The sequence below is a fragment of the Dromaius novaehollandiae genome, chromosome 13, assembly GCF_036370855.1.
Source record: "Dromaius novaehollandiae isolate bDroNov1 chromosome 13, bDroNov1.hap1, whole genome shotgun sequence".
Classification (NCBI taxonomy): domain Eukaryota; kingdom Metazoa; phylum Chordata; class Aves; order Casuariiformes; family Dromaiidae; genus Dromaius; species Dromaius novaehollandiae.
Genome location: NC_088110.1, coordinates 323,652 through 595,854, shown reverse-complemented (window position 1 = coordinate 595,854; position 272,203 = coordinate 323,652). Strand labels below are relative to the sequence as shown.

Sequence of the window (272,203 nt, the reverse complement as noted above, 5' to 3'; positions counted from 1 at the left end):
ACAAAACAAAACAAAACACACCACTCTCTCACATGTAATGCTCCCTTTCTCCAACTATGGGCAGCTATCTCCATCTCTGCAAGAAGCTCCCTAACTTGGAACGTGACTACTCCGGCTCAGTCTAACACTTGCACCAAGACAAGGGTACAAGAAAGAAGCATTCAGTTAAGCGGCAGCAAACCTATTCACATATCACAGGCCTCAAAAGTGACCCGCAGCTCTCAAAAGCATTAAGCAATACTGATTTAGAAATGCTAGCATTTGCTTCCTCCAGGGAAGGAACCAGGAATGAATGACACTGGGAGAAAGGAGAAAAAAGGAGAAAAGACAAAATACTATTATGGACATTTCCCCCCCCCCCCCCCCCCCCATAGCCAGCTGCAACTGCATGGGATAACTTCTTTGAAGTTTTAAAGGATTTTCATTTTAGATTTGCTTTTAAGCTAATGCCAGCAACATGTAGCATTCCTTGAAACCAAACCTCTCTCTCGGCTCTTTGAGCTCACTATTCACCAGGGAACTATTTGCACATAGCGGACAAGATCCCTCTGCAGGGCAAGGTTCTTAAGCCAGATTTCATTTAGATCTGGAGTCTACAACAGAATGATCTTTGCCTAGCACTGGCCATGCAAAATGCCTCTTTCTACTAAAAGCACCAGTCTCTTTAAGTGATGAACTTTGAGTGCTATTTCAATAGCATAGAAACAGCATCAGGAAAACAGTACTTCATTTGAAGCAAATCAGTCAGCACACCAGGAATATACGCAAAAGTTGTGATACCAAACAGGCAGGCCCTAAGATCAATTTTCAAGAAAGCTCCATTCCCATTTCATTATCAAAGCCAGATCTGAGAACAGATCAGCATGATCACACTGCATCCCCAGCTTTCTTGAAAAGTTTCAAAGGGAAATGCCGAGTTCAGCATACTTTGAAAGTCTGGCCACAGCCAGGCATGCTAAGCCCTCAAAAGTCTGGGCCTAATGATTTAATCAGCTGTGAAAGTAAAGCAAACATGATTCTGCTCATGTGGCATTTCTTATCCTGGAAAGAGTAAGTGGTATTTAATAAATCCATTCACTAGTGAAATGCTGCCACCTTCAGGGTGATACATGACAGCCACTGATGTTATAGGAATAAAGGAAGACACATCCACACTGCACAGCAAACGCAGCACTATCAACTAGTTCAAATTATAGTGAAGGGATGCTGAACAGACAATAGAGAGAGCATAAACCTGCCCGGGGCATCTGGACTGGATGCAAATTCACAGATACTAGTTTGTATAAGTACTTCAGACACCTGGAGGCAAGTATCATGCTGTGTCTGCCTATGAAGAGGATACACCTGGCTTGTTTAGCTTTGAGGGTTCCCATAATAAATGTCATGAAGATTAAATACAGGCTGCCATGACTGTCAGCTTTGTGTGTTATCTTGTATTTTGCCAAGCCAAAAGCCTAACAACAGCCAAGATCTACCTAGTCAAGTAGAATGTTAAAAACTGAGCCAGAAGCCACCACTACAAAGCTGCTGAAGAGGAGGGAGAAAGCAGCGGTATGCCCAAGGGCACACCTGAATAGCCTTCCCTGGTAAAAGTCTCAAGTGTTCTTCAGTTTGGGGGTTTAGGTTTGTAAACATTTCCCAACCAGGCAGACACAGGGCATCCAAACTGATTCAAGTAGTATCATATACTCAATATCCAACTGATAAAAAACAATTTAAACTGTTAAGAAAATCTCATGGTTTTATTGTGTAATGTAGCATCGAAACATCTGAACAAATCAATATCTGGGCTGTACAGGCTGCTGTTCTTTCTTTTCTTTGGGTTATAGAGCATCTTGTCAGTACATAAACAGCAACCTTTTGCATTATAAATTCTTTCCGAGGCATGCTGGTACAACACAAATTTCTCTTGTCAAATGCAGCTAAGTCTAACTTCCAAACATCATGCACAAGGAACTCATCTAGTGACAATGTAAACTCAGCAGAAGGGCAGGTCACAGGTCTTGCTTGCTCACGCTCTGCAGTGCTGCAGGTTTGTGTATGATATTTGGAATGTTCCGTGAGTGTGAATAATATCAGTAAGAGGAGAGAAGAAAAAAAAAAAAAAGCATGGGTGCCTCGGGGTTGCCAGCTCAGCCAAAGTTGTGCAATGCTAGCCTGAACATGTCATTGGTGCAAACCCAGGCATCATTGATGTTCTTTAATAGAAATATCTGGTGGAATCCCATGATAGGATCTTCATCAGCCTGTGGAGAGAGAGGGGAAAAAAGGTTTAAAAAGCTTTTTTAAAAATGAGAAATGCATTCTAACACTCAAAACAAGATTTAAAAGGTCATGTGCATGTCTAGTACCTCAAGAAACACTTCAATACAACCAGAGGCTCTGTTCTAAGTTGCTTGGCAAACACACCCCTAAAGCCTCACAATACAGAAATCTTGCGATAGGATCTGAACCTGCTGGAGTTTGTTGGGGGTTTTCTGGAAGACTGCTGCACGTCTCATTCCAGCAGCTTCACATCACTGATAAGTACATGCCTGCCTCACTGCGTTTAGTGACAAATTTCCCTTGGGCCATAGCCAAGGAATTGTGTAAAACAATTATAATTAATGTGTTTAAAAATTAGTTGGTAATTGCTGTAGTATGGATGTGTCACAGAAGGGAGTTTCTGTAGGAGTCAGTATTAATAATATTGCCTGCAATGATCTAGGCTTTTGGTATCTTTCCCAGAGCATGTGCAGCTGGCCAGCCACATAGTACTTTCTATTTCTACTGTACATGAACAGCTTAAAATGAGTTAAACAGTTGCTGTAGCAGTGACAGGATGTTCTAGCACAGTGAATCTTTGTAGTGGTGCCCCAACTTCTGCCTTTGACAATTCAGCTAGGGGGGTTATAGTGTCTGTGTTACATTACAGGGGTTAGGGACTACACAGTAGAAAACGGTATTAGAGAGACTAATCCTCCCATCTAATGTTTACCAGTCTCCTCAGTGAGATCATGCAGGGGTTAAAGCCTTAAAATAACATAAATGATCAATTCTCAAGACAGCTGGAGATCACAATAGGATTTAATTCTGAAGAGTACACAATACCAGCTACAAAAGAACTTTCTGATACTGACCATAACATTGTATTCAGCATTTTTCAGAGAATTCAAGCTTTAATCTTTCAGCACATAATTCTTACACTTCAAAAAAAGTGAAAAAAGCATTAAAGCATTAAAAAGCAGCAGCCAGAGGAATGCATGAAACACTTAAAATGCTGAATGAACAGCATTTTGAGTTGATCTGAGTTTGAGTTGATTTGAGTTCTCCGCAGTCCACCAAGAAAAGTGGATGAAAAAGCCAAGACTAAAGAGCAGAGTAAAGGAGGCTGTTAGAAGTAAACAAAGCATCCTCTAAAAAAAAGTAGAGCACAAACAATGAATTAACTATGAAACAAACCAAGGAGAAGCGACTTGCTACGGACATAAGTTACATCGGAAACAGGAAGCCTGCCAGAGCACTGGTAGGATCAAGTGCATAACTAAAGCATAAAAGGAGCATTCAAATCTAAAACTGACTGCAAGGATTTTATAGTGACAACTGCTTCGGAAATAAAATGGTAGATGAAATGCAGTATCAGCAAGTGCAGGCTAATCTATGGAGGAAAACCAAAAAGGACCCTAAGATTAGCTACTACCTCTCAGGAAAGTGATACTGAAATCATTACGGACAATTTTTTTTGTAAACATCAGCTCAGAGCTCAATAGCTATCAAGGCAAACAAAGTGTTAGCAGTTATTAGGAATGGAATGGAACAGAAATGCGTAATTATGCAACCACATAAATGCACAGAGCACCCGCATATCAAATCCTGCATGCATTTATCACTTATAAAACAGTAAAATAAAGAATGGCCAGAGAAGGGCAAGAAAGATGACCCACAGTTTCCTACTGATGAGAGTAAGTTAAGCACAACTTGCAAAAAACATGACTGAGTGGGAAGAAAGGGTAATATATATCAAACTACTCTAAAACAGGAAGGACAAAGTGATAAGGAAAATGCTTTCCTACAGCCAAAAAATAAGAAGGCACCAAATAAGACCAGAAGTATGAGTAGATAAATCCATGGAAAAAAAATCCCAGAACCAAAGCAAGTGCTAACACAGTCACTGTTCAACAGGTTGATGTACCGGGTAGCCTTTTGTCACTTTGATAAAGTCATTCTTTTGCATTAGGCAGAGGTTCCATAATAGCTAGCTTGATGTGAACACAAGCAACTGTGCTGGATTAGACCAGCTAGCTACCCATCTAGTTCATTAGTACATATGACAGCAGACATATCAGGTATTTCAGAGGATCTACCATCAGTATTAGATCTGCCCAGAAAGGAGAGGTAGCTTATGCACTGAAAGACACAGGCAGTAGTAAGGTCCCACTACTGCTAAATAGTTGGTAGTAGGTAAGTTAATGATGGATATTTAAAAGGAATTTTAAAGGAATTTTAAACAAAACTGAAGAACAGAGAGTCGTGCATCTTAGTTTGACATGTCTTTGTAAAGCCATCTTAAAGTTAACCTTTTTGACCAAGTCTGAATGAATTCATATTCATGCCAGCTCCTTTCTAATGGCTTAGATTGAGCTCAGACTACAGCCAGGAAGAATCTGTTCAGCTTGGATCACTTTGAATCACAATTATTAATAAGCATTTAATATACTCTCACTTGCTTTCTGGCCTCCTCCTCTTAGGTCATTGAGAGACCTACTAGAAATCACAAAAACAGTTTTCCCCACTAAATTTAAGCTTGCTCATTAATGAGTGAGAGATCATCATCATCATACCAGTTTTGGGGTATGTTTCCTCAATCTGTGGTAAGCCTAGTTGCACTGTAGTCATTAGCACTTTGGCTTGAGGGGAATTTCTTCTTTCCTTATGTAATTCAGGACTGGATGCATGAAAGATTGAAAGAAAAGGAATTCTTTCCTCTTGGTGCTCCACACATGGTCAGTTCACACAATGAAGTCACATATTATAGCTTTATTTCTTTCATGTGATGTTCTCACCAATACCACTGTGCCCAAGAATTCAGCCAGAATTGCATGACTGTTGACAAATTGAGTTACATGAGATGATTTACAAGGCAATGACTGATCCAATCCCTTTATTTCAGCTCTTCTTCACATCTCAAGCAGCCTCACTGAAACTCCCTTTCTTTACCTTTACTTTCCAATCCAAATTCAGCTGTATCATTTCAACATACACATTCCAGGTGTGACCCGGGTTATAAACACAAGTGGCTTGGCTTTTCCCCACAAAGCTTTCCTATATGCAGTTCAAATTCTTTGTCATGCCATGTGATCCTTGAATAAAGATCAAAATTGCAGACTGGAAAGAGCCCTGGAGGTCTCCAGTCCAGCCTCCTGCTCACACTTGGACTATCAGAGGCATCACATCAGCCACAGCTTTGTCTAGCAGAGTCTTCAAAACATCCAACGATGGAGGCTCCACAATCTCTCCAGGCAACATCCCAAGGTTTCATCGTTCTAGTGAAAAAAAATCTTCCCCTTGTGTCCAATCTGAACCTCTCAAGCTGTAGTTTGCAACCTCTGTTCCTTGTTACACTGTCTGGCACCACCAAGAAAACTGTCAGTACTGGAAGTATGCTAACTACTTTCCAGCTACCTTTCTTTCAGGTAGTTGTATGCTCCTACTAGATTGCCCTTAGCTGCCAGACTTCGCTCCAGACTCAACAAGCTCAGCTCCCTCTAGAGCCCTGGCCACCTTGGCAGCCCTCTTTTGGACCTTCGCCAGTTTCCCTACATTCCTTCTGACCTGGGGGCCCTCAGACTGGATGAATTAGCAGGCCCAAAATTGTGGCAAGTCCTCAACTCATGGAACTGTGGACCACTTCAGAGCATTAGATATAGTATTTCTTTGGGATCCAAGTTTAGACCCGAAACTTACTCTAGTAGAAAAATGTAACTTTTCTCCTCTTGCCTGGTCAGAGACAATTTTATTCTTTCACCAGCACCCTGTATAGCAACTGTTGATCGAACTGCAAACTCAAAGCCATTTATCTCAAAGGATGAGCCAATTATTTATTTTGGTTAACAGTACTTTCAGATACTAAATTCCCTCATTTAACAAGCTTTAAACATTGCTGAAGTATTCACCATGCATTAAAAAAAAAAACAAAAAACAACCAAAAAACCCAGTGACTTTGGTTGCAAGTTTCCTTCCCCTTTTAAGACTAGGAAACACCGCATAACAGAATTAGTTATTCAAAATTAGTTCTGCAATGATCACTTCAAAATCCACTCTCTACAGAGAGCCCCAGATCTGCCACACTGCTTTGAGAATGTGCAAGCAACAGCCATGCTTCTCAGCCACCACAAGCTCAATGGACAGAAGAGCGAGAAGAGAGCACTCCTTACTCAGCCAGGACAGCGAGGACTGCATGGAACAGAGGTAAGGCAGAGGTTAAACGTTGTGGAGGGCTAGCCTGAAGACTTCGTTGGTGCAAACCCAGGCACCTTGAAAACTTTTCAACAAAAAGGTTTGGTGGAAGCCTAGAACTTGGTCATCGTCTGCCTGAGCACGACAGGAGGAGAAATATGTTACTAGGTGAAGCACACTAGAAATACTGCTTGACATCCTGGATGAATATTGGTGAAGTAATGTCACCAAGTGAAACTTGCTCCTAGAGGCTTCAAAACTGAAGCTTGCTCTTCCTAGCTGAAGCAAGCGAACACCCAGGCAACGAATAGCAGCAAAAAATGATGAGGAGAACTAGAATCGGTAGAGGTATATCTATTATTCTTCCACAGAAGGATTAAATAAAACATTATCAACTATCCCAACATTCATTAAAGAGGATTCTTCATATCTGTTTAAAAATATGCTTTTCAATGAAACCAATTACTGTACTGATTCTGCCAGTGCCAGACCCTTGCTAGTGACTTCATCCACCCTGCTTAGATGCTCTATTACTCTCAGACATCATCTCCAAGAAGCTGCTGTGTCCAATCCACTCAATGGGGATGATTACTTGCTCTAAAAGATGTTATATTTTATAGTTCATATTGGGATTTGCATGCTGGGCTATAGACTGGAGCAGCATAGAGGTAGATATACATCCTGACCTCATCACTGGGCAGTAATGTTTCAACTGAGCCAATTAAACACACCTACAAAAGAGGAGCCAAAGGCTTAAGACCCCCAAAACCTGCGTCAACTCTTCTTAAAGCATAATACTCTGGGAAAGGAAACGAGGAGTTCGACAGTAACAGTCCTGGGTCCATCATATCTGCAGGACTATTCCAGCATAGTTAAGTGAGCTGAGGCTTTGTGACAATTTGGCAACAGCTCATCCCACAGTATATAGAAGGAGAACAGAAGATTCTTTCTGCTTAGGTATTTTGGGATTTTCTTTTCCCTAAAGCAAAACAAGCTTGAAATTTAATGGTTTAAGGAAGAAACATCAGGATGCACCCAGCTCACTTAAGAACGAGTTTCCACTGAATTTTCAGGACTAGTAATTCGGAGACTTCAAAAAATCCATTAAATATTATACCAAGAACAACTCCTTACAAAGAGCACATTATATAACCATCAAGTATTTTTAGCTGAAGTTATTTTCTTGTGTTATTCCAGTAAAAGCATATGCACGTTCCTTCACTACATAAAACAATGCAGCTTTTAAAAAACATAATGGATTCAAAAGGATGTGTTAATCATACTAAGCTTCCAAGAATCTGGCCTTATAGTGAGGATAACTGAATAGTAAGTGGAAAGTGTGGCTTTTCCCTTCAAACTCTGCTACTGATGGTCCTGAAAGTCCCCTTCTTGTGTGTTAATCTCTAAATTTTCCTTGAGATGAACAAATCTGAGCTGTGCAGAACAGATATACTGTTAAGAAGGCTACCTTTAGACAACTAAAGCATGCAGCTCCACCTTTGTGTGCTACAGTCTCCTGTTCTGCTTGAACAACAGATGAGCAACTTATTAAAATGCCTATTTGTTTTTAGTTACTGTTTCAAATCTAGAATAGCAATCATTTTAGTCCATCTCAGCGTTAACATACACAGATTGATACAAGAGAAAGTATTCCCTATGTGTGACAACCAGTTTCATGTATTAACAGAAGTGGTTACCATATACATCATGTTATAAACTGTTACTGGTTATTTCATTTGTCCAGCTGCAACAATGAGTAATCACACAAGGCAGAAGCAAAAATTCAGAAAGTTCTAATTTGAACTTCTGGACAGTTCCTCAGTGAGAGGCAGCAATCCCAAGCATTGAACTCTGCTTTCTGAAGCCAAGACTGAAGCCTCACATATGAGGAATGGAAGAAAGTTGCCTCTCCCACTAAAAATTCACAAATGGGCTATATATGGTCATTACAACAGTAAATATTCTGCTTAATTCAACATATTCTTTTCAAGTAGCTAGATGCACCATGATGTGATCCCTGAATTGCTTAGATATGGCTCAGCAAGTTGAAATAGTTAGGAGGGTAAAAATGGCACAGTAAGAAATATTGCTCCAAGCAACGGTATTTATGGAAAGCTCCCAGACTGCACCTACCAGCCCAATGACCATACTACAACATGAGAAAATCCCAAAGCTTTACAGAATCTCTTTAACGGCTTCGTCTCTTGCCATGGAATTCAACACAGAATCACTGTTGCAAGCTGTGATCTGTTTGATGACTATGCAAATAACCTTAAAAACATGACAGTGCATAACCATTGCAGCTGTGTCCAGTCCAAGACATTAAGTCAAAATGTGCCTCTGTCACATTGAGTTTTATGCACACTCAACAGTCAGAGGGATGAGATGAGCATGCCCGACTTCAAACCCGCCCCGGAATTCAGTGCTTTCCGTGGCCACATGTGGTTGTCTCTCCTCAACAGAGTATGTGCAGGCAGGAGTGAGCAACAAGAAAGCTGGAATCCAACTTGTGGCTAGGAAGCAGGAGCAACTTTTTTGAGAGCCAAAGCTATCTATGTTAGGTTTAGAAGTGGATGCAACACACACTGGGAACTGCTCTTCTCTGCTGGCCAGCCCACAATGATGAAGAATAGCTAAGCATTTTGAGGACACAAGCAGATTCAAACTTTCAGGCCCAGGTTTGCTTAGCTAACAGAACTTTCTGTGGGAGGTTGAAGGCTTTGATCCTGGAAATGCCATTCACAGTTAACAGAGAGAGGAAGTCTAAGCAGCAATTTTAGGAGAAACTGAGCAAAGTATCTCTAAAGATTGGATGGTTTCAGAGTCCGGATTTGACAGCATGGCTGAACCAAACCCTGAAAAGACCAACTCTGGCAGGTCTATGGTGATTTCACACTTTTAAAACAAACACTGCCCACTGTGGGCAAGTTCTGCCTGTAAATGATTCCACATGAAGATTTTGCAGATCCCAGGACAAATTCTTTTGTTAATAGTTTTATTAACTTACAAATCTGTGGCCTTCGTATACTGAAGATGCAACATTTCCTCAGAAGAGGAGGAGACTGGGTAAGGTTATCCTGTTCAGTACCATAACTTAAACAACAATGCAATCATATTACAGCCTGAAGAGTGATCCAACTTCTTCACAAGAAGCTGTTTCAACATTAAGTGTTTCAGCTCACAGGCAACATTCCCATTGTTGACCTAGTTTTGACTACACATTACTGCATTAACATACATTGTGTCCTATGACAGCAAAGGCAAAGAATGATCTTATTGAAGGGCTGTCAGCTTAAAACACTACTTAATCACAACACAATGCATGATGCATGTGTTGCACTAAACTACATGTGCTTATGGTGTCCAAGAACACTACAATGATACTTTTAAATGCAACTGAGGACACTGAAACCTTACTGTATCCAAGTAAGGAAAATATTGATGTCTTCAGAGCCTGTATTATAGTCACATACACAGTAAAGGCCATGGTGCTTTGCTTGACAGGAAGAAATGTCTGCCAAGTTACAGGAAATTTTTACTTAGTGCTACTTATCTTGAGTTAGGAACAGTTTCTTGTCAGTCTTGAACAGCAGGAGAATGATGTCACACTGTAAGCTTACCAGTACTCCATTCCCACCCAAGAGAACATTTTAAGGTTTTCAGAAATCAAGATGATTTAGTGTTCTACAAAAAAGTTTAAGACATAAGCATTTGTTACCCATGTAATGGAAAGTGTTTACCTTAAGCTGTCCCACTACCATACTGAGTATACAGCTGTCAGGTGTAGGTTGGTGGTCTTGTGCTGTGATGCTGTGTTGTATTTTTTGGAAAGGAAGGCTCTACAATGAAAAAAAGTAAAATTAGGAAATGTATAATCATTGCATAATTTAACTTATTTCCAAAAGAAAGATCAAGGAAAAAAAATCAACATTTGAAGAATTAGAACGTTTTGGCAGTACTGCAGGGAGAGTTGTTGCAACTCAGCACTGCTCAGCTGGGTTGACTGTGACAGTCGCATGTTTTTAAAGCACCAAGCCATGAAATAATATGTCACCATATACATTAAGTAGTAGTTTTTTTCCTAGTCTTACTACACTGTGCTGTAAGAGCTTCTGTTCATCTACAAGCTGAAACTTTATATGATGAAGGCACAAGACTTCTGTGCTCTGAATAGTATTAAGATGATGTGATCCAACACGTGGGATTTACCAGGCAACTCCAAATATACTTCCCCATTAAATTGGCTATGAACAGAAAGGAAAGGTGGCTGACCAAGAATCCATGTTCGGTACCTGAAATCCACATACCCACTTTTTCCCTTTGATTCTTTCCTAGATAACAGTGTCTGAGGGGAACTGAAATGGCAACAGGCATCTTTGCCATGTGCCAAGCAGGAACAGGGGGGAAGGGGCAGGAGGAGACCAAACCATGGAAAGCATTTTTCTTTTCAGTATTTATCTATGCTCATGTAGCAGTTGTGAGTACCCCTGGAATTAAGAGGGTGAACTACACACTTTGAGAAACACCAGACACTGGAGAATAGCAATTCTCTCTTTCAACTTAGGCCACATTCACAATCCAACTAGAGGCGACTCCAAGCTGTGAACACAGATACCTAGAGAATCTCAGAGTCCTATCACAAACACAATTTTGGCACTGATCTGTCAAATGCTGCATTAGTGATGGAAGTGGCAATACAGCATGGATGGGGCTCCGAGTGATCACAGAGCTGATACCCAGAGTCAAGGCATCACACAGGGCAGCAGCATGCAGTCATTTGAACTTGTAGGATGTGCTTTGACCACTTTGCTCCACTTTCCCGATTTCATAACAGGTTATGATGTATCCAAATATCCACTCTGACAAGCACTGCATTTCCTTCCAGTGGAAAGACCCAGCCTGAAAGCCAGCCTGACAGCACGAGCTGTCAGTCATCACCTGCATTCACAAGGACTTGAATGTGGTCTGAATGGAAGGAGGTCCAGAATACTACTGCAGAGATTGCATTTCTTCAAAGAACCATGACCTTGAGTAAACTGTCTAAGCGAGTTCCAACTACCAAGAGCCCCATCTGTTGCAAACAGACAACGAATGCTGGAAGGGGACAATTAAGTACTTCCTTGCAGACTCTGATAGAACTGAGCCCTCAGAACAGGAATGTTTCAAAGGCTGAGGAATGATGACCCAAAGAGTAAGCAGCACTATGCTCATACACAGACAGTAGAGATCCGACGATACTGGTCCTGAGATGAAGCTTGGTATGGGACACTATGAACATATTTGCAAGTGAGAGGGGCCAGAAGGGAAAGCAAGCCTTAGTGTTTGCTGTGGTAACACGTGCTGAGTCAAAGCTGACAGCACTATTGCCTATCTGGAGAAAGGTAAGCCCTCAAATTAGTCTACAAAATGCCCCCAAATTCCACCGGCCGAGTGAGGATCAGTCATAATTTCTGAATACTCACAAATACATGTGCATTGAAAACAGCATCGAACAAAACCTGGTCTTAATTTTATCAGTTAATGATGACAAGGCACAAAGAGAAAGTCTGCTGTGGCCATCACAAGCGACTTGGTGAGTATATAGTGGGGAGGGGGCAGGGAGATGAAAATGCCACAAACAGGCTGAACGTGAGTACACTAAATTGATAACGATCCTGATCTACCACGAACTGAAGAGAAATGAGCCAACCTGTTCACATTTGGAGTAGACATCCTGTAACCCCAAGAAATCCCACAGCAGTCTTTTCTGAACTGCCAGCAGAAGATTCTCCAGGGTCATCATCCTGAACTTGAACATACAAGTTAGACATTGGACACCTTCCCTTAGACAAAAGGGAGAGCACAGTGAAACCTGGTCTTAACTCAGTACATCAACTTTCTGTTGAACAAGTCCTGCAGGAAGAGTCTCTTATTAAAAAGGCTGAGTACAGAGATGAACTGAAATGAATGTGGTTGTATCCAGAACCCAGTTTCCAGCATGATGAGATGCCAATGAGAGGTAAGATTAGAGACAGAAAACAGGGAGGAAGGAAAGGCCTCCCTTCCCTCAAGGGCCTCCCAAAGCAGTGACACAGAACCAAAGACAAGGCTGGGCAAGGTGGTGCCCGTTTCAAATACCCGAATGTCACCCGCAGAGAAAGGGACCCCAATGGTCAGCCATCGGAGTAAACTATTTCTCCTGTGACATGGGGGGAAAATCCTGCTGGATAGAGTAGGATCAGCTAATAGGAAAGATCACTGTTTTTTTTCTTTCTCTTATTTATTTTTTTTAAGATAGAGGGAAACTCCCTCAAAAGGATGAACATGCACCTGTACTGAAGCATTTCTTGAGATGTACAGTACAATGCAAGTGACTAACACAAGTGGAAAACAATACAACAGGCAAAGTTTTCAGTGTCTCATGAAAACCCCTCTGGGCTTCCAACGTCTTTCTTGAAGTCAGATAAGACAAATTCTGCAAAAATAAAGTAGTTTAAAAACTCACACCTGGCAAGAAGCACTTGGCATTTTAGCAGGCTAAGCAAGGGGCATGAGAAGTAAATTACATCCTCTGTAGCATCCATCCTCTTGACAAACTCACTTAAGTGAAGGGCACTCTTGGCTTTCTCTGATGGAGCTGGCTGTGCTGCATAAACATATTCCACTTCCTAGAGTGCCTGAAAACACCAGCCTACTTTCTGAACTGCCTATTTTGAGTATTAACAGGCCTCTGCCTCAGTATGCTAAATCTAAGAATGCCTTATTGATGGGAAGAGATTCTGGATAAGTCTGGTTAACACAGAATGCGCGCACTGTGACAAAATTCTGCTAAGAGATGTGAAGAAATCCCACCATGCACTAAAGTAGGTCTGGAGATATTCTGTCATTAAAGCAACTTGGCATAGCTTCTTCCCTGATCCAGGAAGCTGCTAGAAGAACTACAGGAGTATCTCAAACGTTCAAACCAAAACAGGCTGCACCAAAGAGGGCAGGTATTCTGTTTGAGATGATGATTCCTAAGTCCAGCACAAATTAAGACGAAAGGACTGTCTACTCTGTTACAGGTGCATCAGCATTGCCAAACCAATGTCACTCCAGCCTCGTCCCTGTTAGGTGTTACTGTTAGCATCATCTGACACTGACAGTGGGTTGAAAAGGTGCCACTGAGTTGGTGTTATACAGGAGAGATCCTGTTGGTGCTTAGGGCACAGCACTGATTAGGTCAGGCACTGACACAAAATCATAAAGTGCAAAAGCAAGAAGTGCCAGATTTTGTCAGTGACCTGCTCAACGCTCTCAGATGCTCCAGGAGCAGAAACAGACTAGACAAACACATTAGGTTGAACAGCAGACAGAGCCTGAGTAGCTTGGTGCTGACAGAGCCATGCTGAAAGACATCCTATTCAGGGTAAGTTGATACAGCTCCATAGCAAGCCATGTCAGCAGAAGGGCATTGAATAATTTCACTGCACCGCTTCTTTGCTTTAATCAAATGGATATCGATAGAAAAAGCTTCCTCTGGGGCCAAGAAGTGTGCCTCCACTCACCGAGCAAGATTGCACAGCAGGCCCATGAATCCAGAAAGTCTGACTTTTGCTACAGTCAGGGAAGACAAAGAAGAAAGTGAATATCACCCTGGAGGGTAATGGGCTGATCTGCACTGGGACAGATCCAAGGCAACAATTTTAGACACTAGCCAAGCAAACGTTTAGCTGGTTGGGTGTCTAAATGGCTGCTAGCCCAGAGGTCTAAGAAACAGTGAGTACACAAACAACCAGCTCTGGAGCTTGAGTATCTTCTGCCTTATCTGGGAGTAAACAATTGCGAGCTGTGTTACTTCTGAGGTGCGTGGCTTTCTTGAAGGCAAAGCAGGCACCTAAAATACAGATCCAAGGACAAACTATGGTCTTCACAGTTAAAGAGAACTTGGATGAAAGCAGTGATTCTAAAACACAAGAACAATAGCTGTGTAACTAAACAGGTGTCCAAGTAACAAAGGGTTTTTTTCCCTCAGAGTAATAAAGAGTCTGAACGGTGTCTTACTCTGTCTGATAAACCATGTTCCGAGCAGAATGTCAGAAGAGCTAAAGCATGCCCTCTACAGATCTTGTAAGAGGAACAAACTTTCTGATCCCATGACGGCTCACAGGTACACCCATTTTTAAAACACTAACATAAATTTTTCTCAAAAGAATATTTTTTCCATGTTTAACTAAATGAACATAAAGTGATAACATGTTTGAACTTTACCACATGCAAATCCAAACTGGTTTGCTGTGCTACTTCCATAGCATTGTTCTAAAAAAGATCAAGGGGTCAGCAGTATGGACTACACTTTTTGAAAGTAAGCTAGCAATGTCAAATCTAATTGCAGAGTCATAAAATAATCTTGCAAACTGAAGGAGTCAATTAACACCCCACCACACAGAACTAAACCACAGGTAATGTTTTCTGAAGACCATAACCTGGAAGCACAAATCCCATTTTCAAGGGTTTTAAGCTGCTAAACTTCTAGTTCAAATTTTCAAAAGTGACTAATTTGCAGTCTTCAGAAATACTTCCCCAAACATTCAGTAAGGATTATACACTTACAGAGAGTTTTTCAACAATAGCTGCTTTGCCCTGGAACTGCTGTCCTTCCCACGTAAGGCATGATGCATCAATCTGAGGGGAAAGAAAAACAAATTCATCAACCTGCTTAGGTAACTCTTAAGCAATCTTGGTAAGATTTGTTTACTTTGCATATGCCTTTAGAATCAAGCTTTTCGAAAACTACCTGCAAAAGGAGACTGAAAGAAACCACAAAGAGCAATCGAACCAGTTTAGAAAAGTCAATTAGAAATCAAGTAGATGAAATTTCACTGTCACAATTCTACTAGCAAAAAAGTTTCTTCCTTTGGATCAAAGTTAGTTTTCAGAAAAAAAATCTAAAGGTATGGACACAAAGTAAATCACAAAGAGACAAAAAAATATATGAAGAAGTCTCACAGAATGAGTTACACCACCATGTTTTTTACATCCCAAGCACCGATTTGCATATCCCGCTCACATCCAGTGTAGCAGAATGTGTGTCTGAGGTTTTCTAACAGACTGCCCCATCTGGAATGAAACAACTGCGATGCTTCAGTCTACAAGCTCTTCTAGTATATGGGGGAGGACCTCCTGACTATGCTGTATGTTAGGTACAACAGCAACAGGTAAGAAGCTTTCTCTACAGTTTATCCCAAGGTCACAAGATCCTAACTAGTGCTGACACAGTTCTGCCATCTCGATTCTAACTTTAGCCCTTGGCAAACAGACTTAAATTGATTTCCACTGAGCTCAAAAGTCTGCCTGCTGCCATCCCCAAACAGCACCCAAACCTTCTATTCATATCCCAGGTTGTCCTGGAACCCATCACTCCCTTCCATCTTTGAGTCTAAATAGCTCAAGGAACATGATTCCTGGCTCTTCCCCTTGCAAATTTCAAATTTCACTTAGGCTCTGAATATGTGAGCAGAAAAAGGCAGAGTCTAAAGAACCCCATTTGTATGTTCTCCAGCAAGTTTTCCAAGCCCTGGTTTTGATGCATGATGTACTAGAAAGCCACATCCTGCAGCCAGGTGCACTGAAACTGCACAACACAGCCCCAGTCGCAAAAAGCTTCTGGTTCTCACAAAATCATGGCAAGGACACAATACAAAGCACACACAGGAAGAACCAAAAGAATGAAGAAGTAGACCAGAGCAACAGCGCAGAGCAGCTCAGTCACAGATGCAACTGGAGGCAGTACAGGTAAGAGTCCTTGAACACAGCCTGCTCTTGAGACATGCCTGTTTTAGGAGGAAAGGGACCAAATTTGGTTTGTGTAAGCTAGTTACTCAGCAAGAGCATCTGGCTGACACCACTCACATCTTATAACATCTGACTCTGAGTGCTTGAGAGAAGAATAGTGTCATCCTCTGGTACCATCACCTCGTTTCCCAAGTTATCAAAGTACACGTTTCAAGTAGGGAAAGCCAGAAAAGCAGAGGAGACCCAGGACCTGCCTTACTGAATCCACTTCAATAATCAGCAGTTGAGCTTACTGCTGCTTTCTGAACAGTCAGAAAGGTCCTGCACCATAGGGGACACATTAAACTAGTGAAGCAAAACAGTCTTCTTGAAATAGGCTACAATTTTAGATTGAACCTAGTAAGTGTCTGCCTGATTCCCAGCTATATGTTGCCTTGATAGTTACCTTCTACACCAAATATCTGGGAGCAACTGTTTCAAGAACCAAAAGCATCCCTTCTCCCATCTCAAAAGCCCTACAGATGAGAAAACAGCATAAGAAAATACTTCATTACAACAAGCCACACACATAAAGTAGAATGAAGTAGCAGCTACAGCATTTTCCTGCAAGATACAAGTGCATGAGCATAACTGCTGTACAAACCCTTGACTTAGTCCCAACTCGTATACCTCAAGCAGTTCATAATAAAAGTGACTGTCGCAGAACAAAAGCTCAATTTAATTGGGTCACGCCACTAAAGGAGAAAAACTGAAACTTGAGGTGGAAAGCAGCAATTCAGGAATGCAAAAGAAATCCAAGGGTTCCTCCATGCTGCATAATCTTTTTACTCCCACAAGGTTTCAGAAGGCAAAAAGGCTTCAGTAGAAGCAGAACATTTCTACAGAATCCCCTCTAATTTAGAGAATTTGTATCCTTGCTGCATTTTAGCCACAGAAGACCAGGGTCCATACCGTCCAGTTTAGAAACTCTGTAAACAAACACAATGACCTGCCTAATGCTCTCCTGCCTGTACTTGCATAGGAATCTCCTTTGAATGATGAAAGGCAGCAGGACCTCAAGGGTATAAAAAGCCCAGGTGTTCATTGAATGCAAGGCCATGTTTCCAGGAATGAATTCGTCTTCAGTAGAATGAATCAGGGTTCTGCAGCTGGAAGATGTTTTGGTAATAACATGCCAGAAACTGCAAAGAGGCTCCATATTTAGAGCTGTGGATTAAATACTGGCTACTTGTTCTTCTCACTTTACAGGTTCTGCTCACAGTTCCTTGTCCAGAATCAGCCAACAGTCTAGCACGCAGCAAATACACAAAGGAGTAAGAATCCAAAGAAGTAATGCCATCAGTGCTAGCAGAGACTGCTGAAGTGGAGGGAGAGGTGTCAGATGGTATTCCTGCAAGAACTTCCAACACTCAAGAGCTTGGCAGAGCTGCAGATGATTCATCTAACAAGGGTCAGAAAAGCAGGACATGCTAAAAGACTTGTAAGACTTGAGTGTCCTACTGAAACAACTCAGCTGCCCAGCAGCATTCCTCACCACAGGTAATCTCGACTAGCATTTTGCATGTTCTGTAGAACACGTCCTCCTCCAGGACTAGAGGCTGATGCTCCCTTGGGCCTTTTAGTTACAGGCTTTAGCTTTGGAATCCAAATCTATTTTGCCTCAAATAAGGGGCAAAAGTTAAGAATTTTTAATTACAAAAATAGTTTAAATTTAAACTGAGTTTAAAAGTTTAAACTAGATTTAAAAATTTAAACAGTTTAACAATCTGAAAAAAAATACAGCATGAGACCAAAAAAACACCTGCAAGAACTGCTGAACAGAGGAGGACTTAGAAAAACCCACATCCCACCACCCTAACAGGTGTTCAAGCAAATCGAAGCCTATGAACTAATGGCAAACTAAGGATAGCACAGTTGCTTTAACAGAGAATTTCATCACAGCATAATCACCAGCCTCTCCCACTGCAAGCCACTGTCTATAGCCATTTCGTGGGGGGAGGGTGGTTTGTTGTTGTCTGGGGTTTGTTTTGGTTTTTTTTAGACTGCCTTATCAACAAGGCAGACAAAGCTCTAAATAGAAGACACATATAAGAGGAAGCCAAGAAATAAGAGTTCAGCAAGTGCAATTGCTTGACTGATATTCTGGAGTCAGGATAAAACCCACGAGCCCATCTTGTGTATTCTCACACATCAAAATAGGGAAATTTAGACAGATTATGGGACAGAGCTCCAACTTCCCTTCTAGAGATACTTACATATATTGCTCCTAACTGGGTCCTGTCTGCATCAAAGAGCTGGTAGTAATGTTGTACGAAGCTGGACCCAATCTGCTCCCAGATAGGCTTGTCTCCCATTCTGAATCCTCACCCAAAGTCAGTGACTGTAAAACAAACAAACAAAAATCAGCAGAGAGAACAATCACATAAATAAACATAGTATTTGGCTTGTGTATTAAACAGAGGTAAATGCAGACCCCTCAGACAGCCAGAATTTATCTTTGGAAGAAGTACGGCAAATCCCTCAGACAGGTATTTACTGAGGCAAGTCCAGCGAAGGGCCACAAGGATGATTAAGGGACTGGAGCATCCCTCATGGGAGGAAAGGCTGAGAGAGCTGGGATTGTTTAGCCTGGAGAAGAGAAGGCTCAGGGGTTATCTTATCATTGTCTATAAACATCTGATGGGAGGGTGAAAAGAGAACAGAGCTGGATTCTTTTCAGTGGTGGCCAGTATCAGGATGAGAGGCAACGGGCACAAACAAACTCAGGAAATTCCACTTGAACACAGGAAAATACTTCTCCATTGTGAGGGCTGTTGAACGCTGGAACGGGTTGCCCAGAGAGGTTGCGGAGTCTCTATCCTTGGAGATATTCAAAAGCTGATTGGACGTGGTCCTGGGCAACCTGCTCTGGGCTGGACCACATGATCTCCAGAGATGTTTCCCAACCCCAACAATTCTGTGATTCCTCATATATTTCACCATCCACAGGCCATTGTGAGGAATAAACAATGTCCTTTCAGTGGTATGCAATAGGAGTCAATTCACTTCCACTAGCCTTTTGCATAACACATGCTTACTTTAAGACCTGCTTTACTCTTTTATCCTGCCACTAAGGCTGAGGTATACTTGACATACATCATTGAAGCTGTAGCAATTTAAAGACACAAATCCTGATTTTTCATTGTCCTGAGCATCTGCAGTTCCCAGTGAAGTTACTGGGAGCTCAGAGGTATCGAACCCTTCCAAAAATCAGTCCCTACTATTTTTGAGGATTAAACATATGGCATGTGCACCAGTCCAGACAGATCCAGATCTAGAAATTATCATGCAAGATCAGTACAGACAGCAGCTCTACATCCCCACAGAACTTTTCAGAAACAAATTCATTTTTTCTTTATCCTGATTCACCTCTAAAAGACCTCCCAAGCTGAAGAATTGTGCTGAAGTCAAAACACAAGGAAAAAAAATGTTGTGCTTAAACACCATTACATTCCATTTTAAGGTCTGAGTTTATTTCAAGAAAACTGAATTATTCTGGATGAAGGTCAAGATCTGCCAGTCCCTGGACTCCTTCTGCAATAGCTGACCAGGAACCCTTGAACCAGTCTGTATTGCACTGCAGGGCTAGAAAGCAGCCAGGACATGAAATTCTGGTTTTGAATACAAAACATGACAAGTTATTCTGGGTTCCTCTGGATGTCAATTACTCGCACAGTTGTGTGACAATGTGGTCTTTTAGCCTGTGAAGAAGGAAAAGCTCTGCAGGAAGAGCTTTGGTTGTAATGATGTGCCACAAAACCGGGCTAAAGACTCCACAGTTTTTGACACACAGCTGATGATAGCTGAAGGCTCGTTCTCAAGTGCACCTTGGAAATTTATTTTGTCCAGCTATGAAGGACTGAGGTCAGAAACGAACCTGTGAGAAACATACCCATCTTGTCTTTGAAACATTTTTAATCTAACATCACCTTTCTAGGCAACATGGTCAGCATCAAAACCGGTAATCCTGTATGCTAAAGAGACCAAAAGGTCACAAGACTTGTTGCTAACTAATATTTGAATTGCTCCAGAAAAATCAATAATACATAGTCTGGAATAACAGTCACCATACTTGTCCCATGAATATTTGCAATACATGACTCAGTCTGAAGAAGTTTTACCCAACAGGGTCACTTCTCTGTGAAAATAGACGACAAACTGAGAAATCCATCCAAGTGCAACAGGGTAAAAAACAAACAAAAAACCCAAACAACTCAAACTCACTTCTTTACAAGAGAAAAGTTATATCAATTGCATATCCATTTTTGCCACATACCAGTCTAACCTGGAACAGATGTGGAAATAAATAACTTCAGCCTGTATTAAAGGATTCATCTTGTAAGAAAATCTTCCTAAAACCACTTCATAGTATTCAAGTAGCCTTCATCCTAAGCCTCAGAAGACTTATCAGAAGCCATGCTGGTGTGAAACAGATCTAGGCTGTGCCTGAACAATGAAAGTACATGTTGCCAGCATCTCTCACCAGCTGTAACAAAGACCTGTCACACTACAGAACTGTGAAACTCTTCGGATCCTACACTTGCATTTGGCAAAGCATGTTAGGTTTCAAGAACATACCAAATAACCCCATGGGAACTACATCTACAGGAGCCCATTGTAGCAGCCCTTTAGTTTCACCTACAACCAATAAAGAACAAGAACATGCAATAGGGTACTTCATAACACACTCCTGCCATCTCCAAGTTTCAAGGCAGACCTACAAAACATCTTCCAGACAAAGGCCCAGGATTTAGAATTCTGAGCAAGTCTAATGGAGATCCAAAGTTATGGGCTCCAAGGTGCTGGTATTATGTCAATATACCATCCTCCCTCTGCCATTCTCCCCTCTCCCCCCACAAATTCTTGATGTGCCACAGGTTAGGATGCATCTTTTGCCTTCAAGACAACCCCCTTACAATCTGTTCCCTAATACCACCCCCCTACACTTCAGACCACATGAGAGAGGAAAACAAGCAACTAAACTCTTAAACTGATTTCAGCTTGCATGTTGCTAAGCCCCTGTGGCACAACCCTTTTCACCACTCACAGGTGACAGAGATGCATCTCTGCCTGCCATGTGCCAGAGAATAGTCCTGGGGAACATAGCCCTAACTGCTGTCCAGTTTTGGACATGATCAGCAGAAGTGGATAGGCCTTATGCTGCTCTCCCAGCACTTCAGATGACATCTGCCACATCCCTTCTAATTTGCCCCTGAAGATGAGGATCACCTTGAACACTTCTACCTCAAAAGTCCTGGGGAAAGCAGCCATCTATTCTAACTCCATAAAAGCTTTTTCTCAGATTCTTATTCCTCAAGCCTCCCTTGTAACCTTCTCTCTGCACACTGCAATATGCTGAGTGACATCTAGCTTGTCCACACCTCAAAAACACCTATACTCTCCTTCTCCCATTCACTCACTTTCCTATCATACTCAAGCACAAGGCTCGCCCTCAGAAGGGGACAAACCCTGATGGGACAGCTCATAGTTTGAGCTACTCCATGGCCCAGTAGGGACATAAACTAGAAATTTCTCCATGAAGCAGCAGTCCCAAGCATGCCCATGGCACAGTTCACAGGTCCTCGGAAACACACCCTTTCCGTGGTGACAAAGAAACCCTGGATCACATGACTGTGCCAGGCCGTAGTTTCCTTTCTCAGCTTCTCCAGAACCTCTTGCTGCATTTTTTTTTTTTTAAAATCTGCATCCACCCTATTTGAGGCTCTACTAAGCTGCAGAACCTCCCTGTGAATCTACTTTGGTGATGCTCACCCTGCCATTAAGAGAGGATTCTTACAACTTTTTTGGGAAACCAAAAGTACTTGTATTTAGTTTTGAAGTCTGCTGCTTCCATTCAAGATCTGAAGGTACCTAAAGGTACGTAGTTTGGGATGGTAAGGACAGTGGTTGTGGAATAAACAGTCAGTCCAAATGATGCCATTTATACTGCCCAGTTGCTGCTCAACCTTGCCAAATTGCCCAAGATTCCACTACATCCTGAAGCCTGCCCTTTACCTTCCCTCACAGGCGCTCCTCCAGCTTTATGTCCAGTGCCACCAGCCATACTTGTCCACAGGTGAGACAACTGCCTTAATTAGCCTCTCCCCCTCATCTGCTTCAGCATGTGGCAGATGGCACCAGTTAACACATGGAGCAGCATGCCCCAGACATTAGTAGCACCAAGGACGAAAGAAAGAGGGAGACTGGAAGAGAAAGGAGCCTTCACATTGCTATGAGCCATCTAGAATTAGACTGGGGTTACACTGTCCTTAGGCAGTAGATTTTTTTTATCCACAATATACAGAAACACAGAATCTTTGCCATTGCTTGTCATGGCTCAGGTATTCATATCTAGGCTTCTACACTCATCCCACTTCCTTCTCTGCCTTCTTAACTCTGGACTTGAGAGTTCGGGATGAACACACCAAGACTGCCCAGAACTCCTAAAGGTCCATCCTCAACCGACCAATTTCTGTAAACGTTTTGGTTGATAACTCTTCCCATTGCTTCCTCTCCCAGGGATTTCCACACACACACAAAGAAAGCATTCAAAGAATCAAAAACAATCATCACCAGCAAATAAGCTAAGTAAAAACTTTTTGATCTGTGAGGTTGACCATTTGAGAACATCGAGAAAGAAAACACAGAATTTAAAGACAAAAGCCTCAAACCATCACATTTTAACATCCTAGTAAAGACAAGAAAGTATTTGCCTTCTATCATCCGGTTACTGAGTATGATCACACTACTTCCATAAGTAATCTGAGCATCTCTAAACCATGTTCCCAGATTATTAAAGCTGACTCCAGACAGCACTGCACCAGAGTTAATAAACTTTGTCATGGCTGAATTTGAGCTTTGAAAAATGTCAAGCTGACAGGCTGTTTTCTGGAAAATTTGATAATCAGTGTAACAAGAGGGTACCAACGCTCTTTAAATTGGTGGTATTGGTCCAAGGGTACATGCAACTCCATGGCAAACACGATTTAGACTACAAGTCACTGCACCCTTCTGTATTCATTAACATAAGCAAATAAAGACAATAAAAACTCTGTTGTTTCAGTTCCAGCTGGCCATGCAATATCTACCACGTTCAGGTATACCATACCACTTGAATTCATGTCTATATTTTCGATGGCTCAGAATAAAAATAGTGGGCTAAAGACTCTTTCCTTCAATCTCTTTTCTATTGCCACAAAGACTTACACAGAGAGGAGCTCCTCTTGTGCACGTTTTCTAGGAAAGAACGGAACTAGCACCACAGGATTAATCAGTCTCCTCTCAAACAGCTCATGTAAACTTACACCAGGAATCATTTGAACAGATCACCTTTCATTAGCAAAGGCACACACTGTCAACAGGAGAAGGAACTAAACAAATTATCAGAAAAATCACAGAGTTATTCAGGTTGGAAAGGACCTCAGGAGATCTCTAGTCCAACCTTGTGCTCAAAGCATGGGCAGCTGGGAGGTGAGATGAGCTTGCTCAGGTCTTTATCCAATCTAATCCTGAAAACCACCAAGGATGGAGACTGCATAATTTCTGTGAACAACTTGTTCCAATGCTTGACCATCCTCATGGGCAAAAGGTCCTCCCTTACATACAGTCAGAATCTCTTTTGTTTCAATTGATGTCCCTTGTCCTCCCTGCCATTCACTGTTGTGAAGAGCCTGGCTCTGTCTTCTTGCTAATCATCCTGTAGATAATGAAGAGCTGTGGTTAAGTCATGTTCTGCCTGCCCCACCTTCTCTTCTCCAAGCTAAACAGAACGCATATTAACAGAGATGATGAAGTACTGGAATATATTCATTCACCACTAGACATCATACATTATCAGTCATTTATCTTAAATCCACTATACCTCTTACTAAAAAAATCTGACTTAGTAGTTATCAATCTTTCTCAGTTTTCAAACCTCTGAAGTTTCCAGGAGAGGTTACAAACTGTTGCATTTCGAGTTTGAAAAGAAGTGCTTCTCTTGATTGTCTTCTCCTATCTTCTCCACAGTAGCTGATGGATCCACAGAGGTTAACAACCTGAAAATTACTGTTCCAGACTAATCAGAAATTGATTTCAACAGAGACTCTCATCTAGTGATTGCTATGGGTTGCACTGTGCAAGAAATTAATTATTTTTAAGTCAGAAACGGTGTTTAGAATAATGGAAGTCTAGGTACTGGCACAGAGGAAAGATGCAAAGAGAGGAAAGGGAAGATTCACAGGGCAGAAACTGCATCTTTCTGAGAAAGAAGGGAGATAGTTGACTTTTTCCTTCTCAATCCTCTTTTCCCCCTCCAAATCCATTAAAATGCATTAATGCAAGAATTATATCAACCTGAATATATTTTTTTGTTATAGACGTTAGCAACTACAAAGCCACTAGTAGATAAAACAATTTGGAGAGGACTCCAGAAAAGTATTTACTGTGCCTACAACCTGATTCTCATCCTATCTGTAACCTGACAGTCACAAAGAATCAGCTTAGATGATTTTCAAACTTGTAGACATAATTGAATAGGAAGACTAAATTTCTTGTCCTTAAGTCAAAGCCACAAAGCTACATGTCTGGCACTTTCTCAGGGTATTTTTGAGGCAATCCAAAAACAGAATTACAGGGCTGAAGTCAGTTCTTTCTTTTCCCCAGGAGGAACTCAAGACTGGTCACCTTTAAAGTGTGTGTGTGTGTGGGGGGGGGGGGGGGAAGAAGGGCAGTTGTACCACTTTCTCCTTCCCCTTATAGACATAGTAACAAAACATTTAATCTCCTCAAAATATCGAGCAATCTATAGAGCCTACATTAAAAAAAAAATCATGATAACTTCCAAGTAAAGAGAAAACTGGGAACTAATCTTTAAATTATGGAAGCAAAGATGTCACATATCAATTTTATCACCTTCTCTACCAAATTATTACTTAAAACTTAACCAGGTTTGTTTGTAGACTGATAGACTCAGCAGCACAATAACATTCAATATTAATTTTTATTACAAGCAGATCTTCTATCAACTATTATTTGACTGTTGCAAATTTTCTCATTGCTCACAACTGAGGTGTGAACATTTGAAAATAATCACAAAATAGGCAACTGCATGAATAACAGCCCTGAAGTAGATAACACAAAGGCGATTATCCCTAAAAACATAAGTGTGTTTTGGTGCAGTGCCAAAAGCAAGAGGACCAAGATTACATTGCTATTCTGCATTATATCATCCCATAATTTTAGGATTAGCCACAATATTACTTTGCTATTGATCAGCAAGATTCAAAATACAAAGCATATTGGAGAAAGTTTCACTCATCTACAAGTTTCTCCTGTGTGTACGTGTGGCTTGTTAAACCTCACCTTCATATGGTCTCAAGTCTTTGGCTGGGTCCCAGATTTGCAATATGTGCCTCAAAAAAAGTTACTGAAACTTTACTTACAGTATCTACTTAACACTTCATCTTCCCCAAACCACACATTTTCCCTCCTGTTTTGCTTTCTCTTTTGCTCCTGCAAACGCACAATAGTCCATATTTCCAGAAACACAGTGAATCTATCCGTGATGCCATATTTGGGAAGTTAAGGTGATTGAAAGAAGTCACACGCACAAAATTACCAGCTATTAACATATTTTTACAATCCTTACATAAAACCTACTATACAATACCACTATACAATCACACTAAGACTATGACAGAGACAAAGAATTCCAGCAGACAGAACTGCAGAAGTTATCAGCTGCGTTTTTCCAAGGAACTAAACAAACACTAATGTTAAAGCAAATACATTTCAAATCAGCTACTGAATAATTGGCAATATTTTAGGGAGGAGAATTAAATAATTAGGACCTCAGTGGCAAAACAGCTGAAGAGTCCAGCAGTGAGCCAAATATCCCTATATTTTAAATTAGATTATGTGTTTTGCTAATAAAAATGATACTATATATAGTAATTTCCCTACTTCTACCTAGTTATCTGTGAAATGTCTTTTTTTTTTCCTGCTAAAAGAAAACTTTAAAAGGTCACTGCACACAAATACAGGAAGTATTACTTAAATACAACTCTTCCCAGAACAGGAGAAATCAAAAATATAAATATCAACTTAAGAAGGTAGCTGATTAAGATCAGATTTAGTTTTCAGGCAACCAATTCCTATCTATCTTCAAGTGTTTACTTGTATTTTATTCCAAGTAGACTGCAAAATAAGGTATATGCCATAAACCCATACCCAAAATACACATTTCTCTGGAAATGATGGACTTCAAATGAAAATGAGCAGTTGAGTACCATAGGCTGTTAAACAGGAAGTTAAACTTGAATCATAAGAACAGTGTCTTTGGAACTTAATGCCTTCCAGAAAGTTATCTCATTATAACAAAACGCAGCATGTAATACTTGCTACTGTAAATTTCTGCAGTCTTTCTTCGTTTTCAGAGCTAAAAATAACAACAGGTACAATGTCAGGAGAAAAATCAGCTCTCACAGAATCACACCCGAAACCGGCAAGGCAAAGAAAAAAATAGATGTCTATAGCAGACCACTGAGCACACATGCCTTCCTAGTTTTACTCCAAGGAAGTGTGAACCTTTTGTTTTTCTACGTGACAAAGCAACTCAAACACATTAGCCAGATTAAGTTCAGTCTCTGTATACTCTTCTGGTAAGAGAGCAATATAGTAAGAATATCAAATACCTGAAGCCTAAAGCATCCTCAGATATGCCTTCTTTGAAACGATGCAGATCATCCCCTTGCAGATTTTACTCTGAGCGTTCAGTGCCTTTGCCCTTCCCCTTTGTGATACCAAATCACATCCAAGTAAAGCAAGAGCACCGCAGAGCACAGATGGGCACCGTCGGCAAAGCAGGAGGCTTCGAGGACGTACCCGCCTCAAGAAGCCCCAATGCCTACAACAGTTACAACAGCGAAGCTTTCAGTGCAGACTAGACAGAGCACTGGCACCCAGGAGCGCTCGGGCAGTGTGCATGAGAAACACTCCTCTGAAGAGCAACTTGCTTTGAAAGGCGGTGCTGGTGTTCTCGTGGAGCAGAAGAACAGCATTTACCTCGTCAGCTTGAGGAACTGTTACTCTCATTTGAGAGTTTCATTATCAGAGATATAGAGAGTTTCTCATTAGAGATTTCTTTCCTACACCTATCGCCGGACTCACCGCAGCTGAAGCCCCTAAGGCAGCCGAGGCAGGCGGAGGCGCTGCGGTCGGGGGCCCGCCCGCCGCCTCAAAGCATCGTGCAAAGCGCTGTTCCGCGTCCCCCGCGCGAGAAGTCTCCCCTGGGGAGACCCGGCGGCACCCGCCGCCCGGCCCGCTGCCACGGTCCCCGGCCACCCTGCCGGGACCAGAAGCGGGCAGACGGGCGGGGCTCGGCCACACGGAGCCGAGCGGCAGGGCCGCCCGCCGAGCCGCAGCCCGCCGGCGACGAGGCGCCCCCGGCCCGGCCTCCCGGGCAGCGCCGGGGCTCGGCTCCCACGCCAGCACATTCGGGCGCCGGGCTCCGGCCGCCGCCCCCCGGGGCAGGCGCGGCCGGCGCCTCAAAGACGGAGAAGGTCAGGGTGGCTCCAGCCCCCCGGCTCCCGCCGCGAGCGCCCCGCCCCGGCGCGCCAGGGCCCGGGCCCGCGGGTGCCGGGAGCGCCCCGCCACGGGGCTGGGCTACGGGGCCGCGGCCGGCGAGCGCGGGGTGGAGCGGCGCCCTGGCACGTTCCGCTCCCCGCTCCCCCCCCCGGCTCGGGGCCGCCGCCGCCCCGCCCCCCGCACTCACCCCGCAGCTCCCACTATGGCGGCAGCGGCGGCGGCACCGTGCGCGGCGCGAATCCCTTGAGCCTCTCTCGCCCGCGCTGCCCGCCCCGCCCGCGCGACGCGGCCCCGCCTTAGCCCCCGCCCCGCGGCACGCCGGGAAAGCGAGTCTAGCTCGCCGCTCGGGAGCGCGCTGGGAGGGGCGTGGAGGACTACAGCTCCCGGCGTGCCCCGCGCCGCCGCCTGCGGTGGCTCATTTGAATGAAGGGAAGGAGACCGCGCATTGCTGACCCTGCGGGCTGTGCCCCGGAGCATTGTGGGATAGTGGGGGGTGGGCTTCTTTCCCCTCCCCCTCCCCGGTGAGGCCCTCACGGCCTTAGTCAGCCGCCCGTTACCTGCTCGGTGTTCTCTCCAGCAGGGCCCTGTCACCTCTCCCTGCCACATGCAGGACTCCTGCCTGCCCTAGGGCCACCCGCAGGCAACCACAGACATTTCCCGGGCAGGAGGCCTCACAGAGGCCTTTGCCCGTGGGGTCAGGGCTGGCCACTGGCCCTGCGCACCCCGATGTTCAGGAGTCCTGAAAGAAGGTAGACCACAAGGATGCGGCACGGTGGAAGAATACTTCAAGTAACTACTTTCAGATAAGTGTCTTAAAGGAACATGAACCTAGTCTTACTTGGAGCCCATCCCAAATTCAGTAAAGTAGCAGCCTAGTCAGGCAAAGCTGAGTGTCATCAGTCTGCTTCTTGGAGAGAGAGAGTGTTGCACAACACGGGAAAGAGCTGTGTCCATAAAGCATCTGTCTGGGCTTGTTGCCGAAGGCCAGGGAAGCTGAGGCATTACTAGGAAAATGAGATACAGGTGGCTAACACTGAGCCTCTTTCCTAAACTGTTCTAATGTGGTATTAATAGAGTAAGTGCCTTCTGACAGGTGTCTTACTTGCTGAGAGGCTTTTCCTATACCAAAAAAGGTAAAACTGAGCGCCAGCCCTGTGTCTGTCACCATCTCATGGCTTTTTATCCCACATGGCCTGAAAATGAAGACTGCAGGCGGCTGATATTTCAGAGTCCAGGCAAAGAGTAATTGAACAATAAATAGGTGATTCTTTCCTCTCTCTCTCCATTCTTCTGTGTCTGAGCTGCTGTTTTGTGCCTGGTAGAAAATGATGAGCTTTTTCATTGGCTTTATCACATTATCAGATCTCTAACAGCCAGCCTAGGATCACGTGTTCTGCATTTTGTGGCCACTGCAGACATCTCCTCTGCAGGGAAGGATGTCAGTGTAACGACTGATACCATCCTGAACAGAGTTCTTCATAGATGCAGCTTAAGGATTTTTGTTATGAAGAAAGCCTAGTTTTTAAATAGTGGAGTCTGTGACTCCCTTACACAGATGATAAACATTTTGTGCACAGCAAGTCTCAGCCATCAGATTTATCTAGGAATATGCTGGAAGTGGGTTGGATGCACACCAATAGCAAGCTGTGAAAATATAGGAAAAACCACTTTTATTTTTTTCATCATATGAAAGGAAAAGGATAATGACCTGCTTTATATGGACCATCTAGTGTTCCTTCTTGTAGCTGATGTGGTTTGAAGTCAGTTCTAAACATAGGGCCCAAGTCTGGGATGTGTACGCAAATGGTATTGATTGCTTCTGATATTCCTGTAGTAGCCTGTAAAGTGGGATAAGGATCTCTTACGATGTGACTATACAGCTACAGCAGCTCCCTTCTGCTCTGTGCAGCATGGTTTTTACTTTTGGGGGGAGATTAAGAATTTGAGGGAGGGTTGCTGTACAATTTGTGAGGAAGAGTAAAGATGAAATGGTCAAGGCTGAATGGAGCATCCTGAGAAGGAGGTAGCTGGGTTTCAGGGATGTTTTACTTGTATGAGAGCTGTTCATAAATCATATTTCTTCAGAAGGGTATGCATTAACCCAGAGAGAAGAGTGAAGCACTGAAGGTCTGTCAGCAGATGGTAAAAGCATCATCCACAAGAACACACAGCTTGTGTTCTTTGCTGGCATAGGGACTTCCAGATCAGTTGTGTGGCAATGGCAAGTGTGGCGGGTTGCCTTGAAGTTGCCAGGCTGGTCTCTGCAGCTGCCCCAGCACACCCATCTAAGCTGTAGTATTTCTGCTGGGAAACAATCTGCCCTTTGAAGTGAGAACCGACTGGGCAGCAGCTGAGTTATGCTGACTCTTATTTTTTAGCAGTGGTAGTAGGAATGGTATCGCTAGGAACCTAGACAGGATCAGAGCCCTGTTTTGCTGGCCTATATATAGATGTGGACAAGAGAGACAATTCTTACCCCACAACATTTGCAATCTGAACACCATGAAATAATCAAGGAGATGAAGATGGGGCTGTTGTATGAAAGAGCATGACAAAAGTAGGCACTTGGCTCTGTAACATCCATCATGACTGGATGTGAGCAAAGTTTCCTTGGCTGCTTTTTAGGTAACAGTGAGGAGTTTATGATGCTGACTCAGGCTGGGGAGGACCCTGGAAGTGCTCTTCCTTCCACTCAGGGGTGAAGTGAAAGCCTTAGATGCCACCTTTTTGTCAGTGGTACCGGGAGGCTGTGGCTGCTGCCTTGCATCTGGGGATGATATGAGGAGCCTGTCAGACATTCCTTCAGGAATACCAAGGGGAGCCAATCTGCATAGGAGGGAGGTGCCCAAACACAGGCCACAGCACCTCCATCATGAGGGAAAAAAGAAGGCATGTGGTGAGACAAAGAGAAGGAAAAGAAAGGAAAGGAACAGAAGGTTGGAGTTATTGCTTTTATCTCTCTTAATTTAGCCCTGATTTAGCCCAGAATTTCAGCACCTCTGCTTTCTGCACAAAGAGCAGGGAGGACTCTGGAGGTTGTATCAGAGAAATACCGTCCAGCCTGTCAGTCTGTGGTTTCTAGAGCACCAGTTCCCAGAGGAGTCTCTAGTCTCTGCATAATGACATTCACTGGCACAGTAACTTCTGCTCTGTTCCTTTCTTGTCCCATTGGGGCCCTGGTCACAGAGCAGAGGTAGGAAGAGTGGGAAGTACTGTAAGAGAAACCAGGTTCTGAAACTGAAGGCAGGAGACAGGATAGGGAAATCAGAAGTGGAGTTGGAATGGGAACACATAAGAAAGGATTTCCAGCAGTGGAAGAGAAGGAGGTATTTCTCAAACTTTTGATAAACACTAGAGAATAAAATAAAAACAATCATCTGGCCAATAATTTAAAAAGAGCAATGCTCATCTTTAAAGTGCAGGTGAATTGAGCAAGCCTTGTGTGTGTGTGCATGAACGAGGAGAAACGAGGTATATGCTTGACTGTGTTTCCTGTTTGGTTCTGTTTGTTAACTTTTCTTGTCATGCAAAAGCAGCATCACATTATGAACTCTACCCCTTCCCATCCTTACCTGATCATGAAGAACTCAACATTGAATTCAGGCTACAGATACTCTTACGGGGCTTTGTGGTTGAAGTTCTTTTCATATTCTGTTCTCACAAAGACTGATTTTACCTTATTAAATTTCAGAAACCTTAGACCTTGGAAACGTAAACTGTTCCTTCAGTGTGGGTAGCGCCAAGTGATTAGGCATCTGCCAAAAGCTCACAACTTTCAGAAGAATGGCTCTTTCATTTGATTCAGAGGTGTGGATTGCATGGCTCATACAGATACATAGTGCCATTAGGTAAAGACTAAATACTTTAGCATGTTGATAACTCTTAGCCAATGGTATATGCTTGCTCAGCATTTAATGGTTGCGCTTCAACCAGTCATGTGATTTTTGTAAGCTGGTGGGAAAATGGGAGAAGGAACAATGAGAAACTTTCTAGAGATATAATCCTCCTTGGCCTATCAGTCAGCATGCACCAAAAAAACCAAACAGCTGATAATCTGAGTAGCAGCTCTTCCCTTTATAGGCAGACAGTATTATCCTCATCCACATAGCCATGTAATCCTAAAAATGTTGACAAAATGTGATACAGATGGGGAAATGAAATAGAAATGTGTAGATATATACACATTTCTAGATTTCCTGTGCAACTGGAAAGCTGAAGTAGTACATTCACTTTTGCCAACACACTGAGCATAAAGAATTGACATAGGCTACTTAGAAAATACCTGACTTATTTAGTGTCTGAGCTCTGCAGCTTGAGGACCTTGAGCAAGAATGCATGATCTTAAGTAAAATAAAATTATTAACTCACTGGGGTAAAGAATAACTGAAAAATTGGTACAAGACCCAGCAAGGGAGTTACTATTAATTTCTGGGGGTGATAGTTATAAAGATCAAATTAAGGCTTTCTCTTAGAACAGTAAAAACTGTTTTAAAGAAAGAGTCTTTAGGTCCCTTTGAAGACACTAACGTTTGGTAATATACATGCAAGAATGTAGCAACCCAAACCAGTTGATGCTGGTAGAAGGAAAATTTTGGAAGGGGATACACTAGATCAGAATAGAAGACATAGAAGGGCGAGGAGCTGAAATGGAAGAAAAAGCATTTGCATTGAGCAGTAATAGAGTTTATTTGGCAACATGTTAAGGTGCCCTCCTACAGAATCAGCTTCTTAACTCACTGTCAGTACCACTGCTTACTTACCTTAATTTAGCAGCAACTGGGGGAAAGCGTGCCTGAGGAAAAATTTTACCTTTTGTCATACAGCTTCATTTAATGTTTCTAGTGCAACCCAAGAATGTGGTGTTTGAGGCACCAGTTGTAATTTTTTGCCCCTTACAATTACTCAAGAGTAGCAGTTCTAAAATAATCTGAAATTAGGAACTTTGAGAAGTACAAATTCACAAATACTACCTGCTAGCTCTTCCCTGCACGCTGTACCAGACTGGTTCATAGGAAACCATGCTTCCTCCTTCCTCAGCCTTGTGCAATGTGTGAGACTCGTGTAGTCTCTCTGATGGAACTGCCATGTGGGAAGTCTGGTTGTCACTGCTCAAATCATTCCCGACTACTTAGAGAGCGCCCTTGGCCTAATAGCTGTTCTCTCTTCGAAGTAGCTATAGCCTCTGTGTAGGCAGGCACATAATTACATTGAACAGACCTCAAAGTCCTCTTTCCTCATCCTGTGTGAATTGAAAGATATCCCCACTGTTGCAGCTGTGGAATTCATAAAGAATAAAAAGTCCTTTCAAAAGAGAAGTCAAGCTGCAGCCACCAACCCTTCAGAAATCCAGTCAACCTAGCTGTAGACATCCTGTTTCCATTCACAGTAATACTTCAGCCTCCGAAATGAGTGTTCAGCAAGTCAAACTATCAGAGATAAAACTTTACCCTCAGTGGGACAGTGACATTGAGTAAGTATTTAAAAGGGAACTTGGAAGTCCTCAGATAAGACATGCTGTAGAACTACTATTGTCAATAATAATGCAGTAAGTTAAATATTTAAATATATTGTTACTTGTAATGATTAGAAAGTCCCTTTGGTCTAAATCAAAGGACAGTTTGCCAAGTTCTAGTTTGGACTGGAACACACTGCAACTGCTGTCCAACTGGAGGAACAGCCCCACTGAGAACCCCTTGTAATTATACAGCATGGAAGCAGGAAACATAACAAAACAAAATATACTTTATTAAAATTAAGCATGTTAGCACCTCAGTGTAACCTGGAGAAGTGGAACAGTCCAGCAGTTAACCAGTCCAGCAGGCGAAAGGGCTGAACATCCTGAAGTGCATTACAATGGTAAAAAAGTACCATGACTCTTACAACACACACATTCTGAAGTTAGGATGCACAAATGGTCTCATTTGTAAGGAGAGACGTTGTGCTGCCTATTGTCTTGATGGGAGCATAGATCTGCTGGACCAATTACATATGTTAAATCAGATGGTGTAGCAGGTATTTGCTAATGATTTCCCTACCCCCCCCCCCCCAAAAAAAAAACAACCTTGCTGCACACTTGAATTGCAGAAAAATCAGTACACCACAGAGCTGAAGTTAGAGCTACATATCAAATTGGAGAAAATAAATTAAAATGAAATAATGGGAAATATTTAGTACATGAATAGATCTGTAGTATCCTCATGGTCAAGCATCCAACTCAATACACACATTAATAAAGAAATGACCCATGCATCACATAGCAGGCTGTGACAACCAGTGCTTTTAGTTGAACTGGCTAGATGATCAATAGATAAACCTCCAGCTACCAAATCCCAATGTGCCCTTTTGTTCAGTCATACAGACAACAACAGTGGACAGTTGTAAAGTTATGTTAGCTGGTGTTACAAAGATTACAATATTTTCAAACTAAAGATACTTTTAACATTTAGAAAATACTTATATAAAATTTAGTAAAATTGACATCCTGATCTACTGAGGGTAACGCACTCTGATTACAGGAAAAAGATCTTACAGACCCAGAAGACATCTGGGCATTCCCTCTAATGTAATTATGGACACACTGTGGTGAACTGTCTTTTGACTTAAATATATTTTACTATCTAAATTGTACCTCCTACGTATGCATTGAGACAGAGCCATGCAGGTGTGCCAGGTATCCTCCTCCTCCTCTAAAGCACTGAGCTCTCTGTTCCACTGGCTAAACTGGAAGTACATATTTAGGCCAAACTAATAACCTTGCTACCCTCACTTCATCATCTTTCTAGCCAACTTTGTTTTGGTTTACTGTTGCTGAAAGTGAGGGGGACTAATGCTGGCTAGAAACAGAAACTACACAATCATTCCATGTAGATTTGTTACAATACTCTTAAATCTTGGTTTAGAGCACGCAAGCACATTTCAGTGAGGTCTTGCCTAAATTACAGATTGTTAGTCATGCCTACTAGTTTAGGATTAGACAGCAAGGGTTTGCAACCACTGCAGATAAATTTGCTTCTCTTAGGACTGTTTCATCCCAGTTCTCTGAATGAAAGCCAAGGATTTAAATCCCAGTATGTTACAAAGCCTACAAAGCCTCTATTTCATTAGAGGGAGTTCGTAAGCCAATGAGATAAACTACAGCCATCAAATGCCACCAGGTTCATTTTACCAGATCATAATCCTTACTAGTGTTGAGAGCATCAAGACATCTGTAACAGATACGTAAGTACTGCAGAGAAAGCAAACACTACATAGTACAAGAGCACTCTTTAATTTGGGGATTCTTTCACACTAGAAATGGAAGTCTTTTATGGCATCAGTAATTTACTGAAGAAACACATCACCCTGAGAGGGTTTCTAAAGCTTTCCTCATGCCTCTGCTGAGTGAGGCCAAACAAAACGTTGTTCATTCCTATGAAGGGTACAGCGCCAACCATGTTTTCACACATGCCTTCTCCAGGGGGTAGTGTTGCTGCTACCTCACTTCACACAGAGCGAGTTTATTTGCTGAAAACTGACACCCTGATGAACTGATGTCCACTTAGTGGTGACACAGGTCCCATCTACACGAAAACAAAACAAACATTTCCCACAGCTGCCGGCATAGAGAGGATGCTGATGGACCTAGCATAGAGAGGATGCTGGAAGGTGCCAGCAGCATTAACTCTGGGATGACACAGGCTTCAAAATGGGGCTTGTCATCTTGTTGGCAGCAGCCACCCCATCTACACCGGGGAATCCAACAGTATGGGCTTGTCTGGCATTAGGGCAATTTCAGCAGCAGGGGGGCAGAAGGGGCTGGGCTGTGGGAGCCAGGGGGCAGTGAGCCGAGGCCCATTGCTTCTTCACACCGTCCTGGTTGCCTCTCCTGAGGGAGGCAGAGGCTCTGCTCGGGCAGCCCTGCCTGCAGCTGGCCCTGGCCCCGGCGGCCCGGAGAGCCCCACGAAGGGCCAGGCCGGATCTCCGTCCCCCCTCCCCCCCCCCCCCCCCGCGAAGGGCCGGGCCGAGCCGGGCCCCAGCGGTCCTGGCCCTCAGAGGCCGTGGCGCTTGCGGGTCCCGGCGCTGGCGGCATGGAGCAGCCGGTCCTTCTCGCGGATCTCCTCGCGGAGCTGGGCCTCGGCCAGTCGCAGGCGGCGGATGCTGCCCTTCATCTCCTTCATCTTCACCTCCAGCAGCGCGATGATGTCGCGCTGCTCGTTGAGTTTCCGCAGCAGCTCCTCCGACGTGGTGCCCGACGAGAGCGAGTACGAGTGGTCCGGGGGGCCACCCTCCGCCGGACCCTCCTCCCCCGCCGCCGCCGGCAGCCTCCCGGAGCCGGGGCCAGGCCCGGCGGGCGCCCCGGGCCCGAGCTCCACCTGCACCGTCAGGTCGATGGGCTTCACGTCCTCGGCCGCGCCCCCTGCCGGGGCCTCGGCGGCGGCGGGACCGGGGCCCTGCGCGGCGGCGGCGGCGGGGCGGGGGCGGCGGGCGGCCCGCGCTGCCTTGCGCTCGTTGACGCCGCGCAGCGGGAAGATGGTGGGTACCCGCACCAGGTAGGACTTGCGGCCGCCCTGGAAGTGCTCGCTGCAGACGCGGTGGCCCGTGGTGGGCTGGAAGGTGCTGAAGCAGCCGCTCACGCCGGCCCGGGACACGTTCTTCAGCCAGAGGCGCCGCAGCTCCTCGTCCTTGGGGAAGGTGTAGAAGTGCAGCGCCTTGTCCCGGTGCGAGTTGTTGTAGCAGCCTGGCACGCAGCAGGTGAAGCCCGGCATGGCGGGGCGGCCTCTGGGGGCTCTCGGCGGCCCCGGCAGCGGGGAGAGCGGGCGCGGGGCCCCGCCGAACTACAGATCCCACAAGGCCAACCGCGGCCTTTCGCCGCCCGCCAACGCCGCCCGCCGCGGCCGCACCGGAACTACGCGGACCACAATGCACCGCGGCAGCGGGCCGCCGCGCCCCGCGCCGGAACTACCCGCCCCACACTGCGCCGCGGGCGGGGGACGCGCGCGAGCCTTCCGCCCCCGCTCCCCGACTACCGCTCCCAGAGGGCCTCGCGGCCCTCAACGCGTCCCCCGACATGCACCGGGGCCGCGGCGCCCTCTGCTGGTCCGCGAGACTGGGGCTAGTCCCCGCCCCGTCCCGTGGGGCGCCGCGCGCCGGAGATCTCGCGAGACTTGTCTCGAACAGAGCGCGCTCAGCCGTTACGGCGGCGGGGCTGCCTAGAGAGCGGTGTGGTGCGGGCGGGCGGTTCGCGTTCCTCGCACCATGGCTGCGAGACTCCCCAGGGCTCTGCGCAGGTCGAGCCGCGGCGGCCGGCAGGCTCCGCGGGCCACGGGCAAGGTACTGTGCGAGGCCTGGATGCTGCCTTCCCCGGCCGGCTTCCCGCGGTGGGTGGGCGAGGAGGGCGGCCGGGACCGTGCTGCGGCGGGGGAGCGATGAGGCTCCGTGCTGCCGGGGGGCGACACTGGGCAGGCGACGGCCCCGCCCGAGGGAAGGGACGGTATGCACGGCGCGATGGGCGGGTAAGCCGGGAAGAGTCAGGTGGGGCTCAGAGTGAGCCCCGGCCGTTGGGGCTGACCGTCCCGCTGGGATCGCCCAGCGTGGGCTGCCGCGGGGCCGGGCCGGGCCGGGCCGAGCTGCATGGGATTTGTCTTTGCCTGGCGTAAGGTGAAAACGAGCTCCTCAGAGCAGGAACTGGAGAACAAAAGGAAACTTGCTTGCACTTACTAATCCTTAAACCTGGAAAATGTGCCCGATTCCCCTGAATTTCACAAGATGATAGAGTGGTTGGGATTGGAAGGGACTTTTGGTGATCATCTAGTCCAACCCCCCTGCTCAAGCAGGGTCAGCTACAGCAGGTTGTGCAGGATCCTGTCCAGATGGCTTTTGAATATCTCCAAGGATGGAGACTCCACAACCTCTCTGGGCAACCCCTTCCAGTGTTCAACCACCCTCATAATAAGGTTTTTTTTTCCTTAGACTCAGATGGAGCTTCCTGTGTTTCAGTTTGTGCCTGTTGCCTCTCATCCTGTCACTGGGCACCACTGAAAAGAGTCTGGCCCTGTCTTCTTTACACCTTCCCTTCAGATATTTATCCAGACTGATAAGGTCACCCCAAGCCATCTCTTTTCTAGGCTGAACAATCCCAGCTCATTCAGCCTTTCCTCATGTGAGAGATGCTCCAGTCCTTTAATAATTTTAGTAGCCCTTTGCATGTGACCTCCCAACATGCAGGACTCTGCACTTCCCTTTATTGAACTTCATGAGGTTCCCCTCTGTCCAGGCTGTTGAGGTCTCCCTGAATGGCAGCACAGCCCTCTGGGGTATCAGCCACTCCTCACATTTTTGTATCGTACTTGCTGAGGGCACGCTCTGCCCCATCATCCAGATCATTAACAAGTAAGCTGAACAAAGATTGCACCCAGTATTAACCCCTGGGGTACACTGCTAACTGCTGTCCTCCAACTACACTTCATGCAACTGATCACAACCCTTTGAGCTTGGCTTTTCAGTCAGTTTTCAGTTCACCTCACTGCTCATCTAGCCCGCACTTCATCAGCTTGCCTATGAGGGTGTTAAGCCAGTCTTCTCATCATAGAAGGCTGTCGGGTTGGTTAAGCATGATTTCTGCTTTGTAAATCTATGCTGACTACTCCCAGTCAACTTGTGTTTCACGTGCCTGGAAATAGTATCCAGCATTAATTGGTCCATCAACTTCCCAGGGATTGAGGTGAGACTGACCAGCCTGTAGTTCCCCGATTTCATTCTCACTGAAGCTGTAGAATAGTCAGGTCTGTGGCTACATTTTCTTTATTTCTCCTTTTTGATTTTTGTTTAGGTCAGGGTTGTAAAACAAGAAGGGACACGCTCTGTAAATCCCTGAGGCTTTTGCCCATGTTTAGAGTTACGCATCAAAACCTATCTTGATGGTGTACCATCATGAATTGTATTCAATCCAAAAATGAAATGATAACATTCTTAAAAAGCAAATATACATGATTTCTTTTGAGGAATTTCAAAAATATTGCTTGTTAACTAGCTTAGCTTTCTGTTAGAAGATGGATTTTGAATATTTTTTTGTCTGAAGATTGATTTTTAATTAAGAAAAGAGATTTTGAATTGCCTGTCTTCAATTTCTTTCTTTAGACTGCATCTGATTCAAGAAAGGAAAACAAATTTGGTAGAAGCACCTTGCTGAAGCAGAGACCAACTATGCTGCCTGACCTTGATAATGACACTCCACGGTTTATGCTCAAAAGGATCATCCGGACCCGTAAGTAGAACATCTTTTTTTCAGGAAAGCAGAGAGCATAAGTACAGTATTTCCACAAAGTTGAGAACAGGAGGTTTTCATTTGTAGCCTGGTATTATCCTGTTGTACAGAGCAGAAATTCAGACTATTTTATGACTAATTATATAAAAAAGGAGGGATCACAGCAGTGGCAGCTGAATGAGGTCATGTAAGACAGCTCTGTTTCAAAGACCAGGTCTTGCATTGATGAAAACATATTCTTGAAAATTCTCTTCACTCAGTCTTCTTATCCTGGGGGAAAAGCAAGTAATCTTAATGTTGCCTTTAGCTGTAAGATCTTGTATAAGTTAGAGGTACTCACTGCTATAAACTTCAGTTCACCTCTACTGCAGTATGTGGAATGCTGGCTGCTGCTGTTTGTCAGTGTTAGCCTTGTATGTGCCAGTCTTCCTAGGAGCAGATCCCAAATTGTTTTCACCAGCTCTCTATTTTCATCCATTAATAAATGTAATGTAAGAAAAGCAGTGTGTATTTGACACTTTGTTACATTTTAACGTTCTTGCTAGATTGAATTGTGGAAATTAAATGTTTTGGTTTGTTGGCAGAACCACAAGTTTCACCTCTAGCACCTCAGATACGTAAACATGAAGAAACAGAAGAGGCTGGATTAGAACCACCCTCTAAGAGGATTTCCAGCACGTAAGTAATTTTTTTTTTTATCTACCAAGTATAGCTGCAGTTCCTATGACGTTGATGAGATTGGGAAGCAGGACTTATTTACTTCTGTTTAAGCATTCTGTCATGCAGGATTTTCAGAAACATCTCTCCAGCTTTAAAAGTATTTTTTGTGTTAAGTTTTAAGGTGTGCTAAGTTTTGTGCTTAGTCCCCTCTTTCATTTGCAGACTTTTAATATTTTTTCCAGTGGAAATGCTGGATACAATAAGTTTTCTGATGGAAGCCTGCTTTCCTTATTTGTCTATGACAGAAACTAAAATAGTAGTTTCTGGACCTCCCCAAGGCTACTGGTCACAGGCTGAGGCTCCTGGAGTGTAACGTGAGGGAATGAGCAACTGCTCTGTCTTGTATCCTGTGAGTAAGCCACTGTAGCTTTTTAGGGTGTTGCTGCATCTTCACTGTCCTTGTATTGGACTGTTAAGAGTTACTTGCTTTTTTGTGGAGTTGGTTGGAGGTGAAGTGTGCCTGAGGCTAAGCTGCTTTTATTCACATTTAGCTTCTGTTTGTATGTTAAGTTAATAGGCTGGACTGAATTGGAGTGGCTGAAATATGGCATGTTTCCTTCTGCATACTTTGTTATGAGGTAGAATAGTGCCAGTAGTGGTGATAGGTCTTAACTTGCTCCAGCCAGTTTTGTCAGAGCACTTATCTGCATTTTTGTTCACTGCAAAATAGAGTAGGCTTTTAAATAATGCAATTTATTTTCTGTTTTGTCTTTAGATGTAAACATTTTGCATTGACAATAAGCAACCTTAAACAGGTCATGCAAAATATTAAACTGACTTGTAGGTTTCTCCTTGTTTGATAGAGGAAGAAAGTCTGAGGGTCTTCAGTAAGTGTGGTACCTTGTTTATTTATTTATTTTAATTTAAAAAGAGGAGCAATATTATTTTAACCCCTTCCTGATTTTGCCTGCATAATTTCTAAAAGTCTTTGAATGTGGTTCTCATCAGCCTGTCTTAACCGAAGAGATCAGGCAGTTGGATCTTTGTGGGGTTTTATATTCCATATGTTAGCTAGTTGTTGAAGTTAAGAAAAAAATTGTCTATACCTACTTAAAACAAACAGACAAAACCCTCCCCCACAGCATTCCTTCACTTAGCGTGAACTTTCTTGAGCTTGTGAGAACTTTCTTGAGCTTGTGAATGCACTGCTTTCCCTATCTGTAATATCATCTTCCAGAAGAGAGGCAAAGAGCAAGCAATCTTGTTTTTTTATTCCACTGCTTTACATTTGTTTCCCATTACAAGCTAGTTAATTCTAATACTTGCACTTAAATTATGTTCATAACAAGTAATGAAATTCAGTTACACTTCTGACTGGTGCAGAATATATATATATTTTAAGGGAAAAAGACCCAAAACCTCAACACTTTACAGTTCTTGCTACATTGAAGGCACCTTTGTTGCAGCAAAGGATACAGAATTGTCCATCTTCTGAAATGTGGTCATCTTACTGCGGGATGAACTTTTTGCTCTAGTCCCGCAGGACACAGAGTGGAGAACTGAGTAGCTGGGCAGCAATTTGCTGACTGAATTTGACCTTGATGTGAGGTGGTTCTTGGTACTCCTTAATAAAGGGGGAAAACACTCTGAAGCTTTTTTTCTGTTCCTACTCCAGTGCCTGACTATGGTATTATGTGTGTATTCTGTGTACCAGTGTGCTTTGTAACACCTTGTGTTATTTCATGATGATGGCTTTTTCATTTACGCAGTAATGTTTGACAAACTTAATTGCTGCTGTGTGCTGTTATGAGAAGAGGGTTATGGAGCTTCATGGAAGTCTAAAATTTCACTTTAATCTGAAGTGTCATAGGCCTGTTGTTTTGAATATACACTCCAGTTTTGATTCTCTTACTTTGTAAAATTTACTTTGATTTAGTAGGAGGGAATGACATATCCCTGCATTTGCTGAGCAAATCACTGCTTGATTCCGTATTTCTCCTGCAGCAAGGACAATAATTTCCATTTGCTTTTCAGCAACATTACAGGGGCCTTTCTGGGATATCTAGAGTAATAATGTTGTTCTTTGCTAAAGGCTTGGTTTGTATTGGTAGGGTGGAAATGCAGCTGCCAGACCTTGTTCCCGAGAATACATCTATGACTACATTCCATATGACCAGGAAGAAAAAGAAGTTCAGCATTTCTGAATTTGAGAGAGCAGCAGACAAGCGACTTCCTCAGAACCAAAGTAAGGCCACAGTCGAGGATTATTTTGCTCAACATTGCATTTGCTGTTAATTGATTCTTTTTATCTGCCACAGTTTAGTTGGGACAAGCTGGGCAAGCCTGAAGTACCTTGTGTAAGGGGTATAGCAGAGAAGGTAAAAGCCCCTCCCATCAAGTTTGAAAGAAATCTTTTTGAGCCAAGCTACAGGCTCTACCCTGACTGTATCTGACTTCCGGAGTATTTTTCCACCTTGATGTTCCTGAGTTAAAGTTTCCCCCAAAGGAACAGAAACAGCAATCCCTGTCTTCTGCTCAGTTCCAGAAGCTTGAAGATAGAACAGTCTGCATACATTTTTTTACATTTATTATATGAGGAAAAAGAGCCTTGTGGTTTTTTTAAAAACGGTATTTTGTAATATTTATAGAAAGAAATAATATTTAGTAAAGAGTTACTGAAGGATTGTTGTGATGAGGCCCTAGCATCTTGCTATTAATGTGATGAGATTAATAGTGTTGAGCATGAGAACATTTTCCGTATTAAATTGCCTTTGAAATAACTTTTATTTCCCTCACAGAAATTGTTCTAGAATTCTAACAAGCAGTTCTGGAATGCAGACTAGAAATCATGAATGAACCTATCGTCTAATTCTGTTCTCGCCAAAATGTAACTTCTGAGGATTGTGGCATAACTGGTTCTAAAAAGCGGAAGTTCTGTTGGGTTATTCGTGTAGATCATTGTATAGATCATTGTGTAGGCGGTAATTTCTCAGCTAATGTGTCACCAACTTTTTTTAGCTCAGTCAACGTTGGACAGCACTTCTTTGGCCAGGTGAGTTTAAACCAAAATGTCTTAACTTCTGGCTGTTTTAACTTTTGGCTGCCTCGGTTCATCATCTCTGTAATTAAGGAAAACGGTACAGATAATTGGGTTCATGACAGAGATCTGTGTTAGTAATAGCAAGATCACCTTACACTTTGGTGATGGAACTAGAAGGTGTTAGATCACATACCTTGTGATTTTCAGAAATTGTGCCTGAGAGAGAGTTTTTAATGAGTTCTATTTGATGATTTTTTCCCTTTGCATTGCATGTGCAAGTTGGTCTAGTTTGTACTGCTGCTATTGCTCCTGCCTGTCTGCAAAGATATCACCTTCCCTCTTTTTACTTCTTAGGATCATTCCTTTTTTCCTCCTGTTTTCATGTTCCCAACAATAAATCAGTGCACAATGTAACTTAGAATATTATCTTTACCTGTTTGTTGACTCATCAGATCAGTCAGATCAGTGCAGCCTTTAGTCCAGCTTCCCTGGACTTAAAATGCTTTTTAACAAGTGAAGAACTTCACCTGTGTCGCCTTTGTATTTTGCTAGTGATCCTGGCCATGGTTATCAATTTTTTCCACCTTTCTCACCACAGCCTTTGCTTGTGGTCCTGTGCAAGCTGATTTATAAGGCTGCATACTGTTCTTCCTATCTTTTAATCCTTCTGAATTCCCTTTTTGATTGGGCTACCTAGTGAGAGGGACAAGAGATGGCTGAGCATGGCTAGTCTCTGTGCTTTGCATGTTGCTGTCTTAGTCCCCATCCTGAAAACTATGGTCTGTTGGCAGCTCTAGTTTGCTGTGAATACTGGGGGTATGTCCATACTAAGCATCATCTTAGACTTGCTCTTAAGGCCTTCTCCTCCTCCACCCCCATCTAGAGGACGTCATCTTTACTGTACTCTCTACTAAACATTTGTTTTCCTTCTTTCATTATATAAAACCTTTTAAGATTCCTGAACCTTTTGTCAAATACACTTTTGCAACCCTTTCTGGGTAGGAGACTGTAAAACTAGTTTGATTCCTGATTTCTGTGATACATGTCCTGATGTTGGGTGATATAATGAAGTTAAATGAAGTTGTTTAAAATAAACTGTTACATAATCTTCATCAAGTTCTTGTGGAAAATTTCTGTTAGCTAAAGGATTTATGCAATGTTGCACTCTTAGCGGCACCATGTCTGTAGTCTGAAGGTAAAAGGGGAGTGTGTAGGTTTGGAGAATTACCTCTTCCATCCTCCTCTCCCCTTTTTTACAGATCTCTTCGCATGTCTCTTGGTTCCTTGATCCCACCAGACACTGTGGAAAAGAGAGGCTTACTCCGGAGGCCAAAAAATCACAAAGCTATTGACATGGAAGCTTTTGAAGGTGGAGTGGAACAGAACATGCTGCAGAGAAAAGGTTTCTTTTATATTGTTATTTATGATTTGGGAGGAAAGGTCTTACAGGAGATGATGTCTTAGAAGCAGTTGCTGAAATGTGGTTTGTATCTTAGAATTTATAGGTTATTGACGTGTTCACACAAATCTAGTCTAATTTGGGAGGCAAAATTAGAAACGAGCCTCTACATCTGTAGTTGCTTTGATTCTATGTACATTAACTTTTGCTCTACCCAGCTTGGTAATTTACAACACAGGCATTGCATCCTGTTTGGGATCTTGTTCATAAATGTGGATACTGGGGAGAGATTTTGGTAAAGAAAGTTAGAGGCACTGGTATGTGGTGATATGGAGGGTCACTGTTTGATCTATGGAGGATGGATAAAATTTGAATAAATGACTTAGGTTTCAAATTATGCAAGTGCTGGTAATGAATGTGTTTCCCTGTGGCCTTGAGCAGTTTTCACATTGAATTTATTTTAAAACTTCCTAAACAGCACAGAACTACCTTGCGGACTCTCAAACAGAATCCTTGATTAGAAGAGCCACACTGACAAGTGACGCAGAAATCGTGATGAGTAACACAGAGCTCTTTGTTCAGCCTCAGTTTGGTGAACAGAGCCAACACAGGCTTTCTGCTCTTGAACCACAGCTACCAGAATCAAAAATTTCAGCACAAGGAAGCAAGAATTTTGATGCAGCTCATGAGGAAGCAAGGCTGGTGGGCCTGGTATCCAGTGTGGGCACAAATGAGGGAAGGACCCAAAGATATTCTGAGAAAAACTTAATACTTGATTATGAGCATGTTCGCAGAATGACTCCTGTGTCTCCGAAAACATTTGTGAGCCAGGGAGAAGATCATCAAAGTAATTCCCACCAGAGTGACCTCATGGAGCAGTTTTCTGTACCAGAGGAAGTGGTGGCTGGCAGTGAGTACTTGTGGGCAGAAGATATTATCTGCAATTGGTTGCAAATATTATGGAACAAACTATGTAGGAGCTGTAGACAGAGTTAGAAGGAGCCTTAGGAGGTTACTAGTCTAGACCTTTACCCTGGTTAGATCACATATATGTCATATGTACCCCCTTGGCTGTCTCCAGTGCCTTAAAAATCCTTTTGACGGAGGTAGTCACCTCCCTGGTCAGACTGTTCCAGTGCTTTGTAATTGCCATCATTTGCCAGTTTTCCTTTGATGTTCGGTATATCTCCTTTGTGTCCATTTGCCCGTAACACCTTGTGCTGGCTACATAAATAACAACATATATTTCTCATTCTGCATAGACTGGGCCCCAAGACATGGCTGTAACCCTAAGATTTTCTGCTCAGTGACCTCATGACAACTTGCCAGGTCAAGGTCTGGCTTAGTGAATAGCTTTGTACAGTTCTTTGTGGAAAACACAGTATTTTGATTGAAGTACAGACAGCTAATATTTCTTTTTCATTCAGTTTTTTATTTATGACCCTTTGTCAGAAGGGCCACAGAAACAAGCAAGTATTTAAAGAATGTTCGGTGTGTTCAGTACTGTACAAGCCAAGAATAAGGAGAGGTATTCTTGTCATTGGAAACTTGGAAATGCATTAATGCGTGATGTCCTGGAGGATAGCTGCACCATACTGTGTTTCTGGAGGGTTATCTATGGCAAGCTTGGTAGAAAAAATTGATTTGAAAAGATGAGGGAGAGGTGAATTGAAAAAGGTTAATTGTTCCGAAGAGTGAAATGGTAGGGGCTTTCAGGGCAAATGGTCAGATAACATCAAGGAAACCTGGAAGACGTGGAATGGGGGATGGAGTCAGATGAGAGGGAGAGAGGTATGACAGTGTATCTTACACTTATGCTGGCGTTTGTAAGCCATTAATGTCAAAGGCTAATGATTTCATAGTTCTGCTGCTGTTTTACCAAAGGTAGCTAATGTTGAATGGCTCCTCAGTGTGAACTGAAAAAATAGTTGCAAGGACTTTCTATCCATTTCCTAAGATAAAATGCTAACTCCCTAAACTGTTCTGAGTAAAGCAAGAGCACTTTCCTGTATGTATTTCTCCCTCTGACTGACTGGATTTTTACTTATCAGAAAGGTCAAAAGAAAGTTTAAAAAGGCACTGGGGCAGCATTAATGCTCTCAATTTCTAGCTACTAATAGATGGAGCTCCTCTTTGCCATCCAGAAGTTCAAGTAGATATTTGGGAACCTCAGTGATTCCAAAGACTACGAGATCTTTCAGCGTGTCTTTGAGAGAAGTTGTGTCCCGTTTAATTGAAGAGCTAGATATAGGCGATAAGGAAGAAGAGGTGTCTGATACGATGGATGGAGTGGAACATGAAGAGTTTTCCAGAGAGGGTAAGAAGTGCTTTCAGTGTAGCAAGGGAATGGAGTACTTTAATCTGATAAAAACAAGTGATTTTCAGGTGACTTGCAGAGTAAAATGATTTGTTATCCAATAGATTCTGGAGGTAATTAAATTCAAGTAATATCAGAGACACGGTGAGTGTTTCCAGACAAGCTCTCTAAAAGCAGGCTGTGACTCACTGATGTTGCTCCCTTGTCCATACTTGCTTTGTGTGCAGTGACTGCAAATGGGATAAATTTTCATGTTCTTCTTCTAGATCCATAGTACTGGTCACCTTCCCATAGGAAAAATGAATAGCTCCCTCTGGGCAAGAAATATGTCCAGCTAATCACTCTTTTTGCTTGTCCACTTTTTAATGTTTTACTATATTAATTTAATCCATGTTGGCCATTACCTTTTTTTGGTACCGATGAACATCTTTTCCTCTGAAGACTAGGGCTTCAAGGCTGCCTTCCCTTAATTAACAATGATTGTCAGTAGGAGGTTGGGTCGTAATGCCTCTTTGTTTGTGGAAGAGAGCAAGTCATGCAAGCCGCCTGCTTTCACAAGCACACTGTTTTCTCTGAAATTTTCTTGCCTTCGAATAAGACCGTAAAATCTCCACACACATGTTGATGGTGGCAGGTGTTATCCATTCATTGCATGAAGTTTTGAGTAGGTGCGGACACAAATTCCCATGTTTTGTTAAATTTCATTTTCCAGACTCCAGTTTGGGATCCTTTTTAAGTCTTTTTCAGGATTACCTTGTTCAGTTTCTTGAAATGAGAGAAGCCAATTTCCATGCTGGTTTAGCTTTCCCTAGGCTTATTTACATGTCTGGGATTTCATATGAATTACTTTATGGCAATATAAAAAGTAAACAATCTATAGAATCAACAGTATTTGTATTATCATTCTAAATTGAATACTTGCAGCGCTCATAATGCCTAATATAAAACCAGAAGTTCAGGCTTCCACGGTTTTATGAGTAATTGCTTGCAGATACTAGGAGTATCAGTAAAATTAGTTATCTTGGTGCCTTTTTGTAGTGATAATATGGTTAGCCTTTTATTTTGAACAGTTTATTTAGACTAGATCATACGTTTCTAAATTTACTGCTGCATAAAGTTGGCATCCTGTAATCTTGCTTGACTTTTTTTTTTTTGTCCTGTTATAGTTTTACTTAGGCACCTCTCTGAAGTGTGAAGTTTAAATGAGATGTGGCCAATAAGCCTGAGGAAAGTGACTGCAGAATTGTTGAAGTTTTGTGAACATCAGCTCAAAACTTGGGGATGGTCAGAAAAGCAAATAGCATGTAAAAATTATTATGAAAGGGAGAGATGGCAAAGCAGCAGACATCATTGTGCTACTGCAGAAATCATTGTCATGCTCACATACCAAATACTACATGCAGTTCTAATCTCTCCATCTCAAAATAGATTTAACAGAACTAGAGAAGGTGCAGCGAAAAGCAGTTACCATTAATGATAATCAAATGTATGGAACAGTTTCTGTACATTGAATGACTACAGAAAAGGACTCCTCAGCCTGGAAAAGAGACAACTGATGTAGGAGTGAAATGTAAGAAGTTTAAAAAGAAAAAACCTCTTGAACAGCATGGAGGAGATGATTCAGCAAACAAATTGAAACAAACCGTTCCCACTTTTCTCAATGCAGAAACTAGAGAGGAGGAAATGACACTTAGCAGCTGGCAGGTTATACCAAACTAAAGGAGGTATTAATACTAGAAAGAGTTGATAAAGTCAGTAATAATTAGAGGCATGAATGTATCATCAGCATGTAGTATTCCACTGTTACAAGTACTGTATCCTAGCTGTGATCCAGAGCTGAGCTTTTGTCTTTGCCCACAAAGTCAGCTAGTATTTTACTTTAGGTTAAGATTTTTCCTTACATTTGTGCAGGGAGTCCAGATATTAGAGATGGTATTCTGGTTAGTGAGATCATTATCACTGATTTTGCTCTGTTCTTGGCCAAGTTTCCAAGTTGTGGGGTACTGCTGGAATTAAGCTGTGTCATAACAGACATGAGGACTATAGTTTTAGTAGGTCGGGAAAAAGCACTTAGCAGTAGCCAAAGTTCTTAAAGACATGACATTCATGTATCCATTTGTTTCTCCTCATCCTGTCTGCTAGAGGTTTGTCTGGGATGGATAATAACCCTGCTAAGCACTCTCCTCTTTGCAGTGCAATGTGTCTCTTCCAAAATTGTTTATTCAGAACGACTGAGGGTGTGCTTAGTCCTCTACACCTGTGAGCTGGAGATGGGGAGGAGAATCTAAGCACAAACTCCAGACATTCCTAGGTTTAAAGAAAAAATATATTGGTCTTCCACACAATCACCCGAAGTGAGAATAGACATATAAATGTGAAATCTTGAAGAGATCTGGTTTAGTGATAAGGAAATTTCTTTCCTTCCTTGGGACTTGACATGAACCCCAAACAGATGGTTCTAGAGCAAATAGAAGGAGAAGTTGCGTATTTTTCAGCCATAATTTTTTGGAAGGGGACTGGATCTGCTTTGCTTATTTACAGCTTTTGGTTATTGCCGAGTTTACCCATGATTTAATTTCAGTGGTTGTTGAACTGTGTGCTAGTAGCTGGTGGGATTTTTTTGGAGGTGAGACTAATAGAATTTCCTGTTTCAGCTACAGAGCATCATGCAAATGCTGGATATTCTGAGCAGCTGGAGAAGAAACTGACAAAAACCCCAGAATCACAGATAACTAAGACACAAGATGCCAGAGTTGAGACAGAAATGACTGCTTCAGAAGAAGAGGAGGTAGCAGAAGGCAGTGTTGAACGCCTAGACTCTCCCAAAGCTGGTGAGAAAACCTTCGGACTAGTACTGCTCCAGCTGCGTTATTGGCATCAGTGTTGGGAAAGAGCCTTATTAACTCTCTCTGCATTCGTGAGTCTGAGCATCTGAGCTAAAAGACTGTATTTGTAGGCATCTGACTGTTGATGTAGGGCATCCACTCACAAAAGTCTATTTCTGTCTTGTGGGGCTTATGCTTTCCTGGTACATTTAGAACATGGCTCTGCATATCTTGTGTTTCAGAGCTTTTTTTTTGTGTGAGTTTGAGCAGCATTCATGGGTTAATTGGAGAGATTTTTTTAATTGACATATCTGTCTGTAAGATATTCCACAGACAAATCCCTTCAAAGAATCCAGTTCATTTCCCCTGTGAAGCTTTATTGTTATTTGAATTTTCATTGCTGCTCAAGTAAAAATCAAAATTTTGCTGTATTGCCAGTAATCTTTAGAGTATACAATTGCAGAAAGCTTCTTTAATTAAAATTTACTAGTGAGAGTTCCAGAGTCAGGTAGAGATTGGTTAAACTTCTGAATGCAGTGCCATACTAGGATCTCCCAGTTTATTTTTCTCAAATTACAGGGCCTTCCCTGTTCAACTGTACTCTGTGCTAAGGCTTTGGTAAAACTGCGTTTGAGATAAAAGTTGCTGCCTCTAGAGTGAGATGAGGACAATCCTTCTGTTTGCTACAGCTGCTTTGCAGTTCCTTTTATTAAAAGAAGTAGATTTAAAAGGGGCTCAGGTAGCAATCCGACCCAAATCTCATGGGCTTCTCTATGTTATCAAGGGCTATTTTTTATGTGATCTCTGCCCAGCCAGCTGTAGCAAAAGGAAGAATCAAGTATTCATCAGTGCTTTAGCATACCTAGCTAGTGTATTGACATTCTAATCCCTGAAGATAAGAGTATAATAGGTGGCAACTTTATCAGGGATTCAAAGTGGGTTTTATTCTTATGAGTGCTCTGAAATTTTGGCTGTTCCTGTTATGGTGATTTTTTGGTGTTTTTTTTTCTGTTTTGGAAATCTAGAACCTGAGGTTGCCAGAAGTTTTGGAGCTGGAAGTCTGAACAGGCATTCTCGTGCTTTTTCCTCTCAGTATTTTGAAAAATCTGGGACAAAATCATTTAAAAAAGCTGTTGAACAAGCAGGTGAACTAGAAGACAGAGCTGTCACAGGAGAAATGGAGGATCTGGAAGAAGAACCAACCGATGATGAAGCTGAAATTGAAGAGCCTGAGAGTCAAGGTAAGAAAACTTTTGCAGTGGTAGCAGAAGGCAGTCAGAGAAATTTTTCCCTGATATCTGACAGGAAGTTGCAGAACAACATAGACAAATAATGTGATTAATTATTTAGTCCATTAGGTAGCACAGGTGAAGTTGTTGGCTGCTATTCCTAGAGCCAGCGGGAAGTGCAGGTTTCTACTGGCTTGTCAGGTGTTCCAGAGACCTTGACTATCTTGTACTTTTTGAGATGAAGGTACATACACTATACAAGACTGAGTGCATAGTGGGTTTATACAGTGATTTAGAGATATCTTCCACTTTATGCTTACTTCTTTCCTGTCTCCTAACTTTACACTGACTTTTTAACATCTGGACATTGAACTGCAGTCTTCAGAGCCCCTTGTGTGACTCTGAACCTGTAAGTTAATTTAGAGCCCTATATTTTGTATGTGCAATTATAGATTTTCCTTTCCCTTTATCTAAAATAGTATGCTGCCTCTCCAGGAAGCTGGGAGGAGGTATCTACTTCTGAACTGTCCTTTAGACACTGCTTCAGTCTGCTCCATTGCTCAAGAGTATTTATGCCTTTTCAGAGAACTGTAGTTCAAACTGAGTTCTCTGCTGCTCAGGGCCACATCTGAGATTGCCCAGAGTGCATCTCAATGATATCTTTTGGGATGGTCTTAAAATCTTTCAAAGTACAATAAACCCTGGAATGAGAAACTTAAGGGAAGACATTCTAAAGGAATCCTGTTGCCAGGATTTGAGACATTATGAGGCTATATAGGTGTGTTGAAAACATCTGTGCCTATGGGCATTTGTGCAGTGTGGAAGGTACAAGGAGGACAACGGGAGGGGTACACTGTTGCCAAGAGGAAAGCTAAAGGTGTTTTTAGCCAAGCTGTTTAGAACAGGGTGCCAACATGCTTATCTTTAGCACAGCTTTATGTGCATTGATGAAGAGATCTCTGCAGTGCTGGCAAGGTGGAACAGTGAGAGTAGCATCTTACCTATCTTATTTGACAAGGACAGGAAGGAAAGATAAGGAAGAATACACTCTAGTCATAAAATGTACCTTGGAAACCTCTGAGCATAACTCTCCTCTTCCCCTACATCCTGTTTCGTGTCCCTCCAGTGCATTGATGTACTTGCTCAGAAGAGGCTAACACGAGGAAACATAGGAGTTTGCCCAGCCCTGCTTTCTCTGAAAGATTCTTGACCTTTAAGTTCTAGGGTTTAACTCTGGAGGTACTTGAGGCCTCTAGTAGTTAGGCTTGTCTTCTATAATGGGATTGGTGCCCTGGCACCTGGAGGTTTGCGGAGTTGAAACCAAACACGCTGAATTCTTGGGCTGTACAAAGCCTGCAAAGGAAACTGGCAGGCAGTAAGTCATAGACTGACCCTTGTAATGTGATTTTTGTTGCTGTGCTTATCAGGAGAATTTGACACTTACTTAACAGGATAGCAGTGAGGAGTTCTTAGACTCTGAAGTTCCCTCTGGGAACTGAGCGTGCAGCATCCTGGCAGCCTAAGCTGATCAGCCCCTGCAGCCTTTCCCTACATGTGTGTTCCTACACCCCATAGCCTGTTGGTCCAGCACAATCTGATGGGCTGGACCTGGCACAAGGGAAGACGCTGAAGTGTGTGACTGGAGGTGGGGTGGTTGGAATTGCAGCAGCCAGCAGTTACACTGGCTTAAGGTACCAGGGATCTACAGCCTGAGTGCAGGCAGTATGGCACCAGATCAGACAGATACACAGAAAGCTGACTAGACTTCTGTCTGCTGCTACGGCAGCACTTGCAGCAGGAACTCTGAAAATAGAATTGAGTAGTTGATCCTTTCTCTCCTTAGAGATTTCTATGAAGACACCTGCATTCATCCATGCTGCAGCCTACAAGCCACTTTCCTTGCTGTCAACTCCACATCCTGCAGAATCTGCTGTTCCCAAGTAAGTATAAGCAACCATCAGCAGTAGTCTGATACAAGTGTGTCTGGAGAGGTGTAATTACCAGGAGAAGAGCTGAGAGATACATTTTTCTGATGTTTAATGCAGGGAGCCCAGCTCTGTCAGTTGTTTAGTACTTCATCAGATGTTTTAGGGAGTAAGGGGTTCTGACCTTTGGTTTTAGCAGCTGAATAAAAATTGCTATCAAGTGAATTTCAGTATTTCAGAGCAGATCCGAGGCCTCAAGCCTTTCCAGCAAATGATCATTTAATCTTGTGCTGAAGGCCAAGAATTTTTCCTGAACTGCTAAGATAGCCTGGAGCCATAAACTCCAGTATGGGATGCAGAGACCCTTGCAGAATAGGGTTACCGCTTCTCTGATCACATAAAATGGCATATTTCTTTTGACTTTAGAAACCTAAAGCTGTAAGCAATTGCTCTGAGTGTAAGACAGAGCTAACTTAGAAGCAGAAAGTGAATTCCTCTGCATTACTCCAAGTTAATTAGAAGCTTGTCTCCTAACTAGAAATTTGAAGAAGCCATATGCTCCATCAAAACCAGTAACAGTGGGTTCTAGGGAACAGAAGAAATTTTCTAGCCCATGACTCTTTTTATTTTTTTTGCTTATTGAAGCAGTAAAGAATAAAACTGAGTTCTTGTACCACATACTGTTGTGAACAGAGATTAACAATACTTACAGAAGGTGCTGGATGATCGTTCTAATCCTAAATGATATAATGTATTTCTAAAATAGAAGAAGCCGCCTTTGGTTATACTTTGCTGAAGTGGAACTACGCTATAATTGAATAAATGTGGATTTGCTTTAGGATTTTGCACTGGGATGTGTTCTTTTTGTATCTAGGGAATGTCTGAATGCTAATTCTTCTGTAGAGAGCACTAGTCTTCACCAGCAAAAGAAATTCATGTATTTGGATGCACATTCTTTATAGAAATTTCTAAACGTTAATAGACTCTGACAGATTTTCGGACTTGCAAACAGTATAATAATAGGCTCAGAGCCTAGACTACAGGAAGTGGTTGGACAAAAAGTGCATGATTTGTTTGTGCTTTGTCTAACCTGTGCTGGCTGAGTTTGCCTGCTTGTTTCCTGAGAGGACGTTATTCAGGTTAAAAGTCTGAGGAATATTCTGAATTATGAAGTGGAACAATAACCACATAAGAGGCATGGTGATGGCATTGTGCTACAAAATAATCTCTTTCTACTCATCGAATTCTACTATCATCAACTATACCAGAGTAGGGCCATAGTAATTTTCATTTAAAAACACCAAAACCTTCTACAGTCACTAAACTTCAATTTTGCCACATTCCTGGGAACCAAACACTCATGAATAATCCCACTTATAAGTGGGTAAACTGAGGCACAGAAACAGTAACCAAGATAACTTAAGTCATGGCTGCCTTTTGTCTCACTGCTACACCTGCTTCATCTCTGGGGCTGATCTCTTCCTCTTCTGCCTCTGAGGTTCTGACAGAAAAACACATAGATCGGCTGGAGAGAGAATCAAATGGTAATGTGCACACCATGTATGGATTTTATATGTGCTAGTCTGAGATTCGAAGTCTCTTTTCTGTTGTTTCCCACTTGTCTGCTGAGTGAAATTGGGGATATCATTTCCCCTTTTTGTTTTAGGATTTTTCCTCTTTAGAATGGAAAACAGTAGCAATTTCCTTTTGTTACTTACAGCAAGAAAGATCTGTTTAAAGAAAAAAGAAAAAACAAAACACAAAGTGGTATTTGTAACAGCGTCAAAGTTGTTGTGGGACGTCCGTTCCATGGAAGAAGATTGTATCAAAGAAGGAGCCTCTCCTAAGTCTTGTCAACAGATGAAAACTGTTGAATAAACCTTGCAGATCAAACTCTCCTACCTGCAGATATGGAGCTGGCCTATGGATGCATCAAACTTCAGGTGTTCCTGAAGAGTGAGAAATAGAGAGAGCTGTAGCACAGCATAATTGCATTTATGCACTGGAGAGAACTGTAGTTTGCCGAATATTCGTTGTGCCAGCATGCTCATCTGAAAACCTGAGCCTGAATTGCCAAGGTCATAATGCCACGTGAGCTGTTCGCAAAGGCTATGCCTCATGGGTGTGAGGGACTGGGAAGGGAAAAGAAATAAAAGACTGAGATAGTTCTAGCCCTTTCAAATTCAGCTTGGTGTCCTCTGTTTGTACCTTCTTCCATGTGTTTGCTTGTTTGATGTGTGAATTTTCAATTTCCCTCAAAGGTTTCCCCTGCAGCCGCTGCGGTCTAAGATAGTTCCAAAGAGTTCGGGGATATCACAAAGGAAAATGAGTGAGCCTGAACTAGCAAGCAGTTTGATAAAGAAGGTATTTAGTCATTATGTGAAAATGCCAGTGGCCAGAGATGCGTTCAGGATTGTTAAAAAATGGTGAGCAGCAGCCAACTGTTCCTCTTTCCCCTCTTCTCAAGGTTTTTCTTTCTTTTCTCTCCTGAAACAACAAATGAACCTCTCAGCAGACCTGCTGACAAGCTGCTGGCCCTCCCTCAGCCCTTCCCTACCTCAGCTGGGGAGAAAGCAGGAGGAAGTGCCATTAGAAAAGGGACAGAAATTGCTGGGTGCTCTCAGTCATTGTGTGGGTATCAGTGTCCAACACTGCCTTGCAGAAGCTTCTGTTTTTTGTCCAGACTGGTAGAAACTGCACCATTTACTGTCTTGCTAACAGCACGCTAAGGTCGTTAGCACTCTCAGTGAGCAGCATGGCTTTGGAACATGGTCTGTGTGTCAGGGTGGGCAGGGTGAAGTTGTTCCGCCTGTGCTGTGTTATGACTACACCCAAATTTTCTCAGGTTTTTGAATCTGTAGACCATGTTACTTTCCTGAGGAAAATCCATGGATTGTTTGAACAGTTTCACCATAACAGCTATTAGTATAATCCTCAGTCTTCATTTGTCACTTGTGTTAGCCGCTCTTCTGTTTGTTTGTGTGGGAATCTACAGACAGGTTTTGATTTTTAAATGTGCAGCTGTTTTACAGATATCTGGCATATTCAGCATCACCAGGGGTCTAGGGAGCCCAGGCTGAGAAGCCATCCTTGGACTGGGGTGGTTCTCCTCCTTCTGTTGTCCCTGGCAGGCTGTGCTGCACCGCAAACAGTCTTAGTGCAAGTTGGCCTGTGGACGTGGGAATAGCTTGTTTTCACATTCTCCACAGCCTGATTTTATTTTCTTCCTCCATTCTCCTTCAGCTCTGAGAGGTACTTTAGGCAGCTGAGCAATGATCTGGAAGCTTACACCCAGCATGCAGGGAGGAAGACAGTGGAGGTGGCTGACCTGGAAGTCCTCATGAGAAGGTAAAGGAAGCCTATTACTAACTTGTATTAGCATTAGGCAATGCATTGATATCTCAGTATGACCATAGTTGTCAAGGTGTGCCCTAGCAGCATTTCCCCAGGAGCTGTGGTATCTTGTGACTTACTCTGCATGGCACAGCTTTGACCCTGTCCCAGAATGGGCATTCGTGGACTTGGGGTTTTATACTCAAAGGTGGCGGAGGGGCAAGAGGAGGTTGTGAGGGGATGAGGGTACGGGAAGAGTTTGAGAAACAGATAGGAGGAAGAAAATGAGGAGGAGGATGTGAGCAAGGATGGAGTGGTTATGTCTGGGAAATAAGTGGTGTAGGTAGACAAAGTGGGAGAGCAATTGTAGGGGTGGGTATGGGCTGCACAGTTTGCCTCCCTGAGGGATCTCTTCGCGAAGAGCGCTTGCAACTGAAACAGTGTCAGCATTCGCAGATGTCCTGCTGTCCGTTTTGGTGACTTACTCTCCTGAAAAAGATCCTACTCTTCTCTTTTTGCAAAATCTAATGCTTAAGGTTCAAACTCGACAGTTTCTCAGCAGAGCAGGAAAAGGATCCTCTGGCCTGACAGGCCAGGTCTGGTTCCTCATAACAACTGTGTCCCCCTTCCTGCTGCCACTCTGAGACCCCCATAGAGGGGCAGGCCAGCCAGTGGCCTGCATGAACTGTTCCCAGAGCCTCTTCACTGCTGCTGTCCTTCCTGAGGGCTCCTTCAGCTCCCTATCTCATGACTGGCTTTACTTCATCCTACGACCAAAATACAAGGGATGTGTTTTTTGTTTGGGAGTCCTCTGTAAAATGATATGCGACCTGAAAGATTTATCACCCTTCATCTAAAGTCATCTAAGTTGTTATTCCTACTCTCTACTGGAAGAGTTTCAAATGCAACATTAAAGTAATTTGAGGGATTTTGCAGGGCACATCTGATTTGAGACATTGGCTTTGCATGGGCCTGTGTAGATTTTAAGCAGCTATTGCTGCTTAAAAGATTAATCTGTTGCTGTCCCCAGATTTTGATTTTCCTATCTGATGAGTGTGTTGGAATTAGTATGAACATGCTGAGAGGTATGATGGGTTAACTAGCCAGGTTTGTGGGTTCTGTACCTTTGTTATTTTACCTTTTTCTGGATGTCTTTATGCCTTACCACTGCCTCATCCAGCGATCAGGAGTTGTTTCTTGTTCATGAACAAGAACAATATTTCATTTTCTTCCACAAGGAAAAGATGGAACAATACAGCTGTTTTTCCTTCTACAATACTGGGAGATTGGTTTTTCAGGTCAATCATCCAAATGGTGTACTAGGAACACACTTGAAAATGCCAATCACCTCTGAATTGTGAATGCATGTAAAAATCTGTTGGGTGACTAATTATTCACTTCTGCTACATCCCTCTGTGTATGTCTTTAAGTGATAAAATTTCTTCCATGTCAGGTGGATTGCTGTCACTGTGGAATGCAAGTACGTCTACAGAAAGCTGGCATGCAGTAACTCTTCTGGTACACTTTCATGTGTAAACGAGCCTGGCATCTGCACCGTACATAGGGTCTAGTGCATCCCCCAAGAATGTTGCTTGCAAATAGAAGTATATAGCTTTCCTATCACAGGCAGCCACAGCATGTGCATTTCAGATGCTCAATGCAAAAATGTCGCTGCAAACAAACTTAAAGAATCTTTAATGTGACATTAAGTTTGAGTAAAAACACTTTTTGCTAACAATTTTCTGTTTCTTCTCTGCTTTCCTCTTTTTGAACAAAGACAAGGGCTGGTGACAGACAAGATGCCATTACATGTGCTGATAGAGCGTCATCTTCCTCTGGAATACAGGAAACTACTGATTCCGGTTGCTGTGAGTGGCAATAAAATAATTCCCTGAAAATGAGTGCGCTACTCTGGCAGCGACGACTCCCGTGGATGGAAATATTGCCTGCTCATGGAGACTTGCTTTACGTTGCTCAGTGTAATTGGTCAGTGTGACAGTTTTCCATAGATAACTAGTGGGGCAATAAGCAGCTAGTATAGATTCTCTTGAATTGATTTAAGTTCTGCTGTAACTATCATGCCAGCCTACTGGATCTCACTAACTATAAGTAATTTGATTATCCTATATTTTTATGTATGCTACTTAGGAATACTTGTACAGTTTTGTTAAATAAAATTTGGTATGTATTCTGCATGATAAAAATGCTTGTTTACTCCAGTGAGCTGAAAGGTTACTTTGTGTCTGTGTCTCCTGGATTGCTCAAAATGTTCCTAATAGACATGTGGCTGTGTTGATGCTCTTCATACTTACTAGGTACTTGCTCAAAGGAGAAAAGTTGTGTACTGTCTTATGAAAGGAGTAAGATCCCCTTGTTATAGCTATGTATTTGTCTAGCACAGGGGCTTTCAAACTTGGGGCCTTGTCCCCCTTTGCAAGTCCACTCTAGTCTACTGAGTCAAGAGAGGATCATAACTTGTCGATGACAGCAGCTATTTTTTGATGTCAGTTGGAACTGGAAAATACATATAAGAAAACTCATGGAGAATTAGCAAGCAATAATTTAAGACCATTTGAGGAAGGCAGATCTTCTGGTTCAAGCACAGTAGATAAAGGAGTAGGAGAGATTGAGACAGATTGAGTTACTGTATGTTACCTGCAGTAAGGAATTCTTGTAGCAATGTAAAGTACCAACTGTGTCTCTTCTCAAGCAATTAACCCAACATTGTAATTTCTTAATCACTGACTCTATTCTGGATCAGAAATGATGGCACTCCAACCCTCAAGGTTTAAATTGAATTTGTATATATACAAAAACATATCTGGAAAATCATTAATCCAGTCAGGCAGTGCCCTCAAGAAAGAAAGCAGTGCCAGATGCTGGTCTGTGAAGCAAGGTCCAACTCTGAGAGCTGGATCTGCAGTTTGCTCTGCAGAAGTCAGCCCGCTCCATGTATCACAGTAGCACTGTGTGCTGGCTGCCTGTTTCCTAAGCAGCAGCAGAGCCCCCAGGTATCTTCTGGTTCTGTGCAGTGACACTGCAAGTAACTAGCAAGTGAAAATAAATCCTCTGCATATTTGACAGCCCACCCATGCGGTTTCTATTGTTATCCTCCTAGTGTGAAGCACAGCACCACTAAGCTTTTCTACTAGTGATTTTATATAATCAGTTGGTTACTACACAGAGGGGACGATCACCATCATGTTCACTAATGAACATTGTCAAACAGGAGAAATAAAACCCTTGTGTCCTTCACATAGGGAGGAGACAACAAGAATGAAATCCTTGCAGGGGATTTTACTGCATACGGTGAACCTAAACGACACCATGAATGAGGCCAGCCACATCCAAGGATTTGTGAAGTGCAAAGAACGACGGTGGCTTTCTAAAATAATTCACAAGCTGGGAAACAATGACCTCTATCACCTCACACAACTTTCAGAAGGATGGATGTCAAACTCTTGCATGTTTTTCACTGAGTATGCTCTTCAGTGTCTGCCAGGAGGTCTGACTGACATGCTGACATGGTTTTTCTGTGTTTAGCTAGTCTGTAATACCCAAGGTAAGATTCCTAAACTGAGTATTTATTTTCTGTGGGGAAAAATTATTAAGATTTTTTTTTTTAGCTCCTCTGCCTTGGAGGTGAAAAGCTCAAGCCCTTAGTATTTAAATTGATTAATTACTTTCTAGATGTCAGTGAGAAAGGGATAGCTGAAGACTGCTGCTTGCAGAACTCCTTAGGTAGGACCCCTAGGGTTCCTTAGGCTGAAGATAGTTAGCACTTCCAGTTGGGATAAACCAAAGCTCAGCACAAATGTCATCACACTGGTGGCTCTTCTGTTGTGGCCATAGTGGTGCAGTCTGCGCAGACTCTGCTTTGACTGCACTGGTGCAGCAAATTGGCCACACAGGATGCCTGCTGCTCTCTATTTGTTTCTCCCTTTAATGAGCCTGTTCCTAAATCCCATTTGCAAGTATTGGTCCTTGGCATGGGATTAAGCTGTGTGAGCCTGGTGGCTTGAGGAAGAAGTAACAGCATTCCTGGGTTCAGCTGAAACTACTGATCGCAGTGGGCATGCTCTGAAATATTTTAGGACCCTTCTGTTGAAGTGACTGAAGTTACATATAAAGTATATTGGGAAAAATACCAGTGCCCAATGTCCAGACTGAAAGAGTGGAGTAGCAGCCTTTGCTTTTCCAGCATTGCAGAAATTTTTTCCTTTTTTTACTGACGGTGTGTTTTAGTTTCCCAAGCTTCTAGAGTTGGGGCTCCAAACGCTACAGTTAATAAGGATTCCAAGAAATACAACCCAGCCTTGGTAGCTCTTGGCAGCAACACTTACAGGTTAAACAGGTTTTGCCTAACACTAAAGGAAATGAAGACCTGTATGGCTGCAGTCTTTCTGGCAGGCAGTACCAACAAACAGATCAGGCACACCAGTCATTTTCAAGTTAACGGGAAAAAATGATAATTTCATTGTTACAACAATAGAGATTTTTTTGCAATATTCAAAAGTGTTTTGTTGTTTTGAGACATACTGCGAAACTTGCACTTTTAAAAATACATCTTCTGCAACTACAGGATATTTCTAATAAGACCTCAAGGCTTTGCATGCCAGAGTTTGGAAATTTTGATCTGAAATAGTAACGAAGTTTCCAGCTTCTTGGTAACCCCCCTGTTTTCCTAAGAACATTTAAAGAGATAATGGAAAGAACCTCACAGGAAGTTGACGGTTCCTCTTTTATTTTGTTGACTCCTTGTTCAATCATGCTGCTAGGACACACATCTGCAGCCATCTTAGTTAACTGCTGGGTTCTTGTCCTGAACAACTTCCAGTTGAAGGGACTAGATGATAGTGCTTAGATGGTTGGGAATGTAAGAGGGAGAGGGATGAGTCCCTGTCTGTTCCTTCTCTTTTATTGAGAAGTGTTCAGCTTCTAATTGCAGTAAAGTCAGCATTAACTAAATTCAGAATTTATATGGAAATTGCCATCTTTCAAGTCCTAACAATGTAACTTCAAGAGCAAAAGAAATACTTGGCACTGTGAACAGCAGTTAACAAACAGATGATTCCTGCTCTCTATAGCCCAGCGCCTTCTCTAGCCTCCCCATTAGGTGCCTTCTTGAAGAGCTTTGCAATTTAATGTTCATCTGCCAAACACTTCCTCTGTATTCAAGTTCCCTGCTCTTTTTAGATATACTTAATTTTCCCATATTATTACTGCTTATTTCGGACCATTCCTAGAGATATGTGCAGTTACAGCATTTGGTTTCTAGCTATATGATGCATCTCCTTTCTTAATCCACTTAAAGCTCCTTTCCTGGTATTTTGCAACTTGTCTGTGCTGGAGATGTGTGGCACAAAGTTCAGTATTCAAGGCAGAAATCCCAGGGGCCTCATACACTTGGTGTTACTTACTCTCACACAGGCTATGATGGCTTTCCACCTCACAAATGGATCAGGGTTTTTGCAGGAGTCTCCTTGCAAGTGCTCACAAAACTAGTGCTTTGTTATTTTCAGAAGGCATCTTTTGATTTCAGCTTTCCCCTTTCTACTTTTCAAAGCATGTTGTGAGAAAAGGAACAATTTGCGTAATTAGTTCTTGAGTTCGTTTGCTCCACTTGCTCAAAGATTCAGGTATAACCATAGCAGATCTGCTTTCCTACTGGAGTTTGCTTTAGGAACCCTTATTCCCCTTCCTGGAGAGGGCTATATGCTGAATAGAGAAGTCACTAAGGAATAGGAAAGACTAGTTGATGCCTGTGGCTGGAAGGGCAGTTACCAGAACACATGTGGTCTCTTCTCCGAAGCAAGGAACAGATTCCAGTGTTTCTATGCTTGGATTATTTTTGTGGTTCAGAGCTCGATTAAACCTACTCCCGGGGCAGCACTTGAATTTCTTTCAAAGTGACTATGCTGGACAACAGCCACCACGCTGGGATAAAGGTCTTCTTGGGGAAAGACATGCTAGCAAACCTGGCATAGTTTGAATTCTTCTTTCACTTGCACACTGACCTAACTGTGATAATGGCACCTTATTTTGTAAATGTATCTTGTGAAATCCTGCCTTTCTTCTCTGAGCCAATTAGCCATAAGGCCTACTTTGCAGAAGGGCTAAAGCAACCACACTGCAGCCTTGAGTTTGGTGGTGACTCACAGGTCCAAGTAATGACTGCTGCAGCATAGTCATTTTGTTACCAAGCAGAGAGCCCAATTTGCTGGGGTGCCCCAGTGCTGTGAGGATGTTAATCTTGTTTGGGGAGCAGTCAGCCTGACATATGCAACTCTTGCTGAGCTGAAATGAATCTGCATGGGTCACAAAACTGCACTGAACTGCTTTGCTGCTTGAGCTGAAAGTGCTTCTGATAGTTCAAACCAGCCTATCCTCTCAGCTGCTAGTTACTAGGTGGGTCTAAATGTACATGGAAAGAAGTATTCAGTGCAGTAGCTCTGACTCATAGCTTTGTTCAAAGTCTCTTATTCGTAATACTAGAAGTCTCCTTACTCGCCTTCTTCACAGTCTGTCTTGCTTTCCTCTTTGGGTGAGGGCCCTACTCGTCTTACATCTCCAGCCAGTAGTCTCTCAAGTGCAGTTTCCACAGGCAGGACATCTTGAGCTGTCTGTTCTTTTCCAACCTGATAAGCCAGGCCAATGTAGATATCTAATGTCTGATCATCAATATCGGGATCAATTGCGCAGAAAGCTGTCTTCAGATCATCTGCATTCACCTCTCTGTTCAAAAACAACTCAGTCACTGCTATGCTAGGTTACATGAAAGGAATATTTATGCATCTGTCCAACAGTGAGCATCCATGTTATTTGAAATGCAGAGCAGGAATGTCTTTCAGTAGTGGTATCTCTGCCTGCACTAGTATTCCTTTGGTTTTTTAAATATGCATGTAATAAAATCTGTTAAGCACTCAGATTTCAAAGTGAACAGAAGCTATGAAATGTGAGATAACCTGGGAAATCCTTATTTGACTCTGTTGTGCATTATGATATCCTTCATTACATAACTATTTTTTCCCCTGTTAGTTCCGTGCCCACATTGGACAATACTTGCTTCATGGGCATCTAGCCCATCTGCAGTGTTATCCTCATTGCTCAGTACCTGGCACAAGACTTCTTTTCTGTGCAGTAGCTGCATCTTGTTTTAAGGTGGAATTATCTGTCTATTCACCTCTAAACCTGAAGTCCTCAGTACTGTTCACTCTCTCTGGTCCCCAGAACCAATTCTGTTCTGTGCAGTGACTGAAATGAAGTCTTGTGAATACTTGACTTAGCAACCTTAATACTTTTCTTTAGTGAAGTTTATGTGTAGATATTTAGGATAACACACTCCCACTGCAGTAAAACCTGGAGACCAGACTCTCAATCTACAAGGTCACAGGCTTACCTGCTTTGGATCACTGTTTAATCTTTAGAGGCAGCACATAAGCTTTTGCTGCTTGGGTGAACAGGGTAATTAATGTGGCGTGACAGTAGGGGTGGCTAGGACACAGTCTCTGGACTTGGAGGATTTTACTGATGGTTTGGAGAGTCAAGGAATGGTGAGATGTGAGACTTCAGATACTGGCGGGGGCTATTAGTACAGCCACGCTTCTCTACTCACTGCCTGCCATGTCCCTTACAGGCTCTCTCTGCCCTGACTCTCCTTTGCCTTGGGCTCCTCTTCTCCAGCTCAGCTCAGTGAGCCTGTTCACTCTCTGCTTGCTAGTTTTCTCACCCTGATCTTGGCTTCCTCAGCAAGTCCTACTCACCCTTCTGCACCCCAGCTCGTGTTTGGACTTCCCCAGGCCTGGTCTTGCACTGCCATTCCCACTTCTCAGTAAATGCTCTTTTGCCCCCCCGCCCCTGACTCCCCACTGCTCTCCCCAGTCTGTTTTTGCAGTCATCACTGGCTTCTAGTCAGCACATCCAGCCTATGTCCTCAAATGCTTCTGCTTGCCCAGGCAGTCCCAGCATTGCTTGCTCTTTCCACCCTTTTGCTCCCCTTCCGTACTGGTTCCCAGTGCACCTGCATCTCTGTTCTTGGCCTCTGCTGGGGCCTCAGCCTACTGCCTTTCCACAGGCTTCTTGCCTGGTCTGAAGGTATTGGGCCCATCTACCCTCTCTTGCCAGTTTCCCTCTGCTTCCCTGGTTCTTAGGTCAGCCTCGCTGTCTCTGCCCACTGTTCCTCTTGCTCAGCTCTGTCTTCAGCAGTATGCCCAAGTCAGCCTTAGATGCTTAACCCCTAATTGCAGACTCCTGACAGCTTCCAGGATCTTCATCCTACTCCTTTCTTGCCTCCCTCCATGCTAGTGTTGCTCTGAGGGGACTCATCCTCTGCACTGCTTGGGCATCTCTTTGGGGTCCCTGCAGGCACAGGAGCAACCCAAGTCCGGGTCCAGTGCATGCACACGGCAAGGTTGGAAGGATGACAGGGAGAAAAGCACAACCCACCCCTGAGCTGGAACATGAGCAGTGAAGAGAAAATACGCAGTTTCTCAGTAAAAGTCTAAGGCCCAAGTCCTTAGCATCAGTGTTTACTACAAGCACCAGAGTTTAAAATTGAGATTAATCTGAGGATCTAGACCACGGTCCCTAAGGATTTGAGAGCTCTGATTTTTTCAGTAGATTTCTTTAGAAGGAGAGATGGTAAGAAGTATACCAAAACAGACAAATGATTTTAGCTATAGTCAGGAGAGTTTCTAAAGGAAGCTGCAAAAATGTAACATGGATTACATCTTTTGCTTTAGGGTTTTTTTGGTATGACTAACAATGCTCTGGCTGAAATATTCCGGAAATCATCATCATTGGCAGACATGTGATGTAGGGTCCCCCCGCCATCACCCTGGGAAATCATCCCCAAAATGTATTTTCACAAAGTTTAAGATGTTGAAGGTAGGGTCTTAAAATAGCTTGTGCTACTGCACTTCTTTGAATAGAAAACAATAGTAAGAGCTCCAAAATACAATTTGGCCTGTGACTGTGCTGGGTGCAACTCTGGACAGTTCTAGGTGCCCATGCTGATGAGTGCAACTCCCACACTCCCTGCTGTGTGGTTGAGGGTCAGCGTGGGAAGCATGATCACTGTGTGACTTCTCAGCTCTATCCCAGAGCTACATTGTCTTAAGGAAATCAAAGCAAGCCACTGAGAAGGCCTCCATCACTACCACCAGGTACATCTGGGGCAGCAGGAGTTTACTGCTGATGTTCTTGAGTCTCTCACTACCAATGCTCTCAAGGACCTATTCTCCTGCTGGGTTGGTGTATCCTGCCAGTGAGCAGCGAAGCAGAGGCCTAAGTGTGTTAGTTGCCTACCTGGGAAAGTGAGGCGTTTGGGTTACATTAGAGGCTATCTATCTCCTTATTCAGGCTAGTAAAATAACAGAATATATATGCACTGTGGTAATAGCTGCAGCCCCTCAGATCTAGGGGTCTCCCAAGGGGGAGCCTAGTCTCTGGATGGTGGGGCTGTCAGAGGCCACTGAAGGAGATGTGACGCAGCAGGTCTGTGCGAGTCTGGTGCATCTTTCCAGCACTGTGGACGAGTTACAATAACCTCCAGCTGTCCCTGCTGCCTGAGCAAGTAATGTCCCTCACAGAGACTTGGAGCAGGCCCTAAAGGACTGAGCTAGGCTGAGGAAAGCTTGGAATGTCAGTTAGCTACTAAAACAGGGGAAGGCTCAACTCCTGAAAAGTATTTTGACTGAGCAGAAGGTCCAGTGTGATCCTGCTGCTTGCACGTGCTTGTACAGATTGTCTGTGGATTATAAGTCCTTTGAGTCAGCTTTTGGGTAATGGGGCTCAGCCCTTTTTCTTTCATACTTACATCAAATCTCCCAGCTTGCTCTTCAGCTCTCTCAGATACTCCTGCTTCTCGCTTACATACTGGTTCCTAATCATTGCAATGAAAGGTTCAGCATTCCCCTCCTCATCCTGAAAGTAATTACAGGCACATTAGCTCTGAATCTCATGTTCCACCCAATTTGGGTAGGAGCCATTCCCCAACATATATTCAAATAACTCAGCTATCCTAGAAATGGAGTCTCTTGCTGCCTTGGACTGGGGGAGAACATCCTCTCTGCCTTCCCCTAGAAAGAAATTCCCTTCAAAAGTTCTGTAAAATAAAGTGCATTGCTCCTTTGGCCACAGCACTGAATACACAGCTCACTTCAGCAGAGTTTCGCCAAACACTGCCTGTCCCAGAGCAGTGGAAAGCATCACCTCCCATGTCCACAGAGGAGGAAGAGGGTAAACCACCACAACCGCCAGTTGCCACTGCTGCATTGTCACTCATACAGCAGCCATGCTTCCCTAACCCTTCTAAATAAATCAGTTTAGTGATAATGCTAGGACAGGGTAGATATTTGTTTAACTTTGATTCCAAATTTGGAGTCAAGGTGCTGAAATATAGCAGCAAAAATAAAGTGCAAATGCATCAATAGACCATGCAAGTCTTTCACCTTTGGAGAGATACTTGGGATATTTTTTTCCAAGTATAAAGTGCAAATAAAGAGAAGGAATATGGAAAAACTTTTCCTGTCACCGAAAAGGAACAAGTTTGCATTGCCATTGTCTGCAGATGCCCTTCCAGTGTTAGAGCCTGTGTGTGTGTGTGGGGGGGGGGGGGGGGGGGGGGCTGCAGATATGTTAATCTGATAAGCTTGGAATCTATTTGCTTACTGCCTGAATCAAAAGGGAAATTTAAGAAATAACAACTTACTTCACTGAATAAGGATCTGTAGTTGATGAGGTCTTCAGCACTGTCTAGCTTGTATCTGCTTGCATCAATTAGTTCTTGGATTGAATCAGTCCTTTTCAGGGGAAAAACTTCCCTCACAGCCATGCTGTATGGAGACAGGCAGCACAGACATAGGTATGTATGCTCTTACAGTATGCACAAGTAATGCATGCCGGTATGGCTGGCAATGTATTAGGCTATCAGAGATCACACATGTGTGCCTGTATTTCAAGGGCCAAATCTTCAAAAAGTCATTGCTTTCATGGGGAAAAGCATTTCAAGAAGTGCATGCACCCACCAAATACTGAAACAGAGGAAAAGTTTTCACCAGAGCTCAGGCCTCAGGTGCAAGTTGGATGCTGAACCATTTGGGAAAAATCTCATTGCAACTGTGAGTATTGATTGCCTGGCAGCCTTGACCAAATTGGCTAGCATGTCTGTACCAGTGATGTGTTTCCAGCTGAAGGGCTGGAAATGGCTCCATCTCTTCTGCACCATGGCCCCCAAAATGCTGTATTTAGCTACCACTGAGTATCACACATGAAAGTACAGCTGATTAACTGGAAGAAGATTGACAAATCTTGCATCTGTAGCAGAATTCACAAAAATGCTTTATATCCTATCATAGGAGCTCATGGGAGCACTGCATGGGGGTCCCCTGTCTCCTCAGTTAGAGGAGCCAGTTATGTATGGCTGTCCTCACAGGAATTTAATCTGAAAGAGAGAGAGAATGCTCCCCTGGCTGTGCTGGCAGGTGAGCAAGGAAGACAGACTCAGCATATCAAAATATCCAATATGTGCCACAAATGGGCAGAGCTCAGTGGGCAACAGTTGGCCTCTTGCCTGAACTGCTCGCTGGTCAGGGATCCGGTGTTCAAGCTATCACAGGCAGCCAGCTCCTTTTGCAGATTGGAAATCAGCTGATTCTGGCCATGGTACTGTTCTTCCCCTACCTGTGAAACAGGGAAGGCTCGCAGGTCAGTAAACACCCCATCTGTTATCCCTTGGACTACCCTCAGGAGGGCAGCAAAAACGCAAAAGGACTGTGCTCCCTTCTACATCAACTTTTACCTGGGCTGCTTGTAGTTATTTACAAATAATGAAGCAAGCAACACAGTGGCTTGCAGGGCAGCTGTTTGCAATAGTTTCTTGTTGAAAAACTTGTTCCAAAGCAGGTCATGTGCCATTACACACAGGAGCTCTGAGGCAGATGGCTAGAACGGCTTTGCGGATGTGTCAGGGGCCTGGGGCAGAGGCTTGCCCCAGGGACGAGCTCTTAAACCCTCAGATGGCAGCCCCTCTGCCTGATGGCTCTGGGTCCCCCAGAATGATGGGTCCCCCAGAATGATGGCAGCCCCTCTGCCTGATGGCTTCATGGTATCCCTGTCACTATTCCGCCTTCAAGCAAGATATAAGTAGGGCCAGTATAAGGTTTCCACATGATGGGAGAAGCAGCTGCAGCACCAGAAGAGAACCCAGGGCTACATGTCTGCATGATGGAGAGATGTGGCAAGCTAGAGCTCTCCAGCACCAAAAGAACTGAGAGGTAGGGAATGAGGCTGCCAGGGCCTGCACAACGCTGCATTTCAGAGAGAGTGTCTTGATCTTCCCATAGACTGCATAAGGACAAATCATGAGTGGTTTAAGGAAAGACCTACTGAGAAAAACAGGCATGTATATAAGCATTGCAAACAGAAACTTCTCACTGGAGAGGGCAGGTATGATGTGGTGAAAGTATCTCAAAGAAATGCGGTCTTCTAGGAGCTCTATCGGAAGCAGCAATAGCCCGGCCATGTCTTGCATGTACATGATTCTTGTCTCCAGTACGTCTCCGTGTTTACTTCTATTCTCACCAGAGAGTGCAGGTTCCAGGGTGTGGGAACAGGAGGTGGAGCTACTTTGCAGAGGAACACTTCCCCTGCCTTCTGTCTGTCACAAGAGAGATGTCTGGGCAGAAGTGCGGCCGTGGGTTGGGCATTGGGGCTGCCTACCTTCCCAGTGAGTATGTCGTAGAATGAACTCATGACGTGGTTTGATTGATAGAGTCGCATGTTCTCATAAATGGTGTAAGACCATTCCATGGCAGCAGCATCTCCATACTTCTTCTGGAGGTAGCTGAGAAAGAATTCAGGAAGACTGGATCGCTTCCCTGTCTGTGGGCGACAAGTGAGTAACTCCCATAAGCAGTAACTCCCATAATCTGCCAGTCTGATTCCAGCCGTTTTCAAATGGATGTGTGTCTTACTGGGATCTCTGCTAACACAGTGCTAGCACTGACTGCATATTTATTCTCAACAATCTAAAAACAGGTAAGTTCATGCTGAAGCTCTTCTGTTGCTGAGACCACTGACAAACTTGCTCTTCTCCTGCCTCTTTTTGTGAAATTTATATGAACTTGCTACCTTTGAGGCCCTACCCCCAGTCAGATTTAGCTGATTTGAGCTCATGGGTTCAAATGGGTTCGAATGGGAAGCAGTTATTGGTGAAAATTAGAGCTGAACAGTGAGTGCATCAACCTTATTTCCCCAGAAAACTGAGCTAAAAGTAAAAAGACAGCTGCCATAGAAAATATTAAGGTGTTTACAGGTGATCTCAGAGATGTTTTTAAGCTCCTAGCTCAAAAGAAGAAATCTGTAACATAATGCTGCCTCTCTGAAGGTTGCTCTCATATGACTGAGGCACAGGAAATAGGTTTGCCAAAGATCTGGGGAGATGATATACTTATCTCCAACATGGGAAAAGTTAAATGGCCACTTTTCTTCTGTTGCTGAGTCTTGTATCTGCCCAGATGAGCAACCCATAATGTCTGCCTTGGCAGAGAACACACACACCCTTTGGCCTCCAGTTCTCACTCCCAACCCACCCTGGGCAAAGAAGGGGAAACCTGTTTTTTTGGTAACAAGGCCAAGTACTTTTACACTAATTCCTTTATCAATCTAAGTGATTTTTCTATCCCTGGCCACTCATTTCTCCTGCATGCCACCTATTCCTCTCTTGCATTGGCACAAATGCTATGGAGCTTAATAGTTGACTGTGCAGGGAACCTGACCTTGGTTAAAATCAATCCAGCAAGAAACTCTGGATATGCTTTGGCTGCACAGATGTCACCAAGTTTTCTCTTACTTAAGAGCAGAGACCTGCATAGTCACGGTGGTGTTCTGGTCTACAGAGCACCATCACAGCCCAGAATAGCAGCAGTCAGGTGTAGCTAAGGACTTAGAGTCATAAGCACAGCTGATTTAGCTCAGGGTGACTGTACTGCTTCCTTCCTCCCTGATTTGTGGAGCTTTCTTCAGGGACAGCTCCACTGCTCTTGCAACAGCTGTTGGACCGCTGCAGTTTACAGCCTTGTGCATCAAAGAAACCAGCACTAACACTGGTTTCCTGAATGCCTCCCATGTTGCAGTTGTGTCTGGGCAGCAGCTACTCCATAAACCCTCAGCTATTGCTGGAGAAGAAACCCCTTAGAACTGGGATGGAGCTACTCTGGCTATCCATGTGGTGCTGTTGTAATTCATGAATCAATTCCCTGAAGAGCTGTGGCAGGCACAGGGTTATTGCCAGCACAGGCCATTTATTCTTATAATGTTTAATGTGGCTGAATCCAGGCGAAGCACTAGGCGGGACATGGGTGAGACCCTATCTCCCAAACTATTCCATCTGGGCTAACTGTCATAGCAAATGCTGTTTGCAGAAAAGGAAAATAGGACAAACCTGCTGTTCTAGTGCATTTTTCTCTCTCCAGACATCCTTTAGGATAGTCACCACATCCTTCTTACTCAGCTTTTTATTCTTGATTTCACCTTCGTACCTCAGGTACACAGGAACGTTGTCACCTTTGCCCTAAGTAACGAAAAAGAAGCAGAGATATAGATAAGGCATTCACCTCGCTGGCAGCGATGCAATACCAAAGCCATGTTCTTACCAGCTAAAGCCATTGAAATGGTCTTTTGTGTCGGTCTCATTCCCAGCACTATGAGACAGACATCTGCTAACATCTCTGCAGTGTGTCTCAACTGCTCCAGGGTGGACCTGCTTAAGTTGGGGCCCACTTTATCACATTGCCCATGCCCCACAGTAACACTACTCAAACCTTCCGTCATTTTGGTTGTGTCCTGTTGTGTCCAGGCAGCTGTTAGTATTTTTGGTCACTAGTGTAATATATCTGCAGTCAAGAACATTTTTATTACAGTGGAGCTAAGCTTAAAGCCCTCTTGTGTTGTACATTACAACACGGAGCTCTTTCAGATGAGGGGTATGTACAATGAATCTAATCTGCTGGAAGCCAAACATAGCAACATTTGAGGTCTGTGCCAGGATCTCTACTGAAGCGTGGGAAGATGGAGCTTGTTTTAGTGCATTGACCAGTTCTGATGCAAGTCCTGCAAGCTAAAGCATAACCTGAACACATGCTACTGCTTGGCTTGCTGTTGCCGAGATGAAAAGCCCTGTTCCCCCCAACTCTGCCCTCCATGAGCCAACTCAGCTTGCTACAGCTCCAGGAAATACAGAAAAACAGAAGTGTTTTCTTTTTTGCCCGATGGGTTGAATAGATGTACTGGTGATCAGAGGAGCACTGGAGGAGGTGTGAGGATGGGCTGGAACTCTAGCTGTGGAGGGGAAGGGGGCAGGTCCTTCTCTCAGTGGCAGTGATCTGATAGACCTTGTCCTTAGACAAAATGGGACTGTGGGTGAGGCTCTGCCCAGCAAAAATGGAAGAAGGAAGATAGTCCTTCAGAAGATCTTCCAGTAATGGCAGAGCAAACAGTTTAAGCTTCCGAAAAGACTGAGGAAGAGAGCTTGGAAGGAGCAAGGAAATGCTACTTCATCCATGAGAAAAAAAGTTTGGATTCAGTTATGTTTGGTATCATGTGAAGAACCCTTGAAACATTTCCTGGTTCCTGCATCATTTCCTGATCCTCATGCATGCTGAGGTGGAATGCAACGGGGCAGCAAGAGCTGAATTAACTCCCTGATGCCATCAAAAGGAGTCATTCCCTACTGTGTACTCTTGCTACTTACTCTAAGCAGGAACTAACTCAGGAAAAAATGAATACTGCTTTGCCAGATCAGCAAGTAGAGTCTACTTCCCTGGCAGCAGAGCCAGAACCATGTGTAGCAGAGACAACATGGTTGGGAGCAGGGGGAGAAGGACCAGATCCTTCAGCAGCAGCAAGGTGTTAAAATGACTGCCATATCGTGAAGCATTAGTAAGGGACTCTAGCCTACTAGTGTTACTTGCATGTCTGATGACTCGTGTAATATCACTGTGAAGTAAGGCTGCTTCAGCTGTATCTTCAGGTACGCTCATTCTCAGTTTCTGCTCTTCTATAGCACTTGAGCTTCCCTAGCTTAAAGCTTTCATTGATTATAGTGATGGGAATGTGAACACTGAAGACACCAAGTCCAGCCATGAAGCAACACATTCTCCCACCCTGCTAAAGGGGATTTATTACCAATTAATCTTAATGAAAATGAGCAGAGAAGAGAGCTTGCACATACCCATCCAAGGAAGACCTCTCTCTCTTTCAGTACTCCTGTTCCTATTTCTTCCAGAAGCATATCCACTAGTTGATCACTGGTTTTCCCCTCAGCCAGAGAGCTCCACCGGTCACCTCCACCAGGAATCACTTCTGTAACAGCAGAAAGACACTGAGCTGCTAGACAAAGAGAACATGCCCATGCATAGTGGTTTTGTGTGAATTCATTAGGAGCTTTACAACAAATGCAGATCTCTAGACATGTAGTTCATCTCCTAAGATGTATAAGGTGAAACAGTATACCCTGAAAGCTCCTATCTCTCACAGACCACTTCTTCACCAAAAGCCTGGGAGGAAATGGGATGTTCCAGGTAAGAAAGGCACAACAGAGGAGTGTTTAAAGATGAGGTGTCCCAAGCAGATCACTGTTAAAGAAAGGTGGCACCTGAACACTTTGCCCAGTTTGGCCGGGGTGTGCAACCGCGCTGAACTTCTTGGAGTTCAATGAAGGCATTGTCTCGCTCTTCTGCAGTCTCTCTGTGGATTTCCAGCAGCATGTCATATTCCTTATGGAGCTGATCAAAATCTTTCTGCTGGGTCTTCATCTAATGCATGCAGAAAGCAGGATGATAATAAACTCATTACAGTAACATAGAATTTTTCTGTTGTCAGACAGCTCAGGTGAGCAGTCAGTGTAGTCCAAGGACTTATAGAGACCTGTCCCCGGCTAATTGCTTTTAGATGGGAAGAAAAAATAAATTATTTATTAATTTTTACTGTCACCATTTACAAAAACTTCTGATAAAACATGTCAATGACACTTTTACATCTGTTTTTGTGTTTAAAAAACAGATCTTAACCCAATAGGAAGTAGCTGGAGAAACATAGGTTTCTAGCAATTTTTATACTCATCCCCTTCAGATTGACTGTTCTTTACTTAGAAAGTGTTTCTTTTTCATATGATTTATCTTGGCTACCAGCACAAAGGTACATCATGATCCAGGGGTAAACACAGCTCTAATCTGGGATTTGAGGACTGTGCTTGCATCTATATGCCATGATGTAGGGACATGCACACTGGATTAAAGTTTGGCTAATGGTTAGGGCTAGAACGGAGCTGCCGATGACCTGAATGTATCTATCTTAAACAAACCACTACAATCTTTCTGAAGCACAAAGACACATGGTACTTTTTTGCTGCACTGGAGGGTCGCTTCCATCACAATTGTGCACTATGTGATGGGATTCAATGTGTTCTCTTTCTCATCCCCCTCCTAGAGATCAGGTCATGTGGCTGCCGCTGCTCTGCCACTGCTGGGCAGGTTGGAATCAGACCCCATCCTAGCTGCCGGTGTGAGATATCCCTTTGCTGTCCTGCATGTGACATGCCATTGTTCCTGTGCATCTCCAGCGTAAGCCAGGCATCAAATGTTTATTCTGAAAAGGCAGCAAACAGATACAACATAGGGAACCTAGTCCAGTTTTATCACAGTAGGAAAATGCATCCATCGTCCCTCTAAGCCTGTGCTGGTTGATGAACCTGGAGTTGCTGGTTGGCTAAAGAAGCCATTTAATATTACTGGAAAAGGCAAAAAGCCCATATAGGTAGATATGCACTAGTAGCCCAGCTCAATGCTGTTTTCAGTTAGCCATGGTTTGGAGAAAACTGTGTGATGTATGTGAGATGCACGTGGTTCATTGAATTATGTATATGATGCCTTAGAACAGTAATTCCCAAGCTGTAATTTGTGGGGTGTTGGTGGTTTGTGGGCCAATGACCTTGCTTGTGTGGTGTTAATTCAATTAAAACTGATGATAAGTATTTGTGATGGTATACTAATTTTGAGTGTTCAGGTAGTCTGCGATTCCAAAAATTTGGGAACTTCTGGAGTTTAGAAGACTCCACACAGTGGCTTTTCATTTCTTTCATGTAAAAAGGAACAAAGAAATGCCAATATGGGAGTTCTGGGTTTACTGAGTCCTTATCCCAATCTGAATACTGAAGCATCACATTACATTTGTATTTATGTGGTATAGCATTAAAATTAGGAGCTCATGCTCACCTTCTGAAGTAAATCAGAATATTTTTTCTCCAGTGATTCAAAATCTCTCCTGGGCACAACATCTCCATAGTCTGCTATCATTCTGTTTAGTTCCACCTGGGCTTTTGTGAGGTCCTGCCGAGCTATCTTTAATGCCAAAGTTAACTTCACCACATCTTCACTCTTGACATCTTTAAACAACAGCCATTGATGAAAGGTCATGACAGTAAAATTACATATGTAGTTTTCTAAACCATTTATTGAGCTCTTTTAGACCATATAACCTAGAAAGTGACTGCAGGAGCTAAACAGGCACACTGCACGTCTTGAATTATATTGCAGTAGCACATTCACACCCATTGCCTCCTCTCTCATGCACACATACATCTTCAAAGACCCAATCTTTGTTTTGATTAATGGAAAGGAGCAAAGGAGGGGGGAGCCCTTACGTGGATGCAATGGCTATAGCCAGTAAGTGCAGAGCAGAAGCACGGTGGGTGCCTGAATCCAGACTGTGGATCAAGAGGGGCTATTTACTGAAAGGTTCTCCACGACCACGAGTAACCCACATGCCACAAACGCCATTAAATTCCTTAAATGCAGATATTTGTGACACCTGAATCTCAGTAGATTGTCCATCCTTATGGACAGGCACAAAACTACTGGCTGTGGTTGGGTAAGACTCTCAAGTGCTGACAGCTGGCAGCTGGCACTGGGGTCAAAAAATGCGAGAAGCCTTCACATTAGGCAGCTCCTGTCTTCAACTTAGCTGTTGGGCTAAGCAAGGGAGTACACAAATACAAGCAATGACTTACTGAATCAGACCAGACTATTAGTAGGAACATTCCTGCCTATTCCCTTTAGAAAATATTTAGCCACTTTTTGTCCATGAATTTGTCTAATTTCTTTTAAGATTCAAAGCATCTCTGAAGATATGTCAGAGATATTCTTATTTTCTTCCTGCAATGCTGCACACATAGGTCTTTATCTGGGTCTTTGGGCAGGATGGGTTCCTTCAGAGATCCACTTTCTCTACCTTGGACTTGGTGAAGTGTCAGGCCCAACTGTTCATTGTGCATTTCATTCATGTTTGCTAGAAGCAGTTTGCGGGCATGGTACTCATTGAGATAGCGAACGTACTCCTCAGCCAAGCTCTTTTGCAGATGCTCCACCTGCAGGAAACAGAGGCTTGAACTGATCAGGGGCACAGCATCAGCGGGAACTCTTGGACTAGCCTGATGAGGCTAGAGCAGAAACTGGAGAGTGGAGAATGGTATAAGGGAAACAAAGCGGAAAGCGCTGGAGCAGGAGAGTGGGCAAGAGAAAACACTAGAAAAGGACGGGCTGGATGGGAATATGACAGAAGCGTTCAAACTCAGGAGTGAGTGTGCGGAAGGGAGCTCCATTTGAGTGTTTAGTCTTCTGGAGAGTTAATTATATACAGTCCTGAGTTTCACCATTTCTCTGTTGTAAGCTCGTATCTAGAAAACCTTCCAGCAACATATTCCGCCCTGTTGTTGGTGACACAGGAGAAAAAAAGCTGCTTTTCTTACCACTTTACTCCACTGGAACTGGTGACAGAGAATTATCTTGGATAGCAACACAGGATTGTCTTTGTGCTGTATTTTTCAATATTTGTTGTAACTTTAAATTTTAATTGTATTTTAAATTATTTAGTGGCAAAGTAAAACAAACAGAAATCTGCAACTCTAAAAAGTGGGATTATGTGTAAAACCTTAGTTCATTCCCACGTTGTGCTTTTCATTACACGATCACATCCTGCCACTGCTGATCACATCCTGCCACTGCTGATGCCTGCCTCATCTGCTGTATAGGGAATGAATCAAGATATTCTTTTTCTTATTGCTCAGAAGACAACTGTTACCTCAGAGAATTCTTGTTATTTTCTTATGGAATATGAAAAATGTGTTTGTCTCATAAAGATACAAGCTGTCTGGAGCAATGCTGTTTTGCCTATGTCTTTAGACCATCATAGCACTGCCACCAACAAACAAGTCAGCAGCTTGGATGGATCCTTCCAAGGAATATTTGAATATCTAACTGTGCCACAGATAGAATATTTGAATGCTGCCTCAAAAATGGAATACTACTTTTAGCAGAATTATTCCTCCCAACCTCCTTCAGCTCCCAGATTACAAAATTTAAATAGCCCAGGCTAAAATTTGGCTTCTAGGCTCTATTCTCAGTTAAGGAAAACAAAACTTTGCACAACTTCTCAGTTGCCCAGTGCTTAAATAGGGATAATTCTAATTTCTTGCTTATAAGAGAAGGTTCTGTGTGGTTGCATGCAGCAGGAAGGCCTCTGAATACCAACAAGAGGAGAAACTGAGTGTACATCTAGGACTGCAAATCGAAAGTATATTTATGAGCACTTTGAACTAGCTAGTGAAATCAAAACCTCTAAGGTTCAACAAGTGCTAGCTGTATGAATAAGGAGCCTATACAGTCTGTGCTGAAGCTTGTTCTTCACCTTTACCACTATAAGGTAACTAAACCAGTAGATGAAGATAAGTTCAGGTAAGATTCCTTATGCTGTTATCACACCTGTGACTATGGCAAAATTGCTGTGTGAGACAAGGACTCTCTGTCTCTTCCTGGTGCTCAGGATGTATAAGCATTTTTCACCAGGAGGGTGGCACAACTCTGGGATGGGCTGGCCAGGCAGGTGGAGGATCACCATCCTTAGAGGATTTCAAAACTCAGCCAGATGAGCTCATGGCTGACTTGAAGCAGGTCACCTGTAGGTGACAGTACTGCTTCATGTGGGAGGTTGGGCTGGACATTCCAGGTGTTCCATCCAACCAGCATTTCCGTGATACTTCTGAATTAGCTACAGTAGCTGTCAGGGCTCTGAGAGTACTAATTGTCCTTAATTGTCCTGAGCAGCCTCATCTCCTCCTCCACCTGCACACCCTCTGCCCATAGCCCAGGACATGGTCATCAGTACTTGCTTGGGTGCTGTGAGACTGTGCTGCAGTTACTCTCAGCTCTTGGCTTGTTCTACTTCATAAGGCTGCACTGTTCTTGTTGCTCCCTAATAGTAGCAACATTTCAGCCTGAGTAGCTGAAGTTGTTTGAGAACTGTACAAACCGAAAATTCAAACTGGAAAGACTGAACTAGTCTTGCCTATAGATATAACACAGCTCCACCTGCAGTAAAGTGAATGATACAGATTTAAAGATGTGGAAGGGTACAATGTTGTGTAAGAGTACATTCGCTTTTAGGTAAGAACTTAAAAACAAAGGAGTGAGTGGAGTGAAAGTAAGAACTCCTATGATAACTGTGGAGCCATATGGTCAATTGCATTTCTCGGAGACTATCTCATTGAGCTTCTGCTAATGTATTATCTCCCTCAACATTCACTGAAATTCTGCTCTCAGCAACTTACGGCATCAGCTATTAAAAAAATCCAGCATTATTACCAGAAAGATATTTCTTTCCTCCCCATTTCAAATGTGACTTTGCAAGAGTCAGATGGGACAACAGATGCAAGTGAAAAATTCTGACAACAGCACTATAGGCTATTCCAAAGGAATGGGATATTCTCTAGAGTTGGCTGAGATCCAGCATCAATACCATGCCAAGCTTAGCATGCCAGATGTTTGGAGCCAGCTCAAAAACTCCTACTGGCACCAGAGGATGAAAGACCAGGAATTGAGAGATCAGATGTATATGATATCATATGTAATATGATGCACCTAAGTGAAATCAGGAAGTGTTTGACTCATCATAGTCCAATTTACCTGAATCTCAAGAGAACTCTTCTCTTCCTTCATGCTGTCAATGAACTTTAACAAATGCTGTTTCTCTTGCTTTAACATATTTATTTCAACTCTCTCCTTTTCCTGAAGTGCTAGTATCTGCTGGGTGTACTCCTCAGACACAGTTGTGACCATAGCCTTCAGGGGCTCTAGGGCACGGATCATCTCCTTCTGATGAGCTAAAGAAAGCAGAGGTAGGTTCTCAAAATGAATGATCAAACCTGAATCTTATTCAGCAGAGCTGTTGGATATTCAACCCCAAAACAGTGTTGGTTGGAAGGAGGAGTGAGCATGGAGCTTTTACTACTTGTCCTGGTGAGTGCCTAAGGAGTCGGAGCTGCATCTTCAGGGATTATATTCTGTTGTCTATCCAGCCACGCGTACGAACGTGTACGAAGGATTAATATGTAAGGACTTTTGATCTTAGCTCATGCTATTTATGCTCCTCTTGCTTTTCTCTTCAATGCATCTAGTAAAGAACTCAAGCGCTCTTCTTGGCTTTCTCTACTGTAATTTGTGCTTTTCACTCTCAGCTATTTCCCCTTTGACTTAAAGTTTTTCTTAAAGATACTTATCTGAGGAGACTGACTGTACTTGACTTGGGTCGAGAATCCTAGCTATAGTTGCATGATAGGATTTCACTGGATACTATTTTCTTGGTGTGGAGGCTTGTTTATATAACTAGATAGAATTCCACCAAGAAAATAAAATGATCAAAGACAGGAAACAGTGTGATTCAAATAAGGCTGCATCAAGAATTTTGATTGCTGAATAATGCATCTACTCCCTCTTCTGAACAGAAACATGGAAATGCTGGTGGATACTGAACAATCTGATTTAGGGTTTTTTTCCTTCTCAATAAAACTTGGTATTTATGTACAAACATTATGCAATGGATTTTGCGCTTCAGAACTTAAAACTCACACAGTGATATAAGAACAGGAACTACTGTTCTCTTTATACTTGGGTGTGAATTTCCTTCCTACGTTGTAACTGTACCAAAGGTTTTGCAAAACTCTTTCACTGTGATATTTGCACTGGGACAGCTCCCCCAGATATGGCAAAGATTAGAACATTAGCATATGGATTCTGCCACTCTGCTGTTTGGTTGCGCAAGGCGGGCTTAGAACACCATGTTAAAACTTCAACAAATTTGTTTTGAGGTGTAATTTAAGTGTTTCCATAACTGAATCTTGAGCACGAGCAAACCTATTTAAGTGTAATACTGTTTTTAATTGCAGCTGTCTAGTGTGAAAAGTTATAGACTGAGCACAACTAGTTGACTGCCAAAGTGATTACTTCGTAGTGTGGACACTGGCCAGCGCCATTTGAGAACACTGGCTCTCTGATGACCTCTCATAACTCTCTCCACACCATGAAAGGACAGCCATTCTCCCACTTGGAAAGAATTCAGGCTGTGGTGCAGCTCACTGCATATACAGAATTGCTGGATGTACCTAGAAGTATTAGCACCACAAAGGAGAGAGTGTGAAGCCCCACATAGCAACACAGGACATAGCAACCTAAGTATTTTATTCAAGAAATGCACTCAGTTGTGGATAACATCACTGTGAAGTGAAGATCTATCCTGAGCTTTGTCTTAAAGGAGCTCCCAGCAACATAACCTGTATCTCAGATCAGCTTAACAGCTGTAGGGACTGGATGGCTCTCTTTTCCACAGTGTTATTTTCCAAATTCTGTGCAATATCTTCACATTCATGTGGATTTACTTCAGAACCAATGCTATAAAGCCCCAGTGCTGACTTAGCACAAGCTTGCTACCCAAGAGCTACGCTTGCAGTTGTATGTCTAATTCTGGCAGAAGACAAACAGTTGTAAGCACCCAGTGCTGACTGCACATCACTGCTCCCATTGCAGGGTGCTGCCTTGTCTGGTTTGCATGCTCAACGGTGCCTATGCTAGCTACTCCCAAACTTTGTTCTGCCAAAATGATCAAGTGCAGCTAAATACACAGCTTAAGCAGTACAGTTTTAGGTCAACTTTTAATAATAGTTTTTCTAAATCAGATTGTTCTGAACTAATTGGGAACATGCAGTTATGCCAGTAGATTTAGGGGGAGAATTCCCTCTAGCAGTGGGTGCAGTGGTAAGCCCCTTAAACTGCATATAGGTTAAACTAGGACAGGATATACGACTGCAGCTTAAAAGACTGAGTGAGACACAGCTGCTAAATCACTTAGATCAGAAAGATAATGGCCAGTTGGTCACATCCTAGCAATATGGAGAAGTCAGTATTTAAAAGGTAAATACAAGGTACTTTAGAAAGCAGTACAATATAGGCCAGGCTAAAGCATGGAAATCAATAGTCGCTCTGAAACCTGAAGTGAAGAAATGTCTACGAAAGAGTTCTAAAAGGAAACTGATTTAAAAAAATGTTTTATTTAATGATTAAAATTGACTCATTGACCCAGTTAGAAGTATGCTGTTCAAAGAAAGACTTTTGTCCATAATGAGAGACTACGATTAACTGGTTAGGGAATCCGTACTGGGTAAAAAATATGTATCCTTTAAGACACTGTCCCAATAGAAATCTATTGACATTTGACAGCTGCACGGAGCCTAATGTGAAATGAACTGCTAGTTACAGTCTATTTCTATCCAACTATGATTGTTTACAAAGTATTGATATCACTGTGGCATGTAAATGCCAAGCAAAGTTTAAACCACACTAAGAATGGCTTGGGAACGGCCAGTTCAGTTCTGCTCTGCCTTGCTTCAGGAGTAATTCAAGCTTAAAGTTACTCATGCAATTGCATCCAAACATATTAGTGTCATACATGCCACTATAAATGCAACTGTCCCAGACAAACCTTGAGACACTGCTCTTACCTGAACCGCATATTTACTGAAGATGAAAAAGACTTCAGTTCAGGTATGAGAGAAATAGAGCTAGTGGATCAGAAAGACAGATTTATGAGTTCATACTAGATACAAAGGTATCTAGAACATTCAGCTTACTCAGTTTGCGTACTGACATCGATTTAGACTGTTCATCTTGTACATGTCCAGTAAAACTCATCAGCTGTGTAAGAACACTTTTCTATCACAGTGTTTTTTTCCCCATGGATCAGAGTCCCAGAGCTTACCCAAAGTAACTTCGTATTCATTCTTTATAGCTGACAGCAAGGGCTTGTAGGTCTTGAAGCTGTCTATGAAGAATTCAAAGATCTCTCTGTAGGGCTAAGAGAAGAAAGAGAAAGCTTGAAAAAAACATTCAGTGCCACATTTTTCAGAATTTAGGGATAACTGTTTTGTCCAACACAAATGGTATCTAATGACAGTGAGGATAAATAAAAATACTCCTATCACATTGTATTTATGTCTCGCCACCTTCTGTCCAAGATCCCAAATATGTCATATGGCAGTGGAGTTATATCTCCACTGTTGATTGGCCCACTAAAATCTTCCTGTTTGCTCTCCATCATGCTGTGGTGCCTAAGAAAAGCTTTAATCAAGTTTGTCAGGGCACAGCTCCACAGAGAAAAATGATAGTGTTCAAATGGAGTTGACAAGAGCTCAAGTTGCAAGATGGATCATTTTAAAGATGTACAATGAGATCACACTGCTTCTGCTGCCTATTTTGTCTAGTCAAATGACAAGCTCTGCAGGGCAGAGATAATCTTTCACTCTGTGTGTGGATGCACCAGTATGGGCTGGGGGATGACCTGCTGGAAAGCAGCTCTGCAGAGAAGGACCTGGGGGTCCTAATGGACAACAAGTTGATTAAGTGACTAGAGCATCTCTCCTATGAGGAAAGGCTGGGAGAGCTGGGCCTGTTTAGCCTGGGGAAGAGAAGACTGAGGGGGGATCTTATCAGTGCATACAAATATCTGAAGGGAGGGTGTAAAGAGGATGGGGCCAGACTATTTTCAGTGGTGCCCAGTGACAGGATGAGAGGTAATAGGCACAAGCCGAAAAATAGGAAGTTCCATCTGAATATGAGGAAAAACTTTTTTATTGTGAGGGTGACAGAGCACTGGAACAGGCTGCCCAGCAAGGCTGTGGAATCTTGGAGATACTCAAAAGCCATCTGGACAGGTCCTGGGCAATGTGCTCTAAGTGACCCTGCTTGAGCAGAGGGATTGGATTAGATCACCTCTAAAGGTCTCTTCAAACCTCAACTGTTTTGTCATTCCTTTAGTCTATCCTTCTCAACAGGGTAAAACTTGTTCAGAGAGGACAGTCAAACTGCCATGTTGTATCTGGGCCATGCGAAGACTTAATTAGCAATAACAGTGTTCTCAGTAACTGAGTGTACCTATTAAATACAATTAAACAGGTCATGTAAGCCAAAATTATTTTAAAGCATAAAAACATTTACGAAACCTCTGTGTTCTCTTGCCGTTAATCACTCTCGTTTCCCTCCAGTCTCTTTCATCCACCATTTTCCCTCCTCAACGCTACAGGATTCTGCTGGGAATGAGAGTTTTGAATTATCTCATTCAGAGGAAATTGAATCCAAGCTTCCACACCCTAGGTAAATGCTCTAATTGCATAATATTATAAAAAGAGGAGTACCCACTCCTACTCTCTGTTTTGCGTTAAAGTGGTGGTTTTCAGTGTCTCCAGTGCATGTGTTCTCAAGTGCTCAGAACTAGGCCCCAGGATCAGATCCTGGAGAAACTGATAATTCTGAGAATCCTGATTAGATCTTAGGCAAGAGCTAGATTAGAAAGCCCCTCCTTGTCACATGCGGAAACCTAATTTCAGAAACAAGGGAGATTTTGCAACCAAAATCTGGGAACCTACACATTTGCTGCTTTATTGATATAGGTAGGAATCCTCAGGAGTTTAGTGAGTGAATTCTGTGTCAGATCTACTTTAGGCTACTATGTCTTTTTGAAAACTTTGGCTTTGATGATTTGAAAATGGAAATGGCTATAGAAGATCTGCAGTGAAAACAAGCTAACACATAAATAACTTATTTTCTGTGCAAGTTCTCTAAAGCCATGTGCAAAACCATTTCTTCTGCAATACTACCTTACTACCTATGGGAGTCTACACTTCTCATCTACTTTTTTTTTGAATGATCAATTAAAATAAGAAATCCATCTCAGCATGTAGTTTCAAGTCAAGAGAACTTTGTATCAGACCTGTAACTTCAGTTCCTGGGAATTCTTCTTAGTCAGGTCAAGAGATTGCAGCTCTTTCCTTAAGTAAGACTCCAGTTGCTCCAAGTATCGTGGCTTTGGAATGGTAAGAAGAGCCTGTTTATTGCTGTAGAGACATAGGAAAAGAAGGGACACAAGTATGGACTTACAATCAATCAGCTCAGGGATCTTGGTTCTTTCCCTACTGCCCATTACTTCAGAGTGGACTTTTTTTAACCATAATAAATATTTCTCTCATGCAAGCGAAAATCATAAAGTATACAACAGAGAATTGAAATCCCTTGACAGCACAGGGGCTATTCTAGACATCCTACTATTATTATTCTTCAGTTTAAGAATACTATGCATTCCCCCAATACTTTTTGCTATAAAAAGCCAGGTGAGCGGGTTCTGTATCAGAAAAGGAGAAATGCTAATTGAATTATTTGTAATAAGTCAAGGAGAACATTAGTTACTTGTAAAGAACACTGATAGTATATTCTATCTCCTGAGGTTCTAGGCCAAGTGTCCCTTTGTTGGATCTTATCATGAATACTTCATACATTAAAACCAGACAGAATTAAAACTAAAAAGCCCAAAGCATCCTTATCATCACATCATCCACAGCTCTGTGTCCTGTAGGTCTGTCATGGCTGTGAGTGCACCAACAGGCTCTGCAATCTCTTTCCCTACCCCTGGGCATTCGGGTGCCTGGGTTCAAGGCCAGCTCTGTGACAGCACAGCTGTAACCTGAAATCAGGCTGCTGGGAAACAGCTAAGCTATGACACAGAGCTGTGAAAAGCTCACTGTGGGCCTCCACCCCTTTGTTTGGGGGCTACATTTAAGCTCAGGTCCTCAACCTTGGTCCTTGTCTGAGCTAATTGTCAGAGAGCAGCAGGAGCAGGCTATGCCAGCCACAAGGGAAGGGGAGCTGGGACCCCAGGATGACAGCAAGGCAAGGAGGGGCAGTAATGTCCCTGTAGGGTACAATCCCACAGGACCCCAACAAGAATAGCAGAGTAGGTCCCCGATGGTACCCAGGATCACCCATATTCCAGTGATCATCAGGCAAATCTGTAGTGATGAGGAAGGTCTGAGGCCAAGCTGGGACATCCAGTCAGCTGGCCAGCATCGGCAGGGTACAAGGTGAGCACAGGCATGGCTGCAACATAGCTGAGGCAGGGACCAAGGTTGAGGGCCTGAATGAAGAGAAGGAGGCCCTAATAAGGTTTCTCGCACAGCTCTTTACAACGCCTGATCCCAGGTTATACAGTTGGGCCATGTCAGAACTTGTCTTGAGCACAGGCAGCCTAGGGTGGGAAAAGAGCTCACAGAGCCTTCTGGCACACTCAGGGCCCTGACAAGGTCATACATAATGTACGTCAATGAATCATCAAAAATAATATTTTATGGTAACATTTTTAGCAAGCGCAACTCACTTTTACATATATTTGATGCCTCCTGTAGAGCTGCTAGTCAGAACCAACAATGACTTTTCGGTTAGGCTGAAGTTTTGTGAGACAACCCAACATCAGTGTTCTCACTAACAATGCTGGAAGAGATTCTGCTCTGTAATTCGTGGTTTTCAAAAACTGCTTCCAGTTATCCTGATGACCTAACTTAGTACGGGCTGTGCTTACCTGGACTTTCTCTCCTTTGGGACACAGCAGGGTTTATGATTCTGCAGGACTGTCTGCCCTGACGCAAATGCAGGCCATGTGGACCAATGGCCTCTAGCAGAAAGCTGGAAAGGCTGAAAAAAAAGAAAGAGTCTGTGTGCTATATCTAAAGATGGATTAGGTCTGAAGAACTCTACAGACTCACAGCAAAGAACCCAAATGACATGGAAATATCCCAGGTGATGCCTCACAATGCTGAATTAATACAACTTTCTAAGCTTACAGTGAAACACAATGAAAAGGGTCGTATTCTGAAACTCCTTTCAGCCAGGACTGACCACACCTAAAAACTGAGCTTTTTTGTCCATTGAAAAATAATCTTCACAGACTAGTATAATTCATTAAATGGGTGCACCTCTAAACTATCCCCTGGTAGCTATTGTTCATGCTGCCATGCTGCATGATTGCAAGAAAGTGTTCACATCTTTGGATGAAGAATAGTTCCTTGGTCTATACTGGGACCACCAAAAAATAAAGCATCACATCAACAGATCAGCAACTTGTTTTAATTTATACAAAAACCGGAATAGGAGGTTTGACTTAGGTCTTGTTTCCACTGGGTATTTTTGCTCTGGGGTATGTGTCCACAGGCTATCCCATAGTGGGGACACATTTGGCTATGTTAACTTATGCAGACTACCAGTTTTAAACCCAGGTTAGTGAACCCATACAAAACACCTGAATTGTGTAAGTGTAGAACTGTAACGAAGTCAAGCTCTGATGAACAGTAAAAAGAAAATGGTAGATGAATTAATTTTCCTTCAGAAATTATAAGTTATTCTGAAAACAGAATCCTCTTGTTAACTTTGAGTCTGTTAATTAATCTCCTCTTTGGAACTTTCTCAGTATATTTGGTGGGGTGGTAGTTTAAACGGCCTAATGTCAGTAAGAAGCAGGGAAATTATTTTGGAGAAACAACAGGATTCCAATCTATTGAGACTTGAAAATCTTTTGTACAACGAGGAAAGTGCTTAGAGAATATCCCAGTTCTAGGGACAAAATAATACTTCAATTTCTTAATGTAACACATTAATATATGTGTTACTAATATAGCACATATAGCTCATTACAGAAGTGGCACATTCCTGGAATACAACCAAAATGCTAATGAGAAAAAAAACAACCCAAATAAATAATATATGACTTTTAAAGCCCTTAACCTCTCATTAGGTTCTTTGTATATGTGTTCCTGGAATTTCAATATAGGTTTTTCAGCATACTAGTTTACTTTACTAACTTAGACTGATACATACTAGGGAGCAGATGTTCTGTAGGGAGCTCCTAGCCTACGATTAAATAGCATGTAGTTTCAGGTCTGCTTTTTAGATAGATGGGTCAAATTCTGGCTTTAGCGGCATGCATGTCCACTCAAGAAGCTTCAGCCAAGAGCAATGTTTATATGCCTTTCCTCTATCCTCCATGCCTAAAAATTCTGTAATTAATTCACAAAAGTGACATCTGGATATGAAATGCAAAAGTTTGCAGCAACAATCAGCTTTTCTCTGTCTTCTTAAAAAAGATTAAAATGACTAGAACTTGCTTGACCTCCTAATAGTTTGAGATGGTCCCTGAGCTTTCAACAAGACACCAATGTTCACTAAGTTAGCTAATGTCTGGATGTTTCATTGGAATACTCCAACTCACCGGAATCTTCTGTTTCTTGGAAAGGGTGTATTTCAGCCTGTTATCTGTTTGGCAATTTGGAGCCTCAGAGGAAGATGCAAGAGAGGTCCTGTGCAATGGCAAGAAAGATGCATTTCAAGATATACAGAATTAACTAAATACATGGTTCTACTCATGTCTGAAGATTGAGAATCTGCGTAATATATGCCTAAAATAAACAGCCCATTATGAAGTGTCTGACAGATGAAAATAACCAACATGACAACATATATGGAGGGACTGACTGAATAAAAAGATCTGTGGTTTAGCTTATTTGGATCGGGCTGTAGTACAGCTGAACTCTGGTATTTGCTATTTGATAACTGGTGCAACGTTTGGTACTGTCCCAATATAAGTAGCCATTTGCTTAATCCACTGCTAAACTGCACTCGGCAGCTGGGCAAGCCTGAATGAATTGGTCTTCTGAAGAGTTAAGGTTAGAAATGGAGCTGGAGAAGCTGACTGCGGCCCATGAGTCAAGAATTGGGATTTGGGGTCCCCAAAGTGCCTGCAAAGCTAGCTCTCTGGGGTGGCAGTAGTGCCACAGGACAGATGGGACCAGCAACCGGAGGAACTAGCAAAGCATGGAACACATACAGCTAACAGATATAACTTGAAGCTCTCTTTCCTAGATTAGAAACTGATATGTATAGGAGAATAGTGCTTTTAGGAAGTAAACATATGATTGCATGTGTATTTTGGTGGAAAATTAGGGTTGCCATGATATGGCAAAGCAATGCAATATCCAGGGATCACAGTGAATTTGCAGAGTGACTTGATTGTACATTGGCACAGCATGATCAGACATTGTTTGATATCCTAAGAACTGGCTTCAACTGCCAGTATGGTTTCATGCTTGGGTGGGAGTTAGGTGTTAGAGCTTCAGCAGATCTAACTCACCAGCTATCTGCTTTTGGAGGGAGGTTTGTGTGGGGTGAGCTGAACTAGCTTTGAAAGGAGTCTAACAAGTGCCAGCACAGAGTCAGGGTGGGAGAACATATCTGGTGAGCTGTTGGATCACTCATCCTACTTCATAAAATGGCAGCCCCAGGTTATAGCTCTGTGAAATGTGGTAAGCCAGTGTGACAGCCCAGCACTGCTGAAAGGGGAAGTCCTGCTCCTCTCCCCATCACAACAGGCTCCTAATGCCTATGTAGTGTTAGCTCTAGTACATGCTGAACACTGCTCTGAGCTGTTTTACTATGCTAATCCAAAGATAAACTAACCTGAATCACTTTCTGCAGTTACTAAGTTAGAATGGCTCAAGACATAACACGCAAGTTCACCCCTCAGTGGAGGTGGCTCACAGAAGGACTCTAGGATCACAAGTTGATGAAGGCGGGGGAGGACTCTGTAACTGACAATGGAAAGGGGAGAGAAACCCTAAGCAGTCATGGCACCTCAGCTGCCCAAGGAACTACAGCCTTTGTGGAAGATTCCCTGAGATACAGCAAGCTGATCTTAACAGCTTACCACTCTTGAAAAGTCCTGTTCTCCCATCCCATCTCTTCCTTCTAGACATATTCTCCAGCAGCGTATCTTGTGCTACCGCCAGTGCTCATAGGACCTCTTAATAAGCTGGCTGAAGTCATCAACCCAACACAAAACTAACCCAAGCTCATCCTCTCAGTGCTTAGTGATAACGAAACACAACAAAACAGAGAACACACTTCATTCTTATGAGGGTAGTGTACATGGCCCAACATGCTTTCATGGCACAACTCCACGAGCATGAGGAAGTAGTGGAAGCTCAAGCTACATGCCCAGCCATAAGGAGGCACTGGAAAGCAGGGGCAACTGTGAGCCATGCCTGAGAAGATCAGACTCCACTAGGAAACAATATCCAGGGATGCTCTGGGCCAAGGAACAGGACGAGTATGAGGTGGCCAACAGTTTACAGAACTGCATGATCTTCTGAAAATCTCCAACATATAACAGACCATTAAGCATGTAATAACTCATGTTTTAGAATCAGAAGTGCACTTTTCATACATTTAAATAAAATAATATTCTTTGTGCTTGGTTTCAGCCCTGTCTGCTGGATGCATCTTGGACCTATGCTATAACCTCATCTCCAGCCAGTCTCTGACCCACTCTCCTGCTGTTCTTGAATGGACTCGCTGGCTGGACCTTGTACCGGATTCATCACTTTGCCTCATCGGGGACTACAGAGGGATCCTGCTGTCAGCATCCTACTCTGCCTGCTGCGGGGCCCCACCCTGGTTGGTGCGGGGACTGCCTGTGCTGTGGTCACCTTGGGACTCGGCTCACCCTGCCTTCTGCAGCAGTGCTGCTCTGGCTGCGCCCAGGCACTCTCAGAAGGTAGGCAAAGGGTAGACTGCAGAACAAAGAACCGCATGCTGAAAGACCAGCATAATCTTTCAAAACAGAAAAGCAAAGGAGACCTCTTTAACTTCCATAGTTAGTCTCAAATATTGAAATGAACTGGAACAAGATATTAACAGTGGAGGCAGATGTTTAGGTAAAACAGTGACTCTCACTAGATGGTACAGTATGGAAAACAACTGTGAGGGAGAGGCATTATTTTCCAAAAAATGGTACAGTATGGAAAACAACTGTGAGGGAGAGGCATTATTTTCAAAAAAAAAACCCCAAACCCAAAACTTTTTAGTTAACTATGAGCAGTAATGCTTGCAAAGTAAATACTAAAGCAGTCACTCCAGAATTTCCTTCTTTCATTGTCTGTGTGGCCCTTGCTAGAAAAATGCTGTATCCTGAAGTCCTAAGAGCAACTTTTGCAAATCCTCTTCACTGTTCACTTGCACTCGCTGAACTGTTAGCGTGGACGAATGAACTCATCCCGCCTACGGTCCCCCTTCCCGCTCACTTCACACGGGCGGAGCGGTGTACGAGCCGCCCCCGCAGCGCCCGCGGGCTGCCCCGGACCCTGCGCCTGCACGCGTTACCGGGAGGGGAGGTACCACGGCCCCGGGGAAGGAGAAGGGCTCTGCTCGGCTCTCGCCGAGGAAAGGGCAGACACCGGCAACTGCTACCCTACCTGTCTGATCGCCCGCCCGGCCCGGCCCAGCAGCCCTTACCCGCCCGGCGGAGCGCGGCGCCCCGCCATAGCTTGCACCAGGCACACTGTTTACACGCGTCACCATGGAGACGCGCCCGGCCCCCTCAGGACGCCCCCATAGCTGCCCGGGCAACGCCTGAGGCACTGGTGCGCCCGCGGGCCGCAGCAGTCCCGGCGCGGCCCGGACCAGAGCCCAGCGAGAAAAGGGCTCTGCGGAGAGGTCGCGTCCAGCATGAGGCCGCCATAACGGCGCTACCGCCCTCTATGGTGGAGCGGCTGCTACCAGCCCGTGCGGGGAGGCGACCGCAGGACGCCGGTGGGCGCGCGACGGCGCCTCGCGGCCGCGCCATCACGGAGCACTCTGGGAGCGAAAGTCCTAGACGCGGCCGCCCTCACGAGCGCCTGGTAAAAGAGGACTCTTTTCCCAGGCGGCAGCGCGCGGAGAGGAACGGCGGGCCCTGGGACGCGAGGCCTTTAGGGACTTGTAGTTCTAGTGAGCAACGAGCTGCAGCCAGGAGAGAGAGGGACGGACTCCGCTTCCCGTCGGGCAGCGCGACTCCATTGTGGCCGCTCTCGCGCGCTATTGGCTGGCGGCCGGAGCCGGGCCTCGCTCCCCGCCCGGTGACACAAAGCGAATCCAAGATGGCGGATGCGGGCGCGGGGAGCCTGCATGGGGGGGATTCGGGGTTGTCGTGCCCGCCCGAGGAGCAGGAGCTGAGTCAGCGCCTCCGCCGCCTCTACCCCGCCGTCAACGAGGAGGAGACGCCGCTGCCGCGGTCCTGGAGCCCCAAGGACAAGTACAACTACATCGGCCTCTCGCAGGGCAACCTGCGCGTCCACTACAAAGGTGCCGGGCTGGGGCGGCGGGCCGGGTTCGGCCTGGAGCGCGGCCCCGCGCCGCCCTCGGCCCCGGCCGCTCCGCCGGGGCAGCGGGGCGGTAGGCCGGGCCAACAGTTCGGGCCTGCCGTGGGCCGGTAGGGTGGCCGTGGCCACGGCTGTGGCTGCCTATGGCGATGGCGCTGGCTGCCCGCAGTTCTGGGCCTCCCTCAGGGGCAGGGGCGCCACGGCCGGGGAGTGGAGCGGGGCGGAGGGGTCATGAGGCTTCTGCCGTGGCCACGTGTTGAGCAGCTCAACGGTGGTGCTGTGGCTGGGTTTAACCCCGGTCCAGGTCTTTTCTGGGGCAGGGAGGCTGATGCACCCTTGAGCTGAAGGCTTTCCTCCCGACTGTGTGTTGCGCCGTATATGATACTTTGCAGTGTTGCTAGACGGGGCACGGGCCCATCTGTGTAGCTGGATCTTTTATTTACTCTGTTGTCCTACTTAAAATCTGGCCAAGGGGTCGGATGTGGTGGACACATTGTATAACTGCAGCTTTCCCTACATGAGTTTAAACAAAACAGACGGTTTCAGACTTCTCAGACCTGGGGAATCACATTGATGTTTTTCTTTCTTGCTATTGGAGGCTGTTCTCCCAACCCTCCAGAGAAAACCGATCATACCTCTTCCTGTCTGGTTGGTAAATACTGATGTAATTCCCATCTTGTGTAATCTGTTTGTTTTCTGTTTGTGTACATTGGTTTTTAAACTACATATGTGGGAAGGGGATGAGGTAGTATCTCAGTATGTTTTCAGTGGAAACAAAGGAAAAACTGTAGTGCTTATAGTGCAGGAATTGTGCATGATGGCAGTGCAGGATTGTATATTTTATTTTTCTGAAAAATCAGCTTTTAATTTTTGAATATAAGCAGAAATGGATCCCTGCTGCATTCAGATAGTGGTGTTTTAGAACAAAATGTAAGAGACTTCAAATCTTGTAAGTAATTAAATTTCTGTTCTCTCCTAGGTCATGGTAAAAATCACAAGGATGCTGCCTCAGTCAGGGCTACACACCCCATACCTGCAGCTTGTGGCATTTATTACTTTGAAGTGAAGATTGTCAGTAAAGGTAGAGATGGGTAAGTATGTTGTTCCAATTTGATTTGAAATACACATCACATTTAGGGACGTATATTTAGCAACTCTGCTGTGCTCAGACCTGCTTTCTGGAAGGGTTAGAGGTCATATGGCTGTTGGTTATAACAGGCAGGTACATCACTGGAAGGTTGTATTCTTTTGATTAATAGACATGAAGGTGGTAGAATGCACTGGAATCAGAGGCAGTTACGTGGTTTCTTTATGTGCTGTTTGATATGGACAATTCTAACAATTTAAGAAAATTTGGGTCTGCAGTGCAATTTGCGTTACAGTAGCTTTTTTTTCTCACTAACTAGGTCTGGTCATTCAGATTGCTGGAACTGAAAAGGAAGTATTACGGTGTCACAGAGATGACCTAGGAGCCTAGCCCAGATTAATTCATGACAGATGGAGGAATTGTTGCTTTTTTATTTTCTCCTGAAGTGTGGGATGTACACATTGTAACCCAAAGTATTTTTGTGGGCACATTTCTATTGAACTGTGGATAGATGTTGGATTTAGCATTTATGTAGACAGGAGAGAATGAAGGTGGTATTCAAAGAAAGAGATATGAGATATTAGTAAATATAGGCTGAAACTTCTGTCATCTCTTGTCCAGGACCTGAATTTGGACTTGGAGTCATTTTCTAAGGGTGGATTGTGCCACAGAGTATTATGGCAGATAACAACTGTGCAAGCTTGGGAGACTGTATTGGTAACAGAATGCTGGATATGAGAATGATTTTCCAAACCTGATCATTGTTTTTGTGGCAGTATTTAATATTTTAGGCTGACTTTGAGACTGCATTTGCCGTATCAGTCTGTGCTACTTAGAGCGGTAGCAGCTGGAAGAACTGCAAAAGCAGCAAATCCTGTCGGTAGCATTAGAGGCAGCATGGGAACAGCCTTACTCTGTTAAGAGACTCCTCAGTGAACTGTACTGACAGTGAGTTTTGGATCTCATCCAGTCTTGCAGTGACTGTATTAGGCATTCTATTCCAAAATATAACTGGACCAGGATGTATATGAAGTTCCTTTATATCCTACTTAGGATGCTGGGAAACTTGGGAAAATAATAAAGGGGTATTACCAACAATATTTGGGCTTCTCCTGCTTGTACAGATGAATTTTTAACCATAGAAAAGATACCAACCAGCTAGGTGTGCATGTGTGGGGTTTTTTTTTCCATTGCTAAAGGATGAATATCACAGATAGAACCATACAGAAAGGAAAGCAGTGTAGGAGAAGATACTGAGTATAATTCATTAATCCAGGCCTCTAAGGAAACAAGTTGAACTCTGGACAATTTACACGCCTGTGGAAAGGGCAGCAAGAATTCCCAGTAGAAACCAAATTACAGATGTAATTACTTATGATTGAAATGTCTTGCTGTTGTTGTTAAATTGAGGAGTGGCCTATTTGAGAAGGGACTTGCTAATGGTCTTGAATTGTGTTGCATTGTCTTTGTAACACTTACTAGGCATAAACTTTCATCTGCCCAGAGGTGGATGCTGGGCTGAACGCTTTACAAATGCAGGGAAAAGACTTAGCTGTATTCTTTCAGTTCACTGGCTTTGTGATTAACCGTTTGTCTGTTTTGAAACCCTGCTCTTGATTGGTTTATGTAACTGTTGAAATTAAAATCATTTACAGTGCACTTCAAGCTAGTTTTCCAAAGAAATCACATTAGCAAAGGTCACAGAGCAGCACTGAATCCTTACTGTGGTCTAGATCAATCTTACAGGGAGAAAATGGAATTTGCTACTTGTCTCACAAGATCAGTGTTTTCTGTCTTAACAGTCCTTTTTTATTGTATTCTGTAATGACAATTACTTTCCAGGAATACTTTGGAAGATATGGAACCATGTGTATTAACCTTATGATAACATAAACATGAAAACTTGGTAGCTATGGTCTGATGGCATTGTAAGAATCAGTGCAGTGGCAAACCTTTGGAGAGCTCCTCTGTCTCAACTGTTTTCGTACGTGACTTTTCTTTTGCTGGTAGAGAGAAACACAGGACTACACAGAGAGAGCTCAAATGTTTGTCTTAGGCATTGCAGTACTTGGGCTCTGTAATTGTGGCCTTCTAGCTACTCCCTGTCTGTCACTTAGAATGGTCTCGTCTTTGCTAGTTTGATTTTTCAGTCTGCCCTTTTGGGGCTCAGTATGTTGTAATCGTGCACTGGGACAGATACATCTTGCTTGTTGTGAAGCTCTTCAGTGTTTGTTACACTATGGTGGCTTCAGTTTAAAGAAATAAAATGCCAGAATTTGAAGGGGGATTGGAGGGAGTGGAAGGGATTTTTCAAGTGCCCAACATGGTTAAGCATGTTCCTAGGAAGTCCTGGAAGTCGTTTAGCAGGGGGAGGGAAAGAGAAATCTTTGAGCTCACTTTCAGGGTGGGTACTTCAGGTATAAAGTTCCTGTTTTGTAGCTTGTCATTTTATTTGTGCTGCATGTAATGGTGAGGTAAGAATCATGTGATTCTGTTTACTGTGTTTCTGGATTTTGTGATAGCTTTTCAAACTTAGGTTTAAAATGTGAGTAATCAGGTTTTAGAACAAGACTTACTGAAAAATACTTCGGTGGAATGAATTTCAGGAAATGTGCCATAAGGAGTTCTGATTGATTTTACTCAGCATGCAAGATAGGTACCTTTCTGTGTTAATAAATCTGTTATAGTCTAGCACTGTATTCTCAAGTTATGTGCTGACAGTTGCTGATATACTACACAAACTAATGTTGGAGGTAAGAAATGGGATAGAAGCTCCAAGTGGCTATTACTAGGGATGTAAGAATATCATTCTGAAGCTCACATGATTAATTTTGCAGCCTGACGAGATGTTGCCTTTATATGACACGATCTGAGAAGACAGGGATCTTGAATTGGCTATCAGACACTGGCAGTTCTGGATTGGTGGTGTCACTGTGGTACAGAAATGTTTAGAAGGTATCAGTACCACCTTTCTAACTTCTCATACGTGTCACTTCCAGGGAGTTAAGGCTATTTAAAGCCAGTATGGTGTGGTCCACTCCTCTTGCAGTTGTTCCTTGGTTGCTTATTCCTTTCTTTCCTCGCAATCCCCATTGCATCCTAGCTGTAACAAATAATAATTAATATTCAGACAAATTAGTTCTCTGCTCAGTTTAACAAACCCCAGTGCCAACATAAGGGAAGAGAGAGGGACTGCAACAGCACGGACACAGGCTGCTTTAGATCACTGTAGCACTGCACCCATAGCCAGCAGAACAGCTTCCACTTTTGCATTGTCTTTCTGCCCTGCCCTGTAATGCACCTGCTCTGCAAAGGTGCTTTTGTCCTGGAGGTAAATTAAATAGTTTATGACAACTTGCTCTTTACTGTTTCTAGACTTTTCTGCCTGGGTACTGGTAAAAACTAGCTTAGTTTTCCGGCTGATATTTCAAAGCAAAGTACAGTATGCAAAGAGCATTGTCTAGGGATCCATTGGTATACTTTAGAAACCTTTAAGGTTTATCAGCTTTTCTTAGCTTTGGATCCTCCACTGTTCATGCACTGAGATACAACCACAATTAAAAAAAAAAAGATGATTGAGAGTTGTTTTTAGCTGAACACTAGTCATTTCTCATTCTGGTTGTTTTATTCTTTATTGATAAGAGGTCATGCTTATTATTTACTTTATTTTTTTCCTGGAAGGGGGTTGGCTGCTAGGCTACCATTGAAAAGGAGGTTGTGTCCTTCACATAACAAATCAGATCTGACAATAGATTGATCTGTTGATCTTACTACTTTGTCTTTGGGGAGATGGTCCCTGTCGTCAGAACGGAATTAAGTTTACAGTCCCTGCAACTAGTGCCACAGCCCTCTTTTTACCTCCTTGTCTGCCAGAAACACACAGGGACCAGTTCCACAACAGTTTAGGATGATACAAGTCAAGGCTGTGGGATTCTGTCCTTCCCTTTGGCTTGTGTTTCCACACCTTTCCTCGTGCTGGCAATCTGTTATTATCCAGTCCTATGGTGAGCTGGTTCAAAGAGGTAACTAGCTGAAAACCAGCCACATCAAAACAATGATGGTGTTTAAAGATTTAATCTATTGATGTCAGAGTGTCAGTAATTGCTTGCCTTTTTTATTTATTTATTTATTTATTTTTTAAGTGAAGACTACTTTTCAGGTCTCTGCTCCCAGAATTGGCTGACTATGAGGTTGAAGGAGAGTCAGTAAAGGAAGAGGCTGAGCTGGGAGAGGGGTGAATAAGACTGCAGTAACTCTCAGTTAGTTCAGTTCAAACTGTTGTTGAAGTACACTCTTAAGACTTGCTGGAGACTTAATTTCCTGTGCCATGGTGTGTCTCTCCTGAGTATTGTCAGTTAGAACAAAAGGACAAGAGGCAATGATTACAAGTTGCAGCAAGGGAAATGCCAGCTGGACATAAGGAAAATATTTTCCCTACGAAAATGGTTAAGCACTGGAACAGGTTGCCCAGCAAGGCTGTGGTGGCATCTCCATCTTCAAATTTGTCTGGACAAGGCCCCAAGCCGCCTTATATAGCTTCTAAAGTTATTCTTGGGCAGGAGGTTGAAGTAAGCGACCTCTCGAGGTCTCTTCCAGCCTAAACCTTTCTATGGTTCTGTGAATGGCTTGATTCCAGCATTGCTCAGATGAACAGACTGACAGAAATGTACATGACTGTAATGTTCCTGAGTTGCCACAAATAACTCATGCTTTTATCACAATAGTGTTTACAACAGTTCAACCTCAATTTTTTTTTAACTATATATACATACACTGGGCTTTTATCTACTATACACACACACACACATAAAATCTGTGTTTCTGTTTGTGTTTGCTGTTGACTTGTCAGCTCATCTTAAAGCTTCTGTTTCCCAATTCGGTGATCTCCACTTGGTAAACAGGAACAACGTCTGGAAAACTCATCAGAGTAGGGCAGGCAACCCACAAATTACAGGCTGTTATGACTCAGGAGGACAATTCATCTTTGTTATCCTCTTTCTTGTGGGGCAAGGTGAACTGTCTTACGGGTGACAGTGCCTGCTCCTGACTGCCCTTTCTTTTTCTTGACCTGTTCCCCTTCCCCCACTCATGTAGTGAGCTGTGATGCAGTGTGACTGAGGACTCCCCAGAGGAAATGTTGATTGTGAGCAGATTCCTAATTCTAACAAAAGTCATCTGGCTTGCAGTCTTCTCTCTGGTTGTTTCTGAGCTGCTCCTGGAAAAGAAGGCAGTCAAGCAGCTTGTGAATTGCCTTAGTGATAGCAGTTTGCTGTTAACAGCTGTGTTTTCTGGTAGTTATTTGGTTTTGGAGAGGAGCTTATTGCAGAGACTTTGGTGTGCTGGAGTTTTGCAGTAAGTCTGATCTTTCCTGGAATGATAGAGGCCTGCTGTGTGTCCACAGCGGCTTTAGATATAAGCAATTGTGTGCGAAAGGGCAAGCATAACTGTGGGCAGAGGAGGTGCTTCGTGGCACAGCTCTCTGCCTCTGGAGTGAGGCAGTTTCTTGAGAACTTCAAGCTGGTCTCTGGTAGGCTACTGCTGAAAGAAGCAGTTTAGCTCTTTCTCCTGCGATGATTTTTTTCGCCCTTTTTCCTTTGTGCCAGCAGTAGTACTGTGTAGTGAGTTGGATCGAGTTAACTGTCTCTTTGCTGGATTGATTTTCAGCTGCATCAGTTCCTTGATACGGTATTTTCTGTGCGTTAAATGGAGAAGACAAAGGCCAGAAGGGGGAAACAGAAGCGGGAGAGTTGGAAGACATGGGCAATAGTGAGCCATGGTATCCTTCTTTCAGCACTTGGGCTGTGTTTCACAGTCTGCTGTCCAGAGATGTCGGTCAGTGATAGCTAGATCGCAGGCATTTTTCTGAGGGAGGGAGTGAAGAATGCTTTGAGGAAAGAGGCCCAAGAGCTCATCTAGCTTAGTCTCTACCAGGTTATTTAAAATCTTTGTTTTTACTTTCTTATGCAAGAATTTTCATCATTTTAGACCAAGTGCATCATATCCCAGACTTAAAAATAGCTCATTTTCTCCGTGAGTAAAGTAGAAAAATAAAGGTCAGATGTACTGGTTGTTTAGCAGGCTTTACATTAGTACTAAGTAATCTACTTCTTTCTCCCTTGCTTACATCTCTGCTTGCCAACTTTCCATTTCTCTTCAGCATATGGTGAATGCGATTGTTCTTTGAAAAGCCTTTTGCGAGTGTGCTCTAATGGTTTCCAGATGCTGATAGGCCTGTCCGTGTCCTCTCTGACGTCAGTGGCTTTAATGGCGTGGTTGCCTTTGTTCATCCATCAGCTGGTCATACTGCGCACACCTCGTAATGTGAGTCTGGCTGTGGCTGTAGTGTAGGCTAAGGAATTGCGTGTGGCAACTGAGGGTTTATAGCCTCTGCTCATGCTGAGTGAGCCCTTATTTGTATCTGACAAGCTTGTGAATAATTGCTTTCCTCCCCTTTTTGTTTTTTTCCCACCTCATTTCCCAGAATCCCAAACCAGTAGCTGGTAAGCACTTGTTCTTCTGTTTGCAGGTATGTCTGTTTACTTGAATTCATGCTGTTCCTCAGACATTCATGTAAATAAGCCAACCCATAAATAAATCCCGCCCATCTGGATTGAATAAATAGATCTCACCTTGTTCATGTTTACAGTCTTGCCCAAGCAAGTCTTGCTTGCTCAGCTATTGGCTGGCTGAGCTCTGTTCTTTCTTCTAATCCTTTGGTGTTCCTAAGTGCACAGACACTCTCATTTTCTTTGGAGATTTCACACCAATTGATGGCATCATGTTATTTTATGTTGTTGCTCAGCTAAGCTCTTGTAAACTGGAGTAAGACTGAAAGCAGTTTTTTAAATTTAAGGCAAATTGTGAGATGGAAGTATCTGATTTGCACTTGGTAGCTGTTTTTTCGTTTTATTAAAAAAAAAAAAAGTAGAAACTGAAACTCCGCACTTTATAGAAGTATCTTGGGCCCATCCATTGTGATGGTAGAATATCAATTTCCCATTAAAGCAGTTTGTGAAATAAGGAAATGAAATGGAATTAGTGATGGTGATGGGCCGCTGGTGAGATATCTAGGAGGTATCTTCCTCTTTCTCCCTTAATACCTGTTCATCACTTCTAATTTTCTCTTTCACTTGTGATTTATGCACTTGGGTGCTTCTTTCTTCCTGTTGATTTTTTTCTTTTTTTCTGTGTCATTAGAGTTGTGAGATTCTGTACAGTAAAAAAGTAAGTTTCAGGAAAAGTGTCCTCCCCCTTCTGTTTCTAAATATCTGCTATAGAAAAGGTAAGAATTAGTCAAAAGCTAATTCTAGCAGAATAAATTGAACATTTCTAGGATATTTGTAAAACATGATTATGCTTCAACTCTTCAGAATATTTTTATAATGAATAAATCAAATTATAGAGTAATAGGAACTAATTTTTAAAATATTCTAGGATTATGTATCTAAGCACTTTTCTGTTTAATAATTAATTTGTACAAGTTGCATAGTTTTTTTATAGAGAGAATTTTTCCTTCATTTATGAAGCTCAGAGGTGATGAACTGCTAAGGAAATTATCATTTACTATGAAGCTTGAGTAATTTCAGCCCATAAAGTTTAATTGTGTTAATTGTATTATAGTGACTCTATGGTCAGATTAATTTTCTTAAATGATTTTCGAGGAACGAGTTTTACAGTGTACCTGTGGTGTAATGCTAGATCTGTATTTGCATGCTACTAGAGATACAATCTTTCTTCTTGTAAACAAGCTCTAGTATTGATGTTTTCTACTTTTAGCCTTAGTTCCTTATTGTGGAGATGTCAACACAAAGATTTGTGAATTCAGTGTGCATTGATCTCCCAGTGCCCTCCCTAGCTCTCTGTCTGGGATTTTGTCTCTGCATTAAAGTATTCATATTTCATTAAGTATATCCATTGCTGTTTTCTGTTTGTTAATTTATATGTAATGCATTTTCCATACAATTAAAAAAATGCTTCTTACAAACAGGTATCCATTGCAGAGACTTCATTTTCTCCAAGATTTCATGAAAACCCGTGTTAGCAAGTAAATCCTCCTTTCAAAAGTTCAAAGATGTCTTTCTGTCAGATATTTTCCTGCATCTCTAGTATCTTTCTTTATTCTTTTGTAGACTTCGTTCATTCCATGTTGCTTAAACTGGCAGTTACGCACTCTAAATCCATATGGTCATGGAAACCTGTTTAACTTCCTTAATATATGGGATAAAAAATTTCAGCAACGCCGAACTGTGTGTTCGGAAGTATGCTTAGTTAATCAGCAGGACAAACCGAACAAAAATCCTACTTGTTCTACTGGGTGCAAGCAGAGCGAATAATCAGAGAATTCACATCAGTGATGCTCTATGCTGTTCACAGACTGAATTCACCATTGTCACTGATGTGGTTTATGTGAACTTTATTGAATACCAGCTGACTTAGACTAAGTCAGCTGTCAGAACTGGAAGTCTAAAGCTAGAAAAGTAGCTTAGCAGGACACCTTAGTTTCAGATACATTTGCAAGGCAGTTGGTCTTCACCACTGTACATTGCAGGGTTTGGGATCATTTTGGATGTGACAGTGTTTATGGTGCAGTAGTTAGTCATTCTGGGCAGATCCCAGCAGAGTGATTTCAGCCTGGGTAGGCTTGTATTATGCCTTTTCTTTCTTAAATGGTGCTCAAGTTAAGTAGTCATCTCTGATCTTTATCTTCTATCTTTCCATATTCCTAAATATATTGTTAATTAACATCATCAGTTGTTTCTGTTCCTGAAGATAAGTCATCCAGAGAAGGGACAGAACTGACCTTTCCTGTGGCTGGCAGACACCAGTTCTTCATTTTATGGTAGTCTGTTTTTATGACATGATTCTAAGCATGATTTTAAAATTGTAAGGGAGCTGGGAATCTGATGCCTTGGTCTAGGAAAAAGTTTTTATTCTTCTGTCTGCAGTTTTGGCAGCCTTTACTCATAAATGGGCTGAGATAATGTGTTTTGTTGCCATGTTACTGACTCTAATTTTGTTCTGATTGCTCACCTTCTCCAATGCTCATTTGTTTTTCAGAACTTCTCCACCTCTCTTCAGGCTAATGTGCAGTGGACTCCTGTATGCCTCAGGATACTTGTTTTTTAATAAGCTGTTAAGAATTTTATTTCCTGCTGTTACCTGTTTCTTTTCAATCTTGCATTATTTGTCTTTACTGACCTCTGCTTGGGGAATTGGGATTCTTTCTGGAACCAGTCAGTGCTATTTCTGAAGCATTGTTACGGAACCGTACAATATCCACATATAAAACCAGTATCCCTTCCACTTTAGAGATTCATTATATTCCAGTGTGATGTAGTTTCAAAATATTTGTTGTTCAACTGAGGAGTCAGAGAGTTGGAATCTGGTATGTTGTGTACAATGGGTAATTTTTTTAACAGGTCTAAAGCTAGACTTGTTTTTCAGTGCATTGAAATAACATGCCCCTTCCCCTCCATCGCAACTGGAAGAACATGAAGTTTCAGATATTAAGTTTATATGGCTTATCATTTCTTTTCACTCTTTAAGCCTGGCATGAATTCTGGGTCCACCTCGGACAACAAGAATGACAGTTCAAAGCTTTGCAAAAGAAACTGTGAAAGCCTCTGAAATGCTGTCAATGTGATGGAATGTATTATTAATCTCTAAATTAGTAATTTGGCTTGATTATTTTAGGATTAGCTGCGTGTATGCTGAAAGAGTTGGGTGCAAGGTAGCTGGGAGGACTGGATTCCTACCAGATAGGTGTGGTTATCATTTACGAAGGAATAAAAATGATTGCAGGATGCAGTAAACCTTTGAATCACAAACTCATTTCTGGATGAGAAAAGCATCCCTTGTTTAACTCATCACTGAGCTGGGTCACTTAGTCTTGACTGGCCCATGTAATAATATACCAATCTCAGGAATTTCCGTCATGTAATAGCAATATTATTAGTTCACTGACTGATGGAGGAAATGCTGCTTTACTAGAAGTAATGGCCTATAAAACAAGTTTTTTAATGGCTCTATTTTTTAACCACTCTTAACTTTGGGGCCAGAGTGTATCTGAGTATGTGTACGAAAGCATGTTCTAGCAGAGGCTACTGTCTCAGTGTGCTACTGGCACGGTAAAGAAGAGTTCTAGGCTTGTGACAATTACCTAGCTAACCAACGTGTTATGGTTATGCTGTGTGTTTTTCTGTCTTCATTTCCCCATCTTTCAGATAGGATGAATCATGTCTACCTACTAGATAAGTTTCACAGGCACTTGGAAGAGGAGAGGCTCGGGTCGTTTCACTATTCTGACTTGATACCTTTCAACAGATTAAGAAATAAAGAAGGGAAACTGTGGTCTCTCTCTTTTCGTGAGAGCGCCTTGATAAATCTCCTCTGCTAATTGTCAGCACTAGCATTTGAGACAAATGCTGTTTTTAAGATCCTTATAGAAAGTCTACAGCTTTTTGAGTAAAGAAGTGCTTCCTTCTTTGTATAAAGTGTACTGCTCTCGTCCTGTTGTGGCTATGGAGTAACTGCTTTCTCTCTCCTTCTGCCCCACCCTTATTTATTTTGCATGTGGCAATGCCTTCTAAGTGCTGGGTGCTTTCCAGGCACTCAGGGAGATGATTTTTGCTCTGGGAACCTTAATACTGAAGAATATCAAATATGGGTATATACAAGTTCTGTTGCTGTTTTCCTCTGTCCTTTCTTTCCTCCCACTGCCTAGTAAGTACTTTATTCCTGAACTTGAGAATCAGATTAGATGCAAGTGGTAGAATTTCTGTGTTAGCTACTTGCTGTCAGGCAGGTCTGTTTTCAGCTTTTGTGCTGAGCTCACAAGGATTTCTGTGGATTGCTTTCATAAAGTAGCTCTAGACTAGCCAAAAAACTTTTCTTACACTGACCGTTTGGCATTATGAGCATTATGTTTGTTCTTTTGACTCAAAGGATTGCTTGTCACATCGATGGATTTCCCTTCTGGGTGTTGTTTTCCTCTGACTTCTCGAGAATCCATATATTTTTGGACTGTGAAATCTTTAAGGCAGGCTTACAGTCTTAAACATGGTTATTGGGAACTGAAGTGTTTGTCCAAGGTAGAGATAGGATGAGCTGATTTTCGAAAGCCAGTGGGAAAGGGAAACTGCATGCTCAGCAATGTATGTATATCTTGTAAGTTAAAAACAAAACAAACAAAAAGACCTAGAATTTGACAAATCCTAAATGCAGCTATTTACAAAACCATTATAATTTGTGCACCTCTGGCAGAGAACATGCAAGCTTCTTGCATCTCAGCCCTATTCCAAGTGTAGCTTGGCAGCATCTCTAGTTCTCAGTTCATTCTGGATGTCTTTTTTCTGATGTGTCAGATGGGTAAGGTGGGTGGTATGATAGAAAGGACCTGTGATGCCATATGCTGCCTTGATCTGTGCTTTCTTGGGTGATACCTCTGAGGGCAAAGCCCCAGAAAAGGTTGCCACCTCTCTACCATCTTGAGGTCCACGTGTTAGGCACTGTTGGTCACTGGATCCCTGGATTCATTTGACTAGCTTTATCCAGCATGTGGAGTTCTGGAATGGGGAGCAGTCCTGCTACAGGTAAGTGTAAATATTAGATCCTGAGTCTAACTAAGCCTTTCCCATACTCTGGCCACTAGCTGGTGTGAATGTCAGGACAAGTAGAACCAAACAGGGAGAAACTGTGAGTGCAGCAGGTATACATCCATCCAGCAGTCAATGCAGCTTCTGTAATGGGAATGCAAAGCTGGTTTATACAGCAAACAGTAAAGGCAGGAGTTTGACTTTCTGATCCAGGGAGTTAGAGGCTTGAAGTAGGAGTTTGAGGGGGTGGAGAATAAAAGATTGGGATTCAGATCTGAGTAAATCTTAACCATGTGAATTTTTTTGCAATCTAGCCTTTGGGATCTGGAAACTCTAGCACTCTGTTCTCTGAAGCCTTCCAAGTGTTATCATAAGGCTTGTTTGTACCTGGTTAGGAGCAATCAGATAAGCTGTGTGACCTACTCTGTAGCTCTTCCGTTGTGAATTGAGTTAAAAAAAAAAGTTAAACCTTTTCATCTAGATCATTTAAGAAGATTAATGTGGTATGATCAACTACTAAAATTCTTAATTGAGCTAGTATGCCCAAATACAGAATTTCCTTTTGTTAAAATGCAAAGAAACCAAATGCAGCCATCAATGAACCTCTCTACTTATGTGACTGCACGACACTTAAAACAGCCTCTTTAAGTTACTCAAATGTCACCCCTGTGAAATAACTTTCCCTGTGGCTTTTTGGATAATTTCTGACCAGTGACAAATGTATAGTGCTACATCAGGTCAGCTTGATTTTTTTTTTTTCATCAGTAGGGCTTAAAGCATTCATTTAGATGTACAGTCATCATTTTCAGTCTTCCCCTCTCTTTTCCAGGGGAAGTCTTTTATTGGCAGAGGTAAAAATTGATTTTTTTTTTATACCAATTTAAATTGCAACACTGAAAATGTCTGCACTACTAAATATGAATAAATAGAACTATATAAATAAATAGAACTGCAAGTTCTATTCGGAGCCAGAAGCTAATGCTGTCCTAGTTAGATGTCGTCCTGCTGGAGTGGCATATATGCTACTACATGTTTGCTGCTGAGGTACTCAGAGATTGGGGAAGGCTGGGTGGGGATCACCTTCTGTGTCCCCACCAAAAAGCTTTGTCTCTTTGCACTTACTCCTGCTGTGTCAAAGTGCTGGAAGACACAGAGGGGAAAGATATTGGCAGTCCTGCTGGTCATGTGTTGTGCAGAAGCATGTGTGGTGCCAGCATTTTCTGGAACTCTAACTTGTTAGTGAGGTTCTTCAGTTACCTGCTGTGGTCAAGGAGAGCATCAAGAGAAGGGGCAAGGTATAGCCTTCTAAGTTGATGTTAACTGGTGCTAAGTATGGCTGATTTAGCCTGTTAAAATTGTAAAAAGCAACCAGTATGCTCAGGGCAGGGCTGGGATGCAACAGAAGTCTGAAAAAAAATTTGGCACTATGGTAACTGCGTAGGTTGCAGATAAGTGGAGACAAGACTGTTCTTCTGACTGAGTTACTGTCATGTATTTGGGTGTATTTTTGTGGGTTTTTCTACTGTGACTACTTGAAATTGATCTACTGTGTTGCAACATTATTGAATCATGTGGATAGGGTTCTTCCAGACATTGTATTTGCTGCTGAGAGGATAGTTTCATGAGATCTCTTTTACCTGGCCTTTAAGGTATATTATTATATGCGATGGATCATGGACTTAAACATAATGTACCCCAGAGCTTTTCTGTGTAAGAATTTTTTGCTGTTTGAAAATAGGTGCTAATGTTTCTTACATTTCTCCTGTACTGCTGTACCAGTGCTTCAGCATCTGTGCTTCCCCTTCCAGAAGGCTTCCTGAATCCCTCGAAAATTGACTCCAGTTAAAGAATACCCTACATGGAGTCTGTCCGCACCCGAAACCTCCAAAACTAGTAATGGTGTGGGCATACAGACTCTGTGCGGGTTTATATATATTATATATTAACTGGTAGTAGATGGCGAAAGCAAACTTGCTAGCATCTTCAGAAATAATAACCAGCAATCAAGTAAGTGACAATGTGAAGTTTTGGATATAAGTTGTAGGCTGTGGAGTTGATACCCAGCATGGTGAGAGACATGTATTTTGTTGTAGGTTGTCTGCAAATTCAGTGCACAGCTCTGCAGTCATTATGCTCCTGTTTTAAAGTTTATCTTAAACCTTAAGTGGAAGCATAAGTTGAAGAGCAAAATTATGTGAACTGGAGAGGCTTGCGGTCATTTTCATTTTTCGCAGTAACACACTTAATAGTGTTGTATTAGCTAGACTAATATGTAATCTTAACTTAGAGATTCTGGACTTGTAGTACTTGCTTTCTGTAAAATACAGGCTTACAACCCTAATTTAAAGGTGTTTTGTCCAGAAAAGGAAAAATACTATTATATGTGTTTTTGCTCTTGGTGATGTCAGTGGGATTTACTGTAGTACAGAAAAGAGGGAGGGTGGATCTTTGCACAGAAAATAATAAAGTTAACCAGGATAATCTGAAGTGGGAGATGACCTATTTAATCTGTGTCCAGTAATTATGTTATTTGTTATAATTTCCAACAGTTTGCTCAGTGGGGTCACCAGAACGGTGACAATGCAATGCAGTGACTGCCTTGTGTCGTGCATCGAGGGGTGGAGTCAGAAGGGACACCATCGAAGTGATAGAGCCATGATGCTGATGAAGCTAGGTGCCAGGAATGTGTGCACAAGTGGTGTCCACTCTCTGTTAAATTCCAGGTGTGCTAATGTCAACAATGTCAACAGCAACAGGAATAGAGACAGAGGAACAGAAAAGCACCCTCAGGCAGTAAGAAGGCAGAGCTGGCAAATGGCCCTATGCCAAGGGAGCTGTGCTGTATGATACTGAAACCAAAGAAGCTGACATCAACACATCACAAAGCTGCACTAGAGGAGATAAAGTGAGCGCAGTTTTATGATGTTTCACCTTCAGCTCAGCCAGATAGATCAGGACACAAGAAACGTTCCCTACGCTGAGAGGCATGCCCTGCTCATCGAGCAAAATTTGGCTGCAGCCAGCAAATCCAGGAAATCTTGGGCTAGCTAATGTGATTCGGTGAAGGTGGTGGGGATCATTTTGCCACAGTAATTGAGTGGTCTGCTCTGTAAGACTTGTGTATTAAGTGTCTCCAAGACTGCCAAAGCCAGGTCCAAGTGCTTTAGTATTATCAGCCCAGGCTTAGTGGGTGCCTTTATTGTATATTCAAACAATTAGGTACCTTGAACTCTGGATCACAGTTCATCTGAGAGTTGAACAACGGGAAAAGGTGGCACTTGTCACTGCTCTCTGACACAATGTAGACCTGGAATGTAGTTCTAACAGTGGACTGTAGTCCTCACTACTAGCTGACACAGTTGAAAAGAGATCAAAACAGTAAAAAACAGTGTGTAGCAAGCACACTCTTAAGCAGCAGAGTGTTTCAGACTTGGTAGGAGTATGAGAACTGAAATGGTAACAAACACAGTCTGGCTTATAAGACGCTTAATGCGCTAAGAAGGCGGTGAGGAAGAGCTAGAGCACTCCCCGGAGATATAGGGAAAAATCTTGCATATCATGCCTGGCAGATTGTAAACACACCCTTAAAATTTAGTTTGTCCTTTATAGATTGTGTTTATGTCACGTCAGAGCATGACTCTGAGACTAAATTTTTAGACACAGTAAATGACTGCTTCAGAGACGCTAGTCAGGGAACTCATGAGAGGGAATGTAACTTCTGACTCATGCTCTGAACAGTGCAAGAAATGTGCTTCAAAAATATTCTTGTTTATAAGTTGTTCTGCAGCTCTGACCATAAGTACATGTTTAAAATCCTCTGAGAATCCCTACAAAAAAAAAAAAAAAAAAAAAGGCAGAGCTATATAAATTGAGGAAGCTTGTTTAAAAAGTTAATTAAAAGATGCAATCAGAAAAGTAAAATGCTTTCAGGTGGTATGGAGATATTTTAAAGAGACATCGTATTGGAGGATTAGAGCAACCGTATATGAGCTATTAAAAAGACTCAAAATGACCTAACAGCTGACATAATTAGACACTAGGGTAAGAGAGGATAGGGATACACCCTCCAAAAGCAGAAGTTTTATTAGGTGAGAAAAATGGAAAGAACGAATTTTGTCAAGTTAAGTGTAAAAGCACATTAAGGTTGACTAAAAAGACTTAGGAACATCTGGCCTAAGGTCTAAAATATCAAAGAAGAACATTTTTCCCTTCCAAAATATCAGAGGTGGGAAGCAAGCCAGTCAGTCTGCAAGGACAAGAGGTTATGAAGGATGTTTTTTATGAAGAGCTCAGAAAAGGTAGGGTCATGGTAGAAAAACAAATTATTTTGCAAATGTGGTCACTGTGGAAGAATGTTCAGAGACTCCCAATTTTGTTTTTAAAAGACTATCTGGCTCCTGTTGAAGGGTTAATACAGCAACATCATTTATTACTAAAACGGGACAAATCATTATGGTGATCTTCATTCAGGAGTTCTAAAGAATGAAATAGCTGAGCTATTAACTATGGGTGCAATGTTTTTTTGAAAAGTCTTGATTCCAGTGGAAAAAGTGATTTTATTTATTTATTTTTTTAAAGGGATCTAGAAGAATCGGATCACATAATGCTTTCTGTTAGTCTGCTTCATCCTAGAGATCTCTACATCAGAGCAGAACCTTCTTCCTTGCTCTCACTCTAGTGGGCACTAGGTTCAGGAGACCTTCAGTCAAACAGCTGAAGGACTCACTGCTACATACCAGATAGCAGTCATTGTGATATCTTTTGTTTGTGAATTCAGGGCTTTTCTGTGGATCCTTCATGGACCAGCTTTTCCTGGATGATCCATTTTCTTTGATGACTAGGGAGAAAGCTTGCGTCAGCTGGCTGGATTGCGTGCGGTGTATATAATGCGCCTCTTTTGTCACAACCTGCATTATGCACTGCTACCCAAGAGTTCATTGACTGTAAACCAAACGGCCTCGGAGTCAAAAAAAAATCATTGAATAATCTAGGTTGGAAAAGATCTCTGGAGGTCATCCAGTCCAACTCACCACTCAAAGCAGGGCCAGCTTCAAAGTTAGGTTGGACTGCTCAGGGCAATGTCCAGTCAAGTTTTGTGTATCTCTGAGGTTGGAGATTCAGTAGTTTCTCTGGGCCGCTGTTCCTGTGTTTGATCACCCTCATGGTGAAAATCTTTTTTGTAATACATAACTGGAATTTTCTTTGTTACAACTTGTGTCTGTTGTTCATTATCCTTTTAGTGTGCATGTCTGAGAAGTCTGGTTCCATCTTCCCTGTACCCTCCCATTAGGTAGTTGTAGACAGCAATTGGATCTGCCCTTTGCCTTTTGTTCTTAAGACTGAACAAACCTACTTCCCTCAGCCTGTCCTCATACATCATGGCTCAAGCCCCCTGACTGTCTTGGTGGCCTCTACTGGATTCACTCCAGTTTTCCACTATCTTTCTTGTACTGCAGAGCCCAAAACCAAACATGGTACTCCAGGTATAGACTCACAAGTGCAGAAGAGAGGGCACAATGTAATAATCCCTTCCTTTGGCCTGCTGGCTGCACTCTTACTAAAACAACTGAGAATATGCTGGGTACTTCTTTTATCATACTCTTTAATCATGTTGGTCTTTTTTTTTTTCTCTTGTTGGCTTACCTGAGTCAGATGTATTTGCTCTGAGCCTGTAATATTATGTCATTACCTCATATGTGTTCCTACAAACATTTTTCTTACCCTTGGTCTTTTACTGTTTAACTAGTTACTAATCTTTCTTTTTATCCCAAGACATTTCTTTAAGACCTTATGGTGAAGGACCTTATCAAAACATGTCAGGGCTTCAGAAGTGGTAATCTGCCTACATTGTTCTACGCTCATCTTGTCTTTCTCATGATAGTGAGGGTGCTGGAGGGTCCTACTCTCAGCTTGGGTAAGAGTGTTTTGCAGCTTGTATTTTCTATCATAACAGAGAATTGGAGGCTGGCAAGTGATCTCAATTCATAAAAAAGTTGAACACTTTCACTCATATGTAAGATCAGAATAGTGACTAGGTGCCATTGTCTTATCTATCAGTTGCCTTGGTGCTGTCTTTCACATCTAAGTTCAGATGTGTTTCAAAGGAAATGTCTGGACTTCATAGACCAAAGACCAAACAATGTCCTCCCATTTGGACTCTGGTATAAAGGAGCTAGAAGTGATCACATCCCTCCTCAGATGAAACAGGTTTTCTGTTTTTACTGGGTTACAGAGTCAGGAGAATAGTTCTTTCATCCCTTAGTTCTTTGCAAATTTAGGTTTTGAGATGAAAGCCCAAAATTCCTGCTGTGTTTCTGCCCAGTTCACAAATCTTTTGAAACGATGCTGGTATTTACCTTTGAGCTTTCTACCTCAAGACATATTGTAGGCTATGCAGGACTTAATTTTGAATAAATCCTTCCCGTTCACACTCTTGTCACATCTTGCCTGTCTACTTTAGAGCACGTGGCAGCATAAACCTTTGAGATGTCCCTTTTTAGGATGAATCATGGCAGCTTCTAATCTTTACTGCAGGGAGCACATGCTCATACAGATGCCAGGTGTCCTTTGGCTGATAGTTCCCTTAGTGCAGGTGAAATGATACCTGTTTGTGCTGATGGCGCTTGTTAGTCTGTGGTAGAGAAGGGGGTGCCCTTGAGCTCCTTTCATCATGACTAAGCAAGATGAGGATTATCTTGGGAGTGGGGACAGTCAGATCTAACAGCTTAGGGCCACTACTCCAGGAAGTATGTGTTTCATGCCAGTGTCCTAGAACTTGGGGCAGTGCAAAATAAATCAGGTCATTTATTTGTGTTTCTGCAGGCACTGTGTCCAAGCTCTATTGTACTGGAGTGTCTCATGTTCTGTCTCAACAAGCACAGGGCCTTGAGCTCTTTTTGTAGAGAGGCTGTAGGCTTTTAGCACTGATGCAGAGCACATAAGATTTGCTAGCTGATAATGTATATCCTAGGTATCTTGGAAATGCTCACAAATCTCCTTAGTTACTTTATCTTTCTAAGCAACAGATAGGAGATCCAACCAAATGTCCTGAAATCTGTCCTCTGCGACTGGCGAGGTTCTAAGATAAACTTGTTTGCCCCGAATGCCATCAGAGGTTCAAATCTTCTGCTCTTGATATGGCTGCTGCCAGAGCCCCTTTTAGAGTTTTTCTAGGTTCATTGGTCATCTTACTGTTGCGTTTATCAAACACTGACACTTTCTTGGTGCTTGTCTAATTACATAATTAACACAGAATGAGAGCAGAAGGACCTGGACTGGCCCTTCTTGGATGTAGCTGGATGTTAAACTGGCCCAGCCCAGTTGTCAGAGTTCACCCCAAGAACTTTGAACTTGAACAGCCTTAATCATCTGGCAGGATAACACTAAGCTGGTGAAGAGAGCTATGACTCCAGCAGTAGGTTCTCCCTATCAGAAGACATCAATGTGTCATTTTGCACTGAAGATAACCCTTATAGGCCAGAGGCCACCTAAAAGAGAACAGCAGAAGGAGAAGGGCATCATGACTTGCCTGGTAGGTGCAGAGTTGGCATCTGAATATTGTAAGAAGTGCTGAACGTGAGCTAATGGCTGTGGTCCGTGTGGTACTGAAAACATAGAGAAGAGCAGGAAAAAGGTTCTATGTGCAAAACTTGAACTGTTACGTAGGAAGCTGGAAAGCAGGACCTCTGCTGTAGTAGTTGCAATTTTTTTTTCCTCCCTTTGTACTTTCCACAGTACCAGAAAGAGAGGCGAGGAGGAACATTTTCGCATGTTGTTGAGAAAATAGGCTGAGGAAGAGGGATTCGGATTCTCTGGGAGCTGGGATGCTTTTGAAATTGTGTGTGTTTAAAGAAGGGACTTGCTTCATTTAAAGCTTTATAGAACTATGTTGCAAGTGTTTAAAATCAGGAAGGTTATATTACCAAGATGTTAAGTATACAAGAAAGAGAAAGTTGGCTGTGATTATAAAGATGTGGTGCTATATATTAAAGAGATTTTGGAATCAGATCTGATAAACATATGTCATTTATCTCTATGGATTAAAATTCCTGTGTAAACAGGAAAAACAAAGTTTATTACCATTTCCAGCCTGCTTGATTGGGGTGGTGACAATGATTGAGACAGGGAAGTCAGAGGGCCTCAAGGACAGGAAGCACAGTTACTATGGGAGCTTTAACCCACATAGCTTAGGGAAATGTAATTTTGGGGCACAGTTCTGAAATAACATTTTTAGACATGGTTAATATTTTATGTAGGAGGTGGTCAGGGAAGCCACAGGAGGAAAGGTGATACTGTGAAAGAACAGTAGAACACTGGCTGTAGTGTATTTGGATTTAAATCTTTGCATGAAAAAGACACTCCCCCAGTTGTCATTTTGCTGAATTTCAAAAAGAGGAGCAACCTAAAAATGTGAAAGTTAGCTGAAAACAAGCTAAACACCGCACCAGTTCCTCTGGTTCCAGAGGATATAAAGAGAACTACAGACCAAGCAAGCTAAGAGAAACAGAAAAAAACAAAATGGGTATGTGCATATATATTGCGTAGTGTGGAAGAAGAGGCCATGACTTACAGTCCTGTTGAATGCACATGTAGGTGAGCTTTAGTCTGCTTGGATTTGCAAAAGCTATTTGACAAGGTCCATCCTCAACCATTCTTAAGGAAGCTAAGGAAATTTGGGATAAGGAGAAGGTACTTGTGTGGTTAAAGGATTGGTAAAAATATTAGTTAACAGGTAGGAAACAGGGCAGAGAAATGAATGGCCCTAGGGTGTTGTGTCATGCCCCCTCTCCTCCTTGCAGTCAAAGCTGTTCACTGCCAATGGATTCCTGCAAGGATGCGTACTAAGCTTCTGCTCTTCACTACATTAATAAATGACCTGGAAGTGAAGTTAATAGTCAGGTGATAACTTTTGCTGATGATACTAAGCTAACCAAGGCTGTAAAAACAAGGGCCAACTATGAAGACCTGTAGAATGATCTTACAGTACTGAGTGACCGGGAAATAAAATGGAGGATGCATTTCAGGCTGGATAGCTGAAGAATGATTCATGTAGTGACAGAATAAACAATGGCAACTTGATGCAAAAAATGGTCTCTGAACTTCCTCTTGAAGTGCAGGGGCAAGATCTTTGGGTTACAATTGATAGTTCCATGGAAAAATCAGCTCAGTGCACATCCACAGTCAAAAAATAGATGGAATGCTAGAGATTAGAAGAGGAAGAATAGAGAACAAAATGGAGAACATAGTTATACTGTTGTCTGCTATAGTCATGGTATACTAGTGGTGTGAATGCTGTTTGCAGTTCTGTTTTTCCCTCACTTCTCAAAGAAGATACGGAAGAACTGCAAGTGTAGCAAGAATGGTCAGCAGTATGGATTGGCTTCCTTATGAGGAACAGCTGAATAGACTAGGAGTATTCAACCTCAAGAAGAGACCATTGGGGAGTAGGACATGAATGAGGACTGCAAGATCCTGAGCGTCCTTGGGAAGGTTTACAGGGAACAGCTATTCCTATCTCTTCCAATTCAGGAACTGCAAGTACTGAAAGAAATTGGTAACGGACAATAATGAAACTGGAACTCTCTGCTGCAGGATATTGCCTGTTCAAAAAGTTTGCAAATGTTCAGGAAGCAACTGATCAGTTTAATGGAAGAAGAAATCTATTTGCATTAGTAAATGCAAAAATACCACCTTTTGCTTAGGAAATTGTAAAATATATGTTGGAGAGTGAAAGAATGTTCTTGGGAAGTATAATTATATGTTTTCTCCATCCTATGCATTCATGGTTGGCAACTTCTGCAGACAATGTACAAGGCTATATAGACCTTTCTTCTCATCAGCAATATCTGTTCTGATGTATTTTGTTTACTCTTTTGTTAATCACCTATAGGTACTTATGTTTTTCTGATATATGAAAACAGGCATTTAATTGCTGATTATTTTCTGGTCCTTTATCTTTCCTTACCAATTATGAACTAAAGAGTAGTTGTACTTGGTAGAGCAGAAAGCTCTCAGTCTTCAGTCAATCAGGCCGATTAACATTTTGTCTTCGATTCAAGAAAAAAGTAAGAATGCAATGGAAAATCTTTAGTGACTTCTGTGTCTTGTGGCTTGGCCATTCTGTGCTTGACTGATACTTTGTTTGTTTTCTTGAAGGTACATGGGAATAGGACTTTCTGCTCAAGGAGTCAACATGAACAGACTTCCTGGTAAGTTACTGTTAAGAGTTGTTTCGGCTTCCAGTCTGTGTCAAATGCTCATTCGAAATAAAGATTTTAATTTGTATATCTGAATTAAAGAATGTTTGTTTCTGTTAATGAAATGCCGTGACTATAAAGGTCTAATGTCTGGGAGTTTCAGACTTGAATATAATACTAAAATGAGTTATACTAGTATTGTTAACGTAGCCATGATGATTTTAGCAGATAACAGAAATTAATATTAAACAAATGGATAAAGGTTGAGATGATAATGAGCTTTCATACATATAAGCTTCTTGTGCCTGAAAAATAAGCAGGAAAGCATTTTGGCATTTAATATATAATCCCATTTGACCAATTTATATGAAGGAATCTTAAAATGGCAGGAAAATTGGCCTGTCATATTCTTTCTCCTCTTTTCTTTCCTTCCTCCTCTGAAAACTGGAAATATGTGATAGAATGGTATTTCCACTTAATATGTTGCCTCCACTTTCGGAAGTACTTGTTTGTAGCTTAACCTCTAAGTTGGTTAAGCAGCTTCTTTTTTTAAAATAATTTGCAATCTTTCGTTATAATTTTTAGTTAATAAATTGGATAGTGTTAATTTGGGTCTAGGTTTGGGTCACCATAGTGACTTCTGTAGCAGGAATTCTTTCTGGTGGGTTTAAAATTAGAAATTTTCTGCATTTGGTAGGAAGTTAAATGTTCTTTAAATGCCTGAATGAGTCACGGCTGGTTCCCAGTGTTTTCTTTGTCTTGAGACTGATTTACTTTTGATGGAACTATTTTAAAGCTGAAAGGTGTGTTCAAGCCGTATTACACCTCTTGGTACCTCAAAAGGAGAATGTCCTGTGAATATCCTAACGAAAGGAAAACCTTCAGTAGGAGTTGCAGTAAGATACTAGTGAATTCACTTCTCATTCAGGATTTTGCTTTCATCTTCGTTGGAAATTTGCATTTTCAAAGAGTGGAACATGATCATTAGAAAGCTTCCCCCCCCCCCCCCCCATCTCTCCCTCTTAAGACCTCCTATTGCAAAAGTCTTAGCATGTGAGCCAAAATCCGTGACTATTCTGGTAGCAAAATATGTGATGCTACAGCTCTGCTGTAGATATGTTTCTGAAATTCTGTTGGTTTCAGCATAACCAAAGAAGTTGTGGAATATCCATCCTTGAAGGTTCAGGACTCAGCTGGACATGGCCCTGACCAACCTGATCTAATTAGACCTGCTTTGCGCAGATGTTGGACTAGATGATCTTTGGAGATCCCTTCCTTCCTTAGTTACTCTATGATTCTATGATAGTCTGTTTTCAGGGGAACAGTTTCAGTGACACCCATATTTAAAGAATTTGCGTCTTACTGCAAACTATATTTGCTAATAATTTGCATCAGAACTGGCACATGTACACATCAGAGGGAAAGCCAGGGTCAGAAGTCTTTATGTACTCAGAACTAGGTCACAGAAGGAGAGGGGCAGAGCACTGCCAGTTTTCTCAAGTGATACTTGATTGCAAAAAGGTTTAGAATTCGTAGATCAAGATGATGCAGTGTCAGCAGGCATGGAAGTCTCAGTTTTCAGACTTTTTTCCTGCTTTCCCATCTACCCCCCTGCCCTGCCTCCCCAGTGCTCCTAACCAATTTGACAGGTTTGTACTCTGAAGAGGGTTGTGTGCATGTGTAAGAAGCTGACCTCATCTGCTCTTCCCAGGGTCTAAGTGCCTGGCTATGTGGAAGAGGAGTTATCCGGCTTTTAAGGGAGAATGTTCTGTCCAGAAAGTTGCTCTCCATGTTGTGCAAGGGAAAGATGGATGGGAGTGTCTTGTGGATGGCCTGTAGACTGCTAGTTGGACTATGCTTCTCCTAAAAGGATATAACACAGTTAAATACTAATCTGAGATGACACCTATGGAATGTTGTAGATGTGCTGTCCTGAAATTAAGCTCTTAAAACAGCACTGACAACACTTTCTATTTTTTTCCTTCAGGGATTGAAAATTAACCAAACCCACTTCTGATAAATGACTTTAGAGTCCATGAGCTGCATGAGCAGTTTTATGTGGCAGGTTTGAATCAAAATGCCTGTATACTGTTAATTCTAGAATGTGTGTGATGAATGTGAAATTCTTTTCCCTGGGTGAAATAAAAGGCAAAGTGAACTTGAGACATCACATTGTGCACCGCTTGTTTAGCAGTGAATTGTGTGAATTTGATCATATGAGCCTGTTGCTTGTTGGATCACGTGAAGATTATGCTGCCAGGAGAAATTCTGTGGACATAATTAGCTCAATCTCACATGATCTGTGTAAAATGAACTTTATGGTTTTGTATTACAGATCAGTAATTGTCTTTCTGGCTTTTGGTGAATGAGTTTGATCTCTCCTCTTTTTTTTTTTTTTAAAATAAGATACTGGTCGAATAACATAAGTTAGACATGTATATCAGGCTTAACCATTATCAGGTCCTTCACAGCACAGAGCAAGCCAGAGCTCACTGAAGAATGATATGCTTAGAGACTTGACTTGGCTTTGTGTCTAGGTGTAATTTTAACCTTTTGTGACCTGAAATTCTGCCAGGTTTGTCTTGTTAAAACCCATTCTAAGTCAGTTTTGCTTTAACAGATTAGTTTTTGCTAGGCATCCTGGCAGGGCAGCCTGTGACCACTACAAGTAATGCTTCAGGTGCCCAAAGCCTGATAGGGAAGTTGGTGCCTTTCTCATTCGCACTCTCAGTGAGGATCTTGGGCATCCTCTCAGCCCTAATTCAAAAAAAAATCTTGTTGCTGGATTCTATTGCAAACTTCTTTTTTCTCCTGCGAACAAACACTTTGGCCACATCCAGTTCGAAGTCAAGTTTTCTGCTTTATGCCAAATTCATCTTGGCTTTAGCCCGGCTCATTAGTGATGGGGGAAGTGTTGAGCTTTCTCTGAAAGCTCGAAGCGTGGATGGGGCAACCTTAAGCATTTCCTTAAACTACCCGTCTTTGCAATGGAAACAGGTACTGCGTTTAAAAGGAGAGTGTCCTGTCCCTGCTCTACTCAAAGGTTTCCTGTAAGCTGTGCTTTGCAGCTCGGTCAGCAAGTCTGAAATTATTGTGAGATTTTTATTGAACTGCTGATATTTGTGACTCTGATGTGTGTGTGTTTGTTTGTTTGTTTTAACAAAAAGACATTTATAATATTTACTAATAAAGGTCCTGCTTTAAACTAGTGGCTTTCATTGAAATATCTGCTTACTTTTTCCCCCAGATACAGCTTTTATCATGTGTGCTTAGCATTCTGGTATCTGAAGATGAAATTACATGTTACAGCTGAGCTGATCTAACTCACTGTCGTCAGAGGAGTGGAACTCTCCCTTCTCTACCCCCAAGCACAGCCGCACAGTCGCTGTTCTTTCCTTGAGCAAGCCCCTAGCTCTGGCACTTGTTACATCCTTTGCCAAGCCAGTCTAGCTTACAGACCTGGCAGGAAGCTGATGGCTTTTCTACTATGTTGAAGCTCTAGCAGGCTGGTTCTTTCACAGTTCATGAAACAAAGCATCCTGAGCATCACATCAGATAAGTCCATGTTTGGATCTAGCCCTCAGTCAATGAATTTTTTCTGAGCCCAACTGAAAATGTATTGGTGGTTTATTACAAGTCTCACCTAACCTTCAGAAAGTGGAGAAGATAGGAGGTGTTCCCACCTTAAATATGGATGAGATGTGCATGCTGGAGATGATTCTCCTCTGCACATCATGTTCTGCCTTGGTCCAAGTCCATTGTGCTGTTGCAAGATGGTATTTCACTTGCTTTATCTTTTTGAGGTTAACCCAGCAGGAATGTGTAGCCATGCTGAGAGGTAAGGAGGCCTGATTCTCTACAGTGGCATTCAAGTCTTAATTCAGCCTAAGGTGTTGTGAAACTCTACTGTTAGGCACCCCTCCTACAGTTTCTAAAACAGCAGAGATAGGATCTGGCCAATCAGTTTTACAGGCTTTAAACACCCTCTGGTTAATAACTGACTTGCCTTGCTAAGCAGCATTGCACATGTTAAAGGGAGTTCCAGTTTTCTTTCACTAGCCATTGTTTGCTTTACAGAACTTTGTGTTTGATTATTTTTTACCTGGCTTTTAAAATTAAAAGGTATTACTCAGCTTATTCACTGTTTGCCTGTTTCATATGCTTTGTTAGAAGAACAGGCTTTCAAATTCAAGAATGTTTTATAGCCTTGAATTAGTATGTAGTCAGATAAAACATTGGAATTTGGTATACAGAAACCTACCACACACTGGGGGTTTGGTTTCTGGGACTATTAATTCCTTAAACTAGATCACCAAGAACAGGAACAGTTTGTCCAGCTGTCCTATGTCTTTGGTCAGCAAAGGGTCTTTGTGAATGATGTATTCCTATAGACTTGTAGAATATGTAAAAATGAGCACTGGGAATTGTATCTCCTTGATGAATTCACTGGGAATTTCTCTCCTCTACAAGAGCCATCAGTCCCCCTCCATAAGCCACCAAGAAGGTGAATGGGTTTTCCATTTTAGCTTTGTTTGCAGATGCCTTCCCTTCTTTTGCCTTTCTCCCTTGTTGATAGGTAGCTGTTGACGTTTCTGGATAGGACTTTATTTCTTTTCAGCTTGTCTTGCAAGGTATCGGAGGGGATGCAGTAGGGTAGCAAAGCTATTGAGGAATATGTTGTGGTCTGGTAACTTTACCTGAAGAAAGGGATAATGGTCTCCCCTCCAGGGGTTTTTGCAAGCACTTTCCAGGCAGGTGTGCTTCCTCTGCAAGGAGACTAGAGAAGGGGGAGGCTGAATAGATGTTGGTATTGTAGAAAGCTGTGAGAAACTGTGGGAACTGGGCCTATTCAGCCTGGAGAAGAAGCAGCTGAGGTGGGATCCAGTAGCAGTCTTGTACAATCTAAAGGGAGCTTACACAGAACCAGACTCTTCTCAGAAGTGCACAATGAAAGGAGGAGGGGCAATGACACAAATTACAATAAAGGGAATTGTGGTGGGACATAAGGAAAGTATTATTCCTCATCAGGGTTGGGGTCAGGTTGCTAGAAAGGCTGTGAAGTCTCCATCCTTAGACATTTTCAAACATCAGTAGCACATAGTTACCTGAGTAACCTGATCAAACTTTAGTGTTAGCCCTCCTCTGAGGAAGAAGTTTTGCCAGAGGTTCCAGAGGTTCCTTCCAGTCAAATTATTTCTGTGATTGCCATGAAATCTCTCTAATTCAAATGTGTCTAAAGAACTTCTTTTCTATTTGCCAGCACACACTGGGGGTCATAAAAACACTTTCTGTGACTCCAATGACAATGACTAAGGGCCTGTGCAGAAGGACTTAGTCTTAATGGTGAATACAGTTATTATAAAAGATGGGACCTCACAGAATCTTCTGATTTGAAGCGAGTTCAATTATACGTCAGACCTGCCTGACAGGTGTGTGTCTAAACCAGTCTTTTATTACCTTTGGGGCCACTTCTTCCGACACTGTCTTCGTGTTAGAAGGCTTTTCCTGATGACTAACCTAAATCTCCCTTATAGTTTAAGCATATTTTTCTCTAGCCACATGGAGATGGAGAATAATTAATTTATTTCTGCTTTGTAGCTTTATACATGAAGACTTTCTATCTTTGTGGTTTTCTCTCTAGACCAATCATCTCTGGCTCTTCACTTTGTCGTATTATCATGTCCCCTATTTATTATATTTTCTTGATTTGTGATAATTCTTCTTTTTAGAACTGTCACCACTGGATGCATCACAAACACCAATATCTTACTCCCTATAGTAAAAGAAAAGATTACAATTCAGAGCAAGTCCAGGAGGGGGCCCATATCCCATGCTACAAGGAAGAGCAAAGAAAAATCCTTGCCAAACTTTGACAATCTCTCAGGCTTAAGTGGAAAGTGGAGGGGATAGGAGAAGCTAAATGGTTAACTGGGAAAAAGGCTTCTAGAGCAACCAGTGAAAGTAACTGCACTTGAAGTATGGGATTAAATATATGAGCAATATGCGGGAAACAAACAATGATTCAGTCTACTTTCAAATCCTCTTGGGTAAATCAGCATTGTGGCTGATTTTCTATCTTTAGAAGTACTTTCTATCAAGTTTATTTAAGGATTTATGCAACTGATCAACCTGTGTCTTAAAATACCTTATGGTATTTGTCCCACTGCCCTGCTGGAAAGCTGTTCCAGAACTGTCCTTGAAAATAGTTGACCAAAGTGGCACATGGGATTTCCAAATGATGTCTTAGTAAAGTCTTACACAATGGTACTTACGCTTCCTTGTCTCCTTAATAAATACACCTTCTATAATGAATCCTAGGATTGCACTAGCTGTTTTTACTCTTATCGGCTTATGAGCCTCCTCCAGTCAACTGACGTACCAAGACCTCTTCCTCCCCTGCTTCCAATATAGAAAGAGTTATTTCTCTGTAACATAATTTAAGTATTATTACAGTTGCAGTTCTTCAGTATTAGAGTACTACCACTGAGCTTGTGTGTTAAAAGTCCTTGTTACTGGATTTGCAATTCCTTGTAGTGTTTCATTAACACTCTAGGATGGAAATTATTATCTCATACCCTCTCTGTTTGCTGTGCTGAGCGATCAAAGTTTTGCTTAGATTAGATGTTGCAATTTTCATTGTGTAGTCTGTCCGCATTTTCAGCTCGGTAAAGCATTAGGAAGGCATTCAGGTGGAAAAAAAGATGAGAAACCAGTGGCAGCACAAGCTGCTAAGAGTCTGGACTCCATGTGTCAAGGCTGAATGAGCAGATATCGGGCTGTAGGCAGGCTGCCTTTTGCACTTGATGCACATCGGGTTGCGGGGAAGGTACTTATGGTAAGTGCCTCAGGTGTGTGTAGGGAACCTTGTAGCACCATGGAGAAACCTGAATTCTGATTCTATTACTAACCAGAAGGGAGGCTTAATACTCTAGGGGAAGCATGGAGGCGTTCAATTTACCTCCCCCTTAACCAGTGGGAAAACTCTTCTTGGAGAACTCTAGAGCTCTCTAGATAAACCCCTCAAATTATTCAGGAATGGCTGAAGGAAGCTTTGTGATTTCTTGTTATGGGATCTAAGTGCTTGCCTGGTTATTGCTTATAGTCTCCATTTTCTTTCTCATTTTTCTTATATCTTCTACTTTTTGGCATAGGCTTTGGGTCCTCTTCAGCACTAAGCACCATGGAAGCCTTTGAGTACTGCATGATACAAACAGAGCTTTATGATAAAGCGGATCACTTGAGCAATTTAATCAAAGCCATACCAAAATCTATAGTTTAGTCTTGATACGTTTAATGGCGATTTGAATCTGTTATGTTACTTCTGCTAGATTGGTAATAGCAATACTATTTATACAATATCCTTTTGGAATTATTCAGTGCAGGTTTACTGTGTAGCCCAACACTGCTTGCCAGACCATGTTTAAACCTTTCCTCTTGCCAGCTGTAAGGAGATTTGACTTGTCAGAACTATTATTTTATTTGTACAGTAAATAAATTTAAGGCCCAGTTTGACTAGTACCCCAAACTCTTTGCTTTCCTGTGTGATTTGCACATAGATAACAATAGTATGTGTGAGGAAATTCATAAAGACATCACAAATTTAATACCTGTAAAAATTATAGGGGATGATGATTAATTTTTGTATGTCAGGATAAGGAAAATGTAGGGTTAATATCGGTTTCACAGGAAATAATAAATATATGTAAAATCCTTGGAAACTACTTCTGGAAACACTTCTAGGACCAAGTTACACATGCAGTCCTTTGGTTGTCTGTGCCAGTTCCTAACTGCAAACTTGCTTACGCTTCTGGTACCCTCTTATTTATGCTAGCAAACCAGTTTGTAGGGTTGTGTGTAAATTGGATCATATAATTGGGTTAATAATAATGGGGGAAGCTGTTTGATTTTAGGGTTATTATTAACTTGGATCTGTTCTATGATCCAGCTGATCACACAGATGGTGCTGGTTGAAACAACTCCTCTGTGAAACTTTATTCTAAAGAAATGTGTGGGTAACAAAAGTCTAAAATTACTTTATATGGAAACAGATATTAATCTTACCTGATGTGTGCTGAAAACCTTCATGAAGGCATTCCCTCCAATTTACAGTTGTCCAACTGATCATGAAGACTTTTTCTGAAAGAGCATCTTGCTGAAGCCAGCTTGGCTGGCTGTTCAGTGGCTGCATCCCTTTAATTTTTGATCTGTTGCTGCCTTTTTGCAAGTTGTTTGGAGACAAGGGCTGGATACCTTTGTTTCAGTGATTAGTACAATGACACAATTATCTTTGGACTTGAATGGTTTCTTTTTGCCCTGAACTTTGTTTTATTCAATCATACAGTAAAGAAATGAAAAACAAATGACAAAGAAAGCATATGCTTGTTATGCTGTTTCCTGTCTGATGCTTTATAATCCAAGTGATTGAGGGTTTGGGAAGCTATTGAGCTCAGAAGGGCTTATGAGCCATTCTAGTAGTGGCTATGCAGCCTTCTATTAATACCTGCAGAATACAGAGACAGTGAGTTTCTGTCTCAGTATGGTGAATGCTTCTTGGGAATATGGAAAGGTAGCATGAGAAAACCTGAAAAATTGGTAATGGAGAAGAATCCTGTCTGTGCAAAACTTCTAGGCCAAATGACTTCTAGCCGAGTTTAGTCTGTCTCTGGTGATGTGTCCAAGGACTAAGTGATACATGTGTATTTCCCATAGTTACAGAATCATAGAATAGCTGAGGTTGGAAGGGACCTATGGAGATTGTCTGGTCCAAACCCCCTGGCTCAAAGTAGGGTCAGCTAGAGCAGGTTGCCCAGGACTGTGTACAGTTGAGTTTTGAATATTTCCAAGGATGGAGACTCCACAACTCTTTTGAGCAACCTGTTCTGGTGTTCAACTGCCATCACAATAAACATTTTTTTTCTTACGTTCAGGTGGAATTTCCTGTGTTTCAATTTGTGCCCATTTCCTGTTGTCCTGTTACTGGGCACCACTGAGAAGAATCTGTCTCTTTCTTCTTTATACCCTCCCAGCAGCTATTTATATGCATTGATAAGATTCCCCCCGATCCTTCTTTTCTCTAGGCCGAGCAATCCCAGCTTCTCAGCCTCTCTTAGATGCTCCAGTCCCTTAGTCTATCTTTGTTAGATAGATTCTTAACCAGCTTTTACTATGTATATGTTGTGCAGGAATTACAAGAAATACCCAAATTTGTATGTCAGTTTGTGGACTGTTCCCTTTTTTCTTCCCAACAATATCTGTTTTTTGGAGTTGTGGTGCTGAAGTATGGTGTGCAGAATGTGTCCTATTTTTCAGAGATTCACACAGTTCTTATAACCTGGCTGAAAATCAGCAAAATAAGAAGTCTTTTCTCTTGAATTCAAGGAGATTAGACTTCTGCTTTCCATGTAGTTCAGATGAAGTTTTTCTTCCACAGTAGATTTTCAAAAGTGCAGTCTCAAAGTTGCTAGCCTGTATGCTGAACTGGCAGTTACATTTGTGTATATAAAAAGAAAATGTGTGCAATTTATTTCTGTTGCCTCTTGGCCGCCATATACAGCAGCAGCCTAATCCACCATCCCCATGTAGTCCTCTGCTCCACTCATGAGGTGTGCCTCCCACAATCAGATTATCTTGTACGCAGCTGGATACAGCTTGTTTAGGTGGGACACATTTTAAAACATGAGCTTTGTGCTAAGAGCAGATATGGTGCAAGTCAGCATGGTGTGGAGGAATCCAGCAGATATCTTAGAACCCTGCATGACACTCGCTGTTGAGAGCCACAATAGCAGTGATGATCAAGTCCACCCCTTATGTGACCTGGTCTCAAAGGCAGTTAGACTTGACACTCTATCAGCTACGTTCAAAGCTGGAGAGTAACGAAAACAACTCCTGAACCTCAGAATTGAAGTAAATAACCTTCTGAATTTAGGCTAAATGTAATCTCATGTTTTATTTGTAGCTATTTATTTGAAAATTAGGGTTGCGTAGAGTAAAAGTTATCCCCTTTTTCCCCTTCAGGCCCACTTTAGTTCACACATTTGCTTGTATTGATTGCCCTGTCTGCAGTCAGAACAATTGTTGTCAGCCATGTGGTCAGGTCTTTAGGAAGCTGGGTTTTTTTCCCCTTTTAGTTAGACTAACTTTTGGGCACACAGATTTCAGGTTCGAACAGAATGAAAACAGAGCTTTGAGTAACCATACTTCTCCATCAGATATTTGAAAAGGTGTTTAGACACATCATTTAAGCTGAACAGAAACTTGGATCAGTGCTTCAAGGTAGTAACCCAGGATTTGGAAGACTAATCAAAGAAAGTGTTTACACTGGCCACTAAATGCTCAGGAGATAATGCAGATGAGCGAGAGGTGATTCTTATTAAATGCGGTCACCTAGTTCTCAACTGGGGTAGTGGGTTAGCTGGATACCCTGGAAAATGGAAACACGTGGGTAATACGGGAACTGGAGAGTGCTCTGAGAAGGATCATGCAGAGGCAGTGTGTTGTCTCTGTAAGTGTCCAGCTTGGATCTTGCTTGTTATAGTCAGTTCAGCAGGGAGCTCACTGCCTGAGCTGGCTTTTGTCCAGGGCTGGGGGAATATGGCTGTCCTGCACTTGTCCATGGCCTGATTTCTTGAAGGGCTTACTAGCTCCAGTGCATTGCAGATGCCAAGATCCAGCACAGGTTTAGTGCTATGCCCTTGTCCAGTTAGCCCTCTTGAATTTAGAGCTGAGGGATATACAGTCTAAAGTAGCTTTGTAGAAGTTGGCTTGCCTTCAGCTTTATTAGCTTTTTATTCAGTGTTGTAACTCCTACAGACATGGGTTGGCTCTTTGTAGAGACTTTGCAGTGCTTTCCCTGGTGTAACGTTCCCAGAAGTGGGCGTATGTTACAGGTATGTTTGATCCTTACTCTGCATGCGGCTTTCTGTTACTCATCAGGTTGTATTAGTTCTGTGCCATGTGAAAATAGACTTTCCAAAGTTGAGTTGAGATGGCATAGCATAGTTGGGGTTGTGATGTGGCCTTTACTAATATCCTGAAATGTCCTCTCCGTATGTAGCACAGATTATGGACCAGCCATAATCTTATGGACCAGGATAATCTTAGGCACAGTCAAGAGGCCTTTTTTCAATCTCAGCATTCCAACATGTGCTTTTTCTGGAAGACTTATTTTCCGGTAATGCCTTGTGTATATATATATTTTCATATTTTTCTTGCCTCATTAAATACCTTTTTTAAGGTATGTTTTTAATAGTAGCTGGGTACAAGGCCCTGGATTCCGTAATGAGCTCTAACATTGGCTTTGGCTGAATCTTTTAACTGCACTGCCTCAGTGTCTCTCTAAAATGGCTTTAGCCAGTTTCCTTGCAAGCTTTTTCTGAAGGTATCTTAATATTTTATAAAGGCCTTCTTGCCCGTCAGCTAAAAGTCGGCATAGAAATGCAAATGTGAGTTATTTAATATGATGAGTTTTGAGGCCTGTGTATATGATAAAGGCTGTTGTATCCATTTTTTGTTTTTTGCCCCTGTCTCTTAATAGATAAATGGCAAAACTCCTAATCTGGCATTTTCTTTTGTCTCTGCCCTTCATTGTTTTCTGTGCCCCCCAGTATGGCATGTTAGGGAATATAATAGATATAATAGTACAATGGCAACCCGATCACGCTAGACAGTTGTTGAACGTTGCCTTTGTCGATAGAAGCCACCTGTTTTGTAGTTGTGCTTTAATCATGTTGTGTTCTTTACAGACCTATAAATGGCTTGTAATATGGCTCAATCCCTTCCACATAAGAAAGACTGGATCATGTTCTGGCTCTGGCAGAAGATTTTCAATATATTGCAGTTCTCTGGCACATCAGGCTTGTAACTTAGGAGCACTTGCTGTCTGTAGTCATTTAAGGGAGTAGGATTTTTATCTTAGTTACCGCATTCTGTGGTGAGCTGCATGCTAAGTAATGATAGTCAAATGGATTCATTACCAAATTTCTGGGGCAGGTGGAATGGGCCATTCTTGCTGATGTGGTATTGTCCATATTGCAGCCATGCAGAGCCTTCTGGTTTTGTTTTTTCTCTTTATGAATCAATGGGTAGTGTCATTTTGTATAAATAAACATTGACTGTGGTTTGATGTTGTTTTGAAGCCTACTTAATATCTAGTAGCAGTCAAACAGGAGGAGTTGTTGATCTCATCTAAAATTACTGTGTCAAATCAGTATTGTTAAAAGGAAATTTTTCAGTGTTACTTTATGCTGATAGACTTTGTGATGCATCAGGGAATGCTTATTAGCACCCACATTCTGCTGGATCTACCAAACTCTTGCAGGCCTTTTCACTTGTCTTTCTTATGTTCCTTTTGATCTTTGGGTCACTGTCTTTGTGTTGCTGCCCTCTATTGATGGAAGATAGATGTTGTGGTTTCATTTTTTTTCTTTGGATGTTTGCCACAGTTAGTCTTTCTGCCATGAGTATTTGGTCCAAGCCTTGTCTCTTTAGCAGTTGCAGCTGAAAGTACTTCATAAAAAGTAAGGAATAATCTTTGAGCCAGGCCTGCAGCCAGGCCTACTGAGAGTCCTCAGTGTTCTTGAGCATAATCTGTTGTTGCTCCATAAGGTCCAGACTGAGCTTGAATGGAAGTGCTAGATCTGCTGGGAACAAGGGTGGGAGGGAGGCCACTGTGCAGCAGCCCCTCTTTGGGAGTGTGTGCAGTGGTGTGGTACACTGCTCCATTACCTCGCACGTGGTTCAGTGTAGTACTACAAGAACCATGAGACCTGAACGTGTCCAGTCTCTGCTTTGAGATGTTTGTCCTCAGTGGCATGAAGTGGCTTTATTTTCTGTATACACGTTGATCCTGCAGTGCAGGGCTTGGGCCTTTGCTGCATTTGAAGTCATTTTGCCACCTTGCAGAAGAAGTGGAAGCTGTTATGATAAAGAAGATGCCTGGATAAGAAGTTAGGGTGTTACTAGTCAGGACATCTTAATTTCCTAGTGCCCTTAGGTAAGTGGGTTTGAGGGACATTTTTTTTCCCCTAAAAAATTTCCTGGGCAGATGTCCAGCCCCTTGAGGTTCTGCCAGGAAGGTGCTGCAAAATACTAAGCATGCTGCTCCCTGGTCCTCTTGCTGTCCTGCAGCTGGTGTTGTGACTGTACCTCCTCCTATGCAAGCCAGCTTGACAGCTGTTCCAGGCCGGGACCATGCCTCTCCTATTCCTGCCTCCTCAAATCTGTAGTGTATATTGCTGTGGCCAGTGAGCATCAGTTTTTGTAGGCTGGACTAGACTAGTTCATTTGACTATGAAGCATGACTGGATGAAAAAAACAAGGCTATATCCTTGCTCTCACCCAAAATCTGACTTCTGTGCAGCTTTGTATGGTATGGCAGGCTATAAAACTGAACTACAGCTAGGGTGTTGCACCATCCCCAGATGCTTCTTGGGGCAACAGGCATTTAGCTTCTAAGGCTATAGGACCACACAGATGTGCTCAGCCTTCCCTTTGCTAGGGGCAAGATTATGCTTTTACTGTCCTGGACTGACATACACCAAAGGCATGTTAAACCACTAGCAGGGCCAAGTACTCTGCAAGATGGTTGAGCTGTCAGTAGAGGGGCCTTCTGCCTCCACTGTAATCAACTGTTTCTTCCCCATCTTTATTCTTATTTTCTTATCCTCTCAAATACCAGTCCCTACTTGGGATTGCTTTGTCCAGGAGACTGTAGAAGCAACTCTGAGCAGCAACATGCAGTTCTCAGCCATGCAAAAATGACCCATAATCACCCTAGTGGATCTGTACAGAGGAGGTCCCTTTAGCACAAAGAAGCAATACCTTATTTATCTAACAGTGTAAAGGGCCAGATAAAGTTGTGTTACCCCACTCGGTCTTGGTACTTGCACATGATCCCAGAGAGCACAGAAACAAACAGATACCACAGAATATGGTGTATGCATGGTGATGAAAACTTGGAAGTTGAGAAGAATCCACTTTATAGACTGAGAGGCAAGTGCATATTGTCTTGTGAAGGGTGGAGTGTTCTTCAGAAGCCTTGGAGCAGGGCCAGTACTAGCTTACCCGCCTTTAAATTTCGGTGGGGTTGCACACCAAGAGAAGTCTGAGGTTTTGAGAACACATGCAGTCAATATCAGGATATTGCAAGAGCCGCCTTCTCCCCTCTGTTTGCCTGTGGCAGTCCCTTTATATGTGCAATTTCCTACTCCCTGCACTCTATTCATCTATTCAGCCTCTGCTTAATGTATGTTCCCCTCCACGCATGTCATGCTCTGCTGCTGCCAAAGCCCCAAGTTGGTCAAGCAATGGCAGACTGCACAGTGCGATGCATGGAAATCACCCTGCCTCCAGTCAGAATCTGGTCCAGCAGTGACTGTGGGCTCTGTAACTGGTTTGACCTTCAACATCCCATTCCCTTAAGTACTGTACATGCAGTTTGTACATTGTTGGTATATCTGTTTCTGCTGTACTTTGGATTCAATAAATCCTATTAAAATTATTTTAGTTAGTTTATTTCAGTGTGTTTGCGCAAGTTACTGTCCCTCTTCAGCTGGTGGTTCCACTTGCTACTTGCCCTGGCAGCTGCAGGAAGCTAGGCTTGCAGGTTGGAGGAATGGGAGGAGGAAGGCTTCAGGTAAATGCTGGACAAGAACAGGCGTGGGAGAAAAATGAAAAATATTTCTTGCCTGTCCTGTATACAAAAGAGAAAAAACTAGGTACAGGCAAAATCTGGAGAGATGCCAGTGCTATAAAGGCTTCTCTGTAGAGCAGTCACCAGGGCCTATCCTGAAGAATGGGTCTCCAGGTTCTGACTGAAGGTACCACAGTGCTTCCCCTTGGACGTACTGATCCTGTGCTGTGCCTGTCTCTTGGCCTCATCTTTCACAGATGTTACTCAGGATACAACAGAGAGACAACACCCCAGTTTACAAATCATACTTCAGATTCTTTCTGAGGAACTTCCATTCCATCCTCATCATCTGAGGAACTTTTGTGGCCAAACACCAACATCACTTGCCTCTTTAGAAGATGTTTCAGGTTTTCCTGATTGGAGGTCAGGTTGCTGGTGAATTTATTTTGTGAACAAGGCCCTGCCCTTTGCAGCAGCTTATGCAGCACATACAGTTTACCTTGAATGTACAGACTAAGCCATAGTGGAATGTTTCTCCCTTGAAATGAACATAGGCAGGGAACACTCCGTGTGTCAGCAGTAAAGTCCCAACGTGGGTAAGTGTCTGCCATCTTTTTAACCCAGAGGAGTGGCAGAGCAGCCAGAGTCTAAGTCTCAGCCTCTAACTTACTGGAGCAGCCATCTTTTTCAAGCTTACTGGGCCTTGCAAGTCTGTCCTTTGACATGATAGATAAGAGGAGTGCTTAGCACAGATCTCCATAAATGTTGACTTCCCAGTTTTGCTGTGCCCACTGGTAATTCTAGCTTGTTTGAACCATGATGCACTGTCCCCAGTTTGCATTCTTTTCATGAACTCACGCTCTCTGTGGAAAGAGCAGCAGGACAGCAGAGGCATCAATAAAAGTGTTAATCTTGGCAACTTCTTTCGAGGCATGGTCCTGAATTGCATTTCTTCTGTGTGGTATATGGCCTGATGCTACATGACTTCAGTGTTGAGCAGCATATTTAGTTCCCAGTGTTCCTAGATGTGGTGTAGCAATGATGCCAGTTTTACACGGTGCTTACTAGAAGATGTTCTGCGCGTGTTGCTGGCACTGCTTGAATGGAAAGTTAAAATGGCGTGCTATTGCTACAGTGCTAAGATACAAATGGTGTCCCAGCCCAATAGTACTGCTTTCCAGTAGCTGCTTTTTGAGGCCGAAGCTGACCTCAGAAACAGAAGTTAGGCCCATCATAGGATCTGCCCAAAAAGTCAGGAGTAAAACAGAGTTGGCATCGAGTGAACAATATATGACTGCATGGGGATGGATGTAGAGTAGTTTGTGATACTAGGTAGTATATTTCATCTAACCTCTATTCTAACAAAATATCAGCATCATACAATCCTGCTTATTTGGCAGTGGGCATTTATGAGTTCATCCTGTAACTGTCTAGAAGTAACTCAAATCTTTTTTGCTATGTGATTGGGCAGTGCACAATTCCAGCCTGTTTATCAAACAGCAGCAATGGAACTTGCTGTTATCCATTTTCTTACTGCATGTTGGGATCAAGATAGTCTGTCAAAAGGACCAAGCAATTCTTGCTGAGGTCAGCAGGCGAAACAGAACTTCAGTTTGGTGCTGAGTGTTTAAAAATGTCTTTCTAAGCCTTAGGTATTTTTTCCTCTTTTCTTTCTTCCCACACTCTTGCTACTTGCTGATTGCAGTCTGAGCTACTCTTTTATGTGTCTGATTATTAATAAATACTGTTTTTTCTATACAGGTATTTTGGGTTTGGGTGTTGATATGTTCAATTCAATGTGATGGCATTTTAACCTCTTTTTGTTCACTAGCTGCTGAGGTCTTCATGCTGTTCCTACCCGCAGAGTAGTTCTGTCTATATATTTGTATGTTCTAACTATATTTGTCTTCAAAATGAGCCGTGGTTGAAACAGGAGCCTTAGGCTGGGTGTTTAGATTCTGCTTTGAGCACTGTCATGCACTAGATGGCCAAATCCTTTCTATCCTCTACCTTTCTGCTTCTCCCCTCTTTAAAATGATTTTATGCTTTTGAGGAGAAGGTGGGGAAGAAAAAGGAGAGAATGAGAGAACTGTGCTTACTGAACTCTCCAACCTTCCAAACACACTAGCTCACTAGATTTTAACCTGTAGTCTATAGACCTTTGGCAATCCGTGGTCTACTTTTCAGAAGAAAATAGAAGTGTCTTCCTCTATGCTGTATAGTTGCCCTGATTTCTGAAATTTCTTAAGGAATCTGCATTTGCACTTGAGAATTTTTAAACCTTTTCAAGTGCACATAGATCTGAAGTGTCTCCCGTTCTAGATGTCACCTAAACGCCACAATCATGCTGGAATGAACTATCAGTCAGAAACCATTCATGAATGGGTATTCCCAAGGTTTTCTTAGAAGTGGCTGCCCATATCTCACTAGATCAGGATGGACTGTGCTAGCTAAATCTGTCCAGATGGAGTCTTACATAAGCGATCTCAGTCTATAGATGCTTCTTTCTTTGAGAAACAGCTGATGTTTTGGAAAAGGAAGCAGTGTGTGTTATTTACCAGACAGCTATGTCTTTGCGTAGAACATCTGTCCCATCTGTTTTCTGGTGCTCTGTAGAAGGCATGTGGCTCCAGAATAGCAAATCTTGGTTTTGATCAAGATAGGCTGGTGCTGACAGAAGAGTCTCTGATTTTGAATCCCGCTGTAAAGGGTGGTGTACTACACGTGCAAGGGAAATCAACAGCAAGCTCTGGGAGTTAGCACAGATACTGCTGGACAAAAGCCTGTCTGCTACATGTCAGGTAAGAATGCTGCTTCAGTTTGGTATCCCATTGATATATGAAACTTGAGGTAGTTTCTTATCAGGAAAATTAGACCATTCCATATGTTTTCTCTAGAAGGAACCGCGTCACAGAATAGCAACAGCTTGCTTATTCATTAACTTCTGCATGAACAGGAGTTGTGTTGTTTGCTAGTGTTGGAATGAAAAGTTGTGAAAAAGCTGCATAAGTGATACGTGTGCCAAACGTAGATTACTACTGCTGAGAAGGTACTTTCTTGCTCTTGCGCCTTCTGTCTTAAATTTGCACAAACTCCATTTTCATCTGCCCTGCATGGCATTAAGCTGAACCTACACAAAAACCTATATTAGTGTAATTGCATCAACACAGGCATTTGTATCCTTTTGACTGTGAAAGTACCCTGAACTTTGCCAACACACTTCCAGTTGCCTGGGCAGTAGCTAGCAGCCTTTCAAAGCATGAAGTGGCTAAATTCAAAACTGCCAGACAGAAATTATGCCAACTTTAAGTACTTGATCATAGTGTTACAACTGAAGAACCACTATGCAATTTTTGTTGTGATGCAGTTAGATTCAACACCCTCTCTAGAGCGTGTGAAGTGAAGGAGGGTAAAGGTTGCCTCCAGCTGAAAACAGGGAATTATGTACAATAGAGAAAGTGATTTAAAAAGGAACTAAAAGAGACGTCGCAGGGAATTAAATCCTTACAGGCAACTTAAAGATCCCACACTGAAAGCATAATGCAAGTGTATGTCATATGTCAAAAAAGAAATGAGAAAGGACAAAAGAACGCCATTGTGGTTGAACAAGTGGAGTAAAGATGTGTATTTAAAATAAGAAGGCATCTATCAAAAAGCTGAAGTGATGTCCTAATGCAGAAAGTAGAAAGGGTCATGAACTCTATCCGTCTGGATGTAAAATTGCAATAAAGCTGGTGAACAAAGACTTTGAAGAACACCTAGCAGACGCTATTGAAAATATTAATATCTGTTTTCAAGCAAATCAGGAGCTGGGGGCCTGCCAGAGAGTCTGTAGGGCCTGCAGATTCTGTTGAGGATACTGAGCTACTGAAGGTAGCAAAGTGGAAGGTGTTGGAGAGGAGCTATGGGAATGACCTTCCAAAGGTGAGTGAGCAGGCAGTGAGATGGCAGATGAGATTCAGCACAGATGAAAGGAGATCAGTGCACGTGGGTGGAATGTGTTGTAACTTTACAGATAGACTGATGATGGGTTTTGAACTGACTATGACCCTTCAGGAGTGAGATCTTTGGGTTATAATAGCTTCATGAAAACACCAGTTCAGTGGTAGAAAGGATGATAAGGGGGAAGGTGCTAGGATGAACGGCAGAGGTCTGGGGGAAAGAACAGAGAACAACTGTGGCCAGCTTCCTTTGTCTGTGGTGCACCTTCATCTCATCTCCAGTCTCAAATGCAAAGCTTTAAATCTTGAAAAGGATCAGAAACACAGGATTAGCTAAATAAGCCAGTACTCACCTGTCTGGAAAAAGGATCATTATGAAGGATTTTGTAGAGGTCTTTGTAACTATGTATGTTTTGGAGAGAGTTAATACATAGTTTGCCATCTTCTCCGGTGTAAGAACTAGAGGATATCAAATAAAAATAGTAAGAGGGAGGTTGTTCACACAGTTTGCAATTAAGCTGAGAAGGTCCTTGTTGCAAGATACTGTGGATGGTGAGTGTTCATGTGTGCTCAAGGGAGGATGGGAGAATTTCATGGAAAGAAAATCTTTCGAGGCTTACTAAATACATCGAATCTGCGTCTGGGTTAGTGTATCTGTATGCTGCAGGTGGTTGGAAAGTGGTAACAGTATTCAGGAAGATCATGATATATGCAGTTTCTGTTCTTACGCTCTCTCATAGGCATCTGCTTGTTGAACAAGACACTTGTCTAGATTGACCCTGTATCTGGTCCGGTATGGCAACTCTTTAAGAACATGCAGATGAAATCTCATCTCTGCCTTCTGAGTCTTAACAGTAGCTTCTGAAAGTAGTTCAGTAAAGGTGGTACAAAGGTTAAACAGTCCAGGGAATCTTCATACTTAAGTTTGGGGGAGGCATTTGGGAAGTCCGATTCAACCCGTATTAAAACAGTACTAGACTTTGTAAAGGAAGAGCTATTGCAGAACTGGAAGTGTGAGTAGTATAGTTTGAGTCAAATAAAAGGTTGTAATAACATAGACCTATTACTAGGTGGCAATAGTAAGTTATTAATGATGCAGAAAAGTTTGTATTGAAGAAGTGTTTTTACCTTTTGAGAAGTAGGAGGATGTATTTGTAAAATGCATGTGTTGAGCAATTCCCTCTGGTAATCAGAGATAATGCCAAACAACTTCTCATAGAAATACGCCATTTAAATCAACAGGCCCAGATAACTTTCACCTAGAAGTATCAGAAATGCTGGTTGTTATTTTTGGTTTGGAATACTAGGAAATCCAGAAGACTGGCTGAAGTTTGCCAGTGCTGGAACAATGTGTATGTCATTACCCTGACATTTATCCTGGGCAGAATTTCAGAAATACTGATACATTATTTGCTTAATAAATAACTAAAGGTTAGGCATATAATTAATGCCACTCAGCTTGTGTTTATGGAAAGTACAGTAAGTTCTCTTGAATAAACCTGGCTTATTTTTTCAAGATGACCATGGTGATTTTGTAAAGCTGATGGCATAGATTTAATTAACTTAGCATTGTGTCAGGAACCAAATTCAGCACTACCCAACATTTGAGTTGGCAAAATTAATTCTGTATATCATTAGTAAAGTGCTGGATGAGTGCAATTTCCTTAACTGGTAGTATCAGTTGTTGTCAGTGGAGAAATCTTCTTCAGATCAAGCTGTTCCTAGATGCCGTTGCAGTGTGTACCAAGCCTGATGCTGTCCTCAGATCCTTTGTTCAGTAACTTCTCACTGGAGTTTATCTACCTTTGATGGTATGGTAGGTAGTACACAACTACACAACTGTGCAGGAGCAGGAGGAGTTTTAATTATTCGGTAGGATCAGGGTGGTGATTTGTGGGTAATGGAACAACAAAGTCTTTTTTATTTAAAAATGGTAGTGTCTTCATTGGCAAAAATGTATTGCAAAATTGTTGTTGCAATTGGGCACCCTGTTGCATTTCTCATGTTAGCCTGACCTCATGGGTATACATGAATATGTAAGCATGTAACTACTTAGATGTAAGTTATGCAAAGCTGTTATTAAATGGAAGCGTTGTGATGCCAGGAATGTTTTGTATGCAAAAGAGTTAGAAATTTGCATTTGGACTGTATTATTAACTAGCTTAGGTGATGAACTGATTAGAGTTGTCATCTAAAGTTCCCAAACAGCTTCACTGAAGAAGTTTTGAGTTTATGCACATGTAACAGGTCTGTGTTTGGGGAGACTAAAATAATAGAGTAGTGATAGCAGCCTTTCACAAACCAACAGCAGAGAAAATAAAAGGGATAGCAAAAGGGAACCATAGTGCTAAAAACTTAGTATTTCACTAAACTTAGTGAAAGCTAGACAACAGACTGTAGAGCCCCTATCGCTTCCTCCTTTGCTTTTGGCAACCCAGTTTGGCATCATTTTTGAGGATGCTGCCCATGCCATTCTCCCAGGCTTTTATGAAGATATGAAACAGGACTGGTGCTTGTGTCAACAGCTTGTTTGGAGCTGGTCCTAGCAAGAGAGAGCAAGTGGGACATCTAAGTCTATTACTGTAGAGGCATTGGATTTACCAGAGGAAATTATTCACCATTTATAGATTTGGTTTCCCTAAGAGTCCTGCACACCTTTCACCCCAAACTCTGAGATTCAAAATCTTGGACCATGGCATATTTCAATCTTGCTCTATTCCATGGCTTTGCTGTTGGCATTCATGTGGTGTGGTGCATTAACAGAGGGCCTTAGGTGTGCACTGAATGTGTCCTGCTTTTCTGAAAAGCAGTGAGTGTGTGGGTGCTCTGATGGCAAGCATTCTTAAGCCCATGTAGCTGCTCACCATTTGGGGGAATTACATTTGTAGTGCCCTCACGTTTTGTATGAAAACCATAGCTCACAGAAGTGCTCCAGCCTGCCTTCATAGGTGGCTCCTCCTCTCTGTGGCTTGCAGTGTATTAAATCTTTTTTTGCCTTATTGCAGGATGCACATGTTCTACTTTTTAACCCATCTACTCTGATGGTTCTTCCATTTCTTTCGTAGTCCCTTTGCCAAAACTATTGCCCCACATTTAACTGCAGGTGGTCAAAGCACCTTCTTTGGCTTCTACTTTAGTTTGGCACAGTCTGCCCAAGGATCAAGCCTAATCTGTTTACAGCAAAGGTGATAGTATGTTGTGTCTACCTCAAGCTTTTCAGTACCAGTTCATCTCTCTACCAAACATGATTTTGATCGTGTAATTCATAGGAATGCTCAGCCTTCTTCTGCCCTTGTTTTCTGAGGTTGCTCTCAAAGCTTTGCCCCTTGAGATTTCAGGCAAGCCTGGAGATGGCTGTGTAGCTGGCATCTGTACAGCGTCCCAGCCCGGTGAAAGGAGTCTTGTCTTTCCATGAAACAGGCACTGGGAGTGTGGAAGGAGATAACAGAGACCTCCATACTGCTAGACTGCAAGACCCCTTGAAGGGGAATTTTTTTTTGGATGTAGCCCTTACTTGGAAATATGCTAGAGGAAAGGGTGAGTGAGAGTGTCGAGGTTGTTTCATTTGGGCAAAGCAAGTCAGGAGAGAAAGATCTGTGAGAAACTGCTTAGCAGCCATGCAGAGTGCCTTCCTCCAAAGAGCTGTAGAAGATCCTGCTTGCTCTTGAAGTCTTCCTGTATGACAGGGTGTGTTATGCCTTTTTTAAACTGTGTGATAACAGAACTGTTTCTCAGGACTCCCTACCTGCCTTAGCTGGTCTCCTAAGAGAATAACGTATAAGCCATCTTGAGCAGTTCTGGGAACTGAGCTTGGAAGGCATGGGTTAAGGGATTTAGGTGGCAATCACAGAATCACTCTGTGGCCCGCAGTGCTGGGAGGCATTGTGCTTTCTCTCATCTGCAGGAGGAAAATGAAACGGAGTCCTGAAAAGAGAAGACCACTGTACAACCTGAAGAAGACTTCAGCTTTTAGTGGATGGATTAATAGCTCTTCTTTGCAATAGTTAGCAGTTATACTTGCATTTCTAAATATAAGAAACTCACAAAAGAATTTGGAATAGAATTATAGAATAGAATAGAACAAAATATGGAACTTGGAATAATGGAATTAGTGTGAGATGTAGATGAGAGCAAGAAGGCAGGGAGCGATCACTGATCCCAGCTTTAACCGCAGACATGGTGTTACTAACAAATGAAATAAAGATATTGGTGTTAGAATCGACCATTGTGAAAAGTTCCAATTGACCATTAAGAGTTATGTTTTAAGCTTTCTACAGAAGGGGAGCTGTTGTTGCCCAAGGGAGACACAGAGATCTTCATAAACTGTTAAAAGGGAAATAAGAATCTGCAAATGCAAAAATTACCGCTGATCTTTCTGTTATGCCTGTGAGCAGTGCTTGCAGACACAGCTGCAGTTGGCTGAGAATTGTTTTATTAAATGGTTTTGCTGGAAGATTCTCTTAGTGGGAAACACAGATGTTTTGCAAAGAAGAGTTTGTTTCACCCCATGCAAGATGAATCAGAAAAAGGATTTTGACGTTTTTAAAACAAGAAATCTTTATCTTATCAAAAGGACTTTTTGGCAATTTATTCTTTTTAATATTTTTGATAAATGATAAATGAGGTTGCAACATCAATGATGTGTTATGATTGATGAAAATTAATTTCTTTTCAGTTACTGGTCTATGAAAATTAAGATTTTTAATCTCTGTTCCAACTTGGAATGAATTGGGGATGGTAATCAAAATCTCAGATTTCCTACCAGAAAGTTGTGTCCTGAGAGCTGTCATTTTTCTAAAGTAGCTTCATTGTTGACCTGTTCTTTCTTCTTTCTGCAGGGTGGGATAAACATTCGTATGGGTATCACGGTGATGATGGGCACTCCTTCTGTTCTTCGGGGACAGGACAGCCCTATGGCCCTACATTCACAACTGGAGATGTGATCGGCTGCTGTGTCAACCTTATCAACAATACCTGCTTCTACACGAAAAATGGCCACAGTTTAGGTAAGCAGAGAAAGGTGTTCTCAGGCAAAAGATGCTTCTGCCCTGCTCTCGCTGCCATTTACTCTACTACTTTGCGTGTGTTTTAACTGTTGTCCCACATTTGTGGGTAAGATTTAAGAAAAAGAAGAGAAAAGAACACTCAGCAAAAGTCAGGAGTTGTAAGGTGCCTCCAAGACATGAATATTTCTAGCATGTAAAGTGACTTATATCCTGCTCAATTTCTTAAGTAGGTTGGGATTGCATTCCCAGCTTCTGCTCCTTTCTTCTGCTGCTGCACAGCCGATGGTAGGGTTGGATGATATAATTAATGGCTGGCAGCAGGCAAATACAGAAGTGGGAAGTTTAGTTAGAAACAACTACAAAGCCACTGTGCCATTCAGTGGCTTTTCACTTTTTAAAGGGACTTGTCTATCTTTGAGCCTTAACTCATTGGGCCAAGTAATCTCAAACTATACATTAATTCAGTATAAGATGTCTTATACTGAAGCTAATCTGAAGCACTGATCTATAATTTGGTTCATTCCACAGCCATTTCAGTGTTTCCCCTCAAGTTAAGGAATTTCAGATTTTGCCCAAATGAATATCTCACAGATGTTTTCCAGGCATCCATTGTATCTGATTTGTCTAAAATAGCAAGTTGTAGCCATTTGCACCTAAAACGCCTTTCCCCTGTGGATGACCCTCTCCCTCCCACCCCAGGTTAATTTCCTGTCATTTGTTTCGTCACTGCAGTATATTTTGATAAGATCCTCTCACTTTTTGAGTGGGAATTCATTTGGTTTGGCAGGGGGAAAGCACTCCTTTCCTTTGCTTCTCCTTGCTGCATCAATTCTACTTGATTGAATTCAAGATGAAAAAGCTGGTAGAAAAATACCAAGTCAAAACCTTTATCAGAAAAAAAGTTGTTTTGAGTGACTGACTGGGCAGAAGGAAGGAGTGGGGCTGGAGAGCAGTGTGTGCAGCCTGGAGAGTGTATAAGTTTTGGTGAGCTCTTGATGGGAGAAGGAGCAAGCTATGCTGCAGGTATATCGGAGACATGGATCTGAGATGGGAAGCTTTTTTCCCCTCATATCTCAAGAAGACTGCTTCTTTTGAGGCAGATGCAAAAAGGCCTCAAGCTCATGCAGACAGAATTTCTTTGGAGAATGATTTTCAGTTTTCCTCTGATTTCATAGTCACCATTTGCTAATAGGTGAGGAGATGGTTGACTAGAAATGAGTCACATGGGTTCCCAGAAACTTTTTATGTTGATTCGGTAATAGTGAATTCAGCAAATAGTTCTAATGCTTTGCGACAGGTCGAGAGGTCTCAAGCCTCGAATGGGAAAAAAAAAATTCAAGCATCCTTTGAGCTTTGCTTTTAGCATTCTGGTATTATAAATGGAACCCTCATTAGAAGCCCCCTGGGGAGCGACTCAGAGTTGAGAATGTTTCTTTAGAAATCTGGTCTGGCTTCTTTTCTGAAGTTATAATTATTTGTCAGCCAGACTAGGTGTGATGCTAGGGGACTCTTGATGAGAACTTCTGGCTTGTCAGCTAGCAAGACCAATCACAAAGATGATGAGGAGTCTTTTGTAGTCCATGTATTAGTGAATTGACAGATTTCTAATAGCTGGGTTATTTTATGTTTAACTCATCATCTGTGGGCATTGGCCTCATCAGTCCTGCGCTGGGAAGACCAGCAGAGGTGTGAAAGCAGCAGCTGGTGAAGTAGAACAGGAGCTGTTCCTTAGGAGTGAGACAAGTTCACCATGCAGCAATGATCAAGATGCTGAAATAGTTGAAGGGATTTCACAAAATCTCTCCTTTTAGTTACTGTCCTTGATTTTGAGCATGTATAGTGGTTTGTGCTGTGCCATTCACTTTGGCCGTTTTCCTCTGTTTGAATGGGTGGTTTTCCAGCTTCACAGGTTTTTAGCCTGACAGTGCTGTTCCTTTCCTCCACAATGAAAGCATACTAGCCAAGGGGAGGCCATGTCTTCTATTTAATGCATACAATTTGTTCGTTTGAAATTTAACACCTTTTTATGTGCCAGGAGTTGGCAGAGTAGAGAGGATGTCAGTTGAAATTCTCTGGGAATGTTGACACTTGCTTTACTTTAATCCATGCTGTTGTTATAGCTATGTAAGCCATGTTAAAGCCATGCTGTCTGGGCAGATGTAGCCAAACAAAAAGAACAGTTCAGTGACTTTTGTATCACTTTTCATTATTACAGTCTCCTGATTCTTTGCCTCAGGTTCTGCTCAGTTTTTTGTTTTGTTTGGGACATTTGGAGGTGTTTGCCACAGTGAAATTGCTTAGTCTTCCTTTCTTTATTTTTAGTGCTCCTTTTCTTTCAAAGATAGTTCTCTCTGGTGGAAAGCTTGTGTTTTCTAATCTGACGCTGAATGATCCCATGGAGGGCAGCCTACCCCAGCTGTGAACAAGGCCTGTGGGAAGGAGTAGGAAAGAAAGGGAATTAAATTAAACTCTGCCTACAGAACAACAGTGGATTATCGATGTCATTGTCTCCTGGGTATCCTCCTCTTGGGCTTTTCAGATGTAGTCGTATGAGACATGATATGTATGAGAAAATCATAGGTGAGAGAAGCTCCTGAATTTTCACAACTGGCTCATTCATTTACCTGCTCCTCCTTCAGCTGTAGTGGCACCATGATTATGCTCAGAGAGGAGAGATGATGTGTGTAGAAGGCAGTGTGGTCGAAGTACTGGGGAGAAGCAGGCTCTCAGTCATTACTGTGCTGATCCCCACAACAGCTGCTGGAGCATTTTACTGTATTCTTACAAAATCAAAACGAAAACTTCAGCCAGAAAGACTGTTGTTAAGGGCCAAGACTGTCTATTTTTGCCACTAATAGAGAAACACGGGGTTCAAGAGAAGACGTGCTTCTCATTCGATGCTGAGGACAGCATATCTTAGCGCTGCATAACCAAAGATACCAGTCGCCTGGCTGTGAGACAGCTTCTCATCATCACTGAACAGAGTAAGTGTGAGAGGAGGGGTGAGACACGTGTCAGCAGAGGATCCAAGACTGGAGGGAGACAGGAGCAGTGATTTACTTGGAAGTCAAGACCCTTTGTGCACTGGTAGAAGTATCTCCATGAAGATCTTGAACGTTTCGTGATACTTAACGCTAAACAGAGCATCTCATTTCTGTGTTGTGTAAACCCAAGGTTTATCAGGAAGGGGATGAATGTGCTTTTCCTTGGTGTTCCCTGGCACAGCATCTTTAGATGCTGAAGCTGTATATATCTCCTCTCAGGAAAAGAGGTCATTGTGTAATTTTGCTGTAGATATCAAAAATATTTATGAGGTTAATAAGCCCCTTTGCAATGCCAGTTAGTTTGAAAGCAAGGTTTCAGTGCCCTGCCTCTGGGCATTTGAATGTGTCTTGCTTTTAAGGGAAATGCTGTAGCTTTACTCTTTCCCTAAAGAATAGAGCAGGATGGTATTCTCTCTTCAGCTTTTTCTTTCTCTCCTCTTCATCTGTTGTTTAGACTCTCCCCTCCTTTGTTCTCTTTGCAATTTTCTCCTATTTCTTAACTATGACCTTCCATTGTCTCCATACTTTTCCATTTAATCAGATCCATCAGGATCACCATAGAAAAGCTGTTCACTTGGCCATTGCAAATTTTGGATGTTCTGGCTGGAGCTAGGTCTTGAACTTTGTTTGTAGATGTCACAGGGAAACTGTTTGTTTTAGCATCTTACACAGTCTTAACTCTCTGTTCTGTGGAATGTCTTGAATATCTTTTTCTGGCTGCTGATGAAACACTTTTGACAAGTTCTAAGCAGAGTCATGGCCAGAAAAAAGATGATGAGATGTTGCTAGATGTGTTGTGAGTGTGAATTAAGAAAGACAGGAGGAGAAATGTGAGAAATGTTGGGGCTCCAGCCATTAAGCAGAGAGTCTGGGAAGTAGCAAATGATAAGGGAATGTGACTGCTACCGGTTTCTGGCTAAGTGGATGAGTTTGCTCAAGGACTGCTGTGTGAGTGTTTCAGTTCTCAGACTTTGAGAGTAGATCGTGCTGAACTATAGACCAGCAGGACTGTAAAAACAGCATGCACGGCTCTAAAGTCCTGGCATAGACAGCTTCATGTAGTCTGTCTGATTTCTAGTGCAGGTACTTGGAAAGGCCAAGTTAACCTGTAAAGTAAAATACTCATTCTGCAACCAGTTTAGACATTAACAGGAACGTTGGGGGAAAATGAAGAAATCTGTCTGTCATAGAGACCCACGAATGTTCTTTCCAGCTTTGCTCAGATTTAACAAATTTGTCCTCAAACCCAGCTTACAGAAAGCGAGAGCATTGGGAGGTTTAAAACAAGACTTTATGGATAAACTAAATTTAAAATGCATGGAAAATATCAAAGTTGACTGCAGCCTAGTTCCTCTGTAAGAACAGTTTTACCAAGTGGCTTCGTTGGATGGTGATGTTTCCAGGAGTGTGTGGGGATGTGTATGTTTAATAGTGCTTCTCCTCAGAAGGAAGTTGTAGAAGTTTTCAAGTATTTCATGTGTTGACATTTCACAGTTACTCTTTAAGATGCCCATCTTGCTGAATGTATTGTTGCTTATTGCAATCCGTTAGCACTGCTTTTGGGTTCCCTGTAAAATGGCTACCTAAACAGAAGCCAGAGGAATACCCTGTTATATACCAAGTGGAATGTCGTGGCCGACCACCGAAGTGCCTGTTGTCTTGTGCAAATTTAATTCTGAAGCATACTATGGAGAAAATGGCCAGTTGTGAGGCAGACAGGATGATTGTTGCTGGATGGAGGCTAGGACTGGCTGGAAGATCTCCCAGCTTTTATGCACAAGGATGCATGCAGGTGTTTGGTAGTCATGGAATGGTGAAAGTCCTTTGGTTAGATGGTAGGTGAAAGTGGTGGGACGAGGGATATATATATAGCTTTGCTCATCCCTCTCCACCAGATTAAGTGCATATCTGTCCTGGAGCAACCTTTGGGGTGTGTGAAGAAGGGAAAGGGCAGTCTTTGTTCAGTTGCCCTCCTGGGAACTCGGTGCCTGGTCACACTGTCTCCTAGCAGTGAATCTTCATGTAAACTTAATGCTTTTTTATCACTATTATGCTGATCAGATTAACATCATGGACTTACTTTGTATACCCTTGCTCTTGCTTCCTGAGCTCTTGAGTTGTCTGGTTCTTAAGTCTTTAAATTCCTGAAGTTTGTTACTCTAAATTGAATCTAGACTTTGGAAGTGTTGCAGAGACAGAGTGCAGTTTAAATTCAATTCCATTCAAATTCAGCTAACTAGTAAAAGCTGTGATTCTTTTGCTTTCTGCTCTTGACTTTGTTGGATGCAGGGACGTAGAGGTACAGATTCTGGATGAACTCTCTCTAAGTAGACATATTTGTGCAGCAGATTTCTAGATCTGTACACTGAATAAAGCATTTATTGGTCTTAGTTATGGAATAGAGGGAGCAAAACATATAAATCCCTTAATTTAAAGGCAGTGTGGAAAGTTTATTTAAAGAATTATGGAATAATTTAGGTTGAAAAGGATTTCTGGAGGTCATCCATCTAACCCTGTACTGAAAGCAGTGCCAACTAGAAGTTTCTCAGGTTTTTACTGTCTTCAAGAATGGAGATACCACAGCCTCTCTGATCCCATTGCAATGTCTGACCACCCTCCTGTTGAATTTTTTTTCCTAATATCTAATAAGAATTTCCCTTCCTGCAACTTGTCTCTATTGCCTCCTGTCTCCTGTCACTAGGCGCTTCTGAAAAAAGTCTGGCTTTATGTTTCCTGTACCCTCCCATTAGGTAGTTCTAGGCAGCAATAACATCCCCCCTGCATCTTCTGTTCTTAAGACTGAACAAACCCATTTCCCTCAGCCTTTCCTCATGTATCATGTGGCCTGAGCCTCCTGACTGTCCTGGTGGCCTCTGCTGGTCTTGCCTGTCACTGTCTTTCTTGTATTGGGGAGCCCAAAACGGAACATGGTACTCCAGGTATGGACTCACAAGTGCTGAACAGAGGGGACTAATCTCTTCCCTCAGCCTGCTTCCTACACTCTTACCAACACAGCCCAGGATGCTGTTGGCCTGTTTCACTGCCAGGGCATGTTGCTGCCTCCTGTTCAACTTGTGCAGTGGGACCCATGTCCTTTTCTGCAGATCTGATTTCTGTCCATTCGGCCCCAGGCTGTCCTGCTTTTGTCCTGTTTTTGTGGGAATACTGCAATCCAGAGGAAGGACTTTTCACTTGCTTTTGTTGAGCTTCATGGGGTTTGTGCTGGGTCATTTCTCCAGCCCATTAAGGCCTTTCTGAATAGCAGCCCTGCCTTCCAGCGTAGTGACCGCTCCCCTGTCCGATATCATCTGTGAACTTCCTGACAGTGCGCTGTGTGCCGTCCTCCAGGTTGTTAATAAACATATTAAACAGTAATGGCCTTAGTGTTGATCCCTGAGGGACACCGGTTGGACTTTGTGCCGCTGAGCACAACCCTTTGATCCTGTCAGTCCAGCCAATTTTCCACCCATCTTATAGTCCACTTGAAAACTGCATGTTTGCCTGGGTGCTTGATGCAGCTGCAGAGGTGCAGCTACAGGAGTCTTCTCCTGGGATAGCTGGGCCACCTTTGCCTCTGAGGGTTGCTGTGGGGCAGAGGACTCCAGTAGACTGCAGGGTCAGGGAGATTAGCCTCATTCTGTTTTAAGGATAGGCACAGACTTTCATCCAGCTAAATGAAACAATTATGAAGCTTATGCCTGTGGTGGGGGGACAGCCATGAAAAACAAGTTTGGAGGAGGACACACACAGTGTGCAGAAGAGTAAGTGAGCAGACAAAACGAAGTGATAGGATGAGAGAAAAGGTTACCAATTTTTTTTTCAATTATATATTCGACATTGCTTGTATGTTGATCCTAAATTTTTTGTTTGGACTGTAGAGAGGGTATTCAACAGACAAGCTCTGAACTGTCATGGTGTTAATTAACCCTTATTGACTAGTCACAGTCCAGGATTTTTTTCTGAGCATTTGATCTTAAATCTGTTTCGTTTCAAACAGTGATTGTTTGTTTCCTACTTTGACTCCTAAAAATGAGTTTAAACTACCATTTCAGGCTAATGTGGTAATGTTACATTGCAGCTCTTGGTTTCTGGCTGAACAGTGCTCAACATAAATAGTCTTAAAATTAAAAACAGAGAATGGTATGCTCTTCCTTCTGTGCAGGCTACAGTGCATCTCACTGGGACACAAAATGGATTCTTGTGTGGCTGCGAGATGGGACGTATGTCAGAACTGGTTATACTGGTGTGGATACCGGCCTTTCCCTGACTGGGGCAGGAGGAATTGATAGGCGTATGTGTATGGGACTGTGTTTTCTAAAACATTAGTTTAAAACATTAATTAAGTTCAACCTAATAAGGTGAAGAGTGCATTGCAACAGTTTCCCCTGTGCTATGGGTGAGAGTGACTCAAGGATGGTGGTGTTACTCAGTGGCTGCAGGTGTGTTTTACTGACCTTTGGGGATCCCTGCCATTTTATGCCTTTACAGCAAGGTAGACTACATTCCTGTGTAGCCATCTGACACACCTCAACCTCAGCCGGTGACCCATTCTTTCTTAATATTAAGTGGTTGGATTTCTCTGTCCCCTCAGCAGTAGCATTTAGTCCAGTGACAATAGATCTTGCTGAAAGCAACTGTTATTTCTGGTACATTGGCTTGGTCTTGCCTTGGTGCGAGGTGGCTGATCTGTCTCACCATACTGCTGCCCAGCTGCTGGATTCAGCATAAGGTAGATGGCAGGGCACACACCATGGGGGAGGGAGGAAAGGCACCATCCCCTTAAGTGGTAGCTCACATCTAAATCAGATGAAAAGTATTGCAAATCTGTACCCTCAGGCTCGTGCAGGAGTTTTGCAAACTCTTGGTGGGTAGCCTGGTTATGTTTGTAGCTGTGAGTGTTTTCCAGTACCTCTGGCTGCAAATCTTTTAGCAACTTTAGGCATCTGCCTCTACTTAAGTGATATCTCTTTTCTGCCGTGTCAAATAGAAGTAAAAAGGGAAACCATACACTTTTTCCAATCTCTTATATTTGTAAGAGCATAATTGAGGATGAAGCTGTTCTTTACACATTGCTTCTCAGAAGGTGTTCCAGGCTGCGAATTGGTCCTGTTGCAAGGCCATTCCCCAGCAGTAATGCAAAACATTTAATGTTCATACCTATCTCTGGCTGGTAAGAAGAAGTAGCTATAGACCAAACCAAAGCAACATTATAGTACTTCTCTTTCTAAAACCAAAGTGAGTCTTGAAAATTGACTTCATAGTAACAGACGGAGAAGCAAAGAAAAGAGGAGCTGCTTTTTGGAAGCTCAAACTATTGGGAGAGATGTCTGAGAAATTCAGGCTTTTCCATGAATCTTTTTTCCAGATGCAAACCCTTGCAGAGGAGCGGGCTGGGGAGGGAAGTTGCTTCTAAATATGAGAGATGGTGAACTGCAGGGTCGGAGCTGATTTAGTGAAATGTACTAACTTTTTGTAGCATGTTAAGGATGTAGCCAAGTAGGGAAAAAATCCTTTGTCTTTTTAATTCTAATATTTTTCCCCCCACAGGTATAGCCTTTACAGACCTCCCTGTAAGTACATCTATTTTCAGTATTTTAACTAGGGATGCAAATATAAGGGAGGGGGAAGAGTTTGGGGGTGCGATATATTTTGTCTGATGCCCTGTTAAAATGGTAACACACATTAATGAATGATATGGATGAAAGTGCTCCCTTTTCTGAAATTTCGTAATTCTACAGCTAGGTATGCAGGCTGCTCACAGGCCTTCTGCCCTCCCTCACCACCAGTAAGAATATATTGCACCTTCTCCTGGAATTAAAGCACAGAATCACACTTCATTGCAGGTCACTGTCTTCCAAATGCAGCTTCGACTGTGGGGAACACAGTATGTCGTCGTTCACTTGAGATTCAGCATATGCAGACACTTGAGTAGCTGCTCATGTCCTGTCAGCAGAAAGCACAGAAATGCCTAACATGTTATTGTCTGCTTCTTCCTCTCTTGTCCAAATCTTGCAGCAATGGAGTCCTTCCTTTTCCAAGATGGTGATCAGGGAAAGGTATTTCTGTGAAGGAAGTTTGGGGTCAGCTGGTCATGGCCTGCACGCTCATTTCAATGTTTTTTGACAAGCCTTTGACAAGCCATGATCAGTAACCAGCTCATGGAATTGCTACAGGAATACGTTCAGCATCTGTTCAGAATTGGTGGTTATTTCTGTGATTCACCAGCCACTATACTGAATTGTTCTTGAATGCGGTTAAACCAGCTGAGGTTATACCAAGCAATAACATGCAATTGGTTCTTCCAAAAGCACAGCTTTCTCAGTGGTAGCCAGTGGGTTGTGGGAGAGGTTGTTCCTTTTCAGACCTAAGGTCTGCCTAGATCAAGGATCCTGTCTATAACAGGAGCAGATGTTCAGAAAAAGAAGATAAAACCAGTTTAAGCATTTAGCAATCCACTGAGTCCATTTCTCTTGCAGTGACCCATAGAACTTCTTGGCCCCCAGGTTGCACTCCTGTCTTTGTGTTTAAGAATCCCAAATGAATTTCCTCTGTGGAGCTTCTTAGTCTTCATAACTGGTTGATGCTTTTGGCCTCCACAGGGATCAAGTTTCGTGGTTGACTTCCGTGTTGTGTGGAAAAATACTTGCTTTTCTTTGTTGTATACCTCCTGTGAAAATTTTTATTTGTTGCCTGTAGTTTTTGTGTTGCGACAAATAATGAATAGCACTCCCTATTCAATTTCCCAATGTGATTTATGGCTATACAGATCTCTGCCGTACCCCACTTGGTGTCTGTCCTGAAGGAGTTCCAGTTACTTAGTTTGCTTTTGTAGAAAGAAGCCCTTTCTGTAACTTCTGATTGTCTCTGATACCCTTCTCTTGACCCCTACTAGTTTGAATTTCTGAATTAGGGGTCACCAGAGCTGTGCTCATTGCTGGATACTTGGGCATGCTGTTTTTTATGCACAGGCATGCTGATGATTTACATTTTGTGTTATGTTGATTTCCCAATGGTGACTAAAGAGCTTCTTTTATTCTCATTGGACAATAAGCTGAAGCTTTTACAGTGTTTGTCCATAGTAACTTTGACACTGTTTCCTGAGTGGTAACAAACAGTGGTAGTTTTCCTGGTAATTTTCCTCCATTGGGAAAATTGTCCATTAATTGCTACCCTTTATTTCTATTATTTCCTATTTATAGGACATTATCGGGACAATCCTTTCTTCTTATCCCCTGCCCAATTAGTTTCTTTAAAAAGCTATTGGTAAGCACCCAGAGTTAAAGCATTTTGAAAATTCAGGTACGCTCTTATCAAGTGGGTTGCCCTTGGGTGCATGTTTATTGAGTCCTTTTCGAAGAACTGAAATTTTTTAGAAATTACTTACATTTTTAAGATCCATACTGACCTTTCTGCAGTACATTTTCCCATGCACTTGCTATTTCAGTGTTTTAATACAGATTCTACCAGTGTATCCACTGTGAAAGGAGATTGCCTTCTCTGTAGTTCCTTGGCTCCATCAGGAATCTTTTAAAGGACTTGTATCACTTTTGCCATCCTCAGTTCCTCTGGTGCCGTGGCTGGAGTAATCAATGTGTTACACATCCTGCACTAATTGTTTGGCAGTGTCACAGTTAAGATATTTTTCAGAACTGAGTGGATATTGCTTATTTTTACTGATATATCTACCCTGTTAAATAAAAGAGGGTCAGGGAGCAAGTGTGAGCGCTGAACCCTGAACATCCACACTGCTCTCGCTCTCCAGCTCTTTGAAAGTGAAAGTTCTGGAGTTGTTCACTCAAGGAGCCAAAACTCAAGGAACCAAAAGACTGTATGAGACTACACCAGGTTGCTCCATCCTATGCTGTCCTTCAACAGTACCGGCAGGCTTTTCATTCTCAAAGGCCCATTCTCTGGGCCATTGCCTGGGCATGCAACACATACCTGAGGAAGCTGATCTAATTGCCCTTGAGTAATCTGATGTATTTGGCCATGGTTTGAGTGGGATGTTGGACTAGATGGACCCGCAGAAGTCCCTCCCAAATTGATTCTGAGATATGCTCTTTCATTCAAGGAAAGCACTATTTTGGTGGGCTACAACATAGTCTTCACATTATTTTCGGCATTCAAACTGAGCAAAACACATGCACAATAATATTTAGGTCTAAAGGTGTGAGAGACACCATTTCGGATCCAGAGAAGATCCCAACTGAGTTCTGTGTAGTGTGGACATAAAACAATATGCATGATTTGCCTGCAGGGCTAGCAGTCATTTCCTGACATTTTATTTAGCAGTGTGGCCATCCCTGGGTAGTTCAGACATGCTACTTGTATTGCAGGGCTCTGCTTGCACACCAGGTTCACAGAAGGAAAGGAACTTTTCTCAGTGACATGTCAACAGAGTGGTTTCATTAAAAGCAGATGAAACATATCTTACGCTGCTCAGACTGCCAGAGGGATTTTCCCAGCTCCAGCAACAGTGGAATTAAATACTCAGTTGCCCTCTCTCAGGAGATGTACACTGATATTTACAAATATACGTGTGCAGTGAGATCTCTCCTGCTTTTGAGTGTTGCTGTAGAGTTCAAGCAATGTGGAAGTGTTAATTTCACAGATAGTAATCTGTATCTGGAACAACTCCTGCTCTGATGTTGTGGAAAGGACAGAATGTATTTAAACTGTTAAAGTTGACGAAACAGGTACTTCCTACTAAGCAGTCTTGGTCTCTGGCTCCAAGGCAAGTCCTCTCAGTGTTCGCAGAAGTTATGTCTCTCAGACCATTATGGTTCTTATAAATCCAATGGAAAACATCTTTGTCATTTTTTAGTATTGCATCCAGTGTTCTCTTTCTGTGAATTATTTTACAATATTTTATTCACTTGGTCCAAATGAAGGTTATTAAAGTAGAAGAATATTTTCTCTGTTCATCAATGTGAACCTTTTGGTGGAAAGTCTTGTGGCAGCCTTGCATCTGGTAGCAAGATGAGATTTCTGTGCTATACCCCTTCTTTTAGTTGCTCTTAGTTTTCACTCTGGATACAGATTACATTAAGAGTTACAAGGCTTTCAGCCTAGATAATCTGTTTTAAAATCTTCCTTCTAATTTTTTCACCATTTTGTCTTCTCGTTTAGCTAGACTGCTCCTCTTTCTGAGATGAGAGCAGTCTTCATATTGTGATAGGTCATTACTATTTAGTCTCTTGTCAATCAGAAGTAGCTGTCAGAGAGACTAAAACACACAGCTACACAGCTGAAGTGTAAGTTACAGTTTTGTCACTTACAGCTAAAGTGTTGCTGTATAGTACTTGGCAGATTTGGCAGACTGAAATATCTGTCCTTTTTAGCCTGAATTGCATCTTTTTGATCCAGAAGTTCGTGCACAGTGGATTAATGTATACATTAAATGTCCACTTGTAGGCTGTTCATGGCAATGTGAAGTCTCTGCTATAGGTAGGTGATAAACATTTGAGGAAGATGCACTGGAACAGAGCACGCAGGAGGGCTGTTACAGTAACAAGGTCTGGCAGTGCTGCTGAGGTTGAATTCAAAGCCCTTCTGAGCCCGGGGCCTCCCCATATCCTTCTGTTTCTAGATCTCACCAGATAATCCTTGTAGAGTATGATGCTTGTTCATGCGTGTCTCATACAGAGAGGAGATTTTGTTTTCATGTTAAACAGGGGGAAGATCTTGTCAGGTGTTTTTTGGATCAACTATTCAAATATATAGAGGCACAGTTTTCAGTGGTTAAATGGTATCTCTTTGTCTTTTTCCAGCTAGTGTTGGTTTCCTTTTTTTTCTGTGGAATTTTGCTTCTGGCTTTTAGAGCAGCAGCTAATCCATAATGCTCTTTTTCTGAGCCAGAAAGGAGAATGGTGAATGCCCCATAAGTCTTCTTACTATGGAGAATTATCCACCATGAGATAATTGGTCTCTAGGAAGAGGGTGAGAGAGGCTTAGCTGAGTCATTTCACCCTCTAACTGGGGATGCCAGCCGTTGCAGGAGACTACTGCCTCATTGTGAATTTGAGAGAGTCCTCTCCAAGTGGCTCAGTTGCTCTGCTGTCAGCTGCATCCTAAGGATGTCTGCCCCTAGCTTCTGTCATTCTCATCTTCGTTTTCAGATATCCTTCCCTTGAATTACTTCCTTCTTCCCTCACTCTTGTAGACTTCTGTTCCACTCACTTCCTCCATCCGTGGCTTCTTGGTTTTTCTTCCAGGCAGTTAAGGACACTGCTCTTTTTTGAGAGAGGGGACCTCAAACCCAAGTTAGACTTTTGGTTTAATTATAAAGACTGTAGACAGAGATCGTAGAAGTCTTGGTGTAGTAGGGAATTCGAAGTTGATATAACTTGTAAATAATACTTTTGATTTATTATAGCATTGTGATTCAGACTGAAGCACAGTATCAATTCTTTTCAAGGTAAAGAAGAGAAAACAAATGCCATACAGCAGATATAAATGCAGTCCAAAATTTAACTGCAAATGGGAATGGAAGTAATGGTGTTACCTGAGTGACCCATCTAATGACCTTGAGGTTCTCTGATTTGAGCCGCCCAACATGCATTTTCTTGGTACGCTCTCTATTATATACCTAATTACTGAAATCCACGTGAGAGAGGCTGTAGAGTGAAAGCTTTCTCTTGAGTTACAGCCTATGCAATTTTGGAGTTGCCTGCTAGCACACATCATTGAGAAAACCGGGCAATAAAAACCATTGCTTTTCCAGCTTTCAAGCTTAGTTAACTTCTAGAGTGATTCTGTTGACATCAGTGAGATTACAGAAGGAATTAATGTGACCCTTCAACACGTTGCCAGCCTCGAAATTGTCTCCTTGAAGTGCATGTTGCAGACTTTTGCTTCCAGAGGCAAGTGATGAAAACAGTATTTTGCAATGTTTGCAATAATTGGGAGTTGAAATGGATACTGTAGATTGAAAATCGCATTTCCTTGTGATAATTCTGATACTCATTGAAGCATACTTGCTTCAGCTTGCTCTCTGTTTCAGTTCCCTCTGAAGAATGTTTACATTTATATGAATTTGTTTGCATTGATGGAAAAAATTGCAATTTAGCGTAGCACAAGCTGAAGTTAATATGAAAATAACTACTTGCAGGTAGAAATGAATATCCCACAAAGAGAGTTTTCCCCTCTTTTATCAATTTAAATCAGCACTTAAACCTGTCTACCTCACTCATTGTGCAAGACCATTTCAGTTTTATCCTGCCTGGCAGTCTCCTGAAGCAGGTATGTGAGGAGAGTAGGAAATCTAAAAAAGGAGAACATGGAAGAGCCCAGACAGGAATTGCAGGGACACAAAAGGAGGCGGCAGTTAAAGAAAAAGTCGAAAGAAACTAGGGGGATGTGAGGAACGGACCATCAAGATCAGAGGGAAGAGGTGGTTCAAAAGTCACTGGGAAAGTGTGTCTGAGGAACTTGGCAGGAGAAGCATCAGCTAGTGGGCTCTAGGATGGTGTCTCCCTGCATCTGGCAAGGTGGTGGTGGTTTGTGTAGTTGCTGACATTGCTAAACAGAAGACACATGCCATGTGTGCAAAATGGAGTTCTAACCCTGAGAGGAGTTGAGACTAGTTGGGGGTAGGCATCTTCCCCTCAAAGATGAACAGATCAAGAAGTGTCTGAAAAATAGGCAATACTTCGGGGCTTGGGGTTTTGGCTTCTAGCGCCTCAATATTTTGGGGGTCTGATTTGTGCCTTTGGAAGTTCCTGCATTCATAATACCAAGCAGTTAAGAAGTGTAAAGTACGGACTGTGGAAAAGATCTGATCCCTAATTAGAAATATTTCCTTGTTGTCACCTAGATTTAAAGGAAAAGAGAGCCTGACTTTAGATATGACATTACCCTCTGGGGGCTTCTCATTTATCATGTATGTTTTCTTTACACACCTCTAACCCACTGGCTTCTTGGGTTTGAGGAGGTGAAAGGAGGAGGTGTACTGAGTCAGGAGCAATGTAGTCATCCTGTTTTACGATGTCATTTCCTAGCCTGTATTTATAGATTCATTTTTTCCATTGATATTTGAGATTCCAGAAATATACAGTACCAGCCACACACCTCTAAAGCTGAAGAGGAAAGAAGAGGGAACCAGTGTGAAGTAGTATCTGACTATCTGTATACAATCCCAGTAGAGTGGGCTGAAAGGGACTGCTTAGCAGTTGTGCTGTGCCTTTTCCAAAATGAGACTATTTCCCCTAAGTCTCGGTAGCCTGTTTATTGTCAGGGAGTTGTACTGCTGCAGTAGATCCTCATTATTGTTGGAGCTTCCATTATTGCTTTGCTCCTCTCTGTTGTGAGAATAAAGAGAGATCTCATTTGGGCTAATATGCATGGCTTGTTTCTTTACCATCTTATTACCCCATAGATAATTGCTGTTTTTTCCAAACCCTTGATTCTCAGATCATCAGTCACATTCTTGCTAGAGATTTGCAAACAGGTGTTTGGTCCGACTGCAGACCACAACCCACAAAACAGTAGGATCCTCAAAGAATTTAGGCTGGAAGATATCTCTGGAGATCATGTAGTCTAACCACCTGCTCTTAGAGGAGTTAATTTCAAAGCTAGAGCAGGCTGCTCAGGACCTTACTGAGCTGAGTTTTGAAAATCTTCAATGACAGAGATGCCACAGTCTCTCTGAGAACCTGTTTCAGTCCTTAACCATCCCCACAATGAATTTCTTCCTAACATCCCATCAGAATTTCTCTGATTACGACTTGTGCCCTTTGCCTCTTGTCCTTTCACTGAACAACCCTGAGAAGAATCTGTCTCTGTCTTTTTATAACCTCTCTCTTGGTAGTAGAAGACTTCAGTTAGATTTCTCATTTTGCCTTCTCTTCTCCAAGCTAAACAAGTCCAGTTCCCTCAGCCTCTTCTTGTATACCATGTGCTCCAGCTCTCTGACCATCTTAGCAGGCGTCTGCTGGACCATACTCAGTTTATGAATGTCTTTCTTATGCTGGGGAGAGGGAGCAGGAAGGGTAAAACTGGACACAGTATTTCAGATGAAGCCACACGAGTGTCAAGCAGAGAGGAATAATCATTTTCCTCAACATTCTGTCTCCATTCTTGCTAATGTGATTAGCATTCTGCTGATTTTCACCTCATAACAATCTTAACACAGTTAGTAAAAAGTAAAACCCACAACTAAGGTATGTCCCAAGTGGAGATCAATTACATTGCCTCAGGTCCCTGCAATGGTGAAGAATGTGGTTAAGAAATTTTCCAGATAATCTTAGGAAAGCCCATGTCCCTTGCTATAGAGGAGGAGAGAATCCTCCTGATGTTCTTTAGGAGGACAGTCTAACCACAAGAAGTCCTTGCTGTTCTGACCTGGAGAGAGAAGTCTGCTTTTCCACTGATCCACAGTCTGACATGAGTTCAGCCATGAGCAGGACATCTCAACCAGACATCTTCCAGATTTAATTTCGCTAGATTCATCGGTGTGCCTTGCCTTGTTTCTTGTTTCTAGCTGTAGCAGTCTCCAGTACTTACTTTAGAACAAAATGTAAAAATCTAACAGCAAATAATTTATGAGTGGCATGGGAGAGGTTTCTTCTCGAGCCCCACGGGCAGTCAGCAGATGCTGTGAATCAGAGGGTTACTGAAGTATACTTGCGTTGCAAACAGAAAAGTAACGTGTGCTATAGAAAAGTGAGGTGACTTTGGAAGATGCTGTTAAAAGATGTTTCCAGAGTGAGAACCTGGTAACGCTGTACCTTTTCTAGTACCCTTTCCCCCACATTTGGGGGCAGGGAAGCCTCAAAGCTTCAGTTGGTATCCATGTGCTTGTTCTTAAAATAGCCTGAATTCAGTGAACCTCTGAAGATTTTGACTGCCTGTTTTCAGTTAGATCTTTCCTGGAAGCTGAATTATTGGCAAAATTACAGAGGTATTTTCACACTGATAACCTTTCTCTTTTCCCCATGTTTCAGGGGGCTCAGAGCTTCAAATTGTATCCATAAGCTTGTTCTTAAATGAAAAGGAAATTCAGTTGTCAGTGGTGGAGTTTCTCATGTGGATGACTTGCTGTCTTGGGATCATCGAAGGCCTAACCTTTCATCTCCACTACTCTCCATTCCCTCTTCATCAGGGATGTAAAGTTGATAGCAGCTTCCTGTCAAGGAGTAAGAGAGGTCAGCTGAAGCAATGGAGAACACTTAGACCTGCTGATTGAAATCATGGCCCCATAATTTTTTTATTATTATTTACTGGGTGTTTAACTGTTATAGAGATAGCAGGAAACTAATCCAGAAAGTGGACATGCCACAGGCAGCAGCTGTGACGCAGATCACAATATGCTGGGCGATTTAACCCAGTGTTCTGGTTTTATGCAATAAATTTTAATAACTGCATGATTAGTCATGGGGTACCTACCCTGAGATTTACCTGTGAAGGGCCTGTTGCCTCTTCTTTTCTATCACGTTTCAGTTTAAAGAATAGTTCTTTTGTTTTACCAAACCATGTAACTGCAACCAGAAAAGGGAAAGTTGAGGTTTAATATAGATTCCTTTCTTTTTGTTTCTTCACAGTCAAATCTCTATCCCACAGTGGGTCTCCAGACTCCAGGAGAGATAGTCGATGCCAATTTTGGGCAGCAGCCGTTTGTGTTCGACATTGAGGACTACATGAGGGAGTGGCGAGCGAAGATTCAGAGCACCATTAAGCGGTTTCCCATAGGAGACAGACTAGGCGAGTGGCAAGCCATGCTGCAGAAGTAAGTCATTGCATTGCTGTTCAGTTTCTTTAGTTCTGTTAGGCTTTAAATGCTTTTTTTCATGTGTATTTAGAGCTTCTTAGGGCAAAAAACTACCAATCAGTGCATTTTGCTTAAATGTAACGTGCATTGCTTTACCCTGTTTTGCTATTTATTTGTCTTTCCTGTGTAGATGACTGCTGTTTAAAATTTTAAAGGATATGGGAGTTTTCAGCCAACGACTGCACAAAAGCTTGCAGGAATGGAAGACCACACAGTCTGAGATAATGCACTGGGAAAGGGGGAGTGGAGAGGAAACCATAAAACCTCTCTATTGTATGAAAAAAGTTATGACATAAGTTAGTTGGATACAGAAATGAAAGAACAAATAATAGCCTAATTCAAAGGCTCACAGACCAAGCTAAGCTGGAAACACAATTGTGGCACTTTATACATTTCTGAATCCTGAATGCATCTCTGGTCATCCCGTTGCAAAAAGGATTGAGAGGAACTATAGCAGGTTCAGACAAGACAGGTTATCAGAGGTCAGGAGTATCTTCTGTCTGAAAAAAGACAATGTTGAGTAAGGCTCCATAGCTTGGAAGAGGTAATTTAGGGAAATAGACAGTAGTTGCCTCTCAATCATTTATGCCCTGAAGAGTGGGACTAGAGTGATTATTCACTGTTTCTCAAAACACAGGAATTAGAGAACAAGCACCTCCAGGCTTAAAAAAAAAAAAAAAAAACAGAATTAAATACTTCTTCATGAAGCACATGATTAAAGTGTGGGCCTTCCTGCTGCAGGAAGTTATAGTGGTCTAAGTATAAGTGGATTTTAAAAGATACACATTGAAACATTCCCACTAGTTCATGGAGGCTATTCCATAGTTATATTTTAAACCTTCAAGTTTATAGCTATTGCTCTGTCTCAGCTCATTGAACTGCTGCTATTTAATTACCACAGAAAACTTTCTGCCCTTTTTACTATATTCTTTCCCTAAACACCTGATACTGGTCACTGTCTCATCCGGGAAACTTAGTTACAGTGAAGGCTGGATCCATGTGACTGTTCTTGTTTTCTGCCAGCCTTGTATTAGTCATTTACAGATAATTAGGCTGGCCAACAAAGACTTTGAAGAACACCTAATACTAATATCTGTTTTAAAGCAAATCAGGAGCTTGGGGCCTGCCAGAGAGTCTGTGGGGACTGCCGATAGAGAATTGAAGTAGAAAAAGAGGCCCTTGGGGAAGGTAAGGCCACAACAGAGAAGCTAAATGAATTCTTTGCCTGTGTGTTTGGCGTGGCAGAAAAGGGGTAAGTTGTCATGCTGGCACCCTTTTTTGTGAGGGACTTGGCAGAGGATGTGCCTGGGATTGAAATGTCAAGTAAGTGCTGGAAGAAATAGATGGGAGGAAAAGGAGAAAGGCTCTGAGACCAGTTGGTATTTACCCAGAGTCCTAGTGGGACTCAAGGAGAAAACAGGTGAGCTTCTGGCTGTGGAATGAAGTTTCTCTCTGGAGTGCCTTTGTCCAAGAGGAGGAGAAGGTGGTGCATATGATGGCATATTTCATGAAGGGTTTCAGAAGAGAAGTAGGGAGCAATGGGCTGAGAGAACCTTGATGTCTGTCTTGGATAAATCTGTAGGGATGCAACTGAGGGTAGATATTCTGAGCACATTGAGAAATAGGATGTGACTTTTATGAAGGGGAGTCAGCAGGCCTGTAGATATAGTTCTTGGGCTGCTGTCTTTGTTTTGGAAGTCCAAAAGACTTTTGGGATGTTCCCTTGCTGTGGTGGTTGGGGGGAACTATCCTGATGTAGATAAAGAGTTGTTTAAAAGAGAGGAGAGAGAGGGAAAGAGAGATTCTCAGAATGGAAGAGGTGGCCGTAGAGTTCTGCTTGGATGTGTGCTGGTGTCTGTGCTGTTGAGCATATTCAGAGATGACTTGGAGAAGGGGTTGAACAGTGAAATGACACAGTTTGTTGAGGATACCGAGCTACTGAGGCTAGCAAAGTGAAAGGTGTTGGAGAGGAACTATGGGAATGACCTTCCAAAGGTGAGTGAGCAGGCAGTGAGATGGCAGATGAGATTCAGCACAGATGAAAGGAGATCAGTGCACGTGGGTGGAATGTGTTGTAACTTTACAGATAGACTGATGATGGGTTTTGAACTGACTATGACCCTTCAGGAGTGAGATCTTTGGGTTATGATGAATCATTGCACTCAAAGATCAGCTTTTTGGTATATATCATATTTTTTGGTAGCGAGCAGAAAAAACGGAATGCTAGGATTTATTAGGGGGAAAATAGAGGACAAAAACCATCTTGTAACTGTGTGAATCTGTGGGGTACCCTGAACTTAAATACCGTGTGATGTTTTGGTTCTTTAATCTCCAAAAGTATCTAGTAGAACTGAAAAAAGCATGGAAGAAAGGATTTGCAAAGCTACGGAATGGCTGTTAGGCAAAGGACAACTATACTGTCCCTCAGCATTGGAAAGAGACAGTTTTGAGGGGTAATTCAGAGGTCTATCAAAAATCTTGAATAGGCTGGAGAAGGTGACAAAGGAACCATACTGTTTTTGCTAGTGGAAGGACTAAAGGGCATCACATGAAGTTAACAAGGTGGCGAGTCTGGAATAAGCTAAAGGATTTTTTTTCATATAGCAATGACTTAAAACTGCGAGATTCTTTGCTGCAGAATACTGTGAAAGCTACACATTTAAAAAGTGACTGGACAGATTAGTAAAAGAAAAATCTATCCGGGGCTGCCATGTCTAGAGATAGCACCTCTAGGACAGAAAGTCTTTGGCAAATAAGGGAAGCCGGAAGGGTTTTGTGAAGTATCATTTCATACATGCCTTTGTTCCTTTATTTTTTTCTAGGCATTTGCTTTTGCCAGTTGGATGGTTACAAGATACTGGGCTAACTGGATGTTTGGTCTGGCTCAGCATGGATGCGCTTAGAGTCTTTACGTTCTGACATACTGGATTGTTGTCTGTATGAGGTCATTTCACTCTCTGAAACATCTTGACAGGCTGTGGAAAGACTTAGGCATCCGCTTTTGAAAAGCTTGCTTAGCAGCCCCCCCTCTCCTCCCCCTGCCAAAAAAAAAAAGCAACGGTGAAGAGCTTCATTGATATTTTAGTGGAAACACTTAAATGCTTAGTTCTTAGGACACAAAAGGCATCTTATTCAGGAAAAAGTACACGCCCTGCATTTTGGAACATAAAACCACCTGTACTGGGTCAGAGCACTGGTCCATCTAGCTTTGTTTTATGAATATGTCAATAGCACAGGTGCCTGTGCGGCTCCAGTGTTTTCCCTCCCCTGGTAAAGCTGACCACTTTTTATCATTCTATTATTTAACCGAATTAGCTGGATTAGGGCCTTTCCTCTTATCACATGGTAGTGTAGTTTCTTTGAGAGCCTTTGCTGAAGGATTCTGTGAAATACCTTTGGACAACCAAGTAGTCTGCACCAGCCAGATCTGCGTTCTACCTGTTTCCTGATTCCCTTCAAGAATTTCACCATCTGCTGCAATAGGGCCAGTTTATCCCTGTGTTTGCTCGTTTTTTTCTTCAGAATTGTTTCTCCTGATGTACCTGGTGGACTGCGTGGTGGAGTTCTTGTGGTCACTGATCTAGAGCTCTTCATATCTCCTTTCAGATTCTTTTTAAAAATCAGCAGCACATTTTACATCTTCCTCCTCTTCCTAGGCAGTTTTAAGCAGTTTTAACATGGGGCTATTACCCCATGTTGGCAGTCCAGCTGTTTCATCTTTAGAGCTCTTGGGCCAATATTGTCTTTCTTGTGGTTTAGTAGGATTGGTTGCATCTTACTTGTTCTGCAACCCTGCAATTAAGCATCATGAGCAGACTCACCTTCCCTTCAAAGATTTTCCTCCCTGACAAATCCTGAAAGGCTTAATCATAGAGAAGCTGTCTCCAGTAAAACTTGCTATAGGGAATACCTCTCTGGAGGGTAGAGGAAGAAGAATTAGTGTAGCAGAATTTTTGATCTGTGTTGTGCTCCTGGATATGCCATCAAAGAGAGGCTGATTAAGTGCTTGAAACCTTGAAAAGGAGACAAATGGGCATCTAGTTTTCTTTGTGTGTTGTTATAGTCTTGTAGGTTCTCTAATCTTTTTAGGTCTTGCTGTGAAGAATCCAAATAGGAGTCACCTGAAACTTGAGATCAGCTAGTAGGGCTGATTGTGGGAGAAGAAACTGCATTGTCTCCTATTTCTGGTAATGCAGGAGGATTCAGCATTGTTCATTTGAGAGTCTAAATGATTGCGTGCCGGAAGGAGGAGAGCTGTACCTAATTTATACAGAGAAGTGTGCAGTCAATTTTGCTTTGTAGAAGAAAAGCCACAGACAATATAGGCCTCTCTGCCACCACCATGACCACTCCAGCTGAAAGAAGCACCACTAGATGCAGCACACAGATAGGTGCTGCTATGATTTGGGCACTTCTGCTTTCAGGATATTCCAAGCATGGTTCCCATATGGTAAAAGCTATTTCTTTGGCCATTGATAGGTTTAACTGTCTGGGAGCAAAGACAAATCACAGGAGAACGTGGGATTCTGAAAGGTTTTGTTGTCTGCATGAACATGTCACGTAGCCCACATTGGAGAGCAATAATGTTCCCCCAGAACTTCAGGAGAGGTACCCTCGGATGCAAAAATGCTACTGAATAGAGAGTATACAGCATTCTGCTATAGTAAGTAGTTGACTAATCCAACTGATAAGTCATTGCTGAAAATCTTGACTGTTAGTGACCTGCTTATTACACTGCTCTGTACCAACACAGAGGTGATACCAGGGACAGACGCAGCACAGGGAGGTTTTCACATGGCTTTGTAGTAGAGCATTTAAATCCATGCAGCAGTGAGCCTCTGACTCTGGCTACTGAGTTAAACTGAAATGAATGTTGGCCTTTCCTGCCAGTTCCTGCCAACCCGGATCAGTATGCTCAGTGTTTCAGCCTAGCTAAACCAGGGCCACCTGGTTGCCGTGCTTGACAGTGAGACATGTGTGTTCTATTAAGCCTGTTTATACCGTACTACATCTGTGTGTGGGTGCATCTTGGAACAAGAAGCCTTGCAAAAGGCATGTCTTGTATGGACAGTGATCAGATACAATTCTGCAGTGATTCCTGGGCAAGTTTTAAAAATTAGAAACCTGCTTACAGTGTTAGACACCTGGAAGTTATTGCAGACTCCTAAAATAGTTCTTTTCTGTACTGAAATGACCAAGCTTAACATGTGTTTGGAGCCATTTCCTGACTGGATTGAATAAATACCAGCTTCACTGTTAGAAGCCTATTTTGGGATTCATCACTAGAAGCTTTGAAATACTGGGATTTCAGGTTTCATTGAAGCCCAGTTACCATTAACTTCTACCTGACATATCCTGAGAAGGCACAGAACTAAATGCTTCAGAAATTGGCTGTTCAGAAAGACCTTTTGTTGTGTTAATTTTCTGACAGTGATAGTACTTTTTCCTTTTTTGCCCCACTTAACATTTTATGGAAGCACAACTTAAAAATGTGTTCATGTTTGTAAAAGCAATGCTAACAGTCCATGCCTCGTAAATGAGCAGATGAAAGTGTCTGTGAATTTGTACAATTCATAAGGAGATTCAATTACCAATTAAATAATTCCTGACAAAAGGAGTGATACCTGAAATTCAGGACCAGAAAACTTTTTTCAAATCTACCTGAAAACCATGAACCTCTCAGAGTTTTGGATTTCCTGTTTGTATAGGAGGAGGGGGCTCTATCTGTGTTGCTGACAGGTTGCTGGCAGTAACACACTGCAGATCTCTTCCAAATAACTCTTGGGCAGCAGTTAATAAATAAATACTGCCTGTGTTGTCTGTGTATTGTATGTTATGGGGATCTTTTCTTTTTTCCTTTTTTTTTTTTTTTTGCCTATCCTCCTCAGTTGCCCATCTTGTAAATTAGCACTGTCTAGACCCCAAAGTAGAACCCTGATTCTGTCCTAACCAAACAGAGTTTGGTCACTGAAATTGCAACTTCTGTCATATTGGTGTTTTTTTCTCCAGTCTGGTTGCTGTGTTTTACCAATGCGTGTTCTTCTGTTCATATTTTCTTATTTTCTAGTATGGTTTCTTCCTATTTGGTTCATCATGGGTACTGTTCAACAGCAGCTGCCTTTGCCAGAGTAACAGACACCACAATCCAGGAAGAGCAGACCTCAATAAAGAATAGACAAAGTAAGTCTCTTGGGCAGCTGTTCCCAAAGTGTGGCATGCTGGCTGCACGTTATCTTCAGGACTCTGCGGTGCTGTAACCACAGGAAATCTAGAAGTGAAAGCTGTGACTGGCAGAGGAATAAAGTATGAAGCTGCTCACAGCACACTTCTGACTTAGTGTTGTTGCCTGTGGGTCAATAGAGCTTGGGAACCACTCCTGTGAGCGTTTTTATCCTCATCCCTCTGTCTTCTCTGCCCTCTCTATCTTTGCCTGAAGAGCTGCTCTTTGCTTCTTTTCCTTATCTGCTCTGAGAAATGACCTGCGTGCCTGGCAATGTGAGGAGACTAAGCTGTCTGATCAGCTTGGTCATTTTTTCTCAGTTCTGAAGAAAATGAATACCGGAATATCCCCTGCCCTAATTGGAAGAGGTGTGGTGACTCTCAGCTTTGAGTCTAGGAGTTTCACACTTCAGGATAAACAGCTAGTACCAGGGCAGGTGTTTTCTTGGAGGTAGTGCCAAATTGATGAGTAGAACTGGTTATCTTTGACTTTAACTAAACTGATGTTACTATGCACCAGAGATTCTTAAGGATTTGGATTGTTTGGTTCGATCTTTGGCAGTAGGAACAGTTTCATTAGCATGATTGTAGAGATCCAAATGTATCAGCCTATTTTCACTACAGCTGTCAGAGTTAATGAGTCTTCCACTTGCTTTGCGCATTTTGTCGTCAGGTAAATTTTTTGCATATTGAGGATTGTGCATATTCATAACCAAAAGTGCTTAGCTCACACTAGTTGATGGTCTATTTCCTCCAAAGCAATGCCTCTCTCAGTTTATAGGGCTGCAAATGCTCTTGGTTCCCCCCCAGCTTTCTTGTGCTGTGTTTTTGTGTGTTTTTTTTTTTTTTTTTTACCCATTCTATTCATGGGCTCAAACTGCAGAGTCACAGAATACTGGTGCATTTTCTGCATTCTGCTGGCTGTTGAATACAGGCTGTGTCCTGCTCCACGCATTTCTCTTCCCTTTGTGAAGAGTTTCTCATGTGGTTGTTCTGTATTGGGTGTATCATGTCCCTTTGTAGCTGTTGCTACATACATTACATGGGCTTAGCCAGCATTCAGGTTTAAAGAATTCTCTGCTTAGTACCCAAAATAATTTGTAGCTGCTGCCTATTAGTGCCATTGCATTGGTGGTGTTGATGGGCTTTATGCTTTCCAGATCATGCATTATGCAGCCCTGACCCCAACCAGTGTTCTTACTGGAATGGGCTTTATTGGTAAGGCCCTGTAGGAAGCATGTGAGACAATGCAGTCTTGTTTGAGGACAGGAGACAAGGCAGGCAGGAGGGAAGTAAGATGATCGTGGGCTAGATGAGTGGACAGTGAGGTGGACTGAGAACGGGCTGAATGGCAGAGTTCAAAGGGTTGTGATCAGCGGCACAGAGTTTAGTTGGAGGCCTGTAGCTAGTGGTGTACCCCAGGGGTCAATACTGGGTCCAGTATTGTTCAATTTATTCATCAGTGACGTGGATGAAGGGACAGAATGCACCCTCAGCAAGTTTGCTGATGATACAAAACTGGGAAGAGTGGCTGATACACCAGCGGCTGTGCTGCCATTGAGAGAGACCTGGACAGGCTGGAGAGCTGGGTGGAGAGGAAGCTCCTGAAGTTCAACAAAGGCAAGTGCAGGGTCCTGCACCTAGGGAGGAATAACCCCATGCACCAGTACGGGTTGGAGGTTGACCTTCCGGAAAGCAACTCTGTGGAGAACGACCTGGGAGTCCTGGTGGTCAGCAAGTTAGCCATGAGCCAGCAATGTGCCCCTGTGTCCAAGAAGGCCAATGTATCCTGGGCTGCATTAGGAAGAGTGTTGCCAGCAGGTCGAGGGAGGTGATCCTTGCCCTCTGCTCAGCCCTGAGGAGGCCGTGTCTGGAGTACTGTGTCCAGTTCTGGGCTCTCCGCTACAAGAGAGACATGGAGCTGTTGGAGAGAGTCCAGCACAGGGCTATGAAAATGATTAGGGCACGTCACTCCTATGAGGAAAGGCTGAGAGAGTTGGGCCTGTTTAGCCTGGAGAAGAGAAGACTGAAGGGGGATCGTACCAGTGTGTATAAATATCTGAACAGAAGGTGTAAAGAGGACAGGATCAGACTATTTTCAGTGGTGCCCAGTGACAGGATGAGAGGCAAATGGGCACAAACTGAAACACAGGAAATTTCATCTGAATATGAGGAAAAACTTTCCTGTGAGGGTGACAGAGCACTGGAACAGGTTGCCTAGAGAGACTGCGGAGTCTCCTCTGGAGATACCTTCAAAACCTTCCTGGACGTGATCCTGTGCCACCTGCTCTAGGTGACCCTGCTTGAGAAAGGGGGGTTGGACTAGATGATCTCCAGAGGTCCCTTCCAACCTCAGCCATTCTGTGATTCTGTGATGATAGATGTCTGAGTTTTGCACTTTTAAATAAAAGGTGTTATAAAAGTACAGGGAAATGGAGAGAAATGGGCAAAGGAAAACAGATGGCGAAACAGAAGGGAAAATACAAAAGGTAGAGACATCTGTGAAAGTTGCCAACCAAGGCAAAGAAGAGAGCTGTCAAAAGTAGTAAGATATGAAACCGATGTGTAACTAAATAAAGAAACAGAGAATGGTGTGTAGGACACTATGCAACACACATTGGTGTAAGAGCTGTATCTTTGATTTTAGCTTTAAGGTGATAACAAACAAGTAGACCTTGATAAATGGGAGCCAAGACATGTCATTTCAGATTGCTACTGGGGTTGGTAATGAGGTCTACTGGGCTCTGTTTTCAACTTCTCACGGTTTGTGCAACCTTTGAAAGTTGCAGCCTGTTATTACTCATGCCTCTGCTTGCAAAACAGCTCACAGGGGATTTGAAACTTTCTCTCTGCTGTTTGTAAGAAGTCCTGGAATAAACAGAAAGGGAAATGCAATACATTTTTAGTTTAAGTACATTTAGAAAACAAGAAACTGTGAATCTTTGCAGATTAACAGCTTCCCTGGCATGGGATCAGTGACTGCATGTCTCGCACTTGTGTCTTCTGTCCCGTCAAAGGAACGTACCTGGGACATGAACACACAGTATGCTATATGGCTTCTGCTTTATCTCCCTGCCTTTCCCAGAAATGTACAGTCAATACCTGATTCCTGGAGTTTGCTTGCAGGTGCCACATCTTCATTGCTGGCCAGGTCAAGTTATTTCTGTTGGAACATAATGGAAATTACAGCAGCCCAGTTTTGATGGTAAAATTAAATTTCACTGAGAGATAGGGAGAGTGGGGAAGCAGTCCCATGCTGTGGTTTAAGCCCTCAGATCCGATAAGAGTACCGGCAGATTCTCCCTCATTTTCACGGGTTTTTTTCTCCTCTTAATCCATAATAAACAAAATGTGGAGGTCACCCAGTTCTCTGTAGCCCTCGTACAAGGTGTAAGTGGGGAGCTCTGTGGGAACTTCTTTCTGTAACTGCTCTGGCTGTTCTTGTGGTTCCATCTTGTGTGTCAATAGCTTTCCTTTTGCTTTCAGGAATACAGAAGCTAGTATTAGCCGGCAGAGTGGGAGAAGCTATAGAAGCCACCCAGCAACTCTATCCTGGTCTCCTAGAACATAATCCCAACCTGCTCTTCATGTTAAAGTAAGTATGAATAGCCTTATACTCCCTATGCTGAAATGTGGAGACAAGTAAGAGGCTGCCCAGCCATCCAGTCAGGCTGCAAACCGTGGTCTGAATTTAAGCTGTTTGAGATCCCTTTGGAAGCAGGTGGGAGAGGACATAGGTTCGCTCCCTGGCACAGAGCTCGTAGCAATGCAGGCATAGCCCTTTTGTCACTGCTGAAACCCAGTATAGCTTTGCCTCATGAATCAGGCAGAGGCTGGCAAAATTTTAGCCCTGCTGACTGCTAGAAGCACCTTCACAGATGGCCTTTGTTTATCCTGTGGAGATTTTGCAACACTGCAGCAAGTGATGGTCACTGGGGAGGTTCCTAGAAAGACAAATTTATGGAAAGGGGCTATATGCGATAGAGACTAAAGGGAAAAAGGGCTTGTGTGTCCCAGTTCTCCCAGCCACAGAGTGGCTCTCCCCAGCCTCCTGAGCCAGGGTAAGGGCAGAGTATACCTCAGTTCCCAATAAAGCTAAATGGGACCTGCCTTCACTGTCCTGTCACTGTGGATATTGTTTTTTACTCCACCTTCTCTATTTTCCATTGGCCACTGGTATTTCTAGCTTGATGGGATAGTGGGGGAACTGTTGTGTTGGCAGATTTAGTATCTTCTCCCTGAAAAAACCCCGCAATCTAATTTTGAAGTACCTAACAAAGGCAGTGGGGATGGAAGCACACTGTGAAGGAGCAGTTTCTTATTAGCACAATGGAAATAAACTTTCTTTTTGGGACAAGGAAAACTCCACACTCTGTCATGAGTCCCATCGCTCAGCTCACCATCACATGAATTCTCTTGGGTTCGGAGCACTAGAGACTTGAGAGCGTTTGGTTAACTGCAGAAATATTATCAAAGCCCTGGGGCAGTCTTACCGTGCAAAAAATGTGTTGTGTTCTGAATCTGTGAAGTGATTCATCCCTAATATTATGACAGCTGATACTTGCATCACTGGCCCTGTTGATCCCAAAATGTATTTGCTGTCCTGATCTCTCTCTTTGCTGATACTGAGCACTCAGTTACTCAAGTTACTCAAATAGTGCTCATCTATTTACTGTAAGCATGGGGTTGAGAAGATGTTGCTGCATGTCATTCCCTGTACGAGTGTCAGCGTTCACTAGCATCTAAGTGGGAATATATGAACTCCTTCCTACTGCAGCATTATCAGAGCACTCATAATACAAAGGCATTTTCCAAGGCCAAGAAATGTAACTCCTATCCAATGTATAGGACTTCTGCAAGCAATAACTAAGGAAACATCAATGCAGAGCATCCTGGCTGTCACGCTCCTTTTTTTCTTTCTTCCTTCCTATGAAATCAGGTGTCGGCAGTTTGTGGAGATGGTGAATGGGACAGACAGTGAAGTACGTTGTTTCAGTGCCCGCAGCCCCAGATCCCAGGACAGTTACCCCGGGTCCCCCAGTTTAAGTCCTAGACATGGATCAAACAACTCACATGTTCATAGTACTGGTAAGTGTTTTTTCTCTGTTTCCTGGTGAGAGGAGCAAATGTTAAAGGTGGGCTGCTGTATACATCGCCTGCTACTTTTTGTGCATTATTCTGTGAAATGCTTCTTACCTTTCTGATTACCAGCTGAGATGTACTGTTATCATAGGTGTGTCTGCAATTTAACAGAACTGGTCTTGCATTACTTACTTTCCACAGACAATTGTCTGCAGAGCAGATTTTTTTTCAGAATAAAGACGCTTCTAAAGGCAGTGTTGTAGTAAAGCCATCGTGTGACTCAGTGTTTCACAGACCAAACTGTAAGCAGAGGCCTGGAAAAAGAAGCCTGTCTCCTGTACCTTGAGGTCTACAAGATAGAATTGCTTTTCTATAGGGGCCCTTCAGTCTGCAGAACTGCCGCCACCTCCTCAGTCTGGACAGAAGATGCACTGTTCTGGCCCATTTAGCAAAAAAGTTAGGGAGATGTCTTGCATAAGAGCTCCTTCTCCCGTGGGCCATATCTTACAAGCTCTGGACATGTGAAAAGGGAACAATTCTGTACCTGCAAAACCCAGCTCTGAAACATCAACTCTTTGCAATTTGGGGAATAAAACTTTAGGATTTGAAGCAGAAAGAGCAAGGTGAACAAGGAGACACAAAGTATGTTCCCTAGGTAATTGCTGATTAAGGCTTTGAAGACAGAGTGGGCCAAGGAGTCTGGCCTGGGGAGCCCCTGAAAACACTTTGAGTGGCTTCACTGAGCCTTGAGCTAGTTGCAGTCTTCTGAGCATGTTTTCTTCTTGTACTTCTGCTGCTGTGTGAGAAAAGCTCTTTTCTTCTTGTACTTCTGCTGCTGTGTGTGAAAAGCTCTGGATATGCAAACTCTACAAACATTTAAGGGAAAGGAAGATGATTACTGGAGTATCTCCAAGCTGTCACCTTCCCAAGCCAGTATCTTTTTTTTCCTATATCACGTTGCAGAAACCGTGGCTACGTTTCTTTGACTAGGTAATCAGAATGTCCGTAGATGGAGCTAGCTGCATCTGTCTGTAAAACCTCTTGATAATATATGTTTTCAGCTGAGAAATGCCTGCATAAAAATAGCTGCAAAAGCAAGGCAGCGTTCATGTATGTTTGTCTTCATAAACTGGACACAGACTTCCACAGCTCTCTCTGTCAGAACTTTGTGCTTCCAAAATAGCGGTATTTTCTTCAGTCAGTGCTTCAGAGATTAAACAGGGCTGTTGTGCACAATCTGCTACATGTTTTCTTCTGTCATTAAAACATACAAAATGGCCTGTGTTGTATGCATATGTTGTGTGTTTTGCAGTGATAAAAATATAAATAAACTCCCGAGCTATAAATATAACTGTGGAATCAACTGATGAACTTGAATCTGACACTATCAGTCCTGGAGGAACAGCTGTGCCAGGCTGGATCATCTGGTGTAGTATCCTGTACTCAGTATTGGTTGTCTAAGGGATAGGGCAAGCCATTAGTGATGTTTTTCCAAAATATTTTTTAAGCTACTAGTGATTTGCAGTTGTCTTGGTATTTAGTAAACTTAGCTAGTCATTTTTGAATCCATACAAAACTTGCAGTAACTGCCAAAAGTTTATTTTGTGTCTTGTAGCAGGGAGTTCCACAGCTTGATAGATACATGTTGCATGTGGGATCAGATCAGATTTCAAGCCTGACTCCTTTCAGTAATGTCTGTTACTCCGGAATGAGGAGGGTCAGCTTGTGATTTTAAAAGAATTGTTGTTAACTGCTGAGTGTTGTGTAAATCACGTGTACCCCTAATGTAAGGTAAGTTGTGGAAGGCCTGGGAAGTTCTTCTGCTTTTAGTGTCCTCCTGTGGCCTGGTTTTCTCCTTTTGTCGTTTTATTGTATAGAGGAAAACTTGGGTTTATGAGAGAAGAAAAGAGTTTGTAAACATGAGTTTCACACTTTGTATTTCAGCAATGATTTCTGTGTTTGTCTGAGCTGGTTCTGCTGATCTCTTATGTACAGACAATTTCTGATGCTTACTTAAGCTCAGATGTTGCTGGTGCACTATGGGTTTCCTTCCATATTAATGTGTGTTTTCTGTAAATCCCATTAAATTTAATAAGGACAAATCATAATTTAAGATTTGCAGTCTTACTTTGCTTCCTTCCTTTGGGGCTGTCTTCTCTTGCTAGATTGCTGACTTCACAGTAGAGTGATATAGTCAGTGTGATCTCATTTTTCTCTTCCTTCTTGGCTTTTAGGAGCGGATAGTCCCACCTGTAGCAATGGAGTAATGTCCACAAAAAGCAAACAGAGCCGTAATAAATACCCAGCACTGAGTTCATCATCTTCATCTTCCTCTTCCTCTTCCCCCTCATCTGTGAACTACTCGGAGTCCAATTCTACAGATTCTACCAAATCTCAGCAGCACAGTAGTACGAGTAACCAAGAAACCAGGTATTTTTTTTATTTTCCTTGTCAATGCCTGAGGTGGGTGAGATGGTGGGAGACAGCTCAGTCTGCTCTTTGAAGAGCCAGCAGGGCATCTCTCCTGCTTTTCTGAACAACAAAGTAACTCTTCGTAGCTACAAGGTCACTACTCCAAGCAGAGACAGATCTCTCTCTTCCCTATTCTGACTTAGGCTGTAGAGGCTCATCTCAGGAAGAATATTAGGATGGTCTTGGTTCAAACACCAAGCTGACCTATTGAACTGATGCCATCAGTGCCCCACATGATGGTTTGCCCAGGACCTCTCCTGTTGAGCCTGTTTCTGTTGCTGCTGCATCAGCTGGTGGATTACTGCTGATGTGTAGCTCACCTGCCCTCCAGAAGGTGAAGGAACTGCCCGAGTGATTGTTGGGTTTGAGAGTTGTCCTCATGAGTGTTTTTCCTGGACTGCCTCTACTTGTTGCTCAGTTCCTTTGAGGTGAGCTTCTGAACCGATGGTAATTTGTTTCATACTTGTGACAGCAGATCAGACTTAGAAAGCCTCTCTTCTCCAAAAAGAGCAGAGGATAATTACTGCTGCATTTTTGGGAGTGTGGGGTATATGGAGCAGTGGTGAGAACTGAGCTCCCTTTCGGCTCACTTTCCAGATTGCTGTTGCAGAGCTGCCTGGAGGCCGACTGGAGCAGAGCAAATCTTTGTAATTAGTAGGATCTCTTGCTAATTGCAGCTGGCATTTAGCCTTTGTGTACGGTGCTGAACAGTTTGCAGGACAGTTTCTAGTCTCTATCCTGACCTCCCGAGAGGCATACTGCATGTAACTGAGTGAGAAACACTTGTTTGGGCTCAGCCGACTGCCTTCCGGAATCATCTGGTAATGCTGGATTTATGCTGAGTGTTTTTGAAATGTGGAGCCCAAGTCACAGCAAGATTATCTCATCATTTCAGTTTTCTGAGTTAATCAGCAATCTCATGCAGATTACTGCCTTGAACATTTAAGCCTGGAGTCGTTGTGTGTTCTGTGTTGCACTTTTTGTAAGGGTTGATGGGTTAACATGGTATCTTCAGCCAAGATTTCCCTCCTGTTTGTTTAGTATGTTATCTGTTGTCTGGCTGCTGTTCACTGCTCCAGAGATGACTGCTTCCTGAAATGAAAGTTTATAAGCACTCTGCATCTGTCATTTTGACAGGCACTTTCAGAATAGAAACCTGTTTCATAAGTTGCTTGCTGAAGTCTGCAATAATTTTTGCTACACTGAGTTAGACTGTCTTGTTCTCTGTAATCTAACTGGCACTTAATCTGGTTTACAGGCTGTTGCTGAGAATCATTTGTCATCTGAGCTCTTCATTTCTTCCCTTTCTAATTTAGACATCTGACCTTTCTTTCCTTCTTTTACCTCAGTGACAGTGAAATGGAAATGGAGGCTGAGCATTACCCCAATGGAGTCCTGGAAAACTCATCCACCAGGATAATGAATGGCACCTACAAACATGAAGAGATCCTGCAGACAGATGAATCCAGCATGGGTAGGGCCTGACAGGCAGGATCTCTGCTGCCCTGTTGCACAGAAAGTTGAAGGGGTAAAGGGTAATAGAAAGAGCTGGTATCAAGAATTAAGGATGTGATTGGATTTTGGGAAAGAGGCATGCCCTCTGGGTCTCTTTCCCAGCCCCAGTGATGATGTTCTCCAGATCTCTCATTCACAGGGAACATGAATCTGTCTTGGAATTAAAACTAGATTTGGCTTTTCATAGTCTCAGAGAAGTTCTGGTGATATTGTGGAGCAGGGAAAGTGATAGGAGTCAAAGGTTTGTTTAGTGCTGGTCATGAATTTCAGCCCAGAGCACTCTTGGTGGTTCTACCAGCTGAGGAAAAGAATTAGGCTATGAAAGGCTCTCTGATTCCCAGTTGCAAAATGTCCCCAACACAGTATGGTCCATTCACAGTTAGTTATAACTGTCATGTTTGTGAGTGCTTTAGCTGAGAGGGAGAGGGTACCTCAGCTGCACTCCCTCTGAAAGTGGGAATTCTTCATTTCCAGTGGGTTCTGTGGCCACCTGATACTGGGAAGCTGGTGGTGTTGGTGTCTAGGACTGAAAGTTTTCTGAGTCCAGGGTTTGTTAGACCAGGGATTTTGCTGCTGTGTGTGCTGTATTACACACATGTGAGGGTAACAGAGCCAGAGTAGCAAGGTCCCATGATTTTATCAGAAGATTTGTAGACAGTCCTTGAGCGTTAAACAAACTGAGTTCAAGTTTTGCCCTGTACCAAACAGATGCCATGAAAAAATCCTGCTGGCTCTTGTGGTGCATGACTCAAAAAAAGCTTCCACTTACATAAATTTAGACCAAGGAGCATCTATCTGCTCCTGAAGGGGGGAGGAATTTATGGCTAAGAACAAGGCAGCATGACACAGAGTGAGCAATGGTGGGGAATGAGAGACAAATCCCTGCTGTCTTTCCTCTAGAAGACAACTGCCCTCAGAGGCAGCTCTGTGGAGGGAACCATGCTGCCACGGAACGAATGATCCAGTTTGGACGGGAGCTGCAGATGCTGAGCGAGCAGCTTTGCAGAGAATATGGGAAGAATACAGTGCACAAAAAGATGCTTCAGGTGAGTCCGAGGTGTATGCTGCATCACAGCAGTTCTCTGGGCCAGGACTTGAGTTGTGGCTTCCCTTGCAGAGCTCTAGGTGGCCCCCACTTCTGCACCTGGAGAGGAAGAGGGAGCCTGTGTGGGAATCAGAGGTCAAAATTGAGTCAACATGAAGCATCTAGACCCAGTTCTCAGTGCAGGAGGCAGGAAGTGCAGCTCCTGCCTGCCTTCCTGGGGAAACTGCATGCTCTTCTTCTCTCCAGGTGAAACTCTACCTGCTTTCCCATTCTGGCTCCCCTTCCAGGTAGAGAGGGCACCCTCTTTAATCCACTCTCTTGATGGCCCAGTGTGGTCCCTTGCTGCCAAGCAGGAGGTAGGCACCTGTCACCTTGGTGCAGGAGGTGCCCCGGATGACAGACCTGGCGTTTTTTCTGTGTGTTTGCCATCATGTGTGACCTTACTGTGCCGTTCTCTTCTCTCTCATAGGATGCATTTAGCTTGTTAGCTTACTCTGACCCTTGGAACTGCCCTGTTGGTCAACAGCTGGACCCAATCCAGAGGGAACCTGTGTGTGCTGCTCTTAATAGTGCTATATTGGGTAAGATCTGGCTTCTATGTGAGCACTACCCACTGGACATACCTGCTCTCAGAGGCCGTCCTGTGGCATGCATGCCTTTGAGTATTATGAGAACTTTGGAAATATTTGTCTTTAGCTTTGCCTCTCTTTTGATTGTTGGGGAGTGAAACAGCCAGGAGGGCAGTGATGTAGGAAGAGAGGCTGGAGGGAAGCCTGTAGAGAACTGATGCTCCTGATCTGATCTCCTTTTGGCTCCCTTCCCTGGGTCTTCCTCAGTGCTGCTTCCAAGGATTCTCCTCAGCAGTTTCATCCTTTGCTTACCAAAGAAGCCAAGATCTCCCCAATGCATTTTCTGCTCCTCTTCCTTCTTGCTTTGAATCCAGCTGAATCAGTTTGCTGGCGTCAGTAAGGCCCCTTTCTAGGTTGCTTGGGTTGGCAGAGATCTGTCCTGGCATCTTTCTGCTCTCTGGTAAGGAATGCAGTTGCTCTATTTTAGCAGCTCGTAAGTGAAGCAGGTTTCTGTAGTGTTGGCCCTAAAGCAGAGAAGGCTGTGAATTCCAGTTATTTTGAGCTCTTTCTGAACATGCAGAGTTAAATGTTACATAGGATCTATCTTCCCTTCGAGCATAGTCTCTGCATATTCCCATCATGTAGTATGCCTGTTGGAGCCCAGAGAACCCCGCTGCTGGTGTACCATGTTGGAACCAGTGCTGTGTTGATGGTCCAGCCATGTCGCTCTTTCCCTTCTGGTCTTAACTGTGTTGAGAGGACCCTGCTCTGTGTGGAAATCTGTGTATAGTGTGGTTTTCTTCAGCTAGTGAGACAGCTGCTCTTTTTCTGATGAACTTTGTTCTTTGTGTAGCTAGATGGACCGTGGCTGGATCCAGGTTTGAGCAGTCTCTTGCCCTCCTCGTGTTGTCAGAGTTGGCTGTTTATGCCCGTTCTTCCATTTTCCTTAGACAAGCGTGCTGCTTGACCAAACAACTTTTGTCATTACTGTCCTACATTGAGCCTGGTGTACTAAAAGCAGCAGCTTTCCCCAATGGAAGTCTTATTCTTGCGATCAATGAGCTGCTATGTCATTGCTGACCCTCCTGCCATCTTCAACTACAGAAAATCCCCTGGTGGAAAAATGAGTATATTAATAATAAGATTATGACCTGCCATGAGGCTGCAAGAAAGGGATTGTCTCTTTCTAGCCAGGCCCCTGGATCCTGTCCCCAGACCCTGCCTGTGTCGTGTCATTGCTTTTGTGACTTCAGAGGACATTCACCAGCTCTGTTTAACTCAATCCATCCACAGCTGGCCAAATACTCTCCACTTGACAGCTTCTTTGTCTCAGAAACCCATGTTTAAATGACATCTTTTCCTGGTGGGTTCGTGCGCCTCATGTTGGGTGTGCAAGAAGGAGAGTTAGAGATTGTCCTCTGGGGGAAGGAACAGCTTGATGAGCAAACCTGTGAAGCCTCATGCTCTCTATGAGTAAAGGAGCAGAAATGATACAGTTTGGGGAGGAGCGTCCCTTTCCCTGATGGTCAGCATGTCCAGGTGTCCTGTAGGGTGGCTGGTGGCTGAATGTGGTGTCTGGACATGCTTCATCACGCAGGTCACAGGAAAGGTGCCTCGACTAGCTCATCTGAGGATTCCCCCTCTGTATGTAGCAAACATGAAGTTGAAAAGAAGCTGTGACCAGTGAGTTTTCTGGGTCTTGGACTGTGGCCTAGACCTGCACAAGTTGGAGAGGGAGAGGCAACCTTTCCCTCAGTACTTGTGGCCAATTTCTCCTGTCTTTCCTTCCTCCTCCATGCTTTACTCTCTCAGACTTGGAGGATTTTCTCTCAGACACTGAGACAGCAGGAGCTGCATTGCCTTTTTTCTTGTTGTGGTCCCCACAGCAACTCTTTCCAAAGGCCCTGTTGAGCTGTGGCCCCAGGTGGGACATGTACTGGGTGGGCAACGCTGTGTGGGGTTTGTGGAAGAGCAGCAGTGTGAGCCAGCCTTACTCAGGAATAACTTTCTTCCAGAACCGGTGCATCCTGCCAGGGATGCTCTGCTTGGTGCCCATGTGGGACATAGAGGGACCCGTGTGCTAATGAGCAGCCATGCAGCCAAGGTGCCTCTTCTAAACAGATGTCTTTTTTTTGCCCCCACAGAATCTCAGAACCTGCCAAAGCAGCCCCCGCTGATGCTTGCCCTGGGCCAGGCCTCGGAGTGCTTGCGGCTCATGGCTCGTGTGGGCTTGGGCTCCTGCTCCTTTGCCAGAGTAGACGACTATTTGCACTAGCCACCAGAGCAAGATGGAATTGACATCCCTGAGTGCTGCCCTTCACCCTCCGTTGCTGCCACTACAACATCATCTCTTCTATAGCCTGACCTCCCTGCCACCAACACCCCCTCCAGCACACACACATGCATACACACACACACACACAAACACATGCACATGCACACGCACACACTGCCTGTGAAAGGATTGAGTTATTTCCTCACTACATGGCCATTCCTGACCCCAGGAGTGACTGGCAGATTTTATCCGTCTCCCTGCTATTGCTGCGGCTCCAGCAGCATTCAGTATTTTGCTGGTTATTCTAATATAGCGCCTTCCGATGTAGGCATTTCTCTTTATTTTGATTTGAGTTGTTTATGATGGATCCACCAGTATTTTATCTGGAGAGTTTTGCTGAGCTGGTTTCTGCTGATTTACTGAGGAAGCTCATCAAGTTGGTGACAGCTTATTCTTTTCTTCCCTCCTCCCTCCATCTGTGCACATCCAGCATCATCTTCTGTACTAGTTGCCTGAACTCTTCTTGCAGTGGCAGATCGGAGGAATTTTTTTTTTATTTGAATCCTGTTTATTAAAAAGGTCTCTTCCACCTCCACAAGGTCATTGATGTATTTATTGCCCACAGCCCCAGTTCCAGCCATACGCATCGTACATCACCCCAGGAGACCTGGTGAGTTGTGTCCTGTCATGTGCTTACGATGGGAATTGGAGGAGCTTGGTCTTTCAAGGTACATGCCTCGCTAAGAGCACAGGGCTCTCAAACCTTGTGCTTGTGAGTGGGAAGAGGAGAAGTCTTGACATTGCCTGCGTAGTCCTTGTCAATGGCTACATGGCAAAAGCATCTCATGCCCTGAAAAGGAGGTAGATCAAGCTCTCACAGCAGCTGGAGGACAGGACTGACTAACTGGAAATCATCTACCACTGTATTGGTAGGAGCGGGTTATGTTAGCCTGTAAGAAACATTCATGGGTGCTGCCAGACTGGGCTGTCAGTTTTTGTGTTAAGCCACAAACACCTCCTCTATATAGGAGGGCTCTTTCACTAGGACTCAATAATAGTATTTGCTGGTCCCCATATAACACTGACCTAAATGAGCACCTCTAAATTATAGAAGTCTCTTGAAAACACTAGTCTGAACTGTGCTCTTCCTTGCAGGTCGCAAATGCCAAGGTCAGGCTGTGGGTGAGGGTAGGTACTAGCTTTGTAAGGTGTGATCCATTCAGGGGGGAGCAGCAATGGTTTTGTAAGGATTCTTAAGGTAGTGATTTCAGTTTCAGGTCCAGAAGTGACCCGCAAGGACGTGTGGGTGGGTAAGCTCAGAGTGCAGCAGACTAATGCATCATTGCTGTTGTATGCATCAGGTCCAGGGACTCATTAAAGTGCTGCTAAGCTTTTTGTATTCAAACCATCTGCTTCTAAGTGTACTTGTAACTGGTGAGTCTGTGTATCAGGACTGTACATTTTGCATCCTGCAGCATGTACCATTATGAGACTTAAGGATGGATGTGGCTGCACAGGAGCTGCAGCAAAGGAATTTTACATCTGTAGCTGTGCGGAGGCTCCAAGGGAGCTCAGACCTAACATGTCTTTTTACTGCCGTTCTTGACTTTATTTTTGGAAATAAAACAGAAAGATTGTATTGAGGTTTGCCCTCAAAATGGAGGTTAGCCTCTGCCAAGGGTCCAAGCAGCAAATGAGCTTGGTGGTGTGTGGCTTGTCCTGTACCTCTCTGTGATAAGTGTGATGAGCAGTGTGAACAAACAGCTGTAGCTGTGCAGGGATGCTTCAGGATACCTCTCTGCAGTAGCCCAGATCTTTAAAGATTTTCTGCATTTGCAGACTTCATTTGCAGCTGGAGCATAAGTTTTGAAATAAAGGCAGAGTAGGGGGGCAGTTGTCTCCTGCACTGCAGAACTGGACTGTTTGTGACAATGCTGGAGGCAAACGGCCATGGCTGTGAATGTGCAGATGGTGTTGGAGGTGGAGGGAAATGCCTATTGCTACCTTTTGGTGAAGGTATACAATGTGTAAGGCAATGCTGGAGCCAGAATAGTCTAAGAAAGCAGGGAACATGAGGTTTGTAGATGGAGGATATGTTTTGATTAGACCAACTAGTATAGTTGAAAAAAACGAATGCAACTCTGAGTACCAAAACCCTTCTTCTAGGCACAGATAGAAGCAGAGGATGAAAAAAGCAGAATTTAACCTTGCAATCTGCTGCTTTTGTTTCAGTTCTGTGGATGAACTTATGTGCCTGAAAGCTCCTCTATTTATTTTCAAGTCTGCTAGTTGGCCTAGTGATGGATATTACCCAAACCTGGAGTCTTTATCTTGTTGCAACTGCACAGGCACTTTAACTTCATGGACAGGTATCCTTTCTGGAGCCTCTATTGCTGGGCCTATCACTGCTGCCTAATGTATAACCAGTTCCCATAGTGTTCCCAGTGCTGTTGCTGAAACTGAGGCAGTGTGTAAACTTCCCCCGGAGGGAGTTCTTGCTGTAAGCTCTGCATTTCTCAGCACAAGACTTAGAGCATGCTATTGGGCTGATTGTGGGTGCTTAGGTTGGAAATACTCTAGTATCTGACTTTTGCCTTTCACATTTGGCTACTTCCTGTGCTGTTGGTCATCATTAACTTGCTCCTGTCTACCTGCAGTCAAACCTCTCTTTCATCTTTGTAGCAACACCATCTTTATCTCTTTTGAGTTTTCCTTGGGGTTTTTTGCTCTTACTCTGTGATAATTTGTGCTTCCTTGAAGGCAAGTCTGTTCTCTGTCGTATGCTTATGCCCCCTTGGTCTCTCGGAAAAGCAGTGCTGACTGTCCTGGAGCAATTGTTTTTGTTTTGGTTTCCCCTTTGCTACAAAGAACCAGGAGATGCTCCTAGATGCTTGGTTATTCTTATGCCAAGAAATGTGTGAAGGCATGGTCTCTCTGGCTTTTCACGGTGACTGTTGCTGTGGTGGAATGCCATCCTGATGTTGTGTTGAGGTTCGTGCTGAGAGGCCACAGTCTTAATGATTGCACTTAGCAGGGCTGCATCACTCTTTCTGCCACTAACAATATGCATCACTTAGTGGCAGCAGATCCCTCTAAACTAAACAGCAGTGATGCTCTTCACTTCTTGTACTCAAAGCAAGAGCACTAGGTTGTTTTTTTTTCCTTTCTCACTTGACTGGCTTCCTAAATGGCCTGAGTACTGCAATCAACACACATTAATCCTGTGGGCTTCTCACAGGCTCTTGTACCTGGAGTACTAATTCTGGGTTTTTGGGAATGCTAAGGCTTTTCTGCTGTGACATCACTGTTCTGCGCCCCTTGTTTGTTCTTTCATTTCGAGTGTTCTTGCAACTTCACTAGTTGTTTGTGGTGGTGTGCTTAGATCCTGACAAATGTTCCTGCTTTTTACTGTGGTCTAAGTCAGTGTGGGGAAGATAAATGTGTTTGCAGTGGGTATGGATGTGTAGGCATAGGCTCGAACCTGTCGTTGATTCCTGGATGAGATTTAACACTTGGTTCTTCCCAGATTATTTTTCAAAGCCTGGTGGTCCTTGAGTGTCCCTGACTGCTCCTTGATGGTTTTTGTGTTTTATGTTTGACTACGATGTCAGCTGAGACTTAATTTGATTTGTTGCAGTCACTCTTAAAAGTGAACAAAACTAAACTGAATTGAAGTCTTTACTTTTGAATATGAGCATGACCTAACCAGAAGCTTCATGCAGTTAAAGAATTCCTTTTATAAAATTGATTTTGGATTTGTTATTCCAAGCGCCTCATGATTTGCTCAGAAGCAGATGAATAAATGAGAGAGGCCTTAAGAACAGCCTGTCTGAGACTCTGCTTTATCTGAGCAGCCTCTCACGATATCTCTTCTCCTAACAGCCCTTTGGCAGAGCAACGTCCATGTTTGTCAAATCTTTGGTAGAAACTGCTGACTTCTCTTTTCATGGTGGAGGGATACAGGGTCTCAGCTATGGCCCTGCATATAATGCTGGTGGCCTTGGGTTTGGGACTTCCATCACATGGGTTTGACACATAAGTTGTTCTGCTGTGCTGATTTCAGATCCTGGAAGAGGGGTTTCCAAAAAACAGCCATAGGCTACTCACAGTCCAGGAAATCTTTTTAGCCATGCGGTCCCGAAAGAGGATTTCTAATTTTGTCTGTCCTTACCCCAACAAACCAATTGCTACAGCTGTAACAGCTAAACATCTCCTAGCTCTGCCATGACTGAGTAATTGTCTGCACATTCAGAGGATCTCAGCTGTCATCTGATGAGTCCAGAGTCGTAACCACAGAGCTATAATCTACAGAGTGCTAAGAACCCCCAGCTGTATACTCTGGACACCTGCTACTTCACTTGCTTTCCTCGGGCTCTGTGTAGCAGTGACAGCCTTTCAGAAGGGTAAGATGTCACAGGGACCTGGTGGAAACCTGCTTTCAAGGGTGGTCTTAGCCTGGCACATCATGAGCTCTGTTCTGCAGCCCCATACCCTAACTGTTAAGTGGCCCTTTGAGAATGGTATTTTGGGAACTCCGGACCTAAAGCCTTAGTTAAAGTGTCCTTCAGTGGTTCTGCGGAGGCAGCTTTGTGGAGCTGAATTACATCACCAGGTTTTTCTCCCTATGGACAAGGCTTTGCATTGTTCCTACATGCAGTGAATGAGAGCAGCCACATCAACAGTAACATTTTGGAGAACTTTTGAGTGGGATGACGGATTGGTTCAGGAATCGGAGGCATTGGAATAGCTGGGGTAAGTGTTTCTGGGACCCAGAAAAGGAAAGCATTGAGCAATATTGGCAGAGGTTGTCCAGACCTGGAATAGCAAGGAAGCTGCAGGTGTGGACTGAGGAGCAGAGTGAGAGGATTGTTGCACTAGAGGCCAGGAAAGTAATAGGGAGGGATGTGAGGAAAGCAGCTTGGGAGAATGTAGAGCTTGCAATACCATGCCAGAATGCTCTTTAACTTCCTGGCTGTGTTTCAGCGGTATATACCTGAACAGCAAAAAAGGTGCTGCTGCTTCTGCTGTTGCCTTCACCGCGTAAGGAATGGCCCTTGGCAGCTGTTGCGCTCTAGCTGCCTGCTGGCTAATCTGAAGGCAAGAAGCCCTGAATGTCCAGGCGCGCATAACACTGCAGGAGACTGTCACCCACAGCTGATTGACTTGGTCTGCTGAGGAGCTTCACTTGGAACCCCTTAAAATGGAATGAGTACTCTTGGTGACATTTCAGCACTGCTGAGCACCTAACTGAATGTGTTTTAGATGCAGAGGGGCCTGTGTAGATCAGTTACGTGTGAGGCTAGAGGAGCTGGTGTTCTGCATGGTGCCTTGTGCCATGGAAAACGGCAGAAGTGAGGCAGAAGGCTGTATGGGGCAGCTCTTGTCAGGCTTAGTGTGTGGGAGGTGACTCTTTTGGCAGTGTCCAAAAGGAAGGAGGACCTGGTCTGTTGTTGTTCCTTTGAGGTTACCAGGAGCAAATTTTACTGTTCAGGAGCAGTAACTACAGGTGAGAAAAAGCACCAGTTCTGCTTGAAGGGCCTCTCTTTCTCCATTGGATAAAGTCTGAAAACTTCTTTCCAGGATCTGCACTCTCCCCAAGCTGCTGGTATTGATAAATGTTGTTCTATAAGGGTGTTGAAGCACATGACCTCCATCCTGGAGCCCCAAGAGCTAGCTATTCCTTTCATTGCTGCTGGTCAGCAACTGTGTTTATCCTGCAACAGAAGCAACCGTTGTCCTTCTCCATAGGGACCTGCTAGCTTCTGTAAAAGTCCCCCAAGGATGGTACTTCACTAAATCTTAAAAGATCTAGTTGGAAGGGACCTCTGGAGGTCTCCAGTCCAACCATCTGCTGAGAGCAGGGTCCTAGCTTCAAAGCTAGACTGGGTTGTCCAGGGCTTGTCCAGTTGAGTCTGGAAAATTTCAAAGATGGAGATGCCACCACCTCTCTGAGCCTTGTCCCAGTGCTACACACGCTGTCATAGGGAACAATTTTTTCCTCATATCCAGTCAGCATTTTCCTGCTTGCAAACTGTGCCCATTGCCTCCTGTCCCTTCAGTGGCACCTCTGAGAGCAGTCTGGCCTCATCTTCTGCATTAACCCTCCCTCTGCTTTTAGGTAAGTGGAATATGCAGTTAGATCCTCCCTTCTCTTCTCTGGGTTGAACAAGTCCTGTTCTCTCCGTCTTGCCTCATACATCTTGTGCTCTAGCCCCTGACCACCTTAGTGGCCTCTGCTGGATTCATTGTGGTTTGGGGACTGTTGACTCTTGTACTGGACTCCGCATTGCAGATAGTTCCTCTTTGCTATGCTGTGGTCCTTTCCTAGCAAATGTGTAACAAAAGGTGTTTTGAGGCTTACAGGGTTCACTGTACTCTAAATCAGGCTGTCTTGCATGCTTGAAGGGCAGCAGTCTTATTTCCCGTGCAGCCTCTGGTATGTCCTCACAGCCAGCATGTTTTGGGAAAACTTATTACTACTAGTTCTCCCTTCTTGCTCCTTGCTCCTTTGCCTCCCACAACTGCAGTATTCTCCCACTGTTGTAAACACCAGAAGTGGTTATCTGCAGTGTTTGGTACTGATTTAGAGCTGCTCTGACACCAGGATCAGCCCTGTGGCTCCTGCTGACAGCATGTTCTTAGAACGTAGAGCAAATGCTTCAGTTTGTTGCAGCTGCTTTTCCGGGCTTGTTCCTGTGGCACCATTTTAAAGGGACAGACCTATGTGCGATGATCCCACAAGAGCACCTCTCCTTTTCATCATTGCGCAGGAGCCCAACAGCCTGGATCTGGGCTGGCTGCAGCACTTCTGCCATTCTTTGGGAATCCGGTTAGAAATAGAGCATTTGCATGTGGCCAGCAAAATGGAGAGGGGCTTTGGGAATGAACAGCACTGGGTAAGTGGCATCCAGCTAGTGGGAGATAGCCATCCAGTGGCTGCTCTTGCTCCCCTCCATCCTCCCACGTCTGCCAGCACACTAGCTGGTTCCTTGCAGATACATGGATGATGTGTAGTTGTTTGGGGCTATAGCCTATTTCCATCTCTATCTTCCTGGTGCCCAGAAGTGCTGGGCTGGTCTTAGTGATCTGTGTGCTGCTGCCGACCTGAGTTGGACAGCAGGTGATGCAGTTGTGCCTGGCATGAAGAATTGGCCCCTTTGGGAGTATCTCCCGTACTGCGGTTGTGTACAGCTACTTTTTTCCCATCTGCCTGCTTATTCCAGTTCCTTCTGGTTCTTTACAGCCACATCTCCACCTGTCCTCAAGCTACGTCCTTATTTATCACTTAGTCTTACTAAGGCATCAGTACCTTTCTTTAAACAGCTTTGTTCTTGAGACTCTCCTGAACAACTAGAACAGCTAGAGCTGGTTTAGCTAGCTCTGAGGAGTAAATTTATCATTTTCTTCCTTAGGCTTCAGGCATAATGAACCATGTCTTTGCCCAGCAAAGCAAACCTTGTTGGATTGCTGTGGTGCTACTGTGCTTTGTTAGCTGTTTTTCTTAATACTCATGTAGCATGTTGCCTAAATGGGGGTTTCAGAGTTCTCTCTGCCATCATGCAGTCGATTGAGAAAGCTAACCATGATACCCAGGGTATATAGCAGTGCATAAATGCCATGAAGTTACACATTGCACAAAACAGCGTCAGGAGGTTCTTTGAACTGAAGCAGCAACGTGCAGTCTTCAGCTACCTGCAGGTCAGCAGGCAGAGAGGTCCATCACACTTCAGTCCTGCGGTGCAGTGAGGACATGTGGAGCTGATCACACATTTATTTTTCAGTGTAGTCACGTGTATGCAGGATGCCTGGACAGACTGCCCAGCATTGTCAGGTCCTTGCATGGGGAAAGGTAAGGAATGCATTCCAGAAAAGGTGGCTCTGGTCTGCCCTGGTGTGCCCTTCACAGAAATGGCATCTTCCTTAAAACCCTGCAGCCTATCTGTCTTAGAGCAACCGGAGTAGTGGATCCTGAAGGGGGGAGCTCAGCTCCTGTAGGAAGATGGTGGTGGGATTTCAGCTGCACGCTTCTATCCCTAGATGTTTCTGCTAAAGAATAGTGGGAGGACATGTGCTGTGTGCTGCTGGGACCCTACTGCGGCCCCAGAAGTGGCAGAGAGAAGATGCGTTCCAGCAGCTCTTGCTCTGAGCCAAAAGCTGTGTGTAAGCAATGTCCCATCTGCTGTGGTAGGACGAAGAGCTGGAGGAAGTGTTCAGGCATGTTTAAAACAGACTTGGGGAGGAAAAGGGAGCAGTTGAGAGCCTTCAGTCTTCTCCTAGAGGAGGCACTAGCTGTTCTTCACCATCCTGCCCTGCAACAAGAGATGGAGGATGATGGATGAGTGAACATGGTGTGTCTGTCCCTCTCCCTGCATCCTGTGAACAGAGCTTAGAGCCTGCTGCCTTTAGCTGCAGCAGAGCCCAGCAAGCCAAGAGTTCATCCAGGCTTGAAGAACACACACGTGCAACTTAGTTTCCTGCCAGCTGTTTTATTTTCAAGAGGTGGAGGAAACTGCCTCCTGCCAACTGCAAGCAGAGTCCTGTATGGGATTTACACTTCCATCACTGCAGAAACATTCCTGGTGTGGCAATGCAAACCTCTGCTTCTTTTGAACTTCCGCTGGCTGAGAGACACCTCTTTGGTCACTTCACGTGTCTGGGCACGTGCTCTGAAATGCAGATCCCTTGCCCTGGGAGGGCTTTAGCTGCAACCAGGAAGAGCCAAAGGGCCTTTTGTGGGCTGGGCTTCTCACAGACTCTGCTTCTGAGAAGGAGAAGCAGCAGTGGCTCTGGGGATAATGACGATTTTTCAGAGTTTTTTACAAATAGGGACATCACAACTCTTTCAGACTAAGGACTCTGCTCAGTCATGTGATTGGGATTTTCTCTCTCAGTCCTATCTGTGCATGCTCTTCATGGCTCTCCGTACAGGGGAGGCAACTGCTGGCACTTGAAGCTCTTGCACGCAAACCCAAGGACCTGCCTGCAGTGCAGTTAACTCTCTTCTGCCGGTTGCTCAGAACTCAGGTATGAAATGCTCAGCTGGATCATGGGGTGTGAGGTCTTTTCAGGTTTCCAGTCAGCCCTGAACAAATGGCCACAATTCAGCTGTAACAGAGCAGTTCTCCCTCTGCCGCTCCAGACTTTTCATCGCCTTTCAAGGAGGGTTTCTCCTCTATGGTATGACATCGGCTAAATGGACATTACACAGATTGTGCGCATTCGTTCAGTCTAAGCTTAGTATTTGTGAATTAAGTTATCCAATGCTTCGCGTGAAAACTTCAAAAGTGGGGGGTGGATTTTAACTGAGAGCTGAGTATATTAAAATTTACTGGAAATATGGTAAAGAAATCAACATTCTGCTGTATATTGACAGAATTATTTTTATTAAAATACACATCCATGTGCAAGAGCTAGTGTGGAGCTGTGTGCTTTGTGAGTCTCTGCTTGCTATAGGCAGCTGGAGTTGTGCTGGGGAAGACACGTGGGAGAGCCAGCTCAGGTGTGCAGGTAGCAGCTTGCCTGTGCCGCCATACGGGCTCACATCCAGCCCTGCTGGAGTGTGGCTGTCCTGCTTTCCAGGCAGCATGTCAAGCAAGCAGGGGGTTAAAAGGAAGGTTGTTAGCGTGGCTGGTAGAGCAGAAGTGCATGGAGCTGCTTGCAGTACTACGCTGAGCCCTGCTCACTGTTTTGTCTGGGAGCATCGGGAAACCCAGTGTCTGTCCAGCAGGCCCAGGGCCTCAGACACTCTTCCCTGTGGACGCTGCTACCTTGTTGCCTTTTCTTCATCTCTTTCCATGATTTCTTTGCTCTTATGGCCAGTTGGCTACAACTGCCTCTTTGTGTGTGCTGGCCTGGTGCTGGGCTGGTTGGTTTCTTTCCAGCGTGACCATTTAGGTGTTGGGCAGGCAGAGCAATGCTGGACCGTAGCCAGTTTGCAGCCAGCTGCCCAGGGTAACAACGGCAGAGCCCTCCAGGCACATGGAAAAGAGTCTGGCTAAGAGTGGCATTAAAAGAGATGCCAGGAAACACAATGTCCACATGAATTTGTAGGTCTTGTTAGCTCCAACGTCAGTTTTCCCCATCCAGACATGAGCAGACACCAGCAAAAGTGCTTGCATGTCATCATCCAGGTCCCTCACAATAAGAGAAGGCTCTTAGCTCAGGCGGGGCTGGCTCTCATGCACAATTATTAGAGAAGAAAGTGGTTATCACTAAGACTTTCAGGTAAGTTCCTGCACAGATTTGATAAAAGGATATTTAGGGGGCAGCTGACAATGCATAGTTGCAAACAGCTGTAGCATGTCAGGATATTCCCAGGCGCAGCGGAAAGCAGGCAGTGGGGGTTCACCAAAACCCTTTTTATAAAAGATCATTTCCCACAGTTGCTAGGCCCTGCCACAATAGCAGAAAAGGGGTGCTTCCTATGGGTGCCTATCATCAACAACCATAGGGAAGACTTAATGTTTTCAATCAGTACCCTTTTGTCATAGACCCACCGTCTGCATCTTCTGGCAGGGCCTGGTTTCTGTCAGCCACTTCTTATTCCTGGTGATTGACTGCTGCTCTATCACGATCTAAGAGTGTCACCATCAGAATTTACACCGCAGCCTAACACAATGTCCTTCAGTGCTTCAGAACTGATTTCTTCTCTGTTGGTTACATTTAGAGTGATGCCTTCAACTTTAAACAACACTTCCTCCTAGACTGCAGGTATCTGTAGGATTTGGGTCCTGATGCCACAAACTTGGTGCTGTTCCTGTCTGGCAGCACCTCGCCTGTCAGCTCCTGTAAGTAGTCACCAAGCAGGGGGTGGGGGGATCCTGCAGCCCCGATGACTTACGAACATCATGGGGTCTGTGTTGTGATAAAAGCAACGGTCTTGTAGTGCATCTGAGGGATTGTAAAGCTGCTTGTGCTGCATTAGAGCAGGCTGTAGCAATGTTGGTGTGGTGCTGCAGGGTTACATAGCCTCTGGTGTGCCGCTGCAAGACTGGCCATGTCTGCATCAACAACATCACACACCCTATGCTGAAGAAAAGAGGGAGTAGTACAGCTCATCTGAGTCGCCCATGATGGTGGTGTTGGGAAGACTGGGTTTCTGCCCAAACTTACACCACAGAGAATTTGGAAAGTGTGGTAATTCAGGTTTGGGGTTTTGTTTTTGTTTTTCCTTAAAATGATCATGCCATAAAGCAATGTCGTCTTTCTGCTTCTATTGTTCAACATACCTGGCTCTTTTGGCAGCGTCTGTGCTTGCGCCTGGTAGGTTTCTGCACGTATATGGTACAAGGGAAACTGTAGCTTGCCGTTTCCACCACCGGGCATACCAGGGAAAGAGAGCCCTCAAGGTGGCTGCACTTTTACGTTGTTCAGCCCAGAACAGGCCATCAGGGTGCTGAAATTCTCAAGCGTAACATGGGGGTGCCCAAGGGGACGTCATTTTGTTGATGAAGGGATAGAGTCTAGCAAAATCGTAGTAATGATGTTCTTTTCTTTAGGGGCTGCTTTGTGGTGCAGACAGATGACATTTGTCCTGCCACAGAGAAGAGCACGTCTAGAGGTCAGTGGCATGGGTGGTTTGGTCCCGGCTAAGAACTCTCTGAGCTCCCCGTCCGATCTCGTCATAGTGATGCACTCACGCTCCCGTACTGATCTGACGTTTAAGGCTGCTCTCTTCAGGTCGTCCATCTTGTTCTGTGTCCAGTAATGCAAGTACCTGGTTATTCCAGTGTTTTTTGTGGTAGTGTTTGATCCAGCTGTGGAAAAAGTAGAGGGGGCTGAATATCTTTTTCCTCCTGTGATAGCCATGCTGGGAGAGGAGTGCTGCAGCATTGGGTTTAAGGAACATAAATTGGTACATTGCCAGGCAGGGGCCAGCGTAGTGTACTGAAAGGGATCTACAGAGCAATCCACCTTCACATTTTCATCACCCTCTTCGTCAAAGAAGGTGCGATGTCTTATTTGCAAAACCTTTTTCTTGTATAGTTTGCTGGCCTTCCGCAACATTTTACCATCTTGATGGCAATAGCGAAGCTCTTTTTGCAGGTCAAGAATTTTCTAAATAGCTGTGTGCCATGGCAAGAATTTTTCTCCTCAAACATCACGTTGCCCACCTGTAATATTCCAGTTGCGGAAGTGAGCCTGCATATTTTTGATTTTCAGTGGTTAAAAAAATGGGGAAAACTACCTTTGCAACCTTTGAATCCCAATGCTTGGGGAAGGTTGCTTAGTCTCCTGAGTAAAACATGTGAAGAGTCTATGCAACATACACTGGGGATGTCTATCCATGAGTTTACCACCTTGAATAATTAATTGCAAGTTCATTTTTTCTTTCAGAAGCTGGCTAGCAACAAAATAGCCATCATAGTCTCTGATGTTACGTGCTATGAAGGCGTAGCCCTGAAACTTTGTGTCCATAAACAGCTGAGTACAGTCCATAAGTTGTTTGTCCCCTAAAATGCCATTTCCCTTCAGCTTTCCTTCCCACTACTGCTTCATCTCACAATGCTTCTGCTACTAATTCTTGGGTGAAGATGTAATTTTGGATATGTCCCATTCCCTGCATATATGAAGTATCATTGAAAACATAGCCTTTCCCTATTTCTGGTTTTCAGATTGTGGGCGTGACACACCGATGCAGTTTTACATTTGCTCTGTCCATAGCACATACTGTGTTTCTTGCCTTTACATTTTTGAGGTTTTTCCATGTAGGCTTTGCAGCTCTCACGTAACATTGTGGATACTGGGTCTGGTTTTATAGCTGGGAAACTGTGTTGCTGTAACCCTTCCCCAGTCCTGCACAGGGTCTGCAGCCAGGGTACCTTATTCTCATGCCTGTATTACCTGCACAGTCTGTGCAATGTCTGCAAAACAGGGCCAAAAAGGGAGTTGTGTCCTCACCGTCCTGGCATCATGGATATTGTGCTTTCACTCCTCCCCATCTGTTTTGCACTGGCCACCGGCATTTCGAGGCCAACAAGGCAGTGAGGAAACTACTGGCTTCTGCAGATCAGTATATTCTCCCTGAACCCCCCAACCACCTAATTTTGGAGTGCCTGCAAAGTCTGTGGGGATGAGAGTACGCTGTGAGGGATGTAGCCTAATACATGGACTGAGACCTGGTCCCCACTATCCCATTTCCAATGAAGTATGCTGTGAAGAGGCATAGTTAGCTCCAAGCCCAGGGGAAACGTGTGTCTGTGCCAAATGGGCATTTTGGTCACACCATTCTCTGGGTTTTTGGGATCTGCTCCTTGGGCTAAAGAACTGGGACAAAAACTAAGTGCAGCTTGCATAGGGCTGTGGGGAGCAAGGCCTGTTCTCACAGACCCTGGATGGATGGATGACCATGCACAAGGGAGCTGTCTGAAAAGCTGACCGACTTGCTGCAAGCACACACATGGTGTGCGGAAAGCCTGGGGGAAGCTCAGAGAAACAGGAGACTGGCAGAGAGGAGCCTGCCCTGATGAGCGTTTCCTGCACCAGCATCCAACTGTTCCTCCACAGATGTCAGGCCTTGCACAGTTAATAATCCCCTGAGGTCAAGGAACAGGTCACAGGCAGCATGGAAATTAATCTTTATTACACATATTTGCTCCACTAGGCACATCCTGGCAAGGCAGTGACAGCATGAGGTATTCGGTGTCCGACTAGTCCACGCCATTGCCTTGGCAGGCTGGCTTGGTGTGCAGCAACTGTGCCCTCCACCATGCAGTCCTTTGAAGCACAGTAAATACTGTCCGCTCCATCTGGAGACAGGAGGGCTGGATGCGTAAGTTTGACTGTGAATGGCAAAATTACGGTTTCATTTTTTTCTGCCAAGTTTTTTTATTGCTTTCTTCACCCAGGGCTTCCCTTGGTCAGCACAGACCTGGGCACCACTAACAGTCACAAACCTGCAGCGAGAATTGCAAGAGCTTGGTGAGAAAAGTCAGTGATAACAAGAACTATGAGCTCTTCCCTCTCTCTGTACCACTTTGCCCCTTCCTTACAGACCTGTATGCAGCCCCAGCATGGACAGGGGCTTAGCAACAACTCCTCTGGCAGGCAGTGCCCTCCGTGTGCAGGGCAAACTGCATTTCCGAGTTTTTCCAGGCTGCTGGCATTAGCACAGCTGTGCAGAAGGGAGAAAGTCTAATATTTTCCCTACTGTTAACTCCGCAGGGCTGCTCTCCTCCCACAGCCAGGGATGTGATCCCAGCTGGACCCCATCTTTCAGCACACCGAGGTGTCTCTGGAGCATAACGGGGTGGGTGAGAGCTGCTCTGCTTCCCAACCATAATGCTCTGACTGTGGAAGGGGGTGAATCCCAGCAGCAAGAGTGCTGTGTACTTACACAATTGCTGGTAAGGAGCAGTCGTTAGGAGTCTCATAGAAACTCTGCAGGTTAGTGAGACGAATAGGTTTGTGTGCATGACCAAAGCAACATTCAGTGGGTGTGGGGAGCGCTGCAGAGGAAAAGGAGAGAAACCGCGAATACTGTTAGCAGCATTGGGCAGATTGCGTTGTCAGACAACGACACTGTGCAATATATAACACAACACAGACACTGCAGAGTTTCTCAGCTGCTCCCTTGCACTGCACTGGGGAAAAGCAAACCCACAGGGACTGGAGCTCTCAGGCCAGAGACTCAGAGCTCAGCACACCCATGGTGGGGGATCATTTTCCTGCTTGGCAGGAAGTGCAGAAACTTGGAAACCCTGGCAAAGCTGCAGAGGTGAAGAGACCTGGCCCAGCACCCTATAGCCCTTCTTGTGAGGGGTGCTGCAGCCACCAAATTGCACAGTGGTGGTGGGGTGCCACGTCCATGGCTGAGGATGGGGGTTTCCATGCTGGGGAACAGCTTGCAATATGCTTTAGTGGGCTCCCAGCATCCAGTCAGCCACACTTGCTCCGCAGTGCAGGCCTCCCCCCAAACCACTTGCTCAGCCAGCCGAGCTCTGGGAAACAGCTGCCAAAGTCTCCTTCTCCCTCTTCCTGCAGCATTTCCCAGTGGCAGCTGTGAGGTCTCCCCCACAGAGGAACCTCGCTATCCAGCGAGGGCACAGCTCAGCCCGTGCTGCCTGAAGCAGTGAGTCACCCTCAGCGCCCACTGGCCCTGGAGCTGGCTTTCCCAAGGCCACCCAGTCCAGGGTGTCATCTCCCTCCTCCATTGCACCCCGGGGATGTTCATCCCTGCCCCAACCAGGAGCTTTTCCTGGCAGCAGCACCATCCCTGCTCAGGTTTCTCTGCCTGACCTCCCCGACAGGACATCCGCGGTGGCAGCCCCAGGGTCCCTGATCCCCCAGCCCGCAGTGGGGCCGGGGAGAGCAGCCTGCTGGCAGCAGGCAAGGTGCCTCACCTGCTGCACAGTGTGGGGAGAGCACAAAGAGCAGCGCAAGCACCAGGGCTGTCCTCATGTTGAGCACGGTAGCTGTGTAGGGGGTCTTCCTCAGCGCTGCGTTGTTCTGCCTTGCCTGCTGTCTGTGGTCTGGGCTCTGGCCATGCTGCCATTTATCCTGTGCATGCCACCCACTTTAACTGCTTTTCCAAAAATTTCAGAAATTTTCAGAGAAGCCACTTCTCAGGAGAGGGGGGATTTCCAGAAGATGTGGTTTTATTTTAGGGCCACATCCAGTGACAACGTGTGGAAGAGGTAAGAGAACAGGCCAACCACTTCTGCTTTCTGGGGAAGAAGTGCAAGGCTGAAAGAAGATTCTAGGGAACTTTAGGGGAATTGAAATTCACCCAGGAAACTAGATAAAGTAGATAAAAACAACTTTCAGTGACGTTACTGAGGAAAGCAAGACCTGAAGTCCTATGATTTCCTGTTTGAGTTATCTTCAGATAGGAGGGACAACCAAAAATCTCTAGGTGGGGATGGTTCATTAATGAGTTTAATGGGTTTGTCTGGGAAGTCAGAGGGAGACTTTAACAAAACAGTGATTAATGAATCCCCTCTGAACCTGCCTCCCCAACCAGCCTGGACATACCAGAGGCACTGCATTATTTAGGGGCGTACTGGAGCTTTCAGCAGGGGACGGGATGTGGTTTTGTCAGACAGGAAAAGCTGTGTCATACAGAGCTGCAAGGGGCCTGGGAGTACGGGGTTGTCTGCCTGGGGCCAGCAGAGAAGCCTACAGTGGGTGCAGGACACTTGCAGAGAAGGGGAAGAAATGGGTCAGCATCAGCAGGCAGTCTGAGGAGAGTCTAGATCTGACCCCTCAGTGAAAAGCAAGTGCTGCCTCTGCCCTGCACGCTGTCTGTGAGGTTGAAATGAGAGGGGCTCACGGTCAAAAGTGCACAGGAATGTCGGTGGTGTGGGGAGGACTGGGCTGAGCCAGCTCTAGGCAGGGCAGGCCTCTCCACTCCAAGCAGGGAGACAGGACAAACCCTAGCACAGCCCTGAGAGAGCCAGCCCAGACCCCAGAGAGGACCCCAAGGACAGGAGTGATGGGTGGCACAGAGACCATGGGAAAGTGAGGCATGAAAGGGAGCTTGTGCCAGCCCTGCCAGCCACCAGCTTGACTTTGATGAAGAGATCTGCTCCCCAGCAGTGGAGGTGGAGTCAGGCTCTATGTGGGAGTGGGGCAGTGAGGACCCACTGGGTGGCCCACAGCAGGATGGCCATAAGCAGAAGCTCTGCAAGGGACCCAGCTGTGCCGTGGGACTTCTCAGAGGGGAAGGAAGATGAAAACACCTTCCTTGAAAATCACCTCGTTTCCGCAGTTTATACAGAAGGAGAAAGGAGAAGCACATGAATCAAATGTGCTGATGACTCCCGTTTGAAAGATGCAGTCAGAACATCCGAGGGGGTGACCATGAGGAGAGGGGAGCGCAGAAGTGCGATGGGGTCACGGGTGGCAGATGGCTGCAGAGCAGGGCTGGGAGCCCCTCAGGGATGGGGCAGAGGTGGAGACGGCCCTGAGCAGCACCACACACGGCAGGGTGATGGGGGCCACAGCCAGCAGTTCCCCACTGTGCCAGCAAGCCCCTTGCTGGGAATATGACCGATGCTGCCCAGGGCTGGCAAGGGCACCATGTCCCAGCCCAGCTGGAGCTGAGTTAATTCTAGCCCCTTTTTACCCTCCCACCCAGCTTTTCATGGCACTTTTCCCCAGGAAAGGGTCTTGGAAGAAAAAACACCCAATACACAGCCTCTGAGCCCCTTTCTATAGCCTCTGCATCCCCCCAAGCTCTTCTACCCTGTATTTTCCACCCTCTGACATCCCCATGCACAGACCCTCCAGCTGAACAAGCAACCATAGTCACTCCCCATCCTAGAGATGGGGTGAAAGGCAGGGGCTGTAATTGAGAGCCCCTTTGTCAGGGAGCAAATGACCTTTTCCAGTCTACACCTCTCCCACACAATCTTAGAAGACAAGTTCTGATCTCCCTTTTAAGGGTTGTAGGAGGCAAAGATTCACCCCTCATTTCCTGTAGCTAATTAATCCTTCCTCTTGTCCCATCAGAAGTGGTAGTAGAGACCCTCCAGTTTCTCTTAATTAAGTCAGTTAGTGCATGGGGCTTATCTGAAGTCCCTAGGAGGCTCTTTGCACAGTTGGGCCTTCCTCTGCATCCCTGCCCCAGGGGTGGGGCTTTGGGGTTGGCTTTAACCATCTCTAGCACCTTCACAACAGCTCTGTGGGGCCTCCTGTGCCTCTGTCAGTGTTGTTATGAGGCTGGACCCGTTGATTCCCATCATCTTGGTGTCTCCTGCTGAGGTGCTGCAGTGAGGGGGGATCATGTCTGATGGTGCCTCTGACCTCCTCTGCCTCGATCCCCCTGACCTTGAGGGGCTCATAGGGTTTAAGAACTTGTCCTTCAAGCTTGGGTCTCCAGGGGGTTTGTTGATAGTTAAGTTTATCTTCAGGCCTTGGTTTTCACCAAGCCACTCTGTTTTTCACCCTCAGAATGCATCTAGGGCACTGCTGGGCACTGCTCCCAGCAGTGACCAGCCTTGAAAATGGGCAAAGCACCCTCCCCAGCAGCACTTGGCTTCAGCCCTGCCACCACTGTCCCTGTGGGACGGCTCTGTGGAGGGAAGCCAGGGGACCCTGTGGTGGGGGTTGTTGTGGCCCTGCTCAACCCCCATCATGGGCTGCACCATGAGGCCAGACATGCTGGGGCCACGCAGTGCTGGGGTGCCTATGGCTGCGCCACGAGATACTGCCCTGGCCTGTTCCCAGTGTAGGAATGGGTGGGCTGTTACAGGTTTCTCATAGGTTTGGGCTTCCCAGGCAACACATTTTTGTTTACAAATGCAGTTAGAAAACTTGCTTTTGGAGAATATCTTCACCTGCTTTTCTTTTTGATGCCAGAGGGTTAGCAGCAAGATTTAAATGCAAGTCTTCAAAACCTTTTCTCTCCATGGCAATTGTGCATTGAAAACTTCTCTGTAATTTTCAGTCATCAATGTACAAATTTCATCCTGAGGTGTGAGGAGAAAAAAAAGAAGGGCCCCAGAAGTTCATATTCTACTCCCCCAAATAAGAATCCTTTAAAAGAAAAGCTAACTAATAATGTGAATAAGAGAGAAACTAGGATAAGCTAGCTTCTTGGTCGTAAAAGGCAAGATTTTCATAAGTTAGCACAGCAATTTAAAATACCTCTTCTTCAAGCATTAAAGCTCAGTGAAGTGATCGTAAGATACATGGATAATGTGGTGCCCATCTCCTAGGTTGCCTGTTTTGTTTTTCCTTGCCTGGTTGCCATTTAGTTTGAACCTTGAAGGCAACTACAAAGGAAACAGGCAGGGTTCGACAGACGGGCCAGGGTTTTGGAGGCAGCTTCTGTTTTTAAATTTAACTAGGGTCTCTGAAGTTGCATGCATGGTGAAGCTCTCACTACCATGTTGATGGCGAAAGTCTGGCTTCCTACTCTGGCAATAATTTGAAGGAAAGTGCTGGGCATCTCAGTATCTGCCTTCCAGGAAAGGGCAGGCAGGAGCCTTGGGCACAGAAGCCTGGCCTGTGATTTCCTTGTGAAATGCCCAACGAGCAATTCCTTCTGCTTCTGCAACTACCAAAAAAGGGCTCAGGCCCACAGTGCTCTCAGCTAAACTGATATGAACATACCAGCCCCGCACAGCACTTGTATAAATTCACAGATCTGCATTTACCCCTCAGGTCTTTGCACCTCCTAGCCCACAGCCTTCTTCAGCCTGTTACCCATAACACACACGAGTGCTGCCTAGTCCACATTTACTGCATGACCAGGCTGATTCTCCTCAGGGGACTGTTGATGTCTCTCATTTAGGGATTGGGTTTGGGTTTGCTGAGTGGCACTCTTCAGCTCTGTCAGCAGGAAGTAGCCTGTGACATCCCTGGCGGTGGCCAGGGAGATTTTTAATTTCTTTGCTACTAGGGTGGTGTGGAACAAATTCCTAGCTTTCTTCTTGAGCCTTTGTAGCCTCTCTGTGTTTGTGAATTTACAAGACATTTTCAGTTTTTTGTCATATTAGTATTTCTTTCCAGTATACCCCAAATGGCAGGACAGTTTCTTCTGAATCTGCTGTGCTTTTGTAACACTGTCCTGAAGACGTGTTGGGTGGATGTAAAATAGTTAACACCTCATAGGCCTTTGCAGACCTATCTAGCAAAAGGTTTTGCTGAAGACCCTGCTGAAGTCTGTGTTTCCAACTATTGAAGGAATGTATTGTCTGTGAAACTATCTGTATTTTTGGAGCCTACTCTCCTGAAGTGATTCACTCCCTTTTTCTTTTTATTCACACAGCTGTTGTCCTGTGAAGGACAAGTCATATGGTCCAAAGGTATATTAACTCTGCAACAGTCTAATTAGGGTGCAGTTCTTATCTGCAAAGGCTGTCGTTCTGCTGCTCTGGGTTATTCCCTATAGCTATTGTAATAAACTGCTTCTGCTCTGACCCAAAACTAAATTGTATTCCAGTTATTCTATGACAGAATTTGTTGCCATGACTCAGATTCACACATCCTGCTTTGCTGGGGAGGACCATAGACTGCTCCCTGCCAAAACCCGTTAGCACCACTAAGAGAGGGAGGGGCCTTTTGACATCCCTACTGGAGCTTCAGCAGTCTGCAGGCTCCCGCGGTGCGCTTGGACTGCTGAACCTGAACCTTGAATACAGATCAGACCAGAAGCTAATTGCCGGCTAAAAGAGGGAAAGGTAATTGTAATTCTGGTAATCCTGGAGATTCTGGTGTGATTTAGGAGAGGTAGGTCTGGAAGGTCTGGGTTGCAGTTCCGAATGGCGGAAGTCGAATGCAAGGGCGTGTGATGGAGGTTTAGTCTTAGATTGCCAGTTATCCTCTTCCCTCCCCTGTCTCTGGTTTCAGCATGAACCTCCTCAGGGTCCATTTTTAATGACCCTGAACTCAACCGATACAGTGGGCTTGGGCTAGACATTGTGATCCTGAGTTCTTAAGTCTGCTTTTATTGTCAGGCTGGATAAGCACCTCAGTGGTGGAAACCACGGGCTGATATTCAGGCAGCACAGGTTCCTTCTATCTTTCCTTCATCTCCCTGAATGAGTGAAAATGGGAACCAGACAATATATGTATACATGTTACTCTCCTAAAACCGGCAGGTATTTAGATAAATGGAATTTCTGGATCACAGATGATCCCTCTAAGCAATTTCCTGAGGCAGGAACATTTAACTTGGACAAAATAGTGCACTTAAGGGGCACCTTGGAATCTGGAGGGCCTAAGGGACTCTAATGTCAGGGATGCATTTTCTGATTGGTACAAGAAGGCCTCTGAAAGAAAAACAGAATTCCAAATTAGAAGTTTGAGAGACTCTCAGGGAAAATCAAAAGATCAAGTAAAGCATCTTAAGGGGTACTTAGAAAAACACTGAATACCTACTAACCCTAGTGCTCCCTTATACCCTTTGCTCCCCCAAAATTGCTAGAGGAGGAGGAAGAGATTAGGGAAGATATTTCGGACTTCTGTTGCCCTCCCCTTGTAATACTGGAGGTGCCACAATGTAACACGGAAAGTCTGTGTTCCAGGAGCAGGCTGTGGCTGATGCAAATTAAGAGGGCTATTCTGACAGAGCAAAATAAGGAGAAAAATAAAGTACTGAATTTTTTACAAGAGAAACAAAGAGGAAAAGGTTGAATTTTCCAGCAGAAGAAGCCAGTGCTGCTGTGAGGACAGAGACTGCTGCTGCTGCTGCTGCTGCTGCACAGCTAAAGTTGCCCTGAGTGCCTGGGTAGCTGCAAGGAGACTGGGCATGGATACCAACCACTCCTTCGGCAGAGCTGGCAGAGACAGTTTCGGGAAATGAGCAGAAGGCTTTAAGGAATGCTAAAACACTGGAGCTAGTCCAGGCTGTGATACTTCCTAACTACAGCAGTCTATAAGCAGCCTGGGCTCTAGTATTTGCTAGCAACAACGTGCAGCATTGGGACTGAGAAAGAGCTATAGATATGAAGCACTGTGTAAGAAAGATAATAGGAGTCCCAGGCATGGTATGAACCCTGCATGTGGAGAAGCAAGGAGAAAAGAGAATGGCATCTTCTCTGTGGCTCCCTTAACATGCCTTCCAGACAAGGTTGGAAGTAAAGAAAAGAGCCTTATGCAAAAGAATACCTGTCCATTATCAGAGCTAAAGCAGCTAGATCAAGAGGTTCAAGCAGAGCAAATTCAAAAGATATCAACATAAAACAAGCAGTGTGCACTTAATGCTAGTATTGTTAAAGTCAGTGCTGTGTTCTCAAGTAAGTGCATGGGAGTATAATCCTGAAAGAAATTTAGGAAGGGTATCAAAAAAAAAATAGAAGAAAGGACTGAAACAGAGGAATGTTAACCAAGTGCTATTAATACTTGAAAAGTTGAAAAAATGCTGGGTTAAGCATCTGTATATGAAGGTTTGAGGAGGGGATAATTAATGATAAAATATTCTAATTGACTTGGAATAGAGTTGACTTTGAAAGCCAATATTTATACAGTAATGCATGAATCTAAATGGTATGCTAACAATAGCATTTTTTAGAGTGAAGAAAAGATAAAATAAAAAAGAGAAAGAGAGATCATGGTAAAACTTATGCATTAATGTAATAAGTGCTCATTTAAATTAAAATATAAAGGTCATCTGTAACAGAGAGGAGATAGAATCAACAAATAACAAGCATGGATGGAGTATTGGTGAGCAGTTGTTTAAGAATGTTAGTTAATGAATTGGATAAAAATGTGGAGGCAAAGATGCAATTTATTAGATCCTTAACATCACAAGAAGGCCCTACATATGTGGATAGTCTAGCTTTGGTAATCAAGATTACTGCTGATACTAATCTTTGCTATTTGTGTCTTATAGAAGTAGCACAAAACAACAAGTAATCCATTGCATCCCTAAAGATATTATTGATTCTATGTTGCTTAGCTTTTCCTTAACTGTTTTTATTTTGTTTTGTTTTCATATATACATAGATGAAGGGAAAAGTATAATCTCTTTTTTTTAGCTCAGTTACTGTGGCTGAAATTCAGGCAAGAGAAAAGTATGAGTAAACCAAGGTAACAAAGGAAAAATGGCCCAGTTTAGAGGAGCCTTCATCTCCAAACAAGAGAAACTGTTTGCCTTGGTGAGGGTGGACGTACCACCTATTATGAACAGTGATCATTATTAATAGATCACCAGCATATGATGCAACATCCATATATATAACATAGAAAACATGTAAATATGAGTGTTTATCTGCAACAATACACTATTTTGAGTACTATGAAAAGCAAGAATGACTCAAGTATAAAAATTTGTACCTTGATAAATGATATTTTTAAATTATATACCTTTAATGTGGCTTTAAAACACTGGGACTGGGAAGACACATCTTCACATAGCATAGTTTTGAACATATTTTAGAACACCTATGTATAAAATGACGGCCTTCAGATGGGTAAAAAACCCAAAAGTTCCTCAGTTATGGGGGTATCAAAACACTACTTATGTGTATGATATGTAAACATGTATCAGTCTGGTGAAAATTTTGGGTTTTTTTTGAAGGAAACAGTTAGGTAATTTTGGAAACACACAACAGGAGTGTTTCTGAGACTAGACTCCCTACATCAGTGATGCAGGGTGGCCCAGCAAAGGCCCTGTGAGGTATCTTCTGCCTCAGTATCTGATAAGCCAGCTGCAGGTACCTTGCAGCTGTTGCGCCTGTGAGGTCACTTCTCAGGCAGTACCTGATAGGCCAGCAGCAGGCATATCACTTCAATGTAGATTGTGAGGTCATTTGTGTCTCGGTACCGGATAGAACAGCAGCAGGCCCATGGCTTCAGTGCTGCCTATGAGATCACTTACTCCTCAGTACCTCATAGGCCCGTAGCAGCCGTATAGCTGATGTTTCACAGAATCACAGAATGATTGAGGGTGGAAGGGTCCTTTAGAGATCTGCTAGTCCAAACCCCCTGCTCAAGTGGGGCCACCTAGAGCATGTTGCCCAGGACCATGTCCAGATGGCTTTTGAATATCTCCAAGGATGGAGATTCCACAGCCTCACTGAGCAACCTGGGTGACCTGCTCTGTTACCCTCACAGCAGAGTTTTTCCTTATGTTCAAACAGAACTTCCTGTGTTTCATCTTGTGCCCATTTGCCTCTTGGGCACCACTGAAAAGAGTCTGGCCCTGCCCTCTTTACACACTCTCTTCAGATATTTCCACACATTGATAAGATCCCCCCCTTCAGTCTTCTCTTCTCCAGGCTGAAGAGGCCCAGCTCTCCCAGCCTTTTCTCATAGGAGAGATGCTCCAGTCCCTTAATCATCTTAGTAGCCCTTCGCTGGACTTGCTCCAATAGCTCCAAGTCTCTCTTATACTGGGGAGCTTAGAAATGGACACAGTACTCCAGGTGTGGCCTCACAAGGGCTGAGTAGAGGGGAAGGATCACCTCCCTCGACCTGCTGGCAAGGCTCTTCCTAATGCAGCCCAGGATATCATTGGCCTTCTTGGCCACAGGGGCTCATTGCTGGCTCGTGGTCAACCAGTTGTGCACCAGGACTCCCAGGTCCTTCTCTGCAGGGCTGCCCTCCAGCAGGTCAGCCCCCAGCATGGGGTTATTTCTCCCTGGGTGCGTTCTCTCTGCATTTCTCTTTATTGAACTCATGGGGTTCTCTCTGCCCATGTCTCCAGCCTGTTGCGGTCCCTCTGAATGACAACACAGCCCTCTGGTGTACCAGCCACTCCTCCCAGTTTTGTATCATCAGCAAACTTGCTGAGGATGCACTCAGTCCCTTCATCTAGGTCACTGATGAACGAGTTGAACAGGATTGGACCCACTGCTAGCTACAGGCCTCCCACTAGACTTTGCACCACTGATCACAACCATCTGAGCTCTGCCATTCAGCCAGTCTTCAGTCCACTTCACTGTCAGCTCATCTGGCCCGTACTTCCTCAGCTTGTCTGTAAGGATGTTATGCGAGACAGCGTCAAAATCCTTACTAAAGTCAAGGTAGACAACATCCACTGCTCTCCCCTCATCTACCCAGCCAGTCATTTCATCACAGAAGGCTGGTTAAGATTGGTTAAGTATGACTCCCCTTTGGGAATCCATGCTGACTACTACTGATCACCTTGTTGCCCTTCATGTGCTTAGAAATGGTATCCAGGATTAAATCTTCCACCACTTTTCCAGAGATCGAGGTGGGGCTGACTGTCCTGTAATTCCCTGGGTCCTCCTTCTTGCCCTTTTTGAAGACCAGAGTGACGTTTGCTTTCTTCTAGTCCTCAGGCACCTCTCCTGATCACTGTGACCTTTCAAAGATGATTGAGAGCAGCCTTGCAATGACACCAGCAAGCTCCCTCAGCACTCATGGGTGTATCCCATCAGGACCCATGGACTTGTGTATATGTAGTTTGCTGAAGGGATCCTTAACCCAATCCTCCTCCACCACGGGGAGACCTTCCTTTCTCCAGACTTTCTCCGTGGTCCTCAGGGCCTGGGATTCCTGATGGCCGGTCCTACCAGTAAAGACAGAGACAAAGAAGGCATTCAGTACCTCAGCCTTTTCTGTGTCCTTTGTCACCAGGGCCCCGTCCCATTCAGCAGCAGGCCCACATTTTCCCTAGTCTTCCTTTTGCTACTGAAGTATTTATAGAAGCCCTTCTTGTTGTCCTTAACGTCCCTCGCCAGTTTAAACTCCAGATGGGCCTTGGCCTTCCTAACCCCATCCCTGCATACTCGGACAACATTCCTATATTCCTCCCAGGTTACTTGTCCCTGCTTCCACCTTCTATGTACTTCCTTCTTATGTTTGAGTTTTGCCAGGAGCTCCTTGTTCATCCATGTAGGACTTCTTTCTCATTGGGGTGGACTGTTCTTGAGCTTGGAGGAGGTTATCCTTGAATATCAACCAGTTTTATTGGAACCCTCTTCCTTCTAGGGCCCTATCCCATGGGATTCCTCCAAGCAGGTCCCTGAAGAGGCCAAAGTCTGCTCACCTGGAGTCCAGAGTTGTGATCCTACTTTTTGCTCTGCTCCCTCCTTGCAGAATCTTGAACTCCACAATCTTGTGGTCACTGCAGCCAAGGTTGCCACCAGCCTTCACATCTCCAACCAGCTCCTTCTTTGTTTGTAAGTATGAGGTCCAGCAGAGCACCTCTCCTTGTTGGCTACTCTATCACCTGTGTCAGGAAGTTGTCACTAATGCTTTCCAGGAACCTCCTGGATTGCTTGTGCCTTGCTGTGTTGTCCCTCCAGCATATAGCAGGATAGTGAAAGTTTCCCATAAGAACCAGGGCCTGTGATTGTGATGTTAGTTCCAGTTGTCTGTAGAAGGCCTCATCTTCCTTGTCAGGTGGCCTGTAGCAAACACCCACAACAGTGTCAGCCATGTTAGTCTGCCCTTTCATCCTTACCCATAAACTTTCAGCCAGCCCATTGTCCACCCCAGGCAGACCTCCATACATTCCAGTTTCTCTCTCACATAAAGGGTGACTTCCCCTCCTTGCCTTCCTGGCTGTCCTTCCTAAAGAGCCTGTAACCATCTGTTACAGAATTCCAGTCATGTGAGCTATCCCACCATGTCTCTGTAATCGCAATGAGATCATGGCCCTGCAACGGTACACAGAGCTCTGATTCCTCCTGTTTATCCCCCATGCTGCATGCATTTGTGTATAAATACTTCAGAGAGGCATCTGACCGTGCCAATTTCCAAGAACAGGTGCAAGAGGTTTCCGCATGGACCTGTAGGCATTTCCTTGCCTGCCTGCAAATGCTTGAGGTGCCCCCACTTAAATCTTGTTTTGTTCATTGTGTGGTCCCTATAACTCTCCCCTTCTCCCATCTTTCCTAATTTAAAGCCCTCCTTACCAACTTGGCCAGTCCCTTTGCAAAGATGCTTGTGCCCCACTTAGTGAGGTGGATCTCATCTCTCCTAAGCAGATGTCGATCTTCAAACAGGGTCCAGTGGTCACAGAAACCAAAATCCTGTTTCCTACACCAGCTGCACAGCAAGTTATTAACTTGCAGTATCCATCCACTCCTCCTCACATCCTTTCCCCTCACTGCCAGGGTCAAGGAGAAAACCACCTGGGCTCCCATAGCCTTGACCACCATCCCTAGAGCACAGTAGTCACATTTGATACTCTCCAAGTTGCCTTGGCAGTATCATTGGTACCCACATGGAAGAGCAGCGGGGGGTAATAGAGGAGTGGACAAGCTTTGGCAGTCTCTCCACAACATCCCAGATCCAAGCCCCCATCAAGCAGCAAACCTCTCTAGACACTGGGTCAGGACAGCAGATGGATGCCTCTGTCCCCTTCAGCAGGGATCCACCCACTACTATCACTCACCACTTCCTCCAAGTGCTCCTATGTGGCTCAGGGTCCATTGGCCCAGATGTTTCACTTGAAAACCCAGCTCTTCCTCAGCTTTGAGGACAGTGAACCTGTTCAGTAGCTGCAAGCCTTCAGAAGGAGCAGCATCCTTCCTCCTGGTGCGAGAAGTCACCAACATCCAGCCTCCAACTTCCTCGGAGTTACCACTTACTGTCCTGCAAGGCATAAATTCTGCTTGCATCACCACTGCAGTAGGGGGTTGGGGCTCTTGAAGCTGTACGGTTTCTGGGAAGAGCCTGTCTATTTCTGACTCATCTTCTATGATGCTATGCACCTAGTTGACCTCTTTCTGTCACTCCTTTACATGGCAACGCAGTATTCTTCAACAACAGCACACCTTCTGCAGGAAAAGTGACAGCTAGCCCCAGCCTCAAGGAGAAGCCCCAGGCACTCCCTGCATCCTGAGCCTTGCAGAGCTGCACCTTCTGTTGGAAGGTCTCTCTGCGTCAAAGCCTCTGACATGCAAGGGACAGCAATGCCAACAGCTACTCGGGAGCATGCCCTTTGGCATGACATGACCATAACTGAGAAGGTGAATGCTGCTCTAGATGAAAGCAAGGAACTCTACTTTGAGCCCCTCTGCGTGAACTCCTGTGCAAATTCCTGCATCTGTTAGCTGCACTCTAGGAACTGTGCTGTAGGCATGGCTCCTATACAGACGTGTTGCTAGTACTACCACTCTAGGCTTCCTCCCCTCCCAAAACTTCCACTGGGCCTACTCACAGCTTACTACCTGCTCAAACACCTCCCCCAACAACTAGGGCTCACGGACAAGACCTCTGCGCACGCCAAGCTTGCCTCCACATGCTGAAGGCAGCCCCCACAACACGTGTCCTGCTCGCATTCCCCCCCTCCCGACACTTACATCAGGCCTACTCACAGCTTACTCCTATAAATGCTACCCTGCCTCAAGCATCTCCACCACCAACCAGGGCTCACAAGCAAGAGTACTGGGATTTCCAAGGTGACCTTGGCATGCCTAGGACAGTCCGACAACATGTGCCCTGCTCAGCTTCCTCCACTACCAAAAATTACACCAGCCCTACTCACAGCTTGCTATTAGGAGTGCCAACCTGCTAAAACAACTTCCCCAACAATCAGGGCTCACAAACAAGGACTCTGCCACACACAAAGCTTCCCTCTGCATGCCTAGGGCAGCACCACAACATGTGCACTGCTCACCTTCCTCCCCTCCTAAAACTTACACCAGGCCTTCTCACAGCTTACTACTAGGAGTGCCATCCTGCAAAAATGACTCACAGACAAGTGCTCTGGGCATGCCAAGCTTCCTTCTGCATGCTTAGGGCAGCCCCACAGCAAGTGTCCTGCTTAGATTATTCCCCTCTCGAAACTTACACCTGGTCTACTCACAGCTTATTCCTAGGAGTGGCAACTTGCTAAAAGGACACCCCCACCAACCAGGGCTCACAGGCAAGAGCTCTGCACACCCCAAGCTTGCCTCCACATGCCTAGGCCAGCCCCACAATATGTGCCATGTTCTCCTTCATCCCCTCATGAGACTTTCAACAGGCCTACTCACAGCTTACTCATGGCAGTGCCACCCTGATAAAACACTTCCCTCACCAAGCAGGGATAACAGGCATTATGGGCAATTAGGCTCGCCAGACACCATAACAGGGTCCGACCCTAGGTTCCCCCCAGAGAAGTTCAGAGCCAAATCAAAGCAAATGAAGTAAATAAATTTTAATGATGTGCGTGCAGTCATTACAGCTCGAGCTGGGTGCTTGCATAGAGGGACCCTGAACAAAGAAATCCCTGGGTAATTATACACTTACAATCTAAGTTCCCCACCCCTCACATGATGGTTCAGACCAATAGTAATATTCAGGTCTGGGATCTTCCTGTTCCTTATTGGGCCCAGTCATTGTCTCTGATGAGGAGCAGATAATTCCAGACCACAATAATTAGCACTACCCCAGCAGCGAGAGGTGGCTTTGTTTCTCAAGGTCCTGACACCCTGCACAGGCCTTATTTGAAAGTTTTGACTGTTAAGGAAGGTTAGGCTCGCTCACCACCATAACAGGGCCCGACCCTAGGTTCCCCCCAGAGAAGTTCAGAGCCAAATCAAAGCAAATGAAGTAAATAAATTTTAATGATGTGCGTGCAGTCATTACAGCTCGAGCTGGGTGCCTCCAAAGAGGGACCCCGAACAAAGAAATCCCTGGGCAATTGTAACGTTTCAGTCTAAGTTTCCCACCCCTCACGCGGTAGTTCAGACCAATAGTAATATTCAAGTCTGGGGTCTCCTGCTTCTTATTGGGTCTCATCGTTGTTCCTAGGCAGGCTGTTTTTCTCCCTTTTCTTTACTGTTGTGGTTTCTGCTGATGGTTGTACCTTTGTTTCTTCTTGGGTCTTACTGTTGTCTCTCAAGGTCCTGAGGAGGAGGAGGAGGTGATTCTAAATCATAACAATTATCACTGCTGCAGCAGTGAGAGGAGGCTTTGTTTCTCAAGGTCCTAATGCCCTGCACTGGTCTTATTTCAAAGCCTTGACATCCTCCCTTTTGGAGTGTGAGACGCAGGAATGCAGACTGCTTGTAACTTCCTTATCTTCCCAGCTGGAACCAGCTCTGAGGCCCTTTTCTTACTGAACTAGGTAAAAGTTCACTATTTTATCTAAGTGCGCCCTAAGGCTTCAGCAAATTTAGCTACTCATGCTAAGCAAGTTTTATGTAAGTTGTGCTAAGCAGCTACATCTAGACAGTTTCAGTTCAATAATTTCCTTAACAGTCCTCCCTTTGTTTTTATTAAGCATCCCTGCTAATATTTTAAACGGAGTTCTGGAAGTCTTTCAAGGCGTACTATCACTTTCCATAATCTTATGTAATATGATCGTAAGTAACAGGCATAACACAGTTAAACTTAACACAACTACTACTGGATGCAACACATGATTATAAATGTCTGTTGCAGTTGGTGACCAACCTGGAAGAGTTTCCCACCCATGATGTTTTCCGTCCCCCTTTACACTTTCCAAGACATGTATCTCTTCTGCATCATGATGAATGGTGATTAGAGTTTTTTGTCCATTGTTTCGGGTGAGTTCTAGCAGCCGAGGCAGGTCATCACATTGTAGTAGTTTCTTCACCAGTGTAAGATTCATTCCAATGGGGGTAGGTAATAAATTTTGAATTAATGTATAATTAGATTGTAACAATTGATAAGATCTAATAGGATTTGAATAATTAAAGTCGCATCCCATGATTCTGGTAAAGTTACAAATACAAATATTTGAATGGTTACTTGTATCTACAACAATGTTATCTATGACTATAAGATTGCAAAGTGCTCTTACACATACACATTCTTTTTCAACATGTACAAGTACAGTTCAACTTTAACAGCAAAATAAGAACGTAGTATGACAGTCTATGGCCCGTTCCATTTAGGTTTTAACCTGGATTTTTTGTGAAACTACTTTAACTAAAACTTCATCCCGAGGTGGTGTGGATTGATATCATCGAGCATATTTTTTAAGATTTTGAGAAAGCTTCTACCCAGCCTGATAACTGATCTACTCTCACTAACAAGTGTTTGTACCCACTGGCAGATGGCATATCCGCATAATCTATTTGTAGCCTTTGGAAAGGGAAGGAGGCCCATGGTCATCCCCCTAAGTATGAACTTGGTTTGCTGTTTGAAAACTTCTGGCAGGTCCGGCTCCTATTCATTATTCTTTCTGCAGCTGCGTAAATTCCTGGAGCGGCCCATACCTTCTGTACTTGGTTAGCTACTGCCTTGGCTCCCCCATGAGCTTTATTGTGAAACCACCTAGCTAAAGTAATTACATATTTTTTTGGTAGAATTGATTTTCCCCCAATTGTCCATATTCCACCATCACTTTGTTTTGCTTCCCACTGCTCCCATTGCTTTTTCTTTTCCACTGAGCAGTCCTTTTCATACATGGTTTTGGGGTCTATTAAATTTGGCCACTCACTCTGGTCCATCCTTGGAACTGCTCCCATACATTCTCTCAGAGGTTGTCAGGCTGCAGCCTTCACAGCGGTGTCAGCTAAAGCATTTCCTCTGCTAATTTCTGTAGTGTCTTTAGTATGGGCTGGGCAGTGTATTACAGCAATTTCTTTGGGCAGTTGGATTGCTTCTAGTAAAATTACGTATTTCTTCTTCATTAGCTATTTTCTTTCCTGATGACGTAAAAAAAATCCTCGTTCTTTCCATAACATCCCAGTTGCATGCCATACTCCAAAAGCATATTGAGAGTCAGTGTAGATGTTAACTCACTTTCCTTTTCCTAGGTGCATGTGTCAAGGCTACTAGTTCTGCTCCTTGCGCATTCATTCGTGTGGGAAGCAGTTCGGCTTCTATTACTCGTTTTGGCTGACTACAGCATACCCAGTTGTCCCTGCAGGTATTAGGATGAGCTGTCTACAAATAGAATTAGATCTGGGTTTTCAAAGGAACATCAGTTAAATTGGTTCTCGGCTTACTTGAAGTGTGCATTACTGGCTCATGTTGGTGATGTTTTTCCCCATCCTCAGGCAGAGGTATTAGAGTTGCTGGATTTGAGGTATTGCATCTTTTTAGGACTACATTATCTGCCATTAGGAGGATCAGTTAGTATCTGTGTGCCCGTTGTAGCGATAAATGCTTGGGTTGCATATTGTTTTAGTAGTATCTCCACTTCATGCGGGACATAAACTGTTACAGGGTGTTCCAGAATGAGAGGGTGGCTTCTCTCTACTATTGCTGCTGTTGCCGCCACTGATTTAATGCAGGCTGGTGCCCCTGCTGCAATTGAATTTAGTTGAGCAGAATAATATGCTACTGGTCTCTGGTGGGGTCCTAATTTTTGCATTATTACTCCGCTGGCAATCCCCTTATGTTCATGTACGTACAAATTGAAGGGGCTTTGTATAATCTGGGAGCCCGAGAGCAGGTGCAGATGCCAAAGCTCCTTTTATAGTTCTAAAAGCTTGTTGTCTTTCAGGGCTTATGCAATGGGTTCTGCTTTTCTATGTCTAGTTGCCTCTGAGAGGGGTTTTGTTAATTCTCCCAATGCAGAAATTCATGGTCCACGAAATCCCACAGCTCCAAGGAATCCTTGTAATTGTTTCTGTGTTCCTGGATGGGGGAGTTTTATTATAGCATCTACTCTTTCTGGATTTACTAGTCATTACCCTTCTCTTAGAATGAAACCCAAGTATTTTACCTCTTTTTGACACAGCTGGAGTTTAGGCGGAGATGCCCAGTGACCCTTTTTTGCTAAAATAGTATGTAGATGTACAGAGTCTGTTATACAGGTATCTTCATTTTTACCTGCTATCAGTAAATCATCTACATATTGCATGAGAGTTGACCCCCCCCCCCCATAATTCTACATCTTTTAAATCATTCCTTAATATTTGCGAGAAAATTGCAGGAGGCCCTGTGAACCCTTGTGGGAGGCGTGTTCACGTACTCCACTGCCTCTTCAGGGTTTTCGGGGTTCCCTTCTTCTTGTCATTGTGAGGGATTGTTTCCATGGGCTAACTCTTCACGCTTGTAACTCCCCCCTCGGCTATTCCTTGCAGCCGAAAAGGACACTCTCGCTGCACGTCTAAAGTTTTTACAGTAATAACATTCTCTCCCTTCACTTCCCCCCACTCCCCTTTCTTTCTTTTCCAGCCTCTGCCCAAACCCTGGGCTTGGCCTTCCTCATCCTCTACCCCTATCTTTCACTTGCAAATTTCTTGCTAAAGCTGCCGCCAGTAAATTACCCTCTTGTTCTTTTGCTTTCTTTCTTTTACTTGTTCAAATTTCTGTTTTTCCTCTTGACCATCATAAATGAATATTGCTACATGTAAAGTCTTTTGTAAAGTCTCCCCTTGCCAGCCTGGCATATGCTCTTTAAAATACTTTCGTGTATCAGGGCTGCTTGATCTATAAAAATACCAATTGCGTGTGCATCATTGAAGTTTCGTGGGGTCATTCCTCCATATTTTAGCAGGGCTTACCGCAAAAGTCCCCAAAAGTCATGGGGGTGTTCATCTAGTCAATGTCTGCATTCTTGCACTTTAGTCCAATTTACTCCTAACTCTCTGCATGCTCTAATGGCTTCTACTAAATTTAGAAGTCCTGTTTGACACACAGCTCTATCTATCTCCTGCATTATTATAATCCCAGTTTGGATCATTTGCTAGCCAGGGGTTTCTATTTCCTCCGGCTTGCTGTGCTACTTCCGCATCTTTATTAATTATCTTATCCTGTTCATTTGGTTGAAATAATTCCCTCAAAAGAATTTGGGTATCACTCCAGAGTGGGTTGTGCCTGGTGCATATACTAGAAAATAACTGGACACATTGCTCTGCATCTTCTCTTAATCTCTGCATTTTATGCCCCCCATAAGGTGAGATCGCCAGGGTCCCAGGGTTGATTAGTAAATACCCGCAGCACAGGAGGGGGGGACTGGCCCCTCCCTTTCCCCCTGGCAATAAAGTGGCAGGGTTAGTCAGCACATTGGAGACCACAGGATAGAGTCGGGCAGACAGTAGAGAAGAGGGAGAAGGAGGAGGAGGAGAAGTAATGACAGATAGATCATCAGGCATATAAGGTGGAGCAGGAACTTCTGGAGCATGGTCCAGGGTACTAGTATCTGCTAACATGAGTGTTACCTTCAGGGGGTTCCTTTCCTCCCTCCCTTCTGGCACGAATGCTCCTGCTCCCATGCCCAATTATCCCAAACATACCAGTAATCCATTTGAGTTGGAAACCTGTCTTCTAGACGATTTCACAAGAAAGTTAGTTCCTGCTGATCAAAAGTCCCTTGCGGTGGCCACCGTTCTGCTGGGTTTCCCTCCTTTGTCAGGAATGGGCAATCCTCCTGACACAGTTGGACCAATCTTTTTTCCTTAAGTTCTTGGTACCATCAATCTTACTCCAGTTTTGCAAAATTTTGGCTAAAGGTGTCCCCTTTTCTGTGCTGAAATTATTTCCCACATTGAATTCCTGAAAAGTGCATCTTAAGCAAATCAGGCAGCGCACTTCCTTACCAGTAACACCAGTCCCTGTGTCTGGTGGGATCACACACTCTCTTTCTCTCACTCCCTGGGAACCGCACTCACACTACCGAAGTCTTTGACTGCTAGGACTGCTATCCCTTTGCAGTGGGTGGCTTTATCAGCTGACGGGTGCCCTATTCGGTTCCCAGTTTATACGCACTCACACACACAGTACTGTTCATGCTCACACCAGTCAACAGTGACTTTAGTTTTCTGTTCTTGTAGTCTTGTGGTGCACCTTATGCTGATCAGGCTGTGCACCCCTCCTCCAGCTGGACCGAGCTGGGACTTAAAACCCACTCAAACCCTGGGGATGGGTCTCGTACCCATCCCCCTACCTGGTATTCCTTACGGTGATCAGCCCGCGTACCCCTTACAGTGCACTTTGTTACCAGACAGGAATTTAAAATTTAGGCAGGAATTTAAGACTCACCCTTTCGGTGCCTCTCGTTGCCAAAGATCCCAGGTGAACTCACCCGATGGCGCCAGATGATCGTTTGGAGATGAGAGGCCCCGACAGTGGTTGCCTAGGGTCCCATCTGGGACTGTTAAGGAAGGTTAGGCTCGCTCACCACCATAACAGGGTCCAACCCTAGGTTCCCCCCTGAGAAGTTCGGAGCCAAACCAAACAGAATTAAATAATTAAATTTTAATGACACATGTGCAGTCATTACAGCTCGAGCTGGGTGCCTCCGAAGAGGGACCCCAAACAAAGAAATCCCTGGGCAATTGTAACGTTTCAGTCTAAGTTTCCCACCCCTCATGCGGTAGTTCAGACCAACAGTAATATTCAAGTCTGGGGTCTCCTGCTTCTTATTGGGTCTCATTGTTGTCCCTAGGCAGGCTGTTCTTTCCTTATCTTTACTGTTGCTGTTTCTGCTGACAGATGTGCCTTCTCTGGCATGGAGCCAGAAGTGATCTGTAAAGCACAGCCAGCAGCTGTGGGCCTGCCACTGGCCTGTAAGGCATGGAAGCAGAAGTTACCTCACAAGCAGAGCCAGCAGCTCTTCTGTCTGGCCTGTCAGACGCAGAGGCTGAACTGACCTCACAAGCACACCCAGAAGCCATGGGCCTGCCACTGGCTTACCAGGAACTGCCGCATAAGTTACCTCACAAGCACACCATGAGCCATGGGCCTGCAATTGGCCAGTGAGGCACAGAGGTAGAAGAAACATCATTAGCACAGCCAGCAGCCATTGGTCTGCCCTGGCTTCTCATGCTCAGATGCAGGAATGACCTCTGAAGCACAGCCAGTAGCCAAGGACCTGCCACTAGCTTATAAGGCACTGAGGCAGAAGTGAGCTTTCAGGCACAGCCAAAATCCATTGGCCGGCAACTGGCTTATGGGGCACTGAAGGAGAATTGACCTCTGAAGAACAGGCAGCAGCCATGGGCTGACCACTGACATATGAGGCACTGAGACAGAAGTAACCTCACAAGGATAGCCAGCAGCCCTGGGCCGGCCACTGGCCTATCATGCTCGGAGTTAGAAGTGACCTCACTAGCACAGCTACCAGCCATTGAGCTGCCACTGGCCTATCAGTTTCAGCGGTAGAAATAACCTTACAAGCATAGCCAGTAGCCATGGTCCTTTCACTGCCTACCAGGCAGTGAGACAGAAGCAACCTCACAGTCACATCCAGCAGCCATGGCCCTCCCACTGGCCTAAGTATAAGGGAAGCAGAATTGACCTCACAACCACAGCCAGCAGCCAAGGCCCTTCCGCTGGCCTATCAGGTACGGAGGCAGAAGTGACCTCACAAGCAGAGCCAGCAGGCATGGACCTGCCCGTGGTCTGTGCGGGACAGTGACGGAAGTAACCTCTGAAGAACAGCCAGCAGCAATGGGCCTGCCACTTCCCTATGAGGCACTGAGGCAGAGGTGACCTTATTGCCCCAGACAACAGCCAAGAGCAGGCACTGGCCTTTTAGGCATGGAGGCGGAAGTGACCTCAGGAGCACAGCCAACAGCCATGTGCCTGCCAATGGCCTATAAGGCACTGAAGTAGAAGGCACCTCACAAGCACAGCCAGCTACCATCTCCCTGCCACTGCCCTATGACTCACAGAGGCAGAAATGACCTCACACACACAGCCAGTAGCCATGGGCCTGACACTGTCTTCTAAGAAACTGAGGCAGAAGTGAGATTCTAAGCACAGCCAGAATCCATGGGCCTGCCACTGGCTTATGCAGCACTGAAGGAGAAGTGAGTTCTCAAGCACAGCCAGCAGCCATGGGCCTGCCACTGGCCTATCACGCATGGAGGCAGAAGTGATCTCAGAAGCGCAACCAGCAAGCATGGGCCTGGCACTAGCTTATGAGGTATGGAGGCAGAAGGCACCTCCCAAGGACAGCCCGCAGACATGGGCCTGCATGTTATGGAAAATAGGCTAGCTGGCCACCATAACAGGGTCTGACCCTAGGTTCCTGCAGAAAAGTTCAGAGCCAAATGAAATTAATTAATTAAATAATTAAATTTTAATAACACACGTGCTGTAATTACAGCTCGAGCTGGGTGCCTCCAAAGAGGGACCCCGAACAAAGAAATCCCTGGGCAATTATAACTTTTTCAACTTAAGCTTCCCACCCCTCACATGGTAGTTTAGACCAATAGGAATTTTTAGGTCTGGGGTCTCCTGCTTCTTATTGGGTCTCATCGTTGTTCCTAGGTAGGCTGTTTTTCTCCCTTTTCTTTACTGTTGCGGTTTCTGCTGATGGTTGTACCTTTGTTTCTTCTTGGGTCTTACTGTTGTCTCTCAAGGTCCTGAGGAGGAGGAGGAGGTGATTCTAAATCATAACAATTATCACTGCCGCAGCAGTGAGAAGAGGCTTTGTTTCTCAGGGTCCTAATGCCCTGCACTGGTCTTATTTCAAAGCCTTGACACCCTCCCTTTCTGAGTGTGAGACGCAGGAATGCAGACTGCTTGTAACTTCCTTATCTTCCCAGCTGGAACCAGCTCTGAGGCCCTTTTCTTACTGAACTAGGTAAAGGTTCATTATTTTATCTAAGTGCGTCCTAAGGCTTCAGCAAATTTAGCTACTCATGCTAAGCAAGTTTTATGTAAGTTGTGCTAAGTGGCTACATCTAGACAGTTTCAGTTCGCTATTCTTTAACACCTCACAAGCACAGCCAGCAGCTATTGGCCTGCCACTGGCCTATGAGGCACTGAGGCTGCTATGACCTCACATGGACAGCCAGCAGCCATTGGCCTCCCACTGGCCTAGGAGGCACTGAGGCTGCTGTGACCTCACAAGCACAGCCAGCAGCCAGGGGCCTACCACTGGCCTGTGAGGCACTCAGGCTGCTGTGACCTCACAAGCACAGCCAGCAGCTAGGGGCCTGCCACTGGCCTATGAGGCAGTGAGGCTATTGTGACCTCACAACACAGCCAGCAGCCAGGGGCCTCCTATCACCCTATCAGTCACTATGGCAGAACTGACTTCACAAGCACAGCTACCAGCACTGGCTTATGAGGCACTTGGACTGCTGTAACCTCACAAGCACAGCCAGCAGCCAAGGGCCTGCCACTGCCCTAGGAGGCACTGCGATGAATGTGAGCTCACAACACAGTCAGCAGCCAGGGGACTGCCACTGGCCTAGCAGTCACTGAGACAAAAGTGCCTCCCGACCTCCCCAACACAGGTGCTGTCTCTTGGTCAAGAGCTCTGGGCCCTTCATGTTCTCCCACACCGGCCTCCAGCTTCTGCCTGCTCACCTGAAGGCACAGACAGCACCTCCTCATCAGCACCCGAGTGCCTTACACCAAAACCTGCTCCTGCCTCTGCAAGCCCCCAACCTCTCTGCCCTCCTGGCATGACCCCGCCCTTCCCTGCACCACCTCACAACACCAGCCTGCTGCTCCCCACCAAGCAGCTGCCTGCACCACAAGTGACCTCACAACCAAGAGCCCAGCCCTCACACCTCCACTTGCAGCTCCCCCTCGCCTGCCTCTGCCCTTTGCTCTCGGCTCCAGGTGCTTGCACTCCAAGACTCAACGCCAGCCCTGCCATGCCTCTGCCTCTGCCTCCCAGGCCCCAGCATCTGCCTTGGCACTAGGCTTACATGATGACTGGCTGGTTAGGGCCTTTTGGGGGAGCAGCAGAGGGCTTGAGCTTCTGGCATCAGGGGTTGTTATGGAAAGAACAAGGATTCTTTTCGTCATCAGGAAAGAAATTAGCTAATGGAGAAGAAATACGTAATTTTACTAGAAGCAGCTCAACTGCCCAAAGAAATTGCTGTAATACACTGCCCAGCCCATACTAAAGACACTACAGAAGTTAGCAGAGGAAATGCTTTAGCTGACGCTGCTGCGAAGCCTGCAGATCGACAACCTCTGCAAGAATGTATGGGAGCAGTTCCAAGGATGGACCAGAGTGAGTGGCCAAATTTAATAGACCCCAAAACCATGTATGAAAAGGACTGCTCAGTGGAAAAGAAAAAGCAATGGGAGCAGTGGGAAGCAAAACAAAGTGATGATGGAATATGGACAATTGCAGGAAAACCAATTCTACCAAAAAAATATCTAATTACTATAGCTATGTGGTTTCACGATAAAGCTCATGGGGGAGCCGAGGCAATAGCTAAGCAGGTACAGAAGGTATGGGCTGCTTCAGGAATTTACGCAGCTGCAGAAAGAATAATGAATAGGAGCCGGACCTGCCAGAAGTTTTCAAATAACAAGCCAAGCTCAGAGTTTGGGGGACAGCCATGGGCTTACTTCCCTTTCCAGAAGCTACAAATAGATTATGCAGATATGCCATCTGCCAGTGGGTACAAACACTTGTTAGTGAGAGTAGATCAGTTATCAGGCTGGGTAGAAGCTTTCCCAACAAGAAAGGCCGACACAGGGGGAGTGGTAAAAGCTTTACTGAAGGAAATCATACCCAGGTATGGGGTCCCAGAAGCCACTGATTCAGATAGGGGTGCCCATTTTACAGCAAGCATAATCACTCAGTTATATAAATCATTAGGAATAAAAAGAAACCTATGCATCACTTATCATCCACAATCTTCAGGACAAGTAGAAAGAATGAATAGCACATTAAAAGAAAAAATAGGAAGAATATGCACACGTGCTAGCCTAAAATGGCCAGAAGTATTAAACCAAGCTCTATGGGATGTTTGAAATTCCCCACGGCAACCCGTAGGACTAACACCAGCAGAAAGTCTTTTTGGGAGACAGTTAGCGATACCAGAGACTTATATCCCTGCTAAGACCAGCCTATTAGACGGAGATGAGCGAATGACACAATATGTACTAGCCTTACAGAAACGGTTCAAGGCCTTGCAAAATCAGGCTCAGTGGTTTCAGCCAGTACCATCAGACATTCAGGCACATGATATACAGCCTGGAGATAAAGTATTGGTAAAGGTATTCTCACGAAAAACAAAATTAGAACCAAAATGGGAAGGACCCTATACTCTATTGTTAAGTTCTTACTACGCTGTTAAAATTCTAGGAAAAGAGAATTGGATTCACCACTCTCACGTGAAACGAATGGCGGTCCAAGAAGCAAACACAGCAGAGGTTGCAGCAGAACAATGAAGACAATCACGTAAAGCTCGATGGGATACACGACTTCCCCAGGGTAATCTGTTCGGACTCACCCCACTAAATCAAATCTCTTTCCCTCTACTGTGCCCTGCAGGATGGCAGGCAGAAGTGCTGTGCTCATGTTGCTGTTTCAAACCCTGGCAATGCTACTTTCCCTAACCTGTGGTCAAAAAACCTTAGAGTGGCCATGGTCCCAGGCCCGTGTTAAATATACCGGAAGTATGGGATTAAATTCTGCTAAAAACTTAAATCTCTTAACTCTAGTCATGCATGGAACTGAAGTATACTCAGAAAATGAATGGAGCTGGGATAATACTAACCAACTTCCCCAACTCCTGGGAAGGACAGGAAAGGAAATACAGATAGGGTGTCGAGTGATGAGTGGGTCCATCCATGCGAAGGCAACTCAAATCTCTCTCACTAAAATCAAATCAAACGAAAAAGAAAGGAAAATTTGTGCCACTGAAAGACTGGATTGTTGGTACAATTTTACCTTAGAACAACCTGTTTTTATAGTTTGCCTGTGGGCTCACCACAATGTGGGACTATCATTTAAATTTAAAATAGACATTACTGAGCTCAATACAACAATATCTACCCCGACTACAATTATTTTCCCCAATATAGATAGCTCTGTTACCATGAAGAGTAAGAAAACCTTATCCCCACAAATCTTTGAAATTGGACCGTATGTGATTAGAAATACAGGCCAACAACGAGTATTATTTAATCCATCATGGTCTCTCAAATGAGCAGAGCTATTAATGCAAATTAATATCTCTACAATCAAACCAACCTGTTCACCATTCTTAAGTACGTCCTATATGGGATGGACAGCGTGGTTACATAGACGAACCCTCACCTTTCTAAAACGAACAAGGAGAGATGTGACCAGTATCATAGGAACAGGATTGGGAGTTCTAAACAGTATAGATGCTGAAGTACTCGTAAATAAACTGAGCACAACAACAAGTGACTTCTACAGATTAAAACATCCATTGAGGTCTTCTCTATTAGCACTGGGAACTAACCAATGGCTTTCATCCGACATATTACCTCAATGGGAAAAAATGAATGAAAAAGATCACCACTTGATAGTGGATGCACTTGGGGAAGCCCAAATTAATATTTCCCTGGCCCTCAGTTGCATCCAAGCTGAACTGTGGATGCAATCTATGGTAGCAGCGATTATAAGGGAAGGGGAAGAGGGCACTTTACCCACTGAAATTCGAAAGGTAATTTGGGATAATGCGACCAAATTTGAAAAGGAATTCCAGTCCTGGTGGTATCTGGTCAATTTTACTTATGACCCTATCAACACTAAGGCCACAGCCCTTGTTTTAACAATACACAATGCTTCGACATATACAATATATCCAATCATTGCGTTAGGATTAAATCACAATGGAGCTATACTCTATCGATTGGAACATGGAGTATGGGCCCAACGAAATGGAAATAAATGGCAAACTGTGGACGTTAGCGCATGTATTGTACGGGAACAGCAAGGGTATATTTGCGAAAGTAATACTATCAAAGCCCAAGACATTGGTCTTGACACTGAGCTAAATGTTTGTCATTTTGAAATACACCCTGAGGAAACACCTGAAACTATACTTGTATATATTGGGAAAGGATGCGTATGTATGAGAACCTTTTGTAGTCTTATAGTCATAGATGGCATTGTAGTAGATACAACTAATCATTCAAATATTTGTATTTGTAGCTTTACCAGAATCATGGGATGATTTTAATTATTCAGCTCCTATTATGTCTTATCAATTGTTACAATCTAATTATACATTCATTCAAAATTTACTACCTACCCCGTTGGGATGAATCTCACCCTGGTAAAGAAACTACTACAACATGATGATTTGCATCGACTGCTAGAATGCATCTGAAACAGTGGACAGAAAACTCTAATCACTGTTCACCATGATACAAAAGAGATACATCATATCTTAGAAAGGGTAAAAAGGGACGGAGAACATCATGGCTGGGAAACTCTTCTAGGGTGGTCACCAACCGCAACAGGGATTTATAATCATGTATTGCACCCGGTAGTAGTTGTGTTCAGTTTAACTGTGTTATGCCTATTGCTTACGATCATATTATATATAAGAGTATGGAAAGTGATAGTACGTCTTGAAAGGCTTCGAGAACTCTGTTTAAAATATTAGCAGGGATGCTTCATAAAAACAAAGGGGGGAAACTGTTAAAGAATAGTGAATTGAAACTGTCTAGAAATGGCTGCTTAGCACAACTTATATAAAACTTGCTTAGCATGAGTGGCTAGATTTGCTAAAGCCTTAGGCCGAGCTTGGGAAAAGTAACGAATCTTTACTTAGTTTAGTAAAAAATATTGCCTCAGAGCTGGTTCCAGCTGGGAAAATAAGGAAGCCACACGCAGTCTGCATTCCTGTGTTACCCACTCGGAAAGGGAAGACGTCAAAACAATTGAAAAATAAGACCTTGGGAGACAACTGCCAGACCCAACAAAAACCGAGGTACAACCTTCATCAGAGACCGCAAAAAAACAAGAATAAGGAGAAAAACAGCTTACCTAAGAAGGACGATGAGACCCAATGAGGAGCAGGAGACCCCAGACCAAAAAATTACTATTGGTCTAACTACCATGTGAGGGGTGGGAAATGTAAGTTGAAAAAACTATAATTGCCCAGGATTTTTTACATTAGGGTCCCTCTTTGGAAGCACCCAGCTCAAGCTGTAATTACGGCATGCACGTGATTAAAGTTTAATTTGCTTTGATTTGGCTGTAAACTTTGCTTGCGGGAACCTAGGGTCGTGCCGTGTTATGGTGGCCAACAAGCCTAATTTCCCTAACAGTGAGGATTTTGTGCTTTGCAGCTGGTGGGCTTTGGGAAAGCTTTTGGGTGATGGCTGAGTGCTGGGCTTCATGTTCCTGCTGAGCATTTTGGGAATGGGCGAATTCTGTGGCCCAGGGGTGTGTGTTTGTGTGGGGGTGAGGGCTAGAGCCTGGTCTAGCACTTGAAGGCAAGCAATGAGGGCTATGCCTTAGCTTCAGACACAGGGCAAGAGTGAGGATAGGGCGTAAGGATTCAGGCTGCAGCGTAGCAGTTTGGGTTTGGCCTTAGCCACTAGAGCAGGGGAAGGAGGGAAGGCGGAAGGGTAGGGCATCAGCTTAGTGCTTAGGCTTCAGATCTGGCCCTGCCAGAGGAGCTCTCGCAGGCCCTGTGTCAGCGCCATCCCCATTACCTAAAGCCTCCTGACCTCCCCAACACAGGTGCTGTCTCTTGGCCAAGAGCGCTGTGCCCTTCATGTGCTCCCACGCTGGCCTCCAGCTTCTGTCTGCTCACCTGAGAGCACACACAGCACCTCCTCATCAGCACCCCAGTGCTGGCCCCCAAAACCTGCCCATGCTTTTGCAATGCCCCAACCCCTCTGCCCTCATGGCATGACCCCACCCTTCCCTGCACCACATCACAATGCCAGCCTGCTGCTCCCCACAGGTCACATTCCTGTGATTGGTCAGCAGCCATGGACATGCCACTCGCCAATCAGGCACTGAGACTGCGGTGAACTCCTAAGGAAGACAATAGCCCTTTCACTCCCACTGGTCTATCAGGCATTGAGGTTTAACTGCCCTCGAAATCACAGCCAGCAGACATGAGCATCCCATGGGCATAAAGGCAGTGAGGCTGATGTGGTGGCCTTACAAGGACAGCCAGCAGGGAGTAGTGGACACTAACCTATGAGCAACTGAAGCTGCTGTGACCTCCCAAGCACAGCCAGCAGCCAGGAGCCTGCCACTGGCCTAGGAGGCACTCAGGCTGCTGTGACCTCCCAAGCACAGCCAGCAGATGGCGCTTGCCACTAACCTATGAGGCACGGAGGCTGCTGTGACCTCACGAGCACAGCCATCAGCCAGGCGCCTGCCACTGGCCTAGGAGGCACGGAGGCTGCTGTGACTTCACAAGCACAGCCAGCAGACAGGGGCCTGCCACTGGCCTAGGGGGCATGGAGGCTGCTGTGACCTCACAAACAGAGCCAGCAGCCAGGAGCCTGCCACTGGCGAAGGAGTCACTGAGGCTGCTGTGAGCTCAAAAGCACAGCCAGCAGCCTGGAATCTGCCACTGGCCTCGGAGGCACGGAGGCTGCTGTGGCCTCAAAGCACAGCCAGCAGAGGGCGCTTGCCAGTAACCTATGAGGCACGGAGGCTGCTGTGACCTCTCAAGCTCAGCCAGCAGCCAGGAGCCTGCCACTGGCCTAGGAGGCACTGAGGCTGCTGAGACCTTACAAGCACAGCCAGCAGACATGAGCCTGCCCCTGGCCTAGGAGGTACGGAGGCTGCTGTGACCTCACAAGCACAGCCAGCAGCCACGAGCCTGCCCCTGGCCTTGGAGGCACTCAGGCTGCTGTGACCACACAAGCACAGCCAGCAGGGGCCGCTTGCAACTAACCTATGAGGCATGGAAGCTGTTATGACCTCAATAGCACAGCCAGCAGCCAGGGGCCTGCCACTGGCCTAGGAGGCACTCAGGCTGCTGTGACCTCACAAGCACAGCCAGCAGACAGGGGCCTGCCACTGGCCTAGGGGGCATGGAGGCTGCTGTGACCTCACAAACAGAGCCAGCAGCCAGGAGCCTGCCACTGGCGAAGGAGTCACTGAGGCTGCTGTGAGCTCAAAAGCACAGCCAGCAGCCTGGAACCTGCCACTGGCCTCGGAGGCACGGAGGCTGCTGTGGCCTCAAAGCACAGCCAGCAGAGGGCGCTTGCCAGTAACCTATGAGGCACGGAGGCTGCTGTGACCTCTCAAGCTCAGCCAGCAGCCAGGAGCCTGCCACTGGCCTAGGAGGCACTGAGGCTGCTGAGACCTTACAAGCACAGCCAGCAGACATGAGCCTGCCCCTGGCCTAGGAGGTACGGAGGCTGCTGTGAACTCACAAGCACAGCCAGCAGCCAGGAGCCTGCCCCTGGCCTTGGAGGCACTCAGGCTGCTGTGACCACACAAGCACAGCCAGCAGGGGCCGCTTGCAACTAACCTATGAGGCATGGAAGCTGTTATGACCTCAATAGCACAGCCAGCAGCCAGGGGCCTGCCACTGGCCTAGGAGGCACTCAGGCTGCTGTGACCTCACAAGCACAGCCAGCAGCCAGGAGCGTGCTGCTGGCCTAAGAGGCACTGAGGCTGCTGAGACCTCACAAGCACAGACAGCAGCCAGGAGACTGCCCCTGGCCTAGGAGGCACTGAGGCTGCTGTGACCTCACAAGCACAGCCAGCAGCCAGGAGCCTGCCACTGGCCTAGGAGGCACGGAGGCTGCTGTGACATCACAAATAGCGCCATGAGCCATGAGCCTGCCACTGGCCTAGGAGCCACTCAGGCTGCTATGACGTCACAAGCACAGCCAGCAGCCGTGATTCTACCACTGGCCTAGGAGGCACGGAGGCTGCTGCGACCTCACAAGCACAGCCAGCAGCCATGAGCCTGCCACTGGCCTAGGAGGCACGAAGGCTGCTGTGACCTCACAAGCTCAGCAAGCAGCCAGGAGCCTGCCACTGGCATAGAAGGCACTGAGGCTGCTGTGACCTCAAAGCACAGCCAGCAGGGGAAGCTTGCCAGTAACCTATGAGGCACTCAGCCTGTGGGACCTCACAAGCTCAGCAAGCAGCCAGGATCCTGCCACTGGCCTAAGGGGCACTGAGGCTGCTGTGACCTCACAAGCACAGGCAGCAGCCTGACAGTGAGCTGTGAGGCATGGAGGCTGCTGTGACCTCACAAGCACAGCCAGCGGGGGGCGCTTGCCAGTAACCTATGAGGCACGAAGGCTGCTGTGACCTCTCAAGCTCAGCCAGCAGCCAGGAGCCTGCCACTGGCCTAGGAGGCACTGAGGCTGCTGAGACCTTACAAGCACAGCCAGCAGACATGAGCCTGCCCCTGGCCTAGGAGGTACGGAGGCTGCTGTGACCTCACAAGAACAGCCAGCAGCCAGGAGCTTGCCACTGTCCTAGGAGGCACTAAAGCTGCTGTGACCTCACCAGCAGAGCCAGCAGCCAGGAGCCTGCCACTGGCCTAGGAGCCACAGGCTGCTGTGACCTCACAAGGACATCCACCAACCATGAGCCTGCCGCTGGCCTAAGAGGCACGGACGGTGCTTTCACCTCACAAGCAGAGCCAATAACCAGGAGCCTGCCACTGGTCTAGCAGGTAATCAGGCTTTTGTGACCTCACAAGCACAGCCAGCAGCCAGGAGCCTGCCCCTGGCCTAGGAGGCACTGAGGCTGCTGTGACCTCCCAAGCACAGCCAGCAGCCATGAACATGGCACTCGCCTAGGAGGAACTAAGCCTGCTGTGACCTCACAAGCTCAGCCAGCAGCCAGGAGCCTGCCACTGAGCTAGGAGGCACTGAGGCTGCTGTGGCCTCACAAGCACAGCCAGCAGGGAGCACTTGCAACTAACCTATGAGGCACAGAAGCTGCTATGACCTGACAAGCACAGCCAGCAGTCATGAGTTTGCCACTGGCCTAGGAGGCACTGAGGCTGCTGTGACCTCACAAGCATGGACTGCAGGGCATGCTTGCAACTAACCAAGGATGCACAGAAGCTGTTGTGACCTCACAAGCACAGCCAGCAGCCAAGAGCCTGCCCCTGGCCTCGGAGGCACTCAGGCTGCTGTGACCACACAAGCACAGCCAGCAGGGGCCGCTTGCAACTAACCTATGAGGCATGGAAGCTGTTATGACCTCAATAGCACAGCCAGCAGCCAGGGGCCTGCCACTGGCCTAGGAGGCACTCAGGCTGCTGTGACCTCACAAGCACAGCCAGCAGCCAGGAGCGTGCTGCTGGCCTAAGAGGCACTGAGGCTGCTGAGACCTCACAAGCACAGACAGCAGCCAGGAGACTGCCCCTGGCCTAGGAGGCACTGAGGCTGCTGTGACCTCACAAGCACAGGCAGCAGCCATGAGCCTGCCACTGGCCTAGGAGGCACTGAGGCTGCTGTGACATCACAAATAGCGCCATGAGCCATGAGCCTGCCACTGGCCTAGGAGCCACTCAGGCTGCTATGACGTCACAAGCACAGTCAGCAGTCGTGATTCTACCGCTGGCCTAGGAGGCACGAAGGCTGCTGTGACCTCACAAGCTCAGCAAGCAGCCAGGAGCCTGCCACTGGCATAGAAGGCACTGAGGCTGCTGTGACCTCAAAGCACAGCCAGCAGGGGAAGCTTGCCAGTAACCTATGAGGCACTCAGCCTGTGGGACCTCACAAGCTCAGCAAGCAGCCAGGAGCCTGCCACTGGCCTAGGAGCCACTCAGGCTGCTGTGACGTCACAAGCACAGCCAGTAGCCGTGATTATACCACTGGCCTAGGAGGCACGGAGGCTGCTGCGACCTCACAAGCACAGCCTGCAGCCATGAGCCTGCCACTGGCCTAGGAGGCACGAAGGCTGCTGTGACCTCACAAGCTCAGCCAGCAGCCAGGAGCCTGCCACTGGCCTAGGAGGCACTAAGGCTGCTGTGACATCACAAGCACAGCCAGCAGGGGGCGCTGGAAACTTATCTATTAGCACTGAGGCTGCTGTGACCTCACAAGCTCAGCCAGCAGCCAGGAGCCTGCCACTGGCCTAAGAGGCACGAAGGCTGCTGTGACCTCACAAGTACAGCCCGCAGCCACGAGCCTGCCGCTGGCTTAGGAGGCACTGAGGATTTTGTGATCTCACAAGCACAGCCAGCAGCCAAGAGCCTGCCACTGAGCTAGGAGGCACTGAGGCTGCTGTGACCTCACAAGCACAGCCAGCAGCCGTTATACTGCCACTGGCCTATGAGGTACGGAGGCTGCTGTGACCTCACAAGCACAGCCAGCAGCCTGGAGCCTGCCACTGGCCTAAGAGGCACTGAGGCTGCTGAGACCTCACAAGCACAGGCAGCAGCCAGGAGACTGCCACTGGCCTAGGAGGCACTGAGGCTGCTGTGACCTCACAAGCACAGCCAGCAGCCAGGAGCCTGCCACTGGCCTAGGAGGCACTGAGGCTGCTGTGACATCACAAATAGCGCCATGAGCCATGAGCCTGCCACTGGCCTAGGAGGCACTGAGGCTGCTTTCACCTCACAAGCACAGCCAGCAGCCGTGATTCTACCACTGGCCTAGGAGGCACGGAGGCTGCTGAGACCTCACAAGCACAGCCAGCAGCCATGAGCCTGCCACTGGCCTAGGAGGCACGAAGGCTGCTGTGACCTCACAAGCTCAGCAAGCAGCCAGGAGCCTGCCACTGGCCTAGGAGGCACTGAGGCTGCTGTGACCTCAAAGCACAGCCAGCAGGGGAAGCTTGCCAGTAACCTATGAGGCACTCAGCCTGTGGGACCTCACAAGCTCAGCAAGCAGCCAGGATCCTGCCACTGGCCTAGGGGGCACTGAGGCTGCTGTGACCTCCCAAGCACAGCCAGCAGCCGTTATACTGCCACTGGCCTATGAGGTACGGAGGCTGCTGTGACCTCACAAGCACAGGCAGCAGCCTGACAGTGAGCTGTGAGGCATGGAGGCTGCTGCGACCTCACCAGCACAGCCAGCAGGGGGCGCTGGAAACTTATCTATTAGCACTGAGGCTGCTGTGACCTCTCAAGCTCAGACAGCAGCCAGGAGCCTGCCGCTGGCCTAGGAGGAACGGAGGCTGCTGTGACCTCACAAGCACAGCCAGCAAGGGGCCCTGGACACTGAACTATGAAACACAGTGGCTGCTGTGACCTCACAAGCACAGCCAGCAGCCACGAGCCTGCCACTGGCTTAGGAGGCACTGAGGATTTTGTGATCTCACAAGCACAGCCAGCAGCCACGAGCCTGCCACTGGCTTAGGAGGCACTGAGGATTTTGTGATCTCACAAGCACAGCCAGCAGCCATGAGCCTGCAACTAGCCTAGCAGGTACTCAGGCTGCTGTGACCTCACAAGCACAGCCAGCAGCCATGAGCCTGCAACTAGCCTAGCAGGTACTCAGGCTGCTGTGACCTCACAAGCACAGGCAGCAGCCAGGAGCCTGCCACTGGCCTAGGAGGCACTGAGGCTGCTGAGACCTCACAAGCACAGCCTGCAGCCAGGACCCTTCCACTGGCCTAGGAGGCACAGAGGCTGCTGTGACCTCACAAGGACATCCACCAACCATGAGCCTGCCACTGGCCTCGGAGGCACGGACACTGCTTTCACCTCACAAGCACAGGCAGCAGCCATGAGCCTGCCACTGGCCTAGGAGGCACTGAGGCTGCTTTCACCTCACAAGCACAGCCAGCAGCCATGAGCCTGCCACTGGCCTAGGAGGCACTGAGGCTGCTGTGACATCACAAATAGCGCCATGAGCCATGAGCCTGCCACTGGCCTAGGAGCCACTCAGGCTGCTATGACGTCACAAGCACAGCCAGCAGCCGTGATTCTACCACTGGCCTAGGAGGCACGGAGGCTGCTGCGACCTCACAAGCACAGCCAGCAGCCATGAGCCTGCCACTGGCCTAGGAGGCACGAAGGCTGCTGTGACCTCACAAGCTCAGCAAGCAGCCAGGAGCCTGCCACTGGCATAGAAGGCACTGAGGCTGCTGTGACCTCAAAGCACAGCCAGCAGGGGAAGCTTGCCAGTAACCTATGAGGCACTCAGCCTGTGGGACCTCACAAGCTCAGCAAGCAGCCAGGATCCTGCCACTGGCCTAAGGGGCACTGAGGCTGCTGTGACCTCACAAGCACAGGCAGCAGCCTGACAGTGAGCTGTGAGGCATGGAGGCTGCTGTGACCTCACAAGCACAGCCAGCGGGGGGCGCTTGCCAGTAACCTATGAGGCACGAAGGCTGCTGTGACCTCTCAAGCTCAGCCAGCAGCCAGGAGCCTGCCACTGGCCTAGGAGGCACTGAGGCTGCTGAGACCTTACAAGCACAGCCAGCAGACATGAGCCTGCCCCTGGCCTAGGAGGTACGGAGGCTGCTGTGACCTCACAAGAACAGCCAGCAGCCAGGAGCTTGCCACTGTCCTAGGAGGCACTAAAGCTGCTGTGACCTCACCAGCAGAGCCAGCAGCCAGGAGCCTGCCACTGGCCTAGGAGCCACAGGCTGCTGTGACCTCACAAGGACATCCACCAACCATGAGCCTGCCGCTGGCCTAAGAGGCACGGACGGTGCTTTCACCTCACAAGCAGAGCCAATAACCAGGAGCCTGCCACTGGTCTAGCAGGTAATCAGGCTTTTGTGACCTCACAAGCACAGCCAGCAGCCAGGAGCCTGCCCCTGGCCTAGGAGGCACTGAGGCTGCTGTGACCTCCCAAGCACAGCCAGCAGCCATGAACATGGCACTCGCCTAGGAGGAACTAAGCCTGCTGTGACCTCACAAGCTCAGCCAGCAGCCAGGAGCCTGCCACTGAGCTAGGAGGCACTGAGGCTGCTGTGGCCTCACAAGCACAGCCAGCAGGGAGCACTTGCAACTAACCTATGAGGCACAGAAGCTGCTATGACCTGACAAGCACAGCCAGCAGTCATGAGTTTGCCACTGGCCTAGGAGGCACTGAGGCTGCTGTGACCTCACAAGCATGGACTGCAGGGCATGCTTGCAACTAACCAAGGATGCACAGAAGCTGTTGTGACCTCACAAGCACAGCCAGCAGCCAAGAGCCTGCCCCTGGCCTCGGAGGCACTCAGGCTGCTGTGACCACACAAGCACAGCCAGCAGGGGCCAGTTGCAACTAACCTATGAGGCATGGAAGCTGTTATGACCTCAATAGCACAGCCAGCAGCCAGGGGCCTGCCACTGGCCTAGGAGGCACTCAGGCTGCTGTGACCTCACAAGCACAGCCAGCAGCCAGGAGCGTGCTGCTGGCCTAAGAGGCACTGAGGCTGCTGAGACCTCACAAGCACAGACAGCAGCCAGGAGACTGCCCCTGGCCTAGGAGGCACTGAGGCTGCTGTGACCTCACAAGCACAGCCAGCAGCCAGGAGCCTGCCACTGGCCTAGGAGGCACTGAGGCTGCTGTGACATCACAAATAGCGCCATGAGCCATGAGCCTGCCACTGGCCTAGGAGCCACTCAGGCTGCTATGACGTCACAAGCACAGTCAGCAGCCGTGATTCTACCGCTGGCCTAGGAGGCACGAAGGCTGCTGTGACCTCACAAGCTCAGCAAGCAGCCAGGAGCCTGCCACTGGCATAGAAGGCACTGAGGCTGCTGTGACCTCAAAGCACAGCCAGCAGGGGAAGCTTGCCAGTAACCTATGAGGCACTCAGCCTGTGGGACCTCACAAGCTCAGCAAGCAGCCAGGAGCCTGCCACTGGCCTAGGAGCCACTCAGGCTGCTGTGACGTCACAAGCACAGCCAGCAGCCGTGATTATACCACTGGCCTATGAGGTACGGAGGCTGCTGCGACCTCACAAGCACAGCCTGCAGCCATGAGCCTGCCACTGGCCTAGGAGGCACGAAGGCTGCTGTGACCTCACAAGCTCAGCCAGCAGCCAGGAGCCTGCCACTGGCCTAGGAGGCACTAAGGCTGCTGTGACATCACAAGCACAGCCAGCAGGGGGCGCTGGAAACTTATCTATTAGCACTGAGGCTGCTGTGACCTCACAAGCTCAGCCAGCAGCCAGGAGCCTGCCACTGGCCTAAGAGGCACGAAGGCTGCTGTGACCTCACAAGTACAGCCCGCAGCCACGAGCCTGCCGCTGGCTTAGGAGGCACTGAGGATTTTGTGATCTCACAAGCACAGCCAGCAGCCAAGAGCCTGCCACTGAGCTAGGAGGCACTGAGGCTGCTGTGACCTCACAAGCACAGCCAGCAGCCGTTATACTGCCACTGGCCTATGAGGTACGGAGGCTGCTGTGACCTCACAAGCACAGCCAGCAGCCTGGAGCCTGCCACTGGCCTAAGAGGCACTGAGGCTGCTGAGACCTCACAAGCACAGGCAGCAGCCAGGAGACTGCCACTGGCCTAGGAGGCACTGAGGCTGCTGTGACCTCACAAGCACAGCCAGCAGCCAGGAGCCTGCCACTGGCCTAGGAGGCACTGAGGCTGCTGTGACATCACAAATAGCGCCATGAGCCATGAGCCTGCCACTGGCCTAGGAGGCACTGAGGCTGCTTTCACCTCACAAGCACAGCCAGCAGCCGTGATTCTACCACTGGCCTAGGAGGCACGGAGGCTGCTGAGACCTCACAAGCACAGCCAGCAGCCATGAGCCTGCCACTGGCCTAGGAGGCACGAAGGCTGCTGTGACCTCACAAGCTCAGCAAGCAGCCAGGAGCCTGCCACTGGCCTAGGAGGCACTGAGGCTGCTGTGACCTCAAAGCACAGCCAGCAGGGGAAGCTTGCCAGTAACCTATGAGGCACTCAGCCTGTGGGACCTCACAAGCTCAGCAAGCAGCCAGGATCCTGCCACTGGCCTAGGGGGCACTGAGGCTGCTGTGACCTCCCAAGCACAGCCAGCAGCCGTTATACTGCCACTGGCCTATGAGGTACGGAGGCTGCTGTGACCTCACAAGCACAGGCAGCAGCCTGACAGTGAGCTGTGAGGCATGGAGGCTGCTGCGACCTCACCAGCACAGCCAGCAGGGGGCGCTGGAAACTTATCTATTAGCACTGAGGCTGCTGTGACCTCTCAAGCTCAGCCAGCAGCCAGGAGCCTGCCGCTGGCCTAGGAGGAACGGAGGCTGCTGTGACCTCACAAGCACAGCCAGCAAGGGGCCCTGGACACTGAACTATGAAACACAGTGGCTGCTGTGACCTCACAAGCACAGCCAGCAGCCACGAGCCTGCCACTGGCTTAGGAGGCACTGAGGATTTTGTGATCTCACAAGCACAGCCAGCAGCCACGAGCCTGCCACTGGCTTAGGAGGCACTGAGGATTTTGTGATCTCACAAGCACAGCCAGCAGCCATGAGCCTGCAACTAGCCTAGCAGGTACTCAGGCTGCTGTGACCTCACAAGCACAGCCAGCAGCCATGAGCCTGCAACTAGCCTAGCAGGTACTCAGGCTGCTGTGACCTCACAAGCACAGGCAGCAGCCAGGAGCCTGCCACTGGCCTAGGAGGCACTGAGGCTGCTGAGACCTCACAAGCACAGCCTGCAGCCAGGACCCTTCCACTGGCCTAGGAGGCACAGAGGCTGCTGTGACCTCACAAGGACATCCACCAACCATGAGCCTGCCACTGGCCTCGGAGGCACGGACACTGCTTTCACCTCACAAGCACAGGCAGCAGCCATGAGCCTGCCACTGGCCTAGGAGGCACTGAGGCTGCTTTCACCTCACAAGCACAGCCAGCAGCCATGAGCCTGCCACTGGCCTAGGAGGCACTGAGGCTGCTGTGACATCACAAATAGCGCCATGAGCCATGAGCCTGCCACTGGCCTAGGAGCCACTCAGGCTGCTATGACGTCACAAGCACAGCCAGCAGCCGTGATTCTACCACTGGCCTAGGAGGCACGGAGGCTGCTGCGACCTCACAAGCACAGCCAGCAGCCATGAGCCTGCCACTGGCCTAGGAGGCACGAAGGCTGCTGTGACCTCACAAGCTCAGCAAGCAGCCAGGAGCCTGCCACTGGCATAGAAGGCACTGAGGCTGCTGTGACCTCAAAGCACAGCCAGCAGGGGAAGCTTGCCAGTAACCTATGAGGCACTCAGCCTGTGGGACCTCACAAGCTCAGCAAGCAGCCAGGATCCTGCCACTGGCCTAAGGGGCACTGAGGCTGCTGTGACCTCACAAGCACAGGCAGCAGCCTGACAGTGAGCTGTGAGGCATGGAGGCTGCTGTGACCTCACAAGCACAGCCAGCGGGGGGCGCTTGCCAGTAACCTATGAGGCACGAAGGCTGCTGTGACCTCTCAAGCTCAGCCAGCAGCCAGGAGCCTGCCACTGGCCTAGGAGGCACTGAGGCTGCTGAGACCTTACAAGCACAGCCAGCAGACATGAGCCTGCCCCTGGCCTAGGAGGTACGGAGGCTGCTGTGACCTCACAAGAACAGCCAGCAGCCAGGAGCTTGCCACTGTCCTAGGAGGCACTAAAGCTGCTGTGACCTCACCAGCAGAGCCAGCAGCCAGGAGCCTGCCACTGGCCTAGGAGCCACAGGCTGCTGTGACCTCACAAGGACATCCACCAACCATGAGCCTGCCGCTGGCCTAAGAGGCACGGACGGTGCTTTCACCTCACAAGCAGAGCCAATAACCAGGAGCCTGCCACTGGTCTAGCAGGTAATCAGGCTTTTGTGACCTCACAAGCACAGCCAGCAGCCAGGAGCCTGCCCCTGGCCTAGGAGGCACTGAGGCTGCTGTGACCTCCCAAGCACAGCCAGCAGCCATGAACATGGCACTCGCCTAGGAGGAACTAAGCCTGCTGTGACCTCACAAGCTCAGCCAGCAGCCAGGAGCCTGCCACTGAGCTAGGAGGCACTGAGGCTGCTGTGGCCTCACAAGCACAGCCAGCAGGGAGCACTTGCAACTAACCTATGAGGCACAGAAGCTGCTATGACCTGACAAGCACAGCCAGCAGTCATGAGTTTGCCACTGGCCTAGGAGGCACTGAGGCTGCTGTGACCTCACAAGCATGGACTGCAGGGCATGCTTGCAACTAACCAAGGATGCACAGAAGCTGTTGTGACCTCACAAGCACAGCCAGCAGCCAAGAGCCTGCCCCTGGCCTCGGAGGCACTCAGGCTGCTGTGACCACACAAGCACAGCCAGCAGGGGCCGCTTGCAACTAACCTATGAGGCATGGAAGCTGTTATGACCTCAATAGCACAGCCAGCAGCCAGGGGCCTGCCACTGGCCTAGGAGGCACTCAGGCTGCTGTGACCTCACAAGCACAGCCAGCAGCCAGGAGCGTGCTGCTGGCCTAAGAGGCACTGAGGCTGCTGAGACCTCACAAGCACAGACAGCAGCCAGGAGACTGCCCCTGGCCTAGGAGGCACTGAGGCTGCTGTGACCTCACAAGCACAGCCAGCAGCCAGGAGCCTGCCACTGGCCTAGGAGGCACTGAGGCTGCTGTGACATCACAAATAGCGCCATGAGCCATGAGCCTGCCACTGGCCTAGGAGCCACTCAGGCTGCTATGACGTCACAAGCACAGTCAGCAGCCGTGATTCTACCGCTGGCCTAGGAGGCACGAAGGCTGCTGTGACCTCACAAGCTCAGCAAGCAGCCAGGAGCCTGCCACTGGCATAGAAGGCACTGAGGCTGCTGTGACCTCAAAGCACAGCCAGCAGGGGAAGCTTGCCAGTAACCTATGAGGCACTCAGCCTGTGGGACCTCACAAGCTCAGCAAGCAGCCAGGAGCCTGCCACTGGCCTAGGAGCCACTCAGGCTGCTGTGACGTCACAAGCACAGCCAGCAGCCGTGATTATACCACTGGCCTAGGAGGCACGGAGGCTGCTGCGACCTCACAAGCACAGCCTGCAGCCATGAGCCTGCCACTGGCCTAGGAGGCACGAAGGCTGCTGTGACCTCACAAGCTCAGCCAGCAGCCAGGAGCCTGCCACTGGCCTAGGAGGCACTAAGGCTGCTGTGACATCACAAGCACAGCCAGCAGGGGGCGCTGGAAACTTATCTATTAGCACTGAGGCTGCTGTGACCTCACAAGCTCAGCCAGCAGCCAGGAGCCTGCCACTGGCCTAAGAGGCACGAAGGCTGCTGTGACCTCACAAGTACAGCCCGCAGCCACGAGCCTGCCGCTGGCTTAGGAGGCACTGAGGATTTTGTGATCTCACAAGCACAGCCAGCAGCCAAGAGCCTGCCACTGAGCTAGGAGGCACTGAGGCTGCTGTGACCTCACAAGCACAGCCAGCAGCCGTTATACTGCCACTGGCCTATGAGGTACGGAGGCTGCTGTGACCTCACAAGCACAGCCAGCAGCCTGGAGCCTGCCACTGGCCTAAGAGGCACTGAGGCTGCTGAGACCTCACAAGCACAGGCAGCAGCCAGGAGACTGCCACTGGCCTAGGAGGCACTGAGGCTGCTGTGACCTCACAAGCACAGCCAGCAGCCAGGAGCCTGCCACTGGCCTAGGAGGCACTGAGGCTGCTGTGACATCACAAATAGCGCCATGAGCCATGAGCCTGCCACTGGCCTAGGAGGCACTGAGGCTGCTTTCACCTCACAAGCACAGCCAGCAGCCGTGATTCTACCACTGGCCTAGGAGGCACGGAGGCTGCTGAGACCTCACAAGCACAGCCAGCAGCCATGAGCCTGCCACTGGCCTAGGAGGCACGAAGGCTGCTGTGACCTCACAAGCTCAGCAAGCAGCCAGGAGCCTGCCACTGGCCTAGGAGGCACTGAGGCTGCTGTGACCTCAAAGCACAGCCAGCAGGGGAAGCTTGCCAGTAACCTATGAGGCACTCAGCCTGTGGGACCTCACAAGCTCAGCAAGCAGCCAGGATCCTGCCACTGGCCTAGGGGGCACTGAGGCTGCTGTGACCTCCCAAGCACAGCCAGCAGCCGTTATACTGCCACTGGCCTATGAGGTACGGAGGCTGCTGTGACCTCACAAGCACAGGCAGCAGCCTGACAGTGAGCTGTGAGGCATGGAGGCTGCTGCGACCTCACCAGCACAGCCAGCAGGGGGCGCTGGAAACTTATCTATTAGCACTGAGGCTGCTGTGACCTCTCAAGCTCAGCCAGCAGCCAGGAGCCTGCCGCTGGCCTAGGAGGAACGGAGGCTGCTGTGACCTCACAAGCACAGCCAGCAAGGGGCCCTGGACACTGAACTATGAAAAACAGTGGCTGCTGTGACCTCACAAGCACAGCCAGCAGCCACGAGCCTGCCACTGGCTTAGGAGGCACTGAGGATTTTGTGATCTCACAAGCACAGCCAGCAGCCACGAGCCTGCCACTGGCTTAGGAGGCACTGAGGATTTTGTGATCTCACAAGCACAGCCAGCAGCCATGAGCCTGCAACTAGCCTAGCAGGTACTCAGGCTGCTGTGACCTCACAAGCACAGCCAGCAGCCATGAGCCTGCAACTAGCCTAGCAGGTACTCAGGCTGCTGTGACCTCACAAGCACAGGCAGCAGCCAGGAGCCTGCCACTGGCCTAGGAGGCACTGAGGCTGCTGAGACCTCACAAGCACAGCCTGCAGCCAGGACCCTTCCACTGGCCTAGGAGGCACAGAGGCTGCTGTGACCTCACAAGGACATCCACCAACCATGAGCCTGCCACTGGCCTCGGAGGCACGGACACTGCTTTCACCTCACAAGCACAGGCAGCAGCCATGAGCCTGCCACTGGCCTAGGAGGCACTGAGGCTGCTTTCACCTCACAAGCACAGCCAGCAGCCATGAGCCTGCCACTGGCCTAAGAGGCACTGAGGCTGCTGTGACCTCACAAGCTCAGCAAGCAGCCAGGAGCCTGCCACTGGCCTAGGAGGCACTGAGGCTGCTGTGACCTCAAAGCACAGCCAGCAGGGGAAGCTTGCCAGTAACCTATGAGGCACTCAGCCTGTGGGACCTCACAAGCTCAGCAAGCAGCCAGGATCCTGCCACTGGCCTAGGGGGCACTGAGGCTGCTGTGACCTCACAAGCACAGGCAGCAGCCTGACAGTGAGCTGTGAGGCATGGAGGCTGCTGTGACCTCACAAGCACAGCCAGCAGGGGGCGCTGGAAACTTGTCTATTAGCACTGAGGCTGCTGTGACCTCACAAGCTCAGCAAGCAGCCAGGAGCCTGCCACTGGCCTAAGAGGCACGAAGGCTGCTGTGACCTCACAAGTACAGCCCGCAGCCACGAGCCTGCCGCTGGCTTAGGAGGCACTGAGGATTTTGTGATCTCACAAGCACAGCCAGCAGTCATGAGTTTGCCACTGGCCTAGGAGGCACTAAGGCTGCTGTGACCTCACAAGCACAGCCAGCAGCCTGGAGCCTGCCACTGGATTAGGAGGCACTGAGGCTGCTGTGACCTCAGAAGCACAGCCAGCAGTCATGAGTTTGCCACTGGCCTAGGAGGCACTAAGGCTGCTGTGACCTCCCAAGCACAGCCAGCAGCCAAGAGCCTGCCCCTGGCCTAGGAGGCACTGAGGCTGCTGTGACCTCCCAAGCACAGCCAGCAGCCAAGAGCCTGCCACTGAGCTAGGAGGCACTGAGGCTGCTGTGACCTCACAAGCACAGCCAGCAGCCGTTATACTGCCACTGGCCTAGGAGGCACGGAGGCTGCTGTGACCTCACAAGCACAGCCAGCAGCCTGGAGCCTGCCACTGGCCTAAGAGGCACTGAGGCTGCTGAGACCTCACAAGCACAGACAGCAGCCAGGAGACTGCCACTGGCCTAGGAGGCACTGAGGCTGCTGTGATCTCACAAGCACAGCCAGCAGCCAGGAGCCTGCCACTGGCCTAGGAGGCACTGAGGCTGCTGTGACATCACAAATAGCGCCATGAGCCATGAGCCTGCCACTGGCCTAGGAGCCACTCAGGCTGATGTGACGTCACAAGCACAGCCAGCAGCCGTGATTCTACCACTGGCCTAGGAGGCACGGAGGCTGCTGCGACCTCACAAGCACAGCCAGCAGCCATGAGCCTGCCACTGGCCTAGGAGGCACGAAGGCTGCTGTGACCTCACAAGCTCAGCAAGCAGCCAGGAGCCTGCCACTGGCCTAGGAGGCACTGAGGCTGCTGTGACCTCAAAGCACAGCCAGCAGGGGAAGCTTGCCAGTAACCTATGAGGCACTCAGCCTGTGGGACCTCACAAGCTCAGCAAGCAGCCAGGATCCTGCCACTGGCCTAGGGGGCACTGAGGCTGCTGTGACCTCCCAAGCACAGCCAGCAGCCGTTATACTGCCACTGGCCTATGAGGTACGGAGGCTGCTGTGACCTCACAAGCACAGGCAGCAGCCTGACAGTGAGCTGTGAGGCATGGAGGTTGCTGTGACCTCACAAGCACAGCCAGCGGGGGGCGCTTGCCAGTAACCTATGAGGCACGAAGGCTGCTGTGACCTCTCAAGCTCAGCCAGCAGCCAGGAGCCTGCCACTGGCCTAGGAGGCACTGAGGCTGCTGAGACCTTACAAGCACAGCCAGCAGACATGAGCCTGCCCCTGGCCTAGGAGGTACGGAGGCTGCTGTGACCTCACAAGAACAGCCAGCAGCCACGAGCTTGCCACTGTCCTAGGAGGCACTAAAGCTGCTGTGACCTCACCAGCAGAGCCAGCAGCCAGGAGCCTGCCACTGGCCTAGGAGCCACAGGCTGCTGTGACCTCACAAGGACATCCACCAACCATGAGCCTGCCGCTGGCCTAAGAGGCACGGACGGTGCTTTCACCTCACAAGCAGAGCCAATAACCAGGAGCCTGCCACTGGTCTAGCAGGTAATCAGGCTTTTGTGACCTCACAAGCACAGCCAGCAGCCAGGAGCCTGCCCCTGGCCTAGGAGGCACTGAGGCTGCTGTGACCTCCCAAGCACAGCCAGCAGCCATGAACATGGCACTCGCCTAGGAGGAACTAAGCCTGCTGTGACCTCACAAGCTCAGCCAGCAGCCAGGAGCCTGCCACTGAGCTAGGAGGCACTGAGGCTGCTGTGGCCTCACAAGCACAGCCAGCAGGGAGCACTTGCAACTAACCTATGAGGCACAGAAGCTGCTATGACCTGACAAGCACAGCCAGCAGTCATGAGTTTGCCACTGGCCTAGGAGGCACTGAGGCTGCTGTGACCTCACAAGCATGGACTGCAGGGCATGCTTGCAACTAACCAAGGATGCACAGAAGCTGTTGTGACCTCACAAGCACAGCCAGCAGCCAAGAGCCTGCCCCTGGCCTCGGAGGCACTCAGGCTGCTGTGACCACACAAGCACAGCCAGCAGGGGCCGCTTGCAACTAACCTATGAGGCATGGAAGCTGTTATGACCTCAATAGCACAGCCAGCAGCCAGGGGCCTGCCACTGGCCTAGGAGGCACTCAGGCTGCTGTGACCTCACAAGCACAGCCAGCAGCCAGGAGCGTGCTGCTGGCCTAAGAGGCACTGAGGCTGCTGAGACCTCACAAGCACAGACAGCAGCCAGGAGACTGCCCCTGGCCTAGGAGGCACTGAGGCTGCTGTGACCTCACAAGCACAGCCAGCAGCCAGGAGCCTGCCACTGGCCTAGGAGGCACTGAGGCTGCTGTGACATCACAAATAGCGCCATGAGCCATGAGCCTGCCACTGGCCTAGGAGCCACTCAGGCTGCTATGACGTCACAAGCACAGCCAGCAGCCGTGATTCTACCACTGGCCTAGGAGGCACGGAGGCTGCTGCGACCTCACAAGCACAGCCAGCAGCCATGAGCCTGCCACTGGCCTAGGAGGCACGAATGCTGCTGTGACCTCACAAGCTCAGCAAGCAGCCAGGAGCCTGCCGCTGGCACAGAAGGCACTGAGGCTGCTGTGACCTCAAAGCACAGCCAGCAGGGGAAGCTTGCCAGTAACCTATGAGGCACTCAGCCTGTGGGACCTCACAAGCTCAGCAAGCAGCCAGGAGCCTGCCACTGGCCTAGGAGGCACTAAGGCTGCTGTGACATCACAAATAGCGCCATGAACCATGAGCCTGCCACTGGCCTAGGAGCCACTCAGGCTGCTGTGACGTCACAAGCACAGCCAGCAGCCGTGATTCTACCACTGGCCTAGGAGGCACGGAGGCTGCTGCGACCTCACAAGCACAGCCCGCAGCCATGAGCCTGCCACTGGCCTAGGAGGCACGAAGGCTGCTGTGACCTCACAAGCTCAGCCAGCAGCCAGGAGCCTGCCACTGGCCTAGGAGGCACGGAGGCTGCTGTGACCTCACAAGCACAGCCAGCAAGGGGCCCTGGACACTGAACTACGAAGCACAGTGGCTGCTGTGACCTCACAAGCACAGCCAGCAGCCACGAGCCTGCCACTGGCCTAGGGGGCACTGAGGCTGCTGTGACCTCACAAGCACAGGCAGCAGCCTGACAGTGAGCTGTGAGGCATGGAGGCTGCTGTGACCTCACAAGCACAGCCAGCAGGGGGCGCTGGAAACTTATCTATTAGCACTGAGGCTGCTGTGACCTCACAAGCTCAGCAAGCAGCCAGGAGCCTGCCACTGGCCTAAGAGGCACGAAGGCTGCTGTGACCTCACAAGTACAGCCCGCAGCCACGAGCCTGCCGCTGGCTTAGGAGGCACTGAGGATTTTGTGATCTCACAAGCACAGCCAGCAGTCATGAGTTTGCCACTGGCCTAGGAGGCACTAAGGCTGCTGTGACCTCACAAGCACAGCCAGCAGCCTGGAGCCTGCCACTGGATTAGGAGGCACTGAGGCTGCTGTGACCTCAGAAGCACAGCCAGCAGTCATGAGTTTGCCACTGGCCTAGGAGGCACTAAGGCTGCTGTGACCTCCCAAGCACAGCCAGCAGCCAAGAGCCTGCCCCTGGCCTAGGAGGCACTGAGGCTGCTGTGACCTCCCAAGCACAGCCAGCAGCCAAGAGCCTGCCACTGAGCTAGGAGGCACTGAGGCTGCTGTGACCTCACAAGCACAGCCAGCAGCCGTTATACTGCCACTGGCCTATGAGGTACGGAGGCTGCTGTGACCTCACAAGCACAGCCAGCAGCCTGGAGCCTGCCACTGGCCTAGGAGGCACTGAGGCTGCTGAGACCTCACAAGCACAGACAGCAACCAGGAGACTGCCACTGGCCTAGGAGGCACTGAGGCTGCTGTGATCTCACAAGCACAGCCAGCAGCCAGGAGCCTGCCACTGGCCTAGGAGGCACTGAGGCTGCTGTGACATCACAAATAGCGCCATGAGCCATGAGCCTGCCACTGGCCTAGGAGCCACTCAGGCTGATGTGACGTCACAAGCACAGCCAGCAGCCGTGATTCTACCACTGGCCTAGGAGGCACGGAGGCTGCTGCGACCTCACAAGCACAGCCAGCAGCCATGAGCCTGCCACTGGCCTAGGAGGCACGAAGGCTGCTGTGACCTCACAAGCTCAGCAAGCAGCCAGGAGCCTGCCACTGGCATAGGAGGCACTGAGGCTGCTGTGACCTCAAAGCACAGCCAGCAGGGGAAGCTTGCCAGTAACCTATGAGGCACTCAGCCTGTGGGACCTCACAAGCTCAGCAAGCAGCCAGGATCCTGCCACTGGCCTAGGGGGCACTGAGGCTGCTGTGACCTCCCAAGCACAGCCAGCAGCCGTTATACTGCCACTGGCCTATGAGGTATGGAGGCTGCTGTGACCTCACAAGCACAGGCAGCAGCCTGACAGTGAGCTGTGAGGCATGGAGGTTGCTGTGACCTCACAAGCACAGCCAGCGGGGGGCGCTTGCCAGTAACCTATGAGGCACGAAGGCTGCTGTGACCTCTCAAGCTCAGCCAGCAGCCAGGAGCCTGCCACTGGCCTAGGAGGCACTGAGGCTGCTGAGACCTTACAAGCACAGCCAGCAGACATGAGCCTGCCCCTGGCCTAGGAGGTACGGAGGCTGCTGTGACCTCACAAGAACAGCCAGCAGCCAGGAGCTTGCCACTGTCCTAGGAGGCACTAAAGCTGCTGTGACCTCACCAGCAGAGCCAGCAGCCAGGAGCCTGCCACTGGCCTAGGAGCCACAGGCTGCTGTGACCTCACAAGGACATCCACCAACCATGAGCCTGCCGCTGGCCTAAGAGGCACGGACGGTGCTTTCACCTCACAAGCAGAGCCAATAACCAGGAGCCTGCCACTGGTCTAGCAGGTAATCAGGCTTTTGTGACCTCACAAGCACAGCCAGCAGCCAGGAGCCTGCCCCTGGCCTAGGAGGCACTGAGGCTGCTGTGACCTCCCAAGCACAGCCAGCAGCCATGAACATGGCACTCGCCTAGGAGGAACTAAGCCTGCTGTGACCTCACAAGCTCAGCCAGCAGCCAGGAGCCTGCCACTGAGCTAGGAGGCACTGAGGCTGCTGTGGCCTCACAAGCACAGCCAGCAGGGAGCACTTGCAACTAACCTATGAGGCACAGAAGCTGCTATGACCTGACAAGCACAGCCAGCAGTCATGAGTTTGCCACTGGCCTAGGAGGCACTGAGGCTGCTGTGACCTCACAAGCATGGACTGCAGGGCATGCTTGCAACTAACCAATGATGCACAGAAGCTGTTGTGACCTCACAAGCACAGCCAGCAGCCAAGAGCCTGCCCCTGGCCTCGGAGGCACTCAGGCTGCTGTGACCACACAAGCACAGCCAGCAGGGGCCGCTTGCAACTAACCTATGAGGCATGGAAGCTGTTATGACCTCAATAGCACAGCCAGCAGCCAGGGGCCTGCCACTGGCCTAGGAGGCACTCAGGCTGCTGTGACCTCACAAGCACAGCCAGCAGCCAGGAGCGTGCTGCTGGCCTAAGAGGCACTGAGGCTGCTGAGACCTCACAAGCACAGACAGCAGCCAGGAGACTGCCACTGGCCTAGGAGGCACTGAGGCTGCTGTGACCTCACAAGCACAGCCAGCAGCCAGGAGCCTGCCACTGGCCTAGGAGGCACTGAGGCTGCTGTGACATCACAAATAGCGCCATGAGCCATGAGCCTGCCACTGGCCTAGGAGGCACTGAGGCTGCTGTGACGTCACAAGCACAGCCAGCAGCCGTGATTCTACCACTGGCCTAGGAGGCACGGAGGCTGCTGCGACCTCACAAGCACAGCCAGCAGCCATGAGCCTGCCACTGGCCTAGGAGGCACGAAGGCTGCTGTGACCTCACAAGCTCAGCAAGCAGCCAGGAGCCTGCCACTGGCATAGAAGGCACTGAGGCTGCTGTGACCTCAAAGCACAGCCAGCAGGGGAAGCTTGCCAGTAACCTATGAGGCACTCAGCCTGTGGGACCTCACAAGCTCAGCAAGCAGCCAGGAGCCTGCCACTGGCCTAGGAGGCACTAAGGCTGCTGTGACATCACAAATAGCGCCATGAACCATGAGCCTGCCACTGGCCTAGGAGCCACTCAGGCTGCTGTGACGTCACAAGCACAGCCAGCAGCCGTGATTCTACCACTGGCCTAGGAGGCACGGAGGCTGCTGCGACCTCACAAGCACAGCCAGCAGCCATGAGCCTGCCACTGGCCTAGGAGGCACGAAGGCTGCTGTGACCTCACAAGCTCAGCCAGCAGCCATGAGCCTGCCACTGGCCTAGGAGGCACGGAGGCTGCTGTGACCTCACAAGCACAGCCAGCAAGGGGCCCTGGACACTGAACTACGAAGCACAGTGGCTGCTGTGACCTCACAAGCACAGCCAGCAGCCAGGATCCTGCCACTGGCCTAGGGGGCACTGAGGCTGCTGTGACCTCACAAGCACAGGCAGCAGCCTGACAGTGAGCTGTGAGGCATGGAGGCTGCTGTGACCTCACAAGCACAGCCAGCAGGGGGCGCTGGAAACTTATCTGTTAGCACTGAGGCTGCTGTGACCTCACAAGCTCAGCAAGCAGCCAGGAGCCTGCCACTGGCCTAAGAGGCACGAAGGCTGCTGTGACCTCACAAGTACAGCCCGCAGCCACGAGCCTGCCGCTGGCTTAGGAGGCACTGAGGATTTTGTGATCTCACAAGCACAGCCAGCAGTCATGAGTTTGCCACTGGCCTAGGAGGCACTAAGGCTGCTGTGACCTCACAAGCACAGCCAGCAGCCTGGAGCCTGCCACTGGATTAGGAGGCACTGAGGCTGCTGTGACCTCAGAAGCACAGCCAGCAGTCATGAGTTTGCCACTGGCCTAGGAGGCACTAAGGCTGCTGTGACCTCCCAAGCACAGCCAGCAGCCAAGAGCCTGCCCCTGGCCTAGGAGGCACTGAGGCTGCTGTGACCTCCCAAGCACAGCCAGCAGCCAAGAGCCTGCCACTGAGCTAGGAGGCACTGAGGCTGCTGTGACCTCACAAGCACAGCCAGCAGCCGTTATACTGCCACTGGCCTATGAGGTACGGAGGCTGCTGTGACCTCACAAGCACAGCCAGCAGCCTGGAGCCTGCCACTGGCCTAAGAGGCACTGAGGCTGCTGAGACCTCACAAGCACAGACAGCAACCAGGAGACTGCCACTGGCCTAGGAGGCACTGAGGCTGCTGTGATCTCACAAGCACAGCCAGCAGCCAGGAGCCTGCCACTGGCCTAGGAGGCACTGAGGCTGCTGTGACATCACAAATAGCGCCATGAGCCATGAGCCTGCCACTGGCCTAGGAGCCACTCAGGCTGATGTGACGTCACAAGCACAGCCAGCAGCCGTGATTCTACCACTGGCCTAGGAGGCACGGAGGCTGCTGCGACCTCACAAGCACAGCCAGCAGCCATGAGCCTGCCACTGGCCTAGGAGGCACGAAGGCTGCTGTGACCTCACAAGCTCAGCAAGCAGCCAGGAGCCTGCCACTGGCATAGGAGGCACTGAGGCTGCTGTGACCTCAAAGCACAGCCAGCAGGGGAAGCTTGCCAGTAACCTATGAGGCACTCAGCCTGTGGGACCTCACAAGCTCAGCAAGCAGCCAGGATCCTGCCACTGGCCTAGGGGGCACTGAGGCTGCTGTGACCTCCCAAGCACAGCCAGCAGCCGTTATACTGCCACTGGCCTATGAGGTACGGAGGCTGCTGTGACCTCACAAGCACAGGCAGCAGCCTGACAGTGAGCTGTGAGGCATGGAGGTTGCTGTGACCTCACAAGCACAGCCAGCGGGGGGCGCTTGCCAGTAACCTATGAGGCACGAAGGCTGCTGTGACCTCTCAAGCTCAGCCAGCAGCCAGGAGCCTGCCACTGGCCTAGGAGGCACTGAGGCTGCTGAGACCTTACAAGCACAGCCAGCAGCCATGAACATGGCACTCGCCTAGGAGGAACTAAGCCTGCTGTGACCTCACAAGCTCAGCCAGCAGCCAGGAGCCTGCCACTGAGCTAGGAGGCACTGAGGCTGCTGTGGCCTCACAAGCACAGCCAGCAGGGAGCACTTGCAACTAACCTATGAGGCACAGAAGCTGCTATGACCTGACAAGCACAGCCAGCAGTCATGAGTTTGCCACTGGCCTAGGAGGCACTGAGGCTGCTGTGACCTCACAAGCATGGACTGCAGGGCATGCTTGCAACTAACCAATGATGCACAGAAGCTGTTGTGACCTCACAAGCACAGCCAGCAGCCAAGAGCCTGCCCCTGGCCTCGGAGGCACTCAGGCTGCTGTGACCACACAAGCACAGCCAGCAGGGGCCGCTTGCAACTAACCTATGAGGCATGGAAGCTGTTATGACCTCAATAGCACAGCCAGCAGCCAGGGGCCTGCCACTGGCCTAGGAGGCACTCAGGCTGCTGTGACCTCACAAGCACAGCCAGCAGCCAGGAGCGTGCTGCTGGCCTAAGAGGCACTGAGGCTGCTGAGACCTCACAAGCACAGACAGCAGCCAGGAGACTGCCACTGGCCTAGGAGGCACTGAGGCTGCTGTGACCTCACAAGCACAGCCAGCAGCCAGGAGCCTGCCACTGGCCTAGGAGGCACTGAGGCTGCTGTGACATCACAAATAGCGCCATGAGCCATGAGCCTGCCACTGGCCTAGGAGGCACTGAGGCTGCTGTGACGTCACAAGCACAGCCAGCAGCCGTGATTCTACCACTGGCCTAGGAGGCACGGAGGCTGCTGCGACCTCACAAGCACAGCCAGCAGCCATGAGCCTGCCACTGGCCTAGGAGGCACGAAGGCTGCTGTGACCTCACAAGCTCAGCAAGCAGCCAGGAGCCTGCCACTGGCATAGAAGGCACTGAGGCTGCTGTGACCTCAAAGCACAGCCAGCAGGGGAAGCTTGCCAGTAACCTATGAGGCACTCAGCCTGTGGGACCTCACAAGCTCAGCAAGCAGCCAGGAGCCTGCCACTGGCCTAGGAGGCACTAAGGCTGCTGTGACATCACAAATAGCGCCATGAACCATGAGCCTGCCACTGGCCTAGGAGCCACTCAGGCTGCTGTGACGTCACAAGCACAGCCAGCAGCCGTGATTCTACCACTGGCCTAGGAGGCACGGAGGCTGCTGCGACCTCACAAGCACAGCCAGCAGCCATGAGCCTGCCACTGGCCTAGGAGGCACGAAGGCTGCTGTGACCTCACAAGCTCAGCCAGCAGCCAGGAGCCTGCCACTGGCCTAGGAGGCACGGAGGCTGCTGTGACCTCACAAGCACAGCCAGCAAGGGGCCCTGGACACTGAACTACGAAGCACAGTGGCTGCTGTGACCTCACAAGCACAGCCAGCAGCCACGAGCCTGCCACTGGCCTAGGGGGCACTGAGGCTGCTGTGACCTCACAAGCACAGGCAGCAGCCTGACAGTGAGCTGTGAGGCATGGAGGCTGCTGTGACCTCACAAGCACAGCCAGCAGGGGGCGCTGGAAACTTATCTGTTAGCACTGAGGCTGCTGTGACCTCACAAGCTCAGCAAGCAGCCAGGAGCCTGCCACTGGCCTAAGAGGCACGAAGGCTGCTGTGACCTCACAAGTACAGCCCGCAGCCACGAGCCTGCCGCTGGCTTAGGAGGCACTGAGGATTTTGTGATCTCACAAGCACAGCCAGCAGTCATGAGTTTGCCACTGGCCTAGGAGGCACTAAGGCTGCTGTGACCTCACAAGCACAGCCAGCAGCCTGGAGCCTGCCACTGGATTAGGAGGCACTGAGGCTGCTGTGACCTCAGAAGCACAGCCAGCAGTCATGAGTTTGCCACTGGCCTAGGAGGCACTAAGGCTGCTGTGACCTCCCAAGCACAGCCAGCAGCCAAGAGCCTGCCCCTGGCCTAGGAGGCACTGAGGCTGCTGTGACCTCCCAAGCACAGCCAGCAGCCAAGAGCCTGCCACTGAGCTAGGAGGCACTGAGGCTGCTGTGACCTCACAAGCACAGCCAGCAGCCGTTATACTGCCACTGGCCTATGAGGTACGGAGGCTGCTGTGACCTCACAAGCACAGCCAGCAGCCTGGAGCCTGCCACTGGCCTAAGAGGCACTGAGGCTGCTGAGACCTCACAAGCACAGACAGCAACCAGGAGACTGCCACTGGCCTAGGAGGCACTGAGGCTGCTGTGATCTCACAAGCACAGCCAGCAGCCAGGAGCCTGCCACTGGCCTAGGAGGCACTGAGGCTGCTGTGACATCACAAATAGCGCCATGAGCCATGAGCCTGCCACTGGCCTAGGAGCCACTCAGGCTGATGTGACGTCACAAGCACAGCCAGCAGCCGTGATTCTACCACTGGCCTAGGAGGCACGGAGGCTGCTGCGACCTCACAAGCACAGCCAGCAGCCATGAGCCTGCCACTGGCCTAGGAGGCACGAAGGCTGCTGTGACCTCACAAGCTCAGCAAGCAGCCAGGAGCCTGCCACTGGCCTAGGAGGCACTGAGGCTGCTGTGACCTCAAAGCACAGCCAGCAGGGGAAGCTTGCCAGTAACCTATGAGGCACTCAGCCTGTGGGACCTCACAAGCTCAGCAAGCAGCCAGGATCCTGCCACTGGCCTAGGGGGCACTGAGGCTGCTGTGACCTCCCAAGCACAGCCAGCAGCCGTTATACTGCCACTGGCCTATGAGGTACGGAGGCTGCTGTGACCTCACAAGCACAGGCAGCAGCCTGACAGTGAGCTGTGAGGCATGGAGGTTGCTGTGACCTCACAAGCACAGCCAGCGGGGGGCGCTTGCCAGTAACCTATGAGGCACGAAGGCTGCTGTGACCTCTCAAGCTCAGCCAGCAGCCAGGAGCCTGCCACTGGCCTAGGAGGCACTGAGGCTGCTGAGACCTTACAAGCACAGCCAGCAGACATGAGCCTGCCCCTGGCCTAGGAGGTATGGAGGCTGCTGTGACCTCACAAGAACAGCCAGCAGCCAGGAGCTTGCCACTGTCCTAGGAGGCACTAAAGCTGCTGTGACCTCACCAGCAGAGCCAGCAGCCAGGAGCCTGCCACTGGCCTAGGAGCCACAGGCTGCTGTGACCTCACAAGGACATCCACCAACCATGAGCCTGCCGCTGGCCTAAGAGGCACGGACGGTGCTTTCACCTCACAAGCAGAGCCAATAACCAGGAGCCTGCCACTGGTCTAGCAGGTAATCAGGCTTTTGTGACCTCACAAGCACAGCCAGCAGCCAGGAGCCTGCCCCTGGCCTAGGAGGCACTGAGGCTGCTGTGACCTCCCAAGCACAGCCAGCAGCCATGAACATGGCACTCGCCTAGGAGGAACTAAGCCTGCTGTGACCTCACAAGCTCAGCCAGCAGCCAGGAGCCTGCCACTGAGCTAGGAGGCACTGAGGCTGCTGTGGCCTCACAAGCACAGCCAGCAGGGAGCACTTGCAACTAACCTATGAGGCACAGAAGCTGCTATGACCTGACAAGCACAGCCAGCAGTCATGAATTTGCCACTGGCCTAGGAGGCACTGAGGCTGCTGTGACCTCACAAGCATGGACTGCAGGGCATGCTTGCAACTAACCAATGATGCACAGAAGCTGTTGTGACCTCACAAGCACAGCCAGCAGCCAAGAGCCTGCCCCTGGCCTCGGAGGCACTCAGGCTGCTGTGACCACACAAGCACAGCCAGCAGGGGCCGCTTGCAACTAACCTATGAGGCATGGAAGCTGTTATGACCTCAATAGCACAGCCAGCAGCCAGGGGCCTGCCACTGGCCTAGGAGGCACTCAGGCTGCTGTGACCTCACAAGCACAGCCAGCAGCCAGGAGCGTGCTGCTGGCCTAAGAGGCACTGAGGCTGCTGAGACCTCACAAGCACAGACAGCAGCCAGGAGACTGCCCCTGGCCTAGGAGGCACTGAGGCTGCTGTGACCTCACAAGCACAGCCAGCAGCCAGGAGCCTGCCACTGGCCTAGGAGGCACTGAGGCTGCTGTGACATCACAAATAGCGCCATGAGCCATGAGCCTGCCACTGGCCTAGGAGCCACTCAGGCTGCTATGACGTCACAAGCACAGCCAGCAGCCGTGATTCTACCACTGGCCTAGGAGGCACGTAGGCTGCTGCGACCTCACAAGCACAGCCAGCAGCCATGAGCCTGCCACTGGCCTAGGAGGCACGAAGGCTGCTGTGACCTCACAAGCTCAGCAAGCAGCCAGGAGCCTGCCGCTGGCACAGAAGGCACTGAGGCTGCTGTGACCTCAAAGCACAGCCAGCAGGGGAAGCTTGCCAGTAACCTATGAGGCACTCAGCCTGTGGGACCTCACAAGCTCAGCAAGCAGCCAGGAGCCTGCCACTGGCCTAGGAGGCACTAAGGCTGCTGTGACATCACAAATAGCGCCATGAACCATGAGCCTGCCACTGGCCTAGGAGCCACTCAGGCTGATGTGACGTCACAAGCACAGCCAGCAGCCGTGATTCTACCACTGGCCTAGGAGGCACGGAGGCTGCTGCGACCTCACAAGCACAGCCAGCAGCCATGAGCCTGCCACTGGCCTAGGAGGCACGAAGGCTGCTGTGACCTCACAAGCTCAGCCAGCAGCCAGGAGCCTGCCACTGGCCTAGGAGGCACTGAGGCTGCTGTGACCTCACAAGCACAGCCAGCAAGGGGCCCTGGACACTGAACTACGAAGCACAGTGGCTGCTGTGACCTCACAAGCACAGCCAGCAGCCACGAGCCTGCCACTGGCCTAGGGGGCACTGAGGCTGCTGTGACCTCACAAGCACAGGCAGCAGCCTGACAGTGAGCTGTGAGGCATGGAGGCTGCTGTGACCTCACAAGCACAGCCAGCAGGGGGCGCTGGAAACTTATCTATTAGCACTGAGGCTGCTGTGACCTCACAAGCTCAGCAAGCAGCCAGGAGCCTGCCACTGGCCTAAGAGGCACGAAGGCTGCTGTGACCTCACAAGTACAGCCCGCAGCCACGAGCCTGCCGCTGGCTTAGGAGGCACTGAGGATTTTGTGATCTCACAAGCACAGCCAGCAGTCATGAGTTTGCCACTGGCCTAGGAGGCACTAAGGCTGCTGTGACCTCACAAGCACAGCCAGCAGCCTGGAGCCTGCCACTGGATTAGGAGGCACTGAGGCTGCTGTGACCTCAGAAGCACAGCCAGCAGTCATGAGTTTGCCACTGGCCTAGGAGGCACTAAGGCTGCTGTGACCTCCCAAGCACAGCCAGCAGCCAAGAGCCTGCCCCTGGCCTAGGAGGCACTGAGGCTGCTGTGACCTCCCAAGCACAGCCAGCAGCCAAGAGCCTGCCACTGAGCTAGGAGGCACTGAGGCTGCTGTGACCTCACAAGCACAGCCAGCAGCCGTTATACTGCCACTGGCCTATGAGGTACGGAGGCTGCTGTGACCTCACAAGCACAGCCAGCAGCCTGGAGCCTGCCACTGGCCTAAGAGGCACTGAGGCTGCTGAGACCTCACAAGCACAGACAGCAACCAGGAGACTGCCACTGGCCTAGGAGGCACTGAGGCTGCTGTGATCTCACAAGCACAGCCAGCAGCCAGGAGCCTGCCACTGGCCTAGGAGGCACTGAGGCTGCTGTGACATCACAAATAGCGCCATGAGCCATGAGCCTGCCACTGGCCTAGGAGGCACTCAGGCTGATGTGACGTCACAAGCACAGCCAGCAGCCGTGATTCTACCACTGGCCTAGGAGGCACGGAGGCTGCTGCGACCTCACAAGCACAGCCAGCAGCCATGAGCCTGTCACTGGCCTAGGAGGCACGAAGGCTGCTGTGACCTCACAAGCTCAGCAAGCAGCCAGGAGCCTGCCACTGGCATAGGAGGCACTGAGGCTGCTGTGACCTCAAAGCACAGCCAGCAGGGGAAGCTTGCCAGTAACCTATGAGGCACTCAGCCTGTGGGACCTCACAAGCTCAGCAAGCAGCCAGGATCCTGCCACTGGCCTAGGGGGCACTGAGGCTGCTGTGACCTCCCAAGCACAGCCAGCAGCCGTTATACTGCCACTGGCCTATGAGGTACGGAGGCTGCTGTGACCTCACAAGCACAGGCAGCAGCCTGACAGTGAGCTGTGAGGCATGGAGGTTGCTGTGACCTCACAAGCACAGCCAGCGGGGGGCGCTTGCCAGTAACCTATGAGGCACGAAGGCTGCTGTGACCTCTCAAGCTCAGCCAGCAGCCAGGAGCCTGCCACTGGCCTAGGAGGCACTGAGGCTGCTGAGACCTTACAAGCACAGCCAGCAGACATGAGCCTGCCCCTGGCCTAGGAGGTACGGAGGCTGCTGTGACCTCACAAGAACAGCCAGCAGCCAGGAGCTTGCCACTGTCCTAGGAGGCACTAAAGCTGCTGTGACCTCACCAGCAGAGCCAGCAGCCAGGAGCCTGCCACTGGCCTAGGAGCCACAGGCTGCTGTGACCTCACAAGGACATCCACCAACCATGAGCCTGCCGCTGGCCTAAGAGGCACGGACGGTGCTTTCACCTCACAAGCAGAGCCAATAACCAGGAGCCTGCCACTGGTCTAGCAGGTAATCAGGCTTTTGTGACCTCACAAGCACAGCCAGCAGCCAGGAGCCTGCCCCTGGCCTAGGAGGCACTGAGGCTGCTGTGACCTCCCAAGCACAGCCAGCAGCCATGAACATGGCACTCGCCTAGGAGGAACTAAGCCTGCTGTGACCTCACAAGCTCAGCCAGCAGCCAGGAGCCTGCCACTGAGCTAGGAGGCACTGAGGCTGCTGTGGCCTCACAAGCACAGCCAGCAGGGAGCACTTGCAACTAACCTATGATGCACAGAAGCTGCTATGACCTGACAAGCACAGCCAGCAGTCATGAGTTTGCCACTGGCCTAGGAGGCACTGAGGCTGCTGTGACCTCACAAGCATGGACTGCAGGGCATGCTTGCAACTAACCAATGATGCACAGAAGCTGTTGTGACCTCACAAGCACAGCCAGCAGCCAAGAGCCTGCCCCTGGCCTCGGAGGCACTCAGGCTGCTGTGACCACACAAGCACAGCCAGCAGGGGCCGCTTGCAACTAACCTATGAGGCATGGAAGCTGTTATGACCTCAATAGCACAGCCAGCAGCCAGGGGCCTGCCACTGGCCTAGGAGGCACTCAGGCTGCTGTGACCTCACAAGCACAGCCAGCAGCCAGGAGCGTGCTGCTGGCCTAAGAGGCACTGAGGCTGCTGAGATCTCACAAGCACAGACAGCAGCCAGGAGACTGCCCCTGGCCTAGGAGGCACTGAGGCTGCTGTGACCTCACAAGCACAGCCAGCAGCCAGGAGCCTGCCACTGGCCTAGGAGGCACTGAGGCTGCTGTGACATCACAAATAGCGCCAGGAGCCATGAGCCTGCCACTGGCCTAGGAGCCACTCAGGCTGCTGTGACGTCACAAGCACAGCCAGCAGCCGTGATTCTACCACTGGCCTAGGAGGCACGGAGGCTGCTGCGACCTCACAAGCACAGCCAGCAGCCATGAGCCTGCCACTGGCCTAGGAGGCACGAAGGCTGCTGTGACCTCACAAGCTCAGCAAGCAGCCAGGAGCCTGCCACTGGCATAGAAGGCACTGAGGCTGCTGTGACCTCAAAGCACAGCCAGCAGGGGAAGCTTGCCAGTAACCTATGAGGCACTCAGCCTGTGGGACCTCACAAGCTCAGCAAGCAGCCAGGAGCCTGCCACTGGCCTAGGAGGCACTAAGGCTGCTGTGACATCACAAATAGCGCCATGAACCATGAGCCTGCCACTGGCCTAGGAGCCACTCAGGCTGCTGTGACGTCACAAGCACAGCCAGCAGCCGTGATTCTACCACTGGCCTAGGAGGCACGGAGGCTGCTGCGACCTCACAAGCACAGCCAGCAGCCATGAGCCTGCCACTGGCCTAGGAGGCACGAAGGCTGCTGTGACCTCACAAGCTCAGCCAGCAGCCAGGAGCCTGCCACTGGCCTAGGAGGCACGGAGGCTGCTGTGACCTCACAAGCACAGCCAGCAAGGGGCCCTGGACACTGAACTACGAAGCACAGTGGCTGCTGTGACCTCACAAGCACAGCCAGCAGCCACGAGCCTGCCACTGGCCTAGGGGGCACTGAGGCTGCTGTGACCTCACAAGCACAGGCAGCAGCCTGACAGTGAGCTGTGAGGCATGGAGGCTGCTGTGACCTCACAAGCACAGCCAGCAGGGGGCGCTGGAAACTTATCTATTAGCACTGAGGCTGCTGTGACCTCACAAGCTCAGCAAGCAGCCAGGAGCCTGCCACTGGCCTAAGAGGCACGAAGGCTGCTGTGACCTCACAAGTACAGCCCGCAGCCACGAGCCTGCCGCTGGCTTAGGAGGCACTGAGGATTTTGTGATCTCACAAGCACAGCCAGCAGTCATGAGTTTGCCACTGGCCTAGGAGGCACTAAGGCTGCTGTGACCTCACAAGCACAGCCAGCAGCCTGGAGCCTGCCACTGGATTAGGAGGCACTGAGGCTGCTGTGACCTCAGAAGCACAGCCAGCAGTCATGAGTTTGCCACTGGCCTAGGAGGCACTAAGGCTGCTGTGACCTCCCAAGCACAGCCAGCAGCCAAGAGCCTGCCCCTGGCCTAGGAGGCACTGAGGCTGCTGTGACCTCCCAAGCACAGCCAGCAGCCAAGAGCCTGCCACTGGCCTAGGAGGCACTGAGGCTGCTGTGACCTCACAAGCACAGCCAGCAGCCGTTATACTGCCACTGGCCTATGAGGTACGGAGGCTGCTGTGACCTCACAAGCACAGCCAGCAGCCTGGAGCCTGCCACTGGCCTAAGAGGCACTGAGGCTGCTGAGACCTCACAAGCACAGACAGCAGCCAGGAGACTGCCCCTGGCCTAGGAGGCACTGAGGCTGCTGTGATCTCACAAGCACAGCCAGCAGCCAGGAGCCTGCCACTGGCCTAGGAGGCACGGAGGCTGCTGTGACATCACAAATAGCGCCATGAGCCATGAGCCTGCCACTGGCCTAGGAGCCACTCAGGCTGATGTGACGTCACAAGCACAGCCAGCAGCCGTGATTCTACCACTGGCCTAGGAGGCACGGAGGCTGCTGCGACCTCACAAGCACAGCCAGCAGCCATGAGCCTGCCACTGGCCTAGGAGGCACGAAGGCTGCTGTGACCTCACAAGCTCAGCAAGCAGCCAGGAGCCTGCCACTGGCATAGGAGGCACTGAGGCTGCTGTGACCTCAAAGCACAGCCAGCAGGGGAAGCTTGCCAGTAACCTATGAGGCACTCAGCCTGTGGGACCTCACAAGCTCAGCAAGCAGCCAGGATCCTGCCACTGGCCTAGGGGGCACTGAGGCTGCTGTGACCTCCCAAGCACAGCCAGCAGCCGTTATACTGCCACTGGCCTATGAGGTACGGAGGCTGCTGTGACCTCACAAGCACAGGCAGCAGCCTGACAGTGAGCTGTGAGGCATGGAGGTTGCTGTGACCTCACAAGCACAGCCAGCGGGGGGCGCTTGCCAGTAACCTATGAGGCACGAAGGCTGCTGTGACCTCTCAAGCTCAGCCAGCAGCCAGGAGCCTGCCACTGGCCTAGGAGGCACTGAGGCTGCTGAGACCTTACAAGCACAGCCAGCAGACATGAGCCTGCCCCTGGCCTAGGAGGTACGGAGGCTGCTGTGACCTCACAAGAACAGCCAGCAGCCAGGAGCTTGCCACTGTCCTAGGAGGCACTAAAGCTGCTGTGACCTCACCAGCAGAGCCAGCAGCCAGGAGCCTGCCACTGGCCTAGGAGCCACAGGCTGCTGTGACCTCACAAGGACATCCACCAACCATGAGCCTGCCGCTGGCCTAAGAGGCACGGACGGTGCTTTCACCTCACAAGCAGAGCCAATAACCAGGAGCCTGCCACTGGTCTAGCAGGTAATCAGGCTTTTGTGACCTCACAAGCACAGCCAGCAGCCAGGAGCCTGCCCCTGGCCTAGGAGGCACTGAGGCTGCTGTGACCTCCCAAGCACAGCCAGCAGCCATGAACATGGCACTCGCCTAGGAGGAACTAAGCCTGCTGTGACCTCACAAGCTCAGCCAGCAGCCAGGAGCCTGCCACTGAGCTAGGAGGCACTGAGGCTGCTGTGGCCTCACAAGCACAGCCAGCAGGGAGCACTTGCAACTAACCTATGAGGCACAGAAGCTGCTATGACCTGACAAGCACAGCCAGCAGTCATGAGTTTGCCACTGGCCTAGGAGGCACTGAGGCTGCTGTGACCTCACAAGCATGGACTGCAGGGCATGCTTGCAACTAACCAATGATGCACAGAAGCTGTTGTGACCTCACAAGCACAGCCAGCAGCCAAGAGCCTGCCCCTGGCCTCGGAGGCACTCAGGCTGCTGTGACCACACAAGCACAGCCAGCAGGGGCCGCTTGCAACTAACCTATGAGGCATGGAAGCTGTTATGACCTCAATAGCACAGCCAGCAGCCAGGGGCCTGCCACTGGCCTAGGAGGCACTCAGGCTGCTGTGACCTCACAAGCACAGCCAGCAGCCAGGAGCGTGCTGCTGGCCTAAGAGGCACTGAGGCTGCTGAGACCTCACAAGCACAGACAGCAGCCAGGAGACTGCCACTGGCCTAGGAGGCACTGAGGCTGCTGTGACCTCACAAGCACAGCCAGCAGCCAGGAGCCTGCCACTGGCCTAGGAGGCACTGAGGCTGCTGTGACATCACAAATAGCGCCATGAGCCATGAGCCTGCCACTGGCCTAGGAGGCACTGAGGCTGCTGTGACGTCACAAGCACAGCCAGCAGCCGTGATTCTACCACTGGCCTAGGAGGCACGGAGGCTGCTGCGACCTCACAAGCACAGCCAGCAGCCATGAGCCTGCCACTGGCCTAGGAGGCACGAAGGCTGCTGTGACCTCACAAGCTCAGCAAGCAGCCAGGAGCCTGCCACTGGCATAGAAGGCACTGAGGCTGCTGTGACCTCAAAGCACAGCCAGCAGGGGAAGCTTGCCAGTAACCTATGAGGCACTCAGCCTGTGGGACCTCACAAGCTCAGCAAGCAGCCAGGAGCCTGCCACTGGCCTAGGAGGCACTAAGGCTGCTGTGACATCACAAATAGCGCCATGAACCATGAGCCTGCCACTGGCCTAGGAGCCACTCAGGCTGCTGTGACGTCACAAGCACAGCCAGCAGCCGTGATTCTACCACTGGCCTAGGAGGCACGGAGGCTGCTGCGACCTCACAAGCACAGCCAGCAGCCATGAGCCTGCCACTGGCCTAGGAGGCACGAAGGCTGCTGTGACCTCACAAGCTCAGCCAGCAGCCATGAGCCTGCCACTGGCCTAGGAGGCACGGAGGCTGCTGTGACCTCACAAGCACAGCCAGCAAGGGGCCCTGGACACTGAACTACGAAGCACAGTGGCTGCTGTGACCTCACAAGCACAGCCAGCAGCCACGAGCCTGCCACTGGCCTAGGGGGCACTGAGGCTGCTGTGACCTCACAAGCACAGGCAGCAGCCTGACAGTGAGCTGTGAGGCATGGAGGCTGCTGTGACCTCACAAGCACAGCCAGCAGGGGGCGCTGGAAACTTATCTGTTAGCACTGAGGCTGCTGTGACCTCACAAGCTCAGCAAGCAGCCAGGAGCCTGCCACTGGCCTAAGAGGCACGAAGGCTGCTGTGACCTCACAAGTACAGCCCGCAGCCACGAGCCTGCCGCTGGCTTAGGAGGCACTGAGGATTTTGTGATCTCACAAGCACAGCCAGCAGTCATGAGTTTGCCACTGGCCTAGGAGGCACTAAGGCTGCTGTGACCTCACAAGCACAGCCAGCAGCCTGGAGCCTGCCACTGGATTAGGAGGCACTGAGGCTGCTGTGACCTCAGAAGCACAGCCAGCAGTCATGAGTTTGCCACTGGCCTAGGAGGCACTAAGGCTGCTGTGACCTCCCAAGCACAGCCAGCAGCCAAGAGCCTGCCCCTGGCCTAGGAGGCACTGAGGCTGCTGTGACCTCCCAAGCACAGCCAGCAGCCAAGAGCCTGCCACTGAGCTAGGAGGCACTGAGGCTGCTGTGACCTCACAAGCACAGCCAGCAGCCGTTATACTGCCACTGGCCTATGAGGTACGGAGGCTGCTGTGACCTCACAAGCACAGCCAGCAGCCTGGAGCCTGCCACTGGCCTAAGAGGCACTGAGGCTGCTGAGACCTCACAAGCACAGACAGCAACCAGGAGACTGCCACTGGCCTAGGAGGCACTGAGGCTGCTGTGATCTCACAAGCACAGCCAGCAGCCAGGAGCCTGCCACTGGCCTAGGAGGCACTGAGGCTGCTGTGACATCACAAATAGCGCCATGAGCCATGAGCCTGCCACTGGCCTAGGAGCCACTCAGGCTGATGTGACGTCACAAGCACAGCCAGCAGCCGTGATTCTACCACTGGCCTAGGAGGCACGGAGGCTGCTGCGACCTCACAAGCACAGCCAGCAGCCATGAGCCTGCCACTGGCCTAGGAGGCACGAAGGCTGCTGTGACCTCACAAGCTCAGCAAGCAGCCAGGAGCCTGCCACTGGCATAGGAGGCACTGAGGCTGCTGTGACCTCAAAGCACAGCCAGCAGGGGAAGCTTGCCAGTAACCTATGAGGCACTCAGCCTGTGGGACCTCACAAGCTCAGCAAGCAGCCAGGATCCTGCCACTGGCCTAGGGGGCACTGAGGCTGCTGTGACCTCCCAAGCACAGCCAGCAGCCGTTATACTGCCACTGGCCTATGAGGTACGGAGGCTGCTGTGACCTCACAAGCACAGGCAGCAGCCTGACAGTGAGCTGTGAGGCATGGAGGTTGCTGTGACCTCACAAGCACAGCCAGCGGGGGGCGCTTGCCAGTAACCTATGAGGCACGAAGGCTGCTGTGACCTCTCAAGCTCAGCCAGCAGCCAGGAGCCTGCCACTGGCCTAGGAGGCACTGAGGCTGCTGAGACCTTACAAGCACAGCCAGCAGCCATGAACATGGCACTCGCCTAGGAGGAACTAAGCCTGCTGTGACCTCACAAGCTCAGCCAGCAGCCAGGAGCCTGCCACTGAGCTAGGAGGCACTGAGGCTGCTGTGGCCTCACAAGCACAGCCAGCAGGGAGCACTTGCAACTAACCTATGAGGCACAGAAGCTGCTATGACCTGACAAGCACAGCCAGCAGTCATGAGTTTGCCACTGGCCTAGGAGGCACTGAGGCTGCTGTGACCTCACAAGCATGGACTGCAGGGCATGCTTGCAACTAACCAATGATGCACAGAAGCTGTTGTGACCTCACAAGCACAGCCAGCAGCCAAGAGCCTGCCCCTGGCCTCGGAGGCACTCAGGCTGCTGTGACCACACAAGCACAGCCAGCAGGGGCCGCTTGCAACTAACCTATGAGGCATGGAAGCTGTTATGACCTCAATAGCACAGCCAGCAGCCAGGGGCCTGCCACTGGCCTAGGAGGCACTCAGGCTGCTGTGACCTCACAAGCACAGCCAGCAGCCAGGAGCGTGCTGCTGGCCTAAGAGGCACTGAGGCTGCTGAGACCTCACAAGCACAGACAGCAGCCAGGAGACTGCCACTGGCCTAGGAGGCACTGAGGCTGCTGTGACCTCACAAGCACAGCCAGCAGCCAGGAGCCTGCCACTGGCCTAGGAGGCACTGAGGCTGCTGTGACATCACAAATAGCGCCATGAGCCATGAGCCTGCCACTGGCCTAGGAGGCACTGAGGCTGCTGTGACGTCACAAGCACAGCCAGCAGCCGTGATTCTACCACTGGCCTAGGAGGCACGGAGGCTGCTGCGACCTCACAAGCACAGCCAGCAGCCATGAGCCTGCCACTGGCCTAGGAGGCACGAAGGCTGCTGTGACCTCACAAGCTCAGCAAGCAGCCAGGAGCCTGCCACTGGCATAGAAGGCACTGAGGCTGCTGTGACCTCAAAGCACAGCCAGCAGGGGAAGCTTGCCAGTAACCTATGAGGCACTCAGCCTGTGGGACCTCACAAGCTCAGCAAGCAGCCAGGAGCCTGCCACTGGCCTAGGAGGCACTAAGGCTGCTGTGACATCACAAATAGCGCCATGAACCATGAGCCTGCCACTGGCCTAGGAGCCACTCAGGCTGCTGTGACGTCACAAGCACAGCCAGCAGCCGTGATTCTACCACTGGCCTAGGAGGCACGGAGGCTGCTGCGACCTCACAAGCACAGCCAGCAGCCATGAGCCTGCCACTGGCCTAGGAGGCACGAAGGCTGCTGTGACCTCACAAGCTCAGCCAGCAGCCAGGAGCCTGCCACTGGCCTAGGAGGCACGGAGGCTGCTGTGACCTCACAAGCACAGCCAGCAAGGGGCCCTGGACACTGAACTACGAAGCACAGTGGCTGCTGTGACCTCACAAGCACAGCCAGCAGCCACGAGCCTGCCACTGGCCTAGGGGGCACTGAGGCTGCTGTGACCTCACAAGCACAGGCAGCAGCCTGACAGTGAGCTGTGAGGCATGGAGGCTGCTGTGACCTCACAAGCACAGCCAGCAGGGGGCGCTGGAAACTTATCTGTTAGCACTGAGGCTGCTGTGACCTCACAAGCTCAGCAAGCAGCCAGGAGCCTGCCACTGGCCTAAGAGGCACGAAGGCTGCTGTGACCTCACAAGTACAGCCCGCAGCCACGAGCCTGCCGCTGGCTTAGGAGGCACTGAGGATTTTGTGATCTCACAAGCACAGCCAGCAGTCATGAGTTTGCCACTGGCCTAGGAGGCACTAAGGCTGCTGTGACCTCACAAGCACAGCCAGCAGCCTGGAGCCTGCCACTGGATTAGGAGGCACTGAGGCTGCTGTGACCTCAGAAGCACAGCCAGCAGTCATGAGTTTGCCACTGGCCTAGGAGGCACTAAGGCTGCTGTGACCTCCCAAGCACAGCCAGCAGCCAAGAGCCTGCCCCTGGCCTAGGAGGCACTGAGGCTGCTGTGACCTCCCAAGCACAGCCAGCAGCCAAGAGCCTGCCACTGAGCTAGGAGGCACTGAGGCTGCTGTGACCTCACAAGCACAGCCAGCAGCCGTTATACTGCCACTGGCCTATGAGGTACGGAGGCTGCTGTGACCTCACAAGCACAGCCAGCAGCCTGGAGCCTGCCACTGGCCTAAGAGGCACTGAGGCTGCTGAGACCTCACAAGCACAGACAGCAACCAGGAGACTGCCACTGGCCTAGGAGGCACTGAGGCTGCTGTGATCTCACAAGCACAGCCAGCAGCCAGGAGCCTGCCACTGGCCTAGGAGGCACTGAGGCTGCTGTGACATCACAAATAGCGCCATGAGCCATGAGCCTGCCACTGGCCTAGGAGCCACTCAGGCTGATGTGACGTCACAAGCACAGCCAGCAGCCGTGATTCTACCACTGGCCTAGGAGGCACGGAGGCTGCTGCGACCTCACAAGCACAGCCAGCAGCCATGAGCCTGCCACTGGCCTAGGAGGCACGAAGGCTGCTGTGACCTCACAAGCTCAGCAAGCAGCCAGGAGCCTGCCACTGGCCTAGGAGGCACTGAGGCTGCTGTGACCTCAAAGCACAGCCAGCAGGGGAAGCTTGCCAGTAACCTATGAGGCACTCAGCCTGTGGGACCTCACAAGCTCAGCAAGCAGCCAGGATCCTGCCACTGGCCTAGGGGGCACTGAGGCTGCTGTGACCTCCCAAGCACAGCCAGCAGCCGTTATACTGCCACTGGCCTATGAGGTACGGAGGCTGCTGTGACCTCACAAGCACAGGCAGCAGCCTGACAGTGAGCTGTGAGGCATGGAGGTTGCTGTGACCTCACAAGCACAGCCAGCGGGGGGCGCTTGCCAGTAACCTATGAGGCACGAAGGCTGCTGTGACCTCTCAAGCTCAGCCAGCAGCCAGGAGCCTGCCACTGGCCTAGGAGGCACTGAGGCTGCTGAGACCTTACAAGCACAGCCAGCAGACATGAGCCTGCCCCTGGCCTAGGAGGTATGGAGGCTGCTGTGACCTCACAAGAACAGCCAGCAGCCAGGAGCTTGCCACTGTCCTAGGAGGCACTAAAGCTGCTGTGACCTCACCAGCAGAGCCAGCAGCCAGGAGCCTGCCACTGGCCTAGGAGCCACAGGCTGCTGTGACCTCACAAGGACATCCACCAACCATGAGCCTGCCGCTGGCCTAAGAGGCACGGACGGTGCTTTCACCTCACAAGCAGAGCCAATAACCAGGAGCCTGCCACTGGTCTAGCAGGTAATCAGGCTTTTGTGACCTCACAAGCACAGCCAGCAGCCAGGAGCCTGCCCCTGGCCTAGGAGGCACTGAGGCTGCTGTGACCTCCCAAGCACAGCCAGCAGCCATGAACATGGCACTCGCCTAGGAGGAACTAAGCCTGCTGTGACCTCACAAGCTCAGCCAGCAGCCAGGAGCCTGCCACTGAGCTAGGAGGCACTGAGGCTGCTGTGGCCTCACAAGCACAGCCAGCAGGGAGCACTTGCAACTAACCTATGAGGCACAGAAGCTGCTATGACCTGACAAGCACAGCCAGCAGTCATGAATTTGCCACTGGCCTAGGAGGCACTGAGGCTGCTGTGACCTCACAAGCATGGACTGCAGGGCATGCTTGCAACTAACCAATGATGCACAGAAGCTGTTGTGACCTCACAAGCACAGCCAGCAGCCAAGAGCCTGCCCCTGGCCTCGGAGGCACTCAGGCTGCTGTGACCACACAAGCACAGCCAGCAGGGGCCGCTTGCAACTAACCTATGAGGCATGGAAGCTGTTATGACCTCAATAGCACAGCCAGCAGCCAGGGGCCTGCCACTGGCCTAGGAGGCACTCAGGCTGCTGTGACCTCACAAGCACAGCCAGCAGCCAGGAGCGTGCTGCTGGCCTAAGAGGCACTGAGGCTGCTGAGACCTCACAAGCACAGACAGCAGCCAGGAGACTGCCCCTGGCCTAGGAGGCACTGAGGCTGCTGTGACCTCACAAGCACAGCCAGCAGCCAGGAGCCTGCCACTGGCCTAGGAGGCACTGAGGCTGCTGTGACATCACAAATAGCGCCATGAGCCATGAGCCTGCCACTGGCCTAGGAGCCACTCAGGCTGCTATGACGTCACAAGCACAGCCAGCAGCCGTGATTCTACCACTGGCCTAGGAGGCACGTAGGCTGCTGCGACCTCACAAGCACAGCCAGCAGCCATGAGCCTGCCACTGGCCTAGGAGGCACGAAGGCTGCTGTGACCTCACAAGCTCAGCAAGCAGCCAGGAGCCTGCCGCTGGCACAGAAGGCACTGAGGCTGCTGTGACCTCAAAGCACAGCCAGCAGGGGAAGCTTGCCAGTAACCTATGAGGCACTCAGCCTGTGGGACCTCACAAGCTCAGCAAGCAGCCAGGAGCCTGCCACTGGCCTAGGAGGCACTAAGGCTGCTGTGACATCACAAATAGCGCCATGAACCATGAGCCTGCCACTGGCCTAGGAGCCACTCAGGCTGCTGTGACGTCACAAGCACAGCCAGCAGCCGTGATTCTACCACTGGCCTAGGAGGCACGGAGGCTGCTGCGACCTCACAAGCACAGCCAGCAGCCATGAGCCTGCCACTGGCCTAGGAGGCACGAAGGCTGCTGTGACCTCACAAGCTCAGCCAGCAGCCAGGAGCCTGCCACTGGCCTAGGAGGCACTGAGGCTGCTGTGACCTCACAAGCACAGCCAGCAAGGGGCCCTGGACACTGAACTACGAAGCACAGTGGCTGCTGTGACCTCACAAGCACAGCCTGCAGCCACGAGCCTGCCACTGGCCTAGGGGGCACTGAGGCTGCTGTGACCTCACAAGCACAGGCAGCAGCCTGACAGTGAGCTGTGAGGCATGGAGGCTGCTGTGACCTCACAAGCACAGCCAGCAGGGGGCGCTGGAAACTTATCTATTAGCACTGAGGCTGCTGTGACCTCACAAGCTCAGCAAGCAGCCAGGAGCCTGCCACTGGCCTAAGAGGCACGAAGGCTGCTGTGACCTCACAAGTACAGCCCGCAGCCACGAGCCTGCCGCTGGCTTAGGAGGCACTGAGGATTTTGTGATCTCACAAGCACAGCCAGCAGTCATGAGTTTGCCACTGGCCTAGGAGGCACTAAGGCTGCTGTGACCTCACAAGCACAGCCAGCAGCCTGGAGCCTGCCACTGGATTAGGAGGCACTGAGGCTGCTGTGACCTCAGAAGCACAGCCAGCAGTCATGAGTTTGCCACTGGCCTAGGAGGCACTAAGGCTGCTGTGACCTCCCAAGCACAGCCAGCAGCCAAGAGCCTGCCCCTGGCCTAGGAGGCACTGAGGCTGCTGTGACCTCCCAAGCACAGCCAGCAGCCAAGAGCCTGCCACTGAGCTAGGAGGCACTGAGGCTGCTGTGACCTCACAAGCACAGCCAGCAGCCGTTATACTGCCACTGGCCTATGAGGTACGGAGGCTGCTGTGACCTCACAAGCACAGCCAGCAGCCTGGAGCCTGCCACTGGCCTAAGAGGCACTGAGGCTGCTGAGACCTCACAAGCACAGACAGCAACCAGGAGACTGCCACTGGCCTAGGAGGCACTGAGGCTGCTGTGATCTCACAAGCACAGCCAGCAGCCAGGAGCCTGCCACTGGCCTAGGAGGCACTGAGGCTGCTGTGACATCACAAATAGCGCCATGAGCCATGAGCCTGCCACTGGCCTAGGAGGCACTCAGGCTGATGTGACGTCACAAGCACAGCCAGCAGCCGTGATTCTACCACTGGCCTAGGAGGCACGGAGGCTGCTGCGACCTCACAAGCACAGCCAGCAGCCATGAGCCTGTCACTGGCCTAGGAGGCACGAAGGCTGCTGTGACCTCACAAGCTCAGCAAGCAGCCAGGAGCCTGCCACTGGCATAGGAGGCACTGAGGCTGCTGTGACCTCAAAGCACAGCCAGCAGGGGAAGCTTGCCAGTAACCTATGAGGCACTCAGCCTGTGGGACCTCACAAGCTCAGCAAGCAGCCAGGATCCTGCCACTGGCCTAGGGGGCACTGAGGCTGCTGTGACCTCCCAAGCACAGCCAGCAGCCGTTATACTGCCACTGGCCTATGAGGTACGGAGGCTGCTGTGACCTCACAAGCACAGGCAGCAGCCTGACAGTGAGCTGTGAGGCATGGAGGTTGCTGTGACCTCACAAGCACAGCCAGCGGGGGGCGCTTGCCAGTAACCTATGAGGCACGAAGGCTGCTGTGACCTCTCAAGCTCAGCCAGCAGCCAGGAGCCTGCCACTGGCCTAGGAGGCACTGAGGCTGCTGAGACCTTACAAGCACAGCCAGCAGACATGAGCCTGCCCCTGGCCTAGGAGGTACGGAGGCTGCTGTGACCTCACAAGAACAGCCAGCAGCCAGGAGCTTGCCACTGTCCTAGGAGGCACTAAAGCTGCTGTGACCTCACCAGCAGAGCCAGCAGCCAGGAGCCTGCCACTGGCCTAGGAGCCACAGGCTGCTGTGACCTCACAAGGACATCCACCAACCATGAGCCTGCCGCTGGCCTAAGAGGCACGGACGGTGCTTTCACCTCACAAGCAGAGCCAATAACCAGGAGCCTGCCACTGGTCTAGCAGGTAATCAGGCTTTTGTGACCTCACAAGCACAGCCAGCAGCCAGGAGCCTGCCCCTGGCCTAGGAGGCACTGAGGCTGCTGTGACCTCCCAAGCACAGCCAGCAGCCATGAACATGGCACTCGCCTAGGAGGAACTAAGCCTGCTGTGACCTCACAAGCTCAGCCAGCAGCCAGGAGCCTGCCACTGAGCTAGGAGGCACTGAGGCTGCTGTGGCCTCACAAGCACAGCCAGCAGGGAGCACTTGCAACTAACCTATGATGCACAGAAGCTGCTATGACCTGACAAGCACAGCCAGCAGTCATGAGTTTGCCACTGGCCTAGGAGGCACTGAGGCTGCTGTGACCTCACAAGCATGGACTGCAGGGCATGCTTGCAACTAACCAATGATGCACAGAAGCTGTTGTGACCTCACAAGCACAGCCAGCAGCCAAGAGCCTGCCCCTGGCCTCGGAGGCACTCAGGCTGCTGTGACCACACAAGCACAGCCAGCAGGGGCCGCTTGCAACTAACCTATGAGGCATGGAAGCTGTTATGACCTCAATAGCACAGCCAGCAGCCAGGGGCCTGCCACTGGCCTAGGAGGCACTCAGGCTGCTGTGACCTCACAAGCACAGCCAGCAGCCAGGAGCGTGCTGCTGGCCTAAGAGGCACTGAGGCTGCTGAGATCTCACAAGCACAGACAGCAGCCAGGAGACTGCCCCTGGCCTAGGAGGCACTGAGGCTGCTGTGACCTCACAAGCACAGCCAGCAGCCAGGAGCCTGCCACTGGCCTAGGAGGCACTGAGGCTGCTGTGACATCACAAATAGCGCCATGAGCCATGAGCCTGCCACTGGCCTAGGAGCCACTCAGGCTGCTGTGACGTCACAAGCACAGCCAGCAGCCGTGATTCTACCACTGGCCTAGGAGGCACGGAGGCTGCTGCGACCTCACAAGCACAGCCAGCAGCCATGAGCCTGCCACTGGCCTAGGAGGCACGAAGGCTGCTGTGACCTCACAAGCTCAGCAAGCAGCCAGGAGCCTGCCACTGGCATAGAAGGCACTGAGGCTGCTGTGACCTCAAAGCACAGCCAGCAGGGGAAGCTTGCCAGTAACCTATGAGGCACTCAGCCTGTGGGACCTCACAAGCTCAGCAAGCAGCCAGGAGCCTGCCACTGGCCTAGGAGGCACTAAGGCTGCTGTGACATCACAAATAGCGCCATGAACCATGAGCCTGCCACTGGCCTAGGAGCCACTCAGGCTGCTGTGACGTCACAAGCACAGCCAGCAGCCGTGATTCTACCACTGGCCTAGGAGGCACGGAGGCTGCTGCGACCTCACAAGCACAGCCAGCAGCCATGAGCCTGCCACTGGCCTAGGAGGCACGAAGGCTGCTGTGACCTCACAAGCTCAGCCAGCAGCCAGGAGCCTGCCACTGGCCTAGGAGGCACGGAGGCTGCTGTGACCTCACAAGCACAGCCAGCAAGGGGCCCTGGACACTGAACTACGAAGCACAGTGGCTGCTGTGACCTCACAAGCACAGCCAGCAGCCACGAGCCTGCCACTGGCCTAGGGGGCACTGAGGCTGCTGTGACCTCACAAGCACAGGCAGCAGCCTGACAGTGAGCTGTGAGGCATGGAGGCTGCTGTGACCTCACAAGCACAGCCAGCAGGGGGCGCTGGAAACTTATCTATTAGCACTGAGGCTGCTGTGACCTCACAAGCTCAGCAAGCAGCCAGGAGCCTGCCACTGGCCTAAGAGGCACGAAGGCTGCTGTGACCTCACAAGTACAGCCCGCAGCCACGAGCCTGCCGCTGGCTTAGGAGGCACTGAGGATTTTGTGATCTCACAAGCACAGCCAGCAGTCATGAGTTTGCCACTGGCCTAGGAGGCACTAAGGCTGCTGTGACCTCACAAGCACAGCCAGCAGCCTGGAGCCTGCCACTGGATTAGGAGGCACTGAGGCTGCTGTGACCTCAGAAGCACAGCCAGCAGTCATGAGTTTGCCACTGGCCTAGGAGGCACTAAGGCTGCTGTGACCTCCCAAGCACAGCCAGCAGCCAAGAGCCTGCCCCTGGCCTAGGAGGCACTGAGGCTGCTGTGACCTCCCAAGCACAGCCAGCAGCCAAGAGCCTGCCACTGGCCTAGGAGGCACTGAGGCTGCTGTGACCTCACAAGCACAGCCAGCAGCCGTTATACTGCCACTGGCCTATGAGGTACGGAGGCTGCTGTGACCTCACAAGCACAGCCAGCAGCCTGGAGCCTGCCACTGGCCTAAGAGGCACTGAGGCTGCTGAGACCTCACAAGCACAGACAGCAGCCAGGAGACTGCCCCTGGCCTAGGAGGCACTGAGGCTGCTGTGATCTCACAAGCACAGCCAGCAGCCAGGAGCCTGCCACTGGCCTAGGAGGCACGGAGGCTGCTGTGACATCACAAATAGCGCCATGAGCCATGAGCCTGCCACTGGCCTAGGAGCCACTCAGGCTGATGTGACGTCACAAGCACAGCCAGCAGCCGTGATTCTACCACTGGCCTAGGAGGCACGGAGGCTGCTGCGACCTCACAAGCACAGCCAGCAGCCATGAGCCTGCCACTGGCCTAGGAGGCACGAAGGCTGCTGTGACCTCACAAGCTCAGCAAGCAGCCAGGAGCCTGCCACTGGCATAGGAGGCACTGAGGCTGCTGTGACCTCAAAGCACAGCCAGCAGGGGAAGCTTGCCAGTAACCTATGAGGCACTCAGCCTGTGGGACCTCACAAGCTCAGCAAGCAGCCAGGATCCTGCCACTGGCCTAGGGGGCACTGAGGCTGCTGTGACCTCCCAAGCACAGCCAGCAGCCGTTATACTGCCACTGGCCTATGAGGTACGGAGGCTGCTGTGACCTCACAAGCACAGGCAGCAGCCTGACAGTGAGCTGTGAGGCATGGAGGTTGCTGTGACCTCACAAGCACAGCCAGCGGGGGGCGCTTGCCAGTAACCTATGAGGCACGAAGGCTGCTGTGACCTCTCAAGCTCAGCCAGCAGCCAGGAGCCTGCCACTGGCCTAGGAGGCACTGAGGCTGCTGAGACCTTACAAGCACAGCCAGCAGACATGAGCCTGCCCCTGGCCTAGGAGGTACGGAGGCTGCTGTGACCTCACAAGAACAGCCAGCAGCCAGGAGCTTGCCACTGTCCTAGGAGGCACTAAAGCTGCTGTGACCTCACCAGCAGAGCCAGCAGCCAGGAGCCTGCCACTGGCCTAGGAGCCACAGGCTGCTGTGACCTCACAAGGACATCCACCAACCATGAGCCTGCCGCTGGCCTAAGAGGCACGGACGGTGCTTTCACCTCACAAGCAGAGCCAATAACCAGGAGCCTGCCACTGGTCTAGCAGGTAATCAGGCTTTTGTGACCTCACAAGCACAGCCAGCAGCCAGGAGCCTGCCCCTGGCCTAGGAGGCACTGAGGCTGCTGTGACCTCCCAAGCACAGCCAGCAGCCATGAACATGGCACTCGCCTAGGAGGAACTAAGCCTGCTGTGACCTCACAAGCTCAGCCAGCAGCCAGGAGCCTGCCACTGAGCTAGGAGGCACTGAGGCTGCTGTGGCCTCACAAGCACAGCCAGCAGGGAGCACTTGCAACTAACCTATGAGGCACAGAAGCTGCTATGACCTGACAAGCACAGCCAGCAGTCATGAGTTTGCCACTGGCCTAGGAGGCACTGAGGCTGCTGTGACCTCACAAGCATGGACTGCAGGGCATGCTTGCAACTAACCAATGATGCACAGAAGCTGTTGTGACCTCACAAGCACAGCCAGCAGCCAAGAGCCTGCCCCTGGCCTCGGAGGCACTCAGGCTGCTGTGACCACACAAGCACAGCCAGCAGGGGCCGCTTGCAACTAACCTATGAGGCATGGAAGCTGTTATGACCTCAATAGCACAGCCAGCAGCCAGGGGCCTGCCACTGGCCTAGGAGGCACTCAGGCTGCTGTGACCTCACAAGCACAGCCAGCAGCCAGGAGCGTGCTGCTGGCCTAAGAGGCACTGAGGCTGCTGAGATCTCACAAGCACAGACAGCAGCCAGGAGACTGCCCCTGGCCTAGGAGGCACTGAGGCTGCTGTGACCTCACAAGCACAGCCAGCAGCCAGGAGCCTGCCACTGGCCTAGGAGGCACTGAGGCTGCTGTGACATCACAAATAGCGCCATGAGCCATGAGCCTGCCACTGGCCTAGGAGCCACTCAGGCTGCTGTGACGTCACAAGCACAGCCAGCAGCCGTGATTCTACCACTGGCCTAGGAGGCACGGAGGCTGCTGCGACCTCACAAGCACAGCCAGCAGCCATGAGCCTGCCACTGGCCTAGGAGGCACGAAGGCTGCTGTGACCTCACAAGCTCAGCAAGCAGCCAGGAGCCTGCCACTGGCATAGAAGGCACTGAGGCTGCTGTGACCTCAAAGCACAGCCAGCAGGGGAAGCTTGCCAGTAACCTATGAGGCACTCAGCCTGTGGGACCTCACAAGCTCAGCAAGCAGCCAGGAGCCTGCCACTGGCCTAGGAGGCACTAAGGCTGCTGTGACATCACAAATAGCGCCATGAACCATGAGCCTGCCACTGGCCTAGGAGCCACTCAGGCTGCTGTGACGTCACAAGCACAGCCAGCAGCCGTGATTCTACCACTGGCCTAGGAGGCACGGAGGCTGCTGCGACCTCACAAGCACAGCCAGCAGCCATGAGCCTGCCACTGGCCTAGGAGGCACGAAGGCTGCTGTGACCTCACAAGCTCAGCCAGCAGCCAGGAGCCTGCCACTGGCCTAGGAGGCACGGAGGCTGCTGTGACCTCACAAGCACAGCCAGCAAGGGGCCCTGGACACTGAACTACGAAGCACAGTGGCTGCTGTGACCTCACAAGCACAGCCAGCAGCCACGAGCCTGCCACTGGCCTAGGGGGCACTGAGGCTGCTGTGACCTCACAAGCACAGGCAGCAGCATGACAGTGAGCTGTGAGGCATGGAGGCTGCTGTGACCTCACAAGCACAGCCAGCAGGGGGCGCTGGAAACTTATCTATTAGCACTGAGGCTGCTGTGACCTCACAAGCTCAGCAAGCAGCCAGGAGCCTGCCACTGGCCTAAGAGGCACGAAGGCTGCTGTGACCTCACAAGTACAGCCCGCAGCCACGAGCCTGCCGCTGGCTTAGGAGGCACTGAGGATTTTGTGATCTCACAAGCACAGCCAGCAGTCATGAGTTTGCCACTGGCCTAGGAGGCACTAAGGCTGCTGTGACCTCACAAGCACAGCCAGCAGCCTGGAGCCTGCCACTGGATTAGGAGGCACTGAGGCTGCTGTGACCTCATAAGCACAGCCAGCAGTCATGAGTTTGCCACTGGCCTAGGAGGCACTAAGGCTGCTGTGACCTCCCAAGCACAGCCAGCAGCCAAGAGCCTGCCCCTGGCCTAGGAGGCACTGAGGCTGCTGTGACCTCCCAAGCACAGCCAGCAGCCAAGAGCCTGCCACTGGCCTAGGAGGCACTGAGGCTGCTGTGACCTCACAAGCACAGCCAGCAGCCGTTATACTGCCACTGGCCTATGAGGTACGGAGGCTGCTGTGACCTCACAAGCACAGCCAGCAGCCTGGAGCCTGCCACTGGCCTAAGAGGCACTGAGGCTGCTGAGACCTCACAAGCACAGACAGCAGCCAGGAGACTGCCCCTGGCCTAGGAGGCACTGAGGCTGCTGTGATCTCACAAGCACAGCCAGCAGCCAGGAGCCTGCCACTGGCCTAGGAGGCACGGAGGCTGCTGTGACATCACAAATAGCGCCATGAGCCATGAGCCTGCCACTGGCCTAGGAGCCACTCAGGCTGATGTGACGTCACAAGCACAGCCAGCAGCCGTGATTCTACCACTGGCCTAGGAGGCACGGAGGCTGCTGCGACCTCACAAGCACAGCCAGCAGCCATGAGCCTGCCACTGGCCTAGGAGGCACGAAGGCTGCTGTGACCTCACAAGCTCAGCAAGCAGCCAGGAGCCTGCCACTGGCATAGGAGGCACTGAGGCTGCTGTGACCTCAAAGCACAGCCAGCAGGGGAAGCTTGCCAGTAACCTATGAGGCACTCAGCCTGTGGGACCTCACAAGCTCAGCAAGCAGCCAGGATCCTGCCACTGGCCTAGGGGGCACTGAGGCTGCTGTGACCTCCCAAGCACAGCCAGCAGCCGTTATACTGCCACTGGCCTATGAGGTACGGAGGCTGCTGTGACCTCACAAGCACAGGCAGCAGCCTGACAGTGAGCTGTGAGGCATGGAGGTTGCTGTGACCTCACAAGCACAGCCAGCGGGGGGCGCTTGCCAGTAACCTATGAGGCACGAAGGCTGCTGTGACCTCTCAAGCTCAGCCAGCAGCCAGGAGCCTGCCACTGGCCTAGGAGGCACTGAGGCTGCTGAGACCTTACAAGCACAGCCAGCAGACATGAGCCTGCCCCTGGCCTAGGAGGTACGGAGGCTGCTGTGACCTCACAAGAACAGCCAGCAGCCAGGAGCTTGCCACTGTCCTAGGAGGCACTAAAGCTGCTGTGACCTCACCAGCAGAGCCAGCAGCCAGGAGCCTGCCACTGGCCTAGGAGCCACAGGCTGCTGTGACCTCACAAGGACATCCACCAACCATGAGCCTGCCGCTGGCCTAAGAGGCACGGACGGTGCTTTCACCTCACAAGCAGAGCCAATAACCAGGAGCCTGCCACTGGTCTAGCAGGTAATCAGGCTTTTGTGACCTCACAAGCACAGCCAGCAGCCAGGAGCCTGCCCCTGGCCTAGGAGGCACTGAGGCTGCTGTGACCTCCCAAGCACAGCCAGCAGCCATGAACATGGCACTCGCCTAGGAGGAACTAAGCCTGCTGTGACCTCACAAGCTCAGCCAGCAGCCAGGAGCCTGCCACTGAGCTAGGAGGCACTGAGGCTGCTGTGGCCTCACAAGCACAGCCAGCAGGGAGCACTTGCAACTAACCTATGAGGCACAGAAGCTGCTATGACCTGACAAGCACAGCCAGCAGTCATGAGTTTGCCACTGGCCTAGGAGGCACTGAGGCTGCTGTGACCTCACAAGCATGGACTGCAGGGCATGCTTGCAACTAACCAAGGATGCACAGAAGCTGTTGTGACCTCACAAGCACAGCCAGCAGCCAAGAGCCTGCCCCTGGCCTCGGAGGCACTCAGGCTGCTGTGACCACACAAGCACAGCCAGCAGGGGCCGCTTGCAACTAACCTATGAGGCATGGAAGCTGTTATGACCTCAATAGCACAGCCAGCAGCCAGGGGCCTGCCACTGGCCTAGGAGGCACTCAGGCTGCTGTGACCTCACAAGCACAGCCAGCAGCCAGGAGCGTGCTGCTGGCCTAAGAGGCACTGAGGCTGCTGAGATCTCACAAGCACAGACAGCAGCCAGGAGACTGCCCCTGGCCTAGGAGGCACTGAGGCTGCTGTGACCTCACAAGCACAGCCAGCAGCCAGGAGCCTGCCACTGGCCTAGGAGGCACTGAGGCTGCTGTGACATCACAAATAGCGCCATGAGCCATGAGCCTGCCACTGGCCTAGGAGCCACTCAGGCTGCTGTGACGTCACAAGCACAGCCAGCAGCCGTGATTCTACCACTGGCCTAGGAGGCACGGAGGCTGCTGCGACCTCACAAGCACAGCCAGCAGCCATGAGCCTGCCACTGGCCTAGGAGGCACGAAGGCTGCTGTGACCTCACAAGCTCAGCAAGCAGCCAGGAGCCTGCCACTGGCATAGAAGGCACTGAGGCTGCTGTGACCTCAAAGCACAGCCAGCAGGGGAAGCTTGCCAGTAACCTATGAGGCACTCAGCCTGTGGGACCTCACAAGCTCAGCAAGCAGCCAGGAGCCTGCCACTGGCCTAGGAGGCACTAAGGCTGCTGTGACATCACAAATAGCGCCATGAACCATGAGCCTGCCACTGGCCTAGGAGGCACGAAGGCTGCTGTGACCTCACAAGCTCAGCCAGCAGCCAGGAGCCTGCCACTGGCCTAGGAGGCACGGAGGCTGCTGTGACCTCACAAGCACAGCCAGCAAGGGGCCCTGGACACTGAACTACGAAGCACAGTGGCTGCTGTGACCTCACAAGCACAGCCAGCAGCCAGGAGCCTGCCACTGGCCTAGGAGACACTGAGGCTGCTGTGACATCACAAATAGCGCCATGAGCCAGGAGCCTGCCACTGGCCTAGGAGGCACTCAGGCTGATGTGACGTCACAAGCACAGCCAGCAGCCGTGATTCTACCACTGGCCTAGGAGGCACGGAGGCTGCTGCGACCTCACAAGCACAGCCAGCAGCCATGAGCCTGCCACTGGCCTAGGAGGCACGAAGGCTGCTGTGACCTCACAAGCTCAGCAAGCAGCCAGGAGCCTGCCACTGGCATAGGAGGCACTGAGGCTGCTGTGACCTCAAAGCACAGCCAGCAGGGGAAGCTTGCCAGTAACCTATGAGGCACTCAGCCTGTGGGACCTCACAAGCTCAGCAAGCAGCCAGGATCCTGCCACTGGCCTAGGGGGCACTGAGGCTGCTGTGACCTCCCAAGCACAGCCAGCAGCCGTTATACTGCCACTGGCCTATGAGGTACGGAGGCTGCTGTGACCTCACAAGCACAGGCAGCAGCCTGACAGTGAGCTGTGAGGCATGGAGGTTGCTGTGACCTCACAAGCACAGCCAGCGGGGGGCGCTTGCCAGTAACCTATGAGGCACGAAGGCTGCTGTGACCTCTCAAGCTCAGCCAGCAGCCAGGAGCCTGCCACTGGCCTAGGAGGCACTGAGGCTGCTGAGACCTTACAAGCACAGCCAGCAGACATGAGCCTGCCCCTGGCCTAGGAGGTACGGAGGCTGCTGTGACCTCCCAAGCACAGCCAGCAGCCATGAACATGGCACTCGCCTAGGAGGAACTAAGCCTGCTGTGACCTCACAAGCTCAGCCAGCAGCCAGGAGCCTGCCACTGAGCTAGGAGGCACTGAGGCTGCTGTGGCCTCACAAGCACAGCCAGCAGGGAGCACTTGCAACTAACCTATGAGGCACAGAAGCTGCTATGACCTGACAAGCACAGCCAGCAGTCATGAGTTTGCCACTGGCCTAGGAGGCACTGAGGCTGCTGTGACCTCACAAGCATGGACTGCAGGGCATGCTTGCAACTAACCAATGATGCACAGAAGCTGTTGTGACCTCACAAGCACAGCCAGCAGCCAAGAGCCTGCCCCTGGCCTCGGAGGCACTCAGGCTGCTGTGACCACACAAGCACAGCCAGCAGGGGCCGCTTGCAACTAACCTATGAGGCATGGAAGCTGTTATGACCTCAATAGCACAGCCAGCAGCCAGGGGCCTGCCACTGGCCTAGGAGGCACTCAGGCTGCTGTGACCTCACAAGCACAGCCAGCAGCCAGGAGCCTGCCACTGGCCTAGGAGGCACTGAGGCTGCTGTGACATCACAAATAGCGCCATGAGCCATGAGCCTGCCACTGGCCTAGGAGGCACGGAGGCTGCTATGACGTCACAAGCACAGCCAGCAGCCGTGATTCTACCACTGGCCTAGGAGGCACGGAGGCTGCTGCGACCTCACAAGCACAGCCAGCAGCCATGAGCCTGCCACTGGCCTAGGAGGCACGAAGGCTGCTGTGACCTCACAAGCTCAGCAAGCAGCCAGGAGCCTGCCACTGGCATAGAAGGCACTGAGGCTGCTGTGACCTCAAAGCACAGCCAGCAGGGGAAGCTTGCCAGTAACCTATGAGGCACTCAGCCTGTGGGACCTCACAAGCTCAGCAAGCAGCCAGGAGCCTGCCACTGGCCTAGGAGGCACTAAGGCTGCTGTGACATCACAAATAGCGCCATGAACCATGAGCCTGCCACTGGCCTAGGAGCCACTCAGGCTGCTGTGACGTCACAAGCACAGCCAGCAGCCGTGATTCTACCACTGGCCTAGGAGGCACGGAGGCTGCTGCGACCTCACAAGCACAGCCAGCAGCCATGAGCCTGCCACTGGCCTAGGAGGCACTGAGGCTGCTGTGACCTCACAAGCTCAGCCAGCAGCCAGGAGCCTGCCACTGGCCTAGGAGGCATGGAGGCTGCTGTGACCTCACAAGCACAGCCAGCAAGGGGCCCTGGACACTGAACTACGAAGCACAGTGGCTGCTGTGACCTCACAAGCACAGCCAGCAGCCACGAGCCTGCCACTGGCCTAGGGGGCACTGAGGCTGCTGTGACCTCACAAGCACAGGCAGCAGCCTGACAGTGAGCTGTGAGGCATGGAGGCTGCTGTGACCTCACAAGCACAGCCAGCAGGGGGCGCTGGAAACTTATCTATTAGCACTGAGGCTGCTGTGACCTCACAAGCTCAGCAAGCAGCCAGGAGCCTGCCACTGGCCTAAGAGGCACGAAGGCTGCTGTGACCTCACAAGTACAGCCCGCAGCCACGAGCCTGCCGCTGGCTTAGGAGGCACTGAGGATTTTGTGATCTCACAAGCACAGCCAGCAGTCATGAGTTTGCCACTGGCCTAGGAGGCACTAAGGCTGCTGTGACCTCACAAGCACAGCCAGCAGCCTGGAGCCTGCCACTGGATTAGGAGGCACTGAGGCTGCTGTGACCTCAGAAGCACAGCCAGCAGTCATGAGTTTGCCACTGGCCTAGGAGGCACTAAGGCTGCTGTGACCTCCCAAGCACAGCCAGCAGCCAAGAGCCTGCCCCTGGCCTAGGAGGCACTGAGGCTGCTGTGACCTCCCAAGCACAGCCAGCAGCCAAGAGCCTGCCACTGGCCTAGGAGGCACTGAGGCTGCTGTGACCTCACAAGCACAGCCAGCAGCCGTTATACTGCCACTGGCCTATGAGGTACGGAGGCTGCTGTGACCTCACAAGCACAGCCAGCAGCCTGGAGCCTGCCACTGGCCTAAGAGGCACTGAGGCTGCTGAGACCTCACAAGCACAGCCAGCAGCCAGCAGCCTGCCACTGGCCTAGGAGGCACTGAGGCTGCTGTGACATCACAAATAGCGCCATGAGCCATGAGCCTGCCACTGGCCTAGGAGCCACTCAGGCTGCTATGACGTCACAAGCACAGCCAGCAGCCGTGATTCTACCACTGGCCTAGGAGGCACGGAGGCTGCTGCGACCTCACAAGCACAGCCAGCAGCCATGAGCCTGCCACTGGCCTAGGAGGCACGAAGGCTGCTGTGACCTCACAAGCTCAGCAAGCAGCCAGGAGCCTGCCACTGGCATAGGAGGCACTGAGGCTGCTGTGACCTCAAAGCACAGCCAGCAGGGGAAGCTTGCCAGTAACCTATGAGGCACTCAGCCTGTGGGACCTCACAAGCTCAGCAAGCAGCCAGGGTCCGGCCACTGGCCTAGGGGGCACTGAGGCTGCTGTGACCTCCCAAGCACAGCCAGCAGCCGTTATACTGCCACTGGCCTATGAGGTACGGAGGCTGCTGTGACCTCACAAGCACAGGCAGCAGCCTGACAGTGAGCTGTGAGGCATGGAGGCTGCTGTGACCTCACAAGCACAGCCAGCGGGGGGCGCTTGCCAGTAACCTATGAGGCACGAAGGCTGCTGTGACCTCTCAAGCTCAGCCAGCAGCCAGGAGCCTGCCACTGGCCTAGGAGGCACTGAGGCTGCTGAGACCTTACAAGCACAGCCAGCAGACATGAGCCTGCCCCCGGCCTAGGAGGTACGGAGGCTGCTGTGACCTCACAAGAACAGCCAGCAGCCAGGAGCTTGCCACTGTCCTAGGAGGCACTAAAGCTGCTGTGACCTCACAAGCAGAGCCAGCAGCCAGGAGCCTGCCACGGGCCTAGGAGCCACAGGCTGCTGTGACCTCACAAGGACATCCACCAACCATGAGCCTGCCGCTGGCCTAAGAGGCACGGACGGTGCTTTCACCTCACAAGCAGAGCCAATAACCAGGAGCCTGCCACTGGTCTAGCAGGTAATCAGGCTTTTGTGACCTCACAAGCACAGCCAGCAGCCAGGAGCCTGCCCCTGGCCTAGGAGGCACTGAGGCTGCTGTGACCTCCCAAGCACAGCCAGCAGCCATGAACATGGCACTCGCCTAGGAGGAACTAAGCCTGCTGTGACCTCACAAGCTCAGCCAGCAGCCAGGAGCCTGCCACTGAGCTAGGAGGCACTGAGGCTGCTGTGGCCTCACAAGCACAGCCAGCAGGGAGCACTTGCAACTAACCTATGAGGCACAGAAGCTGCTATGACCTGACAAGCACAGCCAGCAGTCATGAGTTTGCCACTGGCCTAGGAGGCACTGAGGCTGCTGTGACCTCACAAGCATGGACTGCAGGGCATGCTTGCAACTAACCAAGGATGCACAGAAGCTGTTGTGACCTCACAAGCACAGCCAGCAGCCAAGAGCCTGCCCCTGGCCTCGGAGGCACTCAGGCTGCTGTGACCACACAAGCACAGCCAGCAGGGGCCGCTTGCAACTAACCTATGAGGCATGGAAGCTGTTATGACCTCAATAGCACAGCCAGCAGCCAGGGGCCTGCCACTGGCCTAGGAGGCACTCAGGCTGCTGTGACCTCACAAGCACAGCCAGCAGCCAGGAGCGTGCTGCTGGCCTAAGAGGCACTGAGGCTGCTGAGACCTCACAAGCACAGACAGCAGCCAGGAGACTGCCCCTGGCCTAGGAGGCACTGAGGCTGCTGTGACCTCACAAGCACAGCCAGCAGCCATGAGCCTGCCACTGGCCTAGGAGCCACTCAGGCTGCTATGACGTCACAAGCACAGCCAGCAGCCGTGATTCTACCACTGGCCTAGGAGGCACGGAGGCTGCTGCGACCTCACAAGCACAGCCAGCAGCCATGAGCCTGCCACTGGCCTAGGAGGCACGAAGGCTGCTGTGACCTCACAAGCTCAGCAAGCAGCCAGGAGCCTGCCACTGGCATAGAAGGCACTGAGGCTGCTGTGACCTCAAAGCACAGCCAGCAGGGGAAGCTTGCCAGTAACCTATGAGGCACTCAGCCTGTGGGACCTCACAAGCTCAGCAAGCAGCCAGGATCCTGCCACTGGCCTAGGGGGCACTAAGGCTGCTGTGACATCACAAATAGCGCCATGAACCATGAGCCTGCCACTGGCCTAGGAGCCACTCAGGCTGCTGTGACCTCACAAGCTCAGCCAGCAGCCAGGAGCCTGCCGCTGGCCTAGGAGGCACGGAGGCTGCTGTGACCTCACAAGCACAGCCAGCAAGGGGCCCTGGACACTGAACTACGAAGCACAGTGGCTGCTGTGACCTCACAAGCACAGCCAGCAGCCTGGAGCCTGCCACTGGAATAGGAGGCACTGAGGATTTTGTGATCTCACAAGCACAGCCAGCAGCCATGAGCCTGCAACTAGCCTAGCAGGTACTCAGGCTGCTGTGACCTCACAAGCACAGCCAGCAGCCATGAGCCTGCAACTAGCCTAGCAGGTACTCAGGCTGCTGTGACCTCACAAGCACAGGCAGCAGCCATGAGCCTGCCACTGGCCTAGGAGACACTGAGGCTGCAGTGACCTCACAACCACAGAGAGCAGGGGGTGCTTGCAACTAACCTATGAGGCATGGAACCTACTTTGACCTCACAAGCACAGCCAGCAGCCAGGGGCCTGCCACTGGCCTAGGAGCCACTCAGGCTGCTGTGACCTCACAAGACCAGGCACAGTCAGGAACCTGCCGCTGGCCTATGAGGCATGGACGCTCCTTTGACCTCACAAGCACAGTCAGCAGCCATGAGCCTGCCACTGGCCTAGGAGGCACTGAGTCTGCTTTCACCTCACAAGCACAGCCAACAGCCAGGAGCCTGCCACTGGCATAGGAGGCACTGAGTCTGCTTTCATCTCACAAGCACAGCCAGCAGCCAGGAGCCTGCCACTGGCCTAGCAGGTAATCAGGCTGCTGTGACCTCACAAGCAGAGCCAGCAGGGGGCACTAGCAACTAACCTATGAGACACAGAAA

At 47.2% G+C, this 272,203-nt stretch overlaps 4 protein-coding genes across 7 annotated transcripts; 2 read left to right on the top strand and 2 right to left on the bottom strand.

Annotated features, from left to right (window-relative positions):
• Positions 1–1,723: 1,723 nt before the first annotated feature.
• On the bottom strand, positions 1,724–28,121 carry NUTF2 (nuclear transport factor 2). The gene is made up of 5 exons (XM_064519292.1): positions 27,980–28,121; positions 18,444–18,568; positions 15,007–15,078; positions 10,176–10,274; positions 1,724–2,246 (listed from the first exon to the last, which is right to left on the bottom strand). Exons 2-5 carry the CDS (start codon positions 18,540–18,542, stop codon positions 2,133–2,135), a joined length of 384 nt encoding a protein of 127 aa, XP_064375362.1. The 5' UTR covers positions 18,543–18,568; positions 27,980–28,121; the 3' UTR covers positions 1,724–2,132.
• A 7,701-nt stretch (positions 28,122–35,822) lies between these two features.
• CENPT (centromere protein T) lies at positions 35,823–57,997 on the top strand. 3 transcript variants are annotated; one of them, XM_026113220.2, is made up of 14 exons: positions 36,372–36,522; positions 38,908–39,034; positions 39,619–39,712; positions 41,806–41,939; positions 42,713–42,746; positions 43,994–44,136; positions 44,612–45,043; positions 46,244–46,450; positions 49,105–49,281; positions 50,301–50,516; positions 52,348–52,444; positions 54,691–54,855; positions 55,673–55,777; positions 57,540–57,997. In XM_026113220.2, the coding sequence occupies exons 2-14, from the start codon at positions 38,974–38,976 to the stop codon at positions 57,655–57,657; spliced, it is 1,983 nt and encodes a 660-aa protein (XP_025969005.2). In that variant the 5' UTR covers positions 36,372–36,522; positions 38,908–38,973; the 3' UTR covers positions 57,658–57,997. The 3 variants fall into 3 exon arrangements, with proteins under 3 accessions (XP_064375360.1, XP_025969005.2, XP_025969004.2); XM_026113219.2 differs by lacking the exon at positions 36,372–36,522 and adding an exon at positions 36,908–37,101; XM_064519290.1 differs by lacking the exon at positions 46,244–46,450 and having other exon boundaries at positions 35,823–36,488.
• Positions 57,998–60,591: 2,594 nt separating this feature from the next.
• Positions 60,592–89,691, bottom strand: TSNAXIP1 (translin associated factor X interacting protein 1). The gene is made up of 16 exons (XM_026113222.2): positions 89,308–89,691; positions 86,231–86,318; positions 84,548–84,660; positions 82,910–83,033; positions 80,903–80,996; positions 77,779–77,975; positions 75,050–75,185; positions 74,035–74,204; positions 72,417–72,576; positions 71,994–72,124; positions 70,206–70,334; positions 68,483–68,644; positions 67,335–67,444; positions 66,474–66,597; positions 65,580–65,686; positions 60,592–62,497 (listed from the first exon to the last, which is right to left on the bottom strand). The coding sequence occupies exons 1-16, from the start codon at positions 89,334–89,336 to the stop codon at positions 62,266–62,268; spliced, it is 2,106 nt and encodes a 701-aa protein (XP_025969007.1). The 5' UTR covers positions 89,337–89,691; the 3' UTR covers positions 60,592–62,265.
• A 192-nt stretch (positions 89,692–89,883) lies between these two features.
• RANBP10 (RAN binding protein 10) lies at positions 89,884–183,002 on the top strand. 2 transcript variants are annotated; one of them, XM_026113224.2, is made up of 14 exons: positions 89,884–90,135; positions 91,132–91,243; positions 112,989–113,041; positions 136,438–136,605; positions 145,197–145,219; positions 154,190–154,374; positions 160,484–160,596; positions 164,122–164,230; positions 165,575–165,723; positions 167,952–168,147; positions 169,539–169,663; positions 170,608–170,750; positions 171,219–171,330; positions 173,463–183,002. In XM_026113224.2, the coding sequence occupies exons 1-14, from the start codon at positions 89,931–89,933 to the stop codon at positions 173,591–173,593; spliced, it is 1,824 nt and encodes a 607-aa protein (XP_025969009.1). In that variant the 5' UTR covers positions 89,884–89,930; the 3' UTR covers positions 173,594–183,002. The 2 variants fall into 2 exon arrangements, with proteins under 2 accessions (XP_025969009.1, XP_064375361.1); XM_064519291.1 differs by having other exon boundaries at positions 89,885–90,135; positions 170,605–170,750.
• Positions 183,003–272,203: the final 89,201 nt, after the last annotated feature.

Excerpts from the sequence above, each read along its gene's own strand:
- NUTF2 (XM_064519292.1), bottom strand. The coding sequence starts at position 18,542 with ATGGGAGACAAGCCTATCTGGGAGCAGATTGGGTCCAGCTTCGTACAA. Across the intron at positions 15,079-18,443 it reads CCCAGTTAGGAGCAATATAT|ATTGATGCATCATGCCTTAC; the intron begins GTAAGTATCTCT and ends CTTTCCCCTCAG. Across the intron at positions 2,247-10,175 it reads TGGTAGTGGGACAGCTTAAG|GCTGATGAAGATCCTATCAT; the intron begins GTAAACACTTTC and ends CTCTCTCCACAG.
- RANBP10 (XM_064519291.1), top strand. The coding sequence starts at position 89,931 with ATGGCGGATGCGGGCGCGGGGAGCCTGCATGGGGGGGATTCGGGGTTG. Across the intron at positions 90,136-91,131 it reads CCTGCGCGTCCACTACAAAG|GTCATGGTAAAAATCACAAG; the intron begins GTGCCGGGCTGG and ends GTTCTCTCCTAG. Across the intron at positions 168,148-169,538 it reads ACGAGTAACCAAGAAACCAG|TGACAGTGAAATGGAAATGG; the intron begins GTATTTTTTTTA and ends CTTTTACCTCAG.
- CENPT (XM_064519290.1), top strand. The coding sequence starts at position 35,859 with ATGGAGCAGCCGGTCCTTCTCGCGGATCTCCTCGCGGAGCTGGGCCTC. Across the intron at positions 42,747-43,993 it reads GACAGCACTTCTTTGGCCAG|ATCTCTTCGCATGTCTCTTG; the intron begins GTGAGTTTAAAC and ends CCTTTTTTACAG. Across the intron at positions 45,044-49,104 it reads AGAGGAAGTGGTGGCTGGCA|CTACAGAGCATCATGCAAAT; the intron begins GTGAGTACTTGT and ends TTCCTGTTTCAG.
- TSNAXIP1 (XM_026113222.2), bottom strand. The coding sequence starts at position 89,336 with ATGGCGGGGCGCCGCGCTCCGCCGGGCGG. Across the intron at positions 80,997-82,909 it reads CCCAGGAACTGAAGTTACAG|CCCTACAGAGAGATCTTTGA; the intron begins GTCTGATACAAA and ends TTCTTCTCTTAG. Across the intron at positions 72,125-72,416 it reads AAACTGGGCAAAGTGTTCAG|AAGTGATTCCTGGTGGAGGT; the intron begins GTGCCACCTTTC and ends CTGCTGTTACAG.